At 41.4% G+C, this 246,984-nt stretch overlaps 3 protein-coding genes across 4 annotated transcripts; all 3 read right to left on the bottom strand.

Moving 5' to 3' along the window:
• Positions 1-7,265: 7,265 nt before the first annotated feature.
• Positions 7,266-111,548, bottom strand: GAREM1 (GRB2 associated regulator of MAPK1 subtype 1). Its single transcript, XM_030502630.1, has 6 exons — positions 111,148-111,548; positions 87,736-87,876; positions 34,029-34,159; positions 22,307-23,485; positions 17,003-17,169; positions 7,266-13,678 (listed from the first exon to the last, which is right to left on the bottom strand). The coding sequence occupies exons 1-6, from the start codon at positions 111,266-111,268 to the stop codon at positions 12,766-12,768; spliced, it is 2,652 nt and encodes an 883-aa protein (XP_030358490.1). The 5' UTR covers positions 111,269-111,548; the 3' UTR covers positions 7,266-12,765.
• Positions 111,549-118,794: 7,246 nt separating this feature from the next.
• Positions 118,795-150,154, bottom strand: LOC115615797 (ras-related protein Rab-10-like). Of its 2 annotated transcripts, XM_030504397.1 has the most exons (6): positions 149,931-150,154; positions 143,649-143,709; positions 142,444-142,582; positions 133,637-133,726; positions 128,144-128,245; positions 118,795-119,165 (listed from the first exon to the last, which is right to left on the bottom strand). In XM_030504397.1, the coding sequence occupies exons 1-6, from the start codon at positions 150,097-150,099 to the stop codon at positions 119,091-119,093; spliced, it is 636 nt and encodes a 211-aa protein (XP_030360257.1). In that variant the 5' UTR covers positions 150,100-150,154; the 3' UTR covers positions 118,795-119,090. The 2 variants fall into 2 exon arrangements, with proteins under 2 accessions (XP_030360257.1, XP_030360265.1); XM_030504405.1 differs by lacking the exon at positions 133,637-133,726.
• Positions 150,155-177,071: 26,917 nt separating this feature from the next.
• Positions 177,072-237,803, bottom strand: KLHL14 (kelch like family member 14). Its single transcript, XM_030504341.1, is given in 10 exon segments — positions 177,072-179,809; positions 180,283-180,440; positions 183,132-183,290; positions 183,455-183,645; positions 189,299-189,377; positions 193,844-193,933; positions 221,314-221,435; positions 235,812-236,074; positions 236,076-236,798; positions 237,743-237,803. Coding segments are annotated over 9 exon segments (1,881 nt in total). The 5' UTR covers positions 236,754-236,798; positions 237,743-237,803; the 3' UTR covers positions 177,072-179,668.
• Positions 237,804-246,984: the final 9,181 nt, after the last annotated feature.

The raw sequence follows: 246,984 nt of genomic DNA, 5'->3' as shown, positions 1-246,984 counted from the left end.
CTGCACCGAGGGGCACCGCCTCCCTACTGCAGCCACGGGACCAGTGCCAGCAGCAGAGCAGGGGAAAATGCTGTATTAACACTTGCCATTAATACTTACCGATTAAGGAAACCCAACAACCGGTGCATATGGCATTTTATACAGCTGAGGGACAAAACACAGACTAAGTTACAACAAAGCTTAAATCCAAAATAATTACATTTGTCACAATTCCTTCCACACAGCCCAAGCTACCAAGGAAGCAAGCTGGCAGCGCCTGGGGAGAGACATGATTTGCTCCACAGCTCCCTTCAATCCCAGCGAGAACATTTCCAAATGTTTGAAACAGGGAGCAACTAAATCTTTTAATGCTCTCTGAAAAGCAATCAGCTCACCAAACGCATCACTCAGCAGCCTCCAATATAAAATAATTAAACCATGAAAAGCTGCTGCAGTAATCTTACTTTAAAATCCTGAATTCCTTTACATTTTGAGGATCTGATGGAATTGACTCCAGTCAGACGCACACAGACAGGGCAGGGACCGCGGGAGCTTCTCACAGCTCTGCTGAACACTCCTCTTCCACTCCTTGAGCAGAAGCAGCTTAACTTCATGAAGATTTGTTGGTGCAGCAAAACTATCCAGGGGATACAGCTAAATCCAACTCCATTTCATTTCCAGCCAAATTATATTTTGATGCAGGTCACTAGAAGCTAATCTCTCATCTCTGTTTTTCATACATGAAAACAAAGCAAAAAAAAAAAATAAAATTTCGGATTAAGTAGCATTTAGCATACTAAATAGAATTAGATCAGATGGAAAATTGCATAAAGAAACTCAGTTAAAGCAACCAAATTAAAAAGTCCTTTACCTGTGTGAATGTAATCTTTGATTTTCTCAGAAGAGAAGGAAACCTTATTATTAAGCAAACTTAAAAGAGAGCCTGGACTACCCTTTTCCCATTTCCCTGCACTTGAACCGTCACTCTGCCTTCGTGAACAGATTGTGCTTCCTGTCTGTCAGGCAAGTTCACTTGCTTGTTCCCACATGCTAGAAAAACTTGTGTTTTCAGTACTGCAGAAGCACTTAAGCTGTGCAGTAAGCATTAGACAAGTAGCAGATGATTTTTTATTCATGCATTTTTGTTAGTTACATGCATATATACACAGACACACAGGTGCATACACACACCTGCAGTCAGTAATATATATAACACAGCTTTAGCAAAAACCAAGCTAACCAGAGGCTAACCTGCTTTTAACAACCTTTTATTGATGCTCTGACTTTTAAAGAGCTCCCATCTGAAATAGCTTATGGTAAGTACTAAAAATGAAGAAATAGCAAAGCCTTCTAGAAGACACCTATTTAAAATTATCTCACAAATATTTCAGTATAATTGAAGGAATTATAATCCTTTTTACCCAAAATTCCAAGTCTTCCATTACATCAATTAAAAATGCATTTATGAGCTTGGCTTATGGCAAAATCGAGAGCAATAAGCAGTGGCTGTTATGGAGAATAGCTCTCTGGGAAGAATTTTCCTGATATATAACACAGGCCTAAGAGACTCAATAATGCCTTGAGTCAAATTTTGTTGACGAACATTATCTTAGTTTCTTGGCTGGAATCCCCTCTGGCGCTTAAAAATCCTATTTCATTTCAGGGAGAATTCTGTCTGAGAAATAAACTCAGAAACCCATGCAATAAGGTTGGTTTCACGCAGAACATGAGAAATGCTGAGGTTTGGGGTCCAAGACAATGTGTACTTTGTTGTTTGGTATTTGGGCACATTTCCTTTAGATCCCCATGAGAATTGGAAGGGTTTTTTACCCATTCAGTAACAAGCATTCCCCAATTCAAGGTGCTCACAAGTTATTGCATGAATCTCAAGCTCTGTGAGTACCAACAGAATGTTGTAACGCCTCAGAAAAGCATGCAAGAACAAAATCACCAGAGGCAGTTTGTCCAGGTACACATATGGTTTACAAGCACAACATGCTGATGCTGTTTTAGTGGTGGCGCTGAGGTCTTTACATGTATCTGTTCCTAAAATCTTGATTTTTGCTTAGCGCTTCTGCATAACATCCAGCATAACACGTAGGTAAAAATCTGCATTTTAGCATGAAACTTTGAAACTCAGTGGTGAAGACTGGGACTTCTAAATACAAAATACCACTTCTGTCTCTGAAAAGCCCTGAAATGTAAATCATCGGAGACAGGGAAAAGCAGTCCCAAGAAATATCCCGGTGTCTCCTGTTCCCATTCCCTTGTCATGTTCTTTGCTTGGGGCTGCTGAGAGGGAGGCAATACCAAGCTGCAACCTTTGGCTGAGCCACTGCGGCTCGGTTTACTCTTGCTCTTTTTCTGTATGTTGGTCCTTTGTGTTTGGAGATGAAAGGCACAGTGAGACAGACAGGCCTCTCCTCTCTCCTTTAGAAACTGCTTTCTCATCTCCTGTTTTCCACAGTTCAAAAGTAAGACTTTGAATAAGATTTCAAAGCTGCATCTTGTATATGTAAATTCATGGCTCTGGGCAGGTTCACGATCAGCCCTGAGATTTCAAATTTAAGATTAAGAACCTGCAGCCTAAATATAACTCCTTTTCCCTGTGCTTTGCCCTTCTCTGTTTTCTGTGTTTAAAGCCATCCATAGGAATAAGATGACACCAATTCTCATGGATCATCTATATAGCTTTACTTTAAGTAGCTATTTCAATTTTCTTGTTAAAACACTGGGTGAAGGAAATATGAACACAAGCCATCTGGATAAGATACAAAAATCAAATTCTAGTTGCTGTCAAATGTAAGTGATGTTCTACATGCTTAGGAAACTGAACTCCATACAACTAGACAGTAGCTGAAGGTGCCTCAGTAATCCCCAGAGTGGGGAAATAACCAAACCACTTTCAGGGTGGTAGAAGCAGAAATATCATTCTATATGTTAGGCCTGAGGATGGGGAAGAACTGGGTGAGTAGAGTGGAAGAAACTCCATCCACTGAAAGCTTTGTAGTCCTCAAAACAGTTCTCGCTACTCAAACAGCAGTAGGGTATTTTATAAACATTAGTTACCTGGTTTTACATTAGTTTACATTAGTTACCTGGTAGGCTGTCGCTCTACCTGATTCCTTCAGGGTTTGCAGGCATGGTAGAAGCCAGAACCAAGTTCATCTACGATGGAAGCTCAGAGGTTAAAGCTCTTGAAGCACAAGGGGTACAGACAGCAGGAGCAGGGCAGGAAAAGGATGGGCTTTTCTGCCCAGACATAGCAGTAGGGCTCTGTGTGAGACCAGACACAGACACCCCCCCCTGCAACCACCCCATCACCCACGGCAAGAGGCACCCCATCAGTCTCTAGAGACCAAAAGGTAGCAGAGGAGGGTGACAAAATGAAAGGATATGCTTGTAGGTCAAGCTGGAAAACCTGGGTTTGTGATGTTTGTTGCTTTTAAATTTGTGTCCTTTTTATCCTTGGCTGCCACACTCCCGCTGGAGGCTGTTTCCAAGTCCTAGTTATTAGCATTGTACAAGAAACTCACATTGAATTTTATAAAGTTAAAATGAACATTGGAGATGCTGTGAAATGACACACTATCTTTTCAGTAAACCAGTCGTGGCAAAGAAGAATCAAAACAAGAAACAATATGTGCCCTTAGATTATTATCTTTTTTTCTTTTTAAGTGAGGAAGGAAGGGTTATTGGAAAGTCTACTACACAGGTAAGAGAAAACTGTTTAAATATCACTGGTTTTCATTACAGGAAGCAGAAGAGAAAAAACCTTTGAGAAATCAATAGTAAGGCAAGAGTAACTGCAGACCTCTGTGGAACAGACGTAGATAGAGGGCTGTGCCCATCTCTGTTGCAGTTTCACTGATTTGTTAGTAAAATGAGAAATTTCAGGGCCATGAAAAGGGTCAGAGGACTGGAGCACCTCTCCTATGAAGAAACGCTGAGAGAGTTCCAGTTGTTCAGCCTTAAGGCGGCTCCGGGGAGAACTTCTTGCATCTTTTCAATACATAAAGGGGGCTTAAAAGAAAGACAGACAGGCTTTTTAGCATGGCCTGTAGTGACAGAACAAGAGACAATGGTTTTAAACTGAAAGAGGGGAGATCAAGCTTGGACATAAGGAAGAAATTTTATTTTACAATGAAGCTGACACAGGTTGCCCAGAGAAGCTGTGGCTGCCCCATCCCTGGCAGTGTTCAAGGCCAGGTTGGACGGGGCTTTGAGCAACCTGGTCTAGTGAAAGGTGTCCCTGCGCATGGAAGGGTGTTGGAACTGTATGATCTTTAAGGTCCCTTCCAACCCAAACCAGTCTGGGATTCTATGAAATAGTAATCCAGTATGACTTTTCAGTTTTTTTGAGGAATAAAAATACCCATTTTCTTCAAGAGGAGACTGGAAGGCTGGTTAGCAGGACAGCCTATGCTTCATTCGTCAGGAGCAGAGGCTATCTAGGACAAGCATTTAGGATAGTTTCTAGCTGTCATACATTTCTCCCACTTGCAGAGCTGCAGCTGAATAAATAAGATTAGCCAAAATATATGCAGTTCTTCAGGGCTATGCCAGACATTCTGCTAGGTCTTACATTGTTGGCCCATTAGAGTTTCCCTCTGCTTTCTGTCTGCACTAATCCACTGGAAACCCAGCCCTGGAGACCTGCCTCACTGACCCCCATATTAATTAAGAAAAATTGTTGATACTGTATAATGGAATAGCAGCAGTGCAATTAAAACAGCTCCTTTTCATGGCAGAACTTTTATGGGATTGGTAGAGAGTCCTAATGAGATCCCTGAGCCCATCTATCACCCTCTGCAGCCCCTACAGCTGGTTTCATCCTTTTCAGCTGTGTGCCAGTCTGACACGGTGTGGCATGTACAAGTACTACAGCAGCCATTGCCACCCAAAGCAAGAGGACACATCCCTCCACTTCCTTGCCAGCTCCTTAGACTTGGCACCTTAAATGTTTTCTTCCTCCTACTTATTTTCTTGACTTTTATTCTTTCTCCTACCACAGATTCCCTGGGAGGAATGGTTTTCATTTAATCCAAGCATGTTTGGCACCAGATTCCTTTTGTCCTGCCCAGGAGTCAAGGACATTTTGATGGTCTTGAGCAATAAATAAAGATTTGGTCATATTTCTGTGTTCCCATTGTGGTGGCCTGGTTATCCATCTTGAGCTTTCCACCTTTGGAATCTGATGGCGAAAACGGGCAGAAGACACTCTTCATGTCAGCTCTTCATTGTGTTGAGTGAAAAGGAATAGCAGCGCTTTATCCTGGGAAAGGAGAAATGTTGGATCAAGGCAACTGAATAAAAATATGAACAGTGTTAACTTTCAACAAAAATTGATCTTCACTGAGTGTGAGAACCATAGGCAAGAGAAATAGAAAAAAATAAATCTCTATACAGAATACAATTAATCTTAAGCTTGTGTGGACACCAGAGCTCTCATTCCAACAGATGCCCATAAGGTAGAGACAGTTGTTAGCAAGGGGTACCAAGGGAACCCGTAAACCAGTGCTGGCATGGAAGCCATGCTGCAAGGGAGACAGTCCAGCAGCACCAAGGGCCTGGGCAAAATCACACAGGGCAACTGCTTGGGCAGCCCAGATTTTCTGTTTGTTCTACAGCGGCAAATCCCATCATCTGTTCAAGGCACAGAACAAAGGGAGAGGTTTGCAGCTTCTGGTCACCCTGTGCACAGGAGAAGGCAGTTACATATGACGCATGCATCTGGTGACATAAAGCACGTTTATACCTGGGCAACGGTGCGTGGTGTAAAGTGCCCCCAGCTAGTGATGACCTGAGCTAGCACAGTCTGCTGCAACTAAGGACTTCAGCAGTTAGTCACCAGCGTCACAAGGCAGGATGTCAGGCTCTCTCATCTCACCCTGAATCCCATAGCAACTCGACTCAAGGACAGGAGCCCCAGTGAGAGGGAGAACAGGGTTTATACACACCTAACAGATCCAGGGGAGCTCTAGTTAGCAAATCACACCAAGAGGAGCGCGATGCCTATGAGCATTAAGTTTGCACTTCCCAAAGAGAAGACAACTGCATTTTCAGGTCCTTCCCCTGCCTGTATTCCTTATTGATATTTATAGGTAGCCATGGTGACTAGAATCAGACAGAAGATGTATGTCAGGCTTGATGACTACTGTAATACACATAAACAGAAAATGCCTGCCTTAAACAGCGCTTTCCTGATGGCCACATTTTGACTGGGGCTATAGCCCTCACCTTCACCTTCATGCATCAAATGCTTTCCCACAGACCCTTTCGCTCAGCCTGGAGGCAACCGACTGGAGCATTCAAAAAACTGAGTATTTTTCTTTCACCTCTTTGGAGAGCAAGCAGAGATGTGTCCTAGACAGCCCTGCTCATGGTGAATGAGGTTTATCTTAACTTGTGAAAAGCAATTTTCCTTCTCTCTGTTCCCTCCAGATTCATATCCTGCCTCCAGACACGCTTCTTCCCTCTCCCAGATGTGAGGGTTGGAGGCAAATAAACCCCATCTGTCCCAAATCCAATGGCAATCACTGTAGCAGATTCTGCCCTGCTTTATTTCCCATAAACATACATTAATGAGCCCCTCCATAAAACCCTCCACAACTACAGTTGTGCTGGAGTAAACTTTCTTTTGGCCTGGTATCACTGAATGAAGCTCCAGCCCAAGGGGAATTTGGCACAGCAGTTTATCTGCATGACATGTGGATGGTTGTAGAGCTGACATTTCCGCCTACTGCCAATATTGGAGGAAATGTGAACCGGCAACCTAGAGCACAACGTTGTTTTGTCTCTAATTTTCTCCCCGCCCAATAAATGCTTCAGAGACATTTGGCAAAGCAGAATTACTTGTGCATGGTCTTGAGCTTAAAAGCAGATCCAAATCATAATTGAATACATTTCTCTAAAACAAAGATAATAGGCTGAGGGCTCAGGAAAATAATGTTGTAGGTGAATGTCTGCTGGAGACAAGAAAGCTGTCTGGCAACCAATTCTCTGGGGAACACACAGCTCGATAGTCTTGCTGAAGAGGATCAAGTGAAATTATAAGACGAGGAGAAGTAATGTGTCTTGAGAGGTTAAATGCAAAAGCCTGATTGCTCCTCTCAATTATCCCAATCTTACTTTGTGAATTCTCTATTTGAGAGGTGCTCATTTCTGAATTATACTGAGATGAGCAAGAGGATAAGTCAGTGAAATTACTAAATGAAAACCAACCATTTTATATAATGTGTGCAACCCAACCAATCTAGAACAACAAATTCTGTACACGTTTGAAATATCATGAAAATAGTGTCTTTAATATACAGTTTATATACTTACAATACACGGTTTAAATTTGTTCATATACATTACAGGGATATTTATTTGCACCTGGTTTAAATAATAACCTGCCTTCAGCCTTTTACACAAAAGCCCAAAACAGCACAGAATTCCACAAAAACCATGCTTCGTTTTATAACGGAAATGCACTAAGCCGAAGTTTTAGGGCTTTCTCCTTTTCCCAAGTGTTACTTTTTTGACCTACCCAAAGTGAATCTAAAGAGCTAAGAACTAACAGATATTTTTCATATAATTCAGAAGATTGTCCAAGTCAAGAGAATCACTCCGCAGATTTTCCCGCTGAAAATTTGGTTATTACAAACAGAAATCGTAAAGTCAGAAAAACTCCTGGACTGTGAGGAGTTTAAGACATAACAAATGAAGAGTCATTTATTGCTAGGTGTCAACAAGAGGTCTGCATTTCCCCACTGCCCTGCTGTCCCTAACACTATGACTAAAAAGGACGATCTCTCACTTTGATTATGATTTCATTCGTACCTTCCAACTTGCACATGGGAACGCTGCAATTTAGAGCATCAAAAAGAGGAGGCAGGAGAGCTGGGCTCAGCCCTAGTCCTTTCACATAGGGCTGGTGTTCAGCTTTTAAGTAGTGTGGAGTAACCCCAGCCTGGCCAGCAGGCAGGCACCCCGCTGGGCAATGCACAAGGAGCTGGTGCCAGTATTCTTTACTTAGAGGGGAGACAATCAAGGAATTGATTCAAGAAGGAAACACAGGAGAAAACACTTCAAGTATTGAAGGATGAAGCCTACAAGGATGCCAGAGAGGGACTCTTCATCAGGGACTGTAGCGAGAGGACAAGGGGTAATGGGCTTAAACTTAAACAGGGGAGATTTAGATTAGATATAAGGAAGAAGTTCTTTACTGTGAGGGTGGTGAGGCTGGAACAGGTTGCCCAAGGAAGTGGTAAATGCGCCATCCCTGACAGTTTTCAAGGCCAGGTCGGACAGGGCCTTGGGTGAGATGGTCTAGCGTGAGGTGTCCCTGTCCATGGCAGGGGAGTTGGAACTAGATGATCTTAAGGTCCTTTCCAACCCAAACCATTCTATCATTCTATTTACAGACCGATTTGAAACATGGTGGGTTTTGAGACAGCATTGCTACTTATGCTGTTTCTCTTGAAGCTGTTGCTGTGGAATAAAGTCCATTAAAGTGGCATGTAAAACCATTTTATTGGAAAAACCCCTGTGTAATACAGTTACTTCAAACCCTTGCTTCTAGCTGCAAAGAACATTTTGAAATACATTTTCCTTCTGATTTTGGATGGACCAAATATTTTCTGTCTCTAAGTTTCTAGCTGTAGGCATTTTTTATAATATGACACTTTGAGTTGATTTCAATGCAGCTTTGGTTAGCCAGCCAGGCAGCAATACAAAGATCCTTAATCCTAGGCACAATGAGTGCTTAAAGGAAACCAGGATTTTGCCTCAAGCCTCCTCCCCATCCCACCCCTGGCCAGTTCCATGTCCACCTCCTGAAAGGCCTCTATGCCAGAATCCAGCTTTCACTGATCACTTTCATCAGTCCTTGTGCTGCTACGCAACTGTTGCATAGAAAGGATGTGTTTCCTGGTGCAGGACAAAGAGACAGCTCCATACAGAATGACATGCCAGATTTTTTTTGCTACCAAATGCCCTGACAAACAAAACTCCCGAAGATAACACAGAACTTCAGACACTGATAACTAAATAAGCACCAGAGGCCCTACATTTATTTAATCTGAGGAAAGAAATCCAAGGTTAGGACTGGCCTATTTTAGTAGACTGCCTCCAAAAAGTAAGAGATTTTAGGCTGGCTCTGGCAGAACGTATATTATCCAAACTCCATGGCTACATCTCTGTTAGTGGATGAAATGGGCCAGAGCCTGCACTCAGGCCCCAAGGACAACCAACACATCTCACACAGTCGAACTCCATTACCCTCCAAAACCAGGCTGGTTTCCCCCATTGCTAACTTCCAAGCTGTGCTTGGGAGTTGTCTGGGATCACCCATTGCATAGGCTGGTTAGGTTGCATCAAACCAGGCAAGAACCCTCATCAACAGTTCAGCAATAAGGGAATCCCATAAGAGAGTGCCCCAGCACTGCTCTGTTTGCAAGTCCTATCAAACACTGAATGCTATCTCCTCCTATTCACATCAGCTGGTAAAAAGTTTGTATCACAGGGATATTCCCCAGAGCTTTCAGACACTTCCTAGTCACAGTGGGAACATTAAAGTAACCCTCCATCTCTAAGTACCATAAGCAGTGCAGCATTTTGTAACCTTTTACAGATTTAAGTCTTTGGGTTTTATACCCAGAGTCTTTCTAAAAGAACCGCAGGTTCTCTGCTTAGGCCTAAAGCTCTTCTCTGCTGCTGCCCCATTTCAAAGGTGCCACCATCCCTTTATTGCTAGGGACTTCCCATGAGACCAAGGCATTCACATAGGTTTGCCCTGTTCAAACTGCCTTCTACAGCACCAAGGATGGTCCTGACCCCCAGCCTCACAGCAGCGAAGCTCAAGAGGAAAGCAAATAAATTAGATCCCATGGGCATCAGTGCTGCCATGGCCGCAGCAGTGGAAAGGCCAAGCCACCACACTGGCTGCCTGGTTTGCTCATCACTCCCATGACTTCAACAGAGCAGATGCAGACCTAGTCCAGCTGGGGCATCATCGCAGGTAGCTCGACTCTGCAGTCATATGATTCACACAACACAAAGGTTAGGAATACCTAAATCACTAAAAAAGGCTTGGAAAATTAAGATGATGAGCAGCCAAGGGCAAAAGAATAGGTCAAATGCTAACATATGCATAAAAATAAGTAAGCAGTGCCAAGCCAGAACAAGACAACTGGAAGGACATCAATAGCAAGTTTGCAGTCAGGGATTTTAGCTGTACTTTTGCCCACAGGCACTGCTTCTGAAACTATTGCACATTTCTGGGCCTTTAGGAGGCCAGTTGTATTTTGGTCTATGCATATGTGATATTAATGCAGCACACTCATGAATGCACATTCCACCAGGCTGCTCGCAAGAAAAAACATTCCAAGCAGGTACGCAGAGATAAGAGAAGAGGTGTCCATCCTTAGCCAAAGAACACACTTTCCTCAGGGATATTAATATACTCAGGGCATCAGCAATATTTAATGTTCGTTTTGGTTCGGGTTTATTTTTTTGAGAGAGGAATGTTGCTTTTTTTTAACCTGGAATTAACAAACCAAGCAAACCAAAGAGAAGTACCTGACATTTAACATTCAGCCCTTTCAAATTTGAATGCTATTTGACATAGTGAGAGTTAAAATGCATTTGACTTCAACTTGCACACAGCAAACACACCTGAACAGTACTTGAATTTGATTTAGTCTTACTTGCAGCTAAAATATTTTAGGACACTAATTAAAAACCATCCGGAGAAAGCTATTGATCTGTTGCTAAAAGTCAATACATTAAGAAAAAGAGTAGGATTATGAACTCTTGGGGGTTTTCTACTCGGGTACTTTTTGGCTCACTGCTTTCTAGTACCCACATCAATTGGGCTTTGCCCTCTGGTTGGGAACTGGTGGTTTGCATTATTGCAAGACAAATAATGCCTCTTGACTTCAGCATGGAGACACGACACGAAATCTGCCCAGGCAACAGAAAACTCCCTTTGCAAATATATTTTTTGGGGGGAAAAAAAAAAACACCACCCCAAAAAGCCCCAAAAACCAACCAACCAAACAAACAAAAAAACCCAAAACAAAACAAAAAACCAAACAAACACACAAAAAAACCAACCAACCAACCAAAAAACCAAAACCAAAAAAACTCCAAAAAAACCAAAACAAAAAAACCCCAGGCAAAAAAAACCCAACCAAACCAACCCAGGCAAAATCAGCCTCCCATTTTTGTCCCTGTTCTGTATTTCTGTCTAGCATCCCTGGCTCTGACCACTGAAGGATCCTGGGCACACACACTTCCTGAGGATGGACACCACAGACTGTTTCCTGAGGACTTCCATAAATCCTTACATTCAGTACTACAGAGGCAGGGAATATTGGGGTTATTTAGACACATACCAGAGAGGTCTGCCAACTACAAGAAATCAGCAGTGGACTATCAAACTTTAATCCCATTTCTAGCCTTCTGAACAGTTAAATTTGAAAGGTCTCCAGGGGCAGACTAATGCCCCCTTCCCATCTCTCTGCTCCCTTATGACTGCTACTTCAGTGTGACATTTATCGCAGTGAGTTTTTGCAGCTGGGCAACTGAATTAACACATCTTAGATTGCTACAGTCCCTCCTACTTCAACACCCACATCGTCCTAGCCCACTGTAAGCAAGACAGGTGAACTTAAAACATCACACACATTTCCTGTGGCATGGCCCTAAACCTCACTTGGCCATTTCTTACCAGCGTGCCATATGCTGTTTCTGTTCCCTCCCACCTTGCTAATGCTTTATTTCAAAGGCATCCTACAAGAGTACTAACCACCTTCCCACACAGATCCGACAGCAGGAATAGAATAGCACAAAGAGCACATTTTCAGATGACTGTAGCAGCAGCAAAGGAAACACAAGGGGTTGCCTTTCACCAAAGCAAGGCTATTGCTAGGGCTGCGCTAGCAGGCTTACTGCGGCAGCCAGGACCTGCCAAGAGGAGCCTGTGCACTGAACTGCCTTTCCCATGAGAAAGCTGCACGACCAGAAGTCATGCTACTCGCTCCAGCTATCCGACTACAAAAGCAACTTTTGAAATCTACAGGTCATAAACTTTTAATTGGCCAGGGCAGAGTGGCTCAGTAGAAAAATCCCCTTTCTCCCTCCCCTCTGGGCAGTGAGCTAAGCAAGACTCTTAGAAACATTTAACTCTTTTTGCTCAAAGTAATATAGAAAATGTATCCACATTACAGGTAACCAGGAAGATACTGTTAATAAAAATATGCTGCAAGAGTAGTGTATTAGTGGCACTTCACAGCAATTCTTAACATTTTCAGATGTAGTGTCAAAAGGATGTTTTTGTGTATCTGAACATGCTTTTTGTTAACAGAAACGGAAGAAAGTCACAGCATGTTGCCAAATATCATTTGAACAGAAACAATCCCGTAAGAAATACATTTTTCTTGCAGTTAACAAAACTGTAAACTGGATCAGTGTGTGTCTTTCAGCATCAAATTGTTCAGTAATAAATACGACTAAGTCTTAACAGACTACGGAGTAAAAGTTCCCTTAGTGTCCAGTTTTTAGCAGCTGTTGAACAGTCAGGGATGCACAAGGCACACCTCTGCAGATTCTCTACTTTTATTACTGACATACAAAAAAAAAAAAATCTGTTCACCACTCAAAAAATGTTTATCTGCATAGTAAGAATTTTTCTACTACTATTTACAGGAAGGGCTTTTAGTGCAAAAAACAGGAAGTGATGATTAGCTGAAGTGCATCGAGCACATCTCGTACAGTTCCACTAATAACTAGTCGGCATCACATCTTGGGCCGCCAGCCATTAATGAACTGTAATATTTTCTTAACCTGCAATTTGCTTAGCTTAAAGTCTTCTGACAGGATTTCTTCTGTAAGTTGAACCAGTAAATTGCCATCGATCTTCTCTGTAACAAAAAATGATATGACATCTTCTGACAGACCAATAAACCTCAGTGATTTAGACACTTCCTCTATTGAGAGTCCAGAAAGGTCTGTGGGTGGCTGCCAGGGAGAGCCATCCCCACAAGATCTTGGTGCTAACTGGAGGTGGAGGGGAGATGAGAAGGGATAAGACACAGAGAACGTATCCTGCATGCCCTTTTTAACGAGATATTGATCTTCCAAGAGGTCTGGAGAACCAGCTTTTGACTCCTCTTCAGCACCATCTATTTTCAGTGGCAAGGGACACATGTCTGTAACCGCTTTCTCTTCACTTGACTTCGGTGCCCGAGGAGGTAAGGCAGGACAAGAATGGCTCTGCTTTGCGTCGCTGACTCCCAGAGTTTTCTCATCAGTGCAGTCTAGAGAGTAACTTGCTGACTTTGGACAGGTAGAGATGGTGTTTGTGAACTCTGCTGGGGTCAGCGGGGAGTACCCTGCCGGGAGCTCACACCCATCGAAGTCAAAAGTCAAAGGTGCTGGACAGTTTCTCTTTGGCGTACCTGGAGTCTTCTGTCTGGGGTAACTGTAGCTCCTGCTTGGATCAAGCAGAAAATCACTCTTATTCTGGCCCTCAGCAGTTCCTGAAAAATGGTTTGGCCAAGATAACCTCGAAGGCAAAGCTTCAGATGAGGGGCTTCCCAAAGGCATCGTGCTTTCAGACTCTTTGGATTCGTTTTTCATCGTGTTACAGGGGTAGCAGGAAACAGGTGTGCTCTCAGTTGGGTTGGTGTTGTTGCTCTCTGTGACATTGCTTAAGGAACAAAGCAGAAAGGATGTCGTTAGTATGAAAAAATGTGGCATTTGAATAAATTCATAAATCATCTGACAGAGTCAGAGGGTGGCTGTCACGAAGAAATAATCTTCTTTCCTCCGGCAGAACTTCTCAGATGTGAATTAACACCACATTTGAATAATGCATTGACAGTTCTTTTACTCTTTATACAAGCCTGACAAGATGCTGCTATACCCAAAAGCCTCATGTCTTGGATTTTCAAGCTCGTAAAAAAGTAGATGTCTCAATTCAGTTCTGTGTCATCTCCCGAATACTCAGCTTCCACTGTTGAATTCCTGAGGGACACCACCATAGCAAAGGAACAGCCTCACATCTACTAGATGTCCTAATCCTCTATTTTATATCTATATACCACAGATGTGTCATGGTATGTAAAAGCTAACAGGGGCAGATCAGCATTGCACTAGACCCGAGCTTGACTGGCGTAAGAGATGACCAAAAGCCCTTTTGGAGCCAACATTTTCATTTGTTATGGCACTAGCATGTGCACAGGGCACAGGATCCTTTCTCACTGATCACTGGTACAAAAACTGCACCAGTGCACAGTACAATAACACAGAGTTAAGTTAATGCTTACTGCCAAAGGAAGAGTTTTACGTAGAAGGGTAAGCAGACTTAGCTGTATGCTTTCAAGTATCACGCTTTAAGTTTATCACACAGTAACTTGTTTGCATGCCCATATCCTTAAGAAGCAATTACGAGAAACATTTGCTTTTCAAAAGGCACCTAAAAAAGTTTCCCTGACCTACTTCCAGGTGGTAAACTAAGCTCAGCCTGTCTGAGAGAACTGATGGTTTATATCCCAGTGTTCCTGAGAGACACATGCCAACAAAAGCATGTAATTTATTATCAAAAGCAAATGCTTGCAGCTTTTATGCCACTTTCTAAAAGAAAGTCTGAAGGGCTGGACTGATCTTTGGAATTCAGGCCAATTAAGCCAGAAGACTGGAAAAAGTATTAGCAGATTTATAAAATACTTCATACAACAGATGGAAAACAATAGTTGAAAAATTATTTTAATTACTCACCTCTCTCTCCTCTCAAGAAACTCAGCCATCATTATGTGAACAGCTCAGGGAAAACTGCTTGAGGAGGGCAGCAGCTTTCAGAAAATGAGCATAGTTTTGAATGGATTGACACAAAATTAGTTCCCTGTGCCTTACAGTGAGTCAGAGAGCAAGCCAACCTGGACTTGCCCAGCTCAAACACTAAGTGCAGAAGCGTAAAAGCATCTGATCTGTATTTCTGTAATTCTAATCTGTAACACTGGAAAATTAGTTATAAAACTAAGCTCCAACAGATGCAGTTTCTCCTCTATCCAACCATACCTCGGCCATAACTCCATGACCTCCAAACTTTTTTTTACTGTTTATGTCACTAATACAAGTCTGCCAGTTAAACCAGTTATTTACAGTAGCAGAGATGGGTTTTTACCCCCCTCAACAAGGATACACTATCAACTGGTCATTTCTGGCTGCTTAAAGGCCAACTGGTTGCATGTACACAGTGCAAAGCATTTTTCACAAACCAAGCCATTGGGCTGCTCGATTAAGAGAAGACAGTCAGTGAGGCATTGTAAACCACTAACCATACAGAGAAATTAAACTGATTGATCCTGTTTCTGTTCTTTAGTTCAATATCAGAAACGTGAACATTTAATGATTTAAATCTTTTAAATCTGAAAACTGATAAAGTAACATTTTCAAAGTACTTCCTTGTTTGTTCTCCACCAAAATTAACTCACCGATACTCAGTGTCAAAGATGCAAGAGAAACCTCAACTACAGCTGAAGTCAAGCATCAGGCATTTTTTTAGTCAGATAAGGACAAATCATACTGGTTTTGTTTAAAATATTGTCTGTAACCCTTCACGATCCATAAAATAAGACCATTGATAAAAATGGCAAGACTTGAAAAGCAACTTCACCAGCAATCTAGTTACACCACACATTGCCAATTTCTAGCAGCTTTTACTGCAGCACTAGGTCAAGTCTACCTAAATGGAGATCTCTGGTCTGGATCCATGCTGGAGATGAATTTCATTCAAACATTGAGAAGTTCAAGGCAAACAACAGAATTGTTTAGGTTGAAAAAGACCTTTAGAATCATCAAGTCCAACTGTTAACCCAGCAGTGCCAAGTCCACCACTAAACCATGTCCCTAAGTACCACATCTACACATGCCTCCAGGGATGGTGACTCAACCACTTCCCTGGGCAGACTGCTCCAATGCTTGATGACCCTTTTAATGAAGAAATTTTTCCTAATATTCAATCTAAACCTCCCTGGGACCAACTTGAAGCCATTTACTCTTTGCTTGCTACTTGAGAGAAGAAACTGATGTCCATCTCACTACAACCTCCTGCATTCTTGAGAAACTTCACTTCTGTTTTCCTGGTTTCTTGGGAAGCAAATGTATTCTTAGCTACAAATACAGAAAGCAGCATTTGATGGGCCCCAAATGCTGGGAGGTCTTGTGCTCAGCCTCCTGGGGAGTTGACCTTGACAGAACTACTCAACTGGCTTTCATAAAAGCAAACGAGCAGCCTTGATCTAGAGTGATCATTGCCAGATACACAACACTAAGCTGCAAATGTACACAATGGTTTAAAAAGGCAATTCCAGCATAAGTTATTATACCAATTGCATCTAGGCTGAAATTATTTCAGTGCCGTTTCAGATCAATTTGTAATATCCAGACATGTAGTACCTTGTTACTGAAGAGATACCAAAAATAATGGCAACAAGACATTCAAGGCAAAAAGGAGATGAGACTTCAGAGGTGTATACACTTTAGAAAGCCAAAGGAAGAACACTGCATTGCTTGGAAAAGGTATGCAGCCACATAATTAAAAATTTAATGTCAACTTGCTACTAAACCTAAGTGGATTTTCCAGTTTGTGGGTTAGGTTCATGCTAAAGTGGGTTTGATCTGGAAGCTGTCTGGCCCCCTTCCGCCACACCTCACTTTGCACTCAGTGGTGTCTGCTGGTGTCTCTGTTCTCCATCACACCCACTCCTTAGGTTCCCACATAGTTGGCACAAAACATTTCTGGACTACTGCACACCTTTTGTGCCTCCACTTATCAGAGCTGGCTGCACTGCATGCATGTAGCACTGAAATCTCACCCGAAAACCAGCTGTTCTAATTTGAAGATTCAAGCCTTTCAAGAATTATACAGAACTGTACAGGATTTTCAATTTAGACAGCCTGTGCCCCCTTACAGTGAGATCACTTATAGCAGTATGTGCTAGCACAGGTCTCTCTCAGCTCAAATACATACATGTTGTGCAGTCCTGAAGAGTAGTAGGACAGAGTAGGGCTGGGAGAGCGCGTCTGCTGTCGTGCAGGTTTGGCTGTACGAGGAGGGATGGAAGGACTGGTGGAGGACGGCTTTGAGCTCCGTGGTGGGACGGGAGGAGCATTCAGGAGCCTGCATTCCTCTTTTACCTGTACAAAAGAAGAACATGTAAGTAAGCAGGGAGAAAATCTGGGCAACAGCACCCTCAAACAGATGAAACACATCTGGTTCTGCCACCTTCTGTGAAAGGAAATCATTAAAATGGGAGGAGAAGAGAAAAATGATGCTAAGTATATACACATGCAACAGTATGTGGCTGTCATAAGGAAGTCCAAAAGAAGGCTTTGCTACCAGTAGAGCTACTAGCGATCTTTTTTAGGGTGCTTCTCAGGGGTTTGATATCCACTCATTTAAACAGTGGCAGCAATAAAATGATGTAAAAGAACCTTTCAGTAACATACAAAATCAGACAGACCGTTCCAGATCCTTTACATTTGGTAAGGAGCAATTAATTAGGATGAAGCTTCATTAGCATTGTTTATTTAGAGGTAATAAACCAAGCTTATGTAATGAAAAGATCTCAACAGACTTTGATGTTTCCTGACAACTTCACCAGTGGTACTCAGCCATCCAGCTCTAGGATAATTCCCAGCCTTCCTCCCCCAGGAATAGCACACGTATCTCCTATTTACCAGATGCTGGAATTCACACCTGGAGCTTCAGTCCTGTAGCTGGCAAAGCAGTCCAGGATGAGGTTAACTAAAAATCATACAAGCTGAAAGGTGTGGGCAGAAGAGCTTGTTCAAATCCTGCACCCAGCCAACAGGTCTAGGTCTACTTTTCGCGGCCAGCCAACTCTGCAGCTTAAAGCACATGACTGTAGCACTGCTTATCTGAAATTAAGCCTGATCTGCCTAGGAAGAAGCAAAACATCAGGATCCATCCCCATAGAAGAAATGGAATGGCAAAAACTATGAAATTAAGACCTTAATCTCATCAGTACATATTTGGGAGAGCAACTTTATTTAGCAGGGCTAGAGGTGAGGAAGGCTACTGAGAACTAGTCTGCCACACAGGATTTTTCAGGACGCACACCTTCCCCCAGGCAGGAAGAGACTTCTATGTTCTTCTCATCTGAAACAGTCTTAGATGCACCAGAAAAGGGAAATTCTCTTTGTGTTTGGAAGCTATAGTTTATTCTTAAATTTAGCGACACTGCAGAACTAAAAGTTATCTTACCAGTTCTGCAACACATAACTACCAATAACGTGATTTAATTTATTTAAAACCAAAATAAATGTGGAACCTTTTGCAATCCACTTCAGTACTTTCAAAAATGCAACAACCCATTTAGTACTTTTGTGAAATGGAAAATTGGGGGCTAGGACATTGTAGGACATTTTTTTCCTAATTCAAAACAAGTCAAAATTACAGGAAATGCCCAACAGCATAAAACACTGAAATAAATCTTGCTCTAAGAGTTCTTATTTGCTCTTTCAAGGAGGAAAAAAAAAAAAAAGAGGAAGAATCAACTTTATTCATGTTTGTCATTGAATTCACGCATAAAACTCTTCAACCATTTTAGTGCTGTGCCCCAAGGATGCCTAAGGACTTTCTAATTCTTTTCCCCCCAAGTCAGACTAGGCAAACTTAATACTGCATCCCCTTGAATATACACTCATGGGGTTAGAGAGATCATTCAGGGGAGCTCTTGGTGCACAGCAGATGGTCAAGGGCTTAAAGGGATTCTTTCCTGGGAAGACTGCTGGCATACAAAGGTGCTGGCATAACAAACTATGTCAAGCTCCCTTGCTGACCTAGATTGCAGATCAGAACAAGCCCATAAATAATACTGGTTTGCAGTCCCAGTTGGTCCCTGTCACAAGACCGCGATTACAGTTGCCAGACACGGCCCTCTGGAAACCCAGCAGAGGAATAAACAGGAGAGATTTTGCAGATTAAACTGACAAGGGCCAGGGGAAAGTTAAGAGGGGAGCTACGCTCACTAGGTCCAAGAGAACAGCAATGAAATAGAGAGGTAGAGAAGAGCCATGGTGCGACATGACAATCACCTCGATGGCTGCTGCTCTTAGGAAATATTCTTTCACCCAGAAGCACTGGATGCCATACAGCTGCCAGGCACAGATAAAGTGCATTTGCACTGCATGTCCCAGGACTTTCATTATTCACTGTCTATGCTCTCCCACGCTCCAACACTCCTTTCTGTGACCTTGGTATGATGACCTCTTTCTGGTGATGTGAGGTGCTACGTTGATTTAAAGACCTCTGCTCCTTCTCCTTGGTGCTGTCCTGAGCACCGCCAGAACCACTGGACCCTGTCACTCCTGAATCTGGGCATTGTAGTGACCACTTCTGAGGTCGTTCGGATGAAACCCGCCCCCTGGCTGGCACAATCATGAGCGTAATGCTCCTTGCCAACAGGAGCCTGAACTTCCAGCATGCTCCATCAGGGACTTGCCTTAAATCAATCAGGAAAACAGCCTTTGATTTTATGCAAATGAGTGGTAGGGGACTGAAGCAATCTCTACTTTACAGGCCTTAATTCAGAGGTCATTCCCCCCCCCCCATCCTTCTGCCTTTCAAGCTACTTCGATTTTCTGACAGGTATTTACAAAACACTCGTGATATATCAGAATGCTTCATCCTGCCAGAGAAAAGGAAACCAGAACAGCTTCTGAAATACCCAAATGTCCTTCTCCCTCCTGCAAGCAGCTCCTGTACACACATTTTAAATTTAGTGCATGCAAAAATACAATTGCCAGCCAATCTTTATACAGAATGGCTATGGAATACCATTCTAGGGGGAGTGATGACTAAACCGCATGTTCATCAGCCACTCCTGAGATCTACTTATTCTATAAATACCCTACATGGAAACCATACAAACATCTCCTTGGCCCCAGCCCACTGATGAATTCAGTAGGTCACTGATACTCATTCCAAAGCTGTTCCAGGAAGCCACAAAACTGAGTCTAAATTATTATCATCTACGGAGACGTAGGGTTTTTATTCTGTTTTAGTTTTTATGGGGTTACGTCCCTTGCCCACTTCTAAATGGAAGCTAATATCTTTAACAGATACATGCTACATGGCTTGAAAGCAATACTGAAATTGCTGACAGCACTCACACATTACCTCAGTAATGTAAGACACACACGGCAAAACTGTTGTTTTTCAAAATGACCTTAAAAGACAACGCATGTATCTTTCCCAAACACCACACTGCTGCCCCCAGAAGGGAGGCATGAGGTTTCCCCCAGTGTAAGGGTCCACACTAATGCTCCACTGTTGCTCCATAGCTCTCCCAGTATCCCATCACCCATGCCTCAGCCATGACATTGAGACACCCATGCCACAGCCATAACCCAGGGGGCCAGCACCCCCCTGCCCAAGGGCTGCCCTCACCCTGCTGTAGGGCAGCATTCCTCCCTGACCCCCCCTCGCCCTCCTACCCGCTCCCTGGCACTAGCTCCAGCTCTCCTTTGACCCTGCGCTGAAGCAGTTCAGCTCACAGAAATCAGCAGGAAACTAATCATTTTGCAGATCCAGACCTGGCTGCCTGCCCGAGTGCCAGAGCCAGCACAAAAGAGGAGCCAAGACCATGTGGCTGGGAAAGGAGGAGGAGAAGGAGGAGGAGGGTAGGACCAGCCCCACGCCAGTTTACATCAGCGTAGGCTGCCAGGGAACTTCATCCCGATATGGTGCTGCTGGGCACTTGGCCAAAGGAGTCTGGACAAAGCATCGGTGCATACCTGACCTCACAGCCTAGGAAGTGCTCTCGGGTTCCCGCACTTAGACATTATATATAAACACTCTTTGCTATGAAGATGTAATGTCTTGACTTTCCTGTCTTTGCTGAAGCTGCTGCAGCTGCTTTTTGGGGAAGTTCTGGCAGCACAAAGGGCTGCAGTTATGCATTTTGTGCCTGCACTGGCATTCTCCTCTCCTCTTATCAACCACCACAACTCCTGCACAGCCTGGCCAGGGGATCCCCACGGCAATTCGCTGCAGACTAACCCAGCACAAAACCATATAACTTAGCTTTCAACCAGATTGAGACCTGGCTCATGGTGGAAAGGCTCCAGCCAACACTGCTGGACTGTTAGAAGGCAATAAGAAAGGGATGGCATCACCGTGGTTTGCTGCAGTTCGGTCTTAGACTAGTTTCAGCTTACTGTGCAGCCATGCTCTTGAAATACTGTAGGACTTGCAAATGGAATGATATTTTTTAAATTTAAGTTCCAGCAAAAAACCTGCAAAACTGATTTGTTAAATAATAATATCCACCAAGACTTACGTGACACAAGAACGTATCACTTAAATTCTGCTAAAGAGTCTGAAAAACTCTTTCCTGGGGGAATTTTTCATTTTTCCTTTCTTTTTTTAAAAAATAATGTTTAGGACCATGTCAAGAGACCATGTAATGAATGGATTTTCCACCCAGTCCACATAAGCTCCTGTTGATAAAACATATTTGTATTTGTGCCTCTGAAATCTCCATGACATTTCAGGATTGGAGAAGTGATTTCTCTCCTGAGTATTCATTAGAAACCCTAGGACAGGAAACGTGCTTTGTTTAAAACTGACTCCCCTAGAAGGGTCGTTTATCAACTCTACAGAGTTCCTATTTAAACATATTTTCTGTCACTAAGCAGTACAGAACGATTAGCTCAGGCTTGGTTTGATAAAGTTTCCTTGAGGAAAATGACAATATTCTTCAAAATCAGCCATAAACTCCTAACAGAGAAGACAATCTCATTAACAAACACTTCAAATCCATAAAAATTCTAGCTGTCCTCATTATCAGGGCCTGTTAATTGAAGATGCACACACTAAGGTGATCCGAGGCTGTTCTAAGTGGCATCATGCCCCACACACTTTGGCTCATATTTGGAAAATATGAGAAAACATGGAGAGATGATGTGGACAGCAAGGGAAGGAAGTGACCTAGCAATTCTTAGACCTTGTTTGTATGAGCAAGAAAACCCAATAAATATCACATGAAAGTATCAGGATTAAGACACAAGATCAACTGTATTAAATATACTTAGGTGACTTTTTGGAAATGACTTACACTTGGAAGGAAACTAGTTGAAGTTGCACATCTCACGATGTCTTATTGTTTTCTTGCCCTTCACATCCACACCACCTCCCCCTCGCCCAAGTCTTCACTAAAATAAAAACCAATTCCCAAGCAAGCTTTTCACCAGCTAATTAAAAAAAAAAAAAAAAAGAAAGAAACCAACACAAATAACCCTGACTTACTGCTTCTGATTTGGGAGGCACTGGAGGTGGAGGTAGGGAAACATCTGAAGACTTTGTGGTTGCTCCAACAGTTGCAGGCACAGGAAGAGATGCGGTACCACACTTTGATCGGAAAGACCCTCTGTAGTTGTCACATTTGTTCTTCTCACTTAGCGAGCGAGTGAGAGGCTGGTCACCAGCCTTTCCAGACCCTTGGTCCAACCACAGCTCTTCGTAAGGAAGTTCTGGTTTAGTAGGCAGAAACATTGATTCTTCGCTAACTTCAGGGAAAAGGTAATCGCTGCTACTGTCACCAGACTCCTGGTACTGAAGAGCATCATGAGAGAACAGGGCCCACTCGTTACACAAGTCCCTGCAGCCATGGAGGTTCACTTCACTATTCCCATGCAAGTTGTTTCCATAGACACACACCGAAAGCCGGTGGAAGGACTGCGTAAGCTCGTCCCGTGCGTAGCTGAGGGAGTTGGGCACGTGGCTGTGCCCCGTGCATCGGCTCTTCTTCGGGCTCTTGCAGTCTTCGTTCCAGTCAGTTTTCACATCTCGCACGGCACGGGAATACTCATCTATGTCAAACTGTTCCTGGCATATATTAAACCAATGCTGGATGAGGGATTCGTGCCACAGCTCCCCCTTTACCAGGCTGTCAGGTAGAATAAATTTCGGAAGCGACAAGTGCAACGGAAAATGCATGGGAATAATTTTGTTGCCACGAAGCACACAACAAACCACCACAGTCTTGGTTTGAATGTTGACAAACTTGTACCTGTGCCCTTCACGGATAAAATGCAGGTCATAAGGGTTTCTTGGTGTAGGACTTGGCACAGTCACGTTAACGGGCAGCCTGGTTTTTTCTACTATATTGCGAATCGTGTGCTCACCTTCTTGCATCTGCACCTCCAGCGGGCTGCGGGTGCTGAACTTGCCCTTACACTGGAAGGGGAGACTGATGCTTTCGTTGGTCCTGTGGTTCATGCAGATGAGGCAGGGCATTTTGCCTCTGCCTAGCTTACTAATTGAATTAAGCTTCCCGATTTTTTTGAAGATGGTGTTGAATCGTGACTTCTCCTTAGAAGATTTTGCATAAAGGATTTCTGCTTGCCCCATTAAAGTGAGCTCATCCCCGGTACTAAGGGTAATGTTGTAAACCTCAGTGTCTTCATTGCATTCACCTGAAGCCACCTGCAAAACAATAATAAAAAAATTTGGTTTTCCTTGCTGAAGATAATACTTCACATCATATTAAATCTATTGAAACTGAACTTACAAGGCTATCTATCGAGAGAAACTGAACTAACTTTATTTGGACAGCTGAGTAGTCAAGCACAAGGTGTTTAACCTGAAGCTCGGCCAAGCAATCTTTTTTATTGTTCTGCATGTTCCTGCATCTTACCAAAGGGGAAACAGTCCCATGAAACTGCTAAAGAAGGCATGAGACCAAACATAACCAATTTTTAAGTAAAGGACATTCAAATAGCCACTTGTGCCATACAGCTATCACAGAGCATGTTTGGATTCCCTTGGGTATCATTTTTCCCATGCCCTTGGTTTTTGCTGTTTGCTAGAACTTATTTGCCAGGCTCTTGAGGGAAGCAAACTTCTTCCCATCTTCCGCTCCCTGAGGAGCAAAAAAGGTGATCTCATCAGTAAGGATGAAGCATATCCCTTTGATAGAATCTCTTCCAGGCTAGGGGAAATGACAGATGACATCTATTCCCTGAAGGAGAAGTCAAGAATATTGGTCTATCCCATACGCTTAACTCCCCCTCTGCTTTGCTCTCCTAGTCATAGACTTCCTTCCTCATTTTTTGATCATAATTGCAATTTAAGAGATTAAACAACATATGTGCAGCCATGTGTGTGCTCTTCTAGTATGGAAATGGTACTGGAAAGAGAGAGAGAGAAAAAAAAAAAGGCAAACCAGATGTCTGAGGCTCATTTGCTCCTGAAGTTATTTCCTTAAGACTGGAACAGCTCTTTATAGACAGGGTTGCTCTGCTCCATATTCAAGTGGTTTAATGTGAAAAGCCTTTTTCAGGGACCTAACAGAAGCCACCCAGCTCTTCCTCAGCAGCCGATACCTACTCATAAAGGAAGGTGCATCAGATAAACACTACCGGCCTGTTACAGAGCATTTCATTTGGAAATATTTAACATATTAAAGAAATTGCAAATGAAAATATATGCTGAAATCGTATATCCCTTCCTCACCTTGGCAACCCCTGAAGACTTCATAAAGGTATGTGAAGTTCAAATTCTGGGCTCCAAACTTGGGTACTGTTACAGAAGAGCCATTGCATGAAATCAAGGCTGTAATTCCAATCAGTTAATAGCCAAGAAGCTCTGTGAACAACGCTTCCTCTTGTAAGATGTGATCTGCAATTCACCCCTATTTGTGAAGTTGTGATTTACTTCTGCAAGCCTTTCAGAGCAAATGCACAGGCAGCTCAGCACCGCCTTAGCACTTCAGTCCCAAGGCTTCCAGAGAGGAAGTCATTCAAGCCTGAATTATCTAAACAAACACTAATTGGTCTAACCCAGGAAACTACTAGGATTTATGGTACGTAATACTCATTCACAATTCACACCACTGGCCAAACAGCATTTTGAAACACCGCGACATCAAAGGAAAGCACCCTGTGTTTTTGCTGATAACACTGGTGTGATGCTCATTGCTGGTTTCTCCTCAAAAGCACCACAGATCGCTGCTTTTGAGCTGCAGCCTTCGGTGGAGCTGTTAAGGGCTGAGGACACACAGGGCTCTGTGCATGTACCATTCCATCTCCCCTTCTCTCTCTGAGAGGGCTTGTACTGCAATAGCATTGTTTTCTACCATCAACGAGTCCCCACAAATGGCTTCTCTGGACAATGCCAGCTACGCTGTCAGATACTTTCACTTGTGACAGTACAAGTTCTCGCTTCCTGCAGGGCGCTGGCCAGAGCAAAGGAAGTGTCACAATCTATGGCTGTGGGAGCTCCTGCTCCGCCAACTTGCAGTTCCCTGGTGGCTCACAAACAAACAAGGCACTGTAGAAGGAAATGGTGGGTCAGATGTGAAGCCACAGAGGTAACTAGCTGGCTGAGCTTCAAAATGCAGGTCTTGCGAAGCAGCTGCTTATTCATGGCATCCATTTCAACCAGCCAAATAGCAAATGGATGCTTAAATTCAACAGGCATGTTCAAAGATACAATTATTCTCAATTAAAAATTCTGGAAAACATGCTTTCATTTTTTTTTTTTTATAATATAGTCACAGATAAAATAAAGCTGAATTTTACTGTGCTGGAACAAAAGAAAAATCATGCCACATTTCTAGTTTGGCCCTCTGAGAAAAATACTGTTCTGTATTCTTCCTTCTGAACAAAAATATAAGGTACCAGCTGCTGTTCAAATTTGTAATAAAAAAAGGGAAAAAATGAAATAAAAAGTCTAAGACTACACAACTTGTATCCCTATCCACAAAATGCTGCTATGGAGATGTTAAGGCTGCTGGTTCACCTCAGCAGGCTAAGTATATTTTAAAATTTAAGTTCTGAAAGTCAAGAAAGCTAACTTCTCTCTTCTTGTGTTAGGTAATTCATTCAGCATCACATGCTGATTAACATTATCAAGCATACACAGTAGATAAATATGTGTTCCAGGATATTAGCAATAAACATATACCAAACATATATATATATCTCTCAGTACGTATTGTATCATACATAGCAACGCACAGGTATCTCTACGTTTTTGTTTCTCAGATTACATAGCTACATGCTCTTTACTTTGTTCTTGTAGCAAAGAGCTATGAAAATCAAACTTGCTCTGTCCTGTCCACTCAAACATTTCACTTTATCAGTGGCCACAAAACTTACAAAAACATCAATAAGGGACCATGGATATTAGAATAGGACATCGGGTCAGGCTTGTAGAATCCTCCAGGCTGGACATGACTCCCAGAATCATCTAGTCCAACCTGCTCTTCAAAGCAGGTGCAGTTATGGCAGGCTGTTCAGGGCCCTGCCCAGTAAAATTTTTAGTTTCTCCAAAGATGGAGAATGGAGAACCCCCATTTTCTCTGGGCAACCTCTTCTTGTGTTCAACCACCCTTGTGTTAGGTTTTTGGGGTTTTTTTCTTATATTGGAGCAGAATTCTCATGTTCCATCTTCTGCCTTTTCTGTCTTGTCCTCCCATTGGGCACCTCAGATGAGTGAGTCTGTCTTCTTTATACCTTTCCATTAAGTAGGTAGCACAGCAGAGAGATCTCCCCTCAGCCTTCTCAAGGCTGAACAAACCCAGCTGTCCCTGCCTCTCCTAATACATACTTTGCTAAAGCCCCTTGACCATCTTGATATATCGGACTTGGTCCCACATATGAATTCCTTGTATTAGGAGGTTATTGGAAAAAGGCTGTTTCCAAAACTGGAAGCGATACTCCAGCTGTAGCATCACAAGTGCTGATGTGGAATAATCAGAATCCTTGACTTGCGGGCTGCACTCTGGTTTATACAGCCTCATATGCTGTTGGCTACCTTTGTTACACCACCAGTGCTGTCTACTGGGTACCCCTCAGACTTTTTCCACAGACTCACTTTCAGCCTGTTGCAGAGCTTATGGCATCTCAAGTGCTGGGCTTGCACCTGCCTTTGGTCCCCCCATCAGCCCAGGAATCAGTCAAGCACAGCAGCTCTTCAGAATAGATTTGATTAATGTCAAATAGTACACTTCCAGACAACATGACCTGCGAGAAAGTGCTTATCATAGATTATTCCTAAAAGGTAGAAGGGGTAACACCACACCAGACTCCGCTCCCTCTACTCTCCATGCTCCAAGCACTGACCCTGCAGGATGTGCACCTTCAAGCACCCCATGCTCCTTTATGCCCCTGCTGAGAACATGCCCCATGCACCCTCTGTTTCTTGCTATGCAATCACTGGCAGGGTGTAGCAGAGCCCTAGGCTATTTCAGACACTTGGACCTGCTAGTGGCATGTGCCAGCCCACACACATGACACAGCATATCACCAGTATATGACAGGAGAAGACAGCAGTGCACTATCAGAATGGCAGAATTAAGGTAGTTCAGAACACAGGCTGACACAGAAATAACCACGTATTTTTTGTGGCAAACTGTTGGGATCTCCTCATAATTCTGGAAAACAGGTAATGATACAGAAGGCAGAAAGCACTTGAGAAGCCTTCTTTCAGCTGCATAACATACCTGGGAAGGCTGACGTTGCATTCCCAGTGTGTCTCTGCTCTGCCCCACACATTCGGCTCACTGCCTGCCTCCTCCTTTGCCCACATCCAAGCAATGCTCTTGTCTCCTTTGGGACTTCTGCTAGGTTTGGTTTCCAACCTTCAGGTGTGAAGACCTTGCAACTGCTAGGAAGCTGAGACTAGCTGAAGGAATGAGGGTAAGGAAGGCAGGACTATACGTTTTCCTCAAACACCTCCATAGAGGGATTATGCCCTCATGGTTGTGTGTTTGTGTGTGTGTCCGTCCCTCCACACATCTTTTTAAAACAGGAATTCTTTGCTGGACAATTCCAGTGCTGCACCTTGCAGCAGAAACTACCTAAAGAACCTGTATCCTTCCATTCCAACACTCCAGTCATAGAGCCATGCCACCATGATACCAATAAGATCATAGCCCTGCAGGTGTGCACGTGTCTCTAACTCTTGTTTACTTCCCATGCTATGTGCTTTTCACAGAGGCAGTTAAGTTGGGCCCCCAGTGAAGCCAACTTACCTGGCTGGAGTGCCAGGAATTCATTCCTTTGTGCTGCTCTTCAGATGCTCCTTTGCTGACCTGTGACCAGCTCAGCCACCTTCTGCAGGAGGTCCTCCGCTGGGGCACACCTTTGCAGGCAGCTCTGCTGCCTGTCCCTGCCCCAGGAGAAAGCTCTGGGCACCTGCTGCAGCCTCTCCCTGCAGCAGCTCCGCCTGGGTGGAGGCATCAGCCACCGCTGGGGTAGATGGTGCAGACCCCCCAGCCCGAGCTGCAGCCTTTGCCCTGAGAGAAGTGCCCACAACTCTGCCTTGAGGGTCAGGCAGGAACAGTGCCCTTGACCTGTGCAGATGGTCACAGAATGGTGTCTGGTTGATGGGTCATGTGGACTTCAGTCTCTCCACTCATCCACTCCAAAGCCATCTAGAAATCACTGGTAGATGTTTGAACTGAACAAATCCTCATGCAGAGGACCCCCAGAATCAGAACCTACTCCATGCTGCACTTACCCTTCACCTCCCTACTGCTAGATGTTCCTCCATACTATCTGTTCCCTGCTGATGCCAGGATGCTGACCAGAAGGGTTACTGGCTTACAGACACCTTACCAAACACACTGCAAAACCGCAGTGGGTTAAATCACTATAGTGTTTCAAATTTAAAGACTCCTGCAATTCAATAACATTCAGAAGCAAATTATATCTACTGCAGAAGACAGGCATCAGAACAGTGATGAATGATTATTTAGGAAACATGTTCTTTTGGGAAAGCTCAAGTATATTGTTTCTTTAGCTTAAGAAACAGTTAACTCAGAAAAATAGATTTTGATAACACCTGAGTCAATATTCTATCTTGGACTCCAACTGTTCTAATCTATTAGAGTTTGAAGTAGAAGTCTTTAATCACTTGGACACATATGAAGTCCTTATAAAAATGATCTGTGGCTTTATATTGTGTGTTATACCTTCTAGTTTTTATCAGAGTAATGCAAGCATTGCATTCACCTTTAAAATTCAGTTAGGATTTTTATTTTTGGTAGCTCTTTTTAACAGTGAGGTCTCTCATTCGTAAGTTACTGAACATGGTTTGTACTATTAAAGCCAAGGGACCAATCATAGCACTGGATATAAAACATAATTTTTTACAGGTCACAAAAAACGGATAAAAATTTTTCAAATATAAAACAAAGGGTCTTCACAAAAAAATAAGCAATTTTATCCAAGGAAGTTGACAAAATTCAGTGAGACAGTGTCCCAGTTTTCTTTTATAAACATCTGCCTCCCAAGACAGAGAATCAGCAAGTACAACTCTTCATGTTAGTATACGCTCATTTCCCTTTCAGCTGAGAAGGACTTCACCCTGATTGCTGCATTAAAAGCTGTCTTCAGTGCTGTTTAAGGAGAAGAAAGTTGCTATTGCAGAGTTTAAAAATGCCAGTGTAGGTTACAACCTTATATATTCAGAGCAGCCCTGTGGAGAAGGACTTGGGGGTGTTGGTTGACGAGAAGCTTAACATGAGCTGGCAGCGTGTGCTTGCAGCCCAGAAAGCCAACTGTATCCTGGGGTTGCATCAAAAGAAGCGTGACCAGCAGGTCGAAGGAGGTGATCCTGCCCCTCTACTCTGCTCTTGTGAGACCTCACTTGGAGTACTGTGTACAGTTCTGGTGTCCTCAACATAAAAAGGACATGGAGCTGTTGGAGCGAGTCCAGAGGAGGGCCACGAGGATGATAAGGGGGATGGAGCACCTCCTGCATGAAGACAGGCTGAGAGAGTTGGGGCTGTTCAGCCTGGAGAAGAGAAGGCTGCGTGGAGACCTCATAGCAGCCTTCCAGTGTCTGAAGGGGGCCTATAAGGATGCTGGGGAGGGACTCTTCCTTAGGGACTGTAGTGGTAGAACAAGGGGTAATGGGTTCAAACTTAAACAAGGGAAGTTTAGATTAGATATAAGGAAGAAGTTCTTTCCAGTGAGGGTGGTGAAGCACTGGAATGGGTTGCCCAGGGAGGTTGTGGATGCTCCATCCCAGGCGGTGTTCAAGGCCACGCTGGACAGAGCCTTGGACCACGTGGTTTAGTGCAAGGTGTCCCTGCCCATGGCAGGGGGGTTGGAACTAGATGATCTTAAGGTCCTTTCCAACCCTTACTATTCTATGAATCTATGATATATGTGCTTTTTGGAAACTTAGGGCAAGTTTATCAGAGCAAATAGAATTACAATCAAGTCAGGAAATCCATTTTGCTTTACTGTACTGCATTAACGTGTCAAAAAGGAAAAAGTTTTCATTATAGATTTATTTCTGCCAAAATGCACACTGTATGGGCCAACACAGTTAAGCCACTGTGAAAAGAGGATTACCTTAAAAAAAAATAAACAAATCAAGTATCACAAGTTCACACCAGCCACACAATGTCTTTGATAGGAAAGAAAAGAATCATTACAGGGCTAATTAACTAATCCACCTCTCCATCCTTGAAAGGCTCTGCAAAACAGCTTCACAGCCTCTTCGGTGAGGCTGAGTGATATCTTCAGGACAAAAATTATACCCCCAGGACAAAAATTATACCCCCAGGACAAAAATGATATCCTGGAAGATTTGAAGGGTCCTGCAACATTAAGTGTGCTGTTTTCTAGAGTACAGGAAATCATGGCTTGCTCAATCTTCAATCTATCACACATAGATAGATTGCTGTTTGGAAGAGAACATTTTGTGAATTGTCCTCGGTATGACATGGGGGTTTTGTTCCTAGTTTTCTTTTAAGCCTTAATACAAATAGCTTCCTGGGTATTTGTACAGACTGCCATCTGTATGGGACCAGAGAGTCGACTGCAGAAATCTACTGCTGTTGCTTCAGCAAAAGCTCAGCCCTGGGGTAGCTCAACTTTCTTAATATTTTTCTTCCTAGCATAGAGAATCAAAAAAATCCTCATCTTTGTAGTGTAATGTTGTTACATAAAATTCTCTGCAATTATGCACTGAATATTAATACAAAAAAAGGTTATTATCTATCTGGTCAGCGAAGATGGAATGCCTCCAATTTTCAGTTAGGAACAGATTAAATACCTATGGACTGAGTGAAACTAGATTATCTCCAGAACACTCTAAATTGCTGTGTAGATGCTGGCAGCCACCAGGAACCTGAGGCAACTGACTGGGTGTCCAAACAGAGTCCTGATACATACACATGTCCAAAAAAGTTACCAAAGTTGGTTTAGCCATTACAGAAGTTTGGTTTAATAGAAGATTTTTGTTTGCTATGCTGCGAAAAGTGACTCCAACTTCTACTCCCAGCTCTACTTGATGGCATGTGTTACAGCTCTCCTTCAAACACCAGGCAGGTCCCAAAGCCCCTGCCTCAGCGCACTGCCCAGAAAGCTTGCCTAATTGGAAAAAAAACCCCAACAAAACAAGCAGCCTTCCAGTATCCAAAGGGGGCCTCCAAGAAATCTGGAGATGGACTTTTTATAAGAGTATTGATAGGGCAAGGGGGAATGGATTTAAACTGGAAGTGGATAGATTTACATTAGATATTGGGAAGTTCTTTCCTGTGAGGCTGGTGAGACACTGGCACAGGTGCCCGGAGAAGCTGTGGCTGCCCCATCCCTGGCAGTGTTCAAGACCAGGCTGAATGGAGCTTTGATCAGCCTGGCCTAGTGGAAGGTGTCCCTGCCCATGGCAGGGGGGTTAAACTAGATGGCCTTTAAGGTCCCTTCCAACCCAAACCATTCTATGATCCTATGAAGAAAACCGAGGGGAAGGAAGGAAGGGAGACCCATCTCACCCTCCCAGGATAAGGTGGTTTATCTTTCCCTTTAGCAGCTAATATGCAAAGTGAAAAAAAAGTAACGCCCTTGGAAAAGATCCCACAGCCCGTCACAGCAAGAAGGCAGTTTGCTGAACAGCAGCACTACCTGTAAAATCCTACCAGAGCAGCAAAAGATTTACACCAGGGAGCAATGTTTGCACCAAGCTGAACAATAACCATGGCATATTGGCACATGCAGGTAGAACTCAACGAGCACAGACAAAATCACGCAGTGACTGCCTGCCTGCCTGATGGCACCTTGTAACTCTACAGGCTCTTTCTTCAAAGAATATCCATGAAAGACTTAAGTGTTTGGAACAAGAAAGAATTCCCAGACTTCAGAGTTACTCCTCATCTTAAATGCTTCATCAGATATTTCAGGCTTTTTTTTTTTTTTTTTCTTTTTACATCAGATTAGCTACCTTCTGTTATTCTCTTCTGAATTTAAATGGCAACGCTGCATTGGACAGAGATCAACTTACTTAGTATTCCACCCTTGCTCTTATCAGTTTGACAGGATCTCCCCTATATTAAAATTCTAGCATACATAATTCTCTTGCATGTAAAGGGTTCTTAAACACTTTAATAAATCCTGTTAAGTTCATTTATTTTTTGGAAGATGATAACCTTGGAATAGACTTCTATGAAACTGGAAAAACTGCCAAGAGAAACACTGCCAACTGTGTAAATAGGTTAAACCTGAATTATTATTACTGTTATTTACATTAAGGAGTATCACTATAACACCTTCTAAAAATGGATTTGATATCTAACGGTGAGCTGTGCTTATTTCTCAGTTTGCTAAATATGACAAAGAGTTTTAAGAACACTCATATTAAACTCAAGATATAACATTTACATTTAAATGAGCCTGCAGACAAATACTTTTCTCCCTATAAAGTCAAAGCTACACATTTTACTGTGCCACTCTCCTGATTTCGTAATTGATCAATTGAGAAATAATGGCACAGCACTGGATAAGGCTAGCAGTCCCATGGTAAGACTGATTTTCCTGGGTAGAAATGAAATTTTCTTGTTGTCTTGAGTTGCCCAACTACTTCCTAAACACACAAAAGTGTTCCAACTTTCTCATGTAGCCTTCATTCATGAAAGGCTCTGTTTTATGGGTTCAGGTTAATGAAGAGTATAAATGAAAACAACATATTGTCTTGAAAGGCATGAGCCTGTGTCACTAAATGAATTAACTGATGAACTCTCGCACTTACAGCTATCTTTAATCCTGTTACACACCTATAAAAATTGAGGACTACCTACCCCCAAATCTGGCAGTACAAGAAAGAGAAAAAGCCATTAAAAGGTTGTTATACAAAGCCCCACCTCACTACACAAACGACCAGGAAACTATACTGGTTTTGCACCAGCAGTGTCAACCAGTTTCCCCTGTAGGGAATACAATGTGGATCTGTGCCATTGCATCCCTGCTCTAGGATGGTCTTCTACCAGTCTTAAGTGGTGTATCAACTGAAGCAAACAGACAAGCTTGAAGACCACTCTGCTCTGCTGGCAGAGCTGACCTACCTTGTGTAGTGTCACACATTACAGGAAGGACAAGGAAGAACAAGTTCTGTCTTCACTGTTTCATGCCACTGCACTGACAGCACTGCTGTTTGGTGACAGCAAGCTCTTTTACACTCATGGGATTGCTGACCCTTTGATGAGCCCAAGAGGCATGCACATGCAAACACACATACACATGCACACTGAGAATAAGTCTCTTTTGTGTTTCTTTTTGTTTTACTCACAATGCTATTTAGCTGCAGTAATTTTGAGACAAGCAACCCCATCATTTCACCCTGTGTGCTCTCTGAGAATAAGGCTTTCTGGACAGGGATTTGAGCAGCTGCTCCTTAGCAGAGAATAAAATTCACACTGCTGGAGAGGGACGAGAAAAGGGGCAACAAACAACATTTGTTTAAAATTTGGCAGAAGCATCCTAATTAGATGAATTATTGGATGGATCATCAGCACTGCTCCCCAAAGTGCCATAGGACAGGAGAGCCCTTGGAGGACATGTTGATTTAAGACAGCAAAAATGATCCCAAAGAGCACCATCACTGAATGCAGAACACTAAAGGCTCGTTTGTCTCAAAAATCCCACTTCCCACACAGCACCATTGCTCACTTGCCATGTATATAAAGGTTGTAACAGTTAATCATTTAGACAGGGATAAATATTTATTCAGGGACTACCTTAACGTTGAATGTTATTTCCTCCATGACGTAAACTCGTTCAGGAAATGCTTTAGCCACCTCCTCCACACTGTTAAAATACTGCACTGGCTCCTTAATATCTCGGTCTTGTTCCAGCAGCTTAAATTGCCCTGAAAACAGATGATAAACAGAAGAGTTGTAAGATATTTATATTGGACAACTGTCACTGTGGCAACTGCTGGCTCAACTTCTTCACCATTTTGCTCGGTCAATTTTTCCAGTTAGTAGCAGCCAAACCAGAAGAGGAAAGATTGCAGAGAGTCTCCTGAACCTGCCACGAAAGGCACCCCATTTCACCAGGTCAGAACAAAAACCATGTGTGGCAGCTGAAGTTAAGTTAAAAAAGATCCTTTTATCACATGCTGTCTAGAAATAGTAAATAACTATGGAGGGATTTGTCTGCATGTACTTAATTCAGTGTAATAGTATCTGTACAGATAGCAATTTTTGGCCCTTACTATTACAAGTTTTACACAAAGAAAACACACCCATTACTATATAGCCCCAAAACAATAAACATAATGGTTTGCCTTTGTTTTCAGCATCACCAAGCAGCTATTAAAAAATGCTAGGCTAAAACCTTTTTCCTCCTAGGCTTCCCCAAGAGTGGAATAGCATTTAACTTTCCCTAATCATAAACTAAGCCGTTCGAGAACTTTAGCTAACATAAGAAATTAAAGCATACACATTTAAAACCCTTTTGAAGGTGGTTGCCTTCAGAAGAGCATTAGAAAGAAGTGTTTCTTGCTGACTCTATCTCCCCCCAGCATGAAAACCTAAGTTTCCTAAGTCTTGTAAAAGCCAAGAACTAACGCGGAGGCAGCTGCCCCGGGCAGACCTGCCAGGGACAGCTAGGCACATCAATTGCCTCTGTGCGCTATGAACACAAAGTTTAAAAGCTTTCTTTTACAAATACAGCGATAATGAAAGCTTAGATGGACACCCTTGCTGCTTGTATGACGTAAACTTAAAATATGTGGAGCTATCTTCCCAAATTTAGAAACATTGTAAGTTAAAGGCCGGTCTCAGCAAGAGAACAGCACAGCAAGACTCGATGTAAGAAACAACTGCAGAAAACGAGAAAAAGGCTGAGTAAAATCAATGATTAGTGGTTCTCCTGTAAATCATATTTTAAAATTAGCAACGCATGCAGCCACTGGATTATTGTTCCCAAACAGTGCTCAACTTCATTAAAACACATGTGATGCATCAGGATGTCAGCCACCTACAGAAATATTTTCTCACTCCTTCAGCATTTTTGTGCACAACACCCTGCTGCCCCTATACATCCCGTTAGCCTTGAGACATTTGTGACATATTTGGAGAATTCACCCACACTAAACTTTTCAGGCCACCTGGCAGCAGAGGAGGAAATGAATGCAAGCTCAGCAAGCCCTGATGCCCCATAAGAAAGACTTGTCCCACCACCCTGCCAGGTGCATGCAGACACATGCTTACTAAGAGGTGTGAGACCAAGAGGCTCAGCTCCTCCACCTAACCACAGCACCCTGCTGACAGAGACACAACCTTTTAATCAGTATGCTCAAGTACTGTGGTTGTAAACCTAAATATCAACCTTCAAAACTGAGGACTTCCTTTTATTCCCTTCCATACATTTTGTCTTTCTAAAGCGACCACAGTAACTTTGAAGTATTAAAACCAGAGCAAATAAAGATGCTGGTATTTCCCACTGCAAGACTGTCTTTTGCAAATGTTTAGTAACCTTCATCACACTTCAAAAATCAGTTGCCTTGGAGTTTTCCTAACTTTGTGTCTGCTTCAGGACACACTATCATTTGAAGCTCAGCCAAGACAATTCATGTACTTTGAAGACCAACACTGGGGTAGAAGCAGTAGCACCTTTGGTCTGACCTGCCGAAGCCATTCCTCCAGTATGTTACAGCAATGGAGTTGACTACGGGATGTCTTCTCCATGTCACACCAAAGGTCTGCCTCATGCAGCATTCTGCCTCAGGCAGGAGTAAAGGACAGCCATGTAAGGAGGACTTTAAGCACAATTAACAATACCACCCAGAGTCTCCACACCTCTATGAGGAACTCACGGCTCAAAGACGCCCAGAGCAGGGAAGAGGTATCTTTGGGCTTAGTAGCTCCAGAGGTTTTTCTTCCTTGTATATTTGTTTAATTGCTTACTGAATGTATCCAAAACTTTCACTGTAGACATACCCTCGATCTTGAAAAAATCTAGCAACCTCTTCTTCCACAGACTTTCCATTACCTCCAGGATTCAGGGGATTAAGAGTGACAAAGCTACACCTAGCAGACATTGTGGGTAGCAGCAGGAAACCTGACAGTGGACAAGCATTTGGAAAAATGCTTCAAGTACTCAACAGAAACATTTTAGCACCCTAAAGCTGAATTCTTCAGCCTGTCTGCTCTCAGACTTTTTGGTACAAAGCAACAGAGGGGCCAGGCAGCTGGCACCTCTGGGCTCAGGGAATCAGGGAGATGCTCAGTTAACTGACACTGGAAAGCATGTTGTGACTGATGCCTGAGGCACAGACAAGGAACGAAGAGAGGAGAACTGTGCTTTTCAATCCTCATTCCACCATACAGACCATGTAAGTCCTGGTTTCAAGATTTTCCCTGTCAGCCACAGCCTAGTCAAGAGGAAGATGCATTCCTCAGCTCCACAGGTCCTTCCCCCTGCAGACATCCCACTTTCCTGCAAAGGAAATTCAGGAGTTGGGGGGGCAGCTCAGTGAAGTCAGACCTCCTCCTACATAAAGTCAGAATGTGCCAAGACACCATGCAGCAGCAGGGACTATGAGCTGCACCAGGGAGCATCTGACAGCACAGAGAAACTACTACTCCGGAGTGCAGAGCCAATGACTGTATTTCACAGATAATCACTACAGGCAAGATGTTCTTAAATTTTACAAGTTGTCACACACTGTTCGTTCACCATGGGCTGACTTGAGGTTGTTGGTCTCTCCTGCTTACTTCTCAATTGCTGTCCTCTGTGACTACCGACACAGCCACCTGGGTGCAGCCCTAACTGATTGCCCAGTCTGGGATCCAGCAGTCTGATTTGCAGGATTCCCAGCTGTGGCTTACTATTTGAGGCCAGCTGTGATTACAATTTATAATGGCATTTCATACTCCCAGTTCCCTGAAGAAAAAAACCTCAAACCACTGCAAGTTTGAGTCACCTCAGACAGATGTAAGTCCAGTGGGGTTACTTTTGATTTAATACTCTCCCTATGCGCAGAACGGTGTTGAATAGGGTACTGCATGGAAGCTACATAGGGTTTTATTTTTTTTGAAACTGTGAGATACTGCAGTGATAAAACTTTGCTAGTTCAGAAAGAAATTGAGAACTCTCACTCCAGAGCAGAAATTCAGTTGGGCACAGTAACAAAGCATGAATTCACATGAATGAGGAAGGAAAACAACATACTGAATAATAATACATTATACAGACAATACTCATCCAGCACTTTGAATGAGACAGTGGTCTTTAATTCTAGGTTCTCTAGTTACTCTGTTTGGAAGCATACTACTATTTTACTGTGACTGTTATGTATTTAACAATAGACAGTCCAGTCTGGTGGCAAGAAAAGGCCGGTTACCAATTACAATCCAAACTTCTACAAAAAAGTCCCACATTCCTCAGCACCGAACAAATGCTTTAGGCTGTGTCTACTGGGAGGAGGGTTTACTATCTACTATAGAATTACACATGTTCTTGTAAAAAAAATAAATAAATCAGCTGGAGCTTTGCTTCGGTACAAAGACATGCTCAGAACCATCTATGTCGCTGTCTGTGCCATCCTCCCTTTCCTTCAGCTGAGCCGCGCAAACACAAAGCCGTCTGTGCCTTCACTGCTAATAAGCAGCAGTTCATGGGGAGGTTGACTACAGAGGAGTACACACAGATCCCAAAGCATATAATAGAAGGGCAGCATTAATCTCCTCCTGTTACGAAATCAAGAAGTATGCTGTGCATGGAAGCTGTCAGGGCTAGATATTAAAATGCCTCTCCTTTGGAAAAGATGGTTTATAACTTGAGATTTTCTATAGACTTAAAAAAAGAATTATTTCCTCATGGAAAAAGGCAGACTTTTTTATTGGAAGGAGAGAAAGAAGGGCTGAAGCAGGGCCTGCAATACACATTTGAGCCAGATGTCAAGTAACTAACTAATAGGGAGGAAGGAGACAATTTCTTATTATGCTTCTCCCCGGTCTCTGTTCAAGCTGTCATAAAAAAAGACAGCATGGCTGAAATATAAGTTAAATGGACATAAATATGGCTTGACTGCAAGTTAAAGTGGAATTTTATTACACTTCGCAAGACGCATGATTTCATCAGGAGACTTTACAAAACTGACAGCAAGCTTAAATCATAAGGCAATTTAACTGCATGTTAATTAAGAATTTAACAAAAATTTAAAGAAAATCTAAAGCTAAAACTGTACTTCTATAGAAGTTCACCCTTCTCTCTTACTAGCACAAAAAGAATAATGAAAGGTTTCCCCACTAAATCAGTGCAGGTTTGAAAGATCAAAAATCTGTAATACCTACACGGTCCACTGGGCAGGTGTAGTTACTCCCTTGCAGCCAAGTGCAAGGGAGTAATGAACAAGCTCTATATGTCTTTATCTTTCAGTCTGGCCTCTGGCAGGCACAGTATTGGAACAGTTTCAATCTAGTATATATTATCTCTGCAGATTATGAATTCTTATTTCTCTGTGAAGGTACTTACAGCAAAGACAGTAAATCCAGTACTGCTGGAAATGAGTCCAGAAAGATAAAAAGGCAGGGAAAGACCTAAGCGACGGCTTATCTTCCAGTTTATAGAGACATTTATTAAAACTCAGTAGTAGCAGGAGAATCAGTCCATCTTCCTTCTAGCCAGAAGCTGGCCCTTCAACATCTGTGAGCAGGGGCATTAACCAGCCCTTTCTGGTTAATGTCCAAGCCTTCAGGTTGCTTTTGCTGCCTCCACTGCTTAGGTTCTTGCGGGCTTATGTATGTTCACAACTCTAACCACCTCACACAGGTTATTTCTGCAATGTAAGATCCCTTGTTTTTTTGCGGTGATTTACCCCCTGCCACCAAACAGTCCCGCCATTTCCAACAGTCCAGAATGCTTCCAAGACAGAAACATTCATTTTGCACTGCACCTGTACTGTGCCTAGACCAAGGGAATCCTTACTGATGAAAGCACGTATATGCTTATATACCAAAAAGAAAAGATGAAAAAAATTCTGTAAAAGAAAAAAGTAGCTGCATGTCATTCAGTAGGAAACATGGAAGGTCACTGAAACATCTGCTCAATTGCTTAGCTGTGAAATGATTCTCCAAGGAGGCAGAAGTTGTATTGTCTTTCAGCAGCTTTGATTATTTACTAAGTCTCACATCTCTCTATGCAAGACGGTATGCAAAGCCCAGTGCTTCTCAAGAATGTGCAGATGGCACAGCAGGGTAGCAAAAGTACTGCAGAGGTTTATGTTTCGTATTATTTGTTGACTGCTGACTGCATTTCAGTATTTCAAAGAACAGCAGAGCTGACTGAACAAGAAAAGGCTCTCTACCTGCCAGAGTAAAACTGTTTTGGAAAAAGACAAGTTTTTGTCTACACTTTTCAGCATTCCTGTGCATCAACCTGATAAGAAATAACTTTGTTTTCCTCCCCAAAAAGGCAGAGTTAAAGAGCATAAGCCTAAAGCATAAATAAGACATAATAATGAAGAGCACAGAGAGGTGACTTCTTGTATATCAGAAAAATGTGGTTGCATGAACTGGAAAGTACACTTCAGCACACCTGGTTCTTCCGTGGACCTGTACAGTCTTCAGCTGACTGTGTACACAACTGCCCTCAACAGCTGACATAGAAACGAATTTGTCTCAGTGTAGGGCAATGGAAGGAAATCTCAGTTTATGGTCTCACTTATCACTCCATCAACTAGATCATACAGTGAGCTATTTCATTCCTACCTACTACTTAGAAAAGACAGCCAGTCAAAAGAGAGCATGGCAAACCAAAGACTCTAAAATAATAGATTAAGATGTAACCTAACACTCACACCAACATGTAATTTTTTTTCTTAAATAGGTTTTTTTATTTAAATTGACATTTGCCAGTATGTCTTTGCACAGAACCTACATGTGGCATTTTGTTGTTGCAAGAAGTGCTGTCATGGCAGTGGCTGTAGCTGTCCTGAAAAAAGTTAGAACAAAAAAGAATCCATCACATCTTTGACACATCTAATAAATGACTGGAACCAATGTGTAAAGTTAATATTGCAGCTCTTTTGGGGACCTATCACTAAGTAAATGTGAAAAGGTTTGGCAGACATGCAGAAGTAACGATGAGTGGGAAATAAATGCCTTGCTTCACTTTTGTCATCTTCTAGCTTGATGAAACTTAAGTGTTTGTTCCCAGCTCTCCAGAGGAGAGAAGAGCGTCTGCATGCTCAGGTCTTCTGGAGCTGCCGGGCCTCCACGGCACAGGGGACAATACAGGGGGGAAAAAAGACTCATCGCAGAGAGAAACTGCAGCTATAAATGTAATTACAGATCCATTTTTAGCAGCAGGAACAGACAGTAGTCTGCAAACGAACTAGTGCAGACAGGCTCCCAGCCCTACCATTCACAGAGACGACAGGAAGGCACATCACCTGCTCTGTCACCTCTGGTTTTCTTGTTGAAGGAGCTACTGATTGCACCTTAGGTTGGGACCCAGCAGCAAACCAACACAGATGCAATTCTACAAGCTCATCCCCTTAATAAAAGAAGGAGTAAGACAACTTAGCAGTACAAGTTAATCCTCATCTGCCGCACTGGTATCTTCTGAGAGCTTTTTGAAAAAAGGTTTGGGGGACAGAGAGAGAAGAGTTATTCATAGGAATTTCTGTGTTTATTTTCATACTGTAGCCTGCTGAAAGAATATACGAAATCATAAAAGGGTAGAGAATACAGCAGGAAAATACACAAGAGTCTTACGTACACAGCTTCCAAAGGATAATGACTGGGCCACAAACTAGAAAAGCTACAATTGAATCTTATTATTGTAATCATCGTGAAATAGCTATTAAACAGACTTTGAAATATTGCTTCAGTTTTTTAAGAGCTGCCTGTCAGTACTTCTTGAGGGAAGGGAGAGGGGTGAAAAAGAGGACCTCTTGTGTCCCCACTGTACCCAATCTTCTGGAAATTTTAGGAATGTATTAAAAAAACCCAGATGAAACATGAACTAGAGACATATCTAAGTAAACAATACAAGTAGAATTCATCAAGTGTACTGGAGCTAAACTTATGGCACTGCAAAACAGAGGGCAAGGCACAAAGGCACATTCAGTCACTAGAGATTGTGCAATATTTCATGGGGAAGGAGCCCTTCAGAATGAATAGTTTTACTTCTCGGAAGTATTACAAAGATTTTGAAGCCTTAAATGCCTTTATTCCTCTCTACGTTATGTCTGTGGTACAAATACCCATTCAACCAAGAGAGAATGAGTCAGGCATCGCAACCTGGTAAGACATGTTGAAGCAGAGCATCAGCATGCTGATACATCACCTGTGCATATGCATAGGCACCATTTGGGAGATCAAGGAAGGGAATCCAACCAAGTTTCCCACACAGCAATGCAATGCTTGCTAATCAAAACCTCTAATCCTATGCTGGCAGAGCAAAGGGGATGGTAGAGACTAGTGTTCTCTTTTCTCTTATCTTACTTTTGACTCTTAAGTTGCATAACAAAAAAAAAAGTTCAATTTTGTTGGCAGCATAACAAAGAAAAATCAGTTCAAATTGTGACTGATGATAGCTTAAAGCAGATTTAACTTACATATATTGCATGAGAGGGAATTTTGGGTTATAGATGATGTAAAAAGACAGACAGGGAAAACAAGCCTAACCTCTAACCTTTGTTTCATAAGTTATTATCATCACAAATACAAGATTACCACAATGAAATGTTCCATTTTACAGAGTCACATGTTTGAATGTCTGGACAGTAATTTAATTAGATTTAACTTACTAACTGGGTTATCATTGATCTAACTTGTAATTAACACCATTCTATTCCTTTCCCATGGTCTGCCAACAGACACCAAGAACATTCCATAGGTGGCATGTTAGTTCACATGCTTAAGTGACCACACAGAGGACTCCAATGACTACTACACTGTCTGACTTTCCTAATTACTATTAACAAAAGCTGTTGCTAGTTTCCTGTTGAACAGTAAGAGTATAAAGACATGCACATGAAGATGGCATGCTCTCCTGGTGAATATTAGAGCTTATTCAGATTGCAGCACAAAAAGTCATCAAGAGAATGAGAGAAAAGTTACAGAAAGCCCAACCAAGCCAATCCAGAGCTTGCATGAGACACTGTTAAGGTGACTGTGTTTAACAGCAGCTGCCCAACAACAAAAGATTTTCCTTACGTGACTCCTAGCGCTGTTCCCTTGGTACCCACTTAGTGGATACCCACTTAGACCTCAGTTAATGAAAATGGTTAAGAATCACTGAAAGCTTATGGCTCCGACCTATTACAGTAGCATCCAGGATCCTTACGAGAACATCTGTTGGAATTGCTTGCCACCAAAAAGGAGTATTTGACAAGATGGTAAAGCCAACTTACCTGTCACTTAACAGAAGCCTTTAGCAAAACCAGCTGTCCTCTATATGAACAGCTGGAAGAGAAAATGAGGTAGAACCAAAGATGAAAAAGTACATGGTTACAGTTCTTACTGCACTTTGAATCGCTTGTTTTCACTGTTTCATTTATACATTAACACTGATTCAGGGCTAAAAATGAATTTTAAGGAGTAGCAACCCAGCTTAGATATGTGAATGCAAAATACAAAATGAACATCAAACCTTGTGCTGGATGGCAGACAAGTCCCTTAACAGCATCTTATATTGTTCTGCCCAAGTTAGATATTCCTATTTTAGTGAACGGCATCACATACATTTAAAATTAAGCAGCAGCACAGACTCTTAATTTGCCTTTAGATCTATTCTTAACTAGGTGATCTCCCAAATCATCAGTATACACTCATCCCAAGACATACATATATTAAAAGAACAGGGTTGCCTACAATAGATTAACATTTAATTGAAGCACAGAGAAAGTTGAGATGAGAGTAACAGAATAAACTCCTGGTTAGCATTTGAAATTAATATTACTAGTTTCAAGCAGACTCAAACAGACCCTATTAGAATACCTGTTAAAGGTTAGCGAAGCATGCTGGGATTTTATATCACAGCTGCATCAAAAAATTCTGCCTTTACACCATGGATTCCCTCACCTCATTAACACTGACTTCAGTAGAATTATGAATGTGTAAGACTTCCTCTTCAATGCAGAAAGAGCAAAATCACTTTTTTTTTTTTAATCAAAACAAAATTTCTAATCATTAGTTTGAAGAAAACACAGTAACACAAATTTGTTCCATTTAGGCTGATGTCACCACTGCAATGGTGCAGTTGTGGTTCATAATCTGTGTGACTCCAAGTACTGAATGAGCACAAAAAACCAACTCCATCCTTGGTCATAACATGGATTGCAGAGGTTCTAACCTCAAGTGACTTGTGGATTTACACTAGACACGGCTTTTCAGATTTGGTACTCAACTCTTAAAAAACAGATTTGACAGAACAGAAGTGGCTTTTCCAAACAACTTCATACACATTCTTCTATTTCTTGGCAAGTTGAAGCTTTTGCAACTGCTGAGTTTAATCATTAACTTTGCCTTACTGAGTTTATTTATTTATTTTGCAAAAGCTTCAAAGTCCACACTCACCAAAACTTAAGATCTTAGTGTTTCTGCCAGGGTGCAAAGACACTTTCTTCAATCATAAACCCCTTATGCTTTCTGTTCTTTTGCTGACAGATCTTTTTTCCTCCTGCTACTCCCACGTGAGTATCCCCATTTCTATGGCCTGACTTTAGCACCATTCATTGCTTTCTTGCTCGCTGAGCAGCCTTTTGTGCCTTTCAGGTTCTGACCTTGTCCTATGCCTGTCCCCAGCATGAGTGTAGGACGGTGTGTAGTGAAATATTCCACCCCAGAAGGACAGTTATGTCGATAGCAGTGCCTCTGGCAGGCACTTGCACTGCAACAAACAAAGCTAAAGAAAAAGTGCATTCACTGAGCAGAAATCCTGAAAATGTACATAGATCAATTCTGTATAAAAAGTGCTTTTGTTTCCTGTTCAGGAACAGGTTTTTTAATTAACTGAATGGGAGGAGTTGTAAAAACCAGGAACAATGACTGAGTCAGCAGCTCCGTTAGTTCTTGGTAGCTTACAAGGCTTTACATGAGACAGAATAAACATATTTCATTCAGACTGAGACATTTTTATCAATGTGGAGAGAGACTTCAGTGCCTGGGCTTGGTATCCTGAAAGACCGTCTGTACACTATAGAGCAGCTTATTGTTTCAAAGCTCGTATCTCATTTGCTTGGTGAATATACATGTGGTTTACAAGCTCTAGCAAAGTCTGTATTTTTTCCCTTCTCTTCCTCCCTCCCTCAACTTAAACCTACTGAAGTATTGCACTCAATCTACTGGAGTCACTTACTAGTTCCCAACATTTGTGTATCACCAATGGAAAGGAGGCATTGCTGTTCTTCTATGTGACAATTTTCTTGGGAAAGGTACTATCACTTTGTGTTGTCAATGCCTGCTGACGACTGTAGCTTAGCTTATGTATTTATAAAGTGTTTAAATTAGGAAGGAATTCAATTTATTATAGCTCTGACCACCAGCAATCATGAGCAAGTTCTGAAAAACAAGCTCACTTTACTCCTGGAACAAATTAGACAACATATTTAAAACTGAAATTAAGCCAATTTCCAAAGAAACTTCTTAATTACACAATAGATCTGGTTTATTCAGCTAAGGTCTCCTGTCAAGGAGAGTATTCAGTGTTAAGTACATTTATGCTACAGCTAAAATTATATTAAAGAGAATTTAAAACAAGCGCGGAGCCAAGATAATACACGATCTGAAAATCACCTTAATGAAATCCATGTAGTAGCTTATAACGTTGAATAGCTACCAAGCATGCAAAGTAACTTGCAGCAGGCAAACATTTCTCAAGTTTTTTGGTTTAGGATCAGCAGCCACGTTTATATCATCGCCTCAGTTGACAAGCAGAAGGCGTTTTGATACCTGTATTCTGCATGAGGTAAGCCATCTCTTCACTCACTCTGTATGAATGCAACAGAGTTCCTGTCAGAATCATTTGTCTGGTTTCCAGTATAAGAGGACATTGATTCAGTATTGTGCAATTTATCTACAAAGCAGACAAACCTCTCAATAACAGTTCAAGATGAATGAAGGCGGCTTTCAAGAATGAGTATTTTGGCATATGTTCACAGCATGTGCTATAGTGTCATCAAAAAAAAAAAAAAAAAGGAGGAAGAAACAAAAAAACGGAAAAGAGGAGATGAGCCGAAAAGGTGGGTGAATAGAGATGGTGGGTAAGAGCACACTGCTTCAGCACTGCCTCTTCATTTAATTTTCACTGCAATTCAAAAAGGCAGATGATAAATCCAAAATGCAGATCTAAGCAAGATACACATCTGCCTCAGTTCTCTTGAACGCATTCCGTTGCACATATTTTGTTTCATTACCTTAAATAAGGTGGGTACCATCTAAACCCCTCTCTGGCAGTTCAAATTAATACAGCTGAATCTAAAATATATAAAGAAACAGAAAGCCCAGCCAATTTTTCCCTCTTGTAAGATGTCTGCCAGCTTGCTGAGAGACAAACAAAACCAGTTAGCAAAGCAGTGCCTAGCCTAAGACAGCTCAACAGAAAATAACAGACTACACATGGGGCGGTTTAATTTCAAAAGTGTTTTCAGAAGACCACTTACGGGGTTTTGTTTTCTCCATGTAAATGATAATTTATGATTTAAAGAGTTGTACTATGCCTTGCTAATGCTTTTTGAAATGCTACTGAATATTTTATCCTGTATCTGTTTCTAGTGAAACCTTCTTGCTAATATTGGTTTAGGGCATCTCCGGTTGAAAGCCATTTTTGCACCAATTCCATTTTGTAGCCTTTCACAGAAAGGGCTGTGAAGTGGTAATTATGAGAGTGGCTCGCCGCCTATTTGTCTTTGAATCAACATGGACTTCCCCAGCTGCTAGATTATCATGAGATATATTATTATATACTGATTTCTAAGTACACAAGCTAACATTAGCAGCTGCAAATGCTCCAGAGAAATTCTGTGCTTCAAATTTCTGTGAAAGAACTTTAGTTTGAAAACAAGGTGATCTTAAATCTACTTCTGGGGTGAAAAGAAATACTATAAATATTTTTGGTTCAAGAAAAAAAAAAGTTACTCTTTGAATATTGAAACTAAATCAATTCTGGGCAGTTTGTCTTAGCACACTGATTTAAGGTTGTGAAGATGCATGGATGGAAAAAGGATATTAGGGTTTCAGACATTTGGAATTCATTACTGTAGATATCTAGAGACAGATGATGCTTAGAGACAAGAAAAACTGGGACATCCAAAGCTAAAAGTAACTCAAAACCAAAAGCCATCAACAGATCAGTCTTTGCTAGAGTTATCACAAAGTACTGAGAAAGTTTTCCCAACAGCTTAATGTTCATTTCAGGGAAATGACTATTTTCAGTTGAGATTTTTGAACATAGGGAGCAGAAAGGCAAAGACACCATTTAGAAACCCCATCTTTAAAACGACATGAATTGTGCTCCTTGAAGCAGTAGTTCGCTAAAACAAGTCCTTTCCTTCCTTTCCCAAGTGCACTACTGTGTACCCACACAGAGCAAAACCATGGCCTCCCACACAGCAAGCCGCCACAGACACAGAGGCAGTCATCATCCCGCAGATGATCACTTGGAGAAGGGTCACCCCCTCTGAGGAAGCAGCCAAACACCTCTCCTGTCCCTTCAGCCTGCCACCTCCTCCTACCATGCTGAGTTGCCTTGAGGGGACAGAGCGTCTATCCCACCAAAACCCTGCCATTGGAAGTGACAGTCTTTACCACCCATAAGCTTGGCCAACAGTAGATGCTGAGTTAATGGAAAGTAGCCTGGCTTACTCTGACTGGACATACAGCACCACAGCTAACAGGCTTATCTACACACTGTTTCAATGCCTGCTTGCCTAACTTAGTACAAAAGATGTTTAGTTAAAACACTGGAAAGACTGTGACCAGCTAAGCCAAGCCAGATACAATCTGTTTCACAATCTGTTGTTTTATCTGCTGGGTTCTCTCCGACTGAGTAATGTCAAAACGGCATTTCCAAGGTTCTCACCTTTCTTCCCTGCAATCACTCTGCTTGCTTTGAGCACAACATGCAGGCATCCCCAGCCACTCTTCATTCTGAACTACCCAAGTGGCTGGAAGTCTTAACACCTACAACATTTACTTAACATCTTACCTTCACCATACCCTAGTGTTGCACTCCTGCCTGCTACAGGCTGCTCATGGCTGACCAGGCAGCTCAGGTGCCAGCTCTGGGAAGGCTCAGTTAAGCAAACTCTCAGAAAGCTGTATGCCAGCTGACTCAAGATTTTTCTTGGACAGGAGTCAGAAAACCACCCTGCACACTTTCCATCTGATGCACATTAAACGAGCCTTATGATAGCCAAGCACCACGAAGTGACAAATGCCTGCAATATGATAAAAAGGCGGCTATTTTTCATTTTCCACAGTAGAGGAGTGGTACATCCAAACAGAATGAAGGCATACAAGTGTCACAAACACTATCACACACATCTGCTTCCCTGAATCAGCATGCCTGACAGCAGTAAGGCAGATACGGCAAGTGCTGGGTTTCATCCTCAGCAGTGCAGGACATCTTCCAGGGACTCCTGGCAGGCAGCCATAGAACAACTGAATGGTTTGGGCTGGAAGGGACCTGAAAGTGCATCTAGTTCCAACCCCCTGCCATGGCCAGGGACACCTTCCACCAGACCAGGTTGCTCAAAGCCCCGTCCAACCTGGCCTTGAACACTGTCAGGGACAGGACAGCCACAGCTTCTCTGGGCAACCTGTGCCAGTGTCTCAGCACCCTCATAAGTGAAGGCTTTCTTCCTAATATCTAATGTAAACCTACCCTCTTTCAGCTTATATCCATTCCCCCTTGTCCTATCGCTACATGCCCTTGTTGCTATCAACAAGGGCATTCCTTGGTTACTATCACATGCTGGGCTCCTGCTCCTTTCCCACTACTGTTAAATGGGCAAGGCAGCACACGCTGGGATCCTGCACATCCGCGGTGCTATGCGGGCAGACCCTGCGTGCCTCACTTCCAGGGTTTCTAGGGAAAGTCCAAGGACATGGCAGACAGCTGATCTGGGAAGCCTGTGCACATACATCTTCATGCAGAGCTGAAGGCTTAGCGTCGCCCTTTGTTATTTTACTTGCTTCTTCCCTGGCAAACATCATGTGTGCCAATTCCTTCCTGCTCCCCCTTCTCCCTCACTCGGAATTATTTCCCTCTGAAGGAAAAGCAAGCAAATGAATATGTTAAAAATATCTTCTGTGGTTCTCTAGGAAGTAGTATAGCTAGAACTCAGTATGACCCAAATTCCATAGTAAATGTATGAAATGTAAAGAAACCTACGCTACTTAAATTTTTTTTTCTTCTACCATTAAGAAAAGCTTTAGAGTTAGTATTAATATTGAGAGAAATGAAAGTTAAAAAGCATTCTTCCCAGAATAATAATAGAGGATGAGTTTATGACCATATAGCACACCACTGTAATGATCAGTGAAAAAAAGGAAGGCTAAATAGTAAATAAATTGAGCCAGATACCACTCCTTTACAACAGAAAAGCTAAAATATTAACAGCTTACATATACCAGAAATATTAAAACCACATACTTCAGATCTTCGTGCGAGATTACAGCATGAAGCACTATGGGCTAATGCAGGGATGCCAGACAATTTAATTACATTTTCTACTGAAAAATTAAACCATATGTATACCTCATCAGATCAAGCTTTCTAACATGTTTCTGCTTTTGATATCCAACATCTGTCCGAAAATAAGATTTTCATTTCTCTTATGAAACCTGATTCCACGTCCATGGCCAAACTCAAGCAGCATTGATGGAAAGAAGTGAGGGAAAAAGAGCAACTGTTGGGTCATCTGACTCAGCCTTATAACACAGTTCTGCCTTTAAATAGTAAAAATGTTAGAATATGACAACTCTTTCTTTATATCTGAGTGTACAGAACAGTTCTGTATACAGAAACTTGGTTAAACTCTTCCACTCCTTGTACAGATCTGAAGTTTTAGAGTTATTTCTTTCTTTTGTGCAGCAGAATTATTCTGAGATACCTTCCCAGCGCTTTGATGCCCACATGCATGCTCACTCAAGTGCCATCAACTAGGGACAACCCTACATCCCAATGAGCAACTTGAGTTCACGCTCCCCCTCTTCTGTTTCATTCGAGTTAATGATTTGAATTCAGTCTCTCATATCCTGGATACAAAATTAATCTTTCTGCCACAGTCAGAACTGTATATACATAAACAAGAAAAAAATAAAGTGCTCCAAATATAATCTTTGAGGCAGAGCAGCTGATTATATACCCTTCTGGTCAGGGAACTGTGAATGTGGAAAGCAAATTTCAGCCACTGCTTCAAATCCAGCAGGGCATGAAATGCATGGGCATACTCATCTTATACATTATATGCTCTAGTTTTAAATCATCAGTTATTGTATGGTATAATTTTCTATGTCCACTGTGGATCTGAGAAGCCTTTCAATTAAAAAAAAACAAACACACAACCTTCACACTGAACTCAACATGGTCCTGCAATAGTTCCAACAGGTCAGCATTCCAAAGGAAAAATGGTGGAGGTGAAAATTCATTCTGCCAACTCTAACTTCAAACAAGTATGAAGAGATCATTATGAATGTTCACTCATAACATTCACCCACACTTATACTAATAGCATGTATTTGACTACAAACTTCCTGGTGACGGAAATGCAATACAAAGCAACAGCAAAATGTCTTGCCTACGCTGCCATCAATTTAGCAGAAAAAAATTAACCTGCATCCTTCTGGTTCAAGAAAAGTTTCATCGATACACATCAGACAGCAGGATCTGGAGCTGTGTATATGTTCTTTTAATGATTTCCGAATAATGTCTGCTCATTACATTAATTAAAATAGCAGCTCAATCCTTTCAGGGTCGACAGTTTTCTAAAAATTAAACTGCTTTATTTCAGCTTCATCCATCACCATGACTAGGAAATCATTCTTACACCAAAAGGGGGTTCCTTCTCACCAGGCAATTTACAGGATAATCCTAGATGCTGCAGTGTTTGGAGAAGCCAGCCAGCACAAGGGGTGCATTGTTAGAAGCCCCCTGCCTTGCAGGGGCACCCTGGCTCCCCTTAGGGCAAGGGTTCAAAGGCTTTATACAAAGCAGTGGAAGGGGCAAGCTGCAGTTCACCCTCTGCCCTGCTTTTTCTCCTTGCCCAGGGTGCCAGAGCTGGTGCCTTGGAGACAGGTTTCAAGGATCAGGTCTCCACCTTGACCTTCTGCACTCTTGTGACTTGACAACACTCTCCTGAAGGCTGGTGGCAGAGAGAAGGTTGGGGCTGTATTTCCTTCCCTGTCAGGACTAGTCCCATAGGAGCAGAGACGCAGGTAAGCTATTACACAAAAGGGAGTTTTGTTTTCATTTGGCATTAGAACTGGTACAGAGAATCAAAGGGAGGATCAGCACTGAAGAGTCATTTGTGTATCAAGGGGAAATCCAGAAGCCATTGAAATTGTTTACAGCAGGTTGAAAGAATAATATTAAGAATAAACATTGTGCTGACAGATATCCAGATGGCATTTGTAGGCAAACCAACGCCTTTAGCCCAGCTAAGTTTCATTAACATTTACATATCATTTCAGGATTTTATTTCTAATATTTAAAAAGCACCAAATTATAAACTGGAGTCATCATGCCTCCCCTCCTCCCCCTAAACTGCTTTGTGACTGAATTGAATTTACTTGGCATAGCAAAAGGGTTCAAGCAACTGGTGCAGATGACACAGAGGGGAATGGAGGAAAAGGTGTAATGCATGGAGGAACTAAAGGATGCTGCTTGTGCATCCACAGGGTTTTTCTGTGACAGCGTTTCACAGAGTTTCTGTAGTTATTCACTGTCAAGAACAGGCTACCCAGAAGTTTGGAGAAGGCAACATACATACGGTAGGTGAAGGCAGGTTCATCATCTTGTGTCCAAACACTTAATTCTTCCTACACAGACTCATCCTGGCAACTTCTTGTCATTTGAAATCCCTGTGTCTAGGGTGATGATGGCAAATGTTGTACGGATGATGTTTCCCTACCAGATGTTACACCAAGTCAGAAGATGATGATATTTGCGGTATCCCATGAAGGCCACTCTTCCTCCATGAGAATCAGGGCACAAGTACTCAGACTTGTTTTAAGACAAAGAGCCATGAAAGTTGAAAATATCCACCCACAACTGGTATGAACTCAAAGTTCACCAGGCAAACCCTTTTCTTCCCCTTTTGTGCTACCAAAATTTCTTTACTGTACCGACACATTACTGGCCACACCACTGACAGCTTTCTCATGCCTTGGGTATGAACAGAGTAGACACACTTATAGTTTTTCAGTCTACCCAACTAAATCATTCATTCCAGATTGCTGCTGGAGGTAAGAAAGGGTCAAAAAGTAGCACAGAAGTCTTCACTTTTGTGTAATGGCATTGAAGTTAAAAATAGATTTATAAAATATTTGTAATCCTTAATCTCCCTTCAAATCTAAGTGATGGCTGGATTCACTAATGGTTAGAGACCCCCAAGAGATTTATTTGTAAATGGTTGGCACAGACTCTGCTAAATCCTCCTCCTTGCTATTTAGCCAGTTTGGTGACCTGGTAACTATTCAAAACCTCAATTTTAATGAGAAAAATATCCAACCACCTCCAGCACATTAAGCCTCTGTAACAGATATTATAAAAGGGAAAAGAACAAGGTGTTGGTTCACACAACACTGGGGGAGGAGGGGAGATCTTTTCAACAGCAGATGAATTCAATGTTGAGAAGAGGCCTAAATCTTCCATACAGGCAATGTGTTTTGTGGTTCCCTGCACAACTAATCTGTTGTTACTTATTCTCTTTCCTTCAGTATAGATGGACCCTGTGTAGCAGGGAACAGGGTTTTGGAGAACAGCCCTCATTTTGTTCAGTACAATACAGCCTTCTCAACTCTTACGCTGCCACTTGAACCCTCAAATTGTACACAGGCGAGAGAAGGACAATTTTGAAATGAATAAAGCAAATAACCGATTTCAGTCTCCTTTGGGTATAATGCCACATCCCGACTTAAGGGCTGGTATGAACTTTTATGTAGTATTTTCCACACCTGGTAGATTATACAAACACCCACTATGGGTATTTCTTGGCTTTCCAGGAAAAGAGACAGTTGCTAGTGTACTGAACAGATTTCCCATCAGATGTTTGGTGAAGGCCAGAGAGGAAGGCATTATGTGTCTGCTTGCACATAACTAATTAGCATCCACTACAGCCTAATGGATAGCTGCGTTTGTCCAAGGAAAAGGTTTTAGGTTTTATCAGTGACATTTTAGACCACAGCCAAGGAAGGCTTTCTGATCTACCATGACTCACCCAGATTAATATTTCCCATAACAAATTTAGTAATACAGAAAGTATAAAAGTGTCCACAACAACCCAGGGAAAAAAAATTCCCACCAAAAGCCATTTTTGGTGAATGCTGATACTTTTATATCACAACGCCCAAGGATACAATACTAAATGTGTTCCACAAAGTTCTGGCAGATTTTTATCCACCAAGGCTTGGAGAAATGCAAGAGCAATTCCCAAAAGATGAAGGAATTCCCATTCTCATAGTTACGAGTGAAAGGAGTGGGCTGGAGAGGGAAGTGACTGTAGTTAAAACTGTCAAGGAGTCTCAAGGAATGAATATGCATTGCCTGACCTGAATCTATTCCAGTTTCACATGGTATGAGAACAGAACATTTGTTTCCAGCTGAAGAACAAAAAAATAAATGGGTTTCCATGGCTTTCTTGGGTAAAGCTATATTTGAATTTGTTTTCAGATAGCACTTTAAGTAAAATAATTTGGTTAATATTAAATAATTCAAAGCACTTCAGGCTGGTAAGGGATAAAGTAGGTAGGTTTTTGGCTCACTAAAATAACACTGCTTTCAAGTATTGTACAATAAACAGAGAAAAACCCCTTAATTTCACGCAAAGAAAACCATGATCAGCAGATCTGTGTTCATACTTCATTAAACAGGATGGAATGTACTGCTCAATGAGAAAACTCAGGATGTCAGATTTTTGCCATTTGCTGCAAAGCTGGACATTGGTGTGAGAAGCAGGTGTGACAGAGCAAAGCTATTCAAGCATGCTAAAGCGAGCACGTCCTGTGAACTCCTCCAGAACACCAAGATCTCATCTAAGAAGTTTGTCATCTTAAAGTGGTATTTGTCAGCTTTAGGTTTCTGAGTCCAAATGTGCCCAAGCACAGTACAGGCACTTCATGCACTCGCCTCAGAGGAGGATGTATGACTAACTTACCTTTCAAGGATACCTATGCTGAGCTATGAGACATGGGTCGGGACTTCAGGATTTCACATATGCAGAAAAGGAAAGAGTGAGGCTGAAGTATACTAGGGTCATTACATCTGACTGCAAGAAAGTTTGAGCTATAGATAATTTTGGGGAGATGATACGAAAAATAGGCAAAAGGCTGTTCAGCCTTATTAAAAAAAATAAAAAAACCCTAAAATGCAGAACTTGGTTTCTGCTCCTACCTGCCCACCTCTTGAAAAACTGTGTGGATGTTTGACTAGCCTAAGAGCCAACCTGGAGAGGTGGGGAAAATTTCCTGGAAGGAAGATGACAAGGAGGTTGAAGAAGGAAGAAAACCGTGTGCATCAGAACAACTGCTCAGATTAACACGGGTATTCCCAACTTGGATGCATAAGGGCTTAAACCAGTAGGATCCAGTTTTCACAAGTTAACAGCCATGAGCACTCAGACCTTGTCTCTCAAGAGGCGGGAAGAGAGGGGGAGGAGAACCAGCAAGTTCGCCAAGGAAGGCCATCTGCTAAGTGAACCTCAGCTATGAACTCAAGACCTTCCTTTACTAGGCTCAGACATTACTAGAAGTGTCCAGAAAACACCAACAGTTAAGCAGAAAGATTCCTTTAAATCAACAAAAAAATGAAAACAAATTGAGGCATCTTACGTCAAAATAGTGTTACCGTATGCTATAGCCAATTACTCACAAATTAGATACAAAATAAACCTTACAACAAGCTGCAAAAATGAGACTATTCTTAGTATTTTTGAAGGCATATGCTCATCAATTACGAATAAGTGAACAGTTAAATTATACGCATATGCCAAATTTTCTCCTGGCAGTATTTGTAAAGTTTAGAAAGAACTATTTTGGAACGATACAAGGAAGAAAAGGGAGGGGGAGAAAAAAACCCTCCCACACAGATTCCCAGCTCCTAGCAGAAAGGGAGAAAAAAGTGAATATGAACATCAGCTCCAAATTTCATACGACAACTCAGAAGGTAGGGAACCAGAGAAACGTGAGAAACTAGATGGCTACAACCCTTACCACTGCAGCTTGTAGTATCCCACAGAACTTCCTTTCCAAAGAAAAGAAATTTCACCAGTGTTTGCAGGTGATAAAACAGGTTCATTCCTTTCCTCATCTTGCTGCCGAACTCATAACAGCACGTCATAAACCGAGATACGCGTCAGAATAAAAATGTCCCCTTCAAACTAAAATTTCAGTAGTACAGATTCAGCTTTTAATAATAAGCAGGAAACAAAGGGAAGGGATTTCTGTACTTACAGGGCCAATATGTAACGTCCTTAACAAATCATACGATTTAATTCGGAAGGGACCTCTGGAGGTCATGAAGTTTAATCTCCCGCTCAAAGCTAGACTTATCTGAAAGGTGGATCCCAGCACCCTGTTCCATCAAGGTTTGAAGGTGTCCAAGTATGGAGACTCCACGGCACCTCTAGGTGGACCCTCCCCAGCTTAAACCACAATCATGGTGACAAAGCTTTTCCTCACATCCAAGTGGAATTTTCCCTGTTGGACATCATGTACACTGTGCACCTCTGAAGAGTCTCACTTGTCTTCTCTACAAACCCCTCTGGCTGGTGGAAGACTACCACCCTTATGTTTCTCTTCTCCAGGCTGAACAAGCCTGACTTCCTCCAGCTTTCCTATACACCATGCACTATAGCCCCCAACTATGCCAGTGACTTTTTGCTGTTGATTACTAATTCCAGATACACTAAAATTTGCAGAGAGCTCTTCATAGCTAAATAAGCTTGCCAGCAGGATCATTTTGAAATCAGCAGTCTTCTTTCTCTGACATCACCTACTTCCCTTTATATAGTATGTTGTTGCCATTTCCCTCAACATGATGTATAGTTTCATAATTCTACCTATGAGGGGTTAACAAATGCTAAAAGTGTAAGCCAAGCCTCCTCTACCCCAAAATAAATTCATGATATATTTAACATGAAAAATATCTACACCAGCAACTGCTTGGTTCCACTTTTTTCTTGGATTCTGCAGCTTTTGAGATGTATTTGTATAGTAGTAGTTTCCAGCTTTTCTTTACTACGAATGAAAGAAACTTGCTTCAGTAATTCTGTGATTCCAGAAACTGCGGTGTTAGACAAAATAACAAATGATACAATTACTGAAGTACGAAAAAAAAATAAAATCAAGAGTTGAGAGGAATTCCCTTGATGTTAATGGACACTCCCCTACTTCCTATGAGAATGAAAAAGCAAAAAAGATGCTCCTCTGACATCAGAATCAATATTAATGATCTAAAAAGAACAAGCACACAGAATGAAAAAGACACTTTCAAAGAGCGATTACAAAATGCCAGTCATGGGAAAACCCTCCTTTCACTCCCATGAGAGCTGCTAATCTCTCATTTACCACTCCACCCTCACCCCCCCACCCTCATTTTGCAAAATAAATTATGAAGCCAGAACGAGCCAATGTAATCATCTAAGTCTTATCTCTTTGATAGTACAGGCCAGAGGATTGTAATGAATCATTTCTTTTGGGTTAAGGCTTATGGGTTTTTGCTTTTTCCAAAGGGTAGAAAAAAATTCCTCCATCAATCTTGTCTGAAATATTTCCAGAGAAGGAAGTTCTATACTTGAATTTATATTTTTTCCCTCATGCTCATTGCTACCATTTTGTTTACTTTCAATTCCAGTTCTGCTGTGAATTGGTCTGGCAGGCTCTTTTCAGCTTTAACATTACATAGCTTAATTTCACTGCTTTGATAAGGGAAAGCTCTTGGAGACTACAGCTGAATAAAACTAACTTCCCTTCCAAACCCCCAGAGTTTGCAAGCAATATTATTTTCCAGTCTATCATGTTTATGTGCCTCTTCTAGGAACCTTGTTTTTCCCCCAGTATCTCTTCCACTATAAAAACCAGCCATAAATCACATTCTGGCTGCAGTCAAATCAGTCCCAAAGAGAGGAGATTTGTATATGCCTCTGGTTTACATACCCATTGGTTACATTAGGTCCATTTACCACAGAAATCAGACAAAAATCTCAGGGTGGATAACCAAGCCCTTTTCAGAAATGGTGCTTCTTGAAATAGTATTTCACTACCCTGTAAACATAACTTATATTCCTGTGTTCCCACACATCTAATTTTGATATGTATTTAAATACTGTTTTAATACAGATCAATAAGAAATCTGGTTTTTGTGTCTGACTTTATTTTTTTAAATACTAAAACACACACATATGAGAAAGAATGGATATGAATGCAGCTTTATACAATCTCAGTTCTTAAAGCACAGAAAGCAAGAGCAGATGTCCAAAGGTTCCCTCTTCCCTCCCTTTTCTCACTTCCAATGCAGAATTTTTTGTCTCTAAACCAGTCCAAACCAACCAAGGCAAATGTCTGACCTGTTCTTAAAAACTTCCAACATAGGACATTTCTTAAACTGTCAAAGCAATTCATGACAATATGTGGCATCCTCACACCCAGGAAAATGTTTTGGGATACGTGGAATAACTCATTTATATCTCCCTTGCTAGATCTATTTCCTTCAGAGGCTGTGTTTTCTAGCTTTTGATTACTCTTACTGCGGTAATCTAGATTTTCAGTTGTCTCCATTTTTCTTAAGTTCTGTGTCAAAAGTGAACATGCTGCTCAGCTGATGCCAGAATCATATCAACCTACAAACCAAGTTTCATCTCAGACACTTCACCCCTCCTCTTTCCTGGAGGCAACATGATGACACTGTTGACTCATGTTCAGATTTATAAACAGAAGTAAACTATTACTAAATTTGCTTCCCAAATCTAAATATCCAACTGAAAATAAGATCTTTGATGTCTGTTGCCAGCAATCTGCTTGACGCCTGTCTTTTAACCTTTTTCATGCTCTCATTCTAAAGCGGATCACCCTTAAGCTGTCAACAATTTTCAACTGCAACCACCAGTAGCTTAGATGGTTGATGTTCAGATGTATCAGAAGGCACTTTCCTAATAAAGAAATGAAAGCATAGCAGAGTGGTAGATGCAGGCCATAAATACTACTTGCTTGAATCTCAATTCTCTGTACAGGTGAAAGGGAAAGCAAGCTTTCATTGTGACTACCCACAACCACCCTCCCAACATACTCACTCAGCATGCACAATATAGAATCATAGAATAGTTTGGTTTGGAAGGGACCTTCAAAGATCAACTAGTCCAACCTCCCCTGCAATGAGCAGGGACATCTTCAACTAGATCAGGTTGCCCAGTACCACATCCATCCTGGCCTTGAATGTCCCCAGGGATGGTGCATCTACCACCTCTCTCTGGGCAACCTGTGCCAGTGCTTTACCACCCTCACTGTAAAGAATTTTTTCCTCACATCCAGCCTGAATCTCCCCTCTTTTAGTCTAAAACCATATCATAACCCCCCTCTCATAACCCCCCTTCTCCCCAACAATCGAAGAACAGGGAAAAAGAGCTACTGCTGCAGTATTTTTAAAATCAAACTTAACTGTCACAAGGAACAGGAAAAGAAACATGTTCTTCATTTGCCCTATTCTTGAAAGGTTCAGTGAGGCGGAACATCTTAGAGAACTGGAACACAATCAGGAAAGCAGCACCTGCAATGATCACTAAGATGTACAAGCATAGTGTTCAGCTGCACACAGAGATTTCTGTCTTTGTAGCAAAACAGAAATAGACTATAAAAACCCAGCAGGGGAGCACTCAGGCTACAACCCTCTAAAACATTCCTGAGTTTAGACAGCTTGTGTTCCTTGTATATAAACCCAACTATTTTCATCACACATACACTCCCAATGTTTAGAAATGCTTGTAAGTAATATGCACTCCAAAACTGTCCTGCATTAGAACATTTGATAGAACAAATGATTTTTGCATAAAATACCACTATAATAGCTTTCCAAACGCAATGCTGATATGCAAGAGCAGGAAGGGCACTGCAAGATGGGCAGTGAATTGAGGAAGAATCAAAAGAAACATTTTAAATATGTGAAGCAATAGGTAGGAGAGATACTATGCGTATGTAAGTGCCAGTATCTTAAGTTCCAATAGTTCTTAATGAACAGAGATGAACAAACGTTATGAAGCAACTGCAGCAGTCTTAATTTTAATAAAAAAGATTTTTTTATTTTTTTTTTAGATATTTTTCTAAATGCTGTTGAACAGACAGACTGATAGTGAATGAAAATGTTTTTACTCGTCACCTCTTAAGATATCCTTAAAAGTTCTAACATGGGCTTTGAATTAAAAGCAAATTAGTCAAAGAAAACAAAGCAGCTTCTGTTGAATATCCTCCTTCTGAAAGGTGTCAGGCAAACATACTTTTTTCCTCTCCTAAGGAAAGAGGTCCCAAGAAGCATTAAGAATATGTAAGAGTTTACAGAAATAAACACTGAAGTAACACCATAAAAGGCAGAAATGAGCCATAAAATTAACAACTACAGAATGTGACATCTCAATGATGCCTCCCAAGTAATGATTAATATTTTCCTTGCCCCATAGATCTGTAGAGATCTGTACAAGTTCTGGAAGCAACTATATGCCAGGCTACAGCCTTCTTTCTGGAAAGAAATAAACCCCCTTGGATTTCGCTTTCAAAAGCTGTAAACTAGAGTACCATGAAGGAGTTTAAGCGAGCCAACTCCTGCAGTTTTTACATGACTGCAGAGGCCATCTTTAGGCCAGCTTGAATCTTGAAAGCTGCTTTCAAGTATTAGCAGTTACGTAGTGCTAGTCCCCTGGATTCTAGAAAGGCACATAATTGAAGAAACAGTTCTGCCTGGCTGATTTCTGAATCACTAATTAAGGGAGATTTTACTGAGTATCTGCAGATAAAGCATGTTATAACAATATTCAAACCTGACAGGAGGGAAGTACTTTTAAACTGTAGTAAAACACATTAAAACCATCCTCATTCATAATGAAAGATGCTACTGTCTTACACGAGACCAACAGACATGAACTGCGTTTTTTGTCAAAGAACATAGTTTATCTTTTCCTTCAAATCTATTTTTCCACATTTTTACTAAACAGTGTTCTGTACTACAAACCTAATTTTTCCATTTTTCCAGTTTGCCTAACTTCAGCCAAGATTTCAAAGTCTCTTACGGAAGTGATGTTATTTTACTAAGTATACCAAGATAAACAGTATACAAATTTCCACAACAGTCTTGTCTGATAACAGCATAAGAAAGTGTTCCGAGTTCTAGAAATATTTCCAGATGACCAGCCAATACTCTTTTAAACCAAGTGATTAGCTCCCTCCACCCTCTAACCATCATCAACAAGCACCTTTAAGAACTCCTTGGCTCATCTGTTTTTTCAGGATGCTGTCTAAGCTTAAATACTGCTAAACCTACTACTCCCAATAAAGAGTAATGAAAGAAACCTAGAAGGGTCAGTTGCTTTCTTACACAGATACAATGCTGTACTTTTCACTATATAAACACATTAAGCCATTCTATGTGTGTAAGGCATCTTTACATACTGATCTTCTGCTACATGCCTAGTATATCATATTTGCTTTTATTGCCTCCCACCTGATGCTTACTGTAGCTGTAATATTTCAGATCTGAATTACACCAGAAGAAAAAGTGGTAGGATGCTATTTAGAGAACCAAAATTTTCTTACAAAAGCTCTGAGTTCAGATCTATTAGAAAACGCCAACAGGGTCTTTTCACATTGTTAAAGTGCCTATATTAACATTCTTGTATGTGTGACCTCTTTAATCCAAATTAAGCACATAACGTGAATGCATGCAGTATAACATCATGTACCTAGCTCACTCTCTTGAACCCTTCTTCCATCAGTAGCAAGTAAATGAGTGCTTTTGAGAAGGACTTGGAGAACAAAAGTCCCCTTTAACCCATTCTCAATCAGTTAAGTGTAAAATTACACAGTAAACAACCATCTTCAATCTTCTAAAGGAGAACTGGTTAAGACTAGAGGTTAGGTTAAGATTAGATTAAGGCAGTTAGACAGTGACATATTACAGTACTGAGATACATTAGGGTTTGTTGCTTTTTTTCTTAATACTATTAGAATCCATTCAAAAAAAATCTTTATTTTAACTGTATAAACAAACAAAAAAAAAGTTTATTTCTAATCTTCACTGGATTCTACTACAACCATTGGATTTCGGATCTTACAACATCCTTTGTCATAGCTCACTGCTTAGATTTGGGACTACAGGCAGCATCCCTTTTCCGTGCCTCAAAACCCAGGCAGTGAGCAGGCTTACCTACAACACAGTAGGGTCCGGCTTTCCAGTCTGCTAGACTGGGCACTGAAGTGGAGATGACTCATGTTCAGGTGAGCACTGCTGGCTACCCTCTAAGAAGGTCTCTAACACAGCTTTTTTCTCCTCGCTATATAACAAGGAAGCCTCCTTTCCCCACTGGCGCCTTCCAACAGAGGACAAATTTCCCAGGTGTTGAAGCACCAAGAATCAGAAGAGCTCTTAGCTGAACACACCACTCCAAAAACAATGCGGTGCTCACAGAGCACTAACCCAGGTGCTTCCCACACTGCTATCCATCAGGTAACAACAATGCCCAGTCACACAGAAAACAAAGTGTAAAGTCTCACCCTGTAAGGCTGTACATCAAACTGTGTTTTGCCCTCCTACTTCAATACTTACATCCTCCATTACATCAAACTGTTTTGCCCTCCTACTTCAATACTCATATTCTCCATCTTTTTCTTCCCGCCAAGAACTTCATGTGTCTCATCCATCCCATGCAGTGCAAAAATAGCTGTTCCTCCCTAAGGACCGTGTGCCCAAAAGTCTGCCTGCCAACTGTATCTTGTGAAATTCCAGCTGGTCTAACAAAAATATTATGTCCCCGTACATAACTTTTTGTCACAGACAAACAACGTACTTTCAAACACTACAGCTACTCTCCCTCTCTGTCTGCATTTTTCTTTTTTCCTCACTTTTTCCACAGAGAGAGATGAAATAAGCCATTCCAGGATATCCAGGTTTTAAACCTTTAGCTAAGATTTGAAGTCAGGGCTCAGACTGCTACCCAAAAAGCAGTCATTTATTTGATTTACAGAGAAAGGACTAAAACTGCTCAGAGTGCTAGCTAAAGGCCTTCTGCTCCCTGATATCTCAAACATCCACTGGCATTATGGCACCAGCTAGACGTAGCATCCACGAAACATAGGACTGGAAAGAGTCACTGGGCCATTAAGGTTGGGGTTTTGATCAACCACAGACTATCATGGTAGCAGCTCTCTATCTACCAAGATTTCCAGGGTAACAATCTCCCACTGAGTGTCTCATTTTGGACACAGGTACCACAGGAATTTGCATTGGCCTCTCTGTGACCAACAAAGAAAGACTACCCTAGAGTTCATAGAAACACCAAAGTGATTCTTCTACAAAAGGGTTCATTTAATCAGAAAGCATTACCAACATCTGTTTTCCACAGACACAATGGGAGGATGTAGCTTTCCAATAGCCTCAGCAAGAAAACGGCTCAGGTTTATGCACCCAGATTTTAAAAGCAAAGGTCTCAAGCAACCTTTACACTTCCCAGAAAGGACAGCACCCTACCTGCAGAACCAGGCTGGCTTCACACCCCCCCAGTATCGCCCTTTGAAAGTGGCGGTCAGCCTGAGTAAGGTTTCTACCACTGCTACCAAGCAAGATTCACTCCAATAAAATTTTAATCCTCAACTCCCTACCCATCTACAATTAGGCCAAGTACTAGTAAGCCATCACCATCTGGAAGTCTCAGCCCTGTGCCTATGACTGGAGGTGGTCAACAAAGCCTCACGTTTTCCAAGAATGCAGTGACCACACATCCAAAGCTAGTTTCCCTGTCAATACACACTATGGAGCATATTCCTCAGCTTGGCTCATCAGTGCAGGATATACAGTCTCAGAACATGAACGGATGCATCACGTATAAACCATGAGCTTCTAGTTTCAATTCAGACAGAGGACAAGCAGTGAGTTTAAGCTTCTTTTGGATGCTTTAACAAGTCTACTTACACTTATCCACTCATGCAAAATTGTCAAGCATCTTTCTCATTCTCTGCAGGACCACCATGAGTATCTATAAACCTTAGGTCCTTATACAGATTTTAATTAATTGTGTTTATAAACTGATGTATAAGATTACAGACAGCATCTGAATCTCCAGGAAAGACCTTAGGAAGCATTTATTAAAGTAAGAAAATTCACAAACAAACACACCTGGAAAAAACTAGATAATGGAATGTTTTGGCAGGCCCCCAACAATTCCTTTTACTGGTAGCAATCAACATCCACCACAGACTTCAATTCGTCATCTACTACTTTTAAAATCATGAGGTCAATCCATTAGCCCCAAATACCACCTTAAGCAAAAACTCCATTGAAATCAAGTTTCTAGAAAAACTGAGCTAGGAAAGGTACCCTCCTTCATACTTGTCAGGTAAAAGGTAGTGCACACACTACAGAAAGTTTGTGCTTCAGAGTAATGACATGACAAAATCAAGTGCTTGGTAGTTACAGCTATTCTTGATTAGTCCGGAGGTAATATGCAAACGAATGCACTTTAATTCAGCACAGCGCCATCTCAATCAGCGAGGCATAACTGACTCGATATGCAATCAAGAATCCTCATAAACAGAAGTTTCATCATCTAAGTTAGACCACAGTAATTCTTTGCTTAACACAAGCTCACTTCAGCCTGCACAGCAGCTACAATTTCTATAGATAAAATAACCTATAGAAGCATGAACCCTCTATGTCCTACTCACCCACTAGGAAAGAATCAGGCTAGCAGAGAACTTGACAGCAACCAACATATCTAGTAAGCAAAACCCTATTCTGCCCTCCTACTCTGCCATGCTTCCTATTCTCACCATCACGTGAAAAATGCCAACATTTAGTATTGCCAGGTTTGCTCCATCTCTACTTCAACTCTATTTTCATTTAAGTTCTTACTTTGATACAGCACCTAAGTGAAAATGTACCCAATGGACACCTTTAGGAAAGATTTTCAGGACCATCTAACACCAAGTAGCTCACACCTACAACAGCAGAATAAGGTGAGAAGCACCACACCTTTTAATTGGCTTGGGGATGGATTGATGATCATCATATTACTTAAAGAGAAAGTACTTGTTTCAAGTATGTTTACTCAGTGAGGTGTGATCCTTAATTTTTGGTTTGCATTTCATTTTCTATCAATTGCTTTATATTTTCCTGCAGTGTCTTAGAGAAGACATGTTAAGAGTATGCACAGTTCAGTACACAAGAGAGTTTTGAGGGAAGAGAAAGATTTCCAAGTTTGTTCCCTCTGTAGTAATGGCTTTTAATGCTCCATCAACTACCTTTTATACAACTGCGAAAAGCAATGGGTTTTTTCTTACTAGGCTTAAACCGGCCATAGAAGTATCAGGATCAACACTGCAAAAATAATCAAATAGGTCAAAGACATAAGATTAAAAGGAGAACCCTGTACAACTTCAACACAGGTAAGTGGCCCAACCACACCAGTGGAGCTACAACGACCATCTCCAACTCCGCAAGTCTGTCCACCAACATAACAAGTTTGCTGTACTGAGAGAGTCTCTGGGGTAGTCCTGATTTTTAACTTTCAACTATTAGGTGAAAGTTGGAAACAAGGAGCAGCACAGTGACACCACCCTACTAGTTCTCCAAAGACCAAGTAGTAAGAGGTCCCACAGGCCACAACCTAAAAGACTTCTGCTTTGGAACCAAACACCTCTAGTCACTAGTTAACTTGGCAAGTTTTGTGAATGAATGAAGTCCAAGATGCTCAGTCCACATAAGCATAATTGATGTATCCAACTATCAAGCATAACACTGACATTATCTTGGAAAAACTCCAAGGGTCACAGGCATGATACAGGAGAGGAAGCTACAGAAGGAGCTACTGTATTTGCTTAATAAATCTACTGCACAGACTGCTGTCAGTGGATTTTGTTCCAAGAAACTATACAAACAAAAAAGTCTTTGCAAGCAGAAGAGAGAGAAGGGGGTGGGAGAGAGGCGAGAAGGATTTGATCTCATGATCCCTAACAAAGTTGAACAGCTGAAATGTTCATGGACAATATGTGAGGAGCTCATGAATTTTCTGAATTATTGTGACAAACTTCAATTTCACAACTTGAAGGAGATGAAGACCACTTCTTTAAGAAACCCGGAAAGTGACACAGTTCATCATTTAAATATGAGGCTGTAATTTAAAACAGACAACTTGTCTGTTGAGCCATTTGTATTCTTTGATATGTTTTCCACATTTTTTTCACCAAGATGAGAGTCATTCACACATAGTCTATAATAGTTTTTCTAGTAGAATAAACGGATCAAATTTTATACAATTCCCTTTCACATAAGATCACTGCAGAACCCTAAAGATACACTGAAGTTTGATTTTTCACATTTCCTTTTCAAATTGCTGTAGTTTAACTAGTAGGCTTAAACAGTGCTCCCTCTGCATGGAAACATAAATGTTAACCATATAAAACCAAGATGTATTTATCACAAAGTATCCTAAATTTTAGAGTATATAGACTAAGAGTGTAAGGATACCTTCAGATTATTTTTGTGTAATCTTTTTTCATTTGGCTTTAGGAACAGCAAAAAATGCCAAAGGGTAATCAGTTCTTCTTATATCCTTCAGCTATGGTGCCTTTCAGTTAAATTTAATTAATACACCCTAAAAGGTGTTACTTTCATATCAGACCGTCTGTAGAGTAATCACTGAAACCCAGCATTAAGTAAACTAATTATATACAAACAGGGTAAGTACTACTAGCTCTCTCAACGTTGTCCTGAGGAAACATTTTAGACAGGACTTAGACGACTTAGTATATGGCAAAAATCATTGTACTGCAATTTATTAATGAAGGCTTATTTTAAAGAATTAAGCTAACATGTAAGTGTCTCTTGTAACTCAAACTCCTTGCAGTAAGGCCTTTGCACATGATTATAGTGCTCATTACTTTCCAAACAGGCTTAATTGTTCTGCAGAAATATATTTTTTCTTCACTTATTACTGTTGAGGAAGTTTGGTATTACTAGCCTGTTATTTTTCTGTTCTCCGTAACAAGAAATTTGCCTTCAGGAGCAGCGTTGTACAACTCTGAATTGCTAGAAGTCACTAAAAGAGGTGGCAATAATTAGTAATCATAGTTTCATGTGTACATCTATATATAAAAATATATAGATGTGTGTGTGCATATACATGTGTATATTTTTCTATATCCACATGCATATACACATATATAATACATATATACATATCTGTTTTAAAAACATGGACCTTACTTTTCAACCCCGGCAAAGAAAACAAAACAAAAAATCCCACTTCATAAACTCTTCCCCCCCCCCCAGCCCCTCTATTTTCCCCCCTTCTCCATGTCTACCACACTACTATGATATTGTGGCAGATGTGGAGGTATGCTATTCCGACATCTACTACCCAATCCGTAGACGGTGGAACAGAACACCCCTCCCTCTTTCAACACATAACCCTGACCCACTTCACTATGGAAAGCTAGTGAAACAGGCTCCAAATATTTCATTCTGCAGCTGGTCTTTAAGCCCTAATAACCAAGGGAGGTTGAAGTCACTCTCTAATCTCCTAATGTGTAAGAATCAACAGAGCTCCCCTTTGAGCAGGCAGCCTACGCCAGAGCACAGAACAGATTGTGTCAAGTGACAGCTGCTTTCTGGCAGAACACGCAGGCTCCCTACCAAGAAAGGGAGGCAGGAAGCATCACTCAGTTGTGGAAGAGGTTGCCAGCTTTTAAAAAAATAAATAAATAAAGGGGGGAAAAAAAATCATACAGCCATTTGAATAAGATCCATGCAGCTCTGAAGAGTTGCCTGGATATACCCTAAATGTATATACTCTCTGGCCATTTCCTTTTCACCTCTCCTCTGTTGCTTGCCTTTAGAGGATGAAAGTTTCCCACCACAAGTACTATTTGCCTGCGTATCTGAATGCTACTTAAGATATCATGGCTGTTCTACAAAGACAAATTATAAATGATTGTCAAGCTCTCTAACTAGTTAAACCAAGTTTGAAATTGAACATATCATACAGATACTCTTCTTTAGAAAGAATCGGACATAAGAAGATGAGCTGTAGGCTGCTGACTGATCAGAGAGATCACTCTGAGCATAAAACACACTCACAAACATGTGCAAGCATGTTTCTTGCAATCATGTCAGCCATGCGTAAACTAGGGACGTAATAAGAAATGGTTTCATAGCTCCATGTTGTCCAGCTTATGTAACTATTATTTTAATTTGGAAGTAGGCATTAAATATGGCTTAAGAGCAGTCACAGCTCTATCCAAGTAGGAGGTTTCGGAAGTTACATAAGCATTTTTCTGGGTGTCTACAATGTTCTGCAGCATAAGGTTAGAATTTAAGCACTACATTTTTGAAGACAAGTTGCTGGAATTCCACTCTTGTACTTCTGGGTGTATTAGGTTCCAAGATCAGCCCAAGCACCTTTCCCACCTCTGTTAAAGAAATAGAAACCAAATTCTCACCAAGAAAATCTTGGCAACACATCAGCAACTGATTTTTTTTGAAGGCCCATTTAGATATTATGGCTGCAACACTTGACAAATTTGCATTCATATGTTTTAGCTGTATGATTTAAGACCCTGTTAGCTAGATTTCAGTCCTGCTTAAAACCTTTGCCAGTATGTCAGACACAAAGCAGGCTACAACTCACTGCTTTGTCAAACCCACATTTATGTGCAAGCAGCCAACATACAGACCAAATGAAGGAATTTTTACCAGTTAGCTCCAGCAGGATGAAGAATGGACTGGAAAAGGGTATGGAATTAAGCATTTTTATTGGAAATGGACTAGCCAGGTTGGTTGTTCTTTTGAAAGAAGGTCATATAAATCACCGTCAAACCAATTCTAATGCTGTATGGTCAGTGGAGAATGTTAAACTGTAGACTGGAGTCTTTCAAGAACTCAAAAATGGCAAAATGGGTGTAACATAAATACACCAGACATTAACAGTTCAATTTGTGGATGAAAGAGAAGTCCCAACCCCTATGAATAAACACACCTACAAACAGATCCGGTAATAGGAAGAGTTTTGCAATACAAGATAATACTAATAAAACAGGAAAGACGGTTACAAAATCCTCTCTTGTAAGTGTCCTGATTACATCATGAATTTAATATTATAAATTATCATCTTTACTACTTCCTCTAGTGCTTTACATTCTGTTTACCAAACAGAAATAGCATGCAAGGAGTTTTTACGAGGGGTCCCCCTCTGCTCTGCGGCAGCAGCATCCCACTTAGCCACCTCCAGCCATGTGCCAAGCAGTGGGGCACCTCTATGGAGCTGATGCTTCAGCTCACAGGACAATTATGGAGGTGAGGCACAGCTGGGGTACAAGAATAGGACTCAGATTCAGATTCTAGCACTATGTAACCAAAAGCTGCTGCTGCTACTTTTGAGATGTTAGTGGTTGAACAAACATTTTCCATTGCAACTACATGATGCTCTTCTAGTTTTGCATCTGTGCTCATGAATACATTGCAACTCAGTGCCAAATTACAACTGTTCTCACAACACAAAAATTCCTCTCTAGCCAGACACCTAGTACTTTTAAAGCTGATTTCTGTTCAGGGTCAGGCTAGTTTAGTTTCTGTCCTTAATCAGGGTCTCTCTCTAGCACAAGGCCCACATGACTATTTCAGCCCCAAGTCAGGAATTCCTCCTCACCTTCCATTGTCTCAGCCTGCACCATCTGGGATACAAAACCACCAAGTCTCTCATCTCAGAGGAGCAGCTTATCTAGACACGGCTTATGAGTCTCTCTTGCTATGTGTCCAGCCTCTGGACCTTCATTCACCTTCCTGCTTCAGCTGGGAAGTTCTCCTTTTTCTCCTGGCTGGGCCTAATTATTGGAATGCATCCACAAGACCTTCAACAGCGGGGTCATAGTCATGAAAGCAGTTCACCTCACTAAGAACAACCAGGATGGCACCACTGTCTTGTCCTTCCAAGACTACAACAATAAGTAGCCTTTTACTGGAAAGCTTTACAGAACTGAACAAACCATAGAAAACCTACTGTCAACATTATGGACCTGAGCAAGATTTATTCTAACACGAAGCAGCCTTTAAGAAGATATACCAGTAGCTTTTTAGAAAAGTAATGACTTTTGCCCTAATAATCTGTATGTCTTGCTAACTGCACAATGAAAGAGGGAAGTGTTTAGTTGTTTTAATATGGCCTAACGTCTACGCTCATACTTAACTATTCAAAAAGATCATTAAAAATTTCTGCTAGTCAATTGCGGCATAAAGATTTTTAACTACTACTTTTCACAGTTCTCAAGATCAGAAGGCATTTAGTCAAAACCTAAACACTAAGGTGTTTAGTGTTAACTTGCGGGATAGTGATGCTTAATAGATCACAGAAGAACATGCGTCTCTGATTGCAAAACAAGAGGGAGAGAACAGTCTAAAAGTGACTTTGCTATATTTAGGAATAGTAATCAATACAATACAGACATCGACTCCGCAAACACAACTCAGTTGCCAATGCCTGAAGCCAATACGTCTGCAGAGAAAAACCAGAAGTAAATAAATAAATAGTAAAATCAGTCTGAGAGTATAACCGGGGGAAAAAAAAAAATCCAATAAAAGGATTTGCCAAACAAAAGAAATGCTTTTTCTTTCTTTCTTTCGGGGGAATTTACCAGATATTTATATAATTTTAGCAATCTCTTTGCTATTCTTCACGTTTAATTTCGTGTAGTTATCACGAGATTGTTGAGCAGTCAAAAACACTAAGGTGATACCATACTCAGGCTCAAAATGACAGCAAAAAAAAAAAAAAAAAGAGTGGCAACCTAACAACCTCTACTGACAAAATAACTCTGACTTTGCAGCTCAGTGGGAAATGTTGCATTATAATCTGGATGCAATCAAATCTCTGGTGGGTTTTTAAATCATTGCTAAGAATAATCTGTCTGGTTGTTTACAGTATTTAAAAGAATACTGGTGTCGACACCCAAAGTTTGATTTCCATGTTGGTCTGAACTCCTGCATCTGTAACTGTTTGCAGACAAAATTTTGTCATCCCTATTAGTCAGACCTTCTGGAATAGTCAACCACTGGAGTTATTAGGTCTCCACAAATCATAAGCGGTAACTCCCATGTAGAAAAGTTTGTAAAAGAAATTGAAAAGATAAAACCGGAACCTCCACCAAAACCTCTACCACCAGACTGGAAGATATCCATCGAAACAGTACAGTGGGATTTTACATTTACTGTGCTATTGACTCTTGCACTGTATACATTCCATTCATGATGAAAAATTCTATAAAAGTACACAGCTGCAAAGATAACTAGATTTGACTACTTATGGAAAGCAATAATTTCGGTATGATATCTTTTTGGGGTTTTGTTTGTTTTTGGTTTTAACCAAAGAGTTATTATACAGAATTCATCTTTATCAGCTAATTTTAATATGTGCAACTGTATCCACTGGAAGGGAAGACAGGAGGAACAACAGTCGAGTGCATCTGTTTCCAAATATTTGATTGGATATGGTTTGAACAGTCTGCAGCCCAACTCTTACAAGAGGAGGTGCTCTTATTAAATAATACAAGTCCTTTGTATTTGGTCTTGCACCTGCTCTTTTCAGTGGAAACCACATTTATACCGTTCTTCACTCCTACAATGTTTCCAATCTATAGCAGTTAAGAGTAAGGAACCTAGATTTGGTGCTCCAAAATGCAACATCCATAAATCCATGGTTGTGGGTGGCTGGGAGTGACTAATTCAATGCATTTAAAATTAATAATTGTACTTACACGCTCTGAGTTTGCAAGTACACATTTTTGGTTTTGCTGCCATTACATCTGAACTATATTTAATATGGAATTAGCAAAACAAATATCCTCATGTCTGCAATAGCTCCATCCATCCTTGGCAAATAGCTGATTTTGCTGTAATTTATTTCTATACAGACATAGATGGATGTTCTTTTATAGCCACTAGATTAAACTTCAAAGTTTAAAGAAAGATGCTTTTGAACCTAAGTTGCTTCTGAGTAAGACTTGAAAACCTTGACATGTGTAGCCACTTCCTCTTCTAATAGACGTGAGTCGCTAGACCCAGGGCATTGCATTTCAATAACTGACCCGCATTGTTTCCTTCCATTTTTCAGTTTCTGAAGCATGTATCAGCAGAATACCAGAGAATACGAGTATTTTCAAATACTCAGAAGTAGGTTCTTCTCAAGAGCCCTTATCAGTAACCTAGCTCTGCTTCCATTGAAATTAGTGGGACTTCTATTACTCTCTTGAAAAAAAATAAAAAATAATAATAATAAAAATTAAAAAAATCTATGTCTCAACTCAGGAAACGTTATGTACTTCTGCAAAATTACTTAGAACAGAGAGTGTACTGAGTTCTCCTCTGATCAGAGAGGCCAGTTAAGAGCAGCTTCACCTAATCTGTCCCCCATGCTGTTTGTTTTTTCACTTACTCCAAATGTTACCCAAAAGTTGTGACATCACCCACATGCCATAACCACTCTCCTCCTACGACAGAGAAAGAAGATTTTTTTTTCCTCCAGTGAGGAATTACCAAGAGAAACAACTGATGAGTGTTTCAAATGAAGACTATACTTGGTGAAGAATTACCTGATGAAGGTTACTAAACCTGGAACTACAAAACTGACCATTCAAGACAAATTTCTGAGTTAAAGCATTTGTTAATTTTAAGCATAATTGACCTGTGAAACTCATCCGGCCTAAGAAGCCATGATATGACATGCTCTAGCATGCAACAACATAGAGTTGTGGCTGCATACCACAAACAGACCTCAAATGTAAGAAAACAACACACAAAGTTATTTTTAAATCCATTTCAGAGAAACTGTTTGAGGACATAGGTAATAGGGCATTTGTATTCATTTTAATGGTTCCTCACATAAAAGGACAAATTTTCTAAACAGTTTTGTTTATTTGTTTAGTACAGAGAGTTCCTGGAGGGGGGACTAATATTTATAGCAATGCTAGTCAAAGCATTGTGTCTCCATTCCCAAGATCATCTCTCCAACTAAAGAAACAAACAGCCTCATCTGCCAAAACCAGCCCAAGTCATTTCTATTGTTGATTTCTTTTGAAGTCAATGATACTGAAGCCTAGGGCAAATGCTAACCAACCAGGTCCCGCGTTTTAGTTTTCAAAATAGCTAGCCACACAAGGTTTTGAGCTTTACAAACAACTAAGCCATTTAAAAGAGACTTTGTTTTAAACTGATCCAACTAAACTATGAACATGATCAAGTATTACTCAAGCACCATCTTTCAAAATGCAACAGTTGAAACTTTTTGATTCCCATTTGGAAGAGCAAGAGTTACTGTTGCTCAAGGTGAGGCCCCAGGCAGTAACGCTTATTTTCTCCTCCACTTTATTTTATAAATGCATCTAAAGATTACTGTGACTGGACCAGTAAGTATGAACTGTGAAAAACAATCAACACCCACCATCACCACATAGAACAGCAAACTTCAGTAATATCCACATAAAGCACACATATAAGTTCATACGATATATGCCCTTCAAAGTGAGGGTCTCTATTTATACGCAGTACAGCTCTTATCCATCATACCAGTTTAAAAGCACAACAGGCATTTAAAGCCGAAAATGTTCTTACCCTGTACAAGTAGCCTTGTACTAAACAAGGCAGCAGGCACTTTGTGCTATTGATTTGGGCAGAGCAATCCTCTCAGAAGCATTCACATAGTGGTTTTGTTTTCAACACTTGAGGAAGAGAAATTTCATAGGCCTTAAACACTTACTAGGTTTCTAATTCTGGGACTCAACCCCCTTCCCCAACTCCCTTTAGTGCTTTTTCAAACTGGAAAGGACTGGCTGCAACCTTCTTTTGCAGAAACTTTCCGATAGAAACAGCAGCTTCCTTGCACATCCACTCAGAGGTATACAAGCTGTGGCAATTCGTCATACAGGAATTTCAGTGCTTCCGAGACTTCTTTCTCCATCTCAAGCACAATACTTCACTTTATTCCATGTTCTTAAAATTTGTGACATTAATGTATTTCAGGATTTCATTTAGCTCCAAGTGTCTAAAGCACCATAGTTTTGTTAAAAACTGCATATGACATAAAATTCTTTTGGCTATTTTTTGAGTAACCAGAGATATGGAAAATTCAAAAGCCTGCTTTTGGGTTGCATTAAATCTACCCTACACCTTTTCAGCTAAATTTACGACAATGGAAATAAACTAGATAAGAAAGATTGGTCACTGCAAAAACTTTCTACCACTTACTGTACGGTCAGCAGAACCTACCAACTCCTGATTGATCCTATTTAATTCACCATGCTACAAAAGTGTACACCCCCTTTACGCTTTACAATGGAAAAAAACCCCTAGAAAGTAATAAATAATAAAAACAAAAATCCCCCTACATGCATCCCAACAGCAAAGAACACAGTTTACCTCTGCCATATTGGTAAAATTAGGTAGACAATTTTGCTGCATTGTTTTTTAGATACTTGCCCATCAGAACATAATTTCCTTAAAATATATTCAGATTCCCTTTCCCCCCACCCCCCCGCCAAAAAAGCGTTCAACCCACTGATACTGAATGATTTTTACTGCACACACACAAGGAAAATGTGTCTGAAAGCAGGCTGCTTTTTGGCATACAGATACCTCGGAAAGCAAATCGAGGTGAGATCTGGCATCTGTGCATTTAGAGAGAGCGGCTATTATTCACACCTTGCTACGATAATATGGCTTGGCAAATACCGCGAGTGAAATGCCTTCCCCCTCCTCCCCTCCATATTGCACTGCTATAATTGGTCACCAGCGATTCGACATAGAAAAGGTTTGTACATACGTGCTCAGCTGGCGTGCGCCTAGCCGAGGTCTGGGGAGGCAGAACTTCCCAGGAGTCGCTGCTAGACGCACACAGCTGGAAGAAAGCCTGCGAGACTGCAGATTAACAGCCTACAAACCCCCTCACAGGCTGTGCTGGCCAGCTGAAAAGCTCTACCCCAGATATCAAACGAGGTTGTCAGACACTAGACCTGGTAGTGTCTGAGGCTAGCGGCACAGCTCTGGTTCCAGGCTGCTTAGATAACAACTGCGGAGCTAACTGGATGGACTGGGAGAAGTTATTTTAAATTGCAATTACCAGCTCATATCTTATCAAAAGAGCTGGATGCGCACAATCGTTGCTGCTAATAGCTTCCCTTCCTCTTCTGAAAGAGCAACAAGAATTTTATTCATGGCAACTAAAGATAGAGTAAATAGTACCAGGTGAAGGGTCAGGTGCACTCTGCTGCTGCAGCAACCCCAGTGAACTCCAGCGCCTCCCACTCTTCTTGCAGGCAGTCCTGCTCTGCGTTGAACTACATCTCTCCTGTAGAAATACTTAACCAGTCTCCTTCTTACAGCGACAAAGGATCCAACTAAAACACCATGTGGTGGCAGTGCTCAAAGTCAAAGGCTGCACAACTTCAGCTTAGGGCTGGGTAGTCCCAACTGCACACAGAGGGTGGCAAAGTACTTTGCACTTTCAAAGCAATCACTGAGCAGTGGGGAGAAATACGAATCTGAATCATAGTGAGATGGAAAGTAACACTACTGCACATCAGACAAGGTGGAGATTCAGAGGCGGTCAGTAACAGGATGACAGAGAGCAAGGTATTCTCCATTTGCTGTACACAAACTAACACCAATATGAGAAGAAACATCAGCATCAGATCCAGTATTAAAAGTCATTGCCATAGCACAGAACATTCTTCAGCAGGCAAGATTAAGTGTTGAAGGACAGCCTGACCTTGCTACAAGTTCATCTGAAGTCATAAGACTGAATGAGTAAGCTGGGCATAAACAAACATGTTTTTCCTTGCATGACTCCTTACACAGCTACACCTCAGCAATGGATTTCTCTTAGATCAGTCATGCAGCTGTTACTAACAGCAGAGATTGGTCATCATAAATTTTATGCTCCCATATTGGTTGCACCTACAGTTCAGGAACAATGGTCCCATCAATCCTCCAGTCCCACTACTGGCTACCAAATACAATACTTTCCATCAAGTATTTAATGAAATTAATTTTAATACAATTTTATAGACCACTTGCAGCCACTTACTTTACTGCGGCCTTTTAGACTACTGTGACTTTCAGAAGTCAAGCATTACATTACTTATTTATCATTACAAAACCCCACCTGCTGTAAAAAGGTACATATGGTACCCAACCACCATTGAGAGGTAAAGAACTAGGTGCTTTCCAGCTTTCTACAGTAGTTTCTGGAACATTTTCTTATAGTTTTGGTAACGAAATTGTTGAAGGAGCCAATGTGAGGCTTTGTCTTTCTCTTATACTTCTATTATCACCTGTTCCCCCCATCCCTGAAAGAAAGCCCACCAAAAGGTTACAGGATATTTTTTTTTCTGGCAATAAGATGCTGCTCCAAGACTGTGCCACACACAAACTGGATGAGCAGCCAACTGCTGAGTGGGAGGCTCATTAAAAAGGGCCATTTGCTTGCCATATGTCTCTTTCTTCTAGACAGACTAATTCTAGTCCTTAGAGTTTTAACCAGAAAGTCAGTTTAGTAAAGCAACTTTTTGTTAAAATGGTACCAGAAATTTTCCTAAGCAGAATATTGAGAACCACTGGGTGCCCAGAGTGAGTTACTGGTTAGAAACAAGAGCCCTGATCCCAAAGTGGGATTGGCAGAGCACCTCATCCTTGCAAGGCTGGCATTTCCTAACCTCCCATAGGGAAGCCCCAGTCCTACCACCTCTTCCTGCTCCTGCTCTCCACTGCCACCCAGGCTGCTGCTGCTATTGTCTTCTGCTTCCCCCCTGCACCACCATTCCCCCTCATTCCTGTCCCTCCCTACTACTGCTGTAACATTTCCTCTGCGCATTCCCACACCCAGCAGGATGACTACAGGAGTGTAAGCTGACAGGATCACCCAAGCCTGCCTGCCATTGAGAAGTCCATGCACTGTGCTCCCACCTTGGGAAGGCAGCACAAACACGTCTGCTCCCAATGACCTATCTAGAACAGGTCTTGCACACCTGGGCCCGTGCTGTGTATCTATAGCACTTTGGGTACCACCCCAGCAGACAAACACAGGTAACCCAGCCATAGGCTTCCCGCAGTGGGGTAGTGGTCAGCCACAGGAAGCAAATTGACAAAAGGGGAACCAACCACCAACAAACTCCAGCTCTTTAGGATTTCAAGTGTTCTCAGCCTCTTCTTTAGAATTGGAGAAAGCAGTTTTTCAGATAGGAACTTATGCATATGAGATCTTATTATAAAAGTCAATCTCTTCTATTTGCATACTGGTTTAAGACACTAACAGTCTGAGGTCAAACTCAGATTCTCCATTAATTTTAGTTAGAAAGTTTGTCTAAATTCACATTATGTTTTATAGCTGCTGTCCTCCTTGGAGGATCCAAAAGCACTTTACAGGAAAACACTGGTACCAGGAACAATTAGAAGTAATGACCATTTACATATCCAGCATCCCAGCAATGTTTAGAAAAGGCTAAAGCTGATTTACTATCACACTGCGACTCTCATTCTTACTCCCAAGGATATGCTGTAGCCCTTCCCCTACACTAACTCCAAGGGATGCATCCTTCCCAGCAGCTGGTTGTGGGTTTCCAAGTCACACTCCTAAGAATGCCTGAACTTCAACCCACAAATCTTAAACACAGCACTACTTGAATTTTCTTCTTTTTTTAGTGGTAATATTTGTGTAGCAAACTTCTTATTTTCCCCTACACACTTTGAACCCCAGTAGCTAAAGAACTGGATTATGGAAGCCACCTTGTCCATCCATCTGACCAAGGTTTCACTTTCCCCATCAAGCTTCACAGTAGTTCCACTTGGCCTATACAGCCTTTATTTTTTGAGTTTGGAAACGCAGAGGCCCACGCAGCACTTTATCAGAGACAGCTTTCCCCAGTCAGCACTTCCTGCTTTCTCCTCCACAGATACACATCTCACACTTGCCTATGTTCAAAAGGTTATTAATGGTAAAAAAGTGAAAAATGAACAAACCAACCTATGCTTCTGGCCGAAGACAACAAATGCACTTCCCATCATTTTGATTAAGGCCTTCAGAAACCTAATGACATGTCCATCTTTTTTTTTTATGCATGTGTGCAGCCATCGTGACAAAAAAGGGACCTTTCACATGATGAGTGATGAGTTGGTCCACACACACACGAAAAGAGGAATCAGGTGAGCACCATGAAACAAGGAACAGACGCAGCCAGCTTGAATTATTTTGGCCATTCAATTGCAGCCAGCCAGCCTTGGCTGGCTATTCCCAGCCTACTGCAATACAGAATTCATGCGAGATGAACCGGAAAAGGTTGAACTGGTGACAAATATTTAAAGAGCATGCTGTGAAGGTGACTCCCCCGAAAAACATAGCCTCCTTAGCATTTAGATTTAAAAGGCCTTTCTTACTCTACATAGGCTATCAACCATCCAAGATGACAGTGGCATCTGTCAGTGTTGTAGATTTTGACAGGTGGCTCACTGCTAGGCATTCCTAGATTGAGGACACTCATTGAGGACACTCATACTACACCCCCGTGCAGTATACACATGTACACTGTATTTCCTTCTTTGCCTGTGCTCTGCCTGCCTTTGGGAGCAAGCTGCACACTCTGGTTGAGTTTCACCTGCACTAAAGGGAACGAGAAGAAGAAATGAAGCTTCACATCTGTACATAAAGCTGTGTGGGAAATAAGCACAGGCTTCAGGTTCCCATTAATGCTTAGGTCCTTCAGAATGAGAAGTTAAATATCCATGTTTCTCTTATCCAGTTAATAATGGTCACCTTTGCTATTAGTGTTAATAGCTTCCCCTGGGTGCACACTGAAACAAGTTAATCTCTACCAACTGAGGACAGAAAATCTCTGCACAACAGCTCACAACAGAGGAAAAAAGCCAGTTTTTCCGTTCCTCGAAGTTTCAAAGCTCACAGAAGTGCCTTTCCCTGACACAGCAGAATGACTGTCTTGGATCACCGGCTAAATTAAACACACAAATTTCGTTCTCCGTATAAACAGTTATACATGGCTTAAATAGCATGGTTTTATTTTTCTATTGGCACCAATTGGTACAGTAGTTCAGTCGAAGCTTAAGACATCCATGATGTCAGTTGCTTTAATAGGCACCACTGACGTGACCGGCTCTTGTTCCCAGACGTGAAGTGTGCTGGTTTCCATGGGGAGGATGCTGACCGAAGAATTCCTACCACACTTCCTATCAGTTGTTTTGAGCCACAAGCACTGGCTCCAGGGAAAAAAAAGTCTGTTTGCGTATCCAAAAATTCACAAGATGACATCATCCTGTGCGACAAATTCCTCTGCAGCTCCCTCCCCAAACACACACAACCTATCAAAACTCCTGCTCTGCATTCCTGCCAGCTGGGTTCTGTATGTACAGAAGGGAAAGACATTCATAAGTTTTGCTTTGCTTGTTTGCCATGTTAGCGCAGTTGTAACAGCAGTTCGCCCTCCAGCCCCAAGAAGCAAAAGGGATGGTCAGTCTAAAACAGATTTCTTAGACTAATCATAGGAGGCTCCTGGCAATTTCTTCCCTCCCAAATTCCCATGCAGATTTAGACCATGTAACAAGTCAGAATACCAGCAAAGGAAAAGAGAAGGGACAAACTTGATTCAAAGTGAAACCAAGGGCAGAAGACACAGCGAAATGAAGTAAAAAAAAAAAAAAAAAAAAAGGTATGCAGTAAACCATACCCAAATCCCCTAAGCAATAAGAACTGTACTCTGCAAAAGTCTATATCTTCTACTAGCATGCGCTATAATCCAGGTCTACCACGAGATAACTGCGGTGGTGACTGCATCATTCTTTGTAAAGATTTTGTAGCAGTGACGTGTTCTTTCTTACTTCTGCACCTGCTCCTCTGCTCACGTGAAAACACAAACCCCAACTTCATGAACCAGAGTTAAGCAAGAGATTAACAGAAGGCAAAGGGTAGGAAACGGGTAGATTAACAGTAGGAAAGGGTGAGGCAGCTTCACACTTGATTCGTGCCTTGTTCAGTGCCTAGAAACAGGCAGCTCATCCCTACCCCAACCTCACTAGCTGGAGCTTACTAACTGGGTAGGCTGTAGCATTCATGCATCTTGCCCCTTCTAAATCCTTAAGTTATACCTTATGAAAGAGGAGAAGAGCCTCCTCCTGGGAACTCAGAAACACATTCTCAATTTCCTTGTAGCTAGTACTTAGAACAGACTCAAGTGGTCAGAAACACAGGATCGGACCAGAACCTCAAGTGCAGCCCTAAATATACCTCAAATGCCCAGTGAGGATCAGCCTTTTTGCTCTCAGCTTCCCAATGGTTAAGTTAGGCAGCTTTTAAGACCCTTCTCCCAAGCACTTAAGTCTTTCTATCATCATGCAAATGAGCCCACTGTACCAGTGGAGCTACGGCAAAGTAATTCAAGCAATGCCAAGCAAATCCTGTGTGATTTAGCCCATCTCCCAGCCTTCCGGGAACCAGTTTCCTGGCTGCTATTCTACCCTTCCCTCAACTGCAATCTTTCAAAAAGTCATCCTCCACAGTTAATTTCTTTTCTACAAGCCTCTAGAGTTCTTTCCTAATTGATGCAACTCCAATCAGCTTCTCTGCTGCCCACAGAGATCTGAAATAAGCAAGCAAAACCAAACAAACAAAAAACCCACCTTACAGTGAATGCTTATAAGGTCACAGTTGAATTTCATCAAGTTCCAAGTTTGCAGACTTAGAGTAACAGCCAAGAACTGTGGAAGTCTGAGAGGAACGTGATAATTCAAATCATCAGTTTTAAAAGCTGCAGGTTTTCCTTCTCTCCTCCTCCTCCCTTTCCCTTCTCACAAATAAAACCCAGGAAGTTCAATGCTGAGACAAATCTTAGTTTCTTTTAAACAAGGGTAAGATTATACCCGTGCTGAAGTCAAAGTAGAGGAAAGCAAGACAGCTGTATCTAAAAGCATACACCTCTTTCCACCCAGTACCCCACTGAGATAGTATTGAAAAATATCACTATCATCACAAGCTTTTGTTTCCTTTAAGGCACCAACCAAATCTCATGAAACCAAACAAATTTTATTGTGCAAACTGGTGTCTACAAATCCCAAATTCTTATTCCAGGTGGGAAAACATGAGAGAAAATACAGGTATTTTCTTTCCATGAACTTCTGAGATATAATCAGCCTCTTCCTCCATTACTTGGAGGAAATAATACCCCGTGAACTATCCTGTGAACATACTATCCTGTGAAACTAACCCTACGGTTCTCATTACATCAAAGAGCAGCAGCCTTGGAGAGTTGCAGACTCTACAGCGGTTTCTGGCATTTGAGATGGGACAGGCAGCAAAACTGGAAAGTGGGTGGGAACTAAAACATAGTTGAATGGGGTTTCACCAGAAGGCTGAATACAAGCTTTGATGTATCCAGCCACCAAACTGAACGTCAAGCAAATTCTGCACATTCTGTAGGTGACTCCAGAAATCTCTTCTAGACATAAGGCTGTATATACATACAAAGAGAGAAACAGTCTCACAGTCTGCTGATTTTAATGTACTAGGATGATAACTCTAAGGAAACTAGACACTGAAAAATAGTCTGGCTGACTCCAGAAAGATGAAGTTGAAAGTGAAAGATTCTCACCAGTGTGACTGATGAAGAATTGCACATCGCTGTTTCACTAGAAGCTAAATTTGAACCACCTTCCCACACTGAAAAGGTATTTCTGATTCATAGCTTGCATTCTGGGAAGCTGCTGGCACACAATACTAGAAAGCAAGTATCATATACGCTCAGAACAAACTCCTTGGGCTCAGGAAAAACTGCTCAATTGAAAAGCAAGCAAACAAAAAATAATGGAAAGACATATGTATACACTCTTCAGTAGTTATAAAGCAAAACGCAGAGTAAAAGAGATTCTCTAATACAGGTGGTCAGGCAAAAGGGAAATATTTCATTAAACTTAGGTAAAAAGCTGCCACTTCACCAGACTGGCTAACGTGGGGAGATGGAGGAACAGGAAGTACATGGGCACCCACAGGTACAAAAGAAAAAAGCAATTACTGCCAGCAACTTCAGTGCCTGCCTTTTGATCCTATGATTTGATATTGCATTGTAGAGCAGTGGAGAGGCATTTACCAAAATTTAAATAGGTACAGAAAAGTGGAATAACAAACAGATAGGACCATGAGGAAGTCTGACAGCAACTCAACTGGTTGAGGGTAACTCTCTAAGAAGAAAAAAAGCCAAATCCACAACAAAACCGACAGCAAAATGAAGCAAAAAGGAAAATTAAGAATATATATATTTGCTCATGTATAGAAGAACAGTTCATCCATTATTTCAAGGCAACAAGTTTGAAAAATCCAGGAATATGAATACAGTTCCGCGACTACAAAGCCGTGATTACCCAGAATAGAAAAACTCAGTCTTTTGTGGGGAACAAGGAGGTAGCAATTAAACTGAAAACAAGTAGGTAAATATATTTTAAGGCATAATCATTTCCCTGACAGGAAAGCATGGAATGACACTATACAGACAATTGCAAATGTTTTCAGACATTACCAATTTCAGATTTCTATAGCTGAAGAGGCACGCGCTGCTTACTACAATGAGCACCCTCTCACTCTGCAATACCCAGGCACTACTCTACAGTCATATGTCTACAACAAATACCAAATAGACTTTCTTTTACCCGTTTACGGGGAGAAAAGGGTTGCAATTCTCAGGAAAGTTCACACAGTCAAGTATTTGCAGCTACAGAAGTCATATTTCTCTTTAAAGGCATGAAGACTATATGCTGGTAGCAATGCTTTTGTACACAGTACCTGTGAAGAAAAGCTTTCAAACCTCCAACTTCTTTTCAGATCATACAACATTTTTCAAGGAGAAAAACAAAACAAAACTTGGGTACTGGGGGATTAAACATGAGGGGTTTTTTTCATGGTTTTCTTCTGAGGACATACATTCATTAATAATTTACCAGCCCACAGATACCTGGCAGCCCTGTCTTTCTCAGAAGTACTGCACTGGGGCCCTGTTCTCTAGAAGTTATATTCAGTTGTACAGCACAAAAGCCCCAGGAGAACTACGTGGTAGTTGGGTGCCAGGTTAAGTTCAAAGCAAAACACAAATTAAAATGCAAAACATATATCAGGGAGTGGTGTACCTGGAAAAGACTCACCTAAGTTCCCTACTCCAGAGCAGTGTCCCTCCCTGTCTTAGATCTCACCCACCTCTTTGCACTTAAAAGTTACCCCATCAGAGCTGTGCTGCTCCACTTATGCAGAAGAACAGGTATAGCTCTTCCTGACACCACCCACTGTTCCCAGGGAGACAAAGCCCCAGACCAAGGGCTCTTTGTCCAACACCACCTTCCTTGACTAGCAGACAGCATTAAATTGCACTTGGAGGGAAGAATCTAAATTGAACTTAAGACAAGGAAGCACTCCCTTCGTCCCCAGAGTAACACAAGTTAGCAGCAGGTGTACCATAAAGCCGTCAAGCAAAGGATGTTTGTCAGTCTAATGCTTGCTCATCTCTCCAGGGACATGAAGAGAGTCACACAGCATACTTACAGAAGACTCAACGTACTATAAACATCCAAGAGTGCTCAGTATCACCAAAGTAAAATTCCAAACTCTTCCAAGATCATAGAACAGTTAGGGTTGGAAAGGACCTTAAGATCATCTAGTTTCAATCCCCCTGCCATGGGCAGGGACACCTCACACTTAGACCATGTCGCCCAAGGCTTTGTCCAACCTGGCCTTGAACACTGCCAGGGATGGAGCATTTATCACTTCTTTGGTCAACCTGTTCCAGTGCCTCACCACCCTCACAGTAAAGAACTTCCTTATATCTATCCTGAACTTCCCGTTTAAGTTTAAATGCAAAACTCCTTGTCCTATTGCTACAGTCCCTGATGAAGAGTCCCTCGCCAGCATCCCTGTAGGCCCCCTTCATATATCGGAAGGCTGCTATGAGGACTCCACACAGCCTTCTCCAGGCTGAACAGCCCCAATTTTCTCAGCCTGTTAAGATCTTGGATGCATCAGGTTCAGGGTGAGTTCTGAGCAACAGCAGCTGCTGTCGCCATCTCAAGACAACTAGGAGCCACCTAACTCACACCATACTTCAGCGCTCTCCTCTCTCAGTGTCTAAGGTCTGACTATCCCAGAGCGGGCAGCAGTAGGGCTGCTGGGACCACAAAATCGTGTCTTAAGAGGCAGGCATGCCTTTGGACATGAGAAACTTCTGCAGCTGCACATTGCAAAATCTCACAGAGCTCTCCTGCTCCACTGCTGCAAAGGCAAGTTCACTCCTGAGAAGACCTGCAGAGAGCATCCTCCTCTGTGTTAGCAGGACATAATGAGGAACAGGCCCATCAGGCACTGCTCCATGATTAACAAATCAAACCAGTAGAAACAGGTTTCAGTAGGACGTTTGTTGTACACCAGTTCTAACACTGGAGAAGAGACTTCTGACTCATTCCCACCCGGCACCCCACCTGGGAAGGTTCACAATGCAAGGTTTTAAATGTCTTTGAAATGACAAGCTATCGGCACACTTAGGTAAGCAAGAGGACAGGGCACCAGCAATTACTCTATATTAGCAATTGCTAACACCTTCACTATATGGAGGGGAGTTGTCATTTCACAGGAAGAGTATTTCCAACACCCCGGATATGTTACAGTGTGGCACACCCTGGAATGGGGTGTTACTTTCTAATGTCTTCATAAAAGTATTTTCTTTATTAGTTACCTCCTATGAGGACACAGATGACAGCAGTAACACGAGGTATTCCCTTCAAACCCTGCGCAAAGCCAAGCGGAAGCTTAAAGAAAAAAGGCAGAGGTTTGAGTGTTATTTTTCTTTTTTTTTTTTTATTTATTTAATAAAACGTCATCTCAAAGGAACAGCTTTGTTCTCAGAATGGGGGGAAAAAAAACCCCTCCTCAAACAGACAGGAGAGCAAACGAACCACCAGTTGCAAGAACAGAGATAAGGCCCTAAAAAACAAGAGGTCTTGTTATGATTTGATTAAATGTGGGAGTGAGTATCTGGGGCAAAATAATCTAGATGCTGCCAACCCACCCACAAGTACTTTTCCTTTCATAGCATGCACTCACCAATAGTAGCACAGCCACAAAGACTACACCGTGTAGGTGGGGGTATGCACACACACGTGGGTCACTCCACAGGCCTCTATGCTGTTTTTCCTGTACAGCAAGTTTTGAGCAACCACATCCAAGTCCATCAGCCACCACATCAGTAATCTGCACCCATAAGGAATTGTGGCCACATGCGCATGGGCATTTACAACAGACTGAGCCTGGGCCATACAGAGTCAGAGCAGAGTATCTCTGAGGCTTCAGCTGATGAATCCTCAAAAATGCTTCTGATCATTTTGAGCTATACAGTGCTGGAAGGTAACACAAGAAGGGTCAGACAACACCCGAGGGACACAGTGTTCAGACCCCCAGGCAGTGTCTTCAATGCCTTTCAGTTATCACAGAATGTGTTTGAGACACGGTCATCAGCACCCCTGGGACACTGGCAATGAGAGGCATTCCTCCTGACAAGCAGCAGCACAGTGAAGTCTAACTCTGCAAGATACCAGCATGCCCCATATCTTCCAAATTCATATCACAAAACAATATTGCCCAGAGGCTACTAGGGGAGACATTTATCAAGGTAAAGATTACAGTACTGCCTAAGCCAAAACTAGCAATAACATTTGACAACAGTTGGAGGATATGGATGATACACACTTGCTTTTAGAGTAGAAATTTAGTATTAAGGATATCATAGTACCAGGAACAATATAAAACTAGTTCAGACAGACAGCTTATAAGACCTTCCTGTGAGTATCAAGTGCGAGTTGTGTACCTGAGGAAAGCAAAGGATATCAAAGCAACATCCATCTGTTGTGATGGTTTACCTTGGAGTCTTGCAAAGTCCATCCTCTTATGCCAAGGCAGGGCACTATCAGGACAGTAACTTTCATCTTTCCATGCTACATGCACGTGAAGACCTCTTTTGTTTTAGGAGCCAGAAACACATTAGCCATTCGGTTTTAACTACATGAAAATTGAAATCTATGCTACATTAACTTTTACTCTAAAGAGAAGATGACTGGAGAGAGTATTCAAGAGGGAATGGTTAGATTAACAGCTGTCATATATGACTGTTCTTTGACAGCAACAGCAGAAATTAACCAGATCAACCATTCCCAATAGAAACAACCAGGGTAGCACCTTCCCAGTAGGGAAAGGACCATCAGCAGGACTGCAGAACTCAGGTTCTGTTCATGAGATTTTACTTACATGTAAAATACATCATTTTCCTTCTTTAATAGGCTTTATTGTATTTAGGTTTAATAAGTGTATCAAAACCTGATTTAGCAAGTAGCAAAATAAGATTTACTTTATACTCTTATTTATATATTTGAGTGATGTCTTTGTTGTACTTAAGCCCACAATCTCAGGAGAATAACATCAGTTTCAACTTCCCTTCCTGCTCAACTGTTGCAACCAAAAATCACACTGCAATTTGCTAAGTTAAAATTCTGTTAGGGGTTAAAAAAATAGAAAGGTTATGCCATTAAAGCTGAAACAATCCTAAAAAGTCATTTTAATGAACTCTTATGTTCCATCTCAAAGGGTCATTCTGTTAGGCAGTACATCTTATTTGGCAGAAGTTTAAAGTTAAAGCATGCAAAAGTCAGACCTATAATCCCACATTTATACACAAAATAGTTTACAAACATTTGCCTACGGGGACATAAAATCCCTCCTCTAAACCAAAAGAACTAATGGTTGAGCCCCATATAAACATTCTGTCAACTGTTCTAATTATGCTTTCTGCAAAGATGGAAAGGTCTCCCATGCCAGCGGAGGGCTGCGCCAGCCAGCTCACACAGCAATCAGCACCTGACAGCAATATCTTTCAATAGCAGCACATCCTCCTCAGGAAGGTAATGAATGATTCTGGAGCACTCCCATATCCCAGAATTCACTGCAGAGCAGATGCCCCACCTAGCTCCAGAGCCAGCAGCATGTCAGGTCAGTACCCAGCACAGCAAGTCTTCTTAGGCAGCTGCCTTAAGCTTTGCCTCTTTAGTGCGGGGCTCTGGATCCCAAAAGCTGTAAACACAAGGCACTGCACAATGCAGCACTGAAAGTGCACTCAGTGTTACCTTATAAATCTCTATATGGTAGTCCACAGCAGCGTAAGTTAATCTTCAGGGTATGGAAGACATCCCTAAATGCATTTAGATGTTAGCACCCGATTACAGTGCTTTGCTAACTAAACCTCCACACACTTAGACTCATTTCTCATTTCTTGTAGGCAAGCCCATCAGACATGCTCTGGGTACTGTAAGTTAGCACTGACCATTTGTGTGAAGTTCCTTTGGCACCATGAGAGCCCATGATATATTCAGTAAGTGCCCTCACTACATGGCAGTTTCTGAACTTTCATATATTTTCATCTCATTAACGAGGCATTTATGGGAGGGAACTTTCTGGAGGTTGTTTGACAGCAAAAATTATTCTGCCAACTAAACGCACATGGTTTTCCTGTGCAAGCCAGGAAGAAAAGCACATTGACACTTCTGCAGTATCTTAGGGAACAGATTTTAATTTTGCTGGTATCTATGTGAATTTAAGCTATGAATGAATGGAAGTATGAAGAGTGAGGAAGCCCTACTCAGCAAATCTTTTCTTTAAAAATTAAGAACAAAGCTTTAGTAAACCACTTAAGATCCAAGCTTCTTTCACACCAATAACAATTTTATTTTCTGTTCTCCTTCTTCCAGGAATTGCAGCGGGGATTTTAAGACACAGCATTCAGTTTGAAGGAAGTGAAGTGTTTACCTGGCCTCAGGACTGAAGCTTACATAGCCAGGAGGTATAAAAGATTCAGTGCTGCTAAGCATAAGCACTAGAAACTGCTTATACTAAGAAAGTTAAATTCAGAGAGTTTTAAAGCCACGTGTATTATGACATTATATGCCATCAGACCAAGATTTTAAACATGTCTTAAAAAAGTTAATCTTCCAGAAGTGAACTCCAAACTGAAATGGCATGTAAGAAGGCAACTGGTGTAAATTGCATCACTGAAATAGGGTGCATCACTGCAGTTGCAGCACTAGCGTGATTGAAATAAAACATTTTTGCCGCCTCCTGGACAATTCAGCACACCCTCATTGCATCAGCATTTTGAAAGAGACTATAAGAGAGCCTAGTAAATTACTCAATTAACAATCAGCTATATAGAAGAGCAAGTAAAGCACTAAGCCCACATCTCTGCTTCATAGCCCTGGCTCTTTCAGTTCACACTTTCCAGCTTTTTAAATTCTCGTACCTACTGCAGCAAGATAAGCACTTTCCACACAAAGTATTGCTCTATTCAGCTTGTGAATAAGGACATTGACTAGGAAACAGTATTACAAATAATTTCCTAGTAAAAATAATTTGAAATCATCAAATAAATATGGATTAGTTGCATGATGTCTACTTGGAACAATAATATTACTGCATCATCCAAAAAGGCAGACAGTGATAAGGAACTACCAAGGAGCATTAGTGTAAACCTGTAGTATTATTACAAAGGGTCCTTGGCTTTTAACATGGGAATATTAAAGAAGTCCCTCCAGCCTGAGTATGCAATGAAGTGTTAAAAGCCATTCCATCTCTGACCAAACATTTCAAGGCATTGTCAAAAACTTTCACACTTTTGTCACCACATCCACAGATGAGAAGCACCGGCAACTCATAGCACTCAATTTGAAATCAGTTCTTCTGCATAGCTACCTGTTCCATCAATGTGCTGCCCAATGAAATACCATTTAGTAACCCTGGGAGTAAACCAGTATCTCTTTTGCTCTGTAACATTATTAAAAAGTTAAAAGTCACAGATACCGGCATTAGAGGCGTAGCTTCACTCTGCCAAATAAAGCGATCAGTGTAAGTGGTAAGCAATTCATTCTCTTTGGATTTGTATTTCAGGTCAACAATAGCTTTACCTGCATAATGTACAGGAATTTCTATCTTTGGCCCTATGACGTAGTGACCCTCCTCCAGACTGTGAGCTGTAATTGTTGTCCACTGCCGACATGAATGAATCAGAAGATAATCGCTCTCTCGAAGGCCTTCTACAGTTTCTCCTGCAAAACAGATGTAGGTTTTTTAAATAACTCACACTTACTGCATGAAGAATTAGGAAAACTTCACAACAAGCATTTTATTCTTACTACTCTTTATTTTTCAGATGTTTTGATATTTATAAACCCTATTAAGTAAATTTCAATCCTACACAGTATTCGTTTTTGCAAGGTAAGCACTTTACAGAAAACAAACATAAGCAGAACAACTCAGTGCATGAATACAACACCACAGAGATGTAATCCAGATTACTCAGCAGTGGTTCTGAGGCTCCTTTTTCAGCCTTCTGTATAAACCGACTTTTCATATCTCTATTTATGTCTATCTCAATACAAATATATGAGTGGTCTTTTAATTTTTAAATAAAGGGAAAAAAAATTACATTTTCATATGTTGAAAGATTAGCATCATGCTACCCCACAGGCACCTGAAGCCAAATCTTGTTCACCACTATGAAGCAACTGGGTATCACACGTGCAAATACAGAGATTTCAGCTTTGTCATTCTATCCCTTTGCAAGTCACTGCTTAATGAGCTGTTCCTGTGTCTGTAAGCTTAATTCTGCCACTTAATGAGAAAAAAAATTTAACACACAAAGTCTTCTATCAGGGATAAATTCAACCAGAAGCCCCCCTGGATAATATCCTGCTCATCTTTGTAATGCACTAGAGTGTTTTGCTTGGCTTTCCAGCAATTGCAAGAGATGCATTAGATAGACTACTGAAAGTCCCAACCACACACCTCATGCATGATACATGAACAAAATTTCATAGAGCAGGTTGTATCATGGCAGACAGCTCTTACATACCTGCAGTCCTGCTCAGTATGCTTCTGCATTAAAAAAACAGCCTTTCTCAAGGTGTCTTTAAGCAGCCATGTGAAAACTTTCAGGAACACTTAGCAGGCACTAAACATGGGCCAAGAATAACGAAGCTTTAAATTTCATTTTCCCTCTCTCCCATCAGCCCTCCACAGTTAGAGCCAAAAATAAAGCAAGTAGTTTAGCCCTGGAATCAAGTTTGGACAAAACCCATCCCCTTCAGCTACTACAACAAACTGCACTTTCAGAGTCCCCTGATATTCTTAAAAGCCAGCAGAAGAAGGAGACTTTCCTCAGCCTGAGGCAGCAGACATTTCCCCTGTTCAATCTCTGCAGAGGAGACATACTTCCCACTGAGCTTTTTTTTTTTTTTGCCCACACTAGGCAATCTTTTCCACCGTAGGCAATGGCTACTACATACCCCATTCCTGCCTGATTTCATGCTCCCATTCTATCAGAAAGTGCCCTCCTACATGATTCAAAACACAGCAACTGGTGTGTGTGAGAATTATTATATTTTAAATCAGAAGAAACCATTACAACCACCTGCTCTGACACTCTCTGGCCAGAATTCCGCTTGTTTCCTCCAGAAACTTGGATTTGGCTAAACAAGGGGACAGACCAACCTGCAGAGTCTGAGAGATGGACTTCCCTGGGTCTGCTGTCCCACAGCCTGTTAAACCTTAAAAAGTAGTCCCTGTTTTGCACACTTGGGGCTTTAATTTATAACTGTGGATAAACTGCTGTTATGGGAGTGTAGAGGGGAAACAACAAAGTAATCCAAAAGGTATACAGAAGTCTTTAGTACTAGTTATTCCTGCTCCTACGAAGGTACCATTTCCAGTTATCCTTCTTTTCCACAGCACAGAAAGTAGCTCCCAGGTAAGCAGGACATTTCAAGAAGTGGTTTCCACACTCCGTAGACCACATTCCCTGGCAGCCCAGCCAGGCACTCAGGCTGCTCAGCACCAGTTCCTGCTCCCTGGGCAGCAGCACCCCTCCACCCACATTGTGCTGCGAGAAGGGACTTTGGAAAGCCTAGGGAAGAATAGCAAACTGCCATGCAGCGCCAGAGGACTCTTTGGTCCCATCCATATCTTGAAGGAAATTCAGATATGTTTGCTAGAGGAGTCGTACCTGCTACATTTTAGCAAATCATCTGACCTTGAGCATCTCCTATTTTCTGCTCACAGGGCAACTCCTAATAGGTATAAAAATTATCTTCAGCTTGCTGAAACAGAGGTCTACAATTTTTGGGGAAAACCCACTAATAATAGTAACATGGCATTATTTGAAACTCATGTTTCAGTTCAGAGAGTTAGGCTCATGCTTTCTATAATCCATGGCAACAAATAATTATTCCATCCCACAACAAAATAAAACCAATGACACCTAAGGGAAGAAGTAATAGTTTACTAGTTTCACAGTGGTAAACAGATTTTGAAGAAAATACAAAGCATCTCTGGTATGCTTTTTCTCTGCTTAACAATTTGTAGGTACAGTTTCAGAATGTTGCTTAAAGGGAGGCTGGATTCTGCATCCAGGGTTGAAGGGAAATAATTACAGTATGGGTCACCCTCGAAGAGTCTGAGAAAGATATTCTCAGGAAAATAAAGACACCCAATTATGAAAAGGAGCTTTCAGCTTTCGCATGCCATGATCTGTTTAAGTGGTTACTCCACTAAAACTGGGTGGGACAGGTGAGTGTAAAAAGAGATTGCTAAGGCAGGCCCAAGAGTGACTATGTAATTAAGCCTGCAGCTGGAAGTAGCTGTATTTTTTAAACAGAACCTTGGAAACCACAGTTCTTGTTACACCAATTATTCGCTCCAACTGATTACATCGGAAATGCATTTCGTGCTTTGCCACGGGAGATTGAGCCGAGGAGAGAAGGTGGAGTGGATGCAGTGGGGAGTTCACAATCTCTCGGGCTCCCTCGCAGCAGGCAGGTCTGTCCTTACCAAGCATTGATCTTTCCTAACTGTGGGTAAGCTGGATTCCTGGTGTTACTTTAAAGGAAGAGGCTCCTTGTCACCAAAGGGATTAATGGGCTCACAAAAATACCTGGCTAATGATGGCCTCCGTACTATGGCAGGAAATACAAGGAAGGGTCAAATGAGACTTCAGACAACAGAACATGGCAATACATACCCTCTTCTTTCTTCCATTTTGTTGTAGTCTGGCTCACTGCCCTTAAAGCATCTTCCTCCTGCAGAGGAGGATGGCGTTTCAGACAGGAGACACCTCAGACCCTAGCTACACAACTCAACTCCCAGCCAAAGCACAGCCCAGATGTAGCCCTTTACACTTTTCTCAGCACCCTGCAAAACAGGCACGCATATCCAATCTGATTTCTTCCCCTGCTTCAGTAACACAAGTTGTGCAAGCCTTTCATTAATCCTATTTTAACTATGTGGGAGAGAACTCGGCAGTCCTCACATCCACCAGCTATGCAACTCGGTTCTCACCTTTTCAACATACTCCTACACTGCTGCTTACACAGAAGTCAGACGCCATGAGAAAACAGAGAACACAGGCCACTCATCTTTAGTAACAGTTTTGTCTCTTACGATCAAATATGGATTAGCTCTACCTTCTCACACTCTCATCCCCACCCCACATGCCTGCAATATAATTAAACCACTTCAGAGAATCTACAGGCAAATACTTGTGTTGGGTTTTCGGCCCCCAAATAAAAGTCAGAGATGCAATGAACTATCACAGGCAATTCCCCACCCTTCCCCAAGTTGCCTACCTCTTTCCAAAAGATGAGTCAAGTTTATTCATAATAATGACCAAGACTAAGAAACCTATGATTTGCTAACAGCACCTAAACCCTAAATAAAGCATCAACACCCATCCCTGCCTGGCAATAAAAGCCTTGCATATCTGAACTACAAAGTTAGCCAGTATGTTCGTACACAATCTGTTCTCCTATAAGCACTCTGACCACGACCAGTTTTTGGGCTACTTTACCATGCATCGCCAAAGCAGCACTGCAACAGCTATTCATGTGCTCACTGCAAATAAGATATATTACCATTTTTTAATTGTGATCCATTTCCATGTAATTCCTAAAAATCTCAAATATTGCAAACTCCACCCTTGTTGAAGGGCAAGTGTAGAGGGAATGCTGACCATGAAAGGAAAATTGTTCACGTGTTGACATAGTTAAGAAAAAATAGGTAGTTGCTTAATCAAGAGTCTCATGCTTATTAAATACCACCTACATTAAATGCCAATACTCCTTTAATAATTCTTTCCAGTTCCAAAACTGGATCATCCACATTTGGCAAATCTTGGCTCTGCCATTGTAAACACTCTAATCTCAAATTAACAGTTAACAACTGCAGCAAGACTGGGAGCAAGATACCTTGATCTACAAGTCTGGAGATGAACTTCTGTTTTCACTTGCAGTTTTTAAGAACCAGGTAAGAAAACAACGGTTGGCTACATGCAGTGACAGAGTCTATACATGGCAGTGCTGCAGCACAGAACGAAGCTCACTTCCTGAGCAGCAAGCACTGACCTCCCTGCAGGTTGTTGCCACCACTTCCTTTCTCAAGGCACACATTTTTAGTTTAGCATTTCAAAATTTCCAAAAGTCTGGGGCAAAGCCTCAGGAGTAGAACTGAAGAGCACTCCCACCTCTTCTTCGCTTCCTTCTAGATCACAGAATATCTCAAGTTGAAAGGAACCCATAAGGATCCAAGTCAACTCCTCGCTCCTCACAGAACTACCTAAAACTAAACCATATGACTAAGAGTGTTGTCCAGATGTTCCCTGAACTCTGACAGGTTTGGTGCCGTGACCGCTTTCCTGGGAAGCCTGTTCCTTTGACCGACCACCCTCTCAGTAAAGGGCCTTTTCCCAATGTCCCATTATAGTCCATGAAAGAAAATTCACACAGGTTCTACATATTCTGGTTTGCCAATGACAACAATGAGTTTTCAACACCAACCACTAAAGAAAAATCATGAATCAAATGAGAAAAAACAAACTAAACCACAAAACAACAACAACAAAACCCCCCACCAAACGCAACCCCCCAACTTTTAAGACTCTCCTCCTGGCACTGAGAAACTAACATTCTAGCCACTGCAAAATGTGCAGACCAACATGACTCATTCACTCTCAGAAACTACACTGCTAAAAATAAGCAGTGATCTACAGGAATATAAACGCTTTATAATGCCACACACTTTGTCATCCTGGCTAAGAGTTTGCATCATTGCCTTAAAGCATAAGCTTTGCGTCTGGAGACATTAAAATAGCAAGTAACGAACAATTCAGAGAAGGAGAAGAAGTCGCATGCAAGGTTCCAGCAACGTAACAGATACCATTTACACACGCCAGATGAACTAGATACAATCTCCTCCTGCCAGGAAGATGGTTACGGAGACATTCCTCTCATCTCATTCATCACAGAAGACTGTAAAGTGAGCTTAACGCTGTCCTTTGCACCTCAGTTCAAGCATGCAGAATTTGCTCTTCCTGGAACAAAAAGGCTTATAGAAAAGAGCCTGAAGCTCATGAGAGACTTAAGATGTCAAATAGCTGGTGAAGAAGATGCCTGCGAAACCTAAGGGAAAACGCATCAAGACTCCAGGCCATGTGTTTTCATGAACATTAAGCCTGAACACCATCTGGATGCAAGGTAACAGATGCTGTACAATTAAGAGCATCACCCAGCCTGCCTTGGTCAGTTAAATAGGTGGTCAGTTTAATTATTCCACTTAATGTTCCACGATCACATAACATATCATTACATAGGAAAATCCCAGCAATGCTGAAAGTCATTTCAGTGGGTGCTCAGCCAGGTACGTACAAAACCACATAAATTAATAACTTCAACTTTATCCCCAGTTGAGCTTGCACTAACATCTTCTAGAATGAAGGGTTAACTTGTGCAACAGCAAAAAGAAGTGGCTGTCTGGTCAGGTGGGCACGTCTGCTATGAAATAACTAGGAAGAACTGCCAGCATGTGGCTAGCGTTACAAGGGAAGACTAAAGACTGGCAATCAAGGTTTATTTTACAACAGCTGGAAGTTAAGAGAAAGCAGAGCAATTAGAAGCCAGGGAAAAAAAAAAAAAAAAAGAGAGAAGTGAGGTTCTTACTTATTTATCATGCTATCATCACACTGAGGAGCCTTACCTACATCGCATCTGCTCCACTGGGCTTTCCCTGTTTGAGCACCAAGCCATGCATTAAGACACATCTTAACATTATCCTACCACATCATGAAAAACAAAGCACAGGCCCAGTCAGTATGAAATGAAGTTATAATCTATTGTTAAAAAAAGAAAACCAAGAAAAAAACCAGTATTACGGACTTCATGGCTCTGTGCAAAGAGGTGTTTCAGGTCAGAGGGAGGTCACATTGCTAGCAGAAATATAAATGCCAGCACTGCTTTTCCACTCCGAAAGAAGGCACCTACAACACTGTACACCAGCCAACTAATAAAAGCTGCCTTGTTTTTGGAATGGCAAACTTGTGTTTCTGCAAACATCTGCGAGTCACATAGCTCCCACACAGGTAACACCTTAAGGTAAGTTTGATTTCTTCTTACTGCAAGACTCAGAGCAGGTAAAAACTGAAGCCAAGGCCTTCTCTCAGCACAAAAGCTAAAAGTGGGGTACCAGGGCCTAGCACTGACAAGCAAGCACACCTGAAGAGACCACACACAGGTCAGAAACACCCAGTTTTGCACAGCGAGCACCTACTAACTGCAGGCACTGCACGCACTGACGTCAGCCTCCTTGCCATTGGGGGGTCTGTGAGCACCACGGGTACCTGCAAGCTTTTCCAAGGTAGGCTTTGTGGCAGCACCAGGTGTTGAAACCAGGCTGGCTACCGTCACATCCTTTTGCCTTTAAAAAAATAAAACCCCAAAATCAAGCATAACTCAGGGCCATTCCCATCTGGGAATCTCTGTTTGCTTTCACTGGTGGGCTCATACTTCATACAATCTTCAAACAGCTCCTGACATTTTGGTTCTTGTTCAGCCAGTTCTATGTTTGGGCTTCTAATCTCTTGAAATACAAGACAACAAAAAACAAGGTGTAACCATCCACAAAAAACCCCCAGCAGACATCAACTCCTTGTTCTACACAAAACAAGTAAGCCAAAAAAGACCAAGATGTATGTTGGGCTGCATCACACAGGTTTTCACTGTTAACTTCAATCTGGTCTCATTTGACATAGGGACACATGGAAGCATCACTAGCGCTCAAGAAGCACTGCACTAAGTATGTCATTTTTATGTTAGTAAGAGTACAAGTTCTTTGAAAAACATACACAAAAAACCCCAAACTGTTCGCATGGACAATAGGCTACCGGAAGAGAACTCCACGTAATCAATTTTCCAATATGTTTGAGGCTTAGCTTTTCTTTTTATTTGAGTCTGAATTCAAAGAGCAGAATGAATTCTTTCACTTAGGAAACAAGACTGTGTTGCTAAATAGCCCTCTCTGGTTTTAATACAAGCAATGGAGAAGAAACGAAAGAAATTACTATGTGACAACTCAGCAGAAGACAAACCTACTATATTCTATTTGTTAATCAAATACCTGCAGTACTATCATACATGACCATCTGACGGCAGTCATCATCAAGGGGAGGAAAGAAACAAGTGAGCAAACACCCTTTTCCCCTTAGAAGCACAGACTTCATCTAAAGTCACTGAGAGGTTTTGCTGTTTCAGGCAGACTGAAACTGCAACAGTGCACAGGACAGCTTCCATTAGACTTCCCATCTACCACAATACTATCAACATACCCTGTACTTCCAGCACTCAGTTGTATTACTGCAGCAGTGCCTCACTGGCAGAACAGGTGCCTCAGTTTCTACAGATCATTTCACTAATACTTAAAGCTTTCTTCTTTTAGAATGTTGAGTTTGGAATTTAGATTTTGGGGGAAGAAACACAAAGTTCTTGTTAAATCTGAATACTCAAATTAGGGCAATTTATTATATTTTATTATTATTTCGCAGGTGATGCAACCTCTCTTCATGACAACTTCTATTTGAACTCTGAGGGAAAGTAGAGGGAAGAAGCAAAACCTTTTGTCTTCTGCACGCTGCATCATACTTCAGAGTGTCTTTTGGGTATTTATCTATAGAGACATACCTCAATGAATGTCAAAGACTAATAAATATTGAATCAAGGTGGTTTGCTTGCTTAAGCTTTGGCACTGTACTTGGTTACTGAGTCAAATCTCAATGAGCTGTTCAGCCCCTAGTGCTGCTTCTGCAAAAATAAGACCTGCACTGGTCTGTGATGTAGGTCAGAAGGAAAAAGTTCATTAGGAGTAGAACAACATTTAAATTTTCCAATTTGAAGTTATCAACAGGAATTTTTATGGGGGGGGGTGGAAATCACATCCTTGTAAAATTCCTCAACAAAAGAAAGAAAACCCCATACATATTTTTGTTACATGAAGAACCCCACTTGTAGCAACATTAATGGACACTGAATCTACAAGAATTGTAAATTTTATGTTGGGTTGGTTTTTTTTATTTTATCATTATAACTGAACAGATGCTTGCAAGAGTTACTATTGCATAAAATGCCTAATCGAAGAGAAGTAAAAAGCATGTAATTGTAGAAAACACTACTACCATGGAGTAGTGGTAACCTGCTTTCAAAACCTGCTTTGAAAACCCCTCCATGTTATCAGTCTCACTTTGTCATTCCATATATGCACAAAAAAATGTTGATAAAAATAATAAATCTAGCTGATCAGACAAACTTCCTTGTTTAAAGAAAAGCAAACCAACTTCCATGGGGGTGTATCACGCAAAGTCTAAATACAGACTACTAAGTGAGTTAAAAGGGTAAATATTGTAATTTCTAGGAGCAAATACTGTAGTTTGTAGGAGCAAGATGAAAAAAAAATAAAATAAATCAACCAAAACAAACCCAACCCACGTTAAAATTTAAACATCTCAGGGCTATAAAACATTGTGTACTAAATTTTTAATTTAAAGTGGGCAGATTCATTAGGAAAGCCTGGCAGTGGTCTCATCTGACTGTGTGTCTGAACACAGTGGAAGAGATGAAAGCAGAGTGCTCTGTCCCCCAGCTACACAACTTTTTCAGCTTACAACACAAAGATCTGGAATAAAAATTGCAGGCCTGTTGATAATCAACCTCACTTTCAATTTCCCTTTTTCCTTCTCAATCTCCTGAGTAGATTTAAGTATGTGCTTCTGTTTAATTGTTCCATTCCTGCAGCACATTCATTTGTGTTGGTTCCTATTATCTGGATCAACCAGTATTTCTGTGATGATTGAAACTGCAATCAAATACCCCTCTCCAGGAAATCCAAAGTAATATTGACCTCACCTTCTATCAACTGCATAGACTCCACATCTTTCAGTGGATGAAAGGCTTCCCCTAGCAGCATACGGATTCATACTCATTTTGATTTTAAGACGACTTACATTCTTCCTTCCTTTGCCAAAAACAAGAAAAGGAGAAAAGTCACAACTAAAGCAGGGAAGATCAGGCAAAATTAGTTGAAAGTCTTGTGTGCTGTCTTTCAAATTAAGATTCAACTAGTTGGTTTTCAAAGTTGCTTTTTACATTACAAAAGGAGTTAAAAAAAAACAAAGTGCCTTTTTTAAAATTTTTAAATATATTTTTATTTGGAACACAGGCGAGCAGAGGCATCAAAGCCAGCTCAGGCTGCGCGTCACAAACTCACCAAGAGTTCTGACCTCCTCTTTGGGTACTATGCTGCAGAGACCAAGTAGGGAACACTTAGGAGAATCACCCAACCCTGTCCAGCCCAGAATGAGCCCCTCAGCTGAGATGCTGCTCATCTGCAGCAAGGTCTGTTAGTAGCAATCACACTTGTCTCAGCCTTGGATGGTGAAGGGAGACACTGAATCTTCTCTCAGCTTCAGAAGAGCTGGGCAAGATGCATCTATCCAAGAAATACTTTGTCCAAAATAAAGCCTCTCCCACTGTACACCTTTGTCCTTGGATGAAACACAACTGTTGTTGGCTACAGTTGGCCACCACAACAATTTTCAGTCATGTCTGAACAAAAGGGGATCCAGCTTGCTTCACTGACCCTATGTGCTCAGCAAGGAAGGGGCAAGGCAGCATCATCCTCAGACTGCCTAACATCACTGTTTGTGGTACTTTGTGCATTGACTGACTTCAGCCTCACAGTACTGTGATCAAACCTTACTCTGGCTGACCATTAAATATTTCACAATCAAGAGAAAAGAGATAAGGCTTTATTTCTGCAATTTCCAATCCCTCTGCAAAAGCCTGATACAATCAAATTGCTTCAATCCGACTGATGCTGAACTCAAGCTATCACCCACTAATACCTATCAGAGAGACCAGAGACTCCCATCCCCCTATTCTTTTTATGCCTGCCAGCAAGAAGACAGATTTATTTCTTTAGGATTAGCATTTTGCTATTGGAATGACTGGATCTACCAGTACTGTTGCAACAAATCAGTATAAACCATAATCTTGTTACAAGGCTATGGGGCAGATTAATCCACTGAAAAATCCAGTTTGTTCCAAGACAAGCTTTTCTCTAGCTGCAAATACATGCAGACAGCATCTCAGCGAGTGTTCAGAAAAAACTGTTTGACCTACTGCAGGGAAGAGGAGCACAAATACTTTAAAATAAACACTAAGTGGAATTCTGGTGCCATTGCCACTGATGGTATAAGCTCTATATATGCTGACTGTAACAGTCTCAGTTTGAATCTTGGCATCTTGTTTTCTTTGTGTTCACAAGAAAACCACTGAAAGAAAAAAAGAAAAAAAAAAAGAGTAACAACACAGATTTCATTGAGCTTTGTTTGTGTTTGTTTCAAGCCTTCAGAACAAACATCCCCGAATGAGAAACCTTACTTTTTATGAACGCAAGTCAAACAAGCCAAAACACATCTTTCAACACAGACTGCTCTCCACCTCCACACAGGGGGGCAAAAAGCCCACACTTAGTGCAACAACATCTTAACATTTGCATTCCAAAACACAGTAACTTTCTGCTGTTATCGCAATTACTCTTCTTATTAATGCTGAACATCATCAGATGTAACTGCAGATTTGCTGTATCCTCACAACAGATTTAGCTGTAAGATTGATCCAACAGAACAGTCACCATGGTTACTTACAAATCTCCCTAGAAAGTCTCAGCAATTCTTTAAACTACTCTGATACCCTGCAACACGTTGAAGAGTGCCAACTATTTATCATAGTATATTTGAAGGAAAAAAAAAATAAAAAAATAAAAAAAAAAAAACCACAGAATCACTCAGTTAATTGAAAACTGAGATTCTTATGGAAGAAAGTTTTCTGGTTTTGAAGTCACCTAAGATCATAAATCTGAAGTTTTAAGAATAAGAGCAGAGAACACTAAGTTTAACTACACTTAAAATGATCAGAGTTTAGAAATATTTAGAAGGAGAAAGCTAAATAACTTTTAATTGCATGTAAGGGAGGTTCCAGCCTAGTTTAGTGTTAACACAGAGAGGAAGAGAAAGGAATTTTTTATGCTAGTCTCATGTTTAGTTTATTTTCCATTTTGAATTCTGATGTCCAAAGTCAGAGGAGGAAATAAAAAGAAAAGTCGTGAAGTATTTATTTGCCCTTTGCAATCGAGGCACCAGGTTTAGAAATGAGGAATCCAAATAGCAAGTACCTTTCACAAGCAGTCTGATAGATACGGATAAAGAGAACGACAGCACAGCACAAACCAAATGAAAAACACAGCATTAATGAGACTTCTGAGCAGCCTGCTGCCATCCAAATCAGCTCCTTTAAATACTTCATTAAGAGAGCCAAGGTTTTCTTTCATTAGAAGCAAGAATTCCTGATGCTAGAAAGCTCTTACTCAGATGCAACTATAAATATTGTGAGGTCCACTGGAGAATACACTTCCAAGTGCCTGCTTAGCATCAGGTGCCTAGTTGGGGAAGCCTAATACTTAGAGGTGGGAGGTCATCATTTATTATTGCTCTACATGCTTTTACTGGCTTCCTATATATTTCCAAGCACAGATACAGAATGTCTGCTCTAATTGATACAAGTGGAGGCGGCCGCGCACCTTAGCTGCTGAAGTCATCTCTCCCATGTCCAATGGTTGGGAGTCTGGTCAGGGAGGTCTGGCTAAAGCTCCCAGATTCAGGATGTCAATGAAGAAAATTTTAACCCTACCAACCTCACAGATTTAAGACCTAGAATTTGATTCTAGATTGCCCTGGCAGACAGAAAAGCAGTCTATTCATTCAGACTTTTCCTGCGAAGAGCCTGAGAGCCGGGGAGCTCTCATTGACAGTTATTTATAATTGGATGATATTTTAAAATAGTATTCAAGTAAACATGCTCAATCCTCTCATTATATAGCCCAAGTCCTAAAGAGACACTATGCTGCTTTGTGTTGCACAGCAGTGATCCCTGTTTGAACTTGGGGCATCTTGGACAAGATCCCAATTAAAAATTAAGTAGTCCAGAAGCTGCTCAAGCACAGTTTTCTTTGGCTTTGGGAGAACTCATCATTACATTTTTAACTTGTGTCTGATTTTTTTGCAGCCTGGGTGAAGGATGGGATAAAACCAGCTGGAAGCAAGCAGAAGTTCAGCTCTGCTCTGAACTTGAGTTGCTACCTGGCTACTTGCCCAGTAGCCTGGCCCATCTCCCCATGCCCTCAGAGACCGTGCGGGCGCTAACTGGCTGTGCACACATGGCACCCGCTTGTTGGGGCTGCCAATGCCTTTGCATTTTAGCTATGTCCCTCCTTCTTCTTCTGTTCGACCTGGAAAAATTCAAATATCACTAATAAGAGGGTAATACCTCTTCAAACATGGGCTGACTGCAAACATGCACAGAAATATTGGATGTTTGACTGCAGTTAGGCACCTGTTTGGTTTGGTTACATCCTGGTTCAGTAAAAGTATATAAGCAATATGGAAATACTAACAAAAGGAATGCAATCAAAGCTGCACCTAATTTATTTCTGATGAAGAACAGTCCTAATCCTGAATGCAATGTATTTCCATTGTTTCAGAGAAATCTATGCTTACGCTGCAAGGTATAAAAAGAATGGCTTTATTTTTAATAAAACACAAGGGATAAATTAATAACATCCCTTTGATAATATTTTTATCATTGTAAGAATGCACAGAAAGATGTGCGTTCCCCCTGCAGAGGAAAGCTAGTTTCAGAGAGCAGCATACACAACACAGAGTGAAGAAAAGCCCATCATGCCTCACTTTCCCCTTGAGGTCACATTTATCTTTGCCCACAGGCCATATGGTATCAAGATACTTTGTTAGACATTGACAGGAACCCAAATGATATCTGACAATGCAACCCGTAAAACATGCAGCAGAAATGATCTTTTCCTCCAGCTTGCCCTACATTCAGCTGCAGTGCGCTGCAGCTTTCCTGTTTGTCTACACCCACATCCTGGGCTCAGTGACTGCAATAACATACACATGTAACTAATCACATACATACCTATGCTTTCTATATTTTCCTGCTATGAGTATAATGTAGCTTTCCATTCAGAGACCAAGACAGAAAAAAGTCTGACCATAATGAAATTATATAAATGCAACTCAGATAAGATCTTATCTAAGATCAATGCGTGTGGTCATGGCCCCCTTCAAAGATGAAAAAGGGTGTTTCGACCTTTTAATAAATAGAAGCCTGAACAAAACTGTTAAGAAAGAAGCAGGAATAATGTTATGTTTTGGAAGCCAGTCTTCCAACAAGGAATACACATTAGATTCTCCTTCTGGCTAGTCATATCGTATAACGAATGGACAAGGATTACTATTATTCTTACAAATACACAGCATCTCCACTCACTGTCAAGCAAGCAGTCACTGCTGGCTGACAAATGGAAGCATTACACGCAAAGCCTACCAATTCACACTCGAGTCCTGCCAGCAAAGCTCCCTTTACTGAAGTTAAACAAAACAGCATGTCAACAGCAAAGCGTAAGACTCCACAGAGGGAGATCCCATGTCATCTGTGCTGATATAAACCATCCCTCTGCAGTGAAGCCCAGAACACCTGTCTCCTTCCAACAGCACTGAGTTGTCATTCCAATTTCTTGTCTCAGTGACCAGAAACTTCCAAGCCTCTCAAAGTGTCTGAAATAACGTTCCCCGCTTGTTTTCTCACTTCTGGTAGCACATGCACAGCTATTACTCCCGCTACAATCACAGCCACACATCATGCTGCTGTCTGGTCCAAGAAACCTGATTTCCTCCAAGCTGAGGGAAAAGATGAGGGCATGAAGGGATGGAGAAGCGGAGTTTGCACAGGAGCTGTAAGAAGCTGGAGGACAGGACAAGAACGCAACAGCAACATGCCAGTAATGCTGAAAGAGGTGAAAGGAAGGACTATCCTATCTGAAGGCAAGAAAGGGTAACAGAAAAGAAGCAGCTCCTTGCACTGCTCCATCCTGCTACTCCTAGACAGTACTGGGTGTTTTACCTTAGAGCGACCTTGGAAATGACTGCAGATACTTGCAGCACCTACTGGAAGCCCACAAGTGCAGCAGAGTAGCCTTGGGGATGGACTGAATGACACAGAATGGAGCCAAGGATTCCTCAAATCCAACCCTGCCCTGAAGGGACCCACTGAAAGACACAACAGGAAAGCTGGACATGAAGAAAAGATCTGTGCACATGCCTTTTTCTTTCCCCTCTTAGATAAAAAGTTTCCTTCATCTTCCCTCTTTCATCTCCAAAATAGTGAGATGCCAGGAAGCCACAAGAACAGTCAGTGCTTGCTTTTAGTGGGGCAAGTAAATGAAATTGCCAGTTGGAACAACAACAACAAGAAGCAGCTGCAAACAAAAAAACAAACACATGGGAGGAGGTATCTGAGCATTTGTGAATTACTTTGAAACAGTTCCTGGAAGTAATTTAGTAACTAGGCATTTAGGCTGCATGACTCTTACAAACCAGAGTGTGCTGTGTTTCAGTACGACAGCCCAGCTTGCCTCAGCGCTCTGCCGCGGCCACGCAGCACGACAAAACGGGGGATGCTTGGATAAGGCCAGGAGGCACAAGCTTGAAGTGACTGCTTAGGGTACACACAGGGACCTTCCTCTGCTTGTACCCTCGGGTCAGTCTTGGGCACATAGTCTCTCCCTTCAGGTCAGAGCGATTAAGAGCATGTCAGGGGGGTTAAACTCTAGACTCTCACCAACTAGCCCATACCATTCTTGCAGAGGGGAACTTGTGTCCAACACTTCATCTTTGGAGGACGTACACTCCTGCAGTGCACTCAGACAGTGCTTTCCCAGCTCCTTCCCTGAAAACCTGCTGTTCACTGAGCCACATCCTCACCCACACCGGGTACATGTGCTGCCATGAAGGTGCAGAGACAGCACACAGAGCAGTGCCCGGTACACACTGGATTGTCAAAGGGGGTTTTTAGTCCCTTACTCAGCTTTTCTTCCCACTCCCCCAGCTCTGACTGTAAGGAGAAACTCCCCAACTTCCTCACCATCGCCTCCACTTTGGCAGAATAGTTTCCCCTGCTCGTTTGACAAATACAATTACAGCAGGTTGTGTTTTACATAATGTTTACATTTGAGTCACTAAGGCATGCCCTGGCATGAGGCAATTCCAGTATCAGCTTCATCAGGTTGAGCTTTCAGGCATCTTCCAGCCTTCAAGGCCGTATGTAAATGTTTATCCTTGGTTCTCTTTAGGAGCTCAGCGACATCCTCACAGGCCAAGGAAACATTCAGAAGTCTGAGTTCTCCCTGATTACAACTTGCACCAGTTAGTTATAACCCAGGAAAGAAAGAGACGACAAACAAAAAGAACACACTTCAAACAAAAAGAGCACCTTCCAAACAATTTTGCATTTCCTGAAGGTTTGTGCCTTCAGGAAGCTCCAAGTGACCTTTCCCATCACAAGACTTGCTTCTTTTCCTGCTAAAATCACCATCCACTCCTCTGCTGAGAGCACACCAGCTCTTGCCAGGTCATGCATATGCTGCAGCCCTCTGAACCCACAGCTCTGGCAGCGGAAAATTCGGGTGTGCATCATGGCTTGATCCAGACACCCCATGTCTGTTTTGCAGGCTCAGGAGCACCTCCCCCTGCACAACAGACTTGGCCTGTGAATATCTGTATGATTTGGCAATTCTTGCTCCCCATCTGCAACGTGCACAACATCTCCATGCTCATTTCTCTCACATACAGTCAGCCACTGCTGCTGGTGTTAATGCCTTACATGAGCTAAATGCAGCTATCTCTTTCCCCCCACACCCTCCCCAAAACGTCAATGCTCTGACCTCTTTCCAAAGGCCAAGTTTCTGATCACTCCCTTGTACAAACTGAAAGGCAAAACAAACTTCAGGACGAAGAGGGTGGACTCCAAACCCTCAGGAAGACATTTCTACCCTGCAGCAACAGGCCTGATGGGGTAATACACCATGCAGCACAGCAGTCCGGGAGATCTCAAAACAGAGCAGCTATTCTTGCTGATGCAATGCCTCAGCCAAGCATGCAGGTGCCCTGGCAAAGCTGTGCTATTAGCAGTTTTATGCCGACGTGCACACCGCCACAGAGCCTGCAAAGCAGACATGGCCCCGATCGTCAGCAAAGACACACTCTTCAATCTCCTTATACATCTCAATTCTACATTTCTGTGCTAGGCCTTCAGATTAGCAGCTCTGTCTTACAGGTGGAGGTGCAGTGCAGGTAGTTCCACAAGCTTTTCATACTGTAAATGATATGAAAAAAATCACAAACCACAAATGCTACATGAAACTCGCTCTAAAGGGAAGCACCATTAAAAGCAAAAATTTCAGACTTGAAATATTAGCTCACTGGGTTTTATGAAGGTTGGTTTTGAGTCATATGCAATCCGCATTAAGATGATGAATATTTTCCTATAGGGGAGAGACTTAAGCTGCCCTAATCCAACCAACTTGTTACTCTTAATGCCAAAAGGAAATACAGCAACACCCATGCCCTTCGCTGCTGACAAACCACTACTGGAATGACTGGACCATGCTGCAGCTCTTCCCACAACTTCCATCTAATCCTGGAGCACCAGACCACGCTGTCCAACACCCTCCAGCACTTTGTCTTGGCATACTCCCTGGAGTTGCCTTTGCTGGGCTATTACAGAGAGTGCCAATTCACATAATCACCAAAGCCAGGAACACCTAGTTCCAGAACAGCACTTACAGACAAAGCATAGAACAACAAACCCCTTCTTTCCTATGCTAGACTTGTACCATTCCTTACTACTGTATCTTGCAACAGCAGCGTATGATTCATCACACCACATTTGTTTTAAGATTAAGGGTTTTACTAACTGTTCAAGACACCTTAATTCCTTTCTTTTTATGTACATCTTGTGTCTTACCTGAAAGCTACATGTAATGAATAATTTTAGATGAAGAAAAAAAAAAAGGGGAAAAAAAAAAGCCAAGGCACTAAGCTTCGTCTCAGGCTTTATCCATGGATTAAAGTTAAAGCACTTAAATTCCAGTTAAGAAAAGACTAATGGATTTTCACTTTCCAATACTCAAGCTATAGAATTATCCAGGAAGTTTGTCCAGGTACGTACACAAAGGCTTCACCTAACAGAGTCAAAACTTTAGACACTGAAACAAAGAGCCACACTCTTTCTGTGAGAAAGAATGGCTCACACAGAGCACTGTGCCATACAGTGAGCACTGGCACTGTGCAGAAAAGAACGGCAGAAAGGAATATGGCAGAAAAGAATATGAACATTTATTAAGCATGTAAGAAACAAGAGCAAGGAAACTGTTTTGCATCTTAGCAGCCCTACCACACTACGAGGGGTCCAGTGTGGCGCAAATGGCCTATTGGTTAAAGATCATGCAGTACACGCTATGGTACGTTAAATCATTGCCAAACAAGAAAGCAGCTGAAACAAATCATGGAATTTCAGGTGTAAAACATGTATACTGCTGAACTCTTTCTGCCACACTGGAAGCTTGTGGTACTCCTGGGAATAGGTGTTGCCAAATTACTGGCCTCCATCTCCAGGAGGGCACTATAATCTTCACAGACACCATTTGGTAGCCGCAGATTTTAAATGAATTAAAAGCTTTTTCACTAGAATATTTCTGGAACACGTCTCTGCCAACAGCAGTAAAGAAAAATAAAACCGAAAACAATCAAAACAAAAAGCCAGGAGCAGCGGTTAGTGGCAACCTGTCAACTGTTTTTTCATTCAATTGTCTTGATAGAAACAGCACACCACAACGTAAAGAGGAAAGAAGAGGAAGCAAGAAGATAGCCCGAGATCATACTCTAATGGCAGAACACACCAGTATAAACAGATGGAGTTTCAAAGCTGCTCAGCACTTAAGAAATCAAGCCACGTGGATACAATCTTGAGGATTTTTGCCTTCGAATGAGAAGCACTTGTCCATCTGCCCAATCTATGAGAACTCTCATCTATTACACCACAGTACACAACAGAGGGCCACACCTAAAGCAGGAAATCAGATCACGACCACTGCCCAGGGTCTGAGCATATCTGAAACCTCTTTCTTGATCAGAAGCTTTGCCTTACCTCCACATGATTCTTTGTAAAAGATTTATTCAATAGCAGACTACTGAGACACCCTGCACTAGCTTCGCAAAAGAAGGAGGTCATTCGAGACAATTAAAGCACGGATAGCAGTGTTCAGACCTTAAGAGAATAAGCCTCTTTGGCGTTTCAAAGTATTGTTCAGCTGCACAGATAACTCACATTTGTGGAGTGACGCAATAAGAAATCTTCATTATGTACACGGCCACGCTGTTCTGTTGAGTATGATGTTCTCTGATAAGCTGCAAGGGTGCTCAGTTTACAGATATTTGGAACTGGAATAAGCCCTACAGTAATGTGCTGCAGGGAACAATACTCTTCTGAATGCAACTGGGGTAGATGGGCGTCCATTTGAAAGATGGATGTCTTTCAAAACTTTTCCCATGAAAACTTTTGAAATGGGAGTGGAAAAAAAGAGAGCCTGAACTAAAATAAATAAGAAAATCTCTTCTTCATCCCCAGGAGCAATAGCAGCACGAACTCACCATCCACCCACCGCTGGTATTCACAAGAGTTCAATCAGGGGTAAGAAAGAAGAAATCACCCTTTAAATTTGTTACTTATTTTAGGGTTTTCCTTTCCTTATAGCTACTAATTCTGCCATTTCATCTTACAGCAACCACACATTTACAATGCATAGAGAAGAATCTCCTTTGGAGTCTCACTGGCTCATCGCGATCCATGGTCTCCCTTCCTGAAAAGTTCAGTGTGGTTTCCCCAGTACAGTAGGGAATCACTTCTTTATGAGTTGAGGACAAGTGCCACTATGTTTGATCCCAAGAGCACTCATGTCCATAACATCTTCTTTTGGTTTAGAGCATGTATAAATACATTTAGGCCTTGTGGAAAAAGAAGAAAATCAGAGGACCACATGCCCTCTCAATCCCATAAACTAGTCTTTGTACACAAGCTGAGAATTTCCATGATGTCTTCCAGTTCATACCCAATCTGCATGTGAGAACTACCTACTTGCAAAGGCTGCTCTTTACTTGTGGAAACACAGCAACAACAGCTGAGGGAAACAGAGTTCAGCTAAGAAAAAAGGACAAGAGACAACAGAAGGGAGCAGTGAGCTTACAAAAAAAAGCTTATCCTGAAGCTCTATGCAAAGCAATATTTTCCCAGTCTTAAGCCTGGCAGCATTTCTCTTCTACCCTCCAAAATCATCCTTAGAAAAATAAGTACCAGAAATGTAAAGCTCTGAGATAATCATGCACAGCACCGTTTCAGCACTAACAACAAGATACAGTCACTACTTCACTGTTAGCCTTTTCTACCGATGATCTGAACCCTCCCATGCATCCGAGTTTTCCCAGAGACCACTAACGCTCACCTTTTGCCCTGTTGCAACAACCACACTCCAATAAGAGCTCTTTCTGCTGCGGGTTCCCAGAGCAAAATCTTTTCCCCATTTCACCCACCCACAGCCTCTCAGTGTCACCAGGGTGGGATTCAGCTGTGACAATGCACATCAGGATGGCAGGGGGCAAGAACAGGAGAAACACAGCACAAAGCTCCTTCCTTGCTTCTTTTCATCTGAAACAGCCCACTCTGTGAACTCCACAGCATGAGATAAAGCCCATTCATTTTCTTTGATATGGTGTTTAGCACTCTTTCAGCAGCTTTGTATTTGAGTTTTCCTCTAGAAATATTTAAGCTGTTATGTATGTTAGGAAAAAAAAAGACATAGAAGAAACACTTGCTTCCTCTCAAATGACAGCTTCCCCCTATTTGTTCAATTAATATAACAATATTCACCAGCAAGATATTAAACACATGAACAGATTAAACCAAAACTTGACTTATAACTCAATGGCATCCAAAAGCATAACCTGGAACACAACTAAACAGCCTTAAAATTTCATCTGAAAAACCAGAAGATGACATGTTTATTATTTCTAGATGGATAAGGTAGGCACTGATGGCTAACTACTTCCAACTATATCTTGATGTAACAACAGATTACTTCCTCCCATACCATCAAGAAAAATCCTCTATTCTTATCAGAGGACCAAATTTAGTGTGCATAAATATTTCATAACTTCATACTGTCAAAAACATCGAAGTGAACTACTGAAGGGCATTTTCCAGGAGCTCCACATCCAAACTCGAAGAATAAAACTGCGTTCATCATACCCATTCTCCTCCTTCAAACCAAAAGGCCTGAAGGTGAAGCAACAGTAAAAAAATGGAGATCTCGTGTGTGTGTCATGTAAGAACATTATCCACCAAGTGCTAAACTCCATTAGAAATGTAGAAACAATATAGTAAGGCTGACATCTTCTGAAGAAGACGCATCACCAGATTTTTAATCCTCTTCTATGCTCTGCTCTTCCAGAAGAAATGAATTCTGGCTTTCACCAGACCTCATGATGCCTGAAACAACCACCCTAGAAACAACTCACAGCTACAGACAGAAGCCAACCACAAAACCAAAAGGTGACTGAAGACAGACATCTACAGGTGGTTTGATTTCCAACAGCACAGAACACATGCAGTTTCCACTGATCTGGAGAGGAATTCAGCACCTGAAGGGGACATGGAGCCATTTCAGTGCAACTGAACCCTGACCCATCTATGGGTACCTGCAGGCTGCACTTGCAGCAGTGTGGAGGACACAGGAGCTGCATCCTGATAAACCTGACACACAAGATGCTACTTTGTTAAGACAGGTAGCCTTAACTTCCTCAGCACTGAGTGACACACATTTGGATTGGACTCTGCATTTGTTTTCTTCAGCATTACATCAAGAATTCTCTGACAGAGCTCCACTTGTTAGCTTTGCAAGACAAGGACAGGGATGGAGAGCAACCATTTGAGGACAGCATGTGCTCCAGTCAGTTCTGCAAACACTGCACGTTCCCAGCTCTCCCCTTTTAGGAGGCTATGCATCAATTGATGGTTGCTTTCTCAGACAACCTCCTTTGGAAATACAAAAGTGTCCTCTTGGTACCACCACAATCACGGCGTCTGTGTTTTTTATATAATATTGATTTGTCTGCCATCTGTAGTCGCAGAAGTTAAAAGGTACACCCATAGGAGCAGGTAAAGCAGACTCACAAGCCTCTGCCTGCATGCTGAACCGGACAGATCTCAACCAGCTCTGACCCAAAGCCCCTAGCACAGCGCTGTACCTGAGCCTGCCTCCTCGCAGGGTTTAGTGTGGGACTGAACCACTACTTGCAGGGCACCTACACCAACAGCTGCCTCATGTCTGGCCATCTCAGGGCATGGGCAAAAGAGCTCAGGTCTGTTTACTACATCCACTTGCCTGTGCATATGCTGTAAATGCGACCCATGGGACAAAAAAGCCTTTGCACAAAACACACATCTTCATCTCCCTGACAACTACAGGATATTCCCATCACCAGGTCTGATACAAGACCAAAAACCCCAAAAATACTTGCTTCAAGCCCCATAAACTTTCTCTACCCACAAAGCTCTTTCAGGTCCCTTCCAGTGAAGACAAGGGAAGATTGAGAAGCATAACAGAGAGAGAGGGAAATTAGTAAGTCATCAATACATACATCCTGTTAGAGCCTGAATCACTGCCAGGAATCTCAAGTAAATTGACAGCCTTAAGTGCAGTGACTGGAGGCCATCTTAGCTGTTTCTAGTGACAGAAGGTATTACCACGAGGAACTCCTCAACATACCAGCTTTGCCACTCTCACAGGACAATATACACATTCCACAGTATAAAAAACAGCCAGCTGCAGTTAAAAAGGCAAAGAAGCTTTTCTTTAACCTGTTCCTGAGCGCCAGCTCTGAGGAAGCACTATAAGGGATTGGAAAAGTACTGCATAATTAAGGGACAAAGTCAAAAAAGCCCCAGCTTGACTCATCACTGGATTATGGGAACTGCAGTTAAGTAATAAACCAATCCTAGTCTTGATCTGCACACCCGGGAGTCACAGAGGACGATGCCTGTGCTCTTTTTCAACTTTTCAAATCAATACAAAACTTTATAAGCGATCTGTTCTATTGCATTGTGTAAGCACAAAGTAACTTCATAAGCTGAGAAATTAAAAAGCCTGGATTTTTTTCCCCCGATTTGTGAGTTATCTCCTGCATTCCCTTAGAGACAGGGGAGTTAGTTTTCATGGAGCTACCATGCAATGCACACACACGCAATTATAAAGCAGCTGTCTGTGCCTTTATAAGAAAGGAAAGCACCTACTCTTTTCCCCCCGTTCTCTGTGCTGACATGTTGCTTTCTAAGACACGGATCTAGGAAAGGTAAAACGCTGTCACAGCTATTCTGCCAGACTTCTTTCTGATTTCCTGGAGTAAACAAAAAGCTGCAGACTTGGAAACGGCAGGTGAGCACCCAAGTGAACAGTAATAAAAAGTTATCTGGAGACCACAAAGGCATCTTTACTTTATTCCTCTTTTTATAGGTCTGTGGCTTTTTTTGTGAAGCATAACATTTGGGATCTAGTCTACTTGGGCTACTGAACACCCCTTCTTATTTGGCCTTGGTGTAGCATCACCTCATCACAGCACTGGCTCTCTAGCACTGTATGCCTTCCACATTTTCACTTGCGACTGCGAAGACCTTTCTCGGGGGGCAGGCAGCTGACAGCAAACAGGCTTCACCGAGCTCCCCTGGGGACACACGGTAAAGGGGATATTACCCAGGTATTCTGATGCAAAGCAACGCACGGACTCCGAAGCGAGTCGCAGGCTCGCAGCGGCACCCGGCAGCGGCAGATGTCGGTGTAAGGACCGCTCGGAAGGTGCTCCGGGAAGCCGCCGAGGGAATGGGGTGCCGCAGGGGCTCTGTCAGCCCGCCCCAGGAGCGGCCCCCGGTGCCCGCCCGCCCGACCCCATCCCGCAGAGCCCCCCGGCCGCCCGCCGCCCCACGCACCGCTGTCCAGCCGGACGATCTGCGGGAGCCGGTAGGTGCTGACGAGCAGGTCCAGGGGAACGGCCACTGCGCTCCACTTCATGTCCTTGAGGCTGCAGCCCAGCGGCGGGCCGGGGTCCATCTTCCCGGCCCGAGGAGGGAAAGGAGAGAAGGAGAGCCAGACAGGCAGCGCCGGCGGGGTGCTCCCACCCGGCGGGGCTGCAGCCAGCGGAGCGGGCAGGGCGGACGGAGGGAAGGACGGAGGGAGGGAGCCCGCCTCGCTCAGCGCGGGCCGCTCCGGGACATGCCGGGCTAGGCAGAACGGGAGGCCCGCCGGGCTGCCGCTGCTGCTCCCGCCGCCCCCCGGGACCGGCTGGGGCCGCCCGCCGCCGCGCCTGGCCCAGGAAGCGCCATCCCAGCACTGACTAATCAACAGGGTGCGAGCAACGCCTGCGCAGCTGCCGCTCCTCCCCGCGCCGAAAAGGAAAGTGCCGGGCTGCCCGCCCGGCCCGGAGCGCCGCCGCCAAGCCTGTCCCTCTCACTCCACCCTCCGACCGCTCGCCCGACGTGCAGCCCGGACAGCGCCGCGGCGCAGCGCCCCGCCGGGGCGAGCCGCCGGGCGGCCCCGCAGGTGGCCCCGTCCGAGCCCGGGGCCCCGTCCGAGCCCGGGGACGCGGGTTGGGGACGGGCGTCTCATGGAGCACAGGGATTTGTAGGAGCTGCTTCGCTGCAGAAGGGGACGGGGGGGGTCCATCTGCTGCGCGTTTACATTTGCAGCTTGGAGATAAAATGTCTCGCTTCATTCAACAAAGCAATCTTCAGCAAGTGGCTTGTGGTGTGTCTTTGCACTATTTCTGTCTTCACAGTCCCCTCTGAACACAGGCTGAGAGAGCTGGGCTTGCTCAGTCTGGAGAACAGAAGACTCAGGGAGACCCTATAACAGTGCATAAAGTGGGTCTACAAGAAATCTGAAGAGGGACTTTTTACAAGGGCATGTAGGGATAGGACAGGGGGGAATGGCTTTAAACTGAAAGAGATTTAGATTAGACATTACGAAGAAATTCTTCCCTGTGAGGGTGGTGAGACTCTGGCACAGGTTGCCCAGAGAAGCCGTGGCTGCCCCGTCCCTGGCAGTGTTCAAGGCCAGGCTGGACAGGGCTTTGAGCAACGTGGTCTAGCGGAAGGTGTCTCTGCCCATGGCAGGGGGTTGGAACTAAAGGAGTTTTAAGATCCTTTCCAAACCATTCTATGATTCTATTTAATTTAGCCTAGGAACTTTGCCTGTGACATTCAACCTATGTCAAAAAAAAAAAAAAAAAAAAAAAAATCCAATTAGATGGCAGCTTTGGTTATATATCTATTATTATAGTTTTTACCTGTGAAGCATGGGTGGGCATTTAAAGTATGAAGAGTAGTGCACAGAAGTTAGAGGAAAATCTTTGACTTATTTCTATCATCATTACTGCACCTGCAAGTATTACATATATTGTGTATTCAAGGGTCTTCCAACCACAAGGGAATTTAAAATTAACTACAGGTTCTCTTTTCAAAGTGGCTCATATGGTGAAGTCTTATATGATCTTCCTAAGATATTTTATTTAATGTTATATATATTTTTATGCATTTTATTTCAAGACTGCTAGACTGCGGAAACTCTGGGAAATTAAACCAGAAAAACTAACTCCTGGGTGGTGGCATTGCGCTGTGCTTAAGTTTATTTTGTTCACTCTTGTGTCAAAACTGTTTATTTTATTGCAGCAAACTTGGCTGCATTTACGGCTGTACTGTTGACTAGAAACATAAAAGTGCCTTTCAGTGATTTGTAAAATGACTGGGAATATCCGCAGATAACATCCCTCTCCAGGCTCTGTCTTCCACGGTGTGTGCCTTTGGGACTGCTGGGGACGGCAGAGCTCGGGGAAGAGCTGCCGTAGGAAGAGCTCTCCTGCTGCTCACCCTTCCTCATGTGCCTGGTGCAGGGCTGGCCGCTGGTGCGTGCCCTTGTAGCTGCGGGTGCCAGCAGCACCGCCAGCACAGGGAGGGCCAAGACAGACATGCTCTTGTTCTGCTCTTCTGAAAACAGAGACTGAGACTTTATCCATGCTCTTCAACATGAAACAAAGACCCTGGAAGCACAGAGGATTACAGAAACTCCCAAGTTTTCTTGCTTTAAATGGATCTGGGGTGGTTTGAACCTCATCCTGATGCAGGTCTGTGCTTTAGCTACATAGCTTGGAACTGGGATTTCCCAGCACTATGGTCTCTATGCTCAGTCATGCTGCTATTGGATTCCACCTACCAGAACAATTAGCTTTAAACATATGACACTGGATTTTTTTTTTTTTTAAGTAGTTCCCTTTTACAAAGTTCCCCGAAAGCTTTGAACAACTTCAGTGAATTAAGCTATTGAACTGCAAAGTAATGTAATAGCTAAAAGCATTATTGTTGAAATACAGAAAGCAAAAGCACGGGTTTACCTTGTTCAGGTTTGATTAGGTTACTGGGTGCAGTGTACAAGGCAGAGCAGGTCAGGTCAGACTGGGATTCACCAGGACTTGAAGCACTAGTCTGTCAAGAATTGTTTTTAAACGCTATCTTGGGTACCATTAATTCCCAGATAGATACTGTCTTGCAGTGTACGCTTCTCTCAGATATCATGCACTTCTGTCTGGGAAGAAAGACATCTTTCACAGAGAAATAATTGCTGCTGATTTTCCTTTAAAGACTTTTTCATTCTTCAGATGGTTTTAGATGTCCCAGAGCTTTGAAGTCTGTGTTCATATAACCGTGCTTGTGCTCCCTCTAACCAGTGGAAACCCAACCCACTCTTTCCCACCCTACTGAAACAAGATGCATTTTAAAAACATATAACTTCCAGATACTATCTAAATTTCATTCAGTTATTTCCAGGCAAAGAGACATCATAAAGCTTACTAGTATTTAAATGTCTCACCGGAGCTCTTTTAGAGTGACTTTGTTATGTGTCCTAACTGTGCTGTAGCTCAACCTTCTTGAAATATATTCTAGTAATACATATGCAGTATTCAAATCACCAGCACATATGAATCTCACATGAATTCTTGTTTTAATTACACCTATGTATAATTAACACACTAGATACAATAATTTCTCTAATGCCTAGAAATGCCTTAGTGTGATCTCTTATCAGTCTCCTACTGGTGCAAAATGCTAACTGTGTCAGACCTCAAGAGTAATCCCTGTCAGTGGATCCACCTCAGGACCAGGGTCTCAGTTACACATCTTAGTTTCCATGTATGTACCTTTCAGGTGGCATTCACAGACAGTCTTGATGTATCAACAGCAAATTGTTGCCATAAAACCATAAGCAGAGGTAGGGGGACTCGGAGTAATTCCTGAAATTATTCTTAAATGAATTTTGAATTGACTTTCATGTTGATTTCACAGCATGTTTATGCAGCAGTAAAATCTCTGGTATATATATCATTGCCAATAAAATGGTTTTTAAAGCATTACTGATCATCATCAGTTCAATCTATGCTAACATTTTAAATGGAGCTGTTCACAAGAAGCTGATTTTAGTAGGAATCTGGTAACATGCTTTACGCTGTAGTATGCATACACCGAATAAAACTCAGAGCCTTATATGATTAAGTTTCATGTGAAGCTATCATAGTACATATTTTTTTAAACCCCATGAATTTGTATTCCTTCTTCCTACATGTGATTTGCCTTTATATCAAAGGCCTGCTTTTCATACTAAGTATTTACAAGTCCACTGGGAAACAACAGGAGATGTAGTGATCATTTCAGAGTCAGATCCTAAATATCTATCTTTCCCTGAGAGGAGAGGGGAAGAGAATGATGAATTTGGTATAGTTGATGTCTGTGCATCTCACATTTTGAAAGAGAATGTTATTCCTGTTCTACTGGCAAAATCCAAGCAATCTTTGCTTATGAAAGGTATTCTGCAGAGATCTGAGGGTCTAGTGTGAACATTCACCTTTATCTTCTATTTCACTGTAAGAGATGGCCTCGTTTTTCCAGTCAAATCCCTTATTTAACCTTCATTTATTCTAAAACTTCCATCTGTGGGAATTTGTGTGGCACTATCATCCAGCCGGCTTTGGACTAAATGAAAGATAACTTCCATCCTATTTTCTAGTTGGGAAAGTGCCTCCAAACAGAGAGTGTTCCAGTTTGTTGGGAGGTTTTTTGGTCCTTTCTAGTGGGAGTAGCAGTTTTTCCCCAGTGGCACACTCCTCTGAATGTAGTCCACAATGCATATGCTTAGAAAAAGACAGTTATTTTGCTCCAGAAGAGCAGAAGATGGGATGAGGAGAGCACTCATACTACCTGGCACATTAGGCGAAGACCGCTGTATCAGCTAGCAAGGGTGAGGCATCCTGCAAACATTGCATGGGAACCTAAATATATGCATCTCCCTAAGGTGGACCAGTGACAAGCTCATACCTAAGCCACAAGTAGTAGAAAACACTGTGACAAGGAAAAATGTATAGAAGAAATTCCTGTATTTTAAATTCTGATTAGCTATACAGAGAAGAAATTAAAATTACAAATTAATCTGACCCTCTTTTACCTATTTTCATTGTTAGGAAGAGGAGAAGAAACTAAATTAAGACTTAGAGAACTAGTAGCTAAACATCTGCAAGTTCAGGGCAGCTTAAAGTTCATTGGAGATCCACTGCTGAAGGCAAAACTGCAGAACTTGATCTACACAGAGGAAGGAGAGGAAGTGAAAGAAAGACTAACCTGGCTGAATAATAAGATCTTCAATGATGTGAAATAAAGTAGAAATGAGGTCAAATTACTAAATTATGAATAAATACATGAACTACATATGGACAAAACCAGAAAGATACAGTCCCAAAATGTTAGAAAACTGTATTTAAAAGATAGCAAGGATGTTGGAAAGATGCATAGTGAGAAGAGCGAGGGGAAATGGTCTGTTATTCCATAGAGAAGGAAATCTATTTAATCATTACGTAATGACTGGTGATGCTGAAACACCAGTATGCTTGATGCCTTTTTTAACCTCAGTCTTAAATTTAAGAAGGCAGATGTAATTTCACTACTAGCACCACTGACAAAGACCTAAGAGCTTAGGCTAGGAAAATGAATAAATAGTCTGGAAAATAAATACTTAGATAAGTTAAAGATTTTTGGATAGACTGAACCTGATGAAACTCCTTTACGGTTCAAGCAATGTTAGAGCTGCTACTGATTACCTCCAAGAATCAATACTGAGAATGAGTCAGGTTCCAGAAAACTAAAAAAGGATTGCATCTCTCTCAAAGGGTGGAAGGAAACTGCTCTACAAACTGATTAGCTAAATTTCTCATTAAAAAAACCCCAAACCAACAACAAAAAATTCAACAGGTAATCCAACCATTTGGAAGAATCTATCTGGAAATAATGATACAAGAAGTAACAGCATGGGTTTGTCAGTAACAAATAATACCAGATCAATCTAGTCTATTTCTATCAGATGGTAACAAGCTATGTGGATAAGGTAGAAAGAGTAAGGATCAGAGGATTTCAGATGTGCTCTCAACTGAAAAAAAAAAATGGCCTAGACAAGTATATAGAATGAGTGCAAAATTATTTGGAAGTAATTAGTACTTCCAAGCTGAAAGGATACATTGAATGGGATTTCACTGAGATCTGTCTTGGATCCAGAACTATTCAGTACTTTCATCAACATCTTTGATGTCTGAACAGAGTACACTTATATTTGGAGACTGTATCTACAGGAAGAAGCTCCAACTATGCTGGAGTACAGCATTACAATTCAGAAGGATCTTGGCAGACTGGAGAAACTGAAATGCCACTGAATAGGGAGAAACAGAAGGTTTTACATATACAAAGCAATAATCGACTCCACAAGAACATGGAAGGATAAAAAAGCAGTTCTTCAGAAAAGAGATTATGGATTACAAGCAGTATTAGGGTAGCTTGCATTATGCTGATGCTGGGACGCATAAATAGGAGTATCATAAATAAATATCCTAACAAAAAAATAATGTTAATCTCTCCAGCTGTTATTATATTCTCTGAAACAGTCTGCTCAGTTTTTAGATCTGCACTCCAGCAGAGTTGAGAACCAACTCAAAAATACTGAGAGGAGAGAGACAAAAATGGCAAACTACAAAGGAAGGCAGAAGGGACAGGAGTTCTCTGGCCTAAATAGAAGAGGGAGGGCAGGCAGAGCTGTTCACCTACATCAAGAGGAAAGGGAGAACCTGTTTTCCATGTGTACCAGTTAGGTTAGCTATTAGGAAACTTCCTGCTTGCCAACCTAGCTAAGTAAGGACTGTACACCACTTGGAGAGACAGTGAAATTTCCATCACTGCAGGTGTCTAACCATCTCCTGCAGTACAGTAGCGACGGCTGATCTGAGGCTGAGGTAAGACGAGGACCCAGACAGCTTCTCAAAATCCCTTGCAGCACTGTTTTCTTCCTCTGCTATGGCTGTAACTAAGGCAGGGATTATCCTTTGTTCTCTGTTTTCAGATTTTGCTCTGAAAGCTAGTTTAAGTGACTGGCCATGACGAGTCATCAGGAGTGGCTCTGAATCTCTTGCCCTTCCTATCCTCTCGCGGCCCTTTTGCAAGCATACTAAATGGCCTAGTGGCGCAGTAACCTGGCAGTACACTCAGACACATTAGGTCCCATGTGCTTCAGAAAGCACTTTCCAGTTGAGCTCAATACCAAATTTAATAACAACTTGATATTATGGCAATCTGTAAACAGCCCTCAAAAAAGCAGGCATAATTCAGGGGGATAGTGACATTCCAGAACAGTAAGTCAGTGAAGTTAGTTATCCTGGATGTGCTGGGGTAGCACACAACACAGTTTTGCACAGTAGTAGTATTCATTCACAAATGGTGATAAAACAATTATATTTAGTAAGCAGGAGAACCACATCTGCCAGGAAAAAAAAAAAAAAATAAAAATAATAAGACAATATAATCACCACAATTCTTCAGATTTCCCTACTTGTGTTTTCTTTGCGCATGTCCTGCAGGTTTGTGTTTGCTTTGCTTTTAGTTAAGAAGAAATGGCATCCTAATTCTGCCCTCATTTAAATTTAAATAAAATCTGATATCCTCCACTGAAATTAAAGATATTACATACTAGTATACAACAGATCACAATGAGCAGAATCAGATACCTGATGTATTTACACCTTAAGAAAATAGCATAAATCTCTCACAGTATCGGACAAGTGCTGCTTACCCTTTTAATATTGTGACCATTTATGACAAAAGGAATATTTGAAAATGCAGGTATGCTGCTTACACCTGCATCAATTATTCTATAGGATAATAAAAGTTTATATTAGCAAGATAATTATTACTGGATGCATTCTGTTCTGTGTTTTCTGCCTTCTAAGGGAGGTTCAGCAACATACTGATCTTGTATATGGCTTATTCTTTTCTCTCAGCCCTTACCTTTGTAGCCTCCCTATTAAAGGGTATTCAAGTGACACATTTGTTTCTGAAATTCCCAGGGAACTGTAGTAAATATCAGCTACTTAAAAAGGTGTTATCTGGGGGACAGCATAGGTGATTTCATGTATCAAAAGGTTCCCCATGTGATGATGTCAATGTTTATTACATGAAAAATCTGGTATAAATAACACAGGGGAAAAAAAAAATCAAGAGTTTTGGGTTGGTTTTTTTTTAATTAAGACAAAATTAGTACACTTAAAGAGTTCATTTCTGCAAACATTTATATGCATATGCAGTCACCCTGTGATGCATCTGCTACTTCCAAAGTCAGATAATTGTTTTAACTTCACATGAAAAATATGAAAATATAATATAAACATATCAAAACATTTGGCAACAAAGTTTGTGTAATACAAAGGACACCTAAATACTGTGTTTTGGAATTACAGGCTCACTTTTAAAACCCTGGATGTTCCTTTGCAATAGTTAATATTTTCTGAAGAGAAATTTCAGAATGCACAGCAGGTTCTCTTCTTACTTTCATTTAGAGCCACGACATCTAAGTCATACAATAAACAGGAGTTCTGTAAAACAAACAAAAGCAAACAATTAAGATAACTAGACCACAGTTAAAAAGCTTTAATTTTCACATATATTAAAATGTAAAAGATTTGGTGGGGTCACTGCATCAAACATCTCTCCTAACTCTGAAGGTGACAGATGATAGAAACTGTCTTTTGAGGAGACACTACAGATAATACGAACTGATCCTGTAAATCTTTACTCATATGAATGGCTGTAGATGGACAGGTTCTTCTGTTGACTACACCAATTTTCACTAATTTGCAGTTAAGTACACTAATCTTTGAAGTGTTGAGCATGAGGTGCAAAAGATCCAGTTGAAAGGAATAGTGAAATACAGAAAATCAGTACCCATTAAAAAAGGCACAGGCTATTAATTGCTTTAAAGGACGTTAACTTGCTTTGTGAAATTCACTAAAATTCTCTACTTTTTTGCTTCTATTTAATAACCAGGAATACCCCCAAATGGAAGCAACTCAGTCTTTACCAAGATAAACTCTCAAAATAGCACTCCACCCTTGTAAAACACTGATGTACTGATTGTAAAAGCAGATTAAAAAGAACATAAAAAAAAATCAGCACAGCCAGGACTCTTCCTTTCAGCACTAAACTCAACTGGGTAATTTGTGCTGATCAGAAGAACAATCAAAGCCAGTTATGCAATACAGTACGAGTACGTGTTGCAATCTTGTACTCTAAAACTATGAACACTGAACCCTGAACTCAGGCACAAAGGCATAAGGAATATTGTCACATACCTAGGGGGAAAAAAAAAAAAAAAGAGTCCTAACTTCTCTACTTGCCATTCTCCTCCCCGTGTCTTGGCAAGTTTACCAAGTATGTAATGATACACAGAGAAGTAACTGCAACCACTGGATTCACCACATTCCTCTCTCAACCCAAACCCAACAGCCATAAACAACCATTTATGACAATAAAGACAAGCTTCCAGAGAGGACAGCTATCTAAGCTGGGATTCATGAAATTCAAAGCACAGGTTAAAAAGGAAGAGTGGCGGAAAAAAGGCATCATGTAGTACAATGCTAATCATGATTCAGAATTGAAAACTTAGACCTACAATGTCACAGGGTAGTTGAACATTGACTACATTCAGAACGGCTCACCTAAAATTCCTCAGCTGAATAAGAACGAGGGGAGTACAGAAGGTTTCTCCATCTTACAATAAGCCTCATGCCTCTCTGGCTGAGAATATTTAATGCTACCTAAAATTCTGGAGAAGCATCATGAAACTTGTTTCCTTTTTCCTTCTGTAGCTATAGCTTTAGGTTTTCCAACATGCTGTCTGCCCTATGCCAGGGCCATCCCCATGAAGAGAGTGGCTGAGCCTGTTCTTCCCTGGGGCTGCAGGGATCCAGGAGGGCTTCCAGAGTGCACCCTGCTCAGGGAGAAAATGAAATACCTGCGAAGGGGTGGGAAGGGATGGATAGAGGCAGGAGCAGAGAGTAGGAGAGGTATTGCAGTGTGTAAACCTCATGATGGATGCTGAAGCTGTCACCAGTAAAATTATTAACACTTATTATTCTGACTCTAGGGCACTGGAAGACTGTGACTTAGTGATTTTAGGAATTACGTCGTTAGTCACATATACATCATGTATGCAGAAATACAGTGCTTTTTTGTTGGAGTGACAAATACCAACAGACAAAACATTTTTATTACCCTTGTAAGTTTGCACAAATTCCAACACACAGCTTCATAACTTCTGCTTTGTTTTATTTTTTCACACAGTTGTGTGAGGTGCTTGAGTACAGGCATTAGCCATTCTGATTTGTGGTATGTAGAGGCAGCATTTCATAGTCTTCAGGCATAGAGAATAAATGTAAAGTATGAAGACCTTTCTAAAAGAGAGAATAAGGCAGACTCAAAAGTACACAACCATAACCTTGACATCTCAAGGAACAAGACACCACTCTGGTTTAGAGATAAGATTCTAGGGAGGGGGGGAAGTTTTGGAAGATAATGGTATGATAAGAAATCTATAATCACTCTATTGAGACCAGGAGATAACACTGAGCATTGAATATTGAGTATTGTGGACATAAACTAAGTAGGTTTTGTTTCACACATGCTTTTTCTTTGGAGAAAAAAAATCCAGTTTAAGTAGTAAAACATCCTGTAAAAATCAGACAAATCAGTAGAAAAATCTCTGAACAATTTCAGGATTCGGGCTTCACTTACTTAGCTTTAGAAGAAACAGGTAATTTGAAAGTGTAGCAGGTTATAGTTAATTTCATGTTTCAGTTAAAGGGGAGAAACTTGTGTGTTCCTTAAACACTGAAAGATGGTAATTTGCAAAAATTTTACTACTTCATAGTACTTCTGGTGGTGTTGATGTATTCTTAGCAAGGATCCTCAGTGCTGTAAGTGATTAAGAATGGTGCAATATATTTGACAATGAGATGGTTCATATACTCTCTAAAATCATTATCTGATAGCAGTTAATCAATGAATTAGCCAGGACAGAAAGACAAGAACCACCTCTCCACAAATTAAGAAGAGCTAATAGTTTAGTTTAGAACCATTTAAAAGTTGAGGACTTTAAGAATTACTTCAGTTTGATAAGACTATTCCATACAGGATCTTCATCAAGCAAATGAGGGCTTGGCATTCATTTAAGCAAATGCGCTATACACACATTTTAAAAGCGTGCATTCATAACCTGAAGAGATGCTCCGAGTCCTGCAGGAAGCACTGAAACAAATATCAGGCAATCTCACGTAATGCTCAACTTCAGCCGAGCCTTGGGAGAGGTGGGGCACCCTCCTCTCCCAAAATTACAGCAGGGAGGTATGCAAATCTCTCCCTCTTGTGAGAACAAGGCGGGCAGCATTCCTTCTTCAGGGCTCCATGAACACTAACACTTACAGCTCACATTTCACCTCAGTCTGTTGTAACTCACTCCTCAACAAGCTAGCCAACAAACAGCAGAAAACTGTGAAAAGGTGAGAAGAACCAAAATGGTACCAAGAAGCTTGAGTTTCCACTTTGGCATCTTGGGCAAAGTGGGGTTTTGAAAATACCATCACAGATACCGATGCCACTCTACCCTGCAGTGATTTTAGTAAGCCATTGAAACTTCCTGCTATCAAATACTAGTTTTTCCTGTTCAATAGCACAGCAGACACGTCTCACCTAACAAGCAGGCACCTGGTTCAAGCCAGTTTTAGGCTCCTGCTGTTTCCCCTCCCCAGCTCTAAGCAGAGTTTGTATCGCTGTTGTCCAATAGATACCTAACTTCTAGACACAGGAATTATCACGAGATGGCTGAGATCCCAAATGTTTTTGTCATTTTTTTTCCTTTAATCAGGGAAACAAGCTGGTATGCAAAGGGAAATGTCATAGAAAATAAAGAAAACTTTGATAGGCTTCTAATGGGGTAAATTTATAAATCTTCATTAAGATCAGCTGCCTATTCCTTGCTAAAAACCTGCTCAGATTTGCAGTGCCATACCAAGGTGAATTCACCTATGCTAGCACCAGTTCTTGGTATTTTTATACTGTTTTAGTAATTTTGGAGGTGGAGTTCGCTATGGGTTTTGAAGAATGACAGGATTTTACTCTATCCGTTTCTATGTCTCCAATCAAAGTCAGACCTGGAGTGCTTGCTGGAAAATTAAGAGCTTTAGAGAAACAGAAGGGACTGTAACTGAAGTTATTATTATTTATAATATCTTTAAATTCTGAGGATTATTATTCTCTTTAGTAACAAAATGATCATGCTTCACCACCACAATAATTTTCTTGCTATTTAACAGTGACAGTTGACAAAGACCGGCAAAGCATGTCACAGAACTTCATGCAACCAAGTTCACATGACTACTGTGCCTGAACTGCCAGTAGAGAGAGCTCAGTTATTAAGATCAGTCCTGCCATTTTCTTGATGTGTATTTGCTCAGTATTCTGTAATTCAAATTACTTGTTCAAAATGCAAGACAGTCCTCTCACAACAGGAATGGGCAGGACAGAGCACAAGCAGTATCAAACAAGAGCTAGGGATGTATTAGTAAGGAAAGTAAGCTTTGGGGGTACAGGGACAGGAGCAGGAGAGGATACAGGGTCAGGCACAGCAGGATCTAACTGCTGCAGACCACCTTCCTCAAGAAATGGGGATGAAGTCCTTGCTTCCAAAGCCTGCTATTCCAAAATGTCTCAAACATCTAACCCAATGGCAAAGTGTGGGTCTCTATCTCCCTCTTCTGTTACTACCATGTAGACTTTAACAATGTTGTACTGCAACTAGTTATTTCACAAACTTGAGAAAATAGCTGTGCTGTTACTCTAAGGTTCCTCAACAGATCATCTATGTAGGGATTAATATAGTTGCACCTCAAAACACCTATTTAAGAGAGAAATCTGAGCTTCAAAGTCAAGATCTTGCAGAAAGCAGCAAATGCCAGAAGTCAAATGTGTAACATTCCTTTGGTCTCCTGGAGCTTAATTTATTTAACTTTAATCATATGAAACCATATAGGCTGAGAAATGAAGTCCCCTATAATCAATTCTAGAGATTGGTGAGATAGTGAGAGAAAGGCACCTCCAAAACAAAATTTTATCCTAAAAACATGCATCTCTTTCCACTGAATAGAGATGATTCCAGATACCAGACCAGTCATGTAAATTTTGGTTGGCTAAATTTACATGCCAAGATGCAACCCCTATACTCAAACATTGTGATTAAGTTTTGATTTACATGACCTAATTATATGGTACTGTTTCCAAAAGAATATCTGGCTCATTCAATGTCCAAAACAGACCTTTTTTTTTTTTTTTTAATTAAACAAGATAGTATAGTAAAATTATGCCCTATGTTGCACCAGCACTTTATCCTCTTTGCTTTAATCTCTGCACCTTGGTTCCCGTGTGTGCAATGCTGAATATCCTACTTAATGTTATTAAGAAGATGAAGATAAAAATCTAAAATACAGCATGACGAGCTTTATGAAAAACCTCATGAAGAAATTAATATTCTGTGGTCAGCACAAGATAAATAAAGGGCAGATAAGGCCTGGGGTTCCATGCATAACTGAGGATAATAAAGAAACACTGTATGTGCACTGCTGGAGACACAGGGATCTTTTGGACAAACTAACAATTCCATGAACCTTGGCAATAATGAAATCTGATTTCCTACGGATTTCGGTCTTGCAGTGAATTAAATTTGATATCTGCGATGCAAGCTCCAGCTGGAGTGGCTGGTTGAAGCAATTTTCAGCCTTCCTCTGTAATACTGTATGAACTAATGCTGGCTAATTTCCTTCAGCAGAGTACCCTGCCTCTCCTGAACTCAGCACCTTCTTTTCAAGGAACTCCTTGGGAGCTTAATTATCTTTAAGTTTGACCCATCAAATCCGTTTAAAATCAGCTAGCAAGTTCCAAAGGTGCTTTAGAAGCAAATGAAATGGGGACATAGTGTAATCTCAAAAATCTTGTTGCCATAGGAAAGGAAGGCAGCGAGAGGAAGGGAGAAAAGAATTGAGGCCTGCTACTTCTGAATGTTCATCTCAAATGACATCCAGCTGTTAAACATTAAATGTTACTCTCAACAGCACAGGGCAAGGTCTTAAATGGATTTTGACTGTTCTCACTCAGCAGATCTATGTTTATATAATAGTGTATTAAAATAATCTTAATAGTCAATCACTCTTTGGAGGTAGGCAGAACATAAGTTTTGGTTTGTTTCATAGCAGTCTTCAGAAAAGGGAAAAAAGTTCTGGTTTTCCCCTTTTTTGAATACAGTTTCCCTCCTTCTGCTCCTAATTTAGAAAAATACCAACCACCACACCCACAAAGACAGGAATACAAAGGTTTGTCATAGTTTTTAAAAAAGCTAGTTGAGAAGAGTACTGCTCGTCAGCTGTGGAACCAAACACCACAAAGTGCAAATACTAACTGCATTCTGGGTAGTATTTTGGGGGATTTTGGTCAGTTTTTTGAGGACTGACTCACAAGAACAAATAGTTCACTGGCAACCAGAAGCATTGTTAAGGAGCAGCTGCCATCTATTAATAAACAGGTTTAGGCATATCTGAGACTCATTAGAATTGTGAATAAATAAAATACTGTTGTTATTTGTCAACATGTCTAAGCAAGCCTCTGGAGTAAGCAGTGTCATTAACATTCATTTCCACTGCAGCATTTAGAATAAAATCAAATCACCTGTTATGAACTGATTGGTTTGAAAATGGCGAGTTCTCAAAAATATGTCATGACTCCTTAGCTGTTACCAGTGTAAAGCTGTTAAATAACATCTGATTGTTTTAATGAGACTACCCATGTAAATTAGAGCTGTAGGATTGAGACCCCGCATAGAATGGCTTAGATTATAAACATCTGAAAGGTCAAGCAGTGCTTTAGTTATCTGAATCACTGGGGTACAAAGTCTTCTCTCTTCCTTAAGCCCACTACAAGTAAAACCACAAAAGAAGATAGGAAAATGCAGCACACAATACTGACAATACAAACTTGACCTTTTTTCCTTTATTTAATGTCTGATCCATTTTAATGTGTTTTTTTCCCAATCCTCCATTGAACCACTACTTGTTCTAAAGATCATGAGAGTTGAGAAGCTCATTATTTCTGTATGAGCCCTATAACTCCAGAAATTGATGCTTCCTATCTACAGGAGTGTTTTCTGTAGATTTAGTCAATGACCAAATCTCCAGAATAGATGGTGAACAAGAGAGTATATAACAAAATCCTAGATTTCCTCAGCTTAATACAGCCTACTGCAATGCATCTGAAAATGGTCTACTGCCTGCCAGCCTGCTTATCTTAATTCTGAATGACCTCCACATACTTCCCAATAGCATGGCCACAAGACTTTTCTGTGGAGTTTCTTAAAATGAGTTTTCTGTGGGGTACTTCCACTGAAGCATCTCATCAGTCTGGGACAGGTGGTCCTATTGCAGAATTAAGGGAGGCCCAATACCCTGCTGCCTCAGACATAGATGTCTTGGGCCAAAACACTGTGCAAAGCCGTATCTCCTTTTTACAATCAGTAAACATTTACAAGTACACATTTTACCACTACAGAATGGTTGCATGACTGAAGTGATCTCAGATTGGCATCTATCATGCCAATTTTCACAGCTACTAGTTACACTTCTTCCTGCATTTTCCCTTCTCCAAAATGTCACCAGTTAAAGGAAGTTAAAATTCAAGTACTACATTCAGATTTCACAGTTTTGTGAACAAGCAAATTATTTTGTCGAACCTGAAAAACACGATGAAACTGTGTGATAGGTTTATTTTTTTAACTGTGAACTCTTTCTCTATCAGGCCAGTGGCAAAACCAATTGGGCTTAAGGAAGTCTTTGTTTAAATCACCAAATGCATTTCACTGAAAATGGTAAATTATATGCCAAAGTAATGGTATGTGATGCCCCATCAGGGATTACAAACATTTCTGGATAAGGTGAAATGTTATTACAAACAAACTTAACAAATTCTCATGGACATATTTTCCATAAAATGGGTCAGACACATACATGCATGCAGAGTGTACAACTGTATTTTCAAGCAGTTCTAATTAAAGTCAAGCAGTGGCACAACATTTTCAACATGGTCTGAATTTGTTTGCATGTCCACAATACGAAACCCATGAATTTTTGTGAAGATGAGTAGGAGTACTAAAGTTCCACTTAAAGTAAAATAAGTGCAGGGAATCTTACAGTGAGAAATATCCAAACATGATTTCTGCGTGCTGCAGAGAATTCTCTCAGATCTCACCCAAACACACTGTGCAGGAATGCTCATTTCACACATATTTGTCTTAGCAGCAGTTATGATCATAGCCATTGTTTTGTAGTATTCATGCTTCATACTAACAAATATATTCTCTGTTTACAGTAGACAATGTCTTTTTCATTTACAAGAAAATCAGAGTTATCTTATTTGAGACTTTTTGCCAGCTATTCAAGGGACCTGCCATTATCCTCGTGTTCTAAATGATATTTGACTGTTGAGTTGTTGAGCTTCATTTTCATGCTAAAGAAGTCAGAAGCCTTTTTTAACTTTTTTTCCTCCCCCAAAACAACCAACTACAGTTTGTGTTACTGAATAATATGACAGGACCTTGATTTAGAAGCAGTCCAACCCCGAGCTATTATTCTGACCATTCCCTATGGCTACTTAATCAAAACACTGCAACTTGTGGCTTTGTCAGTAATTTTGCTCATTTATCTTTATTATGACTTCAAGAGTATTCGGAATGGAAGGTTAGTTTTGTATAACTAATATCGGTGATGAATGGCAATGATAATGCATTGCATGAAGAACATCCATTAATGTCTAAAATAATATTCTACTGTCTAAAAATAAATTGCAATGCAAAACATTTCCAGTGCTAATGACCAATAATTCAGTCCTACAAAAGTATTGCAACTCTGAGGAGTAAGGACCTTTAAGCCAACACACTCCAGTTAGTTAGGCATGCTGATTCTGACAGCTACAATATTCATTCTACCACTAATTAACTCAAATTTTCAGGTCCCAATAACTTCAAAAGCACTAGTGTAAATCATCCAAACAAACAGCTATGAACTTCGGATAAAAAATTTGATTGCTGAACATAAATGGTCTGCTCATTCCATCAGCATGCAGCATCTTTACAGTGTGAATATTCTGCAGAAACCTACAGGAAAAAGGGAGTCTTCCTGGCACAGAAGTGGAACTACTCTACAGCTGTTAACCTCTCCCTTGAAGAAAAGCGTGGAAAGGAAAGCCACAACTGCAACTTTCCTGAATTTTCACCTTTTCCCTCAATTTTATTTCACCTGTTTCCCTATTCTGTTGTTCTTCTTCCCACAATTTTTCCTCTGCCCATTTCTCCTCTGTATGTCTATAAACAGCAGAACCCCCCAAAATATTACCTACATAATGCAAAACCAGCACTGGCTGTGCTTTGCTAACCTATCAAAAAAAATCTTCCATTTTCTTTCTACTCAGAATAGGAGCCTACCTTTTCCAGTATGTACTTAGTTAAGACTGAGAATGCCTCCTCAATGTTCACATTATCTTTAGCACTGGTTTCAAAAAAGGGTATTCCATGTTCCCAAGCAAGCTGAAAAACAAATATAGGCAATGGGATGAACAGTCTTTAGGAAAACAAAACACTTCCTAATACTAATAGCAAGAGATATGGAGGTGTTCTGACAGCTTCTAACACTCTCTGAAAACACTGATTAAGTATATGTCAGCTCAGTAAAGTACTCTATATTCATCCTCAGTTTATAAATTTTGGGTAAGTCTTAAAACATTCTTCTTAAATTTCTCCATTTTCAAAACAGCTTTTTAAACCTATCTTTCCTTGTAAATAAGAAGAATAAACTCTAGTGGGTCTGTTCTCAATGTTTTGATTTATTTGGAAAATGAACTGTCTCCTAGGCAATTATTTGCAGGAAACTAATGGAGTATGTGCAGAAAAGTATAGATAAAAATGTGAGAAAACCTTTAGAAAAAGAGGCATGATGAAATACAAAAAAGAGATGCTCCTTTTTACCAGAGAGAGAGAGAAAATACTTAGAAGAAAAGGTCAGCATAGACTTTACATAGCTTGATTTCATTTAATTTCCTCGTTCTCTCATTTCCAGTGTATTTCCCTTACAGATAGCTTAGAGATATGTTGGCATGAAGGAAAAAAACCCAAATCAAATCAAACCAGAAAAAAAAACCAAAACAAAATTCATAGCTTTTTAAGGTCCTAAACTTTTTCTAATTTATACAGTTAAATACATAGAGAAAAACAGTTGCATCATTGGCAAAGGGAGGGGGGCAAGGTGAGAATAATATCTGCCAGGAAAACATAGTGGGAGAGTCTATTTATTCCCTTTGCAACGGTTCTCTTCTTGGTATACATCTGGAGAAGATGATCCCAGGCAAAGAAAATACTGCTTATAATGTATAAAAAAAATCCTATAATTACTGACCATTTAATGATTTATTTGGAAGGCTCTCCATTAAGATAAAAAGCCTAACGTTGGCAGTTATGTTTGCTTTCAATGAGCTCTAGAAGTAACAAATCAATGCATTACAAAAATTCCAAAATGAGGCATGAAAGTACAAGAATTGGCCTTCAAAGCTTTGGTCAAAATATAATAAAGATTATATTCATAGAAAAAATAGTAAGAAAAATGGTTTCTTTTCCAAAATGCTGTAAGAAAATGTAATTTTGAAAATAAAGATGAGGAACTGGAGATGCCCCAAGAAGCTGTGGCTGCCCCATCCCTGTAAGTGTTCAAGGCCAGGTTCAACGGGGCTTTGAGCAACCTGGTCTAGTGCAAGGTGTTCCTGTCCATGGCAGTGGGGTTTGAACCAGATGATCTTTAAGGTCTTCCAACCCAAATCATTCTATGATTCTATGATCTGGACTGTTTGTTAAGACAGTTTCATAGGGGATTCTGAAACTTGAGCTGGCTTCTATGAACAGTTTTCAGTACTGCAGCAACTTGTTACAGACACTTAATATCATTTGACTATTGGCAAGTGTAAATGCAAAACGATGCATAATGGTTCATAAAGAAAAATACAGGCAATAAAAAATACTGAGCTAATAAACTGGAGAAGACTGGTTTGCAGCTTATACAGTACACAGAATCTGCTATTACATATACCTTTTTTCTTTCTTGTGACACATAATGGATTCCTAGAGGCTACCTATGTACAAACTTTGATCAACAGAAAGCATTTTAATCATGGAATCAGAAACCATTTGGAAAAATAACACCCTTCTTGAAATGGGAGAGCCAAAGCTGGACAAAATATTCCATGTGGCCTTGCCAGTACTAGAAGGGAAATAATCGTCCCAGATCTAACATCCATTAACCTTCTAATGTAGCTCAGCATACCTTTAAGCAATGAGAGAACACTTTCAACTTATATTCAAGCTGGTGTTCACCTTAACCCACAAGTCCTTTGCAGTAAGGCAGTGATTCATGCCTGGGTCTACTCCATCCCAGGTGTAAATCTTTGCAGTTCTTACTGAATTTCATGATGTTTCTGTTGGCCCAGTTCTCAAGTTTATCAAGGTCCCACAGAACTGGTGTTCTCCCATTTGATGTGACAGTCACACCTCTTAACCTCATGCCATATGCAAATCTCCTTGCATCATCAGCCAGATCACCGATGAAAATGTTGAACAACTTTCAACATTGTTGTTCAGCCCCACTACCCCGATGTATTCTGCTCATTACTAGCTACCAAGCAGACACACTGCCTTTGATCACTACCCTTCACCTCTGGATGTCCAACCAATTCTCAGTCCACCTAATGGTCCACTTTTCCAGCCCACAATTTCTAGCTTCCAAGTGAGGATGCCATGGGAGAGGACAACAAAAACCTCACTAAATACAAGATACATCACAACCACCACCTTGTCCACACAGTTATGTCTTGGCATCACAGCGGGCAACCAGCGTGTTGTAGCCACATTTAGGGACTTGTCCTGGGTTCAGCCTTAAACCACGACAGGACTGTAGTGATAGGACAAGAGGTAATGGGTTCAAACTTAAAGAGGAGAGAGTGGTGGGGCACTGGAACACGCTGCCCAAGGAAGTTGTGAATGTTCCATCCCTGGCAGTGTTCAAGGCCAGGCTAGACGGGGCTTTGAGCAACCTGGTCTAGTGGGAGGTGTCCCTGCCCATGGCAGGGGAGTTGGAACTAGATGATCTTAAGGTCCTTTCCAACCCAAACCATTCTATGATTCTGTGATTCTAATTTACCCTTTGTTGACCATTCCAGATTGTCTTTGTGTCGTTTGTCCTTGGAAAAGAATCTAAAGACAACATACTCCACAATCCTTCCACTGACTGAAGCAAGACTGACTGGCTACAGCTCCCTGAAATCTCTTCCTTGCCTTTTTTAAAGATAGGTGTCCTGCTGGCATCTTTCTAGTCAACAGGGATCTTTCCCAACCACCATGCTTTTTCAGAGTTGACTGACAGTGGCCCAAATCACATTGACCAGCTCTTTCAGTACAGTTGGGTAAACATCATCTCCATGGATGCATCCAACTTTCCTAAGCACTTCCTAAGCCAATGCTTTTCCACTGCTGGCTGCCCTGCTCCTCCCCAAACCATGCCAGTATACACAGAGGTCTGGGAGCAAGCTCAATCTGTGAAGACCAATGCAAAATAAAAATCAAACCAAATAAACTTGAGTACTGTAGTCTCCTCTGTATCATGTTACTACAGTGCCTACTACACCCACCAATGCATCCTCACTTTCTCTGTACGTGCACAATATTGGTCAAAGAAGATTAATGTATGTATTATTCCAATTCGCCTTGCATACTGGTAAGTATTGTGGCAAGCAAGTCCTCTAAAAATTTAGCTAAATTGGAAAAAACCTAACAGTCCAGTGTTAAAGTAGGAAGTAGGAACACAACTTCACAACTCCCTCTCATAAAGAAACTGGAAAGGCACATTCAAGGAATTACTTTTTTTTTTTTTTTTTATTTGGGAGCATCTTGAATAGATCCGTAAATAAAATACCTAAGCATATTTACAAACCTATGAGAATTATGCTATTGGGAAATGTTATTTTATATTATCCTTGAAAGCAGTTTGGATATCTTGAGTGAAATAAGCTCATATCTTACAATAACAAAGTAATGCCAAACCGAGGACACTCTTTCGAGGTATAATAAATTCCAATTGTTAATTTCCTTTAACTCAAAATATACTACTTCCTAGCAAAGTGTTGCTATGATTTCTTAAGTGTTGAATAGAGAGATGTATCTGAAATATTCCAAGAACTCTGTAGAATGTTGGGGTGGGGTTTTTTTTCATTTTTTATTGTACCTGGAAAATCAGCTTTGAAGTCAGGCACATGAAGACAGCAAAAGCAAAAAAAAAAAAAAGAGACAAAATATTTTACTTGACTTTTTCTGTTAGAAGGATTTGATAAGAGAAAACTGGTCACAGCTACCAAGTCATATAACCTTCAACATTTTTATCTATTTTTCAGAGAAAAAGAATGTTATTGGGGGTGTGTGCAGGCTGAGTGCAAACTTTTGTCAAAGTGAATAAAAAGCTATTAATACAAGAAAATGCTTCATAGTGTTAAACATATCAATTTGAGTGATCAAAATTATATAATTACAAAACAAACCAACCAAACAAAAATTCTCAGCATTAGTCTATAAAGTGGCATATAATGGCCGCCCAGTTATGACAGACTGTTACAGAAATGCCAACATAGATGATAAGGTTTCCAGGGAATCTACGGGTCTTCTCTGCAAGACTCTGAACATTAAAAGAATTGGTGAGGACGTAATGATTTGTCTCTGGAAAAACTACTACATTAAGAGAATTTTTGATTGCTAATACTGAGATTAATAGTATTAAATGGTTAAATACTAAGATGTCAGAAAATGTCATGGTTAATACCACATGCAAAACCCTACTACCGCCCTCTTGTGCACATGCATCCAGTGACTCTTTAGATTTCTGACAGTGCATTGAGTGAGAATACATGTATTTTTCAGCAACCTTATTCCTTGTACACAGATACAGTACATTATCAGTGAAAGAGTCTTGCATACAAACAGTGAACTTTCAGAAGTTTCTATTTGTAATGCCATTGAAAAGGTGATGGTATTTTTTAAAGTTTCCTAATCTGCGATTATATAATCGGCAAGAAATTATCAGTGTTCTTTTCTTTATATACAGACATACTGCCTGACTCACCATGCCTGAAAGCATAATAGAAGGGTTCATTCCAAGTTCCAGACAACAGATGCTTACAGTTTGCAGTTGCAGAATTCACTGGTATATAGGACATGCTCTCCTGCCATAGCATGGCTCCTGGATTTCCTCACTGGTTCTCAGTGAGAGTAATTTGCCATCACCTTTAATTAACACCAGTTCTTCCCCTACACATGGTCAGGTGGTATAAACTACATTATAGTCTCAGCTGTATGACACCATACACAGATCTAGAGGAGCTGGATGTTCCCTAAATGTACTTAAATATCCAGTATTATTTAAGGTTCTTCATAGACCATGCAGATCACTGTGCTCAGGCTGGCAGAATAGTTCTTTATAGTCAGGCTATAGCAAAAAAAAAAAATAAATTGATGGGTGGTACCAGAAAAGTTATGCAGATTGTATCATTATTACATTTAGTATTCTGCATTTAGTATGCAGACTCTAAAATAGTTTCAATTAAAAATGTAAGATTTCTATCGTAACACCTAAAACTTTTAAAGTACATTTTAACCTTTAAAATAAAAATCAGTGTTCTAAAGAGATCAGCTAAGAGTAACTTAATGTATTTCTGTTCATATGTTAAAAAAACCCCACAAACCCAATACTCCAAAACTCCACAACTGTTTTTCTGGAACAATTCCTAATGGAATATTTAGAATTCAGGAGCTTTTTGCTTTTTTCAGTGTAACAGCTCATAGTCACATACTGAGATACTCAGGAGAACCCAAAGAAAGTACCAGTGATACCTTTTCTCCTTTCTGTTTTGGAACTACACGTTCTGACTCCTTATCACATTTGTTGCCCAACAGTATTACGTCCACTTCATCACCTGCTTTCTAAAAGAGAACCAGCATTAATAAGTGTCAAGTAAGAAAAAGAAAACAACAAAAGCCCTTCACCTTCAGCTCACACTAACCTTCAACACTTTATTTCCTTGAAAGTAAAGGCTAACTTCTGTTCTGACCTTTTCATATGTGGAAATATTTTCCATCAGTTAATGGGATTTGGAGGAAAACAGCAAGATAGCAAAGAGCAGAAAAAAGCCACATAAAAATGCCGGGCATAATTTCCTACTCCTTTCATAAGGTATAAAGTGTATGGTGGATGGGCACCATCTTCTGACGAATGCTCCATCTTGAGGCTTTAAAGTGACTGGAAATGTCCTGAATTCACAGACATTGCCCTCCCCTAAAGTAATGAGTTCATGGATTAGCGTTTGACTCAGGTCTACAGTCAGCACTCAAGTAAAAAGGAAAGAATTTACTGCACTTGAAAGAGCACCTCTCTGTGCTTCACATTTGCACACAGGCAGTAAAATTACATTTGAAGTGTTCAAACTCAACATAAAAGTTTGATTATTCCAAGGCACTCAGAAAAAGGCAATAGATTTTTAATGAAGTAAAATGTAAAAACCTCATTGATTTCAAAAGGAAGAAAAATCTACCTTTTTGACCTTGTCTCCATCCTTCGTTCCACTCCAGTTACATCCATGATGACTGCGAAATGCATTGGGTGCTTTACATCAGTGTTATTTTAAGATAAGCCATTGTAATGGTACATGACTAGAATAATGGCAAGGAAAGGGAACAGTTCTGCAACAGCATGTGGAATTTGGAAACTTACTTTTGTTGTGAAAATCATAATATTTAAAACTACCTTTGGTGCTTAAATGGAGAAAGCTGAGGATCTCCATCTAGAGACAATTAAAGCTAAGGTGGTCTGATCCCATGGCTTATATTCTGAAAGTACATGCTCAAACAGCTTCTCTGATGACTCAAAAAGCCTGGTCTCAAGCAGCAGATCTGTCTACAAGGACGTTGATGAAATCTCTGATCTCTGTCAAAGTTTTAATTTTTACAACTTTGCTGTAAGACAAAATCAGGCACGATCCCCTTCCTAAGAGCTCATACACATGTCCCTCCCTTCACAGAAATGCATAGAAAGACCTCTATTCATTAAAGGGTGACAGAATCATTATTTTTAGTCTATTTGCACTTTTATAACTAAGTCGCTTCATTTGAAGAATACAGCAGTAGGCACAATTTATTATTAAGAAACACCATTTAATTTGTTTTAATACATTCTCATTTTAAGCCAGCTAATCGCCTTTCAAACCCACAGGGTGATGTTCAAGATAATGTAGTATTAAATTGAAGAAAGCTTAACATAAGAGTATGAACTACAGGCTTAAAATAATGAATCAATCTAACCTGGATTAATTGACCAAAATGTTGGCTGTTTCAGAGTGTACTGAAGCTTTACTCATTAAGGTCAATGGCTCTCCTACATAAAATCACATACATCAGACCCTAATATAGGGTAAATAGACAATTTCATCTCATCACATAATCAACTTTTTATTTGGAAGAAGACTAAATGTAGCTGAAGGTTTTACAAGTGGCATTTGACTTTCCTCTAAAGTAAAAGGTCAAAGGGAAATACTTGCACACTATGTGTACAAAACCATGAAATTCATCCTCTAACTTTATTTCTGTACAAATAGCACAAACTTTTGCAGCAGGTATGTTCTTTTTAAACAGCTTCAAATAATAACAAAATTTAAACGCTGTTAGAGGTACTAGGCCGTTCACTAAGTATTAATCAATATTATCAATCACTAAGTATTTATTTCAGCAAATAACTATTATTTCTGCATTGATATAATGTAATAATGCGTTTTCACTTTGATTGGATCCTCCACCAAAGCACTGAAAGCACTCCTTTTTTAAAGATGGTATCTTGCAGTTTCCTGCTTTTAGAAAACTAAAGACTATACACGAAAATGGCATCCATTTTAAAATCTGAAAACTGATTATGTAAATGAAGGCTTCAAAAATTAAGTCAATATGACTAGGCAGAAGTTTGACCATGTGCTCAGTTGGCATAAAAACCGCAGAGGTACACGGATTTGAATTGGCCAAAAATATGGCTCTTCAGTGCTTCCAAAAGCTCAAGTGTATTTTCATCATCTTTTATTTATAGCTCAGGAATAAGCTTTCCAAATGCAAAAATCTATAGCAAAAAGAGGATGGTTATTTTACAGTTGCTAAGATGCTATTATGCAAGTCAGCACTGACTAAGCTAATGGTGTCAGGAAACATTTTTTTCCCATGTCATGGAAAAATACTATTAAGAGTTTCATCAGTTTCAACAAGGCAAAAAGTTTTTTTTTGTTTTGGTGGGTTTTTTGGGGTTTTTTTTGTTTTTTTTTTTTTTTTTTTTTTTTTGTTTTGTTTGGGTTTTTTTTTTTGTTTGTTTTTGGTTTGTTTTTTGTTTTTTGTTTTTTTTTTTTTTTGAGATGTTAAAAAAAAAAAAACCCAACCCAAAATCCAATTGTTTTGCTTTGGTACCTCAAAAATACATCCAGATTTTTGGTTCACTCTCTTCAGCTTCTCTTCAGATTTTAACATTTCAAAATTCACATTTTATTGAAATTATTATTTTTATTTATTACTATATTTTAAAATTATTATTATTATTTTATTGAAATTCTTTTTATTTTAGTAAAAATAATCTGAACTCAGAGACAAGCTAGCCTGTTGTTTTTTTGGTTTTTTTTTTAATGTCTTTCAAAAAATTGGAGCCTGAAGTTTTATTGAGACTGACCAAGTTTTTGAAGTGTTTGGCAGACCTTCGAGTCATCAGGTTTCGACAAAAGGTTTTTTTTCCCTGCTGGATTCCCCGGTGGCAGGAGCCAGGCTGCTGGGACCAGCGGCCACAGGAGGGAGCAGCAGCAGAGCCTCCAACGAAGTGGTGCCATAGACCAGATTAGGAACACTGGACTCTCTCACCATAGTACCAACGGTGTGCTTTGGCAGCTGACTCTGATAGGAGCCGTCCACCTGTGCCTTTCATTAATCACTGTACTGCTCAACTTTCACCTAGCCTGGATACCCAACTTGATTAACTATGTGGCTACTAACAGAAATCAAAAATACAAAAAGAGAAAATATCTTGTTCAACCCTTTGTATGTCATTTGTTGTGGGTTCCTGGGGTCGGTTGGTTGGTTTGTTTTTCCCCAAATGTTTTTTTTTTTTTTTGCAGTTGTTCTTATTTTGCAGAATTTCACAGAAATGCTGTCAGTTCACCTACGAAGTCACGCAGTGACATGGTTTAGTGGTGGACTTGGCAGTGCTAGGTTAATGGTGTGACTCAATGATCTTAAACGTCTTTTCCAACCTAAGCAATTTTATGGTTCTAGGAGTATCAAAAGCAGCACAGGCATCTTTATTGAAAAAGAACTACGTCGTATTTGTACTTACACATCACTGGAAGAAACTATCCCTTCGCTTTTTAAATGGCAAGCACAGACTCTACTGTGAATAGCTGGCCTCGACCTCCCCTGCAGCAAACTGACCATAATTTCCAGCTCATCCAGACTCCTTGTTCTATAAAGACATCTATCCAGCAATAGATCTTAAAGAATCACCACTCTGTTTCGCCACCAAATTTCCAGGGCATAGCTGTGCAGAGCTGCATAATTTTGATACTCACTGATTACAGTTTGAAAAGGGAACAGAAATTTCTTTGTAGGTCCAAACAGTGAGACTGAGAACCCACACCTAATAAATACACTATGGTAATAATTAGTTTGCATTTGAGGAAGAAATGCAGCACTAATACAATTTTTCAGATCTGAAGAGGATACACATGGTCACAGAGCAAGAGGAGGGCAGAGCTGGGGAAGGCCATAAGGCTGGGAAGTTTCTTCTTCCTACTTACTAGACAATGACTCTAGAAACTTACTCCTTGTATTAATGAAGAGTAATCTGTTAGGAACATGTTGTCTTCACATTCTCTTTGACAGCGTCACACAAGCAGCGTTCGTATTATGACTCACATGTCTCTTTCCATGTATTTTCCTAAGTGCCATTGTATGACCTCAGTTATAAATGCCTGGTTTCCAGGACTTCAGTGGAAATAAACAAATGATAGAATTTGTTTGTCTATTAGCCAACTTAGACATGACTAGATATAAACCAATTTATCCTGAAACCAATCTGGGATTAGAGATAAACCAACTTAGTAAAGTGAGAAGAACAATAATTTTCAGTTCTAACCAGAGCCATAACAACAAACCTATCTATGAACTGGAGCAATTCGATCCTTTTGACATCAAGCTTTCCCATCTGAGCAAGAAAAACTCAGAAGAATTTGAAGTCAAACTAATTTACAGTTGTAAAGCAATTTGCTGTGTTGCTTTTATTTAAGTATGATGCAGAAACTGAGAGACAGTCCAGTATATCAGCTCTCAGATGCATCAAATGAAAAGAACCAGAAAAGGGCACTATGCAAAAAATGGCAGTGACCCAACACATCCACGCATTTCAATCCTAGTTGAAAGGTCACTTCCATAGGTAATACAAATAGAAAGCTCATGTATTCCAAGAACACTAAGTTACGTCAACCAAGACTCACTGCAGCATGAGGAAATTCTGTGCTAGCAGAGAATTTCCAGCACAGAACTAACTGCTAGAAACCGGTAATGCCACATTCATGGCCACATCAGGAGACTAGCACAATGAAAACCAGTCCAATGTTTTAAAAGAAAACTAGGACCTACCATCTCTGCAAAAAGTTTTTGCAAACTCAGATGCTATGCATGAATCATGGAGTGATTTAGATTGGCAAAGAATTCTGGAAGTCATCTCGTCTTACCCTCTGCTCAAAGACAGGCCAACTTCAAGGTCAGGTCAGGTTGCTTAAGGCCGTGTTGAATCAAGTTTTACGTATCTCCAGATCTTCTCTGGGCACCTGTTTGAGCATTTGATCACTCTATTGTGAGAAACTTTTTGCCAGTATGTTAGTTGGAATCTTGTTCAAAACATCCCAGAAAGCACTGTTTTCTGCAAATGAATTGCTACACAGTTACTTGTACTTAATTTCTAAAGCCCAAACAAAAGGAGCCTTTCAGAACTGCTGCATACAATAGCTAAAAGCTGTATCAACAAACAAGAGGAGCACCTTCAATTGGACATGACCGGCACTCCAACAAATAAAGAATGGTTTCAGTAAAGTAAATTTCCTGCAATTATCATGCTCCTAATGAGTGCATTACAAATCCAATATACCTGTATTGGATTTGCCAATAATGTCTTAAGATATTAAACTGTGAGTGTATTTGTCTAGTAAGCTTCTTAAGCACAGTCATATTTCTCAGTTTCCTCTAGTTCTGAATACAAATTTTACAACAATACAGATATGGCAGCATATTTGTGTCTTGAACTTCCTTTAACAATAATTAATTCTTAATAGGAAAGTTGCTGTATTCCACACTTAAAATAATGGAAATACAATGACAACATTACTGGTAATCTGATTGTAATAGCACTGTCTGGCCAGTTTTTATAAAATCAGTGGAGCTTTCAGGAATGCTAAATTGCTTAGATTGTCATTTTCAAGTGCCGTAAAAATGGCTCAGCACACTGACAGGATTTTAAAAACTTTCTGTTTAAAATCTCTATGTTCAGAGAATTAAAAAAGTGAGAACATAATGAAATAACTGAATTGTCTAAAAAAATCCTGTTTGATTGGCTCAGATGCAAGGTTTACATTACCTATTAGTCTGGTGTTTAATGAAACCTGTAACTTTCTCTTTTTAAACTTTTTTTATTTTTTTCTCTACACTTGCATATTTTAAAGGGTGCTGTAGCAACAGCCACTTTGATACTAGGCATTTGTTGGGTATTAAATACTGCTTTGCATTCGCAGACCAAAGCAAATGCAGTAATGTCACCAACCTCCAGTAAGTAATTAATTTTCATGGAATGCCCTGTGTTTTAACAGTTATTGCTTAAAAACACTTCTTTTGCAATGAATGGCCCCATATATTTTCGCCAAGACACTTCAGAAATTGATATCCCACTAGGACTGAATTAAATTTTTTATTATTATCTAGCTCTATTACAACACTCACTAATTGCTAGTTTTGAGATTGGTACAATCAATCACGCAATTTACATTCCCAGAAATTGTTTTAAATTGAGTATTTTTCCATTTTAAAAAATTTAAACTAACAAAGTACCTTCAGGGGTCACAACTGAACAGTCTAAATATTAATAGCTTGAGTATCTTTACACAAAAGCTTTTAAGTGTCACAAAGGGAAAGCAGGCTTGTGCAGGTATTATTTCCTGGTTGACTTAAGTAGATCTAAGGCTGCATTGTGGCTACAAGAGCTAGTCCCATCCTTCCCTCCACCCTAGCCTGACAGTCCTGATACTTTCTTTGTGCTTATGGTTGTGCACTGTAGTCTACTAGATCAATCTGTTGATCTAATCAGAGATGACAGGAAAAAATTACCCCTCTGGACACAGTGTGAAGACAGATCAGTATTTTACATATAAATTCCTACACACTGAGAGATATATATATATGCATATATAAGCTATACATAAAAAAATGGATATATATGGATAATCTACTTTTTCAGCTTCAGATAGCAGTAAACCTGCTATCATACTGTGTGTCAAGTTAAATGTTACCTAATCATGAAACCATACAACCAGTTGCATATCTAGCTGTGACTTTTGCTGGCTTGCTTAACAGGAAAAGGGCACACACTTTTCGTAACGAAGTAATAAAACGCATGTGTTAGTTTGAAGTATGTGCAGAAAGCCAGTAAGAATACTGTAGCATCACATCTCTTTTGTAACACATTACTGAAGTTAGGCTTTGTTTGTCACTAAGACTTTTAAGATGGCTTTAAGGTCAAGGATAATGATGTACTAGGTCATCGTAGTAATGTTCTTAATACTGAGGTAACATAAATGTAATATTTTACCAAGAGCATAAGATATCCAATGTATGTACTATCAGCTATACGAACATGTGTAGTGCATTAATTCATCTGTATACTGAAGCTGTGAAGAGAAAAAAGAATGTTTATGATTTTATTTTGTGCCTGCTTTCCCAAGACGAGCTCTCCTATCAGTCATGTCATATCCCTACCCATTCACAGAGCATTACAAAAAGCTGCCTGACTGTTTTCTTGATTTTAATCAAAAGAGAGCACTACCTTGCTTGGATTTGTACATAAGCATACTAACTTACACAAGCATGCTAACTACAAACTTTCAGGCTACTGCTGAGGGCAACCTCATTGCTCTCTATGGCTTCCTGAGGAGGGGAAGTGGAAAGGGAGGTGCTAATCTCTTTTCCCTGGTATCCAATGACAGGACACGTGGGAATGGCTCAAAGTTGCACCAGGGGAGGTTCAGACTGGACATTAGGAAACATTTATTTACCAGGAGCATGGTCAAACACTGGAACAGGCTTCCTGGGGAGGAGGTCAACGTCCCAAGCCTGTCAGTGTTTAACAGGCATTTGGACAATGCTGTCAGGAACATGCTTTAACTTTTGGTCAGCCCTGAAGTGGTCAGGCAGCTGGACTAGATGATCACTATGGGTCCTTTCCAGCTGAATTATTCTATTCTAAAATTGACCTGCCTCTGCCTAACAGAGGAAACATCAAGAGAGACCTAGCAATAAAGACTCAGGGTGCAGGGTTACAGGCAGCTGAACAACCTGATGTCTAAGGGCCTGCCCACTCCTCCCTTTCTGGTTCCTTCCTGACATTGTTCCCACATGTTCTTCTCCTGGCGCTCCTACTCCTACCTGTTTACTTCAGCACAACTCCGGTAACTGTCAGACCTTTCTGCGAACGTCTTAAACTCACTGATGGAGCATAAAACTATCCAAACTGTTAGTTTTTTACCATATTAGAAAGTCAGAGTGAACCTCAGAGGGCTCCGACAAGCTCCAGAAGCAGCACAGTGGAAGCCAGGAGCAGGAAGGGAGGTGGGAACACATGACCCATCTGGTAGCCATGTGCTGCTGAATCACTTCCTATGTCACATGAAAACATGTGTTTCTGGTTGCAGTAGCACAAACAGCTGCGCTAACCAAACAGTTCACTGACACCAAAAAGGGATTCTTCTTTTCCTCCTCCAGTTCCTCCCTCTTGAAACCACCCTCTCGAAAGCAATATCCAGCAAGGACAAAGAGGATGTTTAATTTGATTTCTTTCTTTTGATTCCTGGGATGAGGTAACTCCACTAAAGTAATGACATTAGAAAAGGGAAATAACTGGCTGTGATATGGAATTCTAACATGGAAGCAAAGTAAAATCCTGGGTTGGACAGGGCCTTGATCAACCTGGTCTAGTGGGAGGTGTCCCTGCCCATGGCAGGGGGTTTGGAACTAGATGATCTCCAGGTCCTTTCCAACCCAAACCATTCTATGATTCTGTGATTTGCATCAGTGATTAAAGGACCATAACTCTCTATGTGCAAAACCGGACTGGAAGCTATGTTTTATATAGAAGTACTTCATCATCAACATGGGCTTGTCCTGGATCACCTACAGTGTATTCCAGTTCCGGGTAACAGTAATCTTACTATTATACTGCGTGCTGAGTTAAATGTAAGAAATTATGTTTAGAAACATGAAGCTCAAAGAACAAGAACAGATCTCATGTAATCGTTTAAAACATTAACTGCAGTAACTCATTAACCACCTTCATTAAGAGATGAACCACTGTTAGATGTATTTACCTCATGTATGTCTCTCATCCAGCTTGTTATACTTTGAAAACTGTCCAGATTTGTGATGTCATATACAAGAACAAAGCCTTGTGCACCACGAAAATAGCTAGTACTAAGTGTATGGAATCGTTCCTGGCCAGCCGTATCCCTGAAAGAAATTGTAAGATATCACACACACATGCAAACAAAACAAAGATGATCAAACTACAGAACCCCCAAGAAAAATCATTTTAAGGAGTATTCTCCAAATTTTGAATGGCGTACCCTAACATGAAAGGAATAAGAAAAGATAAGGATGAGAGAGAATCTGGGTGGTAGACAGAGCAGTGAAAGAAATACCCTGGAAATTTATTCTGACTAATACAGCCCTACTAGGGAAGGCAAGCTAGTGGTTGAAGACTGAATGTAACACCATTGCTTCTTCATATACATAATCATTAAGATCAGTACAACTCAGGTGAGTGTAAGCACTCCAGGAGTCAGATGACATCCCACGTTCTGACAAGCCCTTTGTAAACCGCGACACAGACAGTAAGCTGGTTTAGCTGGAAGGTAGATTTTGGGAAAAAGACTAAAATACAGGGATGCAGAGATTCCTACACAGAATTATGCCTTAAGAAAGCTGTAAACAAGCCTCCATGACTTTGGTGTTAAAACCTGAGAGGGAAAAACTGCAGCTCTAATACTGGTCAGATAATTTGAGTAGAGTTATGTCTTGAGAAGTTAAAATACTGGTGAATATAAATAACCTTCAGTATTGGATGCCTGGAGAGATGGCTGTCAGTAGCCCTATGTAGCTTTCACAAAAACTTCAAAACCAAAAAACAGAGTGTAGGTTCCCAAAGATTAATCTTATTAGCTTTCTCTTGGTGACTCTTTTGAACATGCATTTGATGGGTAATGAAATGTAGAATTTTCTTGCTTTGTCACTTCCCTCGATATTCCTATACAATTAAGTATAGTTAGTATGGATCGTAGATCTTCACTGCTTGTATGCTGTAAGTTTTATTGTTAAAGCAACCTAGCGACAACCCTCTTTTTAACTTACATTAGTTACTGCAAAAAATATGCTCCCCTAGGCCAAATTCTAATTTTAAAATGGCCTAGTAGGAACAGCTGCATTTTAGGAAGATACACAATTAAAAGCAGATGAGATTTTTCATGCTGTAACGTAATTTAGTTGGCTCTCATTTGTAATACAAATTAAAACTTACCATATTTGAAGTTTCACTCTTGTATCATTAAACGTTACTGCCTTTACTTTAAAATCAATGCCTAGAAGAAAGAAGAAAATCTGTAACATTTCTCATAACAACATGGATTCCCTTTGAAGATTGTTTCTTAGCTCTAGTTATCATGCAGTTTTGAACAGAAAGTGAGAAGGAATTATATCAAACAGAATAACTAGCCAACCATAAACATTCAAAATCCAAGTTGTAAAAGGAAATTACTCAATGGTGAAAACAGCTATGTGCCAATACATTACACAAATACAATGCAAAGCAATGCCAATACAAAGCAATGGAGGGGCAAGTCAAAGCAAAGGTGCAGATACTCTGAATAGGCAAGTGACACAACAGCAGTTTCACGGCCTGTGCACAATAATACTGGACAAATTTATTGATGATTTCAGTTGTTTCCAGGTTCATCACAACAGTGTGGTGGCTATGAATGGGGAGGTAGAAATGCTTACAAAGCTGTTACATATGCAACACCATTTTTCAGGCCTTACTTCCAAATCCCTAATAATAAAAAAAAAAAAAAAAAAAAAAAAAAAAAATCTAGAATTACATGAACAGGAGTAGGAATTAGCTGTACTAGTTCAATGTAAAGTCAAACACCCACTGGACTTCACTCAAAATGAAGAGGATTGTCTCTACAGCCTTAATCACTGTTTATCTCAGATCTAATGCTAAAATCAAGCATTAGCACTTGAAATCAGTGCAGAATGTTGTCTCTACGTACACTACAGGTCTTTCCTCAAAGATACTTTCCTTGTAATTTATAGTGCTGGTACTCCAAATGTGGTAGATGATACCTGGATTTATGGTTTGTTGAAGCTCTAATCTTAGTATTGGAATCTCCCAGCTATCAGCTGCTGTTTTAGACTGACAGATTTTCTCACAGTTAACCATTTTTTCCCCAATTATTTTATTGCTGAAATTTGAAATCTTATTTCAATAATATATGATAATTTCTCTGCTCACTTTTTTTCCTCCCAACAATAAGGCTATTTTTGCCAAGTATATTAAGTGAAGGTGACACTGGAATAACTCCCCCTACTACACAGTCAAAATTCCATAAGGTCAAAATACAGCTCCTTAACATGACTTCAGAGTGGCTTTTGACCAGTAGTAATGTCATTTGAAAGGACTAAACAGATTGAAAAAGCACAAAAATCGTAAGTTAATACCATTGCACTGATTTCTGTAACAACCTGTCTGCCAAATTACTTCATCAAAGGAAAGCATCCATGGCAGTAAACCAAAACTGCAGTAGAGGAAATGCTCCCTTCCTTTTTACTGACAGATGTATTGTGCACAAAACTTTGGCAAGTACGCTCTCACATGCATGATTCCAATGCTACTAACATTTTTGTGTGTATGTGGTAAAAGAGTTTAGGTGGATTTTTAAAATTATTATGATAATCATGTCCTTCGCTTGATGAATTTTTATTGAAGCTCCAATGGAAAGGAAAGATGAAATAATATAATTGGTATCTGTAATTAATATTAAACAAAGCTTCCTTGATGGAATTAATAATGTCAGATGGAAATGTAATTTAAGTCAAATTTGCTCATGTAAGGTGGAATTCCAACGTGATGGAAACATTTGCTCCTGAAATTCACATGGTTTGTTTAATTATCTGTATCACTTCCTACAATTGATGTTAAAGCAGTTGAGAGGGACAGAGTATGCACTGGGAGGCTGAAATGTCACTTTCAAATGGTGCATTGGGAATACAGTAAGAAGTTATAATCCATACAGGGATTCCCAGACCTATAGGAAACACTTCTTAGTTGACATACATTTTAATAATAAATTGCTATAAGCTTTTTTTATTTATAAAAAGGGAAGCAGAGTGCTGAATCAGACTAAAACTTAATCTAAATTAAAATAAGGCTTATTGACTTCTTAAGTCAACTTCAAAATTTATTGACCTAAAAGGCCAATGAATGTTAGTGAAAAACAGAAGTCAATATGTTCTGCATGCATGAATTGTTCATGTCTTTATATGAAATTTCCAGCAAACTTAGCAAATTGGAAAGACAGAAAAGAAAAATGAGAAATATAATGCCAAAGACAGCTCACAGATTTCGGATGCTTTTAAGCCCATGTATTACACAACATGATCAACATAACAAAGCAAGCATTGATTATTGCTCTTGACACAGATGTTATTTGAACGCAACAGCTTGTACTTGCTTCCTTTAAGCTATCAAACAAAAGCAAGAAGGGGTAAGGTGGGCACAAGTTCAAATTCTAGTTGTTATTTCCAACTCTTATAGCCATGAGATTAATTTCCTTTATTTATATTCCAAATAATATATACACCCATATTAGGACTAAAGCACCTTAAAGACAATTAGATCTAAGAAGCATCAAAACAGCTGGTCACAGGGAAATTCAGCTGTGAATTGCCCCTCTCTTCCCTCAATATCTATAAAATAGTATTCTATAGTAAAACAGAAAATTACAGCACGCTTTTCACCCCAATACAGCTGGCAAGTTACTGACATAAAAGGCTCAAAAAACCCAGTATGTCTATCCAGTGAAATTGTGAGTTTGGGCAGTTTGGCAGGATGCAAAAGTGACAGCATGGGCAGAGGGTGGTACATGCCCAGGTGCAGTTCTACCTAGACCACCTACTGTCATACAGCCGAAGCCAGGACAGTCTTCAACTCTACAAGGAGGGAAGCAGTTGGCATTAACTCCTGCGCCTGACCTGGGCAAGCGCCCAGAGAGCTCTTGTAGGTTGAGTTTCTACCATGTTAGGCCTGCCGGTACTTAACCCTTACTAGCTATTGGTGCATTACTTGAATCACTCCTGTATGTGCCAAGGCATATCTGAAGCACAGTGGTAACTGAGCAGTCACAAGTACTGGTAATTACTCTTGTGGTGAGAAAAGCAATTCATGGGATAAGATGGTTTGTTAAGAAAGTAAGAGTGACAAAAAAATACAGCCTTGGAAAAAAATAACAAATAAGATTAAGATGCAGATTACTGCTAGTGTTGTTAATCCAACAGGATTCCAATGCTACTAACATTTTGTGTGTATGTGTGTATGTTTACCTTCAATAGGATTCATTTTTGTTGATTAACTCTACTTTATTTCCTTCTAAAGTGAATATCAGGGAATCTACAGAGACTTCAGAGCTGGTTCTCTTATTCATTGTGCATTAGAAATGAATGCATAAATCACTTGACTTTGTAACTTTGCTCTTAATAAATTTTTTAATACATGCATTAAAAAGCAAAAGTTTCCTTTTGAGGAAAAAGTCAAAATAATATTTTTTTTTAATCCTGAAGTGGGAGTTGCAGCACTTCCAACTATGACAGATTTGGGAGCACTCGTACTTCTACAAAAATGTTTCTCACAGAAAACACACGTGTTGCAGGACCTCAGCCACTGTAATACAGCAAAATAACCACCTCACATCCTGTCAGATCACAGTCCTGCTCACTTGCACACAAATGGGGGTTTTTTTGTTCATAAAATTTCTCTATGGCTTTATATGCAATGCCATCGTTTAAACAAAAACATTTATTTTTTATAGTCTATTCATAATACAATGCATTTGCCTTATGATGCATATAAGTTTAATTAGAAAACTATATCTGCTTATAATTTACCCAAACTGCGTAATTGCAGAGGAGGAAGGGCACCCAGCTTTGAGTGTTAGTGCTGCGTAAGAAGCTTTCACTGAAGATTTACTGTGGAGGCCTTTTTTTTAACTACAAAATACATAATTTTATAAAAGTCCACCACTACAGAAGCCTACCACAAAATGTTTGCTTGGGTTTGGGTTTTTTCCCCCCTGCAACAACACTAGTATTTTTCCCAGTAACACAAACCTGATTCATGATGAGACAGAAACGAGACTTCCAACAACCTTTTAACTTCTGTGCCTACCACCCTTTGCCACGAAGGAAGGTGGTGGCACACGATTTTGCCAGGGAACTCAGATGGCTGTGAGACTGCACAACCTAGATAATCTTCCCTGTATTCAAATCACCGTTTCAGCTGGACAGGTAGGGTGAAAAATCAATTAGCATCAGATGAACTGCATCAACAGGCTGCATGGCAGATAGGGATCATATGACTGAGCTTGTATGAAATAAACAGGCATCCAGATGAAATCAGTTATTTGTTTTGATGGCGTCAACACAGAGGAAGAAGACATCATGAACAGAAAAACTATTGCATTGTGCCTTCTTCCTTTACACTGTTACGAGCCACAACCTTTAGGCCATGCTCTCAGTTGTAGCTGTCTTCATGAAAAAGGAACTTCCACTTCCAGTATTACTCTTTTGGAAGCCATCACTCACAGTCCCATTTGTTTTAGAAGTTAAACCTCTAATATACCACCTCAGATGGAATTAAATAGAACATGGTACTTCAGAAATAACTTTAAAATCACATTTAGGTTACAAATACCACATCTGGATGATTCATTTACATTTCAGTTAAACATTTGCTTAAAAAGATTTTAAATTTCACAAGAACAGGTTTCAGGAACAGTAACAAAACTAAGGAGGTTAATTGTTAAGTCCATAACTGTCACAAAGCTCTTCTATCCAAACTATTCCTTAAACTATTTCAATCCACAACTTGGAAAATATATTTTTAATATCACCACCACACAAGGGTTTTTGACTCTGCAGTGGACTGAATTAAGAGTAAATGAAATTGTGTCTCAAAATAATAACTTCATGGTCAGAAATCTATGCTCTGATATAAAACACATCAACAAAGCTGATTTTATTTTCATGGCCATTCTTTGGGACTCCTTGCTGAGCCTGGTAACAAGCTGCCTGTTATAAGGATCAATTTCATTACTGTAATGCTAGTAGAGTTCTTCCTTTTTTGTATGTGTTGGTTTCAGAAGCTGCTTTGCAAGAATGGGCAAGAAAATACAAAGTGGTTTAAGTTCAGCCATTCTAATGCGGGCAGGTCAAGTCACCTTACTTATATTAAGTATTCCCTGGACCAACTACTACCCGTTATTTATTCAGTTAAACCAACTCGTCCTACACTGAAAAAAATAAAAAGGACCATACATATTCCAAATGCAGGAACATACAATTTCTTGTGCATTCACAAGAATTCACTTCAACTTCCTCTTCAAGAGCACAGGAAAAAAAAAAAAAAGAAAGTAAAAATATTTCTTACAGACACAGAAACTTTAAAAATGAAAATTTCCCAACCAGAAATTGAGGAAAATCACTGTCCCTGGAAATGTTCAAAAACAGTGTAGATGAGGCTCTCAGTGATAAGGTTTAGTGGTGGTCTTGGCAGTCCTGGGGTAATGGCTGGACTTGGTGATCTTAAAGGTCTCTTCCGACCTAGTCGATTCTATGATTCTATGAATATCTCCACAGCAAATCAAACCGCTGCACCCACATTACATGTTTTCACCATATGGACAGTCAACTTGCAGTTCCCTGTGGCACCATGCGCTGGTATACCATGACAGTGGGGAGCTCTCCATGATCCCGCGTCTGCAGAGGTGCCCGGGAAGGCAGCACAAAACTACCTGGGTCTGGCAGAGCTAATGACGTCCATCACAGCAATGGACTTGCTTTAATAATCATGTACATGGCTACCCACAGTAGAACATATCTTGATTTTATAACTTTAAAAGTATCGGCACAGAGTTAAATGCCTTTCTGGTATGAAAGATGAAGGAACTGGGCATTTTACTGATGTCCAGCAACTCTCTAAGGTAGGCATCGTTTTCTCTGCACCCAGACTGGTGTATAGCAATAGAGCCTGTCTACAGTCGTGGGCAGTTAAGAAGTAAGAAACAAGTTGTTGTCGTAAGTTTAAAAAGAAGAGTAGGTTCTGAAGGCCCCTCACAAACAGCCGGCACACAACCGTTCTGGAGCCAGGGTGACATGTTTCCTGACACCCTGCCAAACCTCTGCACAGGTTTACGCCGCTAAACGTGCCTGGACACAGGCAACAGTTTAACCGAGGGAGATCTGACACCTCCGCCCCAGGCAGCGCCGGGCAGGCTGTGTTTGAAACGGCCCGCGGCCGTGAAGCGCACCCGGGGAGGGAAAGGCTGAGGAGAGGGCGGGTGCGAAGCGGGTGCCCAGGCGTCCGCCGGCCCGCCGGGACACGTGCCAGCCCCTCGGGGCGACAGCGAGCGCGGCCGTGCCCACAGCCACACGGCGGGGCTGCTGGGCCGTGCGGCGGGCACCGAGGGGCGCGGGAGAGCGCCGGCAGAGCCGGCTGTCCTGGGGCCGCCGCCGGCCCGCGGTCACTCACCGATCGTGGCCAAGTAGGAGGAAGTGGGAGCCCCGGCGGGCGGCGAGCCGGGATCCGTGTACCTCCGCACGATGGAGGTCTTCCCCACGCAGGACTCCCCGGCCATCACGATTTTCACCAGCAGCGGCGGCGATTGCTCTCCCCCACCGCCCTGCCGCTGCCCCGCCATGGAGGGCGCTGAGTGCCGACCGGGCCGGGCCTGGCCGGCCGAGGCCAAGCCGGGGCTGGGCGGGGCGGGGGCCGCCCCGCTGCGAGGGAGCGGGCGCCGCCCCCGCCGGCGGGGTGCGTGTGCGGGGGAGCCGGGCACCATCTGCGCCGGCGGCTGCGGGGTGGCGCCCGCCGCCCGGCACAGGTGGAGCGGGCTGGGCAGCCCGGAGCGCCGCGTGCGGCTGTGGCGTGCGGGGCGAGGGGGGGCGCGGGACTCAGTCGGCTTTTAAACCAGCTTGGAAGAATAAAGCGGCTGTCTGCTTTTGGTTTTGCTATCTGGCCGAATGTTGCTGTCGTTACGGCAGCCAGAAATCTGTGCACACGTTATAGAAAATGTAAAACTGGCCAAGCTCGAAATTATTTAATTCCTAGGATTGCTAAAAAGGTAAAATCCAAAATGGTCAGCATGAGGTAGTTCTGTGCTGTAAGACGGTGGTGCTGTGGCCTGCCCCAGTCCCGGAGCTGCCACCGCGGCCAGGCCTTTTGTGCTGATGCCCGGGGACTGAGTTTCTCAACCATCTCCACAGTTTGCCTTCTCTCTCCCTCAGCTGCCACCGGCTATGTTTCGGTGACAGCCACTTCAGGTGACAGCCACTTGCGTCCATCACCACTCCATACTGTGCGGTGGGGCCATGTTAGACCTCTTACAGATCCTGTGCAGGCTTCCACACGCTGTGCTTCAGATGCTGCCCTGAATTAGGATTGTGAAATCATGCAACTATGCACTTTTTTTCATGAAGCTTCATCACCAAGGGGGAAAGAGGGAACTTTAACAACCCACATAATACTTCCCCCCATGAAGTACAGAGATAAACAGTCTGGTTTCTCATTATTTCCTAAAGTTAAAGACAGAGACAGAGGAAACAGGTTGTAAGAATTTCCTGTTTTTCACTTTTGATTTGTTCTCATCTGACAGTCGGCATTACCGATAACATACAAACAATGTGTATCCAGTGCAGGCTTGTTGCACGTTCATCTGGATGTTTTTACCAGAATCCCACACTGCCCAAATTATAAGGCCCTTGGGCATTTGCCTATGTGCACATCGAGCTCCTCCAGTGTCATAAATTCAGGAAGGGTATATATTTGAATTAAAAGTGCTCATAGACATTTACAAATATTTGTGTCTATCTAGGCCTGTAATGACTCCCCAAAGATTTTTGACATTTTCATCTTCAACCCTTCAAGCAACTCCTCAATCAACTCATGTATCACAGAGCAGTTGATGTAACATACTCACTTTTTGAGGAGGACAACTTGTGAGTTCTACCTAGCACAATTCAGGACATTCTCTTATCAAAGGACAAGTATTATTTCAGGCTTATCTCCTTGTCACCCCACTCTGAACCACACAGCAGCCTGCACCTTGACTTGCCAGAGGTGGACTGGTTAGCTACAAACCTTAGGACTTTGTGGTAGGAGACCTTCAAAGGCTGACAGCAACTTTTTTCTCAATAACTACAGTTTTCTTAGTTGCTGGAAGAATGAGAATTTCTGCTACAATCTGAAAAATAATCAGTAGGAAATGACTGACAAATACAGCTGCTGAGTTAGCTGGTGCTTTAGGAGTGACCTCTGGGAGGTGGCTGTGTAAAAAACCCAATGCTACTGAAGAAGGCATCAGTCAAATTGTTCCCATTAGGGACAGACAATGGCTGTGTATTGATGAGACTGAATACATTCTCGAATGACTGTTGGTGGGAGAAGTTGACCCTACAGGACACTTTCAGTTAATGTATCACATTATGAAATAATCTGAGGAGCCTGTCCTGCACAATAAAGCTGCAGGCATGTGGTTTGCTTTGTTTAAAAAACAAAGGCTAGGAGGGAATATGGTTACTCTGTGTCAGAGATTAAATTATAAGGAGGTAAAAAGGCTGCTGAAACAAAAAGATAATAGTGTGAATAGCTGTACACTGACCATGAATATGGCCAAGCTAAACATTGTGAGCTTTCTAGTGATATTTCAGAAAATTCCTGCAATTGAAGTAATTGTGAGAAAATTCTTAATAAAAGCAGAACGAGATGGATTTGTCAGGGAGGCTATAACCACCTGCAATGAGGAAGGACTGGACTTCATAAACCAGAACACTGCCTGTGGGAAACATCCCCTGCCATCTCAGCAGCCCTGTGAAGTTCAGCTTCCCCATGCAGAAATTTTAAGTTCCCATTAAAGTTATCATTTCCCTTTGAAGTTATCCCATATCTGAGCGATGATGAGGTGCATCTTCTGGTAGTTCTCATGGATCAAAGGTGACGATGTGTATAGGAAATCTGTAACACTTACAGATAATCTAATATCTGCAGTCACGGAGAGGTGTCTTCAGCCAGCTGTGCATCAATCCTGCTCTGATCCCTCCACGTGGCTGCAAGAGTGAGGATAAGACTGGTGCTATGTCCTGTAGATGGATGCTGTAGCACAGGTTTGGCAGATGCATGCAAGTGGGCAGCATGCTGGTTTATAGATATACCACAAGACTGTCTTTATTGTGGGGCCTTCACCCATTCTCTGCTCTGAAGCTGTTCCTTAAAGAATAACTTTCTTTAAATGAGGGCAACGCTGCAGCTGCCTGCAGCAGTTAGATTTAGGTGGTAGTCTGGAGTGTTAGCAGTGATGCTAGATTAGCTTGGTCTTTGCCCTCTGTTGTCTCTCAGGCCATCCATTTTAAATGAACAGGCTCTCCATAGTGTTTTGTACATTTGAGTGTTGATTTATGAGCAATGTGCAAGGCAGGATTCTAGCTAATATCTCAGTGAAACTGAATGCTCAGGGTTACTGCTGCTGTCAGTGAGTTACAGTATCACTTTCCTCATATTCCTATCCACAAGGGGACAGTCTTTCCATCTCTTACCACTGGCTAACACTATTTAAAAGTTAGCTCCTTGAAAAGCCACCATTCAATGATTGAAATTTAATTTTTCTTTAAAATACATGTTTTGTGCATTATAAAAAGCTTACAGATATTTGTAAACTATATGTTATTGTATTTATAGAGCTAATCATAAGTAAAGTTAGTTTAATTAAACTAATGACTTGAAAATAGTGACTGTGCAGCTACAAGACAATCCGTGCAAAGCACAAAACAAAGTTTCCATGATGCTCATTGAGATATCCTTGGAAAAGAATGTCTTTGTCTTACATTCAGCTTTTTTGGTTGCTTACTTCCATTTCTTTGACTCTGTCTTTCCAATAACATGATAAATAGTAATAATAATGATGGCATAATTTTTATTAACATTGTATGGGAGACCTTTCATTTTCATACGGAGAAATTACTATAATTATTATCATTTAATTTTATAAAGTGTTGGGTTATTACAACCTCACATTCATTTTCATTGAATACTTCTAAATGGTTAGGGCTACTTTTATAGCTATGATACTCAGGTTTTTGCTTCTTATCTGAAATGTTCTGTTTAGGAATAACTTTCATGCAAAACATCCAACATAATTTTGTCACTAAGCCTGCTTTGCACATTCTTACAAGCAACCATTATTAAAAAAAAAAGAAACCAACAGTTAGAGAGACGAACGTAACTACAAACCAAGGGTGAAGAAACAGCAGTGTTCAAGTACAGCCCTGTTTCTGAATCATAATGGTACCTTTACAGATGCCACAGTCTCCTTAATGAAATAAAGCTTACAGAATATCACAGAGATTCAGTGTATTCCCATCGGAAATTATTTTGATGCAATATTAGAATACTAATGCAATTACAGATATTAGCAGCATATTCCTGCAAGTTTTCCTGAGCTGAAGGTAGAAGCTGAAAATGGTAATAAGAAGAAGAAGTGAGGTTTAATTTGGATTTTAAATCCTCAGCACTAAGTCATCGCTCCTGTCAAGATTATTAACTGAATAGATTCTGTTAAGTGACCAAAGTGAAACTCTTCGCTTTCATTAGTGTTAAGATAAAACCACTTCTGAGTGGACGAAAGTGAGGTAAATTACTCATGACAGGCAAAACAAGGTTCACTAATCCTTAAATTAAATTTCTGGGCCAACTGTAAAGTATTTCAGTTATTTAAAAGACAGGATTTACTGTTAAACGGGAATATAATTTTCAAGATTTCATCAGAGAACAGGGCACTTCTCGTAGTCAGAATGACTCAAATGTGGGTTTACTGATGAAAACTCTGTTGGAAAGCGATCGTGATGAAGTACCCATTGTTTAGAGCTGCTCGTGACCTGGTTCAGAGCTGTAGGGGATTTTGATTTTATTTTCCTTAATAATAGAAGTCATCATTACTTACTGGGTTAGCTTATTATTTTCAGTTAGAGTATCCCTTGATAGCCCCAGATACAAAGCCACATTTCTGACCAACTGATAAGGAAGACAAATATTAGCAGAACAGAGGTAGTTCAAGCCTTACGTCAGGGGTCCTGACTCCTTCAGAAACTTAGAATTGAGACCAACGAGAAGACCAAGAAGTATTGCCTTCAGCCCCATCTCAGCATCGTTATTCTTGGATTCACAGAAGCTGTTAGCTATGAATATGCAGTAATTTGCTGGTAAAATTGTTAACTTTAAGAACACTTCTAAAAAATAGAAATATTAGAGTTCCTATATCAGTAAAGGTAGTCTTCTGCAGCTCCTTTTGCAAAGTATGATTTTTTTCTGAATCTGGAGCAGCAGAAGAAATAGATGTTTTAGTCAGAGACCATACTGATTGCCATCTGTATAGTTAATAAAATTCTAATTATATCTGAAATCTGCTCAGAAAAAAATTACAACATTTATGGCAGGGTCACAAATGTTATTTTTTCCCTTTAGCTTGACCTTGCCTCATGTCTATTACTGAAATACCAGAACACTGTAAATGAAAATTAAAATTTCTGGAAAACCAAGCTTTTGACCAGTCCTAGTATCTGAGTGATCTGCTGCTGTCAGTCACTCACTGTCAGCCTTGATCACTGAACAGCCTGAGAAGTACAAGCTTTAAATACACACACTCCTCCCAGAGTCACTTTCCCGTTACTCAAACTGTGCTTTCTTTGGGTTGCTGCTTAATTATCTGGTCAAGATTTTCAAAATTGTTATTCAGTGTTACATTTCTAAATTAATATACAGGAACTTAAAAAATCAGCTAGCTGCACAAATGCTAAATGGAAACTGCTGGACCCTCAGAAATTTAGTAATTAATTTTGTTGCCTACATATAGCCTTAGAAAAGTAGTTATCAGAGGCTGATTCTTTTAAAGATGCATTTACTCTCCAGATAGTTCATAAAGATTACCCTAATGTGTTTTTATCAGATGGAAATGTTTGAAATATTTTATGCACTAGGTGGCCAATTGTTATCTGCATGGAGGTGAACAATGGGATTGCATGTTTGGACAGGCAGTTACTGACCATGGGGAGTATGGTCAGTATGGAACTCCTCCAGCAGATGCTGTGCAAGCCTGGTAAACACCTCCAGCTCCACACTGGGAGTTTCCACACCACCCAGAAGTGTTTCAAGTGTCTCAAGCACTACATATACCTTTCATTTATATTATATTTGCATTTTTTTGCCGTTCAAAAGCCATCAGAATGCACATAAACCCACAAAAAATGAAGAGACCATAGTCTAAGGTGCCTCCCGCCTAAGTGGCCAGTTACTCTGGGAGAAGAGAAAATCAGGTTTGCTGTGACTTGGCTTCTTCAAGACTAGGTTTTCACCTCTGTGAGTTTACTAAAAAAATACTTATCCCAGTCTTTTTGGGCGTTGACATCAGGCCACATGTCTATAATTTCACAATTTCAATCTTTTCTTTTTTTTTTTTAGCTGTATGCTTTGCCCATCTGTGGGATGTGAGTTAGCAAGTTCTGTTTTTCATAGGTTTCCAGGAAGTTTGTCAGGTTGTCCTTCCTAGGGCCTGCAGTCTGTTCTCTAAATTTAATAAAAATTAAATGTTTTGTTATGAATTACCAACTAACCATTTTGTGACTGCAACAAAATTTGAAACAATATTGCTATAAGAGTAGGATTCATTTGGAACAACCAAACCTTACATAGGTGTTAGTTTGATGAGAGAAAGCATCTTTTCAGAGAAAAATGCTAAAATGATTTTTCTGTATTTTTTGTGTATTTGTGCGATTATATTCACCTTGAAAATTATTATTCAAATAAGAAAACTGCTGCAAGAGAAAAGACAATTATTTAACTATTACTGATAAAACTGTGGGTTACCATGATACATTGAGAAAAATGGAATTAAGGTTTTGAAAGAACATATATGGGAGTATCATAGTCCTGACTCTTTATTGTATTGATTATGGTTACATAAATTATATTGGCTCAAAACAAGGGGAGGGTCAATCACTATATTCCTAGCAGAAACATTGCTGCAAGCTTTAGAAAATATTATTTATTTCAAAGCAAATGCATGTGTGTAGATGAAACAGTTCAGTGCAGGGAATTCAGGCTTGCTCTGCAAAAGACATGCAGAGCACATATTGATATTATTTCCTTTGTGTTGAGGATGTGCTCAGCTTGACAAGAAAAAAATAAACACTTCTAAGGATTTAGATAGTTGATGGGCTGAGAGCCAGAGACAAGAGGCCATGGTGCATAGGAGACACAACCCCAGTGTGTGTGTGCATACTGTGTGGAAGAGTGGTGCAGATCAGCATCAGGCAAAGCACAGCGGCCTCCTCTAGGCACACAGCAACAGTGGGAGGAATGCTGGTGAGAGGAGAGCTCAGGGGAGCAGGAGGCAGGAAGGGCTGTTTGGCATGGGTTAGTTCAGAGGGACCAGTGAGTGTTACTAAAAATCCATGTGCTATTAACACGTCTCTTTGGCCATAGTGAAAGCAATAATTATTTTAGGAGAGATTCAGTAGGTCAGTGGCTTAATGAACTGGAGAAGGGAGGGTACTGTTAGCAGTGGTGGGAAGGGCTGTGAGGACAGGGCAGGTGAGAGATGCCAACCCGTCTGCCATGGCAAAGTTGAGAAATCAAAGCCGATAAACTGGGGAAAGCAAGTTCTCAATACATTTGAATGAGGCGGTGTGGTGGTCACAGTACATGTACTTGCTCTGACTTTTCTTAGTACCTGTAATGTCAGGAGCAATGTAGGTTGATCTCCAAAGCAGGGGGACAGAGAGTAGAAAATTAGAGCAGATGTGGAGGTAAAGGACTGAATTCATCCTCACCGGGGCCTATAGGCACCATTTATAGGAATGATTTCCTACAGCACTTTTAGAAGATAAAAATGGAGTATGTGGCTTAAGGAGATCACATAACAGAGGCCAAGCGGCCATGACAGATAGCTTTGATGGGAAGCTTTTACGTACTCTTCACACTACTTTTTTACCTAGTAATGGAAGAAAAAGAGGAAACCATGCAAGCAGTCTGCTTATAGATGAGCCTGAGAACACACAGGCTACATCTGTATCACCTTCAGTAGAAATACCCATATTTCAGTTCAAGTTCACTAAGCAAAGCTGCTGGAGAAGCTCACCACCCCTGGCCATCACTCACTGGCTTGCTCCTGTCTCCATTTGTCCTACCGCATCAGGTCTTCTGACCTTCAGATCTGCTGGATCCATCTCCAGTCCCCGATGGTCATGGGTCACAAAGCTGGGACTGGGCTGGGTGCGCTGAGAGCTGGGGGCTTGGTGCACCCCTTTTTTAAAGACTCTTACAATTTGAAGTCACTTTCTCAAATAGCCCTTGTGGTCTTGGTATGTGCAGGTCATCTGAATGACTGTCTGGAGCAGGGAATAGTTTTTAATACATTTTTCAGTGTCTGTTTTCTGATTTAATGGAGGTTGCTGGTTTTAGACTTGTTTTCACCAGTCTGACTATATTTTCCTATATATCAAAAGCATGCAGAGGTTGCAGATAGACCTTTTTTTTATGTATCATATAAATCTATATAAGTGAATAAATAAATAAACAGTGCCACAATGGAGTAAGTATGAAAGATTGCATTAATGCTATAAGGAGTAGAAATATTTTGGAAGTACCACTATCAAATCATCTGTGAAAATGCCATATAGGCACATGCACACACATAACCCACAGATAGCATGTTTTCCTTCAGATAAATGTCAAAAATGCAGGCGTCCATTTTCATTTAAGTACTTGACTTAAGGACTTCAAATCCGCAGTGCAGATACCAGAGCATCTTCCATTAATCCTTAAAAGATTTAAATAGAATTTTATTTATATTTAGCATTCTGAAAGGACAAAAGAGAATAATAAGAGTATCCAGTGCCTGGATCCTATAGGCTTCTTTCTGGAAAAGACTGCTACAAGAATAAGGCTAAATCAGCAGTGGCTTAATCTGTTGTAGATAATATAATTTATGTTGCTATGTATTATGTTAACGACTCTAAAACAATGTGCACATTATATTTTTTTTTCCTTTGCAATTTGGGATTCTCAGAATAAGAGATGCAGAGACAGGGATAACCTATGTTTTCCATGAGAGATTCATAGAAAAACTGAAAAATAAGATCTTTTAATAGTTCATGATAACTGTTTTTCTTGGCTTAAGTGTAGGTTTTAAAAAATGGTGCTCATTGTTTTGCTTGTAGTTCTTTCATGCATGGACAATCAAGCTGATGATGCATTTTCTTCAAGTGAATTTTCCAATTGATAAAGTGCTCTTGAGTAGTTTAAGTACTATGAATCACCAAAAACTCATCTAAGTCCCATAAAAGCACTGGCTGCAGAAAGCAGCCCTGGAAAGAAGACATATTGAGATTGTACTGCATGATTCAGCTGAACGGAAGTGTATTTTGTCAACACAGAAGAAGTCGAAGAACCCAACCGTTCTGTAAAAATGAAATTATAATCTGCTAGAAACAGAAGTTAACTCTGCTGCAGCCCCCCTGTTATATCCCTCAGTTGTTCCTTGCTGGTCGGAACAGAGATTTTAGACATGAGAACTTCGGCCCTTGAAAGACAGGATTTTTGTGGGATGTATTTCATTCCTCATTTCTTTCTCCACTTTTTATTTCAGTTTCTCCTCCCTTCCTTCCTAGTTTCCCTTGGCTTAGCCTGACTGTTGGAAGTTCTCTCTTTCTTGTTACCACTGCCTGCACCATTTGGACAACTAGTGTTTCTGAGACAATGTCTTGTTAGCATGAACAAATGCAATCTGTTTATTTCTTATATAATAACATTTCCACTGGAGCAACTTTCAGTCATAAGTATTCGTCAAGGAGATAGTAGTGATTTTTAATTTATTATTCAGTTCTTACGTAGTTTTTATTTGAGGCTACCTTTGAAAGCAGATAAAACTGTTCACTAAATCATAGTATTCAAGCTCTTCAAAATTGTAAAATGTTTAATAATGATTTCAAAATGTTAAGCTATTGCCCTGGAATTTTTCTTAATTTATGACATAACTTAGGGTTATAAAAGTGATTTAAATATGACAAGAGTTTAAAAAACTACTAATGTAGCTTTTTGTATCTTGGATAGCAATGTATTACCTCAAGTGAGCAACACAAGTATGAGGGTTTTCCTTGTGTTTGGAATTTCTGTCAGGATCAAAGGCCTTGCTCCCTGGATCGGGTCACAGGTGGGCTCGGAGGATCACTGTGGTCACAACATCTTTTCTGCTTGCTGCCACTTACGCAGCTGCAGGTTAGCTGGGGCTGGAGCCTGGGATGGTAGATGGCTTCCATCTTGCCCTGGTGAACGAAAATATTTTTGCTCACCTTCATCCACAGAAAACATTTTCATTTTGATTCTTTTTCCATGGTAATTTGGATACCAGTTAAGTTGTTTAACATGAGTTAGGGGTGCTTGCATGAGTGGTCTGGACACTGGAGAGAGGGAGTACAGCCAAGTCCTGGCCATCAGCTCTAGCAGGCTGCCCATTGATGCAAATTGCCATCAGTTTGGGTACTGCTCCTTGGGAATCTGGAGCAAGAGTGCCTGAAATGTGACTTCAGGGTGGAGGATACCCAAGAAAATTTGATTAAATTGAAAATCTATCCCAAGTTTTATTTTTTGGTGATATCATTGATTCACAAGCTGGTTAGCCTTACCTTGGGGATTAGCATTCTCATGCTATTCTTTGAAATGAAACACTTTGTGAAGGTGAAATATGTAATTAAGTAGCCCACACCCTCTGATAAGCTGCTAGAACAGTAATTGTAGAACAAGTAGGAATAAATATATTGTCTTTTGGCCTCTACAGCTTCCTAAGCAACATGGGTGATATCGTCCCCTCTAAAAAAAAAAAGCTAAATAATCTTGGGGGAGGTGTGGAAGGATGGGAAGCTATAGAAACATGAATGCTTAGTGCCCATTGAAGGGAGACATAACAGAGGATGCAGTTGTGCCACAAAGGTATGAAATGAACAATGCGTAGTTCTAACTCAGCCTAATCCTCTTGAAGAAATGTGACCCTCAATTAAAAGCTCTGTTTTAAATCAAGAATATTTTCTTTGCTTTACAGTTAAACCAAATCAAACTTTCATTCAGTTCCACACACACACAAAGGTGACAGAGCACTTGGGCACATCATTTGAAATCCTTATCAAGCAATTGAACGTCATTTGGAGAGATGGTGAGAAAACGTTGAGAAAGGCCCACCAGACTCCTGCAGCGGGAAACACACGTTGTGCCCCTGCGTGACAAACTCACTTTCCCTTCCAACAGAGAGCACATAATTAATTTTGCATTTCTAAAATGTGTCTGTTTGCAGTTTGACTGGAAACTTGCCACAGAATAATCCAGCAGTATGAAATGGGCACTTTCTCAGGGAACACCACTCTGCTCAATATTATTATTGTTAACATTCACTGGTTAGTTGTATACTAGAAATTTCGAAGCCACTGCTAGGGCTTTTTAAAGAAGTATGACTGAGGGAGCTGATGATGTGCTGCCTAGTCAGACGCACATCTCGCATTTTCCCCATATGCTACTCTGTACAACTCTGCTCACTCTGTTTACACAGCTGCCTCATCTGTCATCTCCCACACCTTTCCTGGGCTTTCCACCCTTCTTATCTCTCCAACACTGTGCTTCATGAGGCGCTGCTAGGACCTTGTGTAGTGCGAGGAGCAAAGAGGTGAGAGGAGCCAGGATGAGGGACACAGGAGCTGGTGAGTTGATAGAGAATTGAAGCAGGCTGTGAAACTTGACTGTTCTGCCCTTTACAATCTACAATTGTTTGTGCTATACTGTGGGCATGACTTTTCTTACATAAAAATCTGAGAAATGACCTGCCTCAAAGATGACTTTGTTTGAAATTTGGAGTTTCTAGTTATTTACCTTGAGGAACAAAATTACCTTGAATTACTGCAGGCTAACCAAAGCAGAGCTGACAAGCTGGCAGCGGTGCTGTGGTTGTGGAGACTAAAGCAGCTGCAGCTGAAGTTTATCCACAGGTGTGAGCATCGATATTTTCTCTGAAATAAGGTTAGTTAGCACTGAGGGAGTGCTCCAAAGCTCTTCTGAAGCCATTGATCACGCACATTACAAAGCGCATAGGAGTGTGTCAGCTTAAAAGGGTGCTGCTTGATGACTGGTGAAGTTGACCAAATCTCACCTTCAGAAGAAGCTAGAGATGAAAACAAGTAATGAAATGTGTGGCAGATAAGTTACATGGGATAAGCCTGGAAAGTGATAAACCTAATGCTTATCTTTAGAAAGCAGGGAAAGGAAGAGCCAGAGACTCATGGAACAAATAATCAAACTAGCTGCAAGGACAAATTGGATTTGTCAAGTACAAATTGTATTAAACCAGTTTAATTTCCTTCTGTGACAGAATAACAGGCCTTGTGGATTAGAGAAGAAGGAAGTAAGGGAAATACTGTATGGATACGTCAGTCCAAAACTGCTTCAAAGAACTGAAGGGAATAGTTAGTGGATTGCTGTCACGCTGGAGCATGTTTCAAGGGGGAATGTCCCAGAGGTCTCTCATGGTAATACTGGGTGTTGAATGTTCACTCAGAGTAAATTTCAGTAACAACATTGCTGATGAAATAAAAAGCATATTTGTTAAATTTGCAGAAGACACCAAGCTGACAGAGCTGCGAACACTTTGAAAGGCAGAATTAGGATCCAGACTATACCCAGTGTCTTGGAGAAGGCAATGACAAAAAAATACTGTGCGAGTTCATAAGTAAAACCCCTACACTCAGCAAGGAAAATCTGCACTTCTAACCCCCAAAAAACTGGGAATAGCTGAAAGAGCATAAAGGTCATGGAGAAGATCTGGAAGTTATAGTAAGTATAAGTTACTGATATGGCAAAAAGGTAAACATTGCACTGGACTGTAAAAAAAAAAAATTCACTTTGTCTGCAACATACATAAAGTTTTCTTCCTCTGCTCAGTGCAGGTGTAGTGTTCACCTGAAGAACAGTGTCCAGTTTTGAACATTTTGAGCACTTAAAGATGCTGATGAAGTAAGGTGAATCCAGCCATATTCTTTATTCTCCTTTAAACTCTTTGGCAAGATTAAAGGAACCAGGCTTGTTTGATCTAAAGAAGAGAGAAATTAAAGCAGTCAGATTAGCCATCTTCAAAAATATAAATGGCAAAGAGGGCAGGAATAACCTGAAAGAGGACAACAATAACCTGTCAATAAGCAGTAAGGAGCCTATATTGCATCAGGAGAGATTTAGTTCATATATTAGGAAATGTCTGAGAGCAACAACAATGAAGCATTATTATGGGTTATCTAGGCAGATGTTGGCATCTTCATTGTTGGGCTTAGGCTCTGGTTAGCAAACATTGCTCAGGAAAGACAGAGTATAGCTGATGAGTGGATAGATGCCTTTCCAAGTCCCTTCCTGTTTAGAGTAACTCTATGTATGTGTTGGATTAAATATCAGCACAGTAAAAGAAACTCAAAACAGTCGTCAGCCGCTGGATGTGATAATAGGTTTTTAGTATCAGAACAAGAGTGTTGTAATTTTCTGTCTTAGGTGAAGCAGAGTGGGAACTGACCTGTTGCTTAGACAATGCAGGCATCTGGCTAAACTATCAGATCACTGAGCCCAGCAAAATAGCACAGTCCTGGTCTCTGTGCTGTTTACTCCAGGAGCCCAGGAAGCCAGGCTGGGGAGGGCAAGGTAGATAGACTGAGCTCGTGCTGGGATGAAGGACCCTTCACAGGAGCATCACCTCTATCCTCTGGAAGAAAAGAGTGTATCAACGCCTTGGCTCCAATCCAGCACTGTCCTTTTCTTTCCTTTTGATTTTCCTGAGGCAGGAGTAGAAATATGCTTGTATGTTACTCGCCCTGTTGAGAAGCCTGTGCCAGCTTTGCAGAAGAGGGGGATAGCATTCCCAATAAACTTTTGCACTGTGACCTTCTCAGCAGCCATAATTTTAGCAATTCTTTCACTAAAGTCACCTTTTTCTGGGGAATACAGACATCTCAGAAAACAGTTTGAGGGTGCATGGAGTCCTTCACTGTAATCATGTGTTACAAGCCAACTGGATTGTGAATTGAAGATAATTGGATGCACTGATATAATGAGCTAAAGACCCATGTGACAATTAATAATTCTATCTATATAAAGTTCTAATTCAATATTTTTTTGTAATGTAACACTAAACGTAATAGAAGAATGTCTTCTTTCTCAGCTTTTCACAGACAAGCTAGATGAACCCTGCAAACTCCTGCCTGGACGCTTAGCCTGACTTCAGCAGGGCTGTTGGCAAGTATGTGAATTTAAGGAGAGAGAGAGGCATGGATTTACAAGAGGCACTAACTGGTATCAGTAAAGTAAAACCAACAAATCCTTATGCCGTGTGATGTGCCAAAAGTCATGTAACCATACAGTGTCTTTGCATTCCCCCATTTTGATCAGAGTTGCAGATATACAAAGGTGCAAGTCTTTGTAAGTACAGTAAACTTCTTTCTTGAAGCCTAGGATCACTAAGCATTGATTGAGCACCTCTTGTCATTAAAAGTGGAGGCTTTTCAACAGAATTCCCTCCTGTCTTCTGGAGATAGAGATGTGGTACATGTAATGCAATAATATCGGACTCCTTGGGACAGAAGTATCACAGCAAGGGATAAAAAAGCAGCTGAACCTTCATGGTTCCACTGGGCCCCTGGTGGAATCACAAGACAGAAAGTTCAAAGCCCGAATTGATTTCAGGTTTTTGAAGGACCTACTTGGTGATTAAAGAGTTCAGGTCTTCACTAAAGCTTTCAATAATATTTCTAACAACAAAACTCACTCAGAAAGATGGATGTATAATGGATCAATAAGAGGAATGATTTTTGCACTGCCAACCTGTTCTTTGCAGTCACATGTTAAAGATGAAGTGGAGATATTTTCTGTCAATCCATGGCTTTTGAGAAATTACTTAGCCTCCACTGAGTCACTTTGCTGCTATCTTATCATTAGTAATTATATATAAATAATACAGATGCTTCTCTCATGCAAAAAGGAACCCCATAGCATGTTAAGGCTCTCCAATCTTCAGTTCCAATCTTCTATCACTTTCTGTGCTGTGCAAATAAATTCTGCTCCCTATAAAGGCAAGGCTGGGCACATGTAGGTTGCAGTTAAAAATGGTCTGAGGTGCACACTGCTGGCTCTTGGACAGCATTTCAGCAGCCCACACTGAATAGCCTATGCTAAATTCTTAACCATGTTGTAATTATGATGGTCTACAAATATGACAGACCGACTACAGGAAGAAATTATACCTTCTTTTTCTTTTTGGAGCAACTGATATAGCTGAAAAAATAGGCAAGTTTTCAGGCACAAACTTCTCTGCAGATAGAAAAAGATAGAAAGCTTGTCTGTGTTTTTACAGCCAAATCAGCTGTAACCAAATATCTAACCAAAGATATCTTCCTTCCTGACAGATTTTCCCTACTGCAGCCTGGATGGCAGGACTCGTCAGCGCTTGCTGGTGGTGTGTGCTAGGCTGTGCTGGTGCCTGCTCTGGGACCCTCCATGGGACTGCAGTCACCCTGGGCATAGCAAAAGCAGGACAAGGCAGAGATGTGACAGCAGGAAGTGGGTGGGGTGAGGAGGAAAAAATCTTACCATTTGCCTGCACAAAGCCCACCTCTACCCTGCACCCCCCATCAGGCTTCAATTTCCCTTCAGCCCTCAGGCACCCCAGCTTTGCCCCTAGTTTGGACAACATTCCTGTCATCTCTGTCCAACCTGCCTTCAGCCCCGTTGCTCTGCTTCCATCTTTCCAGCAAGCCCACTCCCCACCCCGGCACCAATGGTCACCCAGCAGCCCCCTTCTCCTCAGGTACCGATTAGGAACCACCACTTGCCATAGACACCAAAGATGAAAAAGGAGAAATGCCACAGCTCTTCACTGAGCGCAAGTCCAAAGCTGTTCTTTACAGGGAAACAAAGAATCAAAGTTGCAAACATGAGAGAGAAATTATAGCAGAATAAATCATATCACTGCAAGAACGGTTCAGAAGTGCTAAGAAAGACAATACAAAATATGAACATTCCTTCTTAATGTTAAAATAAGGGATTTATTATTATGAAAGGAGTCTAAAAAGGTCAAAGTTTTTAAGTCACCTGCTACTTTTGCAGACTTGGTGACTTCAGCTTCTGTTCAGTTTGCTCAAGACCAGAAGTTCTTCAGGTCCTGTGTTAACTAGACCGTATTTCACAAAATATGGCCTGAGTACCCCTTTTTTGACCTCCCTTATCTATTTACTTAGACTTGAATTTGTGCTAAATGCAGGACTGGGAAATTTTTAAATGCTGAGTCAAGCTCATAATGAGGAAAAGAAGAGAAGTCCAAAGAGGACTGGTACATACAGAGAATCTGTTTCACCCTGGAGCTACTTCCACTTTTGTCTTTCCCTGTGCACTGGTCATGGTGCACAAAAGCATCTATATCTACAGCAAGCTGGTGTTCAGGGAGCAAGGCATTTCACAAGTCGGTGCTGGTGCTCCAGCTGCTGTATGCCTCGGGGACGGGTTTTTGTGAAGGAAAGAGTCATCCTGTGCCCAGAGTAAGGGCTTCGTCTTGCACACACAGCATAGTGCTCTAGCTGGTGCCTAGGTCCCTTTATTCTTAGGAAGCCAAATCAATATTGCCCTCCACTGGTCCTGAAACTAGTTTAACTGCTAATTTGGACAAAATTGTTGTCCAATCAGGAACACTTTGAAACCAAGACTCAGGTTCCTGAGCTGTGTTGGTGTTGTTCCACCTGTGCTACGAACTCTTGCTTTTCAGCCTTAGGTGTAGCGGGGACAAGTGGTGGTGGTGTGACTGTACAGTGGGAGGGGTGTACAAGCAGTGCCACTTCCTGTGGAGACCAGCAGTCTGTGAGGGACTTTTGGTTAGGGGATCGGTTGCTCAGCTTTTACTCAGGGCTCACTCAGTGTGAGTCTGGCATCATCCAACATGACACTGGTGAATGAATGTGCTGTCGTCAAAGAGTGACATTGCCATCGGGTCCACTAAACATTTCAAATCAGATCTCTAAAGCTTGTGATATTATGTTGAAAACCCATGTCTTCAACTATTATGTCTGCTGATGCTCACTGCTGGCTGAGGAGGAGATGAGGTGCCCTACTTAAAAAACCTCCAGGCACACCTGCAGGCACCGGCACTATCTCTAAGGCACCCAGTGAAGCCGGCATTTCTTGAATAACCCAGCCAAACACCAGCATCCAACAGCTCCATGCTAACAGCAAGGGAGATGAGATACTTCCCATCGTGCTGTCCTCCGCAGGCTGCAGGTTTATTCCTCAGAAGTGTGATGTGAGGGTATGTGGTACCAACAGGTTTCACCCCCATGCTGGTGGCGTGGAGGAAACCTGTTAGATGATAGGTATTTCTGGTACAGTGAGCAGCAGTGAAATGATTAACTGTCCTGGCATTTAAGTGCCCATAATTAGGCTTCCTGTGAACAGCCGTTTGAGATAAATAATAGAAATTCACACCTATCTGAGCCCTACAGCTTTTCAGCCTATTTGGGGCAGGCTGAAATTAGGTGTGTAAATCTCCTTGAGTACCTCTGCAGTTGTTTTAAGGAGCTCTGGCAGTTGCTGGCTTGGCCTCCCTAGCTCAGTCTTTTAACCTGCTGTTCCAAGCATCACGTCCATGAATAAAAATGTTCCTGGTTTCCAAGGCATGCTTCCTGGAAAATTACTCTTCTAAGGACCCACAAATCTTACTTCTGTCTGAACATGGCTTGATACACCTGGAATAGCTGTGGGAAATAAGTCCAGCCATGGCTGGTTGAAGTATGAAAGATTTTAATATCGATACACTTATTGTGAGTTATCATACGTAAGAAAAACTTCTTTAATTTCCACCATCAGTTTCTTTCAGTGAAGTTGGAAGAGCTGCGCGGGAGCCATTCAGATGCCAGAGAGGCTTCTTGCAGAGTTAAGGACTTAATTTTAGAATAATTTCCAATAAGTCACCAGGAAAGATTACGGGCTAAGGGTTTTTGCAGGATATTAAGAATTATATCACCCCTTCCAGGGCTATCTGCAAATCCGCTGCTGGTGCAATAAATAAGCCTGTGGTTACAAGAAGACAGGGAGCAACCGATGTCCTTGCAAACTACAAGAGGTCTGTTTTCCTGACAGAGAGGCAGTGAGAGCTACAGTTGTTGTTCTAATGCAGTTAATGGGTGACAGTATGCTAATTAGTCAGATTAACTAAGCGGGTGAGTCATGCACTAACCCTTCTTGAAAGAAAGTGCCCATTTTGAGATGCTAAATGAGAACATAAATGCAATCAGGTATAGAATTCTTGAAAGATAAGACAAGAGCAGACCTGCTTGTTAATGGAGCCAGTGAAATTAATTCTGCTTTGGAAAGGGGTGCACTTTTTCGTAGTCAGGGTTCTTTTTAATGGGGAAAGGTTCAAAACCTTCAAATCTATACAATGCATTTCACTCAGGTCTAAGTAGCTTTAATGACCTAAAATAACAAAGATATTTCTGATATTCTCTGCGACGTTTGTACCTTTGGAAAGACTTTTTTTTCCTTTTTTTTTTTTTTTAATTAGAGGCATTCAGATGTTTCAAATGAAGACAGAACTATAATATTGTGAAAAAGCTTTCTCATCTGTAATTGATGGGAAAGTATTAAAAATGTTTATGGAGAATGCTCAAGCTCTTATACTGAAAAACCACCGTCCCTACATCTGAGAGGTCGGCATTGATGCTCACTGGGACAGATGTAGTCCTGCTGTGGTGCTGGGTGTCATTGCTGAGCTTTAAGAAGATCTGTGCTATTTTTTTGGTGTGTGCAATTCCTTCTTTTCTCGGTGGCCACCTGCTATTATGTGTGTTAGCCTATTTTATCCTTTTATTTTTCATCACTCATCACAGCGTAGGCATCGAGGAGATGCAGAAGTGGTGCTAGCAGCCATGTCTGGGATACTTTGGGTCCTGAACTGAACATGGCTCAGGCAGCCGGGCAGCCCCAGCCTCTGGTCTGAAATCCCTGTCAGCTTGCCAAGTGCCTCACGTGGCGAGAGGAGGAAGGACCAGGTCTGGCTCCTGCTGCTCAACACAGGTATGTGGTGGTTGCTTGTGCCAGCACCTCCAGCAGTCCTTTGGGCACGGTGGGGCTTGCAGATGCATGCTGCTGAAGATGAAAACCAGCGTGGAGGTCAGGCAGTGCTGGGAGGAGGGCTAGGCAGAAGCTCTGAGGGAATGATGCCCAGGGGAGTTCTGTGGTGATTGGGACATTGTGAAAGAATCAGCCTTATCACAACTACCCTTGGGCACCGAATTCACCATGAAAATATTCTGCCTCATGCTTGTTTTTGAACATGCTCTGTTCACTCATCATTTGCCAGAACTAGTCTTTTTTCTTAAAGATTTCTGACCCTTCCAGTCTGATTTCAAGGCAGCTGCTTGGCAATAGGATGCTAGAAGTGCTGGCTCCACTAGTCTGCCTTCTTTTCTAACCCGAAGTCTCTACAGTGTCACTACAATGGCCACTGGTTTCCACCCCAAAGGTGGCTGCACTTAGATGATTGGTGAAGTGATGCCTATATATATTTGCAATTCTCTGAAGTGCCTTGAGGCTTGCAAAAGGCACTATATAAATCAATTAATAACAGTATCAGAGGTCAGTCAGCCAATAAGAATACAATTTAGTTTAATGAGAGATAAATGAGACAGACAGAGTGAGAGGCAAAGGGAGCTACAAGGCTCCCTACTCGGTGCCAGGCTCTAAATACGCCCGCTCCTTGCTTTATCACAGTTATCATCAGAAACACAGCAGATAATTGTCATTGCCATTTCTTAGTCCAGTGTAATATCTATTACTGGTTTTGATGTCTTACTCAGCTCTGTACCAGTACGAATTTAGGAAGAGTGTACATTATTTTCATGAAAACAAATATGAGCATGAGGAAGCATTTTTCCCTTGCGTGCAATTCCTACTAAAGAATTTACATTCTTCTAATTTACTGGTTTACTGCACCACTTAGTGCACTCCTGAGATGTGCAGAATGTCCTCGCAGTTAAGAATGTGCAGATGAAATTTACCCTTTTTGCACTGAATAACTCACTCTTCCCTTGGAAGTCACCATGCTCTTTCCTCCCTCTAAATCTCCTTTAACCACTCTAATAAAAGAACAGATTATTCTGCATAGTTACAAAATGGATCCAAAATGGATGGTTGGCAGTTTATTTGGATTTTAGGGTAGATATATATTTTTGTCACCAGTCTGGTACTAAACAGGTGAATGGAAAGACATTGCTTTACATTTGATTCTTCCTATTATATGAGACAGTGAATGTAGGAATGAAAATTCTCCTTCTAGCCCCAGACAAAAAGCTGGGCTACATAACCCTCATTAAAGCAGCATTTGATAAGTTGTCAGAAGACACAGAGGACATGGGGAGATGACCTCAAGTGGGGTAGGACAGGAGATGGGGGAGGCCTGTGTGGCAAAATGAGGAGGTGTTTTGTGTTTGTGCCACCCCAGCATCCAAGCTGCACAGCCTTTCGCTGTGTCTGTGCCCACACAAACCTGCTGGGGTGTGCTGGATGGTGCCTTGGGCCCTGCTGCCCTGGTTGTGCAGCCGAAGAGCTGTTAGTGAAGGCAGCAGCTCCTGTCCAGCTCCTGCACGTATTCTTTCCAAGGGTCCACAGGAAGCTTGTGCTGGGTGCTGAGAAATGTTCCAAGGCTTTGTATTATAGAAACAGCCACTAGCAACAGAGCATGAAACATGTATCTAAAGCAGAATAAAGCAGTATGAAGCACTCCTGGTGAGCAAGCCCATAGCTGTACGGCAAGGCTGACTTGGGCTAAAATTCAGCAGTTTAGTGTATCATCTTTACATGCAGAATCAGCTCCCCTGGTTATTCCTGGAAACTTATTTTCTTTTAGCTGTTTCTGCATGCACTGCATGTCTCTTCATCTGGCAGTTGCCTACATTATGCTGTAATGGGGTACTTGTTCAGACCTCAAGCCCTGTGACCATGGTGAAAGGAGGTAGAACAGACCTTCCTAAAGCTCTTTCACAAAAGCCAAAGGCAAATGGAGCTGACTTCATGCACATCAGCACTTCTGAGGTTGCATCACCCCAAAATTCCACCAACATTTTTGAGTCCTTTCACGTGCCTCAGAACAGCAGCCTGTGCAAATCTGGGGCTGTCTGCTTCACACTTAGGTAATCCACTTGCAGCAGCTCAGATCTGGACATGAAAACATTGCTTCTGCAAGGGGGGCTGCTCTTTGTTCTCTCTCCTGTGCCAAAAAAAGCCAGCCCTGAACACCGTGACAAAGGATTAGCTCAGGCCAGGCTGCAATGTAAATAGCCAGACAGAGAACAGAATGGCTTCTTTTATCAAATTTAACATCCCAAAGCTCTACTGATTTCATTGTCATTATGGTGGTGATTAATTTGACCCAGAGTACTGCCACCCACTGTTAAAGCCTTCGCTGTATCCCTGTTGATAGCTCTCATGACAGAGATTACAGTCTGCCACCGCGTTGTCCATAATTAGTACTTGTCAAAATGAGATTTGCCTATGGTAGCCCACTGTCCATGAGAAACCCATTCAAAATTAAACACACTTTGAAAAATAGAGGACAGTTCATCCTCTAATTGGAGCCAATGAGTACACATTGAAGACTTTTTTTCTTGTCTGTTAAGTGTTGTTCCAGGTCTAAACAATGACCAGTGTCCTCTGGTGAAGTAGGAGGGCACCGATTTTGTTCTGCTGCTGGATCCTAAAATGCTTGCATGGTTAATTCTCTAAAACAACACAGTTTAATTGCTTCATCTGAAACAGGGCTGGGGTCAGGGCACAGTGACAGTCCCTGCCACACAGCCAATGCCATCACTGCTGCCCTGCCCTGAGTGACTCGCCCTTGGGAAGGCAGTGGCTGGGCACAGCCTGGGGAATACCTTGTGCCAGGGGGACACCCAGGGACTCATTTGGGTGGATCATCACACATTTCAAGGGAATGGAGGAGAGAAGAGGGAGTGAAGACACGCAGCCTGTGGCCTGCCTGATGGGCTGGCATTGAAATGCGAGGTTTATATTGACCGGGGTGTAGGCTAGTCTGAGGCTCCGCTCACTGACATTACAGGCTCAACTAGACATGGAGTCTAATATACATCCACTTTGCAGGCCAAGGCTACAACCCTTTATTATTCTTTTTCCTCCACTGCAAGAGGAATGGCCAGTGTTACTGCAACCCTGAATGCAAAGACTCAGAAACCACATCCAGTATCACTAAGGATTACAACAAAAGGTTTTCTGATTGAACTCTGAACTACAGGGCCAGGGATGGACACGGTAAATGTGCTCAGAGTAAGTAACCACACTGGAATCAGCTGAAGTTGATGTCCAGTGATATTTTTCACAGAACAAACAGGAGAGCTGGTGTTTTTGTGGTTGGAAGCATGAATACATACAGCTATGAAAATTGTTCTGCCTTGAGCCACCACCTAAAAACAAGAGAATGGGATCCAGAGCTTGACACTCTTGTGCTAGTCAAAACAGACCACTGAAACCATGAATATACCATGGCAAAAATGAACGCTTGGAGAATAATTCACAAGAGGTGGTGGTTTGCCAGGCATAGTTCTTCACAAATGTCTTTCATTTTATTCCACTAAAAGAAGCAAAAAAAGCTTAAAAGACAACAGTATTTTTTTTTTTCCTGTGTGCCCAGTCACTGATAAAGGTGCCACGTTTTCCTACAGCAGGTTAATTAATCTTTATGCAGTCCTATATGTAAACTCCATTCACTAAAGCTTATAGGATTGGGCTCTGTACCTAAATCCTGGCACAGGCAGGTTATGGCTTTTGTCCTCCTCTTCAGTGGAAGTGCTGTTAAGAAGAGGAGGTTTTGTCTTCAGTAGTGCCAAAAACTCAGTTTGATCAGCTCTGACCTGAGCAAGTTACAGGGAGGCTTACTAAGGGAGGAAAGACCCCATTGCAAAGCATCAGTCCACGGTCACCCTGGACTGCATTACTGCATGTTAATGACAGAAACCTGGTCTTCTATGCACTGGTCAGTGTGCAGCTGAAGATGTGGGCCAGCTGGAGATCAGCTAAGAAGGGAAAAATTAGACAGCTGGCAGAGGTAAATCCATAGGGAGGAGAGACTGAGGGAGGAGAGACTGAGGGAGGAGAGACTGAGTCACAAGCCTAGAGAAAAATGAAGACTGGCAGTGTCTGGGCTTGCAAAAAAAAAAAACAACAAACGGCTGCTGCAAAAAGCATGGGAATAAACAGTTCTTATCCACTGAGATCAGAAGGAAAAGCAGCTTTGAAGGTTTTGTCACTTGTGAAAGTTTTAGGTGATCTAATTGCAGACTGCAAGTTTTGGAAAATACTTGTTTTCTCTTTTAGGTTCTTCCTGGAATCATCTCTTTAAACTAATGAGACATTTAAGCGAGACATTAGGAAGCATTTTCTAATGATGACGATGACTACATCCCGTCACACATCGCTACGAAGGTTAGGCGAGTCAGCAAACGTCTGCTGGGAGAGCGCTGGGCACTGCTGACCCTGCCATGGCATGGGGGAGACGGGAGACAACCTTGGCAAGCCCCAGTCAGCACTGCTTCGTATCATGCCGGCAAGCCTGAAGATTTACTTTCACCCTGAAGGTAATCAGTCAGTCGTGATTTTGACCTACAGTTTAATGTGCTCTCTTGCTATAGTTACAGACATCCTCCTTCTGGTTATGCTCCCTGCTGTGACCAATGGCATCTTTGCAGTTAAAGAGGTGGTTTTTAAAGGAAGAACATCCAAGTTTCAGTGCTGTTACTGAGTTTACAGTTTTAGCAAAACCAACAGCACAGCAGTCCTTGCTATGGTCTATGAACTTGACAGGTTTTGGGTGCAAATGTGTACGTGTATATTTATACACCTTTCTCAAAACCCTTAAATACACAGGAAGCAACAATTTTTCTGTTACTGTTTATGCAGCAGATCTCAGTCTCAGTATTCCCTATTCACAGCAAAGTATGTTTGAAGTTCACTTGCTCCATTCATACACAATATTCTTGATCAGCCAAAGCTTTTTTAAAACTTAATTGTTTTGCACAAATGCAAACAAAAATGCAAATGAGTTTACAAAGCATCAGGAACCGAATACTACACCAGATACACCAAGATAGTAGGCAAGCTTTACAAATACGATCCTTCCAGTGTGGTTTTCTGCAAGATGTTTAAGGGTGATATGAGGAACAACTTCTGAAAGATAAAACCATAAGGATTTTAAAGGTATTTTGCAAAAGAACCTCAACCGTTAATAAATATTTCTTTTGAAAACACTGCAATGATTGAAGGTATTTCTCCAAACTGAAGAACAGGTATTTAGATTAAGTGGTGAGACCATTTTCAATGAATTTAATTGATTTTTGTGTGTGTGGATGCTGAAATAAAATTCGGAAAAATGCTACATTTATTTTAATCTCTTTCCCTTATTTTCACTTTCTAAATAGGTTCCCTGTGTCTGTTCACTTCTAAGCCCAATTAAATTCAAGGGCAGCAGATCACAAAAGCTAATGCTACTTAACCAAAATTTCTACTGTGTGTAGCAAGAAAATCAGCAGAAAGTAGCTCAAGTTTTGCTTTTCTTTGCTAGATAAGACTGCAGATGTCATCTAGATGCTAATTGAAGTCATTGTACAATCGTGTTAGATGCCCTGTTTTCATTCAATATTATGGCAGGTAACATAGTACCTGTGTTCTTCAAGAGAGGATCAATGACACAAAGGTAGTTTTCTGCTGCAGGGAGAAAACAGACAATTAGAAAATCACTATTTGTATTCAATCTCTGTTTACACTGGTTGACCACATCTCTTGCGTACATTTCTCTCTAGCTTCAGAAATACACAAATATATCAGCACCAGAAGTCTCCTCTCGTTTTAGTTTGCAATTCAGGATTGCTTTATTAATCAACGCAAGATGCATTCATTGAACTGGATTAATCCTGCATAAGTAATTTTGAAATTTCCTGCTGAAGTTATTTTTCATTTCTGGGAACAAATCATTTATTTGGATTTTCATATATCAGGATCACAGAGATTTGCCACAGTCAGATTTTAATTTTAGTTACATCTGAGCTGGCTTATATATTAGGGCATATAGTTTTGCATGAGAGCATCTTCTAAAATCTGTAATTGGTGTGGAACACTGACATGCACAGAATACATCCGACAAGGTCCAGAGAGTTAGGTTCAGTTTCGCTGATCAACATCTATGCTGCAGATTAACTGAATCTTTTATGGCATTACAAGCCCTCCAGAATTCATTAGTGTGCTTTCCTTTCCCTCTAACCACTCTGACCTCCACTGCTGCCGTTGATGCTTCCTTCATCTGGACCTGAGGCTGAAACACCGATTCTTTTCCACTGCCACACTAACAATAAAATGAGAATGTGTATCTTAAACTGCTCAGGAGTGTATATGTTGGCAGTTACTGTCCTGGCCCCTTTAGCACTGTTCGGGATTTCTGTCTGCTTTGTCATGGTATGTCCCTTAAAAGCAAGAGAACTAGAGTACTATATTGGCGAGTGATTATAATACAATACAAACTGGTATATATAATGAGCTTTGGCATGGATTTTTCTTGGAAATTGGCTCACAGATGCAGCTAGCAGAGTAAATTGTTGTATTAAAAGCAGGAAGTGGGACAAACCTGTGAAAGCAAGCAATGCCAGCTTTTAGGAAGTGGGGCACAGCACCTTTGAACCCAGTGCTATAGTCAATGAAAAGTGTAGTTCTGAAATGCCATTTTTGCCCTTTTTAAGGGCATACAGATGGGTTGCATCTGTATGTAATGTCATAAAGTAAGCAACTGTAAATAAAGTCAGCAGCAACCCAGCCTTCTCACACTTCTCAGGCAGTGGATGGAAGCACAGCTCAGGACCAAGGAAATAGCTCTTATTCGCTGACTGGTCTGTTGTTTTCCATGCCCAGCTCTGCAAAAGTACCTAGGCAAGTTTGTCATGCTGAGGACACAGAGATTAATCTTTGGCAGGAAGGACAGCACAGAAGCAGAATGGAGGAACACTCCAGGTGTCCAGCTCCCAAAGACGACTCTCATCTGAGAATTGGCAGTGGAAGGGACACTTCCTCCAGCCCAGCAGGGACCAGGACTTGTGACATACCTGCTCTGCTTGTGCTTCCTGCCACCAGCAGCAGCTCTCTTCCCTTGCCACAGGTGCTGGCTGTAGCTGGGTGCTTGCCGCAGCCCAGGAAACAGAGAGGTGCCGCTGGGCATCTCTTTCATGGTTTTTGTGGTGCTGAAGTCCACGCATTGAAAGCTTGAACACTGTAACACCCAAGTACTCCGCTGATTTGATCCTTCTGCTTGACAGCTACACCACTGTAAATGATTAACTGAAGAAAACAGGAGCAGTGCCATCACCAAGTGCTTATTTAGTTTCATGTTTATTTCATATCCTCTTACTGCATTTTCTTGTGTTTCTCTTTTGCTCTTTGTACCACTCCTCCTGTCATTTCTTTCCAGGCTTGCTCTGATATGTGCTTCTCAGAAACCAACTTTGCCTTCCTCATTACTCCAGCCCTTACTTTCTCTGTGCCCTTATTCCGCAAGAACTTCACACTTTCTCCCCTTGCAGCCTCCTGTTCTCTACTTTTCCTTTCATTTTTACCTCTTCTTTCTCGCTTCATACCCTTCCTTTCTAAATCATATCTGTCCACTGCTCTTACCTTCTCCTGCATTACTTTTAAAATATGCATCAATCTCTCTTCCTTCGTTTCTCTTCTGCAATAAACTCATTAATGAAACAGTCCTATTCATTGTGCTATATTACCATAGTTGCTGCTGGCTTGCCTTTCTCTTCCTCATAAAAGATTTGAACAGACTGATCCCCTCTTGTTAGACCAGACTCTTTCATTGCGCCCTCATCCCACCCCCAGCACAACTCACACTTGCTGTAAGGACTGTCTTTTTGTTTGCTCAGGGCACCCACTGGGTTTGCATAAGAAGAGTCTGGTCCCTGACAAAGGTTCGTAGGCATGAATGAATAAGTAATACGTGTAGTACAGTAACTGGTATTGATAATGATTCTGCTTCCTGGTAAAGCCCCTGCCTTTACCTGGCAATGCGTCTTGTCCCAACTCTTCTGCTGCTCACCCGCGCCAGCACTTCCCCTCCAAGAACAGAAGTACCCATAGTTAGAAGGCTATCATCACCACAGGAGATACATTTTGAAGAGGGAAGAAATTGCCCCAACTAGCATTAAATCCCCCAAAGCAAGACTGCATTTAATAGAGCAGTGTTCTTTCCACTTATGCTACCACAGGACAGAGGAAGGCGCAGAGCAGTGCAAGGCAGAAGCATTTCAAAGATGTCCCATCGCATCCGCAGGCAGGTCAGACCCTACCTGGAGGCACCCAGGTGGGGCTTTCCCTGCTGGAAGCAGAGGCCAGGCATGGGCGCTCAGGGGGAGGCTCTGACTCCCTACATTTTACTGCATCGCTGCATTTACAAGGACTGGAGAACAACAAGGCTGTTATGTATGGCCACAAAACAAAAGAAGTTTACGCACCTACATGATAAAAAAAGTTCCAAAGAATTTAATGTAGATAGTATTTATACATACACTTTATAAGTAGGAATATGGCAGACAGTTGAATTAGTACATAAAGTTTTATTTAAAGTTTCCCCCCTACAAGCAAGCTTCATTTACACAGTCTAGTACTATACAAAATTTACATTCTTTGTGTGACTTATTCAGTTAGCACTTTCCTTGGTCATGCCTTCCTGAAAGATAAAAAGATTTACATACAGTCCTCATAAATCTTTAAATTATCTTGGTAAAAAAAAGAACCACTTGAAAGGACAACAAATATCCTTTAAAAATGGTACGTCTTAGTAGAGACAGGTGACAGTCAGTGTTTAATGGCAGACCTTATCCTGATCTTAAATGTCATTCAAGGTTTCTTCATTTAGTATCTTAACAAACAGTTTCCTTTTTATATATATTTATATTTATATACTTTCAACAGGAAAGAAAGAAAAAAAAAGTCATGATTGCACCAAATATATTTTACAAGGGATCCCTTGGATCTGAACAATATAAATAAATACAAAACCAACTAAGATTGCACTATATAGTAGAAATGGATTGAGAGTTCAGGATATACACTCCACCTTTATGAGTTCCTTAGTGATGCTCACTGGAAAACTCCCCAACGGCACATTCAAATATTAGCATCTTCAGATAATTACTTTGTTTAAACAATTTTTTTCCAGGCGTGCAGCTACCTCATCTATTGGGTTATTGCATTTGTATGGAATCAGTCTTTACTGCATTAGTCCGATTTTACAACTGTGTAATTCTGCTGCAAGCAAGGGAGTTGCACTGCAATAAAACTGGACTGATGCCAGAGAGAAACAGTCCATGGTATTTGCCCTCCATGATTTATATTGCTCTCAAGCATCAATATATAGTGTAATTTCTGTGTACATTCACCCTCTTTCTATTTTGTAGAGCAAATAATGAATTCTTTCTCCCATCTACTGCCTGTGCAGTAGAAACCAACCTCCATTAGTTGCCTGCTCCTTGCTTAACGCACTAACATTAAGTCCTATCGTGGAAGATATGTGCAGGCTTGAAAATGCAGGATCTGAGTCTCCTTTGCCCTTTATCTAGTGCAGACAGTTATAACTAGGCAAATTAAATGTCAGATTCTTAGCTGACATAAACCAAAGTACATCCACTGGCTTCAATGGAGCAATGTCAGTTTATACTAGCAAAGAGGATGGTCCTGAGGATAATGGATGCAGCACCAGTAAACCACAATGGAAGAATTATGCATATACTTTACTGAGGTGTACACGATTATGTTAACTGCTAAGTCGTGAAGAATCAGGCTCAAATTTTGGCACTGCTTTTGCAAAGCCAGGACAGAAAGACATAAGCTTAAAACATAGAGAGCCTGATCTCTGCAAGGGACTATGAGTTCATGAAGCGAGTCCTAAATGCTACTGGTCCCAGGTGGTAGCATTCTGAACTCGCTTTGCAATGTGTAAATAATTACACAGGCTATAAGGCAGTGGAAAGTCTAGCCTCATATTACTTTGGATCAATAGTAAAAATCTTTCAGAGTACATTTTAAGATCAACCACACAGGAGTATTTTAACTACTTACCAGTGCCTCTCCAAAATTGTGCATAATCATTTAAGAGTCCAAAGTAATACATTTACAGTTAAATGCAGTTGTCTTGTCTTTGGAAGCAATAGCACAGATGATCCTAACAGGTTAGTGAAAAGTAAGTAAAGGTTCCAGTGCTTCGTTAAGTGATCATAGAAATAACTTACTTTATGAACCCAGAATTTAAGCTGTAGGACCAAATTACTGTTATACTAATGAAAAAACAGCCATTCCATGTGATTTCAGTGAAATGACTCTGACTTTACACAAGTGTGATTAGAAGAATTTGATCCTAATCCCTAAGCTGCTATTGCAAGAAGTGCTCTGTAAAGCATGGCTTTCATTGTAGTCTGTTTTCCGCTGCACTTACACATGGGGACTTTGAAGGCAGAGTGTATTAGTTGCGAAGCTGTGCAAAAACTGAATGGTATTTCTTTACCTTTTATAATCTTCTGATGCTGTGTTGCTTGCAGAGCATGTGAAGTAGCTGTAGGTTAGGATTACAGAGGAGGAGACAATTCTGCAATGCAGTGTGAGCTTTTCACTATCTGAATTCTGAAGCATTCATGAAAACAACATCCTCATGACTTCAACACAGACCACATGCAGGTAGATACAATGCACAATACTGATCTTGTCTCTTCAGGCTGTATTTGAACAGTTAGCCTTCATTTTTTTTTTAAGTTAAATTTGATGTGAGGAATATCTCTGCAGCAGGAAAAAGTTAAAATCAGTCTGAAATGGCAGTCTGCCAGCATGTAATGTTCGGTGTGTTTTAGCTACTTGCTTCATAAGACACCGGCATCTATTTGAGATGGGACAACACTTGGTTTTTGTTTTCCTTTAGTTTGCTCCTAAAGCATTAAGTATGGAATAAGGGGTCAATTAGGGTAGCTTTGTTTTAACAGGAATCCTGTTCTAATAAAATATTTACGTCACCCGTCATTATTTTCCCAAATGCAATCAGTGTTCGTGTCAGTGCTCCTTGACTATCATTTGTTGTATGGTACGCAGGCTGGCAATACGACAGTTGAACAAGCAGGTCCTGCAAGTGGCTCAGCAACATCTCCTTCTAGTTCTGTCCAAGTTCCTTTCTCAGGACTATAGCAAATGGTAGAAGATTTGTAGGCTCCCTGTAATAGAACAAAACGTCATATTAAAAGAGGCTTTGGTAAAATCCAAGTCACACATCAGCTTTAAAGATGTTCAAAAGTGACTCATGGTTTTGAGCTCTAATTTAGGAGCCCTTCAAGAGGTTTCATTTTCATATGGGCTGAGCACCCAGCCTCTGCAAATCAGGCTCCTCTACAAGTGCCTTATAAGCAGAGCTATAAGCATATGGTCCCATCAATCACTTTTGCCAAACATAATCTGTTTTTTATATTACTCCATACCAGTGAATACAGTCTGATAATAATCCATCTAAATAGAAAAGCACAAAGGTGAAAAAATACCCCATGTTCTCCAGAAGTAGAAAACCAAACCAAAACCTGCCCCTGCAGCTACCTCATCCCTCGTCTCCTCTCTGTCCCATCTCACTAATATACAGATTGGCCGCAAGAACTCAGAAGGAGTGGAAGGGTCATTGCAGAAAGCAGGTACATACCATACTCCAGCTGTAGCCTCCTACGAGGTAAATACTGTCGTCAAGGACTGCACAGCCAGGGCCACTGCGACCTTCCAGAATAGGAGTCTGGAGAATATTCCACTGGTCACCTTTTGGATCGTAGCATTCCACAAGCATTACATCGAGATGGGAGAAACCTGGATGAGGCCATTGAGAAAAAAGTATGTGCATTATGGCATACTGATTATTTGTTTTACTGTTAAATTTATTAAATTACAATTACCATTTTATTATTACATTTATAACATCATCATTAAACTTTCTTCTAGAAAATACTGCCGTATACATTTAAGCCATTTCCCATAATGTTAATGTCTCACTATTTCGGTTCAAATAAATCTGTTGAAGGCTTTTACCATTAGTTCTACAGTCTTCTGCAAATCACACGTAAGACATGAACAGATCAGCAAGTAACACTCAGTAATAACCTATCAGTGATGCAAGCAGATTCAAGCAATATTCCTCTTCATCTGTCAGTGCTAATGCAAGTTTGAACATGTAGGAAAAGACTGTCCTGGTAGTCTTTCTCAGAAGTCAGCAGATCTAATCTATTCAAAAGTCAACAGATTAAATCTCGCTTGGAAATCAATGTCTAACAAGTCAACGTACTCTTGGTTACAGAGGGACAAGGTGCTTAGCACGACAGATGTGATGTTCAGGACCATTTTCAATTTTCAAGCTGATTTAAGGTGTACCCTAAGCTGTGATGTGAAAGTCTTTAAGATGACAGAAAATGTACAAACAGTGGTCCCATCCTTCTGAGACAGACAGAAAATGGCTCCATGCAACTGCTGCTTTGTAATCACCAAAGGGCAGATGGGTCTTAGCTCAAGACTCTCAAGCTGCATCAATTAGTATCAACTAAGTGAGCTGAACACAGGCACAGAACCCAGGAGTCCTGCTTCTTGCTCCAATATTTCAGCATTTCCCTATCTCACATTACCTTCTTTATTAGAGCTCTGCAGTAAAATTATGGTTTCCTTAATATGCTGGGATGCTTTACTTGACACTGCCATCTTCTCCATCAAGGTATGACAGAAAAGAGAAGTTAGATTTTCTGGAGAAGGGCATTTGGTGATATTGGAACTTCACAATTATAAGAGTATTATTTATATCAGGAATGAACAGTTATGATGAAATAATTTTTCTTTGCTGTGAAGTTTTCAAGGGGCCATGGAAAAGCCACCACAGTGCATCCAGAATATGTCAAAAGCTCTGTAACAAACTGCAGTATGCACATGGCTAGCTGTGGTGTGGTAAATACACTGCTAACACCAGTATACAAACCCAGCTGCACAAAGGAGAGCTTTGCCATGGAGCACTGCTACTCCCCCCGCAGTGGAGAATCTGTGGCATTTCATCTGCACTTCAGTCCCCTTCCTCTTCCCTTTCCCTGCAGTTCCTCCTTTTGTTTCGCTGTACAGAAGAAACCAGTTTTCCAAAAAGGCCCTTCTACCAGACAGCCCCAGCTTTCTAGAAGCCTGGATGTATAATACCTCTCACAACAGTAAGTAATTCACACATAACGAAGGCACCAAGGCCAATAGTTGTAGAGGCAAAAATGCAATGTTTATTAGAAGTTCCTTCTTTCCCAGAGGATGGTAGGTGAAACTGTATGGAAGAAAAGAAGGCATGGAAGGATGGAAGCAATTCAAGCCTATGCAAACTAAAGCATGTATTTCAGCTATAGGAGAGCTGTGACATGTTAACTTCTATTTTCCTAGGAAAAAAAGCCAGCACTGTGGAGCTCTGCAACCTCAACAGATTTGTAGGTGCACATGTGCAGGCAGCTTTTACCTCCTTCAGCCTGTAAGGTCCAGTCTAGGAACACTCATCACAACTGGGGGTGTGGAGCCCTATACCTTGCTGCAGGGCTCTCTGCACCACTGCTGTTTACCAGGGAGAATTTCCATCTCAGACGTTGTCCCCTACATGCTCCACAGACACTCAGATCTTCAAAGCAGCATGTAGCTGCGGAGTCTCCTGGGGACCCGGGTGCCAGTCATCCCGGCATATGGCCTGGTGTTACTGGCACTTAACATCACTTTTTCTTTCGCATTATAATTTCTTCTTTTGTTGTTGTGAGGCTTTTTAAATTTTTTCTCGAGAAAGGAGAAAGAAGAAAAATGTTGAATATAAACTGTCAAATATTGTCACGGGACACAGGAGCAGGAGCTGTGCTTTTTGTCTAAGTGGCTGGATTAAGCAGAATCTCTTTAGCAGTAATAGCAGTGGCATGTAGGTATTAAGACAAAAATACCAGATGCCTAAGCAGTAGTTATTTTATTATGAGCCCTTTTCAAAAGATGAAAACAAGAGGCCTCTAAAAAGAATTATAATTCACAAGCTACATTTAATACTAAAAAGGGATCTAAAGAGCCTAGTCCTAATATTTAATGGCTAGAGGGTTTTTTTTCCTCTCTCTTCATTAAATCAGGAGCTTGTTTTTGTATGTTGCTCTGAATAAAGCTCTCTCTAACTGCACATTTTGGAAAATGATTTACAGAGGAAAATATTGCTGGTACTTTTGGGTCAAAGAATAATCTGTTTGTTTCATTGAATTCTTGGTAATGACAAATTGTCCATGCCTTTGAGTAATGGAAGCTCCCATTTTTATTATCTAAAGCATGCATTACTCATATATTTAATGTACTGTTATAATTCTAAAATAATTTGCATAAAATATTTTTTAAAATTTGCTGGCTCAAGTGTCCTGTTAAATTGTGTTGCCTGTTTTATAATGTACCTAACAACGACTGTCTAACACAAATATTCTTTATCAGGAGATGGGCGACACTGAAATGCTTTTTCTCTATTAAAAATGTGACCTTTCAAATGGTTTCCTCCGATTGCATACAGTCGATCATTCATTACAGCCAAAGTGTGGATTGCTCGCTTTGTGTTCATGTCCTGTTTTCGGGCCCAGACGTCCATCACAGGGTCATAGCAGTACAGCCAGGGGACATATTCTCCATTGTGAACACCTCCTGCAAAGCAAATATACATCTGTTAATTAATGTAAATAGAGACATTGTGCCGCAGCAGGAATTTAGCTCTATGTTTTGGGGTTCTAGGATTTTTTTTGGTGGTAGTGAATGGTTTTGGGTTGGGTTTTTTTTTTTATATAGCAGGAATTATACAAGACACTGGCCTGAAATATATATTTTGCCATTGTGCACAGCTCCTGCGTGGGCTGCCAAAGGCTGAGGTAAGGAGGACACATAACGCCACTCATTTGTCTCCAGGTTGTAGCACTCCACGCTGGACAAGTAGCCAGTTTCATTTCTCCCACCGATTACGTACAAGTTCTTGTCAAGGCGACAGGCGTAGAAACTGGCTCTCCTGGAGGACAGGGCAGAACAAAACAAAACAAGCCAACAACAAACCAATTAGCCACATCAACCACTTTTTTTTCCCCTCTCCAGTTGACTGCCTGAACTAAGATAGCTGCTCCTTCAAATGCTGCTTCAGAGAGAAGTGTCCAGGAGCTTCACATGCTTACAGCTATCTTAGAGACTGTGGCTGCTTTGCTAATCAAATAGCATGCTCCAAATCAAATAAATATGTCATTTTTGGTATCTAAACAATTAAGCATGAGTAAACCTGGCAGAAAATAGCCCTTTTCAAAGCCGATTGTTGCTTTTTCACATCCATGAGAGATAAAAAGGTGCTTATTAATGTTTGGGGCATTACCTTGCAAGGGATGTAACAACTCAGTAAGACAAAGTGAAAAATGAGGTAGATAATGTAACAATAATAAATTATCTTGACATTCACTTTCTTTATGGTCCTTCAAGGGTCATTGTTCCCAATTTACTAAGAGAACCACATCATAAAAATTTTTCTTCAATTATCAGTTTTTTTCTTCTTTCTGCGGTACTGTAAATAGAACAACTTCCCTTACGCTAGGCACAACATTACATTTCCACCCTTTAACTTGAAAGAGGTCTGTTTCCATCCAACTAACTCTGAGAAAAGTTTTAGCCACCTGCAGTAAACAGCTCTGGTATGTCCCATCTCCTCCCCAGGCTTCCCTACAGCCATCCCATGACCAGGTGAGTTAGTGAAGCCTGGTGTGTGCGTCTCTAACCCGCCATCTAGTCAGGCACATCTTCAGGAGGGTTTCTTTCAGAGAAGGCAGGAATAAGTTCTCTCTCCTTTACCCAGCTGCCTATTGTCACAAAATCTGTGGTATGCTTTAACACTTGGGAGAAATTTCTCTCTTTGTTAAATGTGGCTGAGACTGGCTGGTGGTTTATAAGTTGGAGGAGAGGTCAGGCAGACATGAAGACACAGCCATGGGAACAGCAGGGCTTGAAGGGCATTCAGATCTGACACAACACTGCCTGCTTCTGGCCTTACTTTTTGGATTTGGTGCACACTTGACAGGGCTCCTCACCAGCTGGGGTCACTGAGCACCTCCTGAATACCTCTTTGCTTTCACCTTGCCTGCACATGGGTAGCATGGACAGTGTGGAACAGCACCCCTTGTTGAGTGGGAGTGGGCACACTACCACAAAGATAAGGCTGTTCGAAACAAAGATTGAAATAAGAGGACAGGAATACTGCTAAGTGCTTCCAGCTCAACTGACGAATTAAATAAGACCATTTAATTTATCTGTCAATGGGCAGATAGAAGCTGATGGCATATATTGCTCTGCATGGTCGGGCAGCAAATCGTGCATCTATGTTTTTATCCTGATTTTCTATGGAAACAAAGCTTATTTGATTACATTGTATGTGTATCCACGTCTGCCTGAGTGTTGTCTCCTCAACAAAAAACTGCTGGCTGATTTCACTCTAATTTGACAGAGGGTATAGGTGTTACAGGCAATCAAGTGCCTATATGCTTCCTGAGAGTATGTGACAGGCCAGAGGCAAGACAGCCCATAGAGGCCCCCAAAATAGGAAAAGATGCAGAGGTCACATCCTATTAGACATCAGAGAGCCTGCATGGGCAGGCACATGTTCTCCAACCCTCCTGTGTCCAGAAGCCACAAGGCACAAACCCACAGGGTGCCCGTCATCAATCCCTGGGGTGCTCATGCATCCACTTGTCTGTCCTTGTGCACCTCCTCTGACGAACCCGTTAGCGAACTGCTCTCAGTGTTTCTTTAGTTCAGGTTAATAAGCAGAGGTAGGTACAACTGCAGGCATTATTCTCTTAACTAGGATTTCACTGACATTATTCTGTATGTGTACTCCTGGTTTCATCCACACAGTGTCACTATAAGGAGCAAAAATGAAAGCGTCAGCGCTTCACTCTTCTGCTTGGATGTGAATATTCCCTCTACAGCTCCTGCCACAAAAATTTTAAGCTTCTGGTTTTTCACTTTTCAATGATACAGCGTGTAAGGGGCATGCTGCTAGATGATGACTTTTTAAACTGCTGTAAAATATGATTCAGATTAAAACATAATACAGCAATCTTTGCATGACAACTTTCCCCACAAAACTGGGAAGACACTACCCATTCTAATCAGATAACTGGAATGTACCTCAGGATCTGAATATGGACAATAAGACAATATTTTGTGGTTTTCTTCAGGATTTGCAAGTACTCAGCATTCACTGGTCTCTGAACTGCTTTCCCTTCACACCCCTTCACTCAATACTTTGCCTAAGTATACACATATAAAAGGGAAGAATTTCTTTCTGATTTCCTGAGATGATGAATTTATGCCCTGAAACAAGAAATACGACTGCCAGTCTGGGGTTTAAAACCAACCAGTGCTATTACTGATCCCTGCAATACCTGGACTGGTTTCAGAATCAGTTTTAGAAGTGACTTTGCTTTTTAAAAACTAAAGTTATCTTAATAAGGGTTAACATTACTATTACTAAAGTCAAAGACTAAAATGAAATGTGAAATTGTTTTATCTCTTATTTTGTGGCTTTTTTTCTCAGTTCACTTGGCCTCAGCGAGGACGCTGACCTGCTCACTTCCACTTGCGCTTTTTCAGGTCCTGGCATGACACTGTGCTTTTTGCTGGTCTTTAAACAAAAAGCTTTTAACTTGGAATGTAAGAAAAAAGATGTTTTAAATGTTATTATGTCCCACACACCTTTTCCAGCCCTGGGCTGAGCTGGCAAGATGCAACAGTATTGACTAAGATGTCCAGCTGAAGCTTGTGCCTCAAGTTCAGATACTTCTGCTACAAAGACCAGCAGGCATGTTGGTCTAACTGAACTGCTCTCCAAAAAGCATCCCATTGTTACTGCATCGTCAGGCAAATGTGTATTTTGAAAGCTTCTGAGTCACTTGCTGCTTCTCTGAACAATGCACACCTGAAAATAGTGCATACTTTTCAAAAGCATGTATTTTTGTCATGTTCTTCAAATGAGAAGAAACCACTGAAACCTTTAAAGAAAATACACCAGTGGCTCTGAATACATAACGGGATTAGACTTTTCTTTATAGCTCATACAGTAAAATCAATCAGATATGGATTTTATCATATGAGAAAAAAGTTTACTCATCAAATATTTCATACGGATTTTCAACTTGAGAATATACTGCCTGTGAATGAGATCCACATTTACCTGGCAGTCATTTCAAAGGAGCTATTATAGTCTATCCAGCCAATTATTCTCAGACTAAAATTCCTAAGTAGGTTTTGACTTGATGGACCATAATGACACAGAAAAACCCATTAAACAGTCTGTCTTGTCAATGGTGCCTGCATTATGCTGGCAGAGACAGGGCATGACCCTGTACTCCTTGGGGGGGGGGGGTGGGGAATAGCCTGTTGACTTTAATGGGAATTTTATCTGACTAAAGGAACTGGGAAACTGCATAAAAGCTCTCTCATTTGTATGATCTTCCAAGAACTGGGCCAGACCCCACCTCTAAAAGCTGGAACAACTCCAAGGAAGTCATTAGAGATGAGCAGATAAACCCTTAAAAGCATTTTAGAAGGTGTTTAGAAAGATTTGGAAATTCCTGTTTCCCAACAATACCGCTTAGGAGTCTTTAAGGAAAAATAATGGGTAAGCCTATGAGTTATGTATCCTGAACAAAAGAGGTGACAATTAATGTTGTCATAGTAAAGCCCCTTGCAGAGGGAACTATGTGTGAGTGGACCTTTACATGTAAATAACACTGTAAGGAGCTGAGATGCTAATACATCACAGTTTATTACCGGGCAGCTGCTAAGCAATCACAATGCACCGTGGAGTTTCTGACTCGTGGCTGAAGGCGGCAGCTTCCACCAGAGCACAAGGCAAGTCATGTTCCACACCTGTGATTATAAACTCATTTTCTAGTGAAACTGGTCACTGTGGAGGTGGAAAACCTCCTACTTGTCTGCTTTCTCCAACCCTCAACTATCTACTTCTGCCTTCTGAGCTTTGTCAGCCAAATAAACCCAACTGTTCAGCCAGCTGCATGTGCTCCTCAGAAGTTTTGCTTGCAGATACCCAGAAGGCCTAATTAGGGCACAGATCAGGCTCCACCAAATTGCTTCAGGCTCTGTACAAACACCAGTCAGCCTCCGGGTTCACTGAGGATGACTTGCACAGCGATGCACAATCTCACACACCCCTCCTGTCTCCCCTGCACCAACACCTGAGTCAGCTGTGACTCAGTCTGGGGACCTGAACCAGAGGGGAAGGCATCCCTCTGTTTTAAGGTAAATAACCCAGTCGTAGGGTTATCCCACAGTGCTGGCAGGAATCAGAGAGAAGGCTGGGGGCTGCTGAACCAGGAGCACCTCTTTAGCTAAAGCCTGCTCTTGCACTAGCTCTATTAACAACTAAAAAAGAAAAAAGAATTTCAGAAAGCAACTTTTAAAGTAAAGGATGATGTTATTAACAAAGCCAGAGACTATAATGAACTGCGATGCAATTTTTAATCTCTATTTATATGGCTAATTTTATCAGTTCATTCGGCTCCAAAAGAGAACTTACTCAGATCTGTTCCACTTGTGCTTTTTCATGCACTGGTACAACTCAGTATTTTTTGGTGACAAGCATTGCCCATAGTTCTGCATGTGGACCTAGGTCAATCAAACTGAATCCTGAACAAAGATCCTTCAAAAACTCTACAGACTGATATTTTACCTCTGGAAATTTGAAAAGACAGATATATTTCCATGTATCTCATAATACGCACCTTAAATCACAAGGTTGCACTGAGTTCAATAGATTTATGACTGCCAGACACCTTAACATTGTGGACAGCCAATAGAAAAAGAGAGATAATACTGACAGCACAAGGAATAAGGAACGTGTCTTAGGAAGACACAGTGAGATCTCTTGCACATTAGGTCCATGAGAGGATGGGTGTTGAACTGAAGGATGGACATTGAATGCTTTTCATATAACATTGTAACTTTGGATCTTCTGCCTTTGAGATTCTTTGTACAAAACATGCATCCTTCAGTTCAGGTTTAGGGGACTTTTTTCCTTCCAGGGTAGGATTTGGGATCCAGAGTTAAGTTTACGCCATCTTTACAGGCCACTGCTGAAATCCACATGCACCTCTGCAGATTGACATATATGCATTAGCTGACAGCAACTTCACTCAAAGACCACCTAGGATCAAGAGTCTTCTGACAAGGGGAGACATGTTCAGAAGAGCTTTTCATGGCTGGTGTGGTGAAACAGGATGGAACCTTCAACAGTTCCCTATAAGATATCTGACTATAATTACTGCTTGTTTACTGCAAACTCGGCATGACACTTCAGTCAGGGAACATGACAGGACACTATGGAGACTTCAGAAAAATCCTTCAGACTGTACTCAGGCAACCAGTAATTGCACACAGTCCATGGTTATTTTGCATGAGTTAGCACTGCAGGGTTTGGCATCTGGAGTTTTGAGCTTGGGAAGTTTAAAAAAATTAGGAGACAAATGGGATGCAACTGCATGCTGCAGTTTAGTGTCAATATTTTCAATGCTTCTGTAGGCCTCCTTATGCCCAGAACTAAGCCAAACTTCAGCTGCTCTTAGGATGATAAAACATATATTGAAAAACAGGTAGCAAGTTTTTACCTCTCTTGCATGGGTGGAAGTTGTATCCAGCTGTTAAACCTGGGATCGTATCGGCTAACAAAGTTTGTACTGTGTTTCCCTGTAAAGATAGATTATTTTGACACTCAGCTGTTTGTTTCATGTATTTAACATCATGATTGTAATATATATTACATATACTTCACAAGTTGAAAGCTTTTATGAAGGGTTACCCCTTTTACAACAACATATGATTACACTATGTGTACAGTAATAATTCAACAAATGGGGCACTGCAAGGTTTGAATTAGCAATTGCTAGCAGTAAAAGCAGATAGAGATTATTCTTGCTCTCTGTAATAAGATCTTGAAAATGTGTATTTAAATTTACTTATAGATGCTGTGGTACTTTCACAGCCACAATAAATCAAGCACTAAACAAAACTACTGCCCGAAAGAGGGCATCCCCATGGTATTTCTATGACTAAAGCGTTTCGTGTAAGGTAAAAAAATCAAAGGGAGAACACACACTTTTCTTTCTCCTCACATCATCTTTGTGGAAAATGGTAAAAAAGCCTTGTGCAAATAACCAGGAGCTGTGTAAGCCATCAGCACGGGGTATGCAGTGTTTGCACTAGATGGTTTATTCTACCATGTACTTTCAGTGTAAGTTAGAAGGAATTACACATGTGCATCCATGAGGGAATACATTCTTAAGAGTTTTATTCCAAGTGTGTTAGCTAAAATATGAAACATGAGCAACGCACACCAGCTAACTAGCTTATCCCTGCTGCCAAGCCCAAGAACTGTATTCACGTCTTCACGATATTAAGATTTCACCTTATTTTACATGCAGATTGACATCAAAGCAAGAAAACTGAAGCAAGAGAGTGCATGGCAATTTCCTGTAACACCTGAGACTTCAACAGATGAGGATCTCGGAAACAGAAACCTTTGTTTATGTATGTGTGACTAAAAAATTGAATTAGAGGCTTCACAGGCCAGCAGAATAACCCCACTGCGTATGTCACAGTTCTATAAATGGTCACTGGGTATTCTACAAGGTGAATATTTTTGCATTGGACAAGCCTCTGTAGGATTGGCTCGCTTTGCTTGTTTCATTCCACACTTACTTCGGCATGTGTAAATAGACTATCAAGATTGTAGAAAAGAATAATGATACAGCTAGAATTTATATTCATAATAATTTAAGATCATGTTCTACAAGAAAACAGAGGAAGAAACCATGTTGACCACTCTGTCTGGAAGCAAACTCATTCCCTCGCTATAAGCATGTTCTACACAAGAAGGGTAAAGCAGAAGATTGATAAATAATGCAGCACTTCCCTTCAAATCCAGTGAGGTGCCTAATGAGGACCAAAACCCTTTATGCTGAGCACCACTCAAACACATCTCAAGACACAGGGGGAGATCCCTATACACTAAGGGTAACTGGTCATTTTGCCACTGGGCTTAGTGAAGCGAGGCTTTGGGCTTGGTCCCTATCTGAATTCCTTTAGTCTAAACAGACAATTTACAGAGGCACTGAGAGCTATAGATTGAATAAATAGTAAAACACTAACAGCAGGCATCTAACTGGCTCTAGGTCTTACTGTTTAGAACATTTATTAACCTATTTCTATTTCAAAAAGCAGGATTTCAAAGCAATGTAAGTACTGATTGAAACTTTGGACTTCTAGCAGAGGTTTTAACGCTGCCATATTCACTACATCTTTCAGTTATTGGGGACTTCGGTGGTCACTGGTTGTATAGCAGCTTTTTAATTGCTGTCATACGAACCTATGATTTGGGGACCCTGGCCTCTTAACATAACATGTGTCATACACATATTCACTACAAATACCATGTATGAAGAAGATTGTATAATGCAGGGTAGAAAGAGAAGGGTTCAGTGAGCCTAGAGTGGGAAGGAACACAGGATACGGATCTGGTCACTTCACGGGAAGGGAGATGAAATCAAACGAGGACAGGCACAGAGAAGAGCTACTATGGCAACAGGAGGAACAGAAAGTTTACCTTATGGCAGGAGAAAAAGAACTTGGCTTGTTGCACCTAGGAAAACAAGAGCTGAAAGGGCATAGGAGCGTCATCTCAAATACATCAGAGGAACAAATCTCCAGCAGGGGAAAAACTATTAAGATGAAGGCCAACTTTGGCATGAGAATAAGGTGATATAGACAGTCAAGGAATACATTTTACTGGAAATTAGAATAAGGCTCCCAGTCATTTAGAGCAATTGGGTTCTGTAACAGTTTTCCAATATGAGTAGTGGGGGCTAAAAATCCAACTGCTTTTTGAACGTATCTTAGAAAATTTATGAAACGGGACCATGTGATGCCTCTGATGGCAGGAAAAGGATTCCATGACATACTTAAGCTGCCTGGTGTAACTGGTCTGGCTCCAGTTTAGCTTTGGACTTCAGTTTGAAAGAGAACTGTATTACTTTGCCTTGCTCATTGGTCAGGAGGTTATACATGTTAAGAAGCACCTGTCAGAACACAGAAACTGTCACAAGTGATCAGAAATCAGGATTAGCAAAGCGATGATGGGACAAAAGGAGGCAGATGCTGCTCTCTGCTCTCTACAGGAAGGTCTTTGCAGCCATGCCAGAAGGTGATGGGCTCTGAAGGTTATGAAAGTTGGTCTTAAATCCATGCCTGTGTTCTGCAAGCTGCTCTCATCAGTGTTTACTCATGCGGTGATCCCTTGTGACTGGAAAGGCATAGCCAAAGGAGGACATGAAAAAGTGAGAAAAAATATCTCGTATGCTCTCTAGGTTGTCAGAAAGTCACAGGAGCAGCACGGAGGGGGCATGGACGTTCCTCGGGGTCCATCCAGCTTCTCAAGAGTTTGCCGGTCTGATGGCTAAAGAAATGTATGGTGCTCCTTCCCCCATCTCAAGGATAATTCTTTCCACTGGAAAAACACCTGGCACATTCTCATTCAAATCGAAAGCCTTGGAATGCTCTGGCAAGACAGTTCCAGCTAGGTCCTTCTGAAGCCCCTTCTGTGCTATGAGGAAAACAGACAAGGGCCTTTACATAAAGTCAAGTGGGTACATGAGAGCGGTTCCCATGTCCCATGTAGCTGCACATTTAGAGCAAATCAGTTCCAAGAAAGAACTAGCCCAGCAATAGAACAGGATTTATGATTTCAGGTTGACTTTTTGTGACAAGTAAGATCCATTTCTCTTGGAGTAAATTCATAAAGAGAGCTGTATTCGCAATGCTCCTACCTCTATTATTCCTATCTTCTCTACAGAAGAATCACATACTGGTATTCACAGAACAAGGAAGCTGTCAGACATCTTCTGCAACATCTTCAGCTCAGAAGTTGATCTGGGTGACCATCTCACAAACAGCTGTGCTTGACTCCTATCTCAGATGCAGGATATGTACTCCTTCTAACATCTCTCCATCACCTTGTGACTCAGTTTCCACATCTTTAAACTGTGGATAATTCTTTTATCTTCCATGTGATATGGCCATCTAATTATAAACTGTCTGGAACAACCTCTTATTATCTATATGCCTACCACCAAGCACAACAGGGGCCCTCAGTTGTTGGATGTAGCTGATGGTCCTAATAATAATTGTCATTAATGATACCATGCTATCTCCTGTTTAATATAAAGGAGATTTAACAATAGAACTAAAGGGCTCTTCTCCTGAGACATTTAGGGATAATTTTAACTACACTGGAAATGTGCTTATAGGGTGGACTGGATTGTTTGTCTCAGGTTTAGGAAGTGAACAGATGTAACAATTTTCTATAATTTGGTTTAGTGCAGATGCTGAAATGGGGCATTCACAATAAAATATATGCAGTATATGTAATTTCAGCTGGATCCTCTGGTGTTTTAAAGTAAAACTGTGTACCTGCAAGCTGTTTTATGGTTTCTCAGTCATAATTATCTCTGTTACACAGACTGCTACAACTACAACTCTTTCTTCGTGTGCAAGCTTTTTAACAATGTCTTGACAATTTTGTGAATTTTGCAAGGCATGGTATTCTCCTTTTGCTTTGCTCAGAAGCCTGTTAAATTGTTTAATTTCTCTTTGCGGTAAATTTATGAAGTAATCAAATCAAAGAAGGTAGCAGCAGATAATCTATATGAGAAGCTCTTGCACAAGACTAAAAAAAGGACCAGTTTAAGAATCTCAGAGTCTAGATAATTAACACATTAACAACTTGAGCTGCGAGTATCTTGCTTGACAATAGAAAAGCAGCATTCATCTACTGCAATTGCATTATTATATTATGACTGGAAGGAGACTGAAAATGAAGGTTAAAATTCTTAACAGCTGCTGCCTGGTGCATGCACTTGAAAGAGTCTGTTCTGCTGCCTGTGGCATTTCTCAAGGGATGTGGGAGCTGATGAATGACAGAGATACTAACGCTAAAGTACCAGATATTTTTTACATTAACATCTAAAAGTAGCCTTTATTAGGCTCAACAATTAGGCTGAAGGTCCTCAAAATCCCTTGCTAATGAGTATATCGGCTGACCCGACAAAAAGACGCAGGAAGGCAGATGCTGCCTCTGCCTTTTAATATTCTATACATACCATTAGGGTTCCATTGGTCTTCTCCTCCCAGCACGAACAAGAAGTTTTCCACTTCCACGACACAGTGATGGGCACTGTTATATGGCATAACTGCAAGGAAAGCAAGAATTCTTTATCAGCTCAGGGCACTGATTCCATCAAATATTTCCAAAGGTACAAAATACAACACTGAGATTACATCTGCATGAAATAATAGAGGAATGCATCATCCCAAGCATCTATGTCCACTGACTTAGTAGCAGACAAAGCCACTTATTAGTAATCTTATGCTATTAAATCTTACAAATAATTAAGGAAAAAAGCTGGAATTCTGGTCCCCCAGTGTCCCTCTCTCCCTGCCCAAGTGCCATATATGCTGTTCTAAAAACAACTTGTAAAAAGGGGTGAAGTTGCCTGAAATTTCCCTGAAAATAAGCAGATGCTAGGAATCCTAGTAGGCTAGGAAACATTAAAAAAAACCTCAGCCCAGCTTTGTTGTGCTGGTAATGTTTCCAGAAGAAGAGTCAGTATGTTCAGTAGCTTTCTATTACACAGCAATGAACAAGCTGCATTTCCATACAGTTTTAAGTTTTTAAATTAAGGTCCTGCTGATTTAATGCCTTTTCCAAATGTATACGCTTAATTTCCTGTACAATGTCATTAGCAGCACAATCACACATCTTCTATTCATCTAATCAGGAAGCCCTTTGTTAACAAAGATCAAAACTGTGGCATTAGGTTTACAATATCCCTTTTTTTTGGGGAGGTGTCACAATTACTACAGACCAACTACAGTCACAATAATCTATTTTTTTAAATTTATATTTTCCACTGCAAATGGACGTAAAATGAGGACAAAAATAAGGACATAATATGCACATATTGTTGCGGTGTGCCATACAGTGCTATTGTGATATTATATGGTAAATGTAAACTTACACAGCATTAGTTATCATACCACATAGAGTAGTTTTGGCCCAGTGACACCAGTAGGAAAAATGATGTCCTTGTTCAGCTCATCATATGGGCACCTTAAATCTAGGTGAGGACAAATGGGGAGGTGATGTGCATGTACAGGCAGGGAACTTATTGCTTGACACGGATCAACAGAGCACTTAGGAAACCAGTGCAGTGGGAAATCAATATGACTCAGGGCCAGCTCTTACTTTGTGCTCTTTTGCCAATGCCAAAAAAAAAAAAAAAAAAGGAAAAAAGAGGCAGCCTATCTCACACTTGGATTATTTTGGGTGATATATCTCTCATTTCATTTGTTTTATTATCTTTTATTTTTCTCAGAATGCAGTTGTGCGGTATAGCATACGCAAATAATAATAATAATAAATACTCACAGCTTTGTTATTTAGGACACATTTTCTTAAAGATCAAATGGGCTCATTTAAGCTTCTTACTGAAGTTTTTGCCAAGGCAATGATGAATAAGTAAGGTATGTTTTTAGTTTCTGGTAAAGGTCGAATATCATTTTCATAGTACTTTTACAAGTTATGTGAGTGAAACAGTTTTTAAATTGAGCAGTCAGGTACAGTGAAAGTTCATTAATTAAGGTTATATGTTACGAGTACACTTTATGTAATTGGGAAGTAATCCTATACATAAGATTTAATACTACCTAAAGGTTCCTACAGTGGGATGGAAGAATAAAAAAATACTTTTTTTATCTTCTTAGGCCCCATATCATATTTATCTCATTCTTTAACCTTAGACATTTTCCTATTTTAAAATATCTCTCAAAACCCCAGCACCTTCCTTGATTTGGGGATGCTTGTACTACACACTGAATTTCAGTCTCCCATGGGAAATTTGCTGTCTTCCTTAGATGTTTTTTGGAACCCCTCCTTTCAAGAAGAGACTCCCCAGGTTCAGTCTGCAGGGGTTTACCTAATCCAGTGCTCTGTTACAGTTTCCAATTAGGTCCAAGCCTGTGGCCTCAACCAAACACTTCTGTTGGTCAGTCTGGAGAGATCTAGCCTTTATCAAAAGAATTGGCTGCAGGCAAGACACATGTATATTTTTCAGATGTTGTGTTTTTGTTTTTGCCAACACTTTTGTTTATTTATCCTCCATATTGACAAAAACAGGGCCAGTAGAGGAAGAAATCATATTTTAAGCTTTTCTGCAGTTCTCATGCATATGAACTATGCAATAAGACTCCCATAGTTATGATGATAATTAAACCTTGAAAACTAAAGGGCTTAATCCTGGCTCCTACTTAACTTGATGGCAACATTCCCACTGATACAGGATTGGGCCCAAATGACCCGAACTACCATCCATAACTCACAGGAAAGCTAAAGGGAAGCTTGCCTTGGAAAGGAGGGTAGTATTGGGGCTTCAGAGGAAAGGTGACTGCAGTAAAACACTGCAGACCTTTATTATGACCTTTGTTTCTCATAGAGCTTTGGGGAAAACTCTATTCCTGGTCTCACGAATCTTCCCATGGGGCTGGAGAGAGCTGCGCAAAACAGGGAGGATGAAGCAACAATGTGGACATCTAAGAGGGAGGGAATTTCGACACTGAAATTGTGAAATCGCCAACATCGCGGTCTTTCTCCCTGAACATTTTCAGGGTCCCTCAGAATCCTGAGCTATACACTGAGAAATCCAAACTATAGGAATGAACAGGTTCTTTTACTGCTATAAACACACCGTGAAAGCACCAGAAAACTTGTGCTTTAAAATGTTCCTTATGAACGCACACCCATAAAGGACCTAGCTTTTTGTAGATACAGTCAAAATTACATGGCAATGAGCATGCTAAATTCATTCTCTAGTAGGAACAATCTTCTCACACTCACTGGGATTGCCAGGGTGTAACAGGAAGAATTTGACCCATCACACACTGTGGCCAGGCTGCTGCTTTCGTTAGTTTTATAGGAGCTTTTGTCTGCTGTTTTGCTTTAATAGTGTGAAAACCCCATCTTCTCATTTCTCCATTTCAACTCAGTGGAACACCTGCCTGCCCCACAAAAAGGGTATTTGACGAGAAGTTTGTACGCCACGCTCAAACACAGCCTGGTGTGAGTTTTTAGCGTGTCAGTCAGTGAGTTAGAGGGAAAGGGTAAGGAGAAGCTAATCAGGATGAAATGAGATTAAAGGCTGTCTAATTTTACAGCAACTGTGATCCATCAGCCACTGTGAAAGTGACAGTGGAAATGAATGATGGAGACAGACAGGTGGGGCTGTACATTTCACTGATTTATCCTCAAATGCACTGGGCCTTATTTTATTGAGTGAACATGACCGCATTTATCATGACTGTCATCTAAACCCACTTCCCTCCATTTAAAAAGGTCACTTTACTAGGAGGGAGTAGGATAGAGGCACTTTCAAAACAGATTTAAAATTTAATAACACATGTTTATAAAACCCAGGGCAAGAATTCTCAACTTTATTAAAGACTGATTTAAAATGAAGGAGAAAAGACTGTTAAAAAGAGCAGAAGATGAAAACAAGCCATGGTCATCTGAGAAACATGCTATGCTACCAAGGTAATGGGTTCCAGAGAATTATGTGAGATGGACAGATATATACAGATTAGTTGGAGTGAGCAGAAACCATCTTCCCTAAACCTCTACCCCTCACACACACTTCCCAAAGCTTGGGAGGTCTATGGTTAACAAACTTATGCTTTCCTGGACCAAGAGCACAAACGAGTCCAAGCAGCTATACTGAAGACAGCAGCCCCACCAGTCCCCTTCCCATGCAATTCATATTCTGCAATAGCAGACCTTTCGTAAGGTGGGAGGTAATTTCTCAGGTACAGATACGTAACATGCAGAGCTTTCTGGGTCAAAAGGAAATGGGTGATTTATACTTGAGAATGATTTAGAAGGCAGCGGAGCCCAAGACTGCAGCGGCGTTTGCTAGGAAATACTTCACAAATATCAGTGACATTGTGCAGAAGGTGACATTCTTGGATGTTCTTCAGATGCAGACGCAGGTGGAAGACACAGCAGCACTCCACACATCAGGAGAGCTGTCCTAAGCAAAAGCTTCTCACATATCCCAAACCTTAGCTAAGGAAAGGCACCAGATAATGTTCTAGGACCTACTTTCAAAAACAGAGTCTACAGCTTATAGCCAAACGCCTATGAAATCAACACTCTCAACCATAACGCCTACGAGGTCATTCAGATGCAATGATGCTCCAAAGGCACCTCCAACTTTTGTATGGGGGTGATACTCACCTAACAAGCAATAGCGCGTGCTGTTTGTCTTACCCGGTTTTGCTTAGTTTCTGCCAAAAATTGCACATTTAGGAAACAGCATCTGGTTGTTCTCTATACATCAATCAAGGTGTCATCAGGTCCTCCTTCTCCTTACATCTTCCCCTGTCTATCATCACTTCAACACTAACTAGAGCAGGGAAGAAGGGGGAACAGGAATGGCATTTCTCAAGACAAGAGGAGGGATGAGCTCTGGTCCCAGGAGATCTGAAAGCTGCGATACAGCCCATAGCCATTCCCTGCTCTGCTTTCAGAAACTATACTTGATTCTTCAAAGTTTAAAAAAAAAAAATAAAAAAAAAAAAAAAAAAAAAACAAACCCAAAAAAACTCATAGATTTTTCACTGCCCTGAACTGTTCAGCTACTTGGGATACAGGAGGTACTGTAAGGAAAGCCAAGAAATCTCTTCCTCAGGTACTGCACAGCTTGAGCACAGCCCCTTCAAGACTCACTACATACCAAGAAGTCATGCTTATCATCTCTAATGACCTGCGTGGATGACGCAAGAGACAAGTGCGTTTCCAGAACCAGGATGTCATTATCAGAGGACATATGAAGTCAATAATGACCTTCCACAATATTAACAGCCTCACCTGTTGGCTACATAATATTCAACTACTGCTTTTTGAAAACTGGTTATTTCCACGGCTCTCCAGAGGGCAAAGCAATGTGAGAAGATGTCTCTTTCCAGTACAGAAGACACCTACAAACTCACTTCAGGAGACTGCGATTTGCTCATGGCAGAGATGCAGTATTAGCTTCATTCCCAACCCCCTCTGCAAAATGCTGGACAGACCACAGCTGGTCCAATTATTTCTTGAGAACAGAGTATCAGATACTGTTCACCTTTCTTTGGTTCATACATCATTTGCAGGAAAACTATGCATTTATTACTGAATGTTACTTCTTACTTCTCACCAAGGAGGTTATATAAATAAACGCTAAGATTCCTCTGTGAATTGTTCACTTCAATTGTTTGTTATTTAATAACTGTGGGGAAAAACTGACCACAGTAAGTATGAAATTCTTGCCTCAGTGAACTTGGTGGGAGCTTTGCCATTGACCTTAAAAGCAACAGGTTTTTCACTCACTGGTATTTTCTGCTCAAAAGATAACGAAATGAAGTTGAAAGAGAATAAGCAACAGTAGATGGCAAATACTTCTGTTAACATTCCTAAGGCCAAACTCCACCCTGTCACCTAAAATTCAAGCAAATACGTGTAAAGTCTTTTTTCTAGTAACATACCAACGACAACCTTGAGTCTGAGCTTAACTCAGTGGGAAGCCCAGGACAAGCCAACAGCAGTGACCATAAGCAGAAAATCTTAATGTGAAGCACTGTGCCTTGAAGTCACCTTTAAGAACAAATAACTGACACAGCCCTGGTCCAGCTGCACCACAGAGAACTCTATCAGCTCAGCTAGAAACTTCACTACCTCTTCATCCCCATGCCAGTTCTGTGGCAACTCTATTCAGGCCAGCAGAGACAGGATGAGCACAGGGCAGCTGAGTTCATCTAGCACACAGTCCCTACTTCAACTGAGGCTGCAGGTAAGCAAAGGTAATACCACCCCAAACCTACCCTCGATTCAAGAAAACATAAGCAACTAAGAAAGAGTTATCTGAGCAGATGAAAGTCCTTGTAATCATTCACAACACAGTGAATGGTATTTCATATAATTAAGGTATTTCATATGTATTATTTCACATTATGAATATATTTCTTATTAATGAAAATAACATTTTTTTCATTCAAATGTTAGGAGTTATTATTTTGATACATTCTCTGGAATAACATCAGCCAGACTTTTTCAGTGGGGTTCTCAGCTTAATTGTTTTAATGGGCTAAATTTTTCATATGTGAGCATCTAAAGTAAGACACTTGAATTTATGCTGACACACCAGCTGGGGCAAACACACCACCAGGAATAGATGGCATGCTCAGCTCCTCCCTGAAATAAATTGTTTTAAAGCTACTTGGGTGCAAGTTCTGAGTACAGACCTGTCCGCTTCCATGGGTGAAATTCACCCTATATCGCAGAATGTTCTACTGGGTTTTGAGCAACTGTTTGCAAAGACAAATTTTACCTATATATTTTCAAAGCTACAAGCACCAATTTGGATTTCATTTGAATAATAAAATAAAGCTACCTACTCGGATCAATGGTGTCTGAATAAAGTAGGAAAATACTGCATTCCCACCTTAAAAACTGATGTTCCTGCACCAAAATCCTGCACTGTTGTGTTAGGAGACACTTGTCCACCAGTGTGATTTACGCAATGTTAACCTCAGCGATGGCTACTCCCCAGTAGAATATGCTATGTACCTACTCAGCCCTGGACTTAAAGGTAAAGCCCAACATCCCAATGTGACATCTCGTCACATTGTAACAGTCTCACGTTGAAACATTCATGTGTGACATTTCGCACAACAAAATCTCCTCACGGACCAAATGATGAATAGTCCCTGATGGGACAAAATCACAGCAGAGTTGCCAGAAAGCTCCAGAAAGAAATACTATTATGTCCCACTGGAGGCTTTTGGATCCTCCAAGATGTCAGCTCAAGGACATGTATTCCCTTTTCTAACAGTGCCACAGGATGGAAGACCCTGACTAGGAGTGGTGCATTAATGCCCAGCTGCTTGTGACCACTTGCATCTATTTGTGGCTCCATTTCTATTTGACCTTGAGATGCATGCATTCTACTGATCTCCTCTGAAGGTAACCTTCCGAGCTCAGGTCAACCGCAGCTACTCCTTGCGTTTTCCCGGCTGGATCCTGTTGGTGCTGCTCAGGGACCCATGTTTTTAAAAGAATTCATTGCATGCAGCAAGATTTTACTTGGCCTCCACTGCCCCAGAAGTTGAATCTTTTCCTATTTTCTCTCTCAGTCTCAGTACTTCCTATTGTGCTCTCCACTCTTAACTAACATATTATTGTACAGCAACCAAAAGGTATTTTTCTTCCCACGAAGTCTTGAAGTCATTCCAGAAGAAGAAGAAAAACGTGATTTCACATTTGGAAAACTACATGGAGGAGAAATGTGCCCGCATTTCACTGTATTAAAACAGCAATTTCTATACACTTAAGTTCACTCATAATAGAAAAATTTAAACCTTCGCTGTTATGTATATTTAGACTTTTCCTTTTAAATACTTCAATATTCACAAAAAAAAGGTTTTGTTCACACGAGGATCTCTCACAAATCTAAAGCTCTAGACATGAAGCAGAAGAGCAAAAAAGCTTAAGATGTTTTCTTTCCCAGAAGAGTTATACCTTGTATGGGTATCTGAAGAAAAGTTTAAACCACCACCAGGCCTAACTTTCAGCATGCTCAAGCACAGCATGCACAAGCAGAAGTGTCCTACCCAGGCTGACCAAAAAACTCAGGAAAGCTCAGGAGTCTCAGACAACATACAGTCAGGGTGCTGAGGGCACCAACAGGACCAATGGCTCTGACTAGCCAACCTCCCCCAACACCACCTGCCCATGGGTGCAGGATCCGCGTTTCAGCTCAGGCCTAGGCAGCCTGGATGGGGCCTGGATGGGCCCCCTACAGGTAAGCTGCAGCACATCTCCAGTCCTGTCTTTGGCCTTGTCTCCTGGATGGACGTTGGACCCATGTTGAGGACCTGTCCTCATGGACCCACCAGCCCCACCATGTCCTGACACATACCCATAGGTAGGAATGTTGCTGTTTGAGTGAGGCCTAGAGCCCAGACCTTATTGATTCTGCATGTCCATACCAGCACCCTGGGAAAAAAAGGCACTTAACAGATGCCCCAGCAGAACTTAACATTCTCATCACCACCAAAACAGTCATTCTGAGTACCACAAAATACATGTCTTACTGTTTACACTTTTTCCATGATGGACAGAATTAAACTATATTTAATTAAACTATATTTAATTAATATTATTCTTGCTCAGGATAGACAATAACAGCCCATTCTAAAATGTACTAACCACTAGGTGCACAGATACAAAAGGAAATACAGGAATCAATCCACATAAATTGGGTAACACCAAGACTGCTTTCTCCAACATAGGAGAAATGTTTCCAGGCAGAAATGTTGCTCTCCTAGACCTCTTCCCACAGATGGGATCCCAAGGAAGTGAAATGGCAGACCCATATTTTCAAATTTAGGTAAGGGAATTTGATGTGGGCAGCAAAACCACATACTTATAAAACTGGCAGATGACTTACTTTGTAAATCTATACACAGAAAATGAAATGAAAATGCATATCTGGAGAAAAAAATATCCATTCATAGATTTGGACTAAATTTATGTTAATTTTCTTCTGCTTTCTAAAATAAAAGTATTGGTTAATATTTTCAGAAAAACTGATACATAAAATGTGTTGTGATGCCTAATCATAACGATCACAAATATTCACTCCCTATGAGCACTCATGCCAGAAATTTTCTTCTGTCTCCTCAAAAACTTTCTGTGGATTTAGAAAGCACCCAGTCAGGAAACAGAAGCAAACCCATGTTTCTGAATACCAAGAACTGAATAGCAAGCTGAGAATCATAGCACAAGCAGCTGCTATTTAAATCAAGCAGTGTCAAAATTCATGTGCTGAACCATGTTCACACAGAATCACAAATAATTCACAAATCACACACTAGTGCATGGTCATGGAGTGCTGACAAGTAGGATGAAAGGTCAGGTTAATTTAAATCACAGGCCATGCTGGGACTGCAGGATTCGACATGTACAGTAAAGTAGTTGTAATCAATCCCAAATACTTAAAATATACATAACTAAGTCTCCTTGACTGGCTTTCATTTTTTGTTGAAGAATTTAATTTTGCAAACAGCATTGTTCATGAAAGTATAATTTTCAGTTAGCTAGGTGAAGGGAAGCGACGACTGAGACACTGAGCCGGCATGAATGGAACTGGGACTCGCTGTGCTAGTAACCATGGTTTGGACCAGGTTCTGATGGAGACTGAATTCAAGAAGGGAATGAAACTGAAATGGACAGGGACTGGTCACGTCAGAGCGGATGTGGCAGAAAGGACTGGGACTGGAGGAAAAGACGGCAAAACCTGTGAACACAGCAGCACATATTTATCCAGAGCCCCAAATCCTGCACTCTTAACACTCCTCCGCTGTCAATACATCTGGGTGGAAATCTGTGCTGATCACACCCTCTAGTTCCCAGGACACACAGCCTCCACTGTCACTAACAACCGCCTGAATTCAAAAGGCAGAGATGTGTACAGCAGATCTACAAAGCCAGCCTACATGATGCACTGTTTCTCAGCATACCTTGAAAAGTCTGTTTCACCTCCAATTGTATGGAAATGCTGAAGAGATGTGGGGCATTTGCAAGTTAAGACTACCATTATGAGAGGCTACAGTGCACATCTCTTCCGGCACCTCTCTATTTATGCCAGTATGGTCCTTAAAGAGCTAACCGTGATACTTCCCAGCTACCTATCTTGCTGAAGGTTCACTCCAAGGAACACTAGAGACCTGCAGAAGCTGTCACTGCAAGAAACATTTCTGCCCTTTCTTGTCCCAGGTCCCATCACTCCTTGTGATGGCTGATGCATGCATGCAGCCAAGCAATAAACAAGGAAGAAACTAGACTATTTTTTCAAGGTGCACTGAATTTAATCCAGACCTGTTTCCCACTAAGCTTCCCTGCATGGGCTCACAAATTGGAGTGAGCAGGAGAGCAAGGCCATGAGAACAGGGGAAGGACCAAAGTATCATCAGCAGCGCCAGCCTGCATCAGGTTACCGTGGTTGTGAAACTACAACCTCAGCACATAAACCCAAACCATCTAAACGGGTCTAACCCAGTGTTGCTATGGCCCTGTCCCTCTCACAGCCCAGGCAACACAGGCCCCTTTCACACTAGCGTAGTCTCTCCTTGGCATCCCTCAGTGAGCTCTGTCAAAGCAATAATCTCATGGAAAATGGTTTCATGCCCTGAGCAGGCTCACCCAGGAGTCAAATCAGTTCTAGCACTGACATGAAGAAGATAAGACCATGGGATGGGGCTTGGGTGGAAAGGAACTTGAAACAACAGCAACAGCTTCACCAACTATATAGCCACAGGCCCTGTGCTTGGGATGAAGCCACCCTATGAATGAAGCAGGTAAGGGTGAACAAGACCTCCCCCTGCAAGAGGTTACTTCACATCTGGAAGGTGTGTAAGGAGAGGCTGATGGCTGCAGGAGTTAAGGCAGATGTGCCCTGAGACAGAAGACAGGCCCCTGGCCCTGCCTTTGCCACATGATTTTACTGCAGTGCTAGACAAGTCCTTTAAGTTCATTTTTTCCACAGATACCCGTTTCCCCTGGTCCGAGAACACTAATGACGTGCTTCATTTTCAGAGAGCCTGATCTGATTCCTGTGTCTGATACACAGGAGCACTCTGTGCTCACTGCTCTAACTGAAGTAGGTGGGAGAGGCAGCCTAGAAAACATGGTCCAAGGGGTCCTGAAATGGGCACCCCAAATAAAGGATACCTTTGACTTTAGCCTCATTGTACCTCTGTTCCTCATCTGCAGAATGGGAACAATGACAGACTATGCTCCACGCAAAAAGGATGGTGCAAAAATACCACAACAAATGCCAGTGAAGCAGTTGGCCCTGTTGTTGTGAAGTCTGTGGAGAAAAACTTGTGAAAAAATTCTGTCTTAAGATTTCAGTAGCATATGACAGACAGGATCTACTTACTGACCAACAGAGAAGAAATACTGTGAGCCGGAATTCAGCACGGTCCCTTCTGCGCACTGACATGTGACAAAGAATAGTGTGTGATATCATTAGAGATTGTATCTTAATGCTTATGCAAAAAGAGGCCGAATTAAGGTTACAGAAGCAGCTTAATTCTTGCATTTCCTAACTCCAGAGGGCTTGGTGTTGCTGTCTGCTAACGCTCTTTTCAAGCTTGGTTCAAGTCCCCTGTGTGTGATCCACCCTATGTCTGACAGGCAGCTAACGCCTCCCTTATCCTGCAGCTGCTTCAGCATCCCTGAATCACCCATGAAGGTGCTGTGGAGCCCGAAGTCTACCAAGCCCATGGCTGGAGTTGCAGAAGCTCTTCTCCTCTTCCTGCCGCATTTCCCTCTCGGCAGCAGTTTGAGGCTAAGCCACTAGATGGGGTGCAGTGTGCTCGGCTCCCCCCTCCCGCGAGAGAGGCATTTCTATCATCTTTTGGCTTCAGGTTTTGCAGCCAACCCAAAAAACAGAGGTGAAACGCAGCACAGGAAAAAGACATAGCCAGCTTCCTCCCAAGCAGTGAACTTCTGCTTGTTCCTTGTGTTTGGTGTGAAAGGGAAGAAATCAAACGGAGTACACAAACCCCAGCAAAGGCTCGGCGCACCAATCCTGGTGGATGCTGAGCCCCGCCAGCTCCCGCTGCCTGCAATGGGCACAGCAGGTGCTCAGGCTTTGGCACGGTTATCAGTCATACCTGCTTTGCCTTGTCTTGTCTCGGCTCCCCGAACCCAGACTGCGTGAGATCAGTCAGTGATTCCTCTGGCAGTCCACACACATTTGCTTTTCTACTCCACACGCCAGTCCCAGTGAAACATAGCAGGCACAGTTCCCTTCCCCACCAATATGCCGCCAAATCTCTCTCCCCCTCTCTCTCTTAGCAATGATCTGGAAGCTGGGTAAAACAACATGCCTGCTTGTGACAAAGAGCGTGCTTCCTCATTACAGGGCTAAGGCGAAAGGTAAGGATGTGAGGAAACCACCATACAAAAAAACAACCTACAGAATTAAAGAAAAGAATCCTTTCTAAAATAGTCACTCCTTTCCAATGGAAGCACAGGGCTTTACTCAAGGTTGAACTGCATAAAGGTGGCCAGATTACAGGTGTCTTTGTCTCCCTAAAGAACAATTTTTGGGGAAAGGCATGCAGAAGCTGAAGTGTGCCTATTCCATCAGGAATGTGCAAAGGGCCTGGCATTTACCTGCATACGCACTGCTGTCAAATTACACCTTCTTTCACTCTTTCCCAACTGCTTACAAGAACTGTCCCTCTCAAGGCATCATCCAGCCCAGTAACACTACCTACTATTAAACCCGTATATAAAATGCAACCAAGCACTCCTTCCCAACATCCAGCTTCTTCCAGCCACCCATGAAAATATAGATATCCTGAAAATACAGAAAAATACAGAAACTTCTCATAACCCAGCCCAGCCTTGTAAGCTCCTGCAGACTTCTCTTCTTCCTCTCCGTGACCAAGAGAAAGAGAGAAAAAAGACAGGATCATTTTGAAGTCAGTCTTCTGCTTGTCTGGCATGGGTAGAGAAAATTCTCCTCCCACTCAGAGGAGATGCTCCTAACACAGGGCAGCAGCACTGACAGGGGTAAGGGCACTCTCAGTTCTCCTCTTTACCCAACAACAGGATAACTTCCATTTTGTAGCCTATCACAGCTGGCACCACACAGGTCTATATCCCTGCTAGTGTCCCAAAAGACATCTTGAAAGAGTCACACATGGGGTACACCCAAGCGGCAAGGCAGCACTTGATTAGGCAGGATTACATCTTAGCTGTGAACTGGGACACAAGCATGAACAGACAGATTTGTGCTGCCCAACTCTACGTCCTATCACATGCCCTGCAGGTGAAAACTCAACCTTCATTCCTGATGAATTTGGATTTTCACAAAGAGAAACAGATGAAATAGATGTAGCAGAAAAAGAAAAGCACAGGAAATAAAATTAAAACATGCACTTGATGAGTTCTTCTTTTAATCCACTGACAAAATGTGCAGTACATTGGTACTGGACATTAATGCAGACCGATCCTGTCTGAGGAGTTTGCAGTCTTCCTATAAATTAATAAAGACAGAATATAATCCCAAATGCAGTGCATTTGATCATATATATTCATATGGACACTGCTGATCCACATCTGGCTAAAATAAATATGTTTTAACCCAAATTAGGTCACGATTGATACAAACAGTTTTGATTCCTCCTACAGAGCACAAACAGACAATCAACACCATTGCTCTGGTTTAGCACTGTGTTTGTGAAAGTCACTGCTTATCAGCTGGGCTGCAGTAATTGCTTCTAGTCTCTTACAATTAGAAAAAAGCCACTAGCTTAAACTACATTAAAGCACTGATTAGATTGTTTAAAAGAGCACATTTCACCTTACATTTGTAACCACCTAGGAGCATGAGCAGCAGCAGGCATTGTGGCTCAACTGGTGGGTGCTACCTTGAAGAAAAGTAGATGAACTGCATCTTTTGTGATCCTTTGACAGTAACAAAATCACAGAAGATTTAGACTCAAAAAGAAAACAACCCACAGATGACAAGCAAACAATAACAACTACCTGCAAAATGAACTGGTGAAATCAATCTACCCCTTACGTCAGTGTACCTCATTTACACAGGACAAAACCACTGAAATTTTGCACTGACTACATATATCCCAAGAAGAAATGTGGAGTTCTTAGTAGAGAAATAATTTTGTTAAAATTCTGGAGTCCTTAAGGCTGAACTTTAGACATTGCGTCTGCAAAGACAGTGTCATATGATCAGCTGTATATTGCTTTCGAATGATAAATCCTCTGATTTATTTTGTTTTCTGAGATAAAGAAGTACGTTTTTGTGGTCTGTAATATGCAGAATCTCTGAGCCATAACAAAAACCTGTCTGGGACACTTGGTGAGATCCATGTCACTGGAGGTTTACAAATACATTAATTCCTATTGCAGTACAGGGTGCACAAACATAATTTTCATAAACATGAATACTAAGCATTTTTGCACAAATCTTGTATTCAAATCACATTACAAATCTTGGGGGACTAGTTATTCGCTCCCTACTCTACAAGTGCTGATAACTCAAAACATTTTCAAAAATTACAATCCAGACCACGAAATCCAAGACACTACATAGACTTGATGCCCCTTCAATTTACTTTCTTCAATTTACTTTCGATTTTCAACCACAAAATCAAAACCTCCCATTTAAAAAATAATCAGTTGAATCGCAAAGCTTTGTCTTAATATGCTAAATGTGCAAGATCAGAGATAAAATTGGCAACACTGTTAATGTAACTCTGCAGCAACTTCCCTGAAATAATCAGAATTAGGTACTCAGGCTTTATTTAGACCCATGACAAAGGGCAGTACTATTGTTGCATTCTGAGGCAACAGTCTCAGGGTAGAACTGTGAGTACTGAAGTTGTAACAGTATGGTATAGTGATACCTGAACCAACTTCATGTGTTGACTTAGCCCCAGCTGGTGTACTCTCAGATGCTCTTGTGTTTTAAAGGTCCCAGTTGGGGCCTGAGTTCAGCAGGTGCTGTATCTGCTGGTGGCAGGAAATATGACATTAAAAAGGCGTATAGAAATGAACAACAAATGGCTAAATCAAATACTTCTTTCCAGATTTTTAGTGTCTGTCTTTGGGTTGCTCTAGTGAACAACCACAAATTAACTGCTGTTAAGTAGAACAGACATTAAATTTGTAATAGATTTCATCCAGAGATTTCATGGAGTGGTATGAATTTGGTCCAAATTAAGTACTGATAAGTAGAACAGACATTAAATTTGTAATAGATTTCATGCATAGATTTCATGGAGTGGTATGCATTTGGTTCACACAGTTCACTTTTCTTAACTCTAATATTGCAGACCCTCCTTTGCTTGTGTTTTTTTCCTGTGACACTTGCATGACATTTTTGCACCAGCCTCTGGAGCCCACCCAGGACAAATTACAGCTCTGGCATCTGCCCTCCTTGTCCAACTACGCAACCCCCAGTGAACCCAACTAACCAAAACCAGCCACCCCTCAACCCTGCCTGCACCCTCCATGATGTTCCTTACACTCACTATCGGTGCACAACCATTAGTCTTCCAGTACTTTGGTGCTCCCTCTACAGCCGCGCTTCTGCGAGGAGTAAAAGGCTTTCCATCCCTCCCATGCACCCATGGGCAGCTCCAGCACCCTGCTGCTTAGTAACCCTCACAGCACCCCACAAAGCCTCCGAGCATCAGGGGAAATGCAGAGCTCTTAAGAATATTTCTTGCATACCGCAAAAAGGTAATTAGTGACTTCAGAAGCAGAGGCAAGTACCAGTGGTATTGTATGGTTCAATGGTTTAGAATGTTTTGGGTTTTTTTGGTGAAAATCAATAGAAAGTTGTAGATCAATGGAAGTTTTCTGTATAAAAACTTTTCTTTTTTCCCCTGAAACAGCAAGTTTAGCATTATTCAAACAAATTATTCTATTATTTAAAGATGTATCTTCATTCTTGTTGAACACTACTGTTTTGTGCCATGTAAAGACAGAGGACTTTTCTCTACTGAGGACAATGAATTATTGTCCAATATTGAAGGTTTCAAATCAAAGCCCTCAAGTGATTGCAACTGCTTCAGGTGAGCTTCAGCACCGTTTTAACTGGAGGAAAGCCCTTGCTATGGCAGCCCTGCCTCTCTGAGAGGAGGCCAAGAACCTGGAGTGAAGCCAAATCACAGCCCCAGGAAAAGGGATTCCAGGTCAGGGCTTTATTGCTGTTGTAAATCTGCAGTTAAGAAAAATCAAATTTGTGAGTGCTGAAATGATCATTTCTTGGAGCTGCACCACTGCAGACAGCCCAAGAGCTGACAGGAGGACAGTAGCTCCAACCTTGCTGGATGAAATGTGCCCCAGAAAGTCTCTGAAACACCCCCCATGTTAACGAGACTTAAGTTGGAGGCTTGAGCACTGTATATACCCTTACATGGGAGACCTCTGCCCTGGACCAATCTTTTTTTCCTGGAGCCGAAGTTAATGGGAGCTAGTAAATGCCCAGCTGATTCCAGCAGTTGTGATTCTGCTGAATAAAACAAAGTTTAAATGAGCTTGTGCAGACATTAGTGGTAATGCAGCTGGGAGACAAGGACTGCATGGGGACTAGACAGAAGGCTGGGATTTTGGACACCACAGATCATCCAGCTCTGTGCTACTGGCTGCAACAGTGCTTAAAATAATTGTAGTTCTCTGGAAAGTGTATATAGACAAACTCTGTCCTGTGTTAAATGCACTGTCATATGAAGTTGTTTATAGGCAGTACTTAGTAAAGTACTTAAGCATGTATTTAAACACACTGCTGAACATCAGTGTGATTAATACTTTGCTGAATTAGAAATATGATACAAATACATTTTTCTGCTGTTGTAATTTTTCATTATATACACTTATAAACTGGTCATAAGGATTTTCTTTCAGTTTTGCATCCAGCAAATGAGTTAATTTGGGAGTCAAATTCTGCCTTAGTTATGCCTGCACAATGCCTTTCACATGCATGAGGGCAGAAGATGGCTCCATAAACCTTTAATTTGACTTCTTTTCTGTTAGTCTTTAATGACTCATTGAGGAAAAAAAAAAATAAATCTGGTTCTTTCTTTCTAATCCTGAAGCTCTTTGACATTCCTTTCATGTAATTTCAATCAGAAAAGTATATTTTAAATATGTTGTATATTATGGTTCAGGCAGTGCACATATAGCAGCTGTAATTCTTGACCTGCAAGCAAGAAGCTACTGGTGAGTACAGATCAGAGCCACACACTTTGATCTTCTGTGTGTAAAACTGGAAAGGAAGAAAAGGGAAATAGAAGTAACATGGCTCTTACATCACTTACCATGGTAATTCTATTTAAATCTATTTTAATGATTTCTAATATTATTAATAACATAATTTGCCCACCCTCCCCACCTTGAAAGTGATGCAAGCACATCTCCCTCTCAATTTTTCCTTTCCTGCTTAATCCAAGGAGGAGCATTTACCATCTCCTACTTTTAAGTTTTGGAGTCAAACCTTTTTTTTTTTTTCCCCTCCTTTCTCTTTTATTTTTCCTCCTTTAAAAAAAAAAGTAAAAAAAATCACAACTCAAAACATTGGCTTACCAATATGTATTAAGGTGATGGTTATTGTAATCACTGCAAAACTTGTCACTTGCATTTATCTAGGTTTTACTCACAAAGAAACACACTTGATTTAACAGTTTTAGCTGTAGCCATCTCAGTCAAAGACTTCCACCCCTCCTTTAAATTAAAGCTAAATTGTATGCATTAAATACATTATCTACTTGTAACAAAATGGGAAATTTTGAAATGATTCAGTCACAGATAATTTGTTACTGAAAACAACAGGCTCACATCAGCCACTGGAAGCTCTGGGTGTTTGCTGAGCCCCGTGAGCATCTGGGTAGGCTTAAAATCATAGAATCATAGAGTAGTATGGGTTGAAGGGTCCTCCAAAGGTCATCTAGTCCGACCCTCATGCAATGCGCAGGGACATCTTCATCTAGACCAGGTTGCCCAGAACCACATCCAGCCTGGCCTTAAATGTGTCCAAGGATGGTGCTTACCCGGATCAGAGGAAAAAAGACATTCATACTGCAGAAAAGATTCTGATTCCCTTTCACGGTCCCTCTCACCAGCTCCCAAGGATCCTAAGCAGGAGTTTCTCATGCCAAACACCAAGCCCTCAAGCAAGTTCACACAATGCAGGTTAGCCCAGGGCACTGCAGCTGGAAACCAGCTTCCCCCTCCATGCCAAAAATACAGCCTGGTTTATTTCACACACTGCTCCCTGCAGCTGGTATGGACAACACCAGCCCACGTTAGGCTTTTGCCACTTGCCTGAGTCCACCAACAGCACCTTGTTGCACCCTCAAACATCTGTAACTTATGGCATTCAACACCCTGCCTGAGACAGCTCTGGGAGACTGTAACAGCACCTCCCACCCTTCATGCACACGAACTGAAGGTAACTCACAAGAGCAGTAGGGGTCTTAGGGCAGCACTGGAGGAGACCGAGGTGGAGGACAGAGGCATCCTGTGCCATGTGCAGAAGCTGGGTATGAGTCCCCTGCCAGCAAAGAGGCAAGCTGAGCAGAGAGCCTTGGGTCCTAAGCCACAGCTCCCCAAAAGCCAGCACAGCTCTGAAGGGGCTCGAAGTCCCTCCTTTTTTTACCCCTTGGGTAAAAAGCAGAGGGAGCCTGGTCACGCGGCAAGGCAGGGTAGCTCATACTACAGCTGCCTTTGTTGCTCCTGCCCAGCAAATACCAGAAGACATCACTTGTCTAGCCTGGCAGGAAGGCATATGTCAAAGCAATTAATTAAAATGCCCTAAAAGATTGAGGCCAGGCCAGGATTTGTCCTTTTCTAGGGCTCACTATGATCTTTAGCAATGGGATTTCCACCATTTCCCATGGGAGATTATTCCACAACCTAACAGATCTCAATGTCAGGAAGTTTTTTCCTGATATTCAGCCATAATTCATATCCATGAATTATGAGCTACTGTCGACATCACACCCATTGAGGCATTCCTAGTGCCTGCTTCATTTAAAATTATATGCTCTAGTTATGCAGGCTTTCTGTGTACTAGGGCAAAATGCTTTTTCTGCAGGTTAATTCATTATTATTCAATTTGTTAACACTTTTTTTCTCGGTGTGAACAGTCATTCTGCAGTTGCATACCCTATAGTAGCACAATCCACATTTGAGAGTAGGATCACAATATATGACAAAACAACATGCCAAAACCCATCCCCATAAAGCCCTATTAGTCTGTTCTTGCAGATACTTACTCCAGCATTCAGTCAAATGAAAGCAGTAGCTCATACAACACCTGGTATGAGACAGAAAGCTTAGAAAAAACCCTCTCAAATCCATAACAAATTTTATTTCTATCTTAAACAGAGGGAAGATACTGGAATAGGGCAGCCAGGTAGGGGAGGAGAAAGGGGTAGGGTAGGGAAGGGAAGGGAGAGAGCAACTTAATCAAGTTGTGAGAAAATAGAGGAAAATTGAAAAGAGAAATGACTTCCTACAAACAATGAGCCACTGCAATACAATAAGGTCATACAACAGCAAATAAAGTTGAGGATGCAAAATGTGCACCTCTTGCTATTAATAGCACTTACAAAACTGAGAAAGCTAAAGCAGGCTTCTGAAATATGTATTGCAAATAACTGTGTATAAAACACTTCTTGGAAGGGAACTGCTTTTTGTTTTAAGAACATTTGAGAGGAGAAAAAATATAAACCACTTATCAATTTCTCAAAAAAGTCTGAGGATTTATATAAGAATTTTTTATTATTATGTTTTGCCAAGATAGTGGTACTTTACCATCCTGTTTGCAACCCGTCTTCACATAAACAAAACGTCACTGAAAAAAGGGAATGCTTTGTAAAGTAAGCAACTTCACAAATCATTTTCTACGTAAAGTAGAAACACACCAGAGTTCATTTTCGCCTCCATACATGCCTAGCTCCCATTAATGCTACATAAATCATACACACAGAGCAACTAGGTAAGAATAAAGACAAAAATTTTACCTGAAATTATCTAAGAAACAGAAAGCCATGTTTGCAGCAAGCATTAAATTCACAAAATGCCACATAATTTTGTGTGGAATTTATTCCAGATGGCTCATTTTTTAGAGACAGTGGCCAAATAGTATTAAGGGACCTGCACAAGCAGATCTGGTGAGTACATTCTGGCATTATTTCCTTTCACTAGAAATTATGTGACTACACTGAAATCTATATCTAGCCAGGTGGGACACTTGCTTTGGACAGCAGACAGGACAACGCAGCTCCCAGTTCCTCCTATACCATGGTATGTGTGTTCATAGCAGACACACAATGCCCACAGGCTGAGATGACTCAAAATGTTGCAGATCTTCTAGGGCTGCATTATGCCCAAGTATCTATGCTCTGTTGCTCACCTGGGCTTACTGCTGAAGTCGTAGCAACTTGTCATTTGTAGTTATGCAGTTTCTGGTTTGCAGGTAGCTTTGCAAATCTTTTTTTGGTGGGGCAATGAAATATCCATTGGGACATACATGAGGGATTCATAAGTTAAATAAATGCACTTAAGCAAAGCAGGGACTTGAACCTCAACTGCTCACCTCTTCCCCAACCCACAAGAGATGTTGAGATGAGAATGGACGTTCTGATACAACTTCAGTTTTGCAAAAACATTTGAACGCATTTGTTTTAATGTTGCCTTGGAACAAAGCTGTAGAAGTTGCTCCAAAATGAAACAGTCATTCTCAAGCCATCTGTAAAGATATGTAACTCAAGCTGAAAGGTGAGGTAGAAAAATGGTAAGTTCTGTGATCCAGGAGGAAGGTTTTGAGTCAAAGGCTCTGCAACGATATAGCAAGGACTGGCATCTCCAGGAACAAGCAGGTTTCTTTGTAAGACTTGTCCCAGAAGCCTGACATCAGCATTTGCTGTGGAAATGGCACAGATTACCTGATAACTCACTTGTCTTACACCTGCCACCTTCTTACTTAGAGCCACCCACAGCTCAGCTCCGCACTGTCTTGGTGCCTGCCTAAGGACATCTTGAAATGAGGTTGTGTCCTGTTCTCTTGTCCCAAACAGGTTTTCAACCACAAACCTGTCTGAGCACAGGCAAGGAACAGGACAATCAGGTAACACTTCCGGACGCTACCTGAAAGTAACCGTTTGCCAGTGGAGTTTCTGAGGACGATGGCGAGTAGATTCAGGCATCTTTGTATATGTGGAAGAAAATGAACAGCCTGGTTTCCAGAGCGGAGGGTGTTCACAAGTCCATAACAAAGGGTAGAAAGTAGCCAAGAGAACCTGAAAGACTTGAGGGCTTCAGCACAAACAGACTGAATGCAGTGATAAGACTTGTTTCAAAGAAATAGAGTAGCAAGATATAAAGGCACTGGGAATACAGCACGAGAATGCTATCTAGAATCTACAAGACACCACACAAATAAGGCACAGAGTACAGAGGTTATCACAAAAGATACACAGTCAGGTAACACCTCTGTAAAAAGCAGAAGCTAACTAATTTATAATAAAAAAGAAAAATGCACAGAAAGAGTGCTGACACTTCTTAAAAGTTATCTCAAATGGTAGTGCAGAAGAAAATCATATTTAACACACAAATACAGCACTCATTGTCAGAACACGCTACATTTTCACTCATTCTTAGAGCTCTGTCTTGCTCTTAGATACGGAGGCATGCACCATTAATTGCACTTGCATGGTTGAATTCCCATGCATCGTCCTCAGAATGGGAGTTGTGGCTAACCTCTAGTACGTCACATGTGAAAAAATACTCTTCACTATATTTCTGTTTCTCACTTCTGTATTCTCACTTCCCTGTATGTGTAAAACATACGGCTTATTGGTTGTGTGCCTGACAGCCTTGAATTAATCTCCTAAATCCAGGCTTAAAGTTGGATAGTCACACCAATCGGTCAACTTTTCTATGTAAGAATCTCTATTCTTTTGTGAGCACATTTTCCTGATTTTGAACCTTTTAAAAGGGTCTAAATATAAGGATGGAAAATAAAAATAGAATTTATGTTTAAAATTAGCTTTTAGTGCAATCCGTGTTTTTATTTAAGAAGGAGGATACATAAAAGCATGCTCATACATCCACTTGTGCAACTTCTACACACATCTCCCACATTCATTAAATCTGTCTAGTGGGTAATATAAAGACTTCTGGCTTAGCAATACGCTAATGCTTGCTCAAGCTTTTCAATGCAGTGCTGAAACCATCCTCGACACAGCAGTGAAGCATCCCTGACTGCTGGATAAATGGAGTAAGAGAGATGAAATTTATCAGGGCTGCCAATAAATGTTCATCAAGACACATTTTTTACTAACATAAGTGTGCACTATTCTCACAAGTGACAAAAAAGGGGAAAGAAATTATAACAGGCACGTGTCAAGAGAACCTATCCATCTGACTCGACTCACTTTTTGCAAACACCACTTCTTTTATTCCGTTACCAATTGACTTGGGGTAAACTGAAGGAGGAAACCTTTACTTCTAACACACTGGTAATTCTTCTAAAAAGTAAAAGCTCTAGGGTGGATGAATTTATTTGCTTAAAAGATGTAACATTTCCAAATGCATAATGTGCTAGGCATCTAGTGGCACTTAAGATGACACTTAAGCCTTAGAAAACATCTCCCAAGAATCTCTGATGTGAGCACGTAAATCATATTGTTTCTCTTGTAAGTAACCAAGCTGGAAAAGAGAAAACTGGATGAAGCACTCCAACAAATGAAGGACTGAGAAGCTCTTGATGACTCCAAAGCCATTTCAGAAAAACAGAGGAGCAGGAGTTTTGTTACTAATTTGCCCAGGAAGGACAAAGTATCATTCTGGGTAGGAAAGGCTGCTACAACTGGGGACCACAAAATTGCCAAAGAAAGCAGAGAAGAAAGAAATACAACCCATTCCAGCAGAAATAATGTAGGCTGGGGAGTGGAGTGACCCAGGTTCTCTGATGCTGACTATGACATGAAGCAAACCATTCTACCTTCCTTCCACAGTTTCACATGGATAGAACGTGCCATGGAAGAGTTCAGCAATGTTTCCAGTATTTTACCCTTTTATTTACCCTTTTGTCCTTTAGAGCAAAAGGAATTTTGCATTGAAAAGAGGATTTGCTGTACACCTACATATCCGTAAGACACAATTTTTCTCCTACTCATTGCTTTCTAATCAACAGATGGATACATTGCTATGGAAAAAATATGAAAAAAATAAAACTAAAACAATGACTGCATCATTTTTATTTATTTCTTGCATCCTCTGTTCATGTAGCAAGAAATTTAATTCCAGTTGGATCAGTCTCTTGTGATATTTTTTCTTTCATTTAATATATTTTTTAAATGCTTAGAGGCATTATGACAGAAAAGCATGTATTTTTTTTTTTGCCCTGGTTTATACCCATCATCCTTACCATTACAAGACAAAAGCATTAAAGTAAAATTAATCATGTCAAAAGATTTTAGCAAAAAACAAGGGAGACCATGCATAAAGCATCGCTTTGTCTAGTGTGAAGTCACGCTCTGATTAAAAACATATAATGAAAGTGAAAGTAATACATCATTGCCTTAGCAGTAGGGTTTTTGGGAGAGCTATGCAATTCTGAACACAAAAAATCTTTATAGTCTCTGGATTTTGGAACTTGCAGTTATTACAGGATAATTCTAACACACGAGATATTGTTTCACTTCCTTAAAGTTTAATTAATCTTAAACATTGCTGCTAAAACAAAACAACTGAAGGAGTTCTAGGATTAAGCAAGGACTCCTGGCAGGACCATAGCTGATTATTAAAACCGAAGCAGCAATGGCAGGTTCTGAGCAGCAAGGCATGAAGTGGTGACACAGAGACACCCTCCCTGCCCCACATCCACTAAGTAGTCATGAAGACTGTGAAATGTCATGGAGTAATGAAACCCCATTACGATAGAGCAGAACTTTTGCTGGTACTAAGGAGTGTCATACACTGATCAGCTGTTCAGTTTGTGCCACTGGGAAGTGGTAGCCTGTGGCTGCTACATGACATAGGCAGTACCCAGTTAAAAAATGAACTGGTGTTTGTGCATGTGTAGACAAGCCTGAAGAAACCACACAGTGAAGATCTGTTCCCTATACTTTGCCATACAGTCTATAAAAGCCTCTGCTTGGCTCAGGCATGACTGTGCACTAAGTAGTGATTCAAATTAAACAGCAACGTGCATGTTACATATCTCAGATTAGGACTGTGCCCACATGAAATAAAATTAGACGGCAGAAAGTGTTTGTAAAATGCCACTTACTTTCTCCCTTTTTTCTTTTATTCTGTCTCTATTCTTTGTTGCCAACATAGAAAAAATAACTCTCTGAGAAATACCAGACAGGAAAAATACAGAGTAATACTAGACTGTGAAAAATCTACTGATTCCTTGAGCCATAGCATTCTTGCCTATAGATGATGACATTAAAAAATTGGAAATGGGTGCATGCTTCCCCTCCTCTCCTGGGTCTATGAACAAGGCAAGTTGTTTTCCTGATACCTTTAGAATTACTCCCATTAGTACTGATGCATTTGGTGCTTTGGCTAGCCAGGCAGAGAGAGGTGGGCAGTATCCCCTGCCAATAGATCTAGTCTTGTCGCAAGAACAAAATGAGATTGCTACTCTGCTGAGCTGTCATACTCGATAGCTTGTGCTGTTCCACCTGCAACTGTCTTCACAGCTCCAGCTGCAGCACCACGGCTTACATGGTGTCAGTAGTTACTGATGGTTGATCTTCTCCTGTTCCTTATGCATCACATAAGCCAGAACACAGAGCCCTAAGCAACTGAGTGCCTTCAACAGCCACTCTCCACACACTAAGAAGGAAAAAAGCAACAGGCAAGTAGCTCCCTCACAAATGGGTTTGCAGGCCCTGCTGAGTAACTTCTGGGGCTCCTCTCAGTGGAAAGTGACAAGAGGAGATTCGGTCTCCTCTCAACCATCTCCTCCTCAATGACCCCGCCACCGCACCCAGGACTTCTTTCCCACCCTCCCTACTCCCAAATGCCACTGGCACAGAAAGCAGAAAATGAGTTATGTAGATGGGTTTGGAGAAGGAAAAGGGGAATTTCCGTGCACATTTACACTGGATCAGTAAGCCTCTAAGTTTAAAACCTGTCTTTTTGTTGGTGTGTGGGGGAGTCTAGGTTAAAAGACTTTGTAAACATTTGCTAGTACAGGAGGAAATCAAATACACCTAAGGCAATAATACCATAGAACACCCTAAAATACGTGACTATAAGGTCCAACATTCTTCCCATCACAGAACCTCATGAGCAGGACACAGCTTTTGCTCTGTCCCTGTCCACTAAGGAGCACTGATGAGCTGGGGGTGAACTGCAACCTCAGGACTGACAGCACTGTCTGAACAAGTGAAAAAGAAACAGAAAAAAAATTCTTCCTCCTTCACTGCTGATTGTACAACTCTGATAAGAATAAACAGACCAATTATTTTCCCAAACTGTGTTCTGGGAATGAGGTAAAAGGGTAAAAGAAGGAAATAAATGTACTTCTTCCTAAATGGCAAAAAGTACATGGAAAAATAAAGATAGAACAACATCCTTAAATTCCCCCACACTGTAAATGTCATAGTATGTTGACGCAACACCATGACTGCACTGAACTATCACCATGTTGTAAGGTGATTAGCTTGTGGTCTTTCCTAAAACTGCTCAGTCACAGCTCTTTAAGTCCCTGCACTCCTATGCTGTAGGAGTGTTTTATGGAAAGGACAGCACAAAAGTTCTACTGCAACTTCTCTCCACTTCCCATCTCTCTATATTAAGTTAGAAAATAAAGCGGGGGATACTTGAAACTCTTATTTCAACTTTTTTTTTTTTTAATAAATAATTATTGATACCATTTGGTGAGTAGTAGTACTATTTTCTAAGAGATCACGATTGTTAACATTTAGTCTTTTTCAGTGTGAAAAGACAAGCATTCTCCTCTCTGTTCCTGAAACAGCAGTCCAGACCAAGAGGGCATCCTTTTCTAGCAGGTTTTGTAAGAAGAGTTACTCATGTCACGAGAGGGCTGTGTATTTGACAACCATTGTCTGAGACAGATCTTGGGACCTTCAGGACTTCCAGTGCTGAGCACAAAGTGCTTGAACATCAGCTAGTTAGCTAGGGCTGTAACAGATGCATTATCTTTTTAACCTCAGTACAGGTTATGTACATTAATCACAATGGAGAGAGATTTTTTCTTTACTATTTGCTAGAGGTAACAGAAAAGACAACATTCTTTTCATAAAATTACATAAGAGTATTCAGAAACATCTCTCAACACCACCATAGATGGTGGTGTTACTCAAATACTAGCAATGGACTTCTAACTAGAGCATTTAGGTATCATGTCTCTGGATCCAGTTTCCCACAGTTTTGAAGAGAGCACCATAATGTAAGTAACCAAGAACTGTGTAAATTTCATTCTTACAAAATCTGATTTATCTACAGATAGGTAAGATTTAGAATAAAGATTTTTTACTTTAATTCAGTAGAGAGTTCAGATCTTGAAGCAAGAGATCCATTTGTCTTGCCTCTCCTGGTGAGCCACTGGATTAGGGACAACAAATTCAAAAACCTAAGCACTTCTGCCTTTCGTAATAGCACTGATTTTTTCACTGACTTACCATCTTCAGAATTTTCTTAGAAGTAGCATACAGAGGTATCATACCTCATTATTCTGAAAAATGTGAAGCATAGTATGGTCCCTAGTACAGATCCTGTAGACTTTTCTAATGTACAGTTCATACCACCATTTGTAATTGCCATTCTTATACAGTACCCTCAACTATTAGTCCAGGGCATCTATACCTAAGCAGACACTACATTGCAGCACTTGGAGAAAGGATCCTAGATTTTCCATGGGAGAAAGCAATTTGCAAAGGCATCATTTCAAGTCGTGCATCATGGCAGTCTTTTTAATTCTTTTTCATCCTAAGCTGTGCATATGCTATTAATGTTGATGTATTCTATTAAAGGACTTTGGATAAGGGATGAAGAACAGAACTCTGTAAAATGTACTTTACTGGGGGAAAAAAGCAGGTTTAGGAAATCCAGGTTTTACCAGTTGTCCAGTTTTAGAAGAATGGCTTTGATTTATGGATCAAAATTGCTCATTTATTATTTTATCTATACTGCTTTGGGCAATTTTGACAGTTAAAATTTAGTTTTATTGACCAATGCAGCCAGTTTAGCCACAAGGGGACTAATACACATACAGCCTGCTGCACTCAAGAAGCTATGATTTGATTCCATGACCAAGTCAGACTGGGAATCAAAACCAACATAACAGTAAGTTCCAAATCTCGATGCTTGAGGGAAAATACTTACTCTAAAACACAATCAACCTTTAAAAGAAGGTGGGAAAGTTTTGTGATAGGAGCCTCCATGCACTGTTTATTGTAGCTGATATATTCCACCAATGGTTCTGTCAGCAATGGACGCAGAGCAGTACAGAGGAAACCTTTCTTTAATGATTGTGGACAACGGATAAAGCTGGAAGAAGGAAATGAAAATGCAAAAGAGAATCAAAGGTGTGCTCTAGTACTATGGCTTACCAGGGATCAGACTCTGAGAAAACTGTTTCAAACATTGCCTTTTCTTTTTTCCTAAACCAGATTTTATTCCTATGTACATAAATTTACATGTATTCATGTTGCAGTATGAAAGACTTACAAGTTTACTTAAAAAACTTACTGGAATGATTTTAGGCCAATGTTAATTTAGGCCTATCCTATTATAAAATTAGTATCTTTTGCAACCTCAATTTATTGCTCCATTGTGAAGCCCCTTGTGATACATAAACAAATCTCTGAAGAGAAACAAATCAATAAAGTGCCTAATTTGATTAACCATGTTTTTAAATTCGTCAAGACAACTGTACAAAAATAAACCACTTACTTGTCAGTATTTTCCACGTCTTCTTCTCATCATCATAATACTGAACCAAATTGCTGGGTAGTCGGTCAGGTCCAGGAGGCAATCCTCCAACCAATAACAGCATTTTCTTATTGGAACGAATCCTTCACCCAAAACAAGAGGAAAGATGAACAACCACATTACTGAGCAGTATTTTTAGTGGCAACAAAATCATCACCATCAAAAGAATGTTCACTGCTTGCAGTTTTCTATTTCATTTTTGTGTTTCTTTTCCCAATCATGTCTCAACAATCTTTTGAACCAAGCAGAAAAATGATCAGAAAAGCTGCATATCTCTCTACTCATGGAGTAATAAGCTTCCTTTATGCAATTTGTTAGAGGTTCATTCTAGAACGACCTTTTTCTTATATTATCCCTTTAAATCATCACTCTTTACAGCTGAATACACATGAAATGCTCTGGAGTTGTACTAAGGTTAAGCATTAAAGTTGCATGTCAAAAATCGTATTAGTCAAAATCATTATTATAAGCCATTCTACACTCAAAGAACCTTGAAAAAATTAAGGTTATGCAGAGAGTTTGTGAGCCAACTCTTTAATCACACACTGAACTTCAGATATATAGTTTAGTACAATTAGCAGCACTGGGCTAATGGTTATGGGTTAAATGCTACTTACAACTACTTTTGTTTGTTTAATTTAGTCCAGACTCCTGCTTTCACTCCCCTCCCTGACTCCCCCCCTTCTTTTTGCTCTCCCCCTGTGCACCACTGGCTATAGCAACACCAATTGGTAAAAATGAGACTGTGATGTTGTTGTGAGCCTCCCCAGAGTGGAGCCCTGCCAATGCTTGCCACTGATCCAGCGGCATGAACCTGCTCAACTGTGCAAAGTCACTCTAATTCCCTCCCTCTGTTTTTCTACCTTCTCCCCCAGGGGGCAACCACTGAAAGGAGTGACTACCCACCCATCAAGAGCTGGCAATTCGCTGCTATTAACCGTGACCGTGATTCCCAATCTGCCTGGCAGTTCTTCTTAAGAACAGGACTGCAATGTCTCATATGCAGTAAAAGTGATTATCTGCACCCTGGCCTCCAACGCTCCACCTGATGAATGTACGATTTCTTTGCAACATTAAGAGATTTAGCGCAATTGTAAGTGAAAAAGGGAGGGGAGGCCCAGACCCCCAGATGAGCCCTGATGCTTTAATAGTCACTTTGCATATAATTGAACTTTCATCAGTTATAGTAAGCTTGGGTGTGGTAACACTGAGATAAAGGTCTATGCTCAAAATGTTCCTGTTTAAGTAGGAAGGTGATGTAGCTCGGTAACATACACTGATACAAATGAATGTGCTGGGGGACCATGTGTTTGATGGAAAGCACCCTTGCCAAACATCACCGTTCCTCAAACCACGACAACATCTGTGTAGCGATCTTCATGTCAGTCTGAAGCAAACACTCCTGGCCAAGAAGAGTACAGACTGCCACAAATCAAAGCCCACCACCACAACTGCATGTGGTGGGGTCAATCTGTCACCCAGGTGCTCCAATCTCAGCAGCGCACTGTGGCAGTGGGTGCTCCACTACTGAAGTACACCAGTGGCTTAGCTCCAACTACTACCTAGAATGAGTGTTGGAGACCCACCGATTTACATTTGTATCAGGACTGCATCCTCTCTGGAGAATTTTGGGCAAAATGAACTAGGCTGTGCTGTAGTCATGCACTACACAAAAGGAACCTCCTCCAGGAAGGCAGCACGCAGCTGAAGGCTTGAGCCATATGATCCTTAGGAATAAAACCTTTCAAATGGCTATCCAAAAGACAGCTACAGACTGCAGATACATCTATCACAAGGATGGCCAGGGAATTACCTGGCAGATGGCCTTGTTTGTTTTTAAATGGATTTAGGGCTCAGGGAAGGTCCTGAATTGACAGCATAAGAAATAAAACCCTCACTGCAGAGGCAGGAACTACACCCCAGGGGCAGTGACACTGTCCCACTCTGTTCTATCCCCCTGCTTCGCTCCCTGCTTGGGGGAAGCCCCTGTGGTCCTTCAGTCTTTCTGACAAGCCAGCCTTTGACCTCTGCACTGAACCTGCTATGTACTGTCAAATGATGACTGTTACCTGCCCCTGATTGTATCTGGGTAGGATATCAGGAGTCACCACATGATCACTCTTGGCACACGCTCCACTCAGGGAGACCAAACTCTTAGGAAAGCTTTCATAGGAATTGCCAGTGTCTTGAAACATTCAATCTCCCCAGTAAAGTTTTTAATGAGAGAAAAAATGGTAAAAACTGTGCAACACGGGAGCATGACAAACTATTTTTGGTACGAGTTAGGGATGACTGCACATGTAACAAGTGGCAGAGCAAACCAGAGCCATAAGTCAGTTATGCATGGCCATCCCTAACGATAGAGAATAAATTGTTTATTCCAATCCTCTTGTGCTGTATGTTATATGACAATCAACTCCTTGTGTATTGTAAAATTCAGAATGCCCTTGCAAGGTTTACTTGATAAAGGAGTTTATTTTGATTTTCATCTTTCATCTGTAAAACTCCCTTCTAACTCCAAAGCACTGTGAAAAACCAATGAATGGCCAAGGCTCAATAGTTAAGGTGAAGAATGAAATGTCAGATATAACTCTGAGTTTCCAGAGTCTGGCAGCTGCAACTATCCTTAACATTACTTTTTCAGCTAAACAAACTGAGAACTGTTTCTTGAGAAGGAGCAGCACTGCTATATGGGAACATTTAAGAAATATTTAGCATTTTTACATGTTTAAAATGGAAAGTAGCATGAACAGAAGCCATTAATGAAATTTTAGTAAGAACTTTATAGCCAGCACAGTCTCTACGAAAAGCACAGGGAACTCCCACATGGCAAAGCGAGGAGTTCTTTTACTCAAAGTATCTAATTCATCTATATTGAGAGCTCTTCCAGTGAACCAAGTAAAGATAATACAGTGACTAAAGATAAGCATGTTTTAAACTGATGTGTTTTCTTAGAGCTAGTTCTGCTTTTTAAGTTTTGGTGTGAATCGCTACATTTTAGGTTTTGGAAAATAAAAAAGAAGTAATTCTTTATTATGTTATTTTTGTGTTTCCTACTGCACTGAGCAGTAGTTAAAATCTCCAAATACATTTTGAAATATGAAAGGCATGGAACTGATCACTGCTCACATGTGGATGACTTTTCCAAATATTAATAAAAATGTAATTCAGGTAGGACTTACTAAAAATACTTTAACAAGATACAGTTTCTCCCTTTCTCTCATTATTACATGTTTGCTATTTGCATAACTCAAGATTACCATGTGAAATGCTCTATGTAGTATCTGAAACACTCTCTTTTCATAGTCCTTATTTTGCAGTGTAATATACTACTCAGTTACATACTGTGGTTCACGGTGTCCCTAGCAAGGCTGTTATGATCATCTTGTGTTCAATTAACAGTAGTGGGTCCTGTAGTGGGAAGTAGTGGGAAGGCTAAAATAATGTTAACCATGACCAAGCAGGCTGATGTCATGGCAAAAAGCTAAGACAAATATATACATACCTTTTCCAAAAAGCATTTCTTATACCTAGAATCTGAAACTCTATTTCTCATTGATGAACATACCTGTGTTTTATCATTCTGCACACACTTTGCAGTTTCTGTTCTGCAAAGATTTTAAAACACTTAATTCACCTTAATTAAGTCCCTGGGTACCTCATGTGGTGTGAAGTTTATTTTGTCTACTTACAAGACTGGAAACCATACTACGTTTTAAAGTCAACATTTTCAAACTTGTACCATTTCCTTCAGGCACACAAACCTAGGAATTTGAGCACTCATATAGGTGGCTTCATTTTCAGAGATGCTGAATACCCACCAACATACCTAAATCCTATTCACTTCAAAGATAGCAGCAGATGTGCATCAGAGCTAAAACTCAGGTCACGGGTCCATAGTCTAAACTAACCGTGAATACACAGGGCAAAATGCTGAGCCCAGGAGAGTTTATCAACTCACAAGGAATCAGTAGAAATGACAGTAACAGACCTCAATACTCCTGACAACCACTCCCACCCAAAGTTCTTTCGCAACCTTGGTAGCCTCCTGTGAATGGAAAACACATGAATGGGAAATACTCTTCTTGAACATTGTTTTTCTTTATTAGCATACCCATTAATCTTGCACTGATGGGCTTTTCTTATCTGGGCAGTTAGTAGAAGTTCATTCTACCAATGCTGGCAAGAAAACAAGCCCCAACAACAGGTTTGCTCCAGACTCTTCCAGTTTTTAAACAATGAAGTAAGGTTCCCCTCTCTGCATTAGCAAATACAAAGAAACTGAAAGAATACAACAATGAAGTGGCAATCCTGTGGTTCTTAACGCACCTGGTGTAGTGTTACACGTCAGAAAGAAAACTGCACCTTAGATCATGGCCATCAGTTAAAAAAAACCCCAAAATAACAACCCACTCCCTACCCCCCGAAACTAACTAACTATACTTTTCTCTTAACTCAGGGTATGAACCAAAAACCTGGATTGTTAATTCTCTTTTTATATATGCTATCACTGTGGCTTTGAGTATGGAGCGAGCCAGGTGGCTTTTCAGACGAAGGACCTCACAGAGATGGAATGCCTTGCTCCTGCTTGAGTGCTGACCTTAAACACAGCAAAGCCAAATCGAATTTCAGGTAATTGCTCACTGAATTCAGGCACAAACAAATCCAGGCAGAAGACCAGCCCTGATCCAGGGAGAGCAGGTGAGCGGATGGTGACATTTAATTACAACCACAAATCTTGTTACATCAAACGATTTGAGAAACTGGAAGCCAACACATAGCGATACTGTCAAAACAACAAGTAGCAAGAATCTCTGAAATAGTGGCTGTATTAACCTGCAACAGAAACAAAATATTGCAGTGAGGCTTAAATACCAACCTCATGGTAATATGCAAAGAGATAAATACACCTTCCCAATCAGGATTTCAGTTACAGACCTATTGTTTGTTAACACTAAAGACGTAATTTAATCTTCAGAAACCAGCATGGTCCTTAGCAACCTTTTTCCTGTAAAAGGGCATCTGAAGGAGTGTTGTGTCCAACAAAAACGTAATGGAAAATCTAGTTGCAGTCTGCAGATTTGAACTAATGATGCAGGCATCCATTTGCCCATGTCTGAAGAAACTGTTTTGCCATCACAGAACATGTGATGAGATCTTTGACAATTACCTTCCCTGCTCCTGGATAGGCATTTCAGTGCAACACAAGTGTCATATGAAAACTGCTTATTTCAATGGATTTTGGCTTCCTCACTTGACTGCAAAGATAGCCATGATTAGTAACAAATGTTTAATAGACAGAAAATAGTTATCCGGCAGTTTAACTATTAACTTGATGAAAGTCATAAGATAAAATGTAAAATTTATTTTGGATAGAGAAATCTTGTGAGGTTTTGCTATCACATAAAATGAATTAATGAACATCAGAACCTGGAGGTGAATAGGCATCCAGAATCTATTCCTAACCCTACAACACTGCCAGGGGAAGAACCGAGCTCTTACAGCCATCAGAAGTCCTGCAGATCAAGCTTCTGCTGGACCTCTGGCCCACCAGGAATATCCTTCTCCTTGCGGGCAAAGTACAGATTTAAAAGCGTATCTCAATTTTATCAAAACCTAAAGCATGCTGAGGTCTTCTGTACATTATGACCAAGAAATTATTCAGTTCTTAAATTCAAAATACATTCAAAAGTATGCTGAATGTGTGAATGTTCCTTTATGAATTGATTTTTTCTGACTCTTCTAAGGCACACCTAGGGCACACTTGAAAGATTGTGAAAAAACTTTATATTTATGCTGTACCTGAAAATTAGTCTTGTAATTCATTTCAGTGCCATAAAGATTTTGGTTTTTGTCTTTTTTATTCTCATGCTTAGCAGAAGGCCCTGAGTACAAGTCTTCATGGCAGCAGAGCTCATTGTAACATTCACTGAAGGGCTTCAGTGATGCCCAGGAGACACTACTCTCCTGCTTGTTTAGTACATGTTATTGACCACTGACAGACTGAAGTTCAGGAACAGAAATACTAAGTTGGGAATGATTTGATGCAGACACTGACCGTTGGTTTTGTCCTCTGAATCTACTAGATATTCTTTTTTCTTTTTTCTGTCTAATGCATTCTTTTTTAAATAAATGCATGTAAAAAAATGAAACTCACTGTTTGCTCCAACAATAATCTTTCCTTTTTGTTTATCTAAAAAGCAGAAGTCATCTAAGGATAAGTGAATCTTTTGTCTGACAGGCCACACTTAACTGCTGCAAAGTTACCTGACGAGTTAAGAGTTTCCTCTATTTCTACAGCTGCCAGACAGTTTTTCATCCCCCATATTAAAATAACTTAGAATATGTTTGGAGCTTTGAAAAACTGATTTTTCTTTATGAATCCAATCCCACCGCTGTTACTAGTTTAGAAAATCTTGAAGAGTTACAGTATTTTTTAAGCTGGAAGATTCTTAAACTGAATGTCCCTTCCCTTTGCAATAAGAGCCTCTGAACTAATAGGTAGCTTAGGGGTGGGCAGCTATCATGGAAGAGTGGCATCTACCATCAGCGTTCCTTTGGGAGAAACACACAGGAATGTCCTTCTCATCTTTGCCTCCCTGTATTGCCAGCTTATTCTTCATGTTGACAGGAGACTGGTACAATTCCCCAGAAAAAATGCTCAGTAGCTTTCTCATATGGAATCCTGCCAAGGTCGCTGTATTGGTACATGAAACTGTTGTTCCTTACAGGTTGAGACAGGCTTTAATACATGCGTTGCCTACGTGAGATCATGAATAGTACCTGTATAGTGATAAAATCTACACAAATAGATCATTTGAACACAAGCCGTTAAATTCACTGAGATCTGAATGCTAAAGATATCCTTACTAGCCACACAGTGACTATCTGAAGCATCCTAAAGGATTTGAATAAAACGAATTTTACTAGCAAAGCTTATATTGGTAAAGGAGCCACAAAACCTCACGTGTCATCAGTCTCATCGGCAAAACTATGCAAACAACTGATTTTCCATATTGTTGGAAGTTCTGAAAAATCTTAAAGAAATTCCCTTGATCCTGAACACTTTTAAAAACAAAACTAAAGAAAATCTCAAATCTATTATACAATTTTTTTTTTATTATTTTTTTTTTTTTGCGTTAACAATTTGCTTTCCCTTCCCTACCTCCTCTTTTGTCTGTTTTTCTCAAGAGACGTGGTAAAATGGAAATGTTTATAGCATGCTTCCGGGTGGGCAAATCCTCATTTTTCCCTTAGGAAATTTCAATCAACTCTTCCTTTTTGATTTTCAGACTGTGAAAAGTCAGTAAGGTCCTTTTTTTGTTTGATTCTATATCAGATGTCCATGATGGCAGGAGCTCTCTGCACCAGAGGCTGTGTTCTCCCCACCTGAGGCTCCTTCTCCTTAGGAAGCCGAGAGGAAGAAACGCAAGTTGCTGCTTATGACTGGTTACCTTTTCCACTACTTGGTTGGGGTTTTTTGTCTAAAGGGAGGTGGCAGTCAGGGGATGGCAGGAAGAACCAACTGTGGCACCAACTTCTATTTACTTCCAGCTTCACTGCAAACCGTCTGTTTCCATTGAACTTGGCAGCTGATAATATTTGCTCGAAGTTTATTGTCTGCTTTCCAAGAACACGGCAAGAAGTGTCGACTACTAAGTACTAGCCGTGACGATCTTTAAACAAAATTTCAGGGAGGCAGCAAACATCAGAAGTGATGCCAGGAAGTATCTACTAATGGATTTCAACTTCTGATATTCTTTAATTTCTTTAGGTGGTCCTTTGGTAAACCTGCAATACCATTGAGGATCTGTTTCAACGAAATCAACAACAGAGATGTTTATGGAGCAGTGGAGTCTAGCTCAAAACTTTCACTCAGAATTCCTATTAACTTCCCTGCTCAATCCTTTCAGGCCATGCTGTGCAAAGCGTAGTAACAAACTTCAGCCTGATTTAGAAAACTGCGCTGATTTTTAAAACATGGAATTGTTTGAAAAGATAAAGTGGTGTTTTTACAGATTATGAGGATTTTTTCCATAATGTGAGCTTAACAGAACCAAAGCTTTTTCCCCAACAAACTATTTTCTCCTGATTTTGTGTTCTATGTTTGCTTTCCTCACTCTCCTCACCTCCAAGGCTTGCTGTACTTTCTCTTCAGGTACAAATCCAAACAACCACACGATCACAGCTCTGTTCCATTTACTGCTCAGCAGTTACAGACCTAGAACCTCCATATTCTTCTGCTACAGGGAAAAAAACTAAAGTGACACCAGGCCACAGCGTGCACCACCTGTGCAACCTAAGCACTCTTGACAGGAAAGTCCTGGATTGCTCTGCAAAAGCATGGGCAAGAATAGTACAGGCATGTGTCATGGAAGATAGCCTTGTTCTTTTGGGGACCTGCACGATTTGTAAATGAGCTGCACAGACTGTTGCAGGCGGTGGAAATGGGCATTTTTGGTAAAGTACGGCATTACAGGAAGAAGTTCCCATTTTCACAGGCACTTTGCCTGCAGTTTGAGTGGCTTGGTAATTTTTTTGTTTCTTTCTTTGTTTTAACTTAATTTTCCCTCTAGAACAAGGTGGTTTGAAATTCAGTGAAAGAGTTTCCTTCTTGGAGAAAGAGTTTGGAGGTACAGATGCAGATACTTGAAGCTGCTTCAAGTGCTAAAAGGGGCAGAGTGTCAGAAAGCCAAGGAGCAGCACAGCCCAACCAGCTTCAGCATGGATCTGGAGATCCGGAAAGGTCCGGAGCAGTCAGCACTGGTGTGTGTGAGGTAGGGAGCCTGGTGGAAGGAGCACTGAGGGGCCAGGAGCCATAGTAGCAGAGGATTCAAGAGAAGGGACGAAGCTCAGGCAGGCACATATGGCAAGTAAGGCAGGTAGGTGAGACTAACTAGGATTAAACTGACTACAGGTCTGTGGTTCATTTCCCCACAGCCTCTACTGTGTCAGTCTCCCTTCTGCAGCTCACCTGAGAGAGTCCTGGAACAGGTACAATTTCCAAATATTAATTCAGACATGTAAGACCTGATCTAAAATAAACCAGAGCCTCATACTCACTCCATCTACACCATAATGCAAATGTTAATAATTAAGATACATTTTAAAGTATGTTTATTTCAGATGTTAATTTGGGGTCTGAAATATTTCTCACTTCCAACTAACCCTGAGTATGAATATTAGTTAAAAATCCAAACATTTGTGTCACGATCACAAAGGGACAGGCAGGTGGCTGTTACCACAACACACAACAATGTATGTCAGTGAAAAAACCCATGCAAACCTTTTTACAACCATTAGACATGCCCTACTGAGATTTTACAAAAATCTCAGGAGAAAATGAGGTCAAATTGAACTACGGTCTGTGAGGTTTGTAGACAAAATAGTGTGTTTAAGAAGGAAAATATTTAATTGCCAAGGGATGTAACCAGTTTCTTCAAATTTTTAATCTCCTCTGTAGAAACTAAAACAGACTGAGTATAGAAGTCTTCCATATAAATGCTCACGTCTCATGTTGTTTAGCAGTTTACATTTTCCTTCTTCAACAACAGTTACCACCTTCCTACTGAGTGAAAACTGCCATATCATTTTCATCGCCTGTCACTGTTTAACTTGCTGCCACTTTCACTAAGATTACCTAACACCAAACAGTGTGGATGACGCCCTCTCCCCACGGAAATTGAATAAAAACAAAAACCTCTACAGTTAGCTTCATCAGGACCAGAATTTGCACTTCTGATCTCCCCAAGGTCTAGTAGTCCAGGGAGCAAGAACTATTGAAAAACAGCTGGGTCTGCACATGCTGGGACTTCGCTGAACCTAGAAAACAGCATGGTCAGGCTTAGCCTTCTTACCTCTTTTTATTTTCCTCCTTTCTCTTTTTCTCTTTAATTCCATATTTCCTGCCTACAACCTTTACCAGATCCATCACAACTGGTTGATCCCTGTCCATTTTTCCTCCCCCACATCTGAAATAGCTTTTCCAGACACTGAAATGCTCATCTGTCATTGAGAACAGATGCTGTTTCTGCTAAGAATTAGGGATTTTTTTTTCCCCTTTTGTTTCATTCCCTTTCTTCTTTTTATCTGCCAGGGTCTTTTTTATTTTGCTTGTCTCCTTTCCTGTCTGCTATACTATTCTTTCACTTTTCTCCCTTTAAAACTGTTCTACTCTCCCCTTTTCCCTCATTTGTATTGCCTTGCTTCCGCTACCTGTGTCCTGTTTCTCCCCTGGGGTATCTCAATTCCTTTCTTTTTCTGCATCTTCCTCTCTCTCTCAGCTTTACTTTCCTCACTCCCCTTTGCCTTCAGGTACCTGATGCAGCTGTGCAGACACCTAACTGCTGCTCTGACTGCAAATCCTGGAAGGAGCTGACCAGCCCAAATGAGAAGAGCTGCATATGTCCTGCACCCAGCAAACAACTCCCAGGCCACAAGGGGCTGCCTCTTCCCACCCAGCCTTCCTTCTCATGTCTGTCTGGAACAGAAGTCATTCTAAATAGTTACAGGCAAGCAAACCCATAAAATCATGGCAATGTTCTGCAAAAAGGCAACAATATTTAAGTAGAACATTTAACAATAAGCCCCGTAATTTAAATATTTTTCTATAATGCTCCTTTCTCTGTCTACAGCTATACTGTGCATGAGCACAAGCAAAATTAAAGTTAAAAGCTAGGCGATTCACAGCAGCAATGTGTTTTTAACCATTTTCATTGTTGTAAGTAAACATGGAAGCAATAATAATTCTCACTAGCTCACTCATTTTTGAAAGTGACATTCTTTCCAGCAACATGGTAATGCTCTAACCCAGAACTTTCTAAAAATTGAAAACACATACCGTGTATTATATAAAATATATTATATTACACAATAAAGCACAGAGACATTTTAATCAACTCAATACCCTTGTGAAGTCCCGAGAGTCAAATAAATAATGAGAAGGCGAACATTCCTCTATCTAAATGCATTTTATTCCCAGAACTCCAGAAAACATGACACAGCACAGATGTACCTGTGTCACTCAGGGACAGACAAACATCATTTAAGCTTAACACTCAGGGTCACCACAATGGGTGGTGAAATCAGTTGGGATTTTTCCTACTGGTGTCAAAACTGACTATGCCTCAACAGTCAATGATAGCAGCTTGTGTGCTGAGGCCCTGCTGTAGGTGAGGGTCACAGAGTGAACAGAATTACTAACTTTGCTTGGAGTCGAGCACCTGATGAAATGACAGATCAGAGCCAAAACACACACCTGCTGTGGTAAAGTCCTGAACCTCAGTATTCACACCAAAGTTCACAAGTCAGGAACATCATTCCTTAACTTCTTAAACTATGATTGTTTAGTTGCTGTACTTTGAAACATAATTTTACAAAATGAGGGCGTTCAAGAGTTACCTTCTCTCAGGAAATTTCAAGGAAAAATAAATTTTCTCTCCCTGTAGGTAAACAGTGTTTTTCGCTGTGGCACAAAAGACAAGGTACCTACTAGCCCCCCAGCATCACTTGCACTGCAGGATCTACATTTGTAGCACAAACTTTATAAGTAACTCTGCTCACAGTGCACAAACTGGATCTTATGATACAAAATCACTTTCCTCCAGTCCTAACAACAGTAAAAACTTGTGTTTGTCAGAAAAGCAAGCATGTGGGATTTACAACACAAAGAACAAGTTTAAAGAAATAACCTATGTTAACTTCACAGTTAGATTTCAAGCTTCCCATTGTACTTGGTTTTTTTAAGAAATGTAAGTAGCCCCAGTTCCAAAGTCCTCCAAAGTGGTAGTGCAGAAATGGGTATGTATGTACGCATGTGCACACACTTGTGCTTAAGTAGGATGTTACAATAAAACATATGTTCTTTTTAAAAATGCAGAAAAGTTATTGGCAGGTTATAATTCTGAGTGTGCTTCTCCTAATTTCTTCAAAACACCGTAAGCAGGTGGCTACGGCACTGTGCTGCTTCTATTTCTCACTAACCCACACCAAACTGTGCAGTATGTATTATGTGGCACAAGAGGAACAGTTAATCTCTTTCTAAAGACACGTGAATCTTTTATGAATGACCTTTCATTAAACTTTAAATTCCAAATTGCTAAGGTCACCATTGCTCACAAAAAATATAACAGAAGTTTTAAAGTCCTTGCTGTTAGTTACTTTTAAGATTTCCTTCTGCAAATCAGTAACTTAAGGAACTCTCTGAAGATTTTCTTCCTTAAAATAAAATTTTACTGAATGAATGTTAACCTGTTCAAATTACAACTTTAGAGAAACTATGAGTAACAAGAAGGACATATCTGGAAATCTCTATAGTCTTGTGTATGTTTCTTTATTCATGTTTAAGGAGGCATTTGTACATTTAGGCAGCCTGATGAAATCTTAAAGTGATTAAGATTCAAAGATTGGCCTTTGTGACCTTTATGAATTCACAATAATATTATCGAAGACCACAACTGAAAATATACCAATCGCATCCTGTATCACAGAGCATTTCAGCATCTCCAACATTTTAACATTTTAACTAAGTTCTAATGCCTGCTCATAAATAAGAGAAATCCAAATGGTTTTGCTTTGATTTCACCACCACCAAAGAACCCAATCAAGAGAAACTAGTTACGACGCTGTCATTAAACACACATTAAAGTTGAGAAGGTGAACCTTAACTATGGTTAAGGCTCTCTGAAATACCACTGTCTGCACAGATGTGCAAACCTATTACAAATAAAACCCATGGTATTTGTGGTATTTGAAGTCCCTCGTAAGTCATTAAGTAAGCAAAACTTAGAATCTAAACTAGGTCTACATAAAGTGGAATCCTTTTGTGTACACTCCCGCTTACAGGGCAAGCCAGCTCCCAGCACCAGGAGTATCAGATTCTCGCAGCATCCATGACACTTGTAAGCATTCAGTGGTCAGAACACCACTACATATCCTTCAAATGACATGGACCACTGAAGCTGGAAGGTATCTTCACTGAACCAAACCGGCTGGTATCTCAGCAATCCACCAGGACACAAGCCCCGGCATGCCCCCGCCTCGAGTGCAGCACCTCGACCAAGGAGGATGTGGTGGGTTTTGCATTTTTGAAAGTCAACAGTTTTGAATACTGAAATGCAAAGGGTATGCACCAGCTACAACACGGCATCTCAAAACCACTTTGCACTGCAAAATTCTGGTATTCATTTTTTACTGTAAGGTTTCGAGGGAGAATTGGTTACGCAGCAAGGTGATAAGCACAACAAAACACTAACAGAGCGAGCTAGCCAGTGATAATGAAAGAAGGCACAGCATTTCCAAAGTTAAAACATCAGGGTACCCATTACATGAAGATATAAAGAATCCTCTGCATTAATGCTAACAGAGCTTATTATCTAAAATATTTAATAACATCCTAGTTTTTCTTGCTGCTGTTAAGTCATTAATAATATCCACCTAGTAGTTAAAAAGCTGAATAATACAAAGTGGGCTTTGATTTCTGCACTACTGTGCCACTGTATAATAATACCACTGGAAGATGGTATTATCTCTCTATTCATTGAATGAAATGAAGTATAAACATGTTTTAAAAGGAGAAAAATAAATATCTCCTTCATTTCATGTATATTTACTGCTCATTAAACTACACGCTGTGCTTTCACTTCCTAATACCAACCTCATATTGTCAATCTTTGACACCATGATTCATTACCTTATTAAATGAAAATAACTGACATGTCATAGATGTAAAGGCTATGAAGCCACAAGTTTCCATGCACAATATGGACATACTGTCCAAACATCAAATATCAGGGTGTGCACAGATAACGGAGTTACCGATGAAAATAATTAATTAGATTTAGGACTTGGATATTGCAGCTTAAAACGGCCTGAGGGTGCAACTCCTGGATAAGGAGTAACATTGGTGGGGGGTATATAATAAATAAATGTGGCCTACAGCAAATACCACAGGAGGTTCCCACGCGCACGGTGACACCTCACATTCACACGAGCCCTGCGGGCCGTGCACGATGGCTGAGGGCGCTGCCACCGGGAGGCCGGGGAGCGGGGCGGGCACGGCCGCCTCCCAGGGGGCCCCCCGCCCCTCGCCGCTGCCCGGAGCCGCGCTGCCGGCCCCGGCCCTGGCCGGCTCTCCCACCGCGCCGCAGGGCCGCCACCCTCCACCCCCCGGCCGCAGCGGCCCCGGCGGGCCGACGGGAGGGGACGAAAAGTTTGGCGACGCTGGGGGCGGGCAGCTCGGCCCCGCCGCCGCCCTTCAGCCGCTGCCCGGCCCGGCCGCAGCCGCCGCGCCACCCCCCGCCCTACCGGAGGGCGCTCGGCCCGGCCCCGCGGGGTCCCTGCCCGCCGCCAGCGCGGCCCCGCGGGGGCTCCCGCTGCCGCACCCTCCCGCGTCCAGAAGCCGCCGAGGGGCGTCCGTGAGGGAAGCACCCCCCCTCCATCCTCCCCGGCGCCCCCCTCACCTGCTGGCCAGGCTCTGCCGGCAGTGCTGCCTGAAGGGCATCAGGTGGTAGTTCATGGCGTCCAGCAGCAGCTTCTGGCACACGGGGTCGGTACGCATGAAATCCACCGACTGGACCCGCTCCACCAGCTCAGGAGCCGGGATGAGGGCGAAGCGGAGGCGCTTCATGAGGTCTGGGGCGTACTGCATGCGGGTCTCCCGGTCGTGCTCCAGCCAGAGCACGGACATCTGAAAGAGCGCCAGCTCCGACTCGACGGGGGGGGGGCAGCGAGTCGAGCAGGGCGCGCATCTCTTCGAAGTTGAGCAGCAGCACGTCCTCCACCAGGTACTTGTTGGCCAGCTTCTTGGTCTCCTCCAGGCCGTGCAGGGCGGCGATCTTGCACACCTGCTTGTAGTTCTGCACCGAGATCTGGTCGTTGAGGAACTGCACGCACAGCTTGGTGACCTGCGGGATGTGCAGGATCTTGCTGACCGACAGCACCTCCTCCACCGTGTCCAGCGAGAGGGTCACGTTGGCCGTGTACAGGTACTCCAGCACCAGCCGCAGCCCGATGGACGAGCAGCCCTGCAGCACCAGGTTGTTGATGGCCCGCGGGCTGGCCAGCAGCTTGTCCTCCGGGGAGGAGGACGGGGTGCCGGGCTCCTCCTGCGGCTGCTGCGGCGGCGGCGGCTCCTTTGGCGGCCCCCCGAGCCCGTCCTGGGCGCAGGGCCCCAGCCCCAGGGCGTGGGGGTGCCCGCCGCTCCCGCCGCCGCTGGAGAAGAGGGATCGGAAGTACTGGGAGCAGGAGGCCAGCACGGCCTTGTGGCAGTGGAACTGCTGGCCCTGGGCCGTCAGGGTCACGTCGCAGAAGAGCTGCTTCCTCCACAGCAGGTTGAGGCCGTGCAGCAGGTTGTCGCTGTGGCTGGGGTCGAAGGTGGAGGTCCTGTCCCCGGATCTGGACATGGCGAGCGGCCTCCGGCACACCTGCCTTTTAAACCCTCCTCCAACCTGGGCAGAGGGGTGGGGAGGAGAGCGGGGTGGGGGGACACACGGGACGACACAACAATAAACACAAGAGCTTTAGAGGCCCGGAGGGCGCATCCCGCCGTGCGCGCACGGGTGGCGGGGGGATGCAGCCAGGGACGGGCTCCCCTCCGCCCGCCGAGCCGCCCCCCGCCCCGGGCACGGACGGGCTCGCCCGGAGGGGCCGCAACTTGGGGAGGCTGGAGGAGATTTATTTTTTGCACACCCCCCCTCCATACACACACACACGCCACCCCTTTCTCCTCCCTCCTCGGTGCAAACCGGGCTCTCTCCAGGGGAGGAGCGAGGAAGCCGGAGACGTTCTCAAAGCTGAGCCACGTCCCCCCCGCCAAAAAAACGCTCGACCCCACCAAGCACCCAAGCACTCAAACACACACAAAATAAGCCTCCCAAACTCCGCAATGCCCAGAGAAACTACCAAGTGACTGAAACTCTGCCAAGAAGGCAGCAGCCCCGCCGCCAGCCCCCAGCCCCCTCCGGCCGCTTTGGCAACTCGGCGCCGCCGGGACCCACTTCCTCGCCAGGGCCGGGGGGCGGCGTGCCCAGGGCGGGGGCCCCGGCGCTGCCCGGCGCCGGAGTTGAGCCCCTCTCCTCGGCCACCGAGGGGGTTTGCAACGCTTCGTACACCGGGGCAAGTGGGGGAGGATGGAGGGGGGGAGCGGCAGCCCCGGGCCCGGCGAGCGGTCGCCCGCCACTGTCCTGCCCGGCTCGCTTCTCGCAGCAGACGGCGCCGCTGCTGTAACTCCGGTAACTACGTGAAGTTCAAGTTGGGGGAAGGACGGGGAGGCGGGCGGGGAGCAGGGCCCTGCCCGGCGGCCCCTCGGTGCGGCCGGGCCCCGCCGCGACCCCCGGCCCCATGCCCGGCCCAGGAGGGGGGTCAGCGGGGCGGCCCCGAGCTGCGGCCGCACCTGCGGGGTCTGCGCAGCCACCGACCCGCGCTGGCCGCATCCCGCACAGCGCCGCCGCCGCTCTTCCTCCTCCTCCTCCTCCTCCTCAGCGGGATCCCGCCGAGACCTGCTCCTGCCATTGCAGCGCGCTCAGTCGCTCCTCGGCAGCGCTGAGCTTCCTCTGCCTCCCTTCATCCCCGCCTCGCCCCATTTATCGGCACAGCGAGGGGCTCCCTCCAGCCGCTTCCCCTGCCCCGCCGCCGCTCAGCCCCGCTCCGCGCCCCGCCGCCGGCTGCAGAAACCTCCCGGAGCCTCTCCCTTTAAGTGGACCCGGTCAATGCCCCCCTCCTCACCGCACACACAGACACACACATACATACATGCACACACACACAGACATACACACACACTCCTCCTCTTCCTCCCTCCCCTTCTTTCTTCCTCGTTTTGCCCATTTCTCGCAATCGGAGTTTATTCTGCAAACGCGTTCGTTACACAACTGCCCCCCCTTCCCCCGCACACACTTCCAGCACACACCCCCCCCCACACAGGCACCCCTTTCCTCTCCCCCAACAACAAACAAATCAGGAGACACAAGAAAATGCACAGAGACGGTTAGACACAAGGCCAGAAACTTACCTGCTCCACAACCAGCTGCCAAAGTAAAGGTTCACTTAAGCTCCCCCCCAAAAAAATCAATTGTCCTTCCTTTTTAAAGGTTTGCTCGCTCCTTCCGAAAAAAAAAAAAAAGGGAGAAAAGAAAGAAAAAAAAAAAAAAACCTTCTGGTTCCCAACTCGGAGCAGTCACTCTTTACAATTTATTTTGTCGTACATCATTTGATCACCATGAATTAGCAACAGCAAGAAAATGTACGAGAGAGAGAGAAGGGGAGAGAGAGAAAGAGAGAGAGAGAGAGCGCAGAGCTTTCTGCAAGAGAAGAAGAAGAAAAAATGTACGTGTGACAAATTATGCTACCAAGAAACAACACATCATTATCCTTGGGCCTGGGGCTCAGTGAGTCGTAACGAGAGTAATAGGAAATCCACGGTTGGGGAGAGAAACGGTCGTGCATGGCCAGTGGAGAGAGACCATACAGGGGGATGGATGCTGGAGAGACTCGCAAAATTATGGCTCAAGGCTATTGTAAAAATTGTCGAGCGTAAATGACTGCGATTTCAAACATCTTTGGAAGAAAGAAGGGGAAAAAGCGAGCCCCCCCCCCCGCCTCCCTCCCTCTTGCTCTCCCTCTCTCTTCTCTCTCTCTATAAAGAACCGTCAAGTTTTAGTGCGCATTGCTAATTAGTCAATTTCTCTCTGCCTTCACAGGCTGGCGACTTTGCTGCTGAGCTGAAACTGCTAATTTCTGTGACCAGCTTTTTTCTTAGCTGTGATCTGGATGAATGAGTAGCTGTCTCACAGAGATGACAAAAATAAACTCTAATCCCCCCAAAAATTTCCACTACATCTTTCTCATGCATAGATTTATGATCTTCAAGTGCCCTGTGCAATATGCAAACTTTTTGTCTGCGAGTGTGTGTGTGTGCTGGAGTGGGGGGGGTAAGTCTGTTGTATTCAGGTTGCACAGTATTTGGTTTGTGTCTCTGCTCTCCCCCCACACCCCAGATGTGATGGAAATAATGTCTGATTTCAGCACCCAATATATTCACACACACACACACACACACACACCCCCCTTGTATTTATATTATTGCTCTGACAGGATACATCCTCCTTCCTTGCAAGTATGATGAGGCTGGAGGGGTGAAAGGGAGAGAAAGAAAGTGAGGCTACTAAATGGTATTAGTGGTAAAACGTTCCCTTTACATTTGTTCCCCTGCACTGTTGAAGATTTATGATCTTGTTTGAAGGCATATTTTCTCTATCGTTTTGTCTGGTTAGACAACCGTCTCTGAACTTCACTGTCAGCTCTTCAACAGATAAGGGTTCAGAAGTCACATTTTTTTTTTATTGGAAGATTAGCATATTGTCAGATTTGTCTTTCAGTTTCGAGACTTTGCAATGCAGAAGCCTGAATCAAATGGCAGGAAAGCAGCTGCTATTTCACAAATGTAACCTTTCAACTTTCTGCCAGAGCTGATACCCCAGAAACGTGCACAGCACAGCCCATAGGTTGGGGCTTTGTTTTGGTTTTTGATCCTTTATAGTCGTGAAAAACAGAGGGAATTCTCATTGTAGACATTTTGGGCTTTTTCTTTCCACCGAGGGGCATTTTGGTAGAGGACACGTTCTCCACAATTTGTCTCATGATATATTGCACCCTCACATTTATAGCTCTGTTCTTCTGTTGTCAAACTTCCAACTGTCAAAAAACAAAAAAAAAAAAAAAAAAAAACCCAAAAAAACCCCAACAGACAAAAAGGTGGAATGTGTGCCCTTGAATGAAATGCGCATGAAAGGAGACTGGGGCAAGCACTTACAGAAAGTTTTACCTGGTGTGAAAGCCATGAGTCCCATCCCCTTTCCCAGCTAATACTCAGACCCCACTAATTAAACTACACACTAGGAGTGGGACTTTGAATGCCAGGTCTCATGGTCTTTGTCTTTGACTTGGCCTAGGATGCCAGCGCATTTACAGAGCTGGAGTCAGAGTGCTCAGGAATGCATAGAACTGGAACTGAAAGGCATCAAGGCAGTTTTTGCTTTTATTTACTTTCTGGTGACCTTATAAAAGGAGTTCTGCCATACCTTTCTGGTTTTCCTCACCAGATAGCTCCCTTCCTCCTCCCTTGGACATCAATTATTTCTGCAAGACATTTCCAAGAGAGATTAGCTGGTGTTTCAGGGCGTGGTATTCTTTCCCAAAGAATGACACCATCATATGCTGCCTCTAAAACCATTTTCTTTGTTTTGACCCTGTCATGCCTCCCCTTCCTCTCAGTTGTACCCTGTTGGCCACCCAGATTTTGACCCTGTTCAGGTGAAGAAAATCATGAATTATAAGATGCCTCCATTTCGATAGTAGCTGGTATCTTCAGTGGTGCGAGTTGTCTCCCAACTGTAGTAGATGGGAAGAACAGTTTTTATATCATGCTTGTGCTGCTGAACTTTACTGCTGTAATGGCTGTAAATAATCCTCATGAGGTTTTGTATCAGTTTTCACTGACTGATGTGTCACACACTCTTATACCATTGTAAGCTGCCAAAATATGTCTGTGCCAATGTGTAGCGAGTTTCTGGAACTAGCATACTGGTTTGTTTGCTCATTAGTGAAAAGATCTGGGTAATTTTTATTTAACTTTGCTACACTAACTCAAGTTGAAATAAAGTTTTGTCTTACTTATGTATTTGGTTTGTGGTCACTTACGAATTACATTGGACAAATATTTCCAGAAGTCCTGGATATGATATTTTCTAAATGGGCTTGAACAGTTTCGGAGGGAGATTTCAAAGTTTCTAACTCACTCATTTTATCTGCAAAGTAGAAAACTAGAAGTAGTTCATCTCTTGCAGACAACAACTGTCAGCAGAAAATACCATGTGTTTTCTTTCTTCTGCAGTTACTCTCAGACCTGCACCATGTAAAATCATCCATTTTTTTTATTTGGAGCAAAACTAGATGTACTTGCCACCTGGTTAAGCAGGGACTTCATATCTCCATTTCATAAACCTTAGTCTGTCACAGACTTGAGGGAAACCACTGGAAGAGAAGACCATCTCCCCCAATGCACTGAACACCTACTAACCCCTGACCTTTCCCTGTCATAGGTATAGGGCTCTATCCCTAAGCAGGATTTCCAAAGAATAGCATGCAGTGCCCCATGCTTCCATCTTTTCAAAGCCAGCAGTTTGGAGATGTGCTTTTACTTGTTTTCCCTTAGCTCATCTCTCTCCATCCATTCAAACTCTTCAACTTACAGAAGTCTCGTTGCAAAGGCTTGTAGTAGGGAGGTCAATACTGAACAAGGAACTGAATCACATCTTACAATTAAAAGACTCTTCCTTACGCAGAAGAGGCCTTCATCAAGACAGTATAAGGTATTGTCATTAAAATCCAAGGGAAAAATAACTTGGTAAATAAGCAAGGTAAATACTTTTCAGTAAGAGTAATTACATAAAAAAGAGAAATTTAGAACTCCTGCATTACCTGTGCTTGTGCCATGAAGCATACCTCTCTACAACTGATGTTTTGTGGGGATTTTTTGCAGATTTTGTTGTTGTGACATACACTGATATCCTGGCACAGCTCCTAAATAAAACTACATGCACAGTATCCTAATTATTAAGAATAAAAATAAGTGTCAATTCTGAACACCTGCCCCTCTGTCATTGAAACTGCTGTCAGAAACAGAGCTTCAGCTGGTTCCCCTTGTTGGGGCTCAGAAATTGCCTTTCTGCATGTTGAATGGCCTGTTGAACTCTCTCAACTGTCTGCATTTCTGCCACTCTTGCATTTCAAATGGTAGAACAGAAATGACAGCGCTCACCAGGGCCACCTGTATGTGGATGGGAGCTCTCACCGCAGGAAAAGAAAGTTCTCTTGGAGGGTCTTCCAGGGAAATAAAGCTTACTACTGGTAAACTGGGTCATTTGTGTTGGGCAAGACACCATACTAGTTCTTTAGACGGATCTGAGCACAAAGGTCCCTTTCGTAGTACAAATACTATCCAAATAAATGGGCAACTGCAGTACTGGCTGTTACCAATAATGCCAAACATTATTGAATAATTCTTCCTTCATTTTCATTCTGATGATGATGGCAGTTTGTGTGCTCACACTTCTGAAGGTAGACCTGGCATCACAGCTGCTCTGTTCCTGGAGTACAGATTAACTACTCAGCCCGTCTAGGGCAGGAGAGGAAGATTTGAGGAGGTTGAGGTGGTGCTTGTTAGAGCCAGGGCCCACAAGTCTGGATGTCTCGATTCCCACCACTCGCACACAGTGATTGTACACTTTTGGGTTAGAACCTAGGAACTACCCAAGTTCACAGGTGCCTTATTCCCTGAGGAGGCCTTATCTCACAGAGATGAGGTGTCGCAAGCAGCTGGGAGGGTGGGAGAGCTAAAATGAAGAGTTATCTTGGGTCTGATAATACAGATGTAACAACCTTGACCCAGGTGCATCCTTTAATATCTCTGTGGTTCGGTTAACAAATGCTAAAAAGAGTTTTCATTAGTGCAGGCCAAGCTTCTTCCAGCTTGTGGTCCATCGTCCCTGCTGAGCACATCTGCCCAGATCCACCCCCAGCTGGGTATTTTTGAATGTTTACTATTACACTTGCTATGTCAGTGGCTGCTGCAACCGTGTGGCTGTAGAGACTGGCACAACTGGCCCCAGAGGTGTCACAGGCATCCTGATCACCTGCATTGTGACCTGGTTAATCCATGCTTGCCTAGTGCTTTGAAATTCTTCCAGGGATACTGACTAGTTTTATTTATACACACAGACACATTGTGAGGTATTGTTTCTATGCCTGGATGTATACAAACCAGAATTTTTTCTGTATTAGAGAGTCAATACCATTAAGTATTCAGACTTCTGCCCTGCATACCCAAAGTTCTGATGGGGGTGGACTGAGAGCTTCTCAACAGGACCCTAAATGAGTGATCCTAACAGCGCTGAAAGACAAACTTCTTCCTCCCCTTGCAGATGCAAAAAGGCAATAATGTAAATGACATAAAAAAATCTTAAAAGTAATTCAATGCAATGCTGTACAATAAAGATGACACGAATAAAGTTTGCAGTAAACCAGTAGATTCTGAAAAATCAAAATATAAGGTATTGCCTCTGAAAGAGTTATTAATATAACTGGGGGGGGGCACAACTCAGAACTGTTAAAAGAAGCAGCTAAGCTTGGGGAAATTGCAATCTAAAAGCAAGGTGGATTAAGCAAATCCTTCTGTACAGAACCATGCTACAACTAGGAACTCTCTAACCATCACTCGGAAAAGCTTACGCTCTGGGACTCGATTTTCAGGTACATAATATGAGCTTTAGTGATTGTGTCGGCACTGTACTCCCAATTAAGGGATACTCTCTTGTGCTTAAGTCCATTTCTTTTCAGGAAAGCATTTAAGCATTTCTTAAATAATATTCTTAAGTGCTCTCTTGGAGGGGAATGCTTTCCTGACACGGCACATGTGTCTGCATTCATCGTTCAGATTGGCTGAATTTTCCCAGCCTGGTGCACGCAGGACCCATTGCAAAAATAGGAGGAGGATACGTCGGTGGCATGTGACACTGCAATTGCTTTAAAATCATGGTCCAGCTTTGTAAGGAGCCATCCCGAAGTGGGAGAGTGCTCCATCCCAGTTGCTTGGTTTCTTGAGGCAGAATTTTGAGACACACAGGGGAAAGAGCAAGCTTCAGAGCAACAGGAACTAGCTGGATTGCAATGGTTAGATTTAGAGTACATTTTTGTACTGAAGTAATACATAATCCATAGGTTTAACATGGCTCTCACAAATCCCAAGGGAGTACTAGCAGTTTTTAAAGGAGAAAAGAGTTGCAGAAAATTTTTCAATTCCTTTTCAAGCAAAGTCTGCTGACAAAGACTTTTGTTCTCCACCACATCTAAGTGCTCTGGGGACAGAAATCTTTCCCGTAGTGCTCTGTTTCAGCTGCCCCAAGATCGTCTTCTCCCTTTGTATGTACCAGAGAGGACCCATTGGATATAGATTCCCTCATGAGGAAATAAGGATTTAAAATAAAATGTGGTGGTAACTTTGATTACCAAGATACCTATTCACTAACACCACTTTGGGGGCATAAGTTAAACATAAGTAAAAAAAAAGCAAAGGAAATATGAGTTAAGGCTTATGGTCTCCCTTTGCTTTATTCCATCTTTCTAAGATAACACAGGCAACATTCTGACCTGACTGTTTAAATAGTAGGGCTGTGCTTAAATAGTACAGTCTCTTTCTGCTGCAGAGGGGAAAAATGTGATCTCTCTCCGGAGCTCATATATCAGACCTACTCACCATTGTGAAATGTTGTTTCTCCCACGTGTTTCAAACTGTATTGTTAAAGTCAGAACCTGCGAACTCAAATTAGGTTGTTTGCTGAGAGGAAAAAAAAAAAACAACCCAACATAAAAAACCAAACACAAAACATGGAGACAGGGCTTCATGAGCTTAAAATCAGGTAATCTTTAACTTTGTGTAGCCAGTGAAAGTCAAGCAATATTCTCCTAACTGTTTTTGACCCTCTCTTCTTGGTAAGGGTGATTTTGCTCAAATCACGCAGTGGCTCCGACTTAATCCGACTGGCTACCCAGATAAACAAGGACCTCTGTCTTCCCTCCACTAGGTCCAATAGCAAAATAGCAATGTTGGTGAAACATTGTAAAAATATACTTTTTCATCAGGGAAGATTTAATTTTGCTAGCAGATATTCTGAATGGGGAGAAAATGTGAGCAGGAAAATCCCTTTCCTTTGCTGAGGTGTTTCTCTGCTTCTCAGCAAAGCGAACACTTGGGTCCAGCTTCCTGTTTTGAATCTGGCCCAGGCAGTAGAAACCAAAAAGAAGTCATCACTGAATGGCTGGCAGGGTTCTATGTGTCACCGGCCAGCTGTTTTAGGTTAGGATCTAGTTCACATAATAATAGCACCCTTTTATTTGGCTCTGGGTGACATTGCCTTGGAATACAAGCAGATCATCTGTGGTCTGCTTTGGTGCAATCCATTCAAAGCTAGAAATTGTTCCCTGTCACCTTTTTTGAGTATTTCCATGGTGCCAAATGGGGAATGTGTGAAAATCAATAGTAGCTCTATATGAATAGTAGCTCTATATCTGTTCTACCAGAGGTTTAAAAGGAGAATTTAGTCTTCCCTACTGAACAAACTCATTCATGAGCCATATATGGGAGGCAAAAAGGTAGGTATGAGGGTAGATACCATTAATTCTAAAAAATGGAGATGAAATAGAATAAAGTGATATTTTATGACAGAGCTCAGTCACCAGAATTTCATCTCTTTTTTTCCTTTGGCTCAGGTTGCCTGGATGATTTTCAGGTACCTATTGCTCACAAGATAACACCTTCCTGTCTGCCCAATGCCTCATATTCATTTATGCCAAGATATAAATAAACATCCCAAATACCCTAGGGCTGAGAAATGGCACTGGAGAAAAATAAAGGTTTCCATTTTAACTCCATTTGAGTGCAGCTCATCAGCAGACAAAGGTTCATTGCTGATGTAAAGGAACAGTCCTAGTGGACCCAGTGCTCGCTCACACAAGCTATGAATCTGGCCAATAGTCTTTTACTGATGATAAAACAGGCAAAATGAAGAACATCCCTCTGCTGAGAAATTTCATTTTTTAAAATTAAACATATTTTAGTTACAAAAGACTGCAAAAGTGTTCAAAATAATAAAACTTCAGGATTCCTGTGCTCCTTACTTCAAGAATAGCCACAATGATTTAAAATGAATATGATTAAAAGGAAATTTATATATTGCACCTTGACTTTGGTTTCAGACCTGAATGGATTTTAACTGCCAAGCGACAAGCCCTTTAAAACAGGATTAACAATGGAAATTCTGGCTTTTTTAAGATACCATGGCACTATTATAACATCTAGGCTTCTTCACAGCCCTTGGTCCACTGTCAGGGGCTCCCAGTGACAGACACCAAGACTAAAGCTAGGGCAGTGACCCAACTTATTTTGGAAGTTACAGCTCAACATACAAGATTTCATGCAGTAGCTCTGATGACAAAAAACAAATTTACCACATGGAATCTCACAACATATTGTGCGGTAACTCAGAAAATAACTTGGGCTACCACCGCAAATATATATATGTAATACGCATTAACAGCATTTATAGACACTGATCTATTAAGTCATTTTCCTACACTACCTTCAGACCTTTTGTATGAAGCAGAAAAACCATCATTAAAGCTATGGTTTGCCAGACAATTACTTTGTCAAATCTCAAGAAATTGCATAATAAATTGTATACATGCATCAAACATGAACAGCAGAGGGGTATAACAAGCTGTGTATTTCCAGTCCACTTGTTCTTTCATCTAAACAGTAGCTTTTGTTTTGAAGAGTAATCCTATATTCTTTTCAAGGCATAAAATGTACATATACATTTATCTATCAAACTAAGTAGAAATAATTGAAACACTTAATATGCACAGTAATAAAGAAACGCATGAACAACTTCATTATTAATGTCTATTGATTATTTATGTTTTCAAATAGGCAAATGTAGCTACTAATATTTTATTATGTTAGTCTATATGTGCATTTTGGCTTTACCTGTTTATTAGCAAATTTACTATCCACATTATGGG

This window comes from Strigops habroptila, chromosome 1 (assembly GCF_004027225.2).
Source record: "Strigops habroptila isolate Jane chromosome 1, bStrHab1.2.pri, whole genome shotgun sequence".
Classification (NCBI taxonomy): Eukaryota; Metazoa; Chordata; class Aves; order Psittaciformes; family Psittacidae; genus Strigops; species Strigops habroptila.
This window is presented reverse-complemented; position numbering and strand designations above follow the sequence as displayed.

Excerpts from the sequence above, each read along its gene's own strand:
- GAREM1 (XM_030502630.1), bottom strand. The coding sequence starts at position 111,268 with ATGGACCCCGGCCCGCCGCTGGGCTGCAGCCTCAAGGACATGAAGTGG. Across the intron at positions 87,877-111,147 it reads GATCGTCCGGCTGGACAGCG|GAGAAACTGTAGAAGGCCTT; the intron begins GTGCGTGGGGCG and ends TCTGTTTTGCAG. Across the intron at positions 23,486-34,028 it reads AAATAACATTCAACGTTAAG|GTGGCTTCAGGTGAATGCAA; the intron begins GTAGTCCCTGAA and ends ATTGTTTTGCAG.
- LOC115615797 (XM_030504397.1), bottom strand. The coding sequence starts at position 150,099 with ATGGCGGGGCAGCGGCAGGGCGGTGGGGGAGAGCAATCGCCGCCGCTG. Across the intron at positions 143,710-149,930 it reads CTCCTACTTGGCCACGATCG|GCATTGATTTTAAAGTAAAG; the intron begins GTGAGTGACCGC and ends TCTTTCTTCTAG. Across the intron at positions 128,246-133,636 it reads CAAAACAGAAAGGAGAAAAG|CTTGCTTGGGAACATGGAAT; the intron begins GTATCACTGGTA and ends TTTGTTTTTCAG.